Source organism: Phodopus roborovskii, unplaced genomic scaffold (genome assembly GCF_943737965.1).
Source record: "Phodopus roborovskii unplaced genomic scaffold, PHOROB, whole genome shotgun sequence".
NCBI classification, from domain to species: Eukaryota; Metazoa; Chordata; class Mammalia; order Rodentia; family Cricetidae; genus Phodopus; species Phodopus roborovskii.
This window is the reverse complement of record NW_026125397.1, coordinates 3721936-3999436: the sequence shown is the minus strand read 5'-3', so window position 1 is coordinate 3999436 and position 277501 is coordinate 3721936. Positions and strand designations below refer to the sequence as shown.

Genomic DNA, 277501 nt, shown 5'->3' with positions numbered 1-277501 from the left:
AGAGGTTTGACCCTCTATAGACTCTGACCTTTATGGAAACCATAGTTGCATGGAAGGCAACTGTGAATGGCTGTTGTACTGCCCAGATTTTTCTAGTGGTTTTAGGAAGGCAGTGGTCAGCGATTTCCAATTCATTGCTTTTAAGTATATTGTTCTATAGGTTGAATCTGTTAAGTAGCTTCAGGTGATTTTGAATTCCTGAACTTCTTTGCTTCCAGTTCCCAAGTGTTGGGATTTCAGTCATGGGCTAGTACACCTGGCTTTGGCTAGTTTGTTTGTTGTTGTTGTTGTTGTTTGTTTTATTTCTTGTTTTAGTGATCCTTCTCTCTGTGACAGAAATTCAGGTAGCAAAATACATGGAAGTAGTGCATTTACTACCTAAACAGAAAGCTGCTTTTAAGTTACTGTATAGTAAAGTACCATAAAGTGGCATCTGAAGAACAGGAGAGATACTGAGAAGACAAATCTGTGCTCTGTCCTCGAATGGTAGATGAAAAGGATGTCAGGGAATAGGTCCAGAGGGACTTCAGCATCACCGGGATCTTTACACAAATTTCATTTCACCTCTCTAACTTCATCTTACTCACACTGGATATCAAAGTACACCTGGAGGCTGCTGCATTGGCAAGATGATGTGAAACAGGAGATGTTCTCATGTAAGACTCTGTGGTGCCTGTCCTTAGCATACATCACTATGACATCTGAGCAATCAAGAACTATGTCAACTACCCAGCAATGGGGAAGGAAAGAATTCTGAGGCTCATGTCCCTGGCTGCAAATTAAATATATTCAAATGTAAATATTTTCCCCTAATATTCTTAGTCATTCTACCATAGATTAATCTTCCATAATAGATATGCAAATGATAAGGCAGTTTCCCTCAGCTTCTTGGTTTCTTTTACAGTGTATTTTACACGTGTTCTTTCTCCTCCGCTGTTAGTAATGCTATGAGCAGTGATCCTGTGTTCGCTAATTGCTTACTGGGTGCTGTCAAAGAGGGCAGGAGGGAAGGTTTCCTGCAGCTAAAATCATAACGGTGAAAGCCAAGTGGTCAGACGGTTAAGAAACTGAAAGGGAATTCTGGCAAAAAGAGGAAAGATAGGAGGGCATGAATTGAGGTTTGAACTTCGTCCTTTGTGATATGAGCAGTTATTAAAGGCTTTTAGGTAGATAAATAAAATGATTAATTTATATCTGACTTATAGAAACCATCCTGTTCAAACTCTTTATTCACACAAAGTATAAAATTAATCCTCAGGTTAGTAAAAGATGATCAGAGTCCAAATTCCATGACAGTTAATTTCTTTTTCATAGCATATTTCCTGCTGCCGAGTTTCAACAGGGTGTGTGCTTTAATCCCAGATAATCTACCTGCAAAAATATCTGTGATCTGCGTTTCATTAAAAGTTACACATTTTATAATCCATAAAGTAATAATTGGCTCAGGAAGAAGTGATTCCATAGGGCACTTTTTTCCTTTAGAAGTGGGATATATTCAAGCAATAATTTCTCTAAAACTTTCCTGCTAAACTTTCCACCAAATCTTCTGATATTTTTATGTGTGTGGTTTTTTTTTTTTATTCATCAATTAAGGAACCCAGTCAACATTTGTTCTTGAAGAAATTTCAGCTTAATTTTATATAGTATTCTGCCCCAACTATAGAACACATTCTGTAATCACTAGTTCTTGCGTTTTATTGGGCATCAGAGACAGAACTGTATTAGAATGAAATTTTTCATCTCACCCTCAAGAATTTAAGTCAGGGATGAGTGATATGTAGGCTCCAAATCACCAGTATTTAAGAGTCACCAAGTGATTCCAACATAAGTGGTTTAAGAGAATTGAACTACAAAAACCCTGCCTTATGAACAATTTCATAACCTGAGCTTCCTATCTGAACATTCTTCAAGGCTTCCAATTTCTTTTTTTCTTTTTTTTTTTTTTTAGTTTTTTCTATTCATTTTACATACCAACCACAGTTCTCCCCCCTTCTTCCCACCCCACCCACTCCCTCCACTCCTCAGAAATGGTACGTAGAGAGTCAACAACACCTGGCACATCAAGTTGAGGCAGGACCAAGCCCCTCCCTGCTGCATCAAGGCTGAGCAAAGCATCCTACCAAAGGGAATGGGCTCCAAAAAAGCCACCTCAAGCACTAGAGATAGATCCTAGTCCCACTGCCAGAGACTCCACAGATAGACCAAGCCACAAAACTGTCACCCACATGCAGAGGCTCTAGTTCGTTCCCATGAAGGCTCCCCAGTTGTCAGTACATGATCTCCCACTAGCTCTGGTAAGCTGTCTGTGAGTTTTCCCTTCATGATCTTGACTCCCCCTTGCTCTTATAATTGTTCCTCCCTCTCTTTGACTGAACTCCCCAAACCTGGCCTACAGCTTGGCTGTGTGTCTATCTCTGCATCTGTTTCAATCAGTTATTGGATGAAGGTTCTATGATGACAATTAGGGTGGTCACCAATATGATTACAGGAGAAGGCCAGTATAGGCCCCCTTTCCAAATTAACAAACTAGAAATGAAAAGGGGGACATAGCAACAGACACTTAGGAAATCCAGAGAATCATTAGGTCATATTTCAAAAACCTGTACTCCACAAAATGGGAAAATCTAAAAGAAATGGACAGTTTTCTGGATAGTCTCCCAACCAAAAGAAAAAGAAAAAAAGCCCAGGGCCAGATGGTTTCAGAATAGAATTCTCCCAAAATTTCAAAGAAGAGCAAACGCCAATACTCCTCAAATTGTTCTACACAATAGAAACAGAAGGAACATTGCCAAGCTCTTTTTACAAGGCTGCAGTTACTGTGATACCCAAACCAAATAAAGATGCAAAAGAGAGAGAGAGAGAGAGAGAGAGAGAGAGAGAGAGAGAGAGAGAGAGAGAGAGAATTGAAGGCCAATCTCCTTCATGAACATTGGTGCAAAAATACTCAATAAAATATTGGCAAACCAAATCCAAGAACACATTAAAAAAAAAAAATAAAGTAGGCTTCATCCCAGAGATGCAGGGATGGTTCAACATATGAAAACCTGTCAATGTAGTCCACCATATAAGCACATACTGACATCTTCAGATGAAAGGAACTCATGGGGCAGATGGTGAGGTTTTTAGGTCAAGAGCATCCTCTGAGATGAATCTCCATGCTAAGGAGCCATCCTTGGACTGTGATCTCTTTAAAAAATTAGTTTATCCACCTACAGATTAAGTTCAAAACCCCCAGGTATTGGAAACCCACCACCACTGATGTAATAAGCCAATCAAACCAAATTAATAAATCCAGGTTTAATCTGAGCAAAGCATTCCTGGGTGGCCAGAGGAAAGAAGAAAACCACAAGATGAACCCAGAAGTAGGAGCTTTTAATGCCCTCCTGGGTTGGAGATGCCAATGGTAGGCCTTTTAGGGGAGGAGTCCGAACTGAGGCAACTCCAGGGGAGGGACAGCCACTTGGCACCCTGATGACAAGGTATGGAACTGGGTCCATCTGTAGATCCCAGACACCTACTTTTAAATAGTACTAAAAAAAAAAAATCTAACTATGGATGGACCTAACTCATCCATCTCTTCATATTAGACTTGTTTATTCAATGATTTTTTTTTCTTAATTGAGCATTTCCAATGCAAGGCACAGTTCAGTTGAGTATATATTTCACATATACACTAAGTACACACAAGTGTATGTGTGCATGACATTCATGATTACAGACAGGAGTATTTTTCTTAGATATCCTCCAATATACTAAGAAAAAAATGGACTTATACTTTGCTAACTATGTTTCTTTAAATCTAAGATGTCCCTTTTCTTAAGGTCCACTCCATGAGATGAAGCCCAAATTTACCACTGCTTGGGTGACCAAGAGTCAAAGACTAGAGACCTACAATGAAACCAAATACTACTTATCATTTAAAAAAAAAATGTAATGATAAAATGACTCCTAATGATAATCTGCTATAACTCATAAGTCAATGATTACTCAGCCATCAGCAAATGGGCTTCCTTCTGAACCAGGTGGGAACAAATACACAGACCCACAGCCAGTCATTATGCTGAGCAAGAGTCCCTGGAACACATAGTTCCAAATGGGATGTCTCCATCAAATCCCTCCCCTCAGAGATCAGAGAACCCCATGGAGAAGGAAGCCAAACAAATTCAAGAGCCAGAGGGGGAAGATAGAGAACTCTAGGAGAACAAGGCCCTCTCAATCAACAAGAGAAAAGCTCAAGTTGACCTCAAAGACTGAAGCAGCAAGCACAGGGCCTACACGGATCTGCACTGGTTCTCTGCACATACAATAGCTTTTCAGTTTAGTGTTTTTATGGGATTCCTGAGTGTATGAACGAGTGAGTCTCTGATTCCTGTGTCTTCTCTTGGGACTCTTTTCCATCTGTTGATTTGCCTTGTCCAACTTTGATGTGGTGTTTTTTGTTGTTTATTTGTTTTATTTATTACATTTTATTGTCATGTTTGGTTGTTATCTCTTAGAAGCCTGTTCTTTTTTTTGGGGGGGGGATGGGGAAGGGAAGCGGAAAGGTCTTGTTTTGCTTATAGTTCATCATCAAAAAGTAAGGGCAGGAACTCACGCAGGGCAGGAACCTAGAGGCAGGAACGGATGCAGAGGCCATGGAGGGGAGCTGCTTAGGACTTGCTCCTCATGGCTTGCTCAGTCTGCTTTATTATAGAACTCAGGACCACCAGCCCAGGGTTGGAACCATCGACAGTAGGCTGGGCCTTCCCACATTAATCACTAATTAAGAAAAGACTCTACAGGCTTGCCTGCAGCCGGATCCTTTCTAGCTGTCACTTTTATTTTTTCCACCATTGTATTTTTATGTATTTGGGAATTTCACACAATGCACTACTATCACACATGCTTCCCATTCCTCTGTGCTACTCTTGTGACCACCCTAAATACACCTTATAATCATTGGAGCTTGATCAAACACCCAATGGTCAGCACTGAGTGGGTGGGGGAGTGTTCACGGCTCCAAAATGCAATTCCTCCCTCAGAAGAGAGGATCCACCCATTGCTCCCCACCCCCCAACTCCCACACCCTGCCCCCCCACCACACTCAGACACAACAGGGAGTCTGGTCAAGGCATGAACTGGGTTTATTGTATCAAGCAGAGCTGATATAGGGTTGAGGTAAGGGGTAGGAATCTTAGCATGGGTAAGGTGTTATGAAGAGAAAGGGCCAATAATATTCCATCAAGGTAGCGGTTAGCTAGGCACTCTCACATGGACATTACAAGCCAAAGACAGGTCGCCAAACTTTAACCAGGCTAAGGAAGTTCCACTAGGCCTCGAGTCCTGGCCTTTTTAGGCCCAATACAGCACCTTAAAGATAACTGAATCCTTTTCAGCCATCCATCTCCCCCGTCAGAAGACACCAACTGCGAAGAGCTGCACTTTAGCATCTTAATTACAAACTTTAATCCAGGGTTCCAGCCTGGATTGTTTCTTCTCTTTTGGGAGGTGGTTGTCACAGAAGCCTTCAGTGTCTCACTCTGAAGCTTGAGTCTGCAGTCATTGATAGCACTGGGAAAGAAGGCTCCTTACCCTTAACAGCCAATGGTAGCATGGATCACGGGTTTCCACATGATTTCCGGCAGGAGTGTGGACCACAGACTTACAATAGATACCATGAAATAAACAAAGACCTTGGAATGTTTGAGCAGTTTATAGAACAAAATCCTTCTTTTCATTAATATTAAGAAGTGTCCCACGAAGACTACCTGGGCACACCTGAACTGTAAGGATGGAAAAATACAGCCTAACTCTCCAATGACCCCAGGAAGCTAGAAGTTTAAATTCCAGACCCTGCCCTCAGCCAGTAAATAGGTGGAAGGTCACACTCCTTGCTGCTTACCTGACTTCGTAAACTGCTTGTGAACCCCCCACCCCCACCCCAGTGACCTAACCTAACTGCCATTTGTCACCCTACCTAGGAGCCTGTACAAATGCAGACCTCCGGGGCTATAGGAAACTGATTGGTCTATAAAGCTCGGTCTTGGAGGGTTTAAATTGATTGGCCTGCACCATGCGGGCTCTGGGTGCTATGAGATGATTGGTTTACGATGCGAGGTCTTTGTTGTAACCCTATAAAAGCTGTCTCAATTCTGTACTCAGGGTCCTCAGTCCTCTACCCCTGCGTGGCGCATGACTGTGGACCCCAGCGCACTTGGAATTAAAAGTCCTCATGCTGTTTGCAGCAAGACCGCATCTCATGAGCGATTTGGGGTGTCGCCTTTCCTGAGTGGGAGCGTGAAGGTCCACGCTTTGCCGGTCTTTCAAACCACGTGCCTAACTATGACTCATGAGTTAGATATCAGAACTACTCCAGGTGGGGAACCCATATAGATCTCCAGTGTTAGACCCAACCTAAGGTAGGTGCTCAGTAATCCTTGGTAAAACCATAGACCATGTTGGTTAGCATTCCTATATTTAAAAATTAAGCTAGCATCTTCTCTGTCTTATTGTGTATCTGTGGATTATCACTTCCTTTTTCTGTATCAGTATTTGCTCATCTATAAAGTTTGCACTAGTGTGCTGGTTGGTTTTGTTGTCAACTTGACACAAGGTAGAGTAACCCAAGAGAGAGAACATCGATAGAAAAATTGCTTCTATGAGATTGGACTGTAGACAAGCCTATGATGCACTTTTTGTTTAGATATTAGGATGGGAGGGGTCAGCCCACTATGGGCAGTGCCCATCCTGACCCCAGTGGTCCTGGGTTGTATAAATAAGCACATTCAGTAAGCCACGGGGAATAAAACAGTAAGCAGTATTCCCCTATGCCTCTGCTTTACTTCCTGCCTTCAGGGACCTGTTTTGTATTCATGCCCTGTCTTCCCCAGGTTCCTGCCATGATGGAATATAAGCTTTAAGGTGAAATAAACCTTATTCCTCAAAGTTGTTTTTAGTTAAAGTGTCTTCATCAGAGCTGTAGGAAACAAACTAAGACAACTAGCTTAGCCATATTCCATCTATTTTTTTATCATCCCTAAATAAAAATCATTTAAAATGGGAAACTACAGTGGTTTTAAAGTATTAAGCATGTGTATTGCTTATAATGGTAATGCATTTAATAGCACTTGCTAAAAAAACTTGCATATGGAAGGAAAGAGAATTCCATACAGAGTCTCTTCTCATCTCATTTCCCAAGCCTTGCATTGCTGCTTAAATGTATTCTAAAGGATCCAATGGCATGCAGCTGTGTACTGGAACCCTGCTCAGCACATGGGCTTGTGAGTGCTCAGTAACTAATGGGTGCCCCCATTCACCCAGCCAGCTATTTCATCACAGAACAGTTAAAGTCAGCTTACATCTACCTCTTACCATTCATAACAAACCAGCAACCTAAAACAAGGGCAGGTAAACTCCAGACACAGGCCAGAGCTGGGTCAGAGCCTGGTAAAGTAAGTACATCCCATGGGAACCAGCCCTAGTCTTTCATTTACATATTGTCCATGACTAGTTTCAGTGGCTACAGTGGAAAAGTTGAGTAGCTGGGGAAGAGTGTGCCCTGTAGTTTAAAATCCAGAAAAGTCTGTGATCTCAGCCCTAAAAGAAGAACAGTTAAAAATCATAACGGCAATATTAGTGAGCACAGTGAAAGTACTCACTTTCTGCATGGACTACCGTAGCTGAAATGCAAGTCACCTGACCCACCGCTCCAAGTCATCTGTGACCCTTTTAGCAATGGTGTGACCAGGATTTATCACCAGGCTAGCTGGAACCCATGAACAGAATGATCGTTTGAGAAATAGAAGGCAAAAGAAGGAAGAGGAAGCAGATTTCAAGAAAAGCAAAAGGTAAGCCTGCCGGGACTCAGATCTAGGCTCCTCTGGTTTGGTATTGTTAATTATATACTCACAGCCCTACTTAGTCGGGTATAAAATTAGATCATCTCTAGCTTCTAGCATATCTATGAACCAAGAGAAAGGACTTGGAGATATGGCTGAAGATTACATGGCTCTTTCCAAGTCTTCCCTCACACTTATTGCTTCTAAGATGCTAATACGCATGTCTCCCTTCCCAGATACTTGAACTACAGATTGCCAAGATTCAGGTGTGGTGGCTCATATCTACAATTCAGCACTCAGAAGGTTAAGGCAGAAGAATCGTCAGTTCTGGGTTTCCTAGTTAGGTATAGGCCAGGACTATATAGGAAGACCATTCTTCAAAAAGCAAATGATGACAGTTTCTTTCCAGACAGGTCCTGCAGCCCTTTAGTCCCAAATAAACACAAGGATATTAATTATATTAATTATATAATTATATTAATTATATTAATTATAAAATATTTGCCTTATGGCTTAGGCTTCTTACTGGCTAGTTCTCTTTTAATTATTAACCCATGACTATGAATCTATGTATTTCCACGTGGCCTTATCTTACTAGAGAATGCATTGACATCCTACTTTCCCAGTAGCTACATGGTGTCTTTCTGGCTACCCTCTGCACGTCCTCCCAGCCTTCTCATCATCTGTTAGCCCTGTCTATATTTCCTGCATTGTTAATTAATAAATTACATTTCCTTATTGTCCTATATAGTTGATAATATAAGTCAAAGACACATTCAGACTCTGTCTTAGTTAAGGCTTCTATTGCTGTGAATAGCCACTATTTTCATGGGAATTTTTATAAAAGAAAACACTTAATTGGGTGACTCGAAATTTCAGAGGTCCATTCCATTATCTTCATGGTATAACATAATGGTGTGCTAAAGAGGTAGCTGAGAGTTCTAAATCTTGCACAGGCAACAGGAAGTAAACTGCGACACTGGGCTTGCCTTGAGCATATATGAAACCTCAAAACCGACTTCCACAGTGACACACTTCTGACAACAAGGCCACACCTACTCCAACAAAGCCACATTCCCTATGAGCTTTTGGAAGCCAGTTACATTCAAACTACTACATTCCAATCCCTGACACCATAAGCTTGTAACAGTATCATAATGCAAAATGCATTTAGTTCAATTGCAAAAGTCCATCACAGTCTCAACAATGTTTAAAAGTCCAAAGTTGGAAGTCCCTCTTGAGATTCGTAATTAACTATAATTCCCTATAAAATCAAAATTAAAAAAAAAACAGACCACATTCTTCCAACATATAATGGCAAAGGATATACATTACCATGTACCATATCAAAATGTAGGAAAGTGAGCACAGTGATGAAATACTGGACCAAAGCAAGACCAAAACCAGCTGGACAAATGCTAAACTCTGCTTCTCCATGTCTGATATCAAAACATTTCAGATCTCCAATTCCAACAAAGATGAGAACAACTATGTTGACTACAACACACTTCTTTCTCTTGGGATGGTTCTACTCTCCTTGGCAAGTATCCCATGACTCTGGTATCTCTACATCTTGAGTTCTCCAAGGTAATTCAGACTTCTCTTTCACAACTGCACAAAATGGCTTCTCTGGGCCTCCATTCAGGGATACCCCTGACACATGCCTGGCCTCAGTGGTTTTCTTTAGTCAAAGAAGAATATTCCACAATTCCTTTCATCTATCTTTGACTCTAAAGCCAGAACCAAAGCTGCCAGGTTCTGCTGCTTGCTGGGGCTGGAACATGGTCCACCTCTTTCAATTACATATTCATCAGTTTTCTGTTTTTGAATTATTTCCTTCACTGTCTAAGCTTGGCTGTCCTAGAACTTGCCTTGTAGACTAGGTTGACCTCAAACTCAAAAAACTGCCAGTCTCTACCTTGTAACTACTGGGATTTAAGGCATGCACCACCACACCTGGCTCTAAACTTTTCTTTAATTCCTCTTCACAAGTTGGAGATTTGGCTGGATGGGCTCTTGCCCTGAGGTCGCCATACCCTTTCTTCCATTTCTTATTCTATTTATCTCTTTGACCACAGGATTTAGCTCTTTTCTACTTCCTGGTTCTCCTTTTCTCCTCAAATTTTACATTTTGTATTTTTCCTTGTTCAGCTTGCTCCGTTTCATTATAAATCTTCATTAGAGCTATCACTAATAACATGGCAAAGTCTATACTGGGCTGTTTGGAACTAAACCAATGGAATTAATTGAATTAATTCAAAACTCCTCACTTTAGCTTCTGATAGGTTCTTTGGACAAGGACAAAAACAGCTACATTCCTCACCAACATATCACAAGACTGATCTCTAGGCCACATAATAACACCCTTCTCCTCTGAGACCTCTTGATCCAGGCACCTACAGTGAAAATCACACTCAGCACCACTATCTCCCTGCTCCTAGTAGAATGGTCTATTAAGCATCACTTAAACTGTTCAGCTGCTTTTCTAATCCATAGTCCCAAGGTTCACATTCCTTCAAAATAAACAAAAACAAAAAACAAAAAACAAAACAGAAAAAGCATGGCCGCATGATCAAGCCTATCACAACAATAACCCAGTCCCTGGTACCAACTTCTGTCTTAGTTAGGATTTCTATTGCTGTGAAGAGACACCATGGCCATGGCAACTTCTACAAAGGGAAACATTTAATTGGGTAGCTTCAGTTTCAGAGAACTAGTCCACTATCATCATGGTATGACACTGCAGCGTATAGGTAGACATTGTACTGGAAAGGTAGTATAGAGTTCTACATCTTGAGCAGGCAACAGGAAGTAAACTGCCTTGAGCATATATGAGACCTCAAACCCCACCTGCACAGTAATACACTTCCTTTAATAACCACTCCAACAAAGTCAAACCTAATAGTGCCACTCCTTATGAGCTCATGGGAGCCAATCACATTAAAACTACCACAGACCCACATGCCCTCAGCTGAAGAGCATTTTTTATAAAGATGCAAAGGGAAGCATGTAAGAAACAAATGAGGCTCCAGCAGCAATCCCCAGGTGTTGTCAGAGCTAGGTTATCTTGGCTCTCCTGGCTCTTCCATTGGTAAATTACCTACCAGGTATTCTTCTAGTTCCAGGACTCACTTATACTTCTTTCCAGACATCCTGGCTCTACAGCCTTTCCCACAATGAGCATTCTCTCCAAGGTCTCATCTACCATCTTGTTATGGCTATTATCTCAACAGTAATTAGGATGTCATGACTATTTTTATCCTGGGCTTAATGTTTTGGGGTTTGTTTGTTTGTTTTTTCTCTCTCAGAAACTGTTATCAGAGGCACAAACATTTTATGCCAAGACTCATGTAATTTTGTCGTCCGTAAGAAAATCCATGGATAATGTACAATGCTAGCAATAGACATTTCTTTCCTATGCTAACCATCCTTCTAGACACTTCCCTGCAGTCTTCTCCCTCCACTCATCTCTCTAGTCAGCAGTTCTCTACCTATGGGGTGTGACCCCTTGGGGGTCACATAACAGATACCCTTCATATCAGTTATTTATGTTATGTTATACATAATAGTAGCTAAAATTGCAGTTATGAAGTAGAAATGAAATAATTTTATGGTGGGGGGATCACAACAACATGAGGAACTGTATTAAAAAGCCACAGAGTAAAGGTTGACAGACTGTTCTAAGTGCTCTTCTGATAAGTGCTAACAACTTTAATATATTTGCCTATCCTCAGGCAGGAGAGTCAGTGGGCTATAGCTCCTGGAGACACATTGCCAGCTGAAATTGAGAACCCAGGAACCTGTCTCATTCATTGAACAGTCAGTATCAACTAGAATTTGTAGGATTCTTAAGCCATACATCTCAAGTACATTTATAATGCTAGTTATGGGTTTCCATTTCATATATAGAATGAGGCACAGGGTAATAAACAGATACTTGGGATTTAGAGTACTCTATCACAGTTGTCAAACAGTAAGGGAATATTTCCACGGTCCTACTTCCACACCCCTGTAGCCAGCCACTCCTTGTCCATCGCCCTGGATTGTACTGTCTACCTTTTCTATCTCTGTATGGGTTTTGTAGTTTTCAGTGCTCAGTGTATTTCATCTTCTATCCTGGACATCAACCCCATTGGGAAAGCTACCAGGCTAGTTTCTGTGGTCCTACATCCCGTAAGCCCTTGATTGCCCTTCTTGATTATATTTGATTTTATCACAGTGAGAAGGAAATCCAAGAAGGTTTTTCTTCTTCTCCTCCTCCTCCTCCTCCTCCTCCTTCTTCTTAATAAAAAGGGGGGAGCTCAAACTATGACTCAGAGTTAGAACATATAAAAAAAACCTTTTCTAGGCCAGCAGGCTGGAGTTGCATTCTTGCCAATCTTTTCTAAGTGCAGGTGGGCAATGTCTCCAGTCACCCTGCCTAAGTCATCTTGAAACTGAGGGTAGTCGATGCTTTTATTGACATCCTTCCTTTGAAGTCGACTTTTCAGAGCATCAGTGGTTTTGTCTGCAGACCCTGGTGTTGGGACAAAGAGATGAAACTTTGCTCACAGTGTAACATTCTTAACCTGCATTTGTCCCTGGTTAATGAATAATCTAACCACAGATGGATCCAGGACAGGTTGATGAATGGATATGGACAGTAGACAGTTAAGACAACAGAGCAGTTATAGACCAGTGTTACTTGTAGAATCCAGACAAGGAGTGTTGTGGTGTCTGCTTTGACTCTAAATTATTTTCTGAATCTTTAAAATACTCAAAACATAGAGCTGGATATGGTGACACACATTTTTGATCCCAGGGCTCAGGAGGCAGAAACAGGTGGATCACTGCCTGAGTTCTAGCCTACCTAGGTCCACAGAGTGAGTCTCAGGGCAGTCAGGACTACACAGAGAAACTCAGCCTTGAAAAAACAAAATCAAAACCCCTCAGAGTGAGGAGAAGAAATCCAAACACATCAGCATCGAGAAGCCAGTAGCAGATTGGAAACACATGGCAGTTGAGCATGCAGATGACTACAAGATGATTTTTTAAATTAAGTGACTTTTTATGATTTTTGCCATTCATTGTTTCCTAGATTAAAGATAGATGTCATACAAGAAATGAATAGCATTTTGAAGGACTTGGATAAAGCATACTATCAAATCCCAAACCAATGATCATTCATTTAAAAAACAAACAAATGAACATGGGTTTCAATGTTGGATGACCAAAAATCTGCAGGGTTAGACACTGACTCAATGAAATTCCCCCTGAAGGCCATAAAACTCACCAAACAATTAAGTGTTGTTTGCTTTTTTGTTTCACCCTTAGGTATGCTTCTATGATTATACAACAATGAAACCCGTGCTTTTTCCAATCTCAAAAAAAAATCACTGGTTTGAAATCTGATGGAAACTATAATTTTCTTATTACAGTAAGATAATTTGCATGCTACTGAAACACATGGATTATGCTACACTTGCAAAGTTCCTGTGTAAATACTGTCTCAAGTCATTATTTAATGTCACTAGAAGTGGGGTCAGATTTACCTCTTAATCTCCCATTTAAGAGGAATAGAGAGCTATAATAACAACAGAGTATTCTAAAATTGGGCATCTGTGGTGGTTTGAATAAAAATGGACCCTATAGGCCCATAGGGAGTGGCACTGTTGAGGTGTGACCTTGTTGGAGTAGGTGTGACTTAATTGGAAGAGGTGTGTCAGTAGGGGTGGGCTTTGTGGTCTCAGAAGCTCAAGCCTGGCCAGGGTGTCACTGTCACTTCCTGCTGCCATAGGTCCAGATGTAGGACTCTCAGCTACTTCTCCATCACCATGTCTGCCTGAGCCACCATGCATCCTGAAAAGACGTTAATGAACTAAATCTCTGAAAGTGCAAGCCAGCCCCAATTAAATGCTTTTTTTTTATATGAGTTGCTGTGGTTATGGTGTCTCTTTACAGCAATAAAACCTTAAGACAGCATCTTTATTTATTTTATTTTTTTCAGAGACAGAGCCCTGGCTGGCCTTGAACCTGTGGCCATCATCCTGTCTCAGCCTCCTGAAGTCAACCATAGGCCAAAAACACTAAAAGGAAATTCTAGGAATAAACCATTCATTTTAAGTAGCTTTTATTAGAGTATATTGAAGCAATTATTATAAGTTGTTGCTTTCACTGTATCTAATTTATAATTTAAACTTTAGCTAGATTTGTAGGTACTATAAAAATGTATTCTGGGTCTCATAACATATCCCTTATGGACAAGTAAAGGCTAAAGTTACGAAAAACACAGACTTTCTGTTATCCACTTAGGGAACGATGGCACATTTGGATGGAGATCAAACTTCCTCAGAACCCCAAAGTTACCCAAAGGGCTATGTAGCAGTTACTGCCTAGTTAGTGTGAAGACCACCAGACATGATAACCTCAACTCTGCCCAGACAATTCAATTCTGATGGAACCCCTGGCTCCCTGCCTGCTCCCTGCAATGAGTGCTACAGGATCCTGCTCTCTCCCAAGCATCTGCTCCCACTGAAGGTAGATGAAGGCAAGTATGCCTGAGCTCTTCCCATCCTTCATTTCCTTCAGTCCACACTCTCATGGGCTCCTTGATTTTAGAGGAAAGTGCAGGATGGGCAGGTAAAGCACCGGTCAGAACAAATGAAAAAAGTGGGAATCATGTGTGTGAGACACTGCCACTGTGGCCTACCAGTGGTCATCCATCCTGACCTACCAGTGGTACTATGTGCTAGGTGGGGGACAGACCACTAAGAGGCACATGATGGAGAGAAGACATGGCACCCTCCCATTGCCTTAAGACAAATGGTGCTTTTCCCTTTGGACATATGAAAGACTGCCATATACAAAATCAGGTGGGTGGAACATATGCCATGGTCCTATGGACCTTTTTAACACTGTTAGGAGTTCTTTCCTTAACAAGGGGATGCAACAACCAGCCCAGTGTTGCTTATATGATGGGATGCCTAAGGATATCAACTCTTTCTTATCTGCCCACATTTCCATGAGCTTTCTGGTCATGGACATTTCCATGTGCATGTTCTCAACTTGGCAGTGTGTTTTTAAAATTTATTTATGTATGATTTGCTTTTTGGCAACTTTATTTAGAGGGGGGTGAGATTCCAAAGTTGGTTTGCTTTTTATTGAAAAAATTTCTGAGATCACCCAACTTGGTTAGCTCTTATTGCCAGGAGAAGTAATGAGCCACCCAAGAGGGTTTAATTCTCATATAAGCATCAGTGTGCTTGTGACGTCAACATTGCCTGGCCCAAAGCCAAAAAGAACCCAGAAATGGGCCTGTGGAGCCAGGAAATCCTGTGGAAAGTTTTGTATAACTGTGTGGCTCAGAATGTCATTGGGATGTCAACATACCCAAGAGAACCCAAAGGAGAAAAAGTTCATTTTGGTGCCTACTTGCAGAGGTTGCAATCAAAAGTCGGATACTTCTGTTGCTTTGAGCATAGGCCAAGCAGAATAGTCTTTTGGCATGAGTATATGGTAGAGGCTGCTCATCTTGTAACAGCCAGGAGCCATAGTGTGAGACAAACAGCCAAGAAGAAGTTGGGACTTCCCAGGGCGTGCCATCATGCCCTACTACCTATAACTAGCACACCCACCCACCCACCACCATTGCTGCAGCCTTCTTCTAACATTCTAACTTTCACATCATCTCCCAATAGTCCATTCAATTTATGAACCCATCAGTAGATTGTCCCATTGATGAGGTCAGCGCTCTCAGGAGCCGAATAATCCAACTGGTAACAAAGCCTTGCACAGGTCAGTCTTGAGGGGCGCTCTATATCTAAACCATAATGCTGACTATGGGTTTGTGTTTTGTTCTGTTTTCCCATGAGGTATCTTCAACATTTGAGAGCTTTAGTTTTAACTCTATTAGGATTTTCTCGGATGCGACAGGGATCTATCTTAGCTACATCTTCGGAAGAGTAAGAGAGAAGACAGCCTCAGGAGCTCTGGAGGCAGAGCCTGTTGTACCATCACCGTTGTTTGTGCTTCAGCCTGTAAGTTCATCCACCTTGGGCTTCCAAACCACCAGCAGCTTCAGACTCCCATCCTGATAAGATTCTACTATACAGCTCCAGGCAACCATCTCAGTGACCCAGGCTTACCCTTTATTGGCTTGGGTCACATTCTCTCAAAGCAAAGCCTATGTGTAAAAGTGATGAATAATGAAAGGTGGTCAGGAAGAAGGAAATGGAAGGGAGTTGGGGGAAGATAAGAAAGAGTAGTGCTAAATTAGGGTGAGACTTCAGGTGAAGTCTCCTTGACCTGTAAATAGTGTGTAAATAGTGTGCTGAATTTCTCCAGACACAAAGCAACTTTGCCGGGCTTTTAAACTCCCAGATCAAGCATTGGCTAAGGACCACACTGAGAAGCATAGGTAACTAAGTGGTTCTTATGTCTCTCTGCACTTGGTTTCAGGTAACCCATGAGGGGAAAGAATTTCACAAAGTGCTGACAAAATATATTTGAACACCGAGCAATGTTTGAGCACAAAAGAATTTATCTGACGTGTTATTCTATTTATCTGAAGCTACATTTCCGAAAAGAGAATACATCTGCTTATTTTTAAGAAATCTTGATTCTTCATGCTTATAGTTAAGAGAAGTGTTACATGTGCTTCCTTGCCAGCCTGGTCCCACAGGCGCGTCAGCCCCAAATAACATGCAGAGACACTATATTAATTGTAAAACTGTTGGCCTGTTACTAGTGTTCTTATTGGCTAGCTCTGTCTTAAATATTAACCCATTTCTATCAATCTAAGTGTTTCCACGTGGTCTTATCTTACCTGAGAAATGGTCTGGACCTCTTACTTCTCTCACGGCCTATATCTTGACTTCTCTCTAGTACATCTCCCAGAATCTTCCTCGTCTCCTAGTCCCACCTATCTTACCTTTATATTTGCCAACAGTGCTTTATTCATTAACTAGTAAAAGAAGCATATTTACAGAATGACATCTCCCATCAGAGAGGCACGTGCCCTTCTGATTTTTTTTAAGTTGTTGAAAAAAAAAATGGTAATGGCAAGCATTATTACTCCACAGTTGACTCCAAAAGAAGGCATGCTTCTGAACAAAATATTGCAGAACATTTCTTCTTCAGCTCACTCAGAAAGTGGGTGGTGAAGCAACAGGAGTACAGATATCACTGAGAACCAGTGTGGAGTTCTCTACATCCCTCTGGACTCTAGTCATAAGAGAGATGCTTAGGTCTAATGATGCAGACGTCTTGCACAGAATCATAAAAGCTTGCTGCCTTTTGATGAAAGGCACAGTCAAGCCCTCAGTGCTGCTGCCACTTCCAGGGGGAAGTAGAGTCCAGGGGGTTCCCAAGGCCACCCCAGTCCCTTTCCTGAGTCATTCTTGGCTTCTGATTTCCCAGACACTTTCCCTACTTTAAAGCGTAACCTGTTCCCCTTGGGCCGGAATCTTGATATTTCCCTTGGATGTGGCTTGAGTCTTCTCTCAGTAATTTGTGTCAGCCTTTGAGTTCGGGTTTCAGGCTCTTCTGAGTAAAACTCCATTAGTCCAGCATGACTCAGACTCTCTGGTGCTAATCATTTGCCACCTGTCTCAGGCAGCTCAAGAGCCTCTCAAATGAAAGTAATGCCATCAAACAATCCCAAAGACATGATGCTCTCAAATCTGATGGTATGCTTTAAAATTATACTTAAGAATATTCAAGAAAAGAAAAGAACTAGAAACAAAGCTAGCACTGACCTATATTTTAGCGTATTCCAAAGCAATGATACATGATCAATACATATGAACTCTGGGTTGGGACAGATGATAATGTTAATTGTCACCTTGACAGAACCTGGAGCCACCTGGGAGACAGGCCTTTGGGTATGCCTGTGGGGAATTGTCTTGACTGTGTTAACTGAGGGGGCCATATCCACCCCTGTGAGTGGTAGCATTTCCTGCATGGGATCCTGGGCTGTTTAAATGTCAGGTAGAATAAGCAGCAGCCAAAGTATATTCACTGCTCTCTGCTTCCGGATTGTGAATGCAGTATGACAATTGCTCCAAATCACCTTATTTCTTCTCTATGGTATAACCTTGAACCGGGAGCCAAACCAAACCCCTTTTCCTGTAGGCTGCTCCTGTCAGAGTGGTTTATCACAGCAATAGAAGAATTTAAGACAGGAAAGTTTCATGGTCTTAAGAATTTAATATAGTATAGAAGAGGCTTCATTAAATGGCCAGGAAGGTGAAACTGAGAAGTTTCTGTAAAGCAAAGACACAGTCAATAAGACAAAACGGCTCCCTACAGAATGAGAAAAGATCTTCACCAATTGCACATCTTCAAAATATACAAAGAACTCAAGAAACTAAAAATCAAACTACCAAATAATCCTATTTTTTTTTTAAAAAAAAAAATGAGGTACAGAGCTAAACAGAATTCTCAGTAGAACAATTTCAAATGATTAAGGATGCTGAGCATCCTTAGTCATCAGGGAAATGCAAATTACTCTGAGATTCCATCTTACACCGTTCACAATGGCTATAATCAAAAACACCAGCTTAGATGTGGAGAAAGGGGAACACTCCTCCATTGCTGGGGGGAAGGCAAACTTGTACAGCCACTGTGGAAATTGGTAAGACGATTTCTCAGAAAATTAGGAATCAACTTTACTCAAGACCCTGCAATACCACTGTTGGGCATATACCTGAAGGAGGCACAGTCTCACCATAAGGACATTTGCTCAACTATATTCATAGCAACATTATTCATAATAGCCAGATCTTGGAAACAACTTGGATGCCCCTCAACTGAAGAATGGATAAAGAAAATGTGGTACACTTACACAATGGAGTACTACTCAGTGTGAAAAACAATGGGATCCTAAAATTCTCGGGCAAATGGACATAAATAGAAAAAACCATCCTGAGTGAGGTAACCTAAAACCAGAAAGACAAATATCATATGTACTCACTCAGAAGTGGATACCAGACTTAGGGCAAAATATACCCAGCCTACAATTCATAACCCCAGAGAAGCGAGAACCCTCTTCCAGAAACAGATGGAAGCAGATGCAGAAATCCACAACTAACCAATGGGCCAAGCTCCTGGAGTACAGTCAAAGTGAGGGAGGAATTATAATGTGAACAAAGGAGTCAAAGTCATGATGGGGAAACCCTCAGAATCAGCTGACCCGAGCTAGTGAGAGATCACTGACTCAGGTCTGACAAATGGGGAATCTGCATAAGACCAAATTAGACTTCCTTAATATAGGTGACAATGGTGTGACTGGGACAATATATGAGGCCACTGGCAGTGGGTCCAAGATCTAACTCTAATGCACAAACTGACTTAGTGGAGCCCATTCTATATGGAGAGATAGCTTGCTCAGTCTAGACTCAGGGATGTGTGGGGGAAGGAGGTGCTTTGGTCCTACCTCAATGAGATGATGGGACAGACTTAGACTTCCTAGGGGAAGCCTTATCCTCTGGGAGGAGCAGGTGGGGGGGGGGGGAGTGAGATTGGAATGTAAAAATAAATTAATAAAAAAATGGCCAGGAAGGAAAAGGTAGTGGTTAGTAATGGCATGTAGGAATAGAGAATCTACAGTGTATCCCAACAGAGCAAAAAGCAAAACACAATTTTATAGAAAAATAGTTGAATATTTATCAAATAGCTAAATTCCAGGATACAGTTAATGTATTTGATTTAGAAGACTAGACCATAAAGGAGAAGTCAGTATATTTGCTAGAATAGCCTAAAAACCTTTTTCATCTCTTAAAAATTTCTTGTTTAACCAAAGTAGAAAATCATACAAAAAGTTATGAAATCTAAAATCTAGATGCGAACACTTCACTGTTCACAGAACATTCATACAAATTAGAAAGAAAAGCAAAGCCCTAGTAGACAAGTGCTTTGTATAATAGGGAATATTACAGTAAATAAAAAGACTATGATATGAGCCATACTAAAATTATGTTCATACAAATGACAAAGACAATTGTCTGGCAATTCAAACTGTGAGAGGAGGCATGTGGAATTTGGGGCACGATTCATCTACTGTATTTGTGTGTGTGTGTGTGTGTGTGTGTGTGTGTGTGTGTGTAGGGGGGTGCCCAGCAGGGCTGGTTGTCTGTAGCCCAGGCTAACCTACACTCTACCTGAGATGACTCCTGATCCTCCTGCCTCTATCTCCTAAGAACACCACCAAGCCTGACTGTTACAAATGTTTGGGGGAAATTACTTTTAGCAGCATAAGTAAAAAGACAATAAAACATTGTATTTGCCTTGACCCCAGTATCCCACAGATACCTAGGAAAAAAAGCAGGCAAAATAAAGAGGAAACATTAGAATTTAATATGGAAAGAAACAAAGAAAGAAACCAAGGTTGAAAGCTAAGGTTCTGAGACAAGCGATGACAGCATCACACCATGTTGGTCAGTTCAGCCAAATGAAATCCTCTGAGTCCACAGAAAACAAGGATCATGCTCCTGTGGAATTTGGAAAAGAAAGCAGGCTACATCCTTACACACTCGATCAGTAAGCTGCCAACCGTGAGCATGACCATTGGTGAACCAACGTAGTAAAGAATCCTCAAGAGAAAACAGCTGTGGTCAACTTAGTCTGTCTCTCAAACGTGTTTGCCTGTTGCGTTCTGGTTGTGCCCAGGACAGAGACAATGCAAATATCAACTTTTCCAGACAAACAGCCTCTTCCTCACGGTTCATGGAGACAGGAACATCTTTGAATTTCCCTGGGTATTGCTGGAGTTGAGATGACAAATACAATCAGGGAAACATAAAAGAAACAAACTGTTCTGCTTATTTACATGTTTATTTCATGATGGACACAACCACAGCCACCATCTATACTGTCTACACTTGGGAGAAGTGTACTTGGTAGGTGACTGCTATATTTCCATGTGGGCTGTTGAAAGGCACCCGATTAAATCTGAATCAGCACTGACAGCTGAGTCATGAGTCATGATCAGCCCTTTGTTGTGTTTATTGTCTCCATCAAGTGCTAACCTGTTGCCACCCAGGTCTACAGGCTGCTGCACTGTCCTCCGTCTAGTAGCGATGAACTCCGCCCTCATTATAGAGATACTTTTGTAAGAAAATAGAGGGATTTGACTTTAGGAAGAGCTTTGTCTTCCCTCTTGTCCACTGTCCACTTGTCTGTGGAGGTTCTGGAATTGGTCAGAAGGAGAGAGTGGAGAGACAAACACCCCACACCCACCCTCACCCCGTAGAGTTCACTGCTGACACGAGAGGACATACTTCCCTGTTTTCATGATTAATAACTGCACAGTGGGGTTTTCCCATTGTTCTGCTGTCATCTGCAAGCTCTGCGCTGCTCTCTCCCAAGGATTCCCTCTGACAGCACCCAGTGTCGCTGCTCTGGCTTGGGACTGATCAATGAGCAGCAGTGTTCTAAGGTGACAGCTTGCCGGGGACGAGCTGTCAGAGTGAGGGCTGTACCTGTTTTCACCCCCTGGCCTGTGAGAAGCTATGAGAGCCTGTTTCCTTTCAGGACCTAAGCCCAGGTCTACAACCCAAGAAAAGGGTTTCTACTTCCTGCTAAGCTACCTTTGTGATGGATTACTAAAATCTCCAAAGTGAAATAAGCTTTTCTTTTTCCCTTTTTAAAAAAGAGTTTATAGGGATAGTTGCTAAACATTTAACTTTCTTTTAAATCTTATTTATTTACTAGGGTAGGGAAGGGTCAGGCTTTGAGATTAAAAACCTCCAGCTACTTCTAGTTTACTCACTGCTTCATGCTTGCTGTTAAGGATGTGAGGATCTACCTCCCAGCTTCCTGTTCTGGCCACCGAGCCTGCCACTTGATGCCGTACCTCCTCCCAAGAAGGACTCTTATGCCTGTAGAACCATAAGCACAAATGTACATTCTCCCTTATGTTGCCTTGCTTGGTGTATCTAAGCTACGGAGAAGAAACTAATCTGCTGTGTCATATAGCCAATAGGATTTTGTTCTTAGTCATGGATTTACTGTATGTCCAGTGTGCTAGTGAACAGCTGCAGTTCTAGATACTTGGGAAGTAAGGTGGGATGTTCACTTGTGTCCAAGGGCTTGGACAGTCTGGGTAGCGTTGTGTTGTATTCTCTCAAAGAAACACACAAACAAAAACAAAACCAAGCAACCAAAACATAAATCTATTCTTTCTAAGCAACTAGAATAGGACAAAACTCATGAATACATATATGCACTGAGTTCACAGATCATTTAAAATCCATACAGTATGATGGGATTTAGGCCATGGTGCCTGATATGACCATGAGGAAATGGTGGAGGCAAGAGACCTCTCTGGGCCTCTTCTAAATCTTCCCTACAGCATCTTATTAGATTTCTACCCAAGTGGTGCTTTTCCCCCCACCCAGAGGGAGCATCTTTCCAAAAGAAGAAGTCCTATGTATATCTGAACAAGCCTTGTGCAGTCTCCCAGCTAAATGAATTATGTCTCACCTCTTTGTCCACTCAAGTGTCTTCACAAGTGTCTACAACAGTGGTTTTCAACCTGTGGGTCAAGACCCTTTTGGGGGGGGGTGTTGAACATCCCTTTCACAGGGGTGACCATTTGGAACACAGATATTACATTATAATTTATAACTAGCAAAACTATAGTTATAAAGTAGTAATGGAAATATTTTTATGGTTGGGGGTCTGTATTAAAGGGTCTCAGAATTAGGGAAGTAGAGAGCCACAGCTCTACCTCATCAAACTGGACATAGATACCCCAGTTTCCCTGTCTCTTGGGATCAGCATTTCTGGGGATTCTCCTGTCAAAACTAAATGAAATAAATTTCTAGGACAGTGTCTTGTTTGTCTGTCTTTTATTATAGGACGGTGGGTTTAAGTGAAAACTGGGAAGATAAAATAATGTATTTTTCTCTCCTAAAGTTTCTGTGCTCAGTCTGGGGACCTGAGATGCTCCACCTGCTCTGGAGCTTTCTGCTGTATCCCTGGGGTAAGTCAAACAATGCTGGAAAGGACAGGAATTCTCTCTGGGATCAGTATCTGAAGTGCTTGTTTGTTTTGTTTTGTTTTTTGAGATAGGGTTTCTCTGTCCTGGCTGTCCTGGAACTTGCTTTGTAGACCAGGCTGGCCTCAAACTCACTGAAATCCACATGACTCTGCCTCCCAAGTGTTGGGAATGAAGGTGTGTGCCACCACTGCCTGGCAAGGAGTAAATTTTTAATGATTTATTTATGTTATGTGCATTGGTGTTTTGCCTGCATGTATGTCTGTATGAAGGTGTAAGGTTCCCTGGAACTGGAATTACAGGAAGGTGTGAGCTGCCAAGTGGCTGTTGGGAATTGAACCTAGATCCTCTGGAAGAGCAACCAGTGCTCTTAGCCCCTGTGCCCATTTTCTTTTAAAAATCACTTTCTATTTTTTATTGTGTGTGTGTGTGTGTGTGTGTGTGTGTGTGTGTGTGTGTGTGTGCGCGCGCGCGCGTGCGTACAACATCCATGTGGAAGGTAGAGGACAACTTGGAGGAGCCCATTTTCTCCTTCTACCATGTGGGTCCTGGGGATAGAACCCAGGCAGTCAAACTTGGTAGCAAGTGAAAGTTTGTCTGATAAACCAGCTCGCTGGCCTCATCTGTTGCTAATAACACAATTCTACAAACTGGTGAGTATGTAAGGAGTAGGTTTTCACTGCCAGCCTGGACCCACTGCCACACCAGCCCCAAATAACACACAGAGACTCTGTATTAGATATAATTCTGTTGGCCAGTTACTTGTTTCTTATCGGCTAGCTCTGTCATAATTATTAACCCATTTCTATTAATCTAAGTGTTTCCACGTGGTCTCATTTTACGGGAGAGTCGGGCTGGCGCCTGCTCCACCCCCCCCCCATGTTGACTCCTCCTTACCACTTCCTCGAATCCTCCTTGTCTCCTAGTCCCGCCTATCTTGCTTTCCTATTGGCCAACAGTGCTTTACTCCTTAACCAGTATGAGAAACATATTTACAGAATGACATCTCCTATCAGGTGAGTTATCAAACCAAGGGTTTTATTTGGGCTCAAGATTCTGGGTCAGGGTGAAGAAATTTCATTTGGTAATCCTCTTCTTGTTTATGAGACCCTCAAGCATTGACCTACTGAACCAGCTAAATCGGCACTTACAGCCAATCTGTTGTCGAATGATCTGGTAACCCTTTCTAGTGGCTTGAAGGAGAATGGCCCCCATGTTTGAACGCTTGGTCCCCACTTGGTAGAACTATGTGGGAAGGATTAGGAGGCGTGGCCTTGTTGAAGGAGGTGTGTCACTGGGGGTGGCCTCAAGGTTTCAAAAGCCCCTGCCATTTCTCATTGGCTGTCTCTGCCTCCTGCTTGTGTGCCAACATGTGAGTTCTCAGCTACTGCCCCAGTGCTGTCCACCTGCAGCCATGCTCCTCACCATGATGGCCATGAACTTTAACCCTCCACAACCCCCAAATCAAATGCTTTCTTTGGCAAGTTGTCTTGGTTATGATGTTTACTCACAGCAACAGAAAAAAATAACTAAGACACCCTTTAATGCATTAGTTGGATTAATCTACTCATGAGGCAAGCCCTAGTCGCCTCTTAAAACTCCCCCCTCCCATGCAGGAACACCCCCCTTTCTTTTTAATAATTCAGAGTAAGGAGTACATGTTAATACATTTTTGGAAGAGGTGAACCTATATGGATCTGTGAGTGGCCCCTTTCCCTTCAGAAGCAAATATTTATTTGGAATGTGACTTTAAATCCGTGTGCTTTTATTTTGTTAATCTGTCTATGGCTGCAGGCCCCTTATCTGTGAAATAGAGGTAGGTGAGAAAAAAGTAAGCTTTCTTTTTCTCCCTCTTCTATCAGTCAAAAGGGTTACACGCTTGTGTTTTGTATGTGGATTATCAAATGTAATTCCCTACCATCCTCAACCAAGGCGATCGTTCCTTTTGAACTACTGAAAGTACTTTTTCATTATTTATAAAATTACCCTCTTACTCCACAGTGCAAATATTTTTATGAGATCCTAGGTATTTCTAAGAAATAAGAAAAATTTACAAATAGGATCATGTTCCTAAAAAGAAAAGTGCTTTTAAGAAAACCAGTAATGTTGTGAGTATAGGACAGGGCCTGTGACTGCTCACATCTGTATCAGGGACCCTACCAGTCCCAGACTTTCAGGTTCCTGACCGGATCCTGTGCACCAAGTCCTTCAGGCTGTCCCTCGGCAAGGGGGACCCAGAGTGGAGGCCAGGCAAGGCTGGCAACCTCAGGACCACTTCAGGACAAGTCACTTTCTCCTTCTTCCGGGATGCAGACAGAAGCCTTCAGCTTTGTCTTCTGTAATGCAGACAGCATTACCCCCACTTTATGTGATCTTCTTGAAGAATAAAGGAGCAAAGCGCCTGACCAATCAAATGACAGCTAAACTGGCAGGGCTTGATTCTAAGAAAGGAGTCTGACTGCACAGGGGTTTTTGTTCATTTGTTTGTTGTTCATTTGTTACCAGTGAGGATCAGTTAGGACTCAATAGAGAAAATGCTCCCATCAGATCGACCTATACACAGTCTGTGAGGGCGTTTTGTTGATTAATGATTGATTTAGAGGGGCCAAGCTCACAGTGGCTGAAGCCAAACCTGGTCCTGAGCAATGGACGAAAACAGGTTTGAGCAAGCCACAGGGAACAAGCCAGTAAGCAATGCTCCTGTGTGGCCTCTGCTTCAGTCCTGTGTCCAAGTTTCTGCCCTGAGTTCCTGCCTTGGTTTCCCTCGATGACAGATTGTGAGGTGGAAGTGTAAGCCAAATAAACCTTTTCCTCCCCAAGCTGCTTTTGGTCATGGTGTTTGTCACAGCAAAGGGATCAAACCATGCATCGTTAGGCGGGGCTCATTCACAAACCTGGAAGGTGTTGGTCACTCGCTCAGTGAGGCTGAGACCTAGCCAACATGTGAAGTAGGAGGCTGCTTGCCGTTCTAAAGCACATGTTTTCGTAGGTAGTACAGTCTAAGGTAACAACAAACACGAGAAACAAAACAAAAACCAACAATCCAGTAGCCAAGCCATTCGTTATCATTATCAAATACTATGTACTGTACGGAATTGTACTGGCGGTCTTCACACAGCTGGTAGCACAGTGGGTGAGCTTACACTGGCAGCGCCCCCACCCCCCCAATACAGGAGCAAATACATATGTCTATCATGAGAAGACAACTACACCGTTAGGCAACAGCAATTATTCAGCTCCCTTATAATCTTATGGAACCATTTGGCTAGCAAGTAATGGTGTGTGTGTCATAAGCTTGCTTGAGGACATTTAAAAGCTCCAAGGTGGTAAGACGTGTTTTTAATCCCAGCACTCAGGAGGCAGAGACAGGTGGATCCTTGAATCTCAGGCCAGCCTCATCTACATAGTGAATTCCAAGAGAGCCAAGGCTACACAGAGAAACCCTGTCTCAAAATCCAAAACAACCAAAAACAAAGAACATTTCCAATTTGACACATATGATTCAACAATTTAGAGAAGCCCATTCTCTATTTTCTGCATGTCATAAGCAACCTTTAAACAATCTTGAATATAGTTGCAGTAGATTATGGTTCATAAACTCATTCTTATTTTGTACATCTACACTTAATGATCCTTGAACTATTTTAAAGATTACCCCAAACTGTACCGTATTACCAGAACCTACATTCTTTCTTATTTTTAAAAAAAAAAGTGACTTCCAGATAGTTTTCTAAACACACACACAATCATATTCATCCCCTCCCCTCCCTTGCTTTCCTGTTTCTTTGGCCCTATCTCACCAAAGTTGGACAGGTTTTTATGTGAATAAAGGAACACACAAGCATCTCCAGGCCTTGCAACTTCAATTACCTCCACTTTGGAATAGGTAAGCTCTTCCCCCATTAGCTACCCAAAGTTTAGTCTCATGACCCCTCTGACATGTTATAAACACACTGCGGCACCTTCTGGATCTGAAACAGCCCATCCTTCAATGATCAGCTTGACATTAAGGACCAGTTCTATTTTAATGAATTTGTGGCTTGTGGTTTTGTGTTTTTAAAGTTCTTTCAGAGATTTTATTTTCATTAGAAAAGTATTGTTTGGCTCACTGCCGTTATGGTATACTTTCTATTCAACCTTCTCTGGTCATTCAGGCGTGGCCGGTGAAGAATGCAGTTTATAGACAGCTAAGGGATGAAGGATTATTCCTAAACATCATTCAGCCTAAATGGGTAGCTCTGTGAAGTAATTCATGATTAGTTCAAGAGTGGCCTACAGTTACAGATTTATTAAGGGTTCAGGAAGAGCTCTATTTGGTGACTATGGGAAATAACCAAAAATATGGAAAAAATGACCCCAGCACAGGGTGACTCATTTAAATCAAAGGAGGTGGGGACTTTCAAGAGATTTTTGTCCAGGTTCCTTATTTCTAATTATGTCTATATATGTCAATAAATAAGCAATGTAACTCAAATGTTCCCATGTCTGTGGATGGGGTTCAAAGTAGATTCACAATGGCATAATCACATAGGTTGGGTGTAGATGAAGAGTAATCCTCTCTCTCTCTCTCTCTCTCTCTCTCTCTCTCTCTCTCTCTCTCTCTCTGTCTCTGTGTGTGTGTGTGTGTGTGTGTAACATGAGATCATGAATCAGCATCATTTCCATATTCTCCAATAAATATACCTCATTCATCTCTCTTTGTGTAGTAGCTGACCTCAAAGATAACTTGTGTACAGGTCTGCATTCAGTCAAGGGTAGACATTCCTTTGAGGATGAAAGGGCATCTATTCCAGTGCCTGGCATCCAATGCAGAGCGGCCTCGGCTGTGGAGGTCTGTCCATGGAGGTCCTGAGTGGCCCTGGCAGGCCTTCCAGGGGCAGGGCCAGCACCAGGATGGGGGATCAGGCCCGAGAATGTGGGGAGGATACTCCCAGAAAACAAGTGAGACTTGGGAAACTCAGTAATTCGATGTGACAGTGTGCCCAGGGCAGGACAGCCTGGGGAGAGGGCCAGGGGTGGTTGGTAGTTAGGGGAGGATTTGCATAATTACATTCACCTGAGGGACTCCATTTATTCAACAATGCAGCTCATTGTGGTAAAGCCAGCAGCTGGCCATACTGTTGGAACAATGTAAGCCTTTGGCCTTATTCTTCCAAACCAAATGCTTTGGACTCTTGGAGAAAAAAAAAAAAAAAAAAAAAGACAATTAGCATGTCAAATAGAATAAAGTTAGGAATAGAACAAATGTTACCATGAGGTATAGAACTCTGTTGTGAGACGTGCGTTTATATGTAGTACCTCTATGCAAGTCAGCAGATCATATGCTATTCATGTTGCTATGCTTGTACGTGCAGGGTGAACACTGTATATTTTCATATTACACACTTGAGATTCATATGAAACAAACCCATGAACCAAAGTAATGATCCAGAAGCACACATTTCCCCCTCAGTATTTGGTGTCGAGTCACCAGCCGAAGGCTTTCTTCGTGTAAGCCTGTAGCTGTTTGAAGTTCCAGCACATTCTTTTGTTTTCTGTCTGTAGATGATGATGGGCTTGGGAGATGCTGATCAGGGTATGGAGAGGAGGTGCTTTGTGGAAGAGGCCTGGTGTGCTCTGTGTCCTGCTCTGAGGCTGGGGACATGTTTACCCAAGACTCTGGATAGATGTGGTGGAAGATCTACTGCAAACATTTTGCCAGGCTCATTTCCTGGTATTGCCCACATTTACATTAAAAAGGGAGGAGCCAGAGTGGGGGCTGTGCGGCTTCGGAGCTGATCACTCTTACCTGCACAGAAATTGTTACATCTTGTTTCTCAAAATCAGAACATGGGATGCATTTCCTAGGGAGAAACACCTTAGAGTGTTTGCTTATTTGCAACTTTAAATACATTTTCTAAATGTGACTTAGGTCTGCTAGTGACACTTTTTCCTCCCTCCCTCCCTCCCTCCCTCCCTCCCTCTTCTTCTCTCCCTTCTTTCATTTATTTTCATTCCTTCCTCTTTCTTTCTTTCTCTCTCTCTTTCTTTCTTTCTTTCTTCTTCTTGTTCTTCTTCTCTCTCCTTTTATTAAGAAGTTGGGAAACATCTGAGCATTTCAGCTGGAGATGACTGGTGAGGCCCTTTCTTGGAAGCTTATGCTTCCCTTTAACCAATGGAAAGATGGGAGACTGTCTACTTAGGCTGTTTCCAGACAGGATGAGAAGCTAGATGCAAGCAGGGTCCCAGAGCTGGATGTCAGTAAGAGGTCTGCATGTCCTTGTTGCCACCTTCCTGAGAGGCCACCCTAATTTAAAAGAACCTCAGTTGGTTTGTATTTTCTTCTAAGGAAGTGTGGCAGGAATGACAAGTGAAGGACACCTTGCTGCTAGGGAGAACACTCTGCCAAACAGAGAGAACTAGTCACACCCAAACCCCTCCCAGGCTGGATGGCAGGGGCTGAAACACCTGGCACACACAGGAAGCCTCAGCAGACCCATATCTAAGGCCCCATCAGTTCTCATGACCCAGCCTCCCATTCCAATCTCTGCCCCATCAACCCACCAACCCCTGCCCCCAAAAGGAGCTTTCTCAAACAAAAGAGCATTTCCTAGAACTCCTCCTACTCCCCCTGGTTAATGACAGTGGTCCCTAAGTCTACTGCCACACAAGAACCATCTGTACACAGCTCCATCCTAACCTGTGAGAAACAAATATCAGGAACAGACAGGGCGGAAGTGGGGAAGCTCTGTTCACACAGCAGTCCCCATCCCCTGCACACACACACACACACACACACACACACACACACACACACACACACACCATGATAGTATTCAAGACTTAGGCACAGTAAGAGATTAACAACTAACAATAAAGTAGAACAATTATAGCAATGAAATAGAGGTTATGCAAAGGTATCTTGTACTACAGATCTGAGCAGTCTGTTTACAGATTTTATTTTCATTCTTTTAAATAAGGACATTTACCTTTACATTAAAAAAAAAAAAAAAGCTCTTGAAAACACAAGCAATTATTCTTGTACCTTGGGGCTATTAGCAGGTAAAATGAGGGTTACCTGGACACAAACATTGTGATGCCCCAATATGGTAACTGAGATGGCTCTAAATGAAGAACTGGAGGGTAGCAAATAAAGCATGGACAACATGAAGGTTCATGTCACAGGCACAGCAGAAGACAATGCATGAGAATCTGTCACAATGCCCAGCGTGGCATTCTGTTGTAAAGCAGATGAATTAGTTATTTCTGGAATTTTCCATTTTGCGAATTGGATGACAGTAGGTCACTGAGGCAGCCGGATTTGGATGAAGCAGATTACCTTTCAAGTTCTCCAAAGAAGTAACTCTAGACACAGGATAAATATTCCCAAAGGAATTTAATTTCCTTCCTGAGTCATCCAAGAATTCTTAGGTTGTAGGAGAGAAGGTATCCTTGGATTTTCCTTGTCTTTTTCCCTTTCCCTTACTTCCACTCAGAATTCTTGCCCCGGTCCCTCTTGTGGGTCCATTTGGTAGTCTTGTTACATGTTTGTATTCTACCCCAGGTCACTGTCACCATCAGGGTGACATTGTGTGGTGGTTCTTAAAGCTCACCGAGTGACTTGGGGAAGACTAAAGGCAGCACAAACAGACAAACAGGAAATGACATGGTGTTGTCAGACACTATGCTCTCAAAGACAGTCTTTCACACGGTTACACAAGTTGGCGGATGGTCAGTACTGTGGCCATATCCATCCACCTTCTGCCCCGGCACACCCTTGTGTTATCTGCTCTCCTCGCATTCTTTTCCACCCACATTTCCCCTTCACCACCCAAATCCTCTTCGGTGACTCCTTTTAGGAGCAACACGGAAGGTGTCCCAGTTGGAGGAATCTTCCTCAGCTTCTAAGAGGCAGCCTTACATTCTACAGAGCAATTTTGCCCTTTATTCTCCATCAAAATCTCACCCTCCAGCCAAGCCTTTCTAGGCTATTTCAAAGACAGAATTAGTAGCCATAGGTTCCCAAAAGAAAGGTCGGTGATCTTCAAGTACAGATTTTCAGCATTTTAAAATTGTAAACACATTATCCTTGTTGGGACTTTAATAAGCTGTCCTGCTTGAGTCCTGTGCAGCTGTCCCTGGTCTGGGACCACTCCTTTCCAAGAGAAGGCCTTCCAGGGACCTTCTCTGGACATACTCCTGCTTACCTTTGCCTAAGGCTGTCCTTTGTCATGCTCCCCACCCAGCCAAGCTGCTAACTCAGAAGTTGTCAGGACTTCCCCTGTCCTGAGAGCACACTAAAGGCAGATCTTGTCCCAGGTGTCCAGAAGCTTGAGTCCTTGGCACCGAGTGGGCTGAGTGACTCATGACATTTACTGGATGCAGGAAGATGTGGAACTATGACCACTGGCTTGGGGCCTAGAGGTCACGAGAGTGGCCACTCTGGGAAGAGTGCTCCTGGAGAACAGGCTGCACTCAGTGCTGCTGCCTGTGGCTGACCAGGTTAGCTGGTGTTCACTGAGCTTCGCTGATGAGGGGTAGAATAGAATCCCGCCCACCCACCTACTCCCAGCTGCCTGATCTGTTGCAGGGGGCCCATTAGGAGGGTACACACACATTTGAGATGAGAGTGTCTCCCTGGTCGAGGCCCTTAATGAGTCATTACACTCCTTTTTCTCATCAATGGAGAAAACCTCTCATTCAATTAAATGAAGATACTTGCGGCTGGCCACCATCACCCTGAATTCAGAAAATGTTCACAGAGCCCACACTTTCCACAGACACTTCCATCATGTGTAAAAGAAGTTACCAGTTCTCTGGAGTGGGCCTCCTGTTTCTCCCCCAACAGATATTCCTGGCTATCCAAGCTAGAAGTCCACAAGAGCCACCATCCTGCTGCAATTGGCCCCAACCGTGTTAGGGCCAATCATCTCAGAGGTTAACTCGGATAGATTTCCCTCCCTTCTCTACCGTTACCCTCCCACAGCTCATCTCCTTTCTAGACTAGACCATACCAATCGGCTGACCTTCCAAATGTATTCTTTCTAGAAACAGTCTGCTTCCCCCGTTTACATACTTGCATCTTCCTGCTTTTTTTCCCCTCACCCCCCCTGGACAAAGCCAGCCTCTACAGCTTGCTGTACGAGACTTTGTGGTTCTGTGCTCATCTGCCATTCTGCCTTCTCAGCCAGGACCCTCTCCGTCATGGTGTGCTAGCCAGGAAATGGCAGGCTCCTTCCAGCTTCCCTGGCTATGACCCTGCTGGTCCCCCCCCCCAGACTCATACCTCTCCCTCTTGCCTGTGGAACTCACCTGCAGGTGAACATGAGTCCCGACCAAGCTGTCCCCCTCCTTCCCTGCACAAATGTGCCCACCTAACAGTCAGACACAGAGCCTTTTATTTCCTCGTGACCGTGAGCTGCGCTCCTCGTTTGTCTGTTTGTCCTTTCTCCAAGCACCGAGCTCTTTATAAACCGAAAACTTTCTAATTGAAGACCGAATCAACTGGGACAGTAGCGGCTGTCTCTGGAAAGATGTGCGATGACTAAGAAAAATAAATTAGATCCGTACCTATTCATTATAGTTCCTGAGTGATACATATGATGTAGTCTTAGAAAAACACATATAGTTGTGTGTCTAGGCCAATCTGGATACAAAGAAAGCTAAGGACCTGAGGATGGGTTCCAGTGTCAGCTTTGACTCTTCTACAAGTGAGCCAGGAGGAAGGAGGGAGGGGTGACTTCCTGTGCAAATCCATTGTTTGACTTGTCACAAAGAGCTTATACTGTTTTTTGCAGAATCAATTAAGAAGAAAAGTGGTTGCTCAATGAATAAACAGTCTTCTGGAAAGACTTTTTGGAAAAGGAGGAACAGTGCTACTTCGGGCATAGTGAGAACAATCAGAGGAAGAAATTCCGAGTCCCCAGAGCCTGTAACCCGGCTGTCATTGCTTGCTTTGCAAAAAGGATTTTTCTCCACTCTCGAGGAATCATTGTAGTTTTCTTTTACAAAAGGCAGCTCTATCAAAACTGGCATGCATTAGTCAACAGCTCATTATGTCGGGGTCTTGACACAGCGCCCGGCCTGAAAGTCAGAAAAAGTGGGACTAGTTGAGATGACCCTGGAATGAATATAAACACAAGTGATATCATACTGTAACTATAGGGGAAAGTGTGGCATTGATCAGACTCCAAACTCAGCCAGCTTTTCTGGAGAGAGGCAAAAGGAAGGAAGGACCCTGGGCGATGACCAAAGGGACAGCTGCCATGTCGACGCCCACATCTCACCGAGGAAGTGGGCCTTCTTCATATGTCTTCCGTTTGCCAGAGAGGAAGGGCAAGGAGTGGTGGCAAAAGAACAAAAATTACTTTTCTGAGATGAGGTTCCATGTAACCTAGACTATCTGTAAACTTGCTATGTAGCTGAGGGTGTCTTTGAACTCCTGATCCTCCTGCCTTGACATCTCAAGTGCTCAGATTACAGACATGTGCCACCATGCCAAGATGTGAAGAAACATTTTTAAAGTAAAAGAATAGGGCCAGTAAGATGACTCAGTGGGCAGAGATGATTTCACAGGCCCAATGACCCGAGTTCGATCCCTGGATCCTACAAGGTAGAAGAAGAAAACTAAATGACTCCTGAGAGTGGTCTTCTTACCTTCACAGATGTACTATGACACTCATGTACACACACACACACACACACACACACACACAAACACACACACAAACACACACACAGGTATGCACACATGAACATGTACATACACACATGAACACATGAATACACACATGAACACACACATACACAAACATATACACACATAAACCATATCACACACTAAATTTTAAAAAATTAAAATTGTAAAAGAAATAGAATACTATCAGTAGAAGATGTAACGAACTTTTAGTAATGAAAGCCAGAGACTTTAGTACCACATGGAAGAAAAAAATCGACCAGGCTTTCCTTACCGATTTGGCAATATTCTGCCACTAAAAAGGAGAAAACCAATCCACAGTCCTCTTGGGCTCCCACCTACAATTTTTATATGAGATAATGTGGATCTGAGGAGAGAGAAGAAATGGCATGGCAGACACGGGACCCCTCTTGACAACACAAAACTGGGTTAGTTGCTTTTGGGGGTGTAAAGGACTAAATAGTAAAGATTTCAGATTTGGGGGAGCAAAGTGACAAAATCTAGCCTACTAGACAGATGCATGATGAGGGTAGAAGTGTGTCTCCTTACAGCTTTTTAAATTAATAACTTTTAGAGACTTTATAGCAATTTCATTCAACTCCATAACATTTTTTGTAAGTCACAGAATACTATTCGTTTAAAAAATTTCATCAGTCATTTAAAATTGTGACACACATGTTGAGAAACACTTGAGTTAGGGGATGCCTTGGCTGAAGAGAGATGTATGGGCTGCAGCACAACCTGGAACATTCGAGTTTGTGGTGATTTGGCACATCTTCTCTCCTGAAGAGAAATTCTGGAACTTCCCATCAGAGAAGGGGCAGTTGGTCTCCTTGATTTCTACACTTGCTCTTCCAGACCCTGGTTTCCTTCCAATGGTCCCACTTTTCATGAGGTTTGTTAGCCTGATCAAGAAGACACAGCCCAGGAACTCTAGCAAGGTCATTAACTGCTAAGGCTGTAGGAAAAACTAGCAAGCCAAGAGTATGCCAGGTTTGTACTGTATGATTATCTGGTCTTGCTGTAACATGCTAGCTTTGCAATCACATACCACATAGAAGGATCGCTCAGATCCAATCCCAGAAAATCCCAGAAAGCATGACTCAGCTCTCGGCCCATTTCTACCAGCATGGAGCCAATGCTGCTTCCCTTCCCACCGAAACAACTGCTCTTCTTCATTCAGATCATAATTGCCAGGCTTGGCAAATAAAAATTCAGGGAAACCAGTCAAGTTTGAATTTTGTCAGATTTTTTTTTTTTGACAGCCTCTTACTATTTAGTTATAACTGGCCTGGAATGTGCTGTGTAGATCAGGCTGGCCTCAAGTCACAAAGTCAGCTTACCTTTGATCCCTTCATCTAGGACCAAAGGCATGCACTAACATTCCCTACATTATCGCAGATTCTTTACTATAGGAGTGTGACAAATATATGTTCCCAGTGTTGCATGGGGCATACTTATTATTGAACTTAATTCCCTGTTTATGTGAAATTCAGATTCAATTGGGGAATCTTATACTTTAGTTGTCAGGCTTACTTACCAAGAGACCAACGCTACCACCTCCTTAATGTCTTTCTATTTAATGTTCCTCATCTGGGTTCCAGCCTGAGCTCTGCATATTTCCCTCCAGGAGTGTCTGGAGCTTCTAGAACTGTCCTCAGACCTGCCTTCATCCCCGTTTCTGTACACATGGGCATCCTTGCCTGTCAGGATAGAAGCATGCTCTCTGAGTCATGCAGCGAGTGACGGCACTCACACTGTGTCATAGTTTCATTTGGCTGACACATGAAAGTCCTGTATATATTTTTGGTTGTTTAAGACACAGTCTCTTAGAGCCCAGGCCAGCCTCCAACATGTACTTTCCTAGGCTGGCTTTACATTCCCGATGCTTTTGATTTTCTCTCCCTGATGCTGGGATTTCACACCACCACACCTGGCTTCACGTACATTTCTTTGACAGACAAATCTTAGTTCCCCTCAGTGACCATGCTGAAATATCCCAAAGACAGTAAGCTTCCAGGAGAGGTAGAAAAGATTGAGACCAGAGCCCTACTGATCAGAGGATTAAGTTGTCAGCCAACCATATGACATGCCTAGAAGCTATTCCTAGTTCTTCCTTAACCTGTTGAACTTCAAGAAGCAGCTCCTATATTGTCTCACGTTTCCTTTAAGGCAGTCAATCTACAGGCTAGCCAGCTTAAAAAGAAATAGCCGATGTCTTGCCAGAAAACAACCCAAGGAGCAATTATAAAAACACAGGCGTCCTTTGCTTCCACTGCTAATGAAGCCCTCACCTTCCCCATGTGCCTGTACAGGATGCACGTGTAGCTTTGTCTTTTAACCTAGTAGGTCCGATCTACTAGATCCCTCCCTTCCTGGCCAACACCAGGATTTCCGGTTCTCCTGTTGAAATGGTGTCCCGCTGTGTTACCTGGGATATGGTGACAGTACTGGGGTGAAGCTTCCCAAGATGAGCTAGGCTTGGACTGGATCTCACAATATAGGCAAGGTTAAAGGTTGTCACTGGTCACCTCTCTTCTCTTCTGCCCACAAGTCTTGTCTTATCTTTGGTACAGTGGCTGTGCCTTAATCTACTGCCATTTTAGCCAGCAACTGTGACTCCGCAGTTACTGGCCTGCTTCTCTGGCAGCATTGTCTGGCTGCTTAGGCGGCAGTCTGGTGGGAATTCCCTTCCAGCAGGCACAGGCTCTCTCACTGTCAAATTCTAACTGTCTATTTATAAATCAGAGTCAAGATTCAAAGGCTGCGGTGAAAACCAGCTAGCTCAGAGAGGCCGAGTAGCAACTAGCTATCCTTCTCTCCTTGCTGATGTCTTCTCTGGCCCGCCACAAAAAGAGCCAGGCCACTCCAAGCCCCTCCCTATACTACTTCCAGCCCATCTCTCTTTCAGGTGCTCCCTGATACTCTATGATTACTTTTTGGCAACTAACTGCTAACTTAGCGCCCTGACCCAAGGTTCATTTTATTTAATTAAAGCAAATGCAAACTTGGGGTTCTCAGTGTGATCCAATATCCCCCAACAAGATGGGCATGATATCTTGAGCTCCTCACTGAGCTGTCCATTCATCAGCTCCAGGGCCGCCTTTGGCTCATGCTTATTGCTCCATTAGGGCTGCTGCATATGATACTATGATCCGAGTGGCCTGAGTAGTAGATAAATATTTATTTCCTTGATGCTCTGGGAACTAAAAGTTCATGATGAAGATGTCATTGGTGCTGTCATGAGGCCTCTCTCATTGCTTGCAGGCCTCTGCTGTCTGGATCTTCACACGGCTTTTTTCTCTGTGCATGATTGCTTGGTATGCCCATATTTCCTCTTCATAAAGACTACTAGATACAAGGATTCAGGCCCACTCTAATAGCCTAATTTTATCTTGTTTTCCACCTTCCTGCCCTATCTTAAATATAGTCACACCGTGAGGCTCTAGGGGTTAGGGCTTCACCAATAGAACTTCAGGGGGTTCACCATTCAGCCTACAATGACCATTGTATATCCAAAAGCTAATTTAGTATCAGCATACAGTAGATGATAAATGTCTATTAAACTAGTAATACAAGATCTTTTCGGATGTCCTTGACAAGGCACATGCACGAGGCTATTAGACTTATTTACCACCCACATATTACATGGTCAGTGATTGTGTAATGGAGAGTAATATGACCAGATGTAAACCTGTGATTCTGCCTCCAGTGACGCAATGATGCACATCGAGTGCCCAGGTCATAATGGAAGCCACAGAGCCTATCTCTGTTACATTTGAGGGTGGCTGGTGAGGTTCTCCAGGCTGTCACCCTCCAGCCCTCCTTCCAGCTTAACTTTGATTTCTTTCAAGCCATGTGTCACAACTTTCTTTCCTTCATCATGTTTCCTTTGTTTCTTAGGCAATAGTTGTATCAAAAGAACACCACCTTCAAGCCAGGAATGAAAAAAAAAAAAAAAAAGAGTACCCACCAAAGATCTGCTTCCCCCAGGGACCATGGAAGACTCAACAACTTAGACTTTTTTTTTTTTTTTTTTTCCCTGAGCTTTGCTCTTTCAGTCTTTCAGGAAAGGGAAGAAAAAAGAAAGAAAGCAAGCCAAAAACTTTGATCCCTGGGGAGGTGAAGCGGAAGTTGATCTTCACCATTAAGTTTTTTTTATAGATAGCAAAGTCCATGCTCCACCTGCACCCAAAGCACACAGGCAGCTGGCAGAACAAAGCACCAGGGAAAAGTAGCTGACCAGAGTCTCTTAAATTGCCGGGGTACAGGTGCAGCTTGTTTTTCATCTTGGTGGCAGTCACCAGTGATTGACAATGTTTTACCCAGCAGACTTAACCCTTTCTTTTCCTACATGCACCACAGCCAAGCCCTGTGCTTCAGAAACAGTTCCTTCCTGCTGTGGGTCTCCAAAGACTCATTCCAGGGTAGAGGGCTTTCCCCAACAGTCTTACCTGCCAAGGTGAAGATGATGTCAAAGAAGAATTTCAAGGTTTGGAAGAAGAGCTTTATCATGAAGTGAAGTACTTCTTTCTAATTAAGAGACACATAGGTGAAGATGGAATGTGGGCCATGATCTGGGGCTCGATGTGTTTCACACTACTTGACCTAGAATTCCAACATCTCTGGCCCGCAGCTGCTTCTCATCACCATCAAACACACTACTTTGCAGGCTGAGCCAGGGCAGAGCAGAGACACAACCATAAAGTGACATTTAGAGCTGCCCCAAAGCATGCAGGGATGTCTCACTGGCTCTGTAGTTTGTTTGTGTCCCCTGAAAGGCTTGTGGTATCTTCACCTGGGATTATATCTGATAGTTGTATATGATGATCTGGGTTATTGGAAGTTCTCAAAAAAGGGCCAAGTTTGTGTGGAGTCCCGAGAGACAGACTGTAGACTACTGTCCTTGGCAGCTTGAAGGGGTGCTTAAAGTGGTCATGGTGGGAGTGGACTGAGGGGTCAAATAAGGGCAAGCTCAATCTTTATTTTAATTAATTAATTAATTAATTAATTAATTTTATATAACCAAGTCCATTTACATGAAAACAAACATTTATAGACAATCTTTGGGAATTTGGGCCAGGTGATCCTACATTCAAAACAGCTGGACAAAGCAGCCTTGCAGACTACAGCCAGGATTGCTGCATCTTCTTAGAATCCCCCATGACAGCACCCCTTACCAGCAGGCAAGCTCAATCTTAACAAACTCAAGAGCGAAAGCTGTGAACTCTCCAATGCCGCAACAGTTAAACACTGGAAAGAGGCCAAGTGCATAGGAAGAATTGCTTCCTAAATATTGATCCCTCCTGGTAAGAGAAGTGGTGTGTAACTGTGGACACGTGCTGACACTCCAGGGGAAGGCCCCAGAGCTAGGCAGGGTTCTGCAGCAATCCCAGACCTTCTGGGCATCCACAGCAGGGTAATGAGCTCAGGAGAGTGGCTTGTTGATGAGCTGCTTGTATCATGGGTGGTCTCTCACTTGGGTAGGTGCATTATGCATCTTCTTTTAGCATAAAATGAGCACACTGGATAACTTTAATCCTTGGAATACACTGTAGCCAGCCAGACTATATGACCTTGATTGTTCCCACTCAGTCACTCGGTGAGAATCTGCCTTCTGGTTGGGAAGAATGGGAAGCAGAGGATCCACACTTCGCTTGAGAGTCTGTCTTAGTACCCTGCCAGTGATGACATAAGCTCCAGGGACCACAACTCTGCATCTCTGGGCTTGACTCAGCCTCTGAAAAGAATCCTTGTGAGCCAGGTAAGAGATATTTGTTCAGAATCCAGGTCTCCACACTCATATCAGCTAACCTAGAGCAAAACCATCAAGGAAAATTTGTGGCTGAGAAAGCAATCCAGGTCATTCATAAATCAAACCTTTGGAAATGAGACTTAATATAGTTCGGTGGCCCAAAGCTACTGAATTTAAAAAAAAAGTTTGAATTTTTATGAATCATTTTGATCTTGGACATAGATAAGAACTACTAATAATTGTGCATGAAACAACAAAACACCAAGCTTGTGTGACGCCATAGTGGTGATCTAATGAGGCAATACTTGGACGGACCACATGGGCACAGGCTCAATAGGTGTTGTTTAGCAGTTTGTGTGCAGTGATGCACCCCAGTCCTGGCAGACAAACCTCCTCCCTTCCATCAAGGCAGGAGACATCTATCTCCCAGACTAGGCTTCTCCTTTAAAAGACTCCAGAATTACTTGTGTGAGACCATACTTGCCACTCCTCCATCTACTCTCATCGGTGCGGCTGGCTGTTGCCACTGCAATGTGGAAGCTTTGGCATTAATAGCATAGAGGTGGGGGGGGGGGAGGAATGGGGAGATGGGGGACGGGAGGGGGGGAACGGGGTGGGGGGTGGGGCACCGGTGATTATAATCCTGCACTACCCCCAAGTTCCAAGAGGGAGAGACTTTTTAAAATCCCCACCCACATTCTAAGAGATTTGCACACAAAGGGTGATAGCAAGCTCTAGACTTTGGATATTCTTGACCTTGGGAAATTTTTTTTTTAAGTTTGTAAAGGTAATTACCATTATTTACAGAACTGAAGGCAAAGCCCCACCCTGGGCTTCAGGCCAGGGGATCTCAGAGTAAGAGTGTAGCCGGGTGAGCCAAGTCCAAACAAAAGCACAATTATGCTCACCTAAAAGCTCACTCTGTTGGGGGGTGGTTAGAGAAACACCCACACCAGGGGAGGTGTGGGCAGGGAGGGGCTGCCTTTGAAGCTCTGCACACATCTTGAATGGGATCCCCTTCGGTGCTGGGAATAAAGATGAATGCAGCCCATCCGGGTCTCCTATTGTGTTGTGTCATAAGGAAACAAACTTCCTTCTTACTTGATTTGCCAATGTAAAAATCAAAGAATTTTGGAAGAATTAAGAAAGTGAGAAATGTTTCGGGAAGTTATGTTTTCTTAATTTCCCCACAGAAAGTAAAATCCCCAATTCCCTTTTTACTTACTTTTCTTTTTCTTCTTGGTTTTTCGAGACAGGGTTTCTCTGGAGCCTGTCCTGGAACTTGCTCTCACAGAGATCCGCCTGCCTCTGCCTCCCCATTGCTGGGACTAAAGAAGTGCCACTAATGCCCAGCCCCTTTTAACATTCTTAATGCCCACTTCACTTTGCTATTTCATTTTCTTTTTGATTCAGAGAGATTTGGGGAAAGACTTAAGCTTGTGGCTGAACTTAGGGATGTATCTGGTTTTACAAGACCAACACACTATATACTATGAGCTAATATATGACTACTTGTATAGGACGGCTTCACGTTTACTATGCTGTTTTTCTTCCTGCCACGGTTAAGGCCAGAGATAATTTGGGTCAATGTCGTGAATCACTAACAAGCTTGTAAGGTAGTGTCATCATTCCTCCACACTCATGGGACAAGGCAACACACGAGAGCAGTCGTGAGGGTTACCTGCCACAGCAGCCTTGGGGTGGAGGGACAGGACTTCCTCATGCACTGCGCTGGGGTGTGGGTTCCCCAAGGGTTCTCTTTAGAGATGCTCTTGGGCACTGGCTTCAGAATCTACACAGAAGGTGAGGTTCCCCTTTAGTCCTGGAGGGAAATGCCTGAAAGGCAGGATGTAAAAGTCTGAGCTCATGACAGCCTCAGTGAAGCCAAGGGCTAAAGACGTTTTGGGGCAGCCACCTTCCTTAGTTGCTTCACTCCCCAGATGCAGACGTTCAGCCGAACACGTGTTAGCTGTGCAGTTTTCAGCTGCCTGTTGCATGAGGAAAGGTTGGACTAGAAACAGCATGGCTCCCACCTGTAACCCAGGGCTCCAGGGAGCCCCTTCCAACCACCTGGAATGCAGACTGATCCCAGAGACAGGCATAGGATTTGTTTGTCTTGCACCTCTTAGCATCTGGGGTGCAGGAGAGCCTTGCAAACAATTGCAATTGTATATAGTGCAGGAGATGTAAGAGTTTAACTGTCACAGCTGAGTTCCAGAGGTGGCAAGCATACAGGTAAAAAGCTGGGGCAGGAGGGAGGGGAAGGAGGAAAGGAGAAAGCCGAAGAGACAAACAACAGAGAGCCACGCTGGCCTTGCCGTCTTTGTGTCACGATGTGAACCTGTTGTGTGTTTTCCAATTGTGATCTCTACACACAATTCATCCTCAGCCAGTTTGCTCATACATATATAGGAAGCCAGTGACTGGGCCTGGATCTGCCTCCGTTCAGTGTTTACTAACCATGCCTACTGTGTGTAGTATGGAAGCCCTGGGATTAAGAGATGGAATCTGTCACCACTGTACAGTGACAAAGCAGCAAATAAACACTATGGGACTTTGGCCCATGGCTGAGACAGACCCAGGGGTTGACTCTAAAGGGGCTGTATCCTCAGGACACAGTACCGGGAGTGTACCAAAGTGGAAGGGTTTATACCCAAGCCTCATCTTTCACATCTATCGACCCTAACAGACATTTCTACCGGGCATGAGAAACACTGGCAACGGCCTCTTCTTACTTGTTTCTTTGCATCAAGACAACTTTCCTATAACAGGAGAATGGAGGGATATTTTGCCTACTCGTGAAAGGCTGAAGTTCATGTCTCCAGAGCAAGATCAGTTTCAAGACTAGTTTCGATCAACCTGTTTTGTTTTTGCAGATGGCTGGTTTTGCAAGAGCTATCAGAAATGTGGGAAACATGAAATGTTTTGATGTCTTACTCTGTTCGATAGTAGAACACATGTTTTGTCAACTGTGATTGGAATGAGCATTTCGATTAAGGAAAATACAATATGTAGTCAGCTTGGCAAACTCATGGGCAGTAATGGTTAAAAAAGGGGGCTTTTGGAATTTGACAAACTGGAAATCCAATTGTGCCCCTCTAGCTTAAAAGTCACACCTTCCCAGACACACTTCTAACCCTGACGGACAGAAGGAGTTTGGCTTTGGAGTGGGAATAATACTTAGCAAATATATTTTGAGAACTGAGCTACTATGTGTAAAATCCTGGGAAGTGAGCTTCGTTGTTGTTGTTGTTAACCTAGCTTGTGCTCAGTGAATACCAGCTTTATATCAGAATTGGCACATAATAAGAGATAATTACAATAATAAATACCTGTCCTTTCTCTGCTCCAATATGACTGTATAGAAGATGGTGAGCTTGAATAATGGTGATTATTTTCTGCATTTAGCTGCTAAAATAGTTAACGATGCACTCACACATGCACACTTATACCAAACACACAAGAATTCAAAATTTGAGGTTACAAGGGGTTGGGTGGACGATACCAAAACGTAACATAAACTCACAAAGCCCTGAATTCTGGCAGTGAGATCTCAGATCCAGTGACTTTTATGAATCTGGGATCTTTTCTTTTAGAAAACTATTAAAGCTGCAAAGAAAAGAATAGTCAAGGTGTCAGGTTCACAAGAAGCAATGTACTCATTCCAGGAGCTTTAAAAGGCTTTTTACCCCCCCCTGGCCCCCCCATGAAAAGGAATGCAAAATGCCATGCAAATTAGATTTAACCCTCTGGCTCATTTGCCTCAATAAAAAAAGCAAAAGACCTAAAAGATTACATCCACAGTTGAAGACCATGTTTTTATGTAAATAAGTTGTTCAGAATGTACTAGGTGTGTGAGGAATGCCATCCAAGGTCACTGTGTGGGTGCTCCAAGGCGGAGTCTTAGTTTCAGCACACGCACCGGGAGAGGGCCAGGGCCGTCAGTAAGGCTTTTAAGGATTTGACTACTGTTAACTGTGCCGATGCCACTGGCTGATGTCATGCAGAAGAGAAGAAAGGGACCCAAAAGACAGAAAAGGGAGAGTGCAGTTCCGAAAGACCCTGGTCTTACCACCTGTGAGCTGGGTGTGGTGGCACACACCTTTAATCCCAGAACTCATGAAGCAGAGGTGGTTGGATCTCTGAGAGTTCAAGTCCAGCCTGGTCTACACCATGAGAACCTGTCTAAAAGGAAAAAGAAAGAAAAGGGAAAAGGAAATAAAATAATACCCTGCAATACTAGACACATAGGTAGATATCTATGGGACATGCCAGGTACCTAAGGACAGTGCTAATGTAGTTGTATTAGTGGTTTGCCTTTACATTTTCTTGATTGATTGATTGATTGATTGCGATTGATTGTTGTGCTGGCTTTGAACCTAGGCCCTCACACATGCTCGGAAAGGGCTGTTCCATTGAGCTACATTGGGATTGACATTGAGGTTAGTCAGTTTTTTATTTTTTTACCTCCTACTATCGTTTGGAATCAGGGCCAAGTTCTGGGCATACGATGGTGCTTATGACGACATTCCCTTTTCCAAGTTCACCATCGAGTGTGATGTGTCCCAGTAGACATGGGGCACCACACACTGTGAGAAGACAATGAGGGAGGTCACTCTTCCATGTCCTAATTAGGAATCTCACCACACTGGATTTTAAAACTGGAAACCCTTTTCCCCACAGAGGTATCGGGGAGGTCTCCCTAGCACAAGAATAACTCAAGGACTTGAAAAAGTTGTGTCCTTGGAGGCCTTCCTGTAGCAGGAACAGTGGGTTTGCACCGGAAACCGTCTGGACATGCCACGTGGCAGACACTGAGGTCTTTCTGTGCTCTGTGGAGCTACTCCAGGTCTCCTTCTCTTCAGAGACCAACGATTGTCTTTCCTGCTGACACCTCCAAGGTGACTGGATTGCATTTCAGCGTCCTGTGATATCAGAGTAGAGAGAGCTACAGGGATCTTTAAGTCAGAAGGAAAAGTCCAGTGCTTTTAGTTACGGTTAATGAGAATGGAGGTGGGAATGTCTGGGAAGAACTTTAAGACATGGTTTCATTTTTTGAATGTGCCATGATCCTTCCAAGTTGGTGAGGTGATCTAATGAAATTGTAGGTCAAATGACAATTTGTTATCCATTAAGAGATGAACAAAAAGTATAATGTATTTGCATTTGGACAATTCCTCCATGGCTTCAAAATATATATATATATATATATATATATTTCATGGAAGCAATTTGTTTGACTGTTTTTTGAGACAGGGTTTCTTTGTATTGCTTTGAAGACTGTTGTTGGACTTACTCTGTAGACCAGGCTGACCTTGAACTCACAGAGATCCGCCTGCACCTGCCTCCCGAGTGCGGGGATTAAAGGTGTGTACTACCAATGCCCATTTTTTTGTTTTTTTTTTTTTTGAGACTGTAATTTCTTCCTTCCTTTTCCTCCCTCTCAACTCTTCCACATATACTTTCTCGCTATCCTTCAAATTCATGGCGTCTTTTTTTTTTTTTTTTTTTTGTCTGTCTGTGTGTTATCACATGCAAAAGAAAGGTTTTGGAATTTTCTGCGTACTCCCTTCCTCCTTTGTCTAGAACACAGAAATTAAATATTTAACAGTGCCCTTACTTGAACTGTTACAAGTTGATGTAAATTCCTGCATGCTAAAACATATTCAATCTTAAGACTTTAACAAGAACACAGACATCTTTTCATAACTGACTACCTAAAAGGGGCTCCAAATTGATCCTAAAGGGCACATGTATAATGTCTTGCTGCCCTTGAAATGGGGGACATCAATTGGCTCTTTTGACATTTCACTTTAATATTTTTAAGATGTCAGTAAAAAGTTTTCCTGTTTGGAAAAAGTGCATCGTGTGGGAGGGACCCCGTTCTGGTCAGTAGTTGTTGAGTAAGTCACAAAACCCTGTGACTGGCTTGAAAACAGGGGTGGGGGTGTCTTCCTGGTGAGGACTGTTAAGGGGCTCAAGTTTGGTAATGTAGGGGAAAGTTCTCTAAAAAAACACTCTGGTGGCAATGGCAGTAAACACATGGGCATTTCAAGGTGATTCTCCTGGCTCAACTGTAGCATCCAGGAATTAGTTGTTGAGTAAATAAATGCCGAATTGCACACAAGCATGTATGCACATCTAAAAGCAGATAGATATTCAGAAATCATTAAAGGTCCTACATTTATTTATTTTCATTTATGTTTCAGCAACTGGGGACTGAACCCTAGGCATTGTGTACGCCAAGTAAGCGTTCCTGTCATGAATACATCTCCAGTGAGAGTGCCCTAAAATCCATGTACTTAGCAAAGTAGTTGATTCGAGCTCTTGATATGAACATAGAATTAACTACTCTGTGTATCTGTTAAAAACAAAAATATTATCCTACATGTGTGTAGAAATGTCAACTGCCCTGGCTACTGCTTTATTTCCATGTCTATTCACTTTGAACCCTTGCTTGTTTAGAGAAAATATAATATTTTCATAATTAGGACTTAATAGTGCAGCTTTATGAGATTGCTACCTACGAAACACCATCTGGAATTGGAATTCGGAGTGGCCCTGTCACGAGACTATAGGCAAGGTACTTTAGGTGCAGTTTGTAATCCTGAAATCTGGGAAGCTGACACAGGATGATTTCAAGTTTGAGGTCTGCCTGGACTACAACCTTGCCTCAACAAAAACTAACCAGACAAAAAGATCATTTTTGTTTGAACCATCTTCTGAGTCTTTACTCCATTTCCAAAGTTTCTTAGTTGAGCCCTGGAGGGAGATGACCACGTGAAGAGGAGTTTAAGACAAAGGTGTTTTCTCCCCTAACTGTCGCTAGTCTTCCTGGTCACTTCCTTCAGAGGTGGGAGTTCCCCTTTACAGCAGTCTTCACTGTGGAGTGTGTGTGTGTCGCCTATGGGTGTGTGCATGTATGCGTATACTCATCCATGTGTGCTTGCTCAATCATTTATCCACCTCATATTTTGAGACATGCTATCTCACTGAACCTGGAGCTAACCATTTTGGCTACACTAGCTAGGCAGCCCTGGGATGCACCTGTCTCTACTCCTCAGCCCTGGGATGCCGGTGGGTACCACTGTCAATCTACATGCGTGTTTGTGCAGAAGGCACTTTACCTACTGAGCCATCTCTGCCCTGGGATTCATTCTTAACGTCAATCATGATAGCACCTGTAACCAGTCAGGCAGTGATCGGTCTATAATCCTGGCAAAGATCTTATTATTAGGATCCATTTTCACAGTAACAAAATTATTATTTCTCTGTTTTTCAAATTTCAGAAGGGGATGTTACAGAAACAGAGGTGGTTTTATTCATAAGAAAAGGAGTTTCCTGAGAGACTTCCAAAACTGATTCAAATCTCCCACAAGACAATCCCATTATGTGTAGTGCCAATCACATCCTGTGGGAAGGGCTGAGGAAGGCTGTATTACTGCCCTGCTAGACTACTCAGGAAAATGACATGCACAGCAGAGAGCAAACCAGGTTTATTCTTCAAGCCCAGATCATTTCTACATTCTAGATATTTTTGAGATTGAAAGAGGTCAAATTGCTCCTGGATGTAGGGCACCCTGAAGAGTCATGTTTGGGAAGAAACACTACCTTCACTTGGTACGCTTGTGGGTCAGCAACCACTGTAGTCTAACAGTCTGTTGCAAGCTCCCTGACTGTTTCAGTTTGCCAGACCTGTCATGATAAATTAATTACAGGATGTTGCAGAAATGGCAAGGCTCCAGAAGCATCTTGCATGGTTTAATATAGACCCATTTCCCCATTTCAATGTATTTGTGGTTAGATAAATCCTCAGAAATTTACAGCTGCTATAGACTAGTGCATTATGTAGTCTGCCCGCACACATGATAAGTATAGTTAAGAATTTGATGTTCTTAACTGAGAGATTTGACTGACATTCCTTTACCACCATGAGGTACCTTGTTGCTGAAAAGTGCATTGCCATAGACCTCAGAATGTTAACTTCTGGGTAGCAGCCAGGCTGGCCAGAAGAATGGCTGCCTAGACACCGTACACTGACTACTACTTCAGAAAAAATATGTGAGGCATATATTTGTTCACATCCCTGTGAACAAATTTAGCTCACAAAAAAGCCAACTGATTCTTTGCTAAAAACACCAAAAACTGAACTGAATCTACCCAACTTTTCTCCAGGGAACCCTTCTTCCTTCGCTCTTCTTTTTTTTAAGCTTCAGTTGCTTTTTGGCTCTTTCAACAAGTTATCTTCCTAGATGTCTTGCTGTTTACCCTCCCTACTCTTATGCTCATTAAGCAAACCACCTCCACCCCAAGAACATCTAAGAGTCGCTCTTTGATTGGCAGTTGTTGTGAGCTTAAGTCTGTAAGAACTTTGCTCTACATTTTCTCCATTCTGGAGAAGAATCAGATGACAAGTTAGAGCACACCAACACCAGCTTGTTTGGAACTGGGAGAGCCTGATGTATGCTAGTAGTTAAGGCATTTTGACCTATGCAATGAGAGTTGGAAAAGGAATTATGAATTATGACATAAATGTCTCCTTTTTTAGATTGGAGAAATAAAATTGTAGGTCTTGTTAGTAGCCACCCCAACTTTTTAAGGCAAAACTAACCCATCCATAAACTGTGAACTATGCGTGTTAAAGAACAAGATTAGAAAAGGGAGGTGCTCATGGCCTACCCTTAGATGTGAAGGGCTCCAAAGATGGCATTCTTTGCGTTTACAAAACAAGTGTTTTTATTATGCTATCCAGTTCCCGCCTTAGCTTAAAGTATTCCCTATTCAGCTTAATTATTAGAGCGGAAGGGTATGATGAATGAAGTGCCTCATTACTGACTTTACTTCCTGGGTCTCTGCAGATAGGAGCTGTCTGCCTTTGCCTAGTTAGTCCATTGTCAACCCTAAGTGATGCTGACATTCAATTCTCCTGCAGATAATTGGATCCATCCATAGATCGAGTTCTTCAGTCAACACAATCTTGTGATTGACACTTTGCCTGATGATTTTATTATCTTTTATATGACCGAAAGGGAGCCTTTTCTGTTTCATGAATAAAATGTTACTGTATATGTAATTAGTTTGATTCTCCAGAACCTATTTCTTCAGGAGATGTTAAGAACTATAGGGTGGTAAAGCATTACTAAGAATAGTTATAGGACACACAATGACCAGTTTTAGAAACAATTTTTACTTAGGTATACACAAATGTCTAGACCTGGGCAGAATGTGGTTTTAGTCATTCCAACTTTAAAAACTGACTGGCTTTGTCCTGTATAGCACCAGAGGACCTGTCACGGAGTCTACTCCTTCCATTTATAGCCAGCATGGGTATTTATAAGCCGTGCACACGTGGGCAAACTACTTACCTTTCACAGCCTTGTGTTGCTTATTTGTAAAGTACACACGTTTTGTGTATCTCTAAGATTTGATGCAAACAGAAATGGAGACTATGCGTGATAGAGAATGAAGATCTTGAAAATATTTTCTGTACGTAAGTTCAATTTGGTAAAAACTGATACTAAAATATTGATTTAAAAGTGTTCCCACCATTTAATTAATTCACAGGGACCTCATGTGGAAATTAATTGAAAACATAAAAATATCATAACTTAATTTTTTTAAAAATCATTTTTATGTTGTTCTTACTTTCTTAAGAATACTTAACACATGTCAGAAGCAACATGTCATACTAAGCTATAACTTGGTGACTTCCAGATACACTTGTGCCCAAATTCCTAAAGAGAAAATGTCATCAAGAATAAAATTTTACAATAGAGTCAAGAACATGTTTTTATGTGCCAGAAAGCATGTACAGACTTTCATATTTAGCAAGTGTTAGCTCTTTAAAATATTAATTTCAGTTAAAACATAAATTTTATGCCAAAACTTTGCATTTTTGTTGTAAATATTTCATGATAGAAATCTTTTAAAAGACTGATATTTTGGGTGGCCTGGGAGATGTCTTGAAGACTTGCCATGCAAACATGAAGACTAGAGTTTAGATTTCCAGCACCTATGTAAATGCCACTGGGTGAGCGTACCAGCTTGTATACAGGTGCACGCTATACATGAAAGCACATATGTACACATGCCTACAATGCACCTATGGAAAAATATATTATTAAAGTTTTACAAATCTTACTTACAGTATAGTTTTGATACTGCAGACATCATGATACAAAGATAGTGCCAAACAGTTGGTCTGATCAGTGTAACATCCAATACTTTCATAATTATGATGAAAACAAATAATTGCATTCCTGCTGTCTTCAGCAGGTGCAATGTAAAATAATCATTCTGCCTTTCAGATGAGCACAAAGCTCACAGCAAATGCTCAGCGCCTCCAATATGTCTTCTCATTAGTCTTGACTTGAAGTAGTTCTACATCTTGTTGAGAAGCTTTCTGCTGAATCTAAGGCCAAAATCACAGAACTAACAAGCATCTGAAATCCCTGAGCTGACCCATATGAATACTGGATGATCAAAGGGGGTTACCTGTAATTATAGTCTCAAGGGGCAGAGGTGGGGTATCCTAATTGGTGAGCTCTGCTCTGGGTTTACTGAGAGACTCTGCCTCAAGGAGTCATGGGGAGAAAGATAGAGGAAGATTCCTGACATCAACCCAGGGCCTCCACACTCAGACACAAATGCTGCAAGCCCACATACATGCACACCCACACCCACATACACACACCCCCACCCACACCCACACACACATCCCCCCACATGCACACACACACACATGCCCCCCCACACCCCCCCACATGCACGCGTGCGCGCGCGCGCGCACACACACACACACACACACACACACACACACACACACGGAAAAGAAAAATCCACAAGCTGAAATGGTGGGGACATATATCTTTATTTCTTACTGTCTGAAGCAGCACACTCACAAGACAGAAAACAAGCATGTACAGGGTGACTCATCTGCCTGGACTAAATGCACTGGGAACACGGACATACACAAGCAGAACAATGCCAGCCTGGCATTGGCAGAAGAGACTTTGGCGCTGGGGGCTGTGGGCTTCAGTGCCACTCTATGCTCTGGAGAACCCCCCCTATAATAACAACAATACCACAAAGGCTCTCCACAGCAGGCTCATGTTTACCCTGTTTAAGCTTCTATAACATGTGCAGGGATAAGAGCCAAATATATTTGTACTAGAAGCTGTTTCACACTGGCACATCTGGACGAGTTTACACCTCAGTGCTCAACACAGTTTTTCTCACTTCTTATTTCAATGGAATCAATTGTCTACTTGGGTAAATAAGTTTTTCTAACTTTACCACAGGCTTTGACCTTGTTGGGGTCAACTGTTCTACTGACGGACTTATCATGTAGCTGAAGTCAGGGAAGAGACAAAGAAGGAAAAACCACAAAGGATGAGTTTCCCTGTTACATTCAACTTGGCCTTATGGTAATGGTGTTGTTATTCTGGATATAAAGACATAAATAATGCTGTGTAATAATTTAAAAACAAATATTCAGAATAAAATAAATATTAAACAATTTATATCTATAAATTACTTACATGCTTAAAGGTGAACTGCTTTTAAAAATGGAAATAAATTTGGCATACTATTGCTAGTCCACCCAAAATTACTCTTAGTTTAGGTGTGTTGAGTTACACATATAATTCACTCCAAAGCAATGTAAACATTTAGTTCTTAAAAGCAAATTGCTTCTTTTAATGCCTTTGTTACTGGGGCAGTATGGATACACAATATTCAGAAGCTGCTTGCCTTTTACACACAAGTAGCTTCAAAAGCAGATGCTCTGCATTCTGAGCAGGGCACTACACCTACAGCCACATCACAGATACTGTAACACTGGATGAAGCAACAATGTACACACTTTTATTCATGTTTGCTGAGTTTCGTTATTGGTTTTTCCAACAGCAGCAATATAATTTTGATGCAGTTACTAATAGCACAGATACAATACTTTGATCAGTAACACTCACACTTGTTTATAACAATTAAACCCAGAGACCACATTGAATTTTTTTTTACAGCCAAACCTCACTTCAGATTTTCCATAAGGTCAATATAGTAGATACTTCTTTTCTTCCAAAATCTAAAGAGAAACCCATTTGGCTTAGCTTTTCATTTCATTTCTGTTCATCTGGTTGTTTCTTCATTCTTTTCCAACTTTTTACTAGGGAGAAAAGTATACAAAGATAATGGACAAGATCTTCTGGTTACAACTGATGCAGCAAAGAAAGTAAGCAGCCCACCACCAGCCCACCCCCAACAGGAATACTGCATTAATTTAGCTCTTAGAGCCTGCCCCTCAAGTGTACTGCTTACATCTCTGAGCATCACTAGCGACTGTACTGACTGTCCCTGCACTGACAGGCTAACATGAGTGAAAAAGAAAACTGTCTCAAGAGCAGGCATGACAGCTCCAAAGTGAGCAGGGTGCAAGGAGGAGGCAGATCTGAGTGGGTGAAGTTCTTCCGTTCATGGGGAAATATCCTTGTGGAGGATATTTCAGTTTCAGAATTAGAAAGAGACAAAGCATTTTCATTCATCAGGGTTCTTTCAAACTGGACTGTATGTTTTAAACTGTGTGAACCAAATGAGACAACGTGAACTTCATTTTTGTTTGATCATGATAGAGATTGCTAACCATGGATCTGGGCACATTTTGGGGATAAACAAGTTATTAAAAATCAAGAGCTGATATCCAGATGTTGCGTTCTTACAGTCCACTGACAGCAAGTGACGAAGAGTGGGGTCCCTCCTGGACTGCCCAGGGTCACCACTCACGGAGCACTGATGACTTAAACATGCCTGACTTCCCGCTAAACAAGAGGCTGGACACTGGGCTGCAGCCCCAGGACAATGGCATAGGTTAGGTCAGCTCTGCGATCACCTCTGAGGAAAGTGATGGCTGACATACGGTGGCAGGCAAGGGCAGAGGGTAGGGATTCCCACTGGCTCTCCTGGGAGCCCAGGAAGGAAGGCAAACACTTGACTTGTTCAAACCAGGTTTTATCCTAAGTATGAGGTTATATTATTTTTTTCCATATAAGAAAAGTTTACATACAATGTTTGCAAAAATTCTGTTACTGGTTCAGGTTAAATGTAATTACACAGATGAACTCCTGGTACATACAGAAGCTCAGAGACAGTGTCAAGTGAAGCTCATGAACACTACTACAACATGCCAAGACATGGGAACAGGAAGAGTCAGAGAAATCATTTCTGTTACTACATGTAATAGAAGGAGAAAATGTAAAACTCGCCTCCAAGTAAAGACTGCTAAAATGGGAAAGAGTATAGCAGGGCTTCAAATAAATGCAGGGTGCAAGTCACACAGGAGAATAAGGGTCTTAGGGACAAGACAACAAAAGGGACAAAAGAGGAAGAGGTCATGGCGATGGCAGGACATAAAGAAGACAGACAGACAGAAAGGGAAGGGTGACAAAGGGAGGCACAGCTGGAAATCAGTGGGATGGCTTCTGCAGGTGCAGACGATGTAGGGCAAGCTGAAGGAGGCAGGTGGAGACTTCACTGTGAGAAGTAAACATGAGAGAGACCCCAGGGTGGGACCCTGGGAGACGTTTACAAAAAGCAGCAGCAGCAGCAGCAGCGAATGTCTTTAAGGGCAATGGATTATTAAGAGGAAGGGATGGCAAGGCAGTGGGGGCACACGCCTTTAGTCCAGCACTCGGGAGGCAGCGGCGGGTGGATCTGTGTGAGTTCGAGGCCAGCCTCTACAGAGCGAGTTCCAGGACAGGCTCCAAAGCAACAAAGCAATACAGAGAAACCCTGTCTGGAAATACAAAAAGAGGAAGGGATAGTGCAATCGCAAACTGCCTGCCCATGAGCAGGAGACAGGGTTAGGAAGAAAGGAACAGAAGGGAAGCCAAGTGTGCACCCTAGCTGCTCAGAAGAGAGTGGGACACTTGGCTGCTGGCAGACAGAATGGGGACTTCAAAGCTGAGATACAGTGCAGCTTTACTAAACACAGAGAAGAGGTTCCATCCAACCCAAGAGTACAAAGCTGAGCCTGAGCCCACTCCCCTGAGGCATCATCACACAGAGTTTGCACAGCTAACACAGGAAGAGAGAGGCAACCGAAGGCTTGAAAAAGCCACTTCAGACAAAAGCAGAAAGGAAAATTTGTACAGCACGATTATGAAAATGAATATGAAACTGGGCTAAAGTTCGTATAAAACAGTGAAATTCAGCAGGCCTGGCCTAATGTCACAAGAAACTGAACTGTGACATGCTTATATAATAAATTCTCTTTAGAGGAGCACAATCCCTTGAAACAACTTGGAATGTCATAAAGATCTCCCATTGTCCCTGTCCCCAGGAGGGCTCAAACCACCAGCCTTCTCACTGACAGTCAAATCAACAGTACCAGCAAACTGGTCCAGATATTTTAGTCAATACTCTGCTCATAAGATTGGGCTGAACTTTTCCTAGAACATCTACTTGAGGGCATACTCTTTTAACTGAATCTCCCCATTGTCTTCAGAAACCTTCCTACTGTCAGGTCAAAGGACATTTGTATTTTGAGATGTGGTTTCACTAATTTTCCCAGAATGACTTTGAACTCTTGGGCTCAACCGATTCTTCCACCTTGGAGCACCAGTGATCGGGAGGACAAACACACTCCATCACATCTGGCTACAGAAGAATTTTGCAAACCATACACCCCCACATGCCATCTTTTATGGAAATAAAAACAGGCTTACTACCACTGTCATCCATGAACAATGGGTTCACTGTACACAGGGACATGCATTTAAGATGATAATCTACTTCTTTGTATTGTTATAAAAATTTGATTTCCTGAATTTTGAAACTTGCTGTCACTTTGTGATGAAAAACCTCACCTACTTTTTTTTTTTTACTTTTCATTTTATGAATTTGATCACTGATGAAGTAAACACTTCTTGTTTATTGCCAAATATATTTATACTTTTACTAACATTCCCTATACACTCTTCACCAGTTTTCTTACTGATATATTTCTTTTTTTGATGATCTCTTGGAGCTTTCTATATGCTGTAGATACAAATCATGCACGTAAAATTCTTCTCCAGCCCAGCTACTAGTGAAAAACTTTATTGGCCCATATTTTTGTTTGCTAAAAAATATTTCTTTTTATTTAATGGGTATGAGTGTTTTCCATGCATGCATGCATGTATGTATGTACATGTGTATGTATGCATGCCATGTGGACATAGGATAACCTGGAACTGGAGGAACTGGGGTTGTAAGCTATGGTGTGGGTGCAAGTGGGTACCACTTTTTTCATTTCGACATGCATGACCTTAAAGTTTCCATTATGTAAATCCAAACATATGTTTCAAAATGAATCCTATCAGGACACAGGGGCAGGTAGCTATTCTCTAAGATTCTTAGAAGCTAAGGCAGAAGAATTGCTTGAGCCCAAGAGTCTGAGGCCATTCTGGGAAACAGAACTGTCCTTCCCCTAAAAAACAAAAAACAAACAAAACAAAACAACAACAACAAAACAACAAGAACAAATAAAACTCACCACCACCACCACCACCACCACAATAACAAACCAAACAAAAACCCAGAACAAAACAAAAAATGTTTTCTAATTCCAACATCATGCTTATATAAAAGCCATACCAGGATTATTCAAGGTTTTCTGCACAAGTAGATTTACTTATTTTTTTCCAATTGAAAAAGTTTATGGAAACTCTGAATCTATTCTAGAAACTTACAAATGTATGCATGTGGGTGTAGTTAGGGCCGTGACACCAAAACTTTATTTCCACAGACTACTTCTGTCTAGAGAAAACCAGGTTCCCTGACAGGTTTCCTCCTGTTCGGTATGCTTACCCACCCTCTACCATCGCCCCAAGGGGCCTGTTTCAGAAGTAATCATGCGCCACCCACCTGTCCAGTTGCAAACATACATTGGGCTGTTTTCTCTGGACCCCAGGCCTCCTCCCACACCTTTCTAGTGGCTCTCACCTCTCTGTTGCAGAGGTTCTTGCCATGCCCCTATTTAAAGGCCTCCACAGTCTGAGTTTTCTGCGTACAATTTGTTTCTCCATTTACAGCCCAGAACATTGGAGAGAAAGAGAGACTACTGTGGTGGTCTTTTCCTTTCAGGGTAAAGACAGTCTAAGTTATGCTTGCAGGACTGCCCATTAGCGCATCCTCTGAGGCCACCGATAGCCTCTGCAGCCCCTCCCCCTTGTCAGCGCTCACCCCACCAGCTGGGCTCTGTCCGGCATCTGAAGTCTTTTCCTGGTAATGCAATAGCCCTCCCGTTTTCACTCACTTCTAACTTTCTGCTGGTCCTCTCTTACCTCTATCAGGGTGACTTTTCGGGCTGTCGGCTCACTCTTCTTCGCCTGTGTGTCTGCTCTGTATCCTCGGTCCTCCCAGCCCTGCTCTTTGCCCTTCTCAGTCCTGCAGGAAGGAGAGGTTGTAAACGAGAGGCCAGTAAGACAGCTGCTGTAGTGGGTTAGATAAGGCTGGGATCAAGGGAAGGGACAGGGGGATGGACAGGGATGATAAGGGGGGGGGTGAGAAAAACCACTAGCAGAACTACAAGTGTGACTACCCAAAGGAGTAAGACAGACAGTGTTCCATCTCAGCTATGAAGAAGGGACAAGAATGAAACAGACTGCTTCTGAAGAATATTTAGATGCTGAGGGCAAACCAGAAAATGTTATCAACATAGACAGAAAACAACCCTGTACTTTTACAGGGTATCTCTTATTAACAACGGAAAGAATGGAAGAAGTCCTTATGAGGGCTTTAACACACGGAACTGCAGGTCATGGAAAACTCAATGGTAAGAGCAACACATACACCGTTTGCTTCTGCACAGATTATGTTAGAAAAAAGAACATACAAACATGCAAAGAGAGAAACCAGGGAACTAGGAGACTAGTCATTTGTCTAAGTATGTACTGTGAAGGTGGGAATTTCCTAAACAGAGATTTAAAAAGACACAAGAATTTAAAAATCAAGTAATTAGCAGAAATGATAAAGTATGCATGCGTTAAACTGCATGTACTAACTCATGTTCAAGCTCTGGCTCTTAATGTGACTGTGTTTGGAGAAAGGAGGGTGAATATATTCATATAGTTTCATCCAGGACAATACCAGTGTCTTAAAAGAAAGAGACACTAGAATATGCTTACATGTGAAACCATGCACACACACTCTCCAGATGTATGTGTGCTTACATGTGAGACCATGCACACACACTCTCCAGATGTGTGTGTGCTTACATGTGAGACCATTCACATACTCTGCAGATGTGTGTGTGTGCTTACATGTGAGACCATGCATACACACTCTCCAGATGTGTGTGTGTGTGCTTACATGTGAGACCATTCACATACTCTGCAGATGTGTGTATGTGTGCTTACATGTGAGACCATGCACACACACTCTCCAGATGTGTGCAGATAGAGGCCCTGTGAGGCCACAGTGAGAGTTAGCCACATGGAAGTCAGGAAGAGAGGCCATACTTAGAAGATGTAATGTACTCCTAAAGTTTAGTAATAATAGGTGTGGAGATAGAATTCAGTGGGTAATGTGCTTGCTGCCAAGCCTGACAGCCCAAGTTTGATTCCCAGAGTTCACATGTAGAAAGATAGAGCTGACCCCTTCAAGCTATCATCTGATCTCCACACACACCATGTATGCAAGGGGCCCCTCCCAAAAGAAAGGACTAACTGTAGAAAAAAAGTAATAAAAGTCTCTCAAGTATTAGAAAGGTGAAACATTAGTTAGATAATTATTTCACCAAAGAAAGCACAAATATATGTGGACACACACACACACACACACACACACACACACACACACACACGACATCATAAGCCAGAATGGACAAGGATATATAAATTCAAAGCATATGAGATACACTTTGAACTGGAGTGGCTGAAATTACAGCCTGACTATATGAGACTGGGGAAGAAACATACAGGAAAGCCTATAAATGTGATATGATACAGAAAACGTATGAAAAATAATTCCAGCCACCCGATTCTAGCTATTTACCCAATCAACATGAATGCAAATATCTCTATGATGACTTATACAAATACTGGTATTTGTAGTGGGTCCAAACTAGACAACTCAAAGATACAGTAACAGGTAATGAATAAACAAATTGTGGTACTTGGAACTCTGGAAGGAGAGAGAGGTCACTGGTTGTTACAGAAAAGAATTATAAAAAGGATGAGAAATTCTTTAATTGTGGTGGTGGCTCATGAGTGTCTATCTTTCTTAAAAGCTAAAATCATCTGGGTGGAAGGAACCTCAATTAAGAAAATGCTTCCATAATATAGGGCTGTACACAAGTCTGAAGAGTATTATCTTAATTAGTGATTGCTGGGGGAGGGCCCACCCCATTGTGGGTGGTGGCATCACTGGGCTGGTGGTCTTGGGTTCTATAAGAAAGAAGGTTGAACAAGTCCTTATAAGCAAGCAGATAAGCAGCTCCCCTCCAAGGCCTCTACATCAGCTCCAGCCTCCAGTTCCTACTCTGTTTTAGTTCCTATCCTGGCTTCCTTTGATGATGAACAATGATGAGAACATGTAAGCCAAATATACCTTTTGTTTTTGGGCATGGTGATTTTGGTCATGGTGTCTTTGGGCATGGTGCTTTGGGGTATGGTTTCATCACAACTACAGTAACCCTAACTAGGACAAGTACCATCCTCAGGACCATTGTCCATCTTCTTTGAGGCTGCCTTTCATTGACTGGGTGCTCACCAATCAGGCTGGATTGGCTGGCCAGCAAGCCCCATGGAGTTTTGCTCTGCTCCTCACCAGTGTTGGGATTAGTCATGTGCTCCTATGTCTCTCATTTTGACATGGGTTCTGGGGATCAAACTCAGGCTTTGGAAGTAAGTACTTAACTGACTGAGGTTATCACCTCAGCCCCCGTTCTGACCCTTTCTCACTAACTTCATTCTACCATACTTTGTCTAGGTATGGCTAAATCTCTTCTGGATACTTTTAATATGATCGTAACTAGTCTTTTTGGTTTCATCCTTACCTAGTAATATGTATTGTCATCTCACATGTCAGAGTGATGCTGTTCAAATTTGAGTTCTCCCTCTATTTAGTGGCACCCATTTCACTTACTATAAAGCAAGGTCTTGCTCACTACCTAACCCTCATCTTTTCGTGCTCAACAGCCCTTTCTATTCCAGAAATGCTAGCAATTTCCTCACTATTCCTTCAGGATACTGAGGATGCTCTTGCCTACATTCCTGCCCCAAGGCCTTTTGCACTGGTCCCCCACATACACACACTGCTCAATTCCTTTTCTCCTTCCGCTCTTCTCTGTAAGATCTTTTGTGACAATTCAATTTAAAAATACAACAGACCTATTGTAGTGGCTCATGTCTATAAATAGGAAGATCATCCATGAGTTCAAGGCCAGCCTAGGATACAGAAGAAGGCTTGCAAACAAAAACACCAACAATATAAAACAAAATCCAAAACTGCAACAATTATACCTCCCACTTTATCTCCTTCCTATACTTAATCCCCCCCCCCACAGTATAGCACAATCTAACACACACATTTCTCTTAAAGGAAATAAAATGGCAGCTCTCTGAGACAAGGATTTTTACGGGTTTACTCTTGTGTCCCCAGTACCAAGAATGACATCCTAGGTGCCTGACAAATCTATGTTTAGAAACTGATCTGCATTTCGTCTGTGTTCTTTGGCATACTGGGCACACTCATAGGCACGTGCCAGGTGTCCCTGTCGGTGTCTAGCACACACAACATCTACTTCGGAAAACTACCAATCAGCATTTTCTCCATTAGGTTGATGCTCACAGTGAACTACTGACCGTCTCCTGGAATGGCTGCCTTAGCAGTCGAGTCAGAAGAGGACTAGGTCTTGATACAGACAAATGCTTATTCAGGATCATGTAAAACACTAGGGAGCTGTGGCTCCTGATTCCACCTTCCAAACCTCTGCTGCTCCAAACTCTCCAATCCCATTTTCCAGGCATAACGTTAAGCTCTAGTCCTTTTTCCCCATTACAAGTCTCCAATCCCACCACTAGTCTTCTCCCAATCTGCCCATGATAGCTTCATCTCCATGTGGCAACCCATTCTGAAGCACCCACCTCATTCCCTGATGGGACCGCTCTGAAGGCTCAGGTCTGTAAGTTCATCTGAAGCCTGGCTCCTCCTGCAGGCCCTCTAGCTCTTCACACTCTGCCCTGCTTACAGTGACCAACTGTGTTACCTCATTTGCATCTAATTACATAATTTGTTGTTTTCTAAACACTTACTTGCATTTCCCCATGTGATCTGCATATGTTCTTGCTACTTCTCACTTCACTATGCTTAGTGCTAAGTACACTGTGATAATCTCACAGTACACCAGAAGAGTTTGATTTCAGAAATAGAGGCAGGGAGTAAGAAAAAGGGTAAGAACTGGGCAATCAAAGCAACAATCTAAAAGTTAGAAAAAGTAGACCACTTTAGGGGAGAAAGGTGGGCTCTAAACTACACCCTTAAGGAGAATGGAGAAACGAGGAGCTTGGAACAGGGTGTACAGTGCAGGGAGTGGAAAAATACTGTGACTTACGGTGACCACTGTATCATATTTTATGTCATTAACTCATTCAGCTTCTGACTACAAAGGGACTCAATATGTTGGCTATCTGAACCAACCTCTTTGACCAAAGCTTTTAATGAAACAAACCCAACTAATGTTAAAAATATGAAAAACAAGGTCCCAGGAAAAATCAATATAGAACACAGGGAATAGGGAACACAAACACTGCATATTAGTTATTATATTGGGTTTACAGAAACGTCATTATAAATTTGATCAGGGCATTAGGTAATAAATGAAAAACACCATAGGGCATGGAATACAAAGAGTGGAAGTTTATCTTTGAAGAAAATGCTGTGGATAAATTAGAAGTTTCTTCTTATATCTTAAAAAGAGTTTAGATTTAGTGAAATGCATATGAATTGATGATAAAAGTGACCATTTCTCAGAAAGAAGGGGGGGGTTTGAGAAATTGTTCAGCATACAAAGAGCTTCTCTCTCTCATATTAGCACTCATTTCTTAAAAGTAAACAATAAAATGACATGTTAGGGTAGAGATGAATAACTGTTGAGAGAAAACTACCTTTGATCAAAATAGAATCTTCTGCTGGATACAGACCCAATCTCCAGTTGTCCTAGGCCCGACATTTGGCCTAGGGACCACACTTAGGAGGCCCCACTTAAGCCCCACTAGAGACAGGTGGAAGGTGGAACAGAAGTCCTTGAACCCTCTCCCTTCGCGGAACCCCACCCCCTACATAGTGAACTCCAGGCTTTAGCTCCGCAGTTGTGTAAGACTGTCGGGTTTTCTGAAGGAAAGTGTAAAATCTCCTTTTCTTCTTTTTAATCTATTTTTGAAGCACATTTCCCCAACACGTTAGGCTTCCTTGTTCTTTCCCCTCCACGTGGCTGCTTATCTACTGTGTCTGCTGAACCTCCCTCTGGCTTAAGTGATGGCTTCCTCTCCTGTTCCCTCCTTACAGCACCTGAGGTCTACAGTGAGCTGCACTGGGGGTCTCTTTCAAACTCATGACACTGTGCTTGACTTCCGCTTCAATTCATTCTTAAAATCTTTTATTAATGAGACTAACGACCCCAAGAAGGGATCCTGATTTCTCCTGTATCTTTCGGAGATCATGAAGAGATCCTCAAATTCTAGTAACAACATCTTCCTGTGGAACCTGTGGCAGAGAATCTAGTCGAGAAAGAGACAGGCCTATTGATGAGGGGTTGGAGACTGAGGTCTCAGTTTAGTAGTGACAGGGATGCCCTGTGACATTAGCACCACGCTTTCCCCCCTTGGATTTGTCAGCTATTAAAATAGAGGGGATGTGGAAAGAATTATAAGGTATCTTCCAGATTATGAGTCTATGACTCTTTTTTAAAGTCTACTTAAAAATGACACATCTCTCAACTGTGGAGTAAAATATTGTCTTGCAGCACACTGCGTGGTTTTATTTGGCAATTCCAGTCATCTGAATCAGGATATGAATTATTCCTCAAACTGTGAACACATGTAGCACATCTTGACATCCAATGTATCTGAAGGAGGCCCAGTGGGGATGGATGTCTGTGTGCACGTGTGTAGGGCACAGGAGGTGCCAGCAGATACCTTGCTGGTCATGGACACTGTACCTAAGGCTTTGCTGACACACAGAGCACATTCACCCTGATGACATCCTGGGAACTGGCTGCTTTCCCTTTAAAGCCCCGGAGGAGATATTTCATAATTTAGTTTTGCCTAACCATTCAGTTGTATTCACTTAATGTTATCTAAAAAAAAAAAAAAAAAAAAAAAAACACTCAAACAAAGTAAATGAAAAATAAAAGTAAGCCTTCTGCTGTTTAATGTGTTGCTATTTTATATAGCATCACTCTCTAGCTCCTAACACATTCTTAGGGCCTTCTAAAAACTTGAAATTTAGCGTGTAGTGCTCTCATTGTGTTATGAAAAAGGGATACGGACGGATGGTCCTACAACAACGGCAACGACAACAACAACCCAGTGCTATTTCTCACTGCAAACTGTCTGAGCGCTCTGAGAAGCACTTACCGTGCCATGAACTGTGAGCCCAGTCTGGAATCCGGGGACCTGTCCTTGTGGAGAGCAGGCTGTGAAGGAGGAGACAAAAGCATGGTCAGCATCCACCCGCTGGGTCCCTAGACAGAACATGGGTGTCTATCCCAGCACCACGCCCACTCCTACAGAAAACCAAGAGCTAGTCTACCACAGTTTAAACTTTTTTTATAACAAGGTTAGTTTTCAGATGCAGGACTAAAAAAACCCCCCAAAACCAAAAAAAAAAAAAAAAAACCCAAACAAACAAAATCGTCATCAACAACAACGAAACCCACAAAGAAAAACAAAAGGGAGAGGCTGTTTGTTAGCTTAAGTTAACTTACTACTGTGGTATGTTACTTAAGCTGCACACTTATCTTTCATCACTGCGTCCTTTCTTTCTATTTTTCTCAGCGTACCCATATTTTTATAATGAGGCTCAACTGAACCAAATGCAAAGATTCTGAATTTGAACACTCCAAATCTTTTACAATTTTCTTTAGTCAATCTTACTTTATTAATGGCACCCTTGAGAAAAAGACTGAATGCACACTTAAATTCGGAGTGTTAGATACTTCTTCCTCTAGAATTCGAAGCATTAGCTCCAACCCAAAGTAGACTGAGGACTTTACCAGTCAGTCCAGTCAGTGCGGCCACAAACAGACTGAAAGCGGTTTTTAGGGATAATTAGATGTCAGAAGAGGCATCTGACATTCAAAATAAGACAATGAATCGCCGAAGTACGGATAGATGAAAGATATCCACACCATCATTTAAATGAAAGCCATTCAGGAAACAAACACAAAATCGGAATGAGAGAAAGGAATCCAGCTTTTCTTTCACCCTTGTTTGTGTACTCCTGCCTTCCCAGTCCTCCCTCTGCTCTGCTGCAGCCCCCTCTGCATCTCCCCTCTCCCTCCTCCCCTCCCTCCCTCTAGGCAGATCTCTGCAGCACAGTGCCTTGGCACCAAGTGCCCTTCAAAAGGCATTGCTGTGCGCATTATAACATTACAAAGACTATGGCTCTGTGTTTACTACCGGGTGGTTTTAAATCCAACATTTAAGATGAGAGTTAAAGAATGACGAGATGGGGGAAAGGTGGGTGCTGGAGGGAGCAACCCCAACAACACAGCAACTAATGGCATCTTGATTTTTCTTCACCGCTAAAATTGACAAGGCTCAGTTAAAATGCACTGAGAAAAAATATATATATTCATGGACAATTTCACATTCAAAGTCTGGTCCAGATTCCCAAAAGCTCTACCTGCTCTCACCCAATAGCACACACAGCAAGCAACGAAAAGCATCAAAACTAAACTCAGAGTGCATTAATCTGCCCAGAACTTCCCCTGCCTCTTCATGAGCATGGAAGTTCCAAACACATTAATCCAATTACATGGAAAGTTTAAAAATTTACAGTTCTTTACAAGGTCTGGTCTAAGCATTATTTCCACCTGTTTGTCTAACAGAAGCCAGCCTTCCCCCCCACAAAAAAGTGTATGTTTATGAAACGTGGTCAAATGAGTGGCATTAATAAGAGGGACAAACAAAGAGCTCTCATCAGGAATTCTCACCCATCTGCACCTATTCTGGAGCAGAGGAGAGAAATGAAGCTAAAGCTAAGGGTCCTTTAAGTCAGCGCTGCCCTGTGTGGGGTCTTAGTCACGTGCTGGGATACACTGAAACGAGCGAGGGACAGAGTGATCAGAATGCTCTCTCTCTCTCTCTTTCTCTCTGTGTAAGTCAAAAACAAACTTAATAAAAGATAAAGACAGATGGAATACTGTCCATGCAGTGTTTCCATTGTGTTCTTACCACTGCCATACCTGATGCATTTTTATGATGTAAAGTGGCGTCGCCTATGTTGAAATCCTATAAATCTTAACTTAGTAGGGAGCCCATATTTCGATGTTTTTATACTTGTTTTAAAGGGCACTTAGGACTAACACTTCACTCTATACCCTTTACTCACTCATTCCTTGGTCTCAGCAGCAGTGACTCATGGAGGCAGTAGGGGGAGAAGGAGTTTCTGTGAGCTGTTTTGTTTTATCTTAAAACAGAAGACCCCAAGGCTGGAAGCAATCACCCCCCCCCCCCATCAACAAGGCCAAGGAGCATGGCTGCCCCTCTTCCCTCCTTTCCACACACACCTCTCAGTTGTTTTGTGACTCCGTTTCCTCTTCATGGGCACCCTTGATTAGGAGAGGAGGGATGAAGAGAGGAAGATGAGCAAAGCGAGGATGAGGAATGGGAGGACCACAATCTAGAGACTCCTGCTTCCCAAGCCCTCAGCTTCTTTGGGGTGATTTTCAATTTAGAACGCAATGAGGCTTAAACGTGAAAGGAATGATAAATGGAGTGATTTAAAATGACAACACTGATCATGTGGAGATTTACCCAGAAGTAAACAATGTACAAACAGCTTTAGAAAAGAAAAACGGGCCATGCAAACAACTCACCGGAACCGATACTTGTAAAAACTTGAAGAATGAACGGGAAATCATACGAACGTTCAATCAATGTGTGTTGTAGCTGGCACACCAGCATCAGATAAGGCAGATGTATGAGACAGTCCAGCTTTATTTTACATGCTGTTATGCACCCACCGATAAATTTACATTTCCAAATGTGTCCTCTCTACTTTGTGGGAATTGTATCTTTTTCTTTTGAACATAGATATAAGAGAGGAAGGTTGCCAATGTTGCCAATGAGGGTTTGGTGGTTTAATTCTAGTCTTGGTTAACAAACCTTGTGTGTCCCTAGTAAGCCACTTCACCTCTCCTGGGATTTCTGTTAACTGGAGAAGGAAGAGGGGCCCAGAGTACAAGCACAAGCTCTCATAGCCCAACACCACACCCTTACTTCTGCAGACGAGGGGATGGGGGCCAGAGTCACCAAGGATGCAGAGTGGCTACAGGTTACACAAAGCTTTCTAACACCGAGTTAACAGTAAAACTAATTTTCAGTCCCACTGTTTGAAGCCTCAAGTGCAAGCATACAGAAGTAGAATCCTTGAGTCCTTCTGGGTAAAAGCTAGGTTTCTATGGCCTAGCACACTCTGCCACTGGTAGACTCCAGTCTAGGTCACAGCCCTCCAACTAAAAGTAGGGACTATACTATGCACCTCCACTAAGCAGCCTTAGTGCTGACCCTACAGCATACATAGTTTGCACCGCGTTTGCCAGTATGCCAGAGTGCCAGCAAAGTCTGCCTGAACACACTGGGACCTGAAGGGATTGTGCTATGAACATCAGTGTTTTTACTGTATACACAGTTTTCTGCACCTATAAAACCAAAACAATTTCATTATGGAATGAAAAGAAACAAACACAGCATTTTCTTGGTGTCGTTTTTAAACATGTGACAAATACATATATCTTTGGATTGTTCTGTTAAAATGTTGGATTTTAAAAGTTGCTGCTTGAGTTTTAACTTTTTTTTTAAAAGGTAAATGAAGTTTGTTTGGGTTAGGACAAACTTTCCCAACTGTGCCTGCAATGGCTTCAATGGTTTTTTTGACATGGTATATGAAGTGTTCACGCACAGCCCGGGTGAGAGAGGATATATTCTAAAAGAGAGAAGTTATCAAACCATTGCCCCCTTTTATTACAAAATCAGAATGTCTAACAAGTATGTAGGAGTCAAGTTTGAAGTCAACATCCATACAAAGAGATACACACTCTGTGTTTACCAAACAGACCTAAGGATAAGGAACTCTGCCAGGCCAGGAGTGCCTTGCAACCTCTTTTCTACTCGTTTTTCTAAAACAAAACAGAAGGAACAAAAACAAACAACAGAAACCAGGGCATCTTTAAGAGAGTTCTTCTGTCTGTGGACCTGAATCAAAAGTTCTAAACCACAACAGGGACAATGGAGGTAACCTGGGCTAACTTGTCTCACAGCTACATTTACATACATTCTGGTCTTTGTTTCTTGGCTCTCTATATATTGTGAGATAGCCACAGGCACAGCAGAGAGGAATTTAGATGTCCTTTTGCTTTCTGCTTTGGCTAACATTAAATAAATTAAATTTTCTTTACCAGTTTCTGTTTGCTGATTTCTTTGGACTACAGGGAAACTGAGGCAGCACATTTACAGATCTAAGTACTTGGAACACAGATGGCTCTTTCCAGTCTCATCACAGATCCTAGAGTGAACTGTTTGTTGGTAGCATTTGTTATAGTTAAGGTACAAAATGCTTTCCATCAGTGGATTAATATCCCGATCGATGCAACATTTAATAGCATTACTGGGATGTGTGTGGCAGGCCCTGGTGGAGGAACAGGTCTCTGGGGACACTCCCTGGAAGGGTGTATCCTGATTTTAGTTCTTTTCTGTTCCCCCTTTGCTTCCATGGCTGCCAAGAGGTGTGCGGGTCTGACCTGTCATGACTTCGCTGCCGGAATGCTTTACTTCACCACAGGCCTGAAAACAATGGAATCAGCAGACTGCTGGCTAACGGACACTGTGAACCACAATAAACTTCCTTTCTTTTAAACAGTTTCTGTGAGGAATTTTTGCATAGCAACAGTCCCTAACTCACCATAAGTTTGGGGACATAAATCCATGATCAAAGGCTAAGTACCTCTTCTACTACTCAAGCTCTTATCTCTATCTTCCAATGAAATTTCTTTCTTTTCTCTGGTGTTGGGGACCAAACCCAGAGCTTCAAGCTAAGCAATGTTTTCCGACTGAGCTACACCCCCAAACAAAGGATAAGCTTTTGAAATACAATTTGATCACATCACCTCCCTGCTTTCCATAGTTTGATGGCTCATAGCAGATAAATACAAACTCCTTAATGTGTCATATGAAGGCTTCCAAGATCCTGTTTATTTATTTGGGGTTCAGTCTTTTCTCTTTTAACTCGAGCTCCAAACCTCGATGTTACACTGGGCATTTCTGATGTCCCTAAGGTATTCCCCCATGAATAACTCCCAGTTTTCACAAATGGTCCGCACTTCCCAGTCACTATCCTTTATTGCTTATGTTTAATTGTGTGACTATATGACTAATGCCACTTGCATCCTTTAGGCTATAATGCAGCGATTATTTCTGATTCATTGACTGTCACCACCTAGACTCCATTTTACCATAGTGTCTGACAAAACAAATCAAATCGAATCCAAACAAAACCAAAACAGGCACTCTTCTAACTGTTAAACAAATAAGGAAGACGCTAAAGCAGGCAAAGGAATGAGAAGAAGATTCCCCAAGTAAGAGCTGAGGACCAGAAAAATGAAAGTAGGAAATGGTTCCCAGCTTGAGGAGGGGTTTTCCACAAAAAGAAGTGCTAATCTCTAAAACTCAGCTGCAGAAACAGGGTGAAATCTCAGAAATACAGAGAAAATCGGGATAAAAATGTGAGGGATTCATGTTAGAAGGCAACCTCTGGGAAGGCAGGAGCCAAAGCTGACTTGATGTGCAAGAGTAGCAGCCTGAGGAGTGGGGTACTGTCTCTCTGACAAGGTGTCAGAGAGTATGGCAGCGAGTCAAAGGGAATAAACAAAAAGACGGCAAGAGAGTGTGCCTCACTGAGGCAGGTGACCACAGTGGTGACCAAGGTGGTGATTTGTGGAAAAAAAAAAAGCAATGAATAAACCCAGAGCACAAGTGTCAAAAGTGGACAAATGGTTACTGGAGATAAATTACAGATTGCAGGTGCTGCTTATGCAGCTGGTATCAAACTACAAAATCATGGTGCTTGTATGAACTGACTTCCTGTGGCCCAAGTGCCCTGGCTTGGGAAGAGCGGAAATGGACTGTAGGTAAGCAAGAAGGAAGGAAACATCAGAGTAGACCTCCATTTAAAAAAAAAAAAAAAAAAAAAAAAAGTGTACAATGACCGGATTGTATGTGCAAGTGTGCATACACTTGTGAGGAGGTGTGTGAGTCACACGAGTGAGTGTAGCGGTTAGATGACAGGGTGCAGGAGTTGGTTCTTTCCTTTGACTGTGTGGGTCCCAGGGATCGAGCTCATGTAGTCAGGCTTGGCAGAAATTGCCTTTATGAGCTGAGTCATCTTGCCCACACCCTCCCCCCCTTTTTAATTTCTGCAGCAAACAGAAGTGTTATTTGGGTCTTCTACTTCCTCTTTTGAGGATGAATTATTTTCTAATCTCCCATCATGAGGGAATAATTCTTCTCAAATCAGGTCATGTGGACTATAAGGAAATTCTCTGCATTACGATACAGAGGCATTAGGTGGTGGCTGCTTAGCCACACCCATAGTAATAGGGAAACAATGTGGGTAAAAGAGAGAAGGCTCACTTAGTGCTGAAATGTTCAAGTTAAAGACTGATTAAAGCAAGTTTGTTCCAGTGTGCTGAGAAAGTTTTGTTTTGTTTTGTTTTGTTTTTTGAGACACAGTTTCTCTGTATTGTTTTGGAGCCTGTCCTGGAACTAGCTCTGTCTGTAGACCAGGCTGACTTCGAACTCACAGAGATCTGCCTGCCTCTGCCTCCTGAGTGCTGGGATCAAAGGCATGTGCCACCAAAGCCAAGCAAGAAAGATGTTTTATTTCATGGATCATCTGAATTAAAAAAAAGGGAAAGGGACTCTTGAGTAAGAAAAGCTCCATTTCCCTTTTATGCTCCCAAAAAGAAACCTTAAAATTAGTATCACAGATCACACTGATCACATCACTGTGTTTGCTAAGTAATAACTACAACATTAGCATATAGTTAATTTTCCATGGATTTTGCAAAGACTAAAATCAATTCCTCAAACACAGGAAACAAGCAGTATTAAGAGGTACCTACATCTGATTAGGGACACTGTATAAAGCCAGACCTAGTGGTTTATGAGTTACGAGGTTTGTTTTGTTTCAAGGCATGACAACAAGACATTTTTTTCCCAACAAAATTTAAACATCAACAAAAACAGTTCCCCAACCCTGACAATGCACAACATATTCCTAAAATAATGCAACATTATCCTGAAACACAATGGCACTGAGGATGAACATCGTTTAAGGCGAAAGGCTGCCAAATGAGCACAGTAGTGTTAGGATAACAGAGAACCTCCAGGGAAGTGTGGCTGATTCTAGTCAATCTGGCCACTATCTAAAGGACATTTGTGACAGAATGGCTGGTGGTGAGTTCTCCCAATCACATCTTTCACATTTTAGATCACTAACAGATTTTCAGAGAAATGTTATTTTGATGTTTAGATTACCCTTGAAGATGGTATCATGGCATCATGCTGTGTTACTCTGTCAAGCAACCCTCAGTGTCTTTCCTGAGTCCTGGTCCATGTGGAACCCTGACAACAGCAGAGTAACAATGCCATTGTTTACACTTTTGTGTAGCCATTGTTCAAGATGTCCTTCCTCGGAAATCAATGCATTTTACAAAAGCAAAAACGGTTCACAGCCCATGATACACTGAGAATTGTGATAAATGCCCTTAAAATACTATTTGTGTGTCTTACAAAAAAAAATTCACAGATTTTTCACTGAGAATCTCTATTAGTCTTTAAATTGAACTTTAATGGAAGGTCAGCATAGCGAAATGGAATGTGACAAAGGCTGAGTTCAGACTCAGATCAGTTTCCTAAGTTACTACATGCAGCAAACATGGCAATCCAATGACCAGGCACAGGAGCAGACCTAGAAGGAGATGTAGCTGCAAACCCAGCCCCCAGCACTTCAGAGAGTGAAGACCACACAGCATGCCTCTTTTGTAGATCTGGCTGCATCTGAGGGCTGTGGGTGTTCCTCTATACCGGAGGTCCTAATGTGGAGGCTCTACTCTGCTTTTAATGTCATATTATCAAGGTTCCACATATTTGCTCTATGGAAGTGTTGTTTGCAGACTTGCAGATAATTTTCCAATACGCAAGCAATACATTTTTGTTACAATAGTTAAGTTACTGTAAGTCATGGGGATATTAAGAAAAGTATTGATCCTGGATGCACTGAAATTCCTCATGGAATTCAATAATTAAATATTTTATTTTTAAACTATAAGGTAAGGTTTCAGCTTATAAATTCCCTATTATATACTGTTTTATCCTTACAATAAAGAATAAAACATTTTAAAAACTTCAAGAAAATTCTATGTTAGGGATACACTAATGTGTTTTCTCTCTCAGAATTACCAAAGTTAAAAAATGATATTCTTTAACATTAGGAAGGAGGCAATAATTATAACTGTACTTTCAATAATTTAGTTTTCCTGAATTCCATATATTTGGGTACCATATCAAAAATTGCCACTGCAAAAGTTGGGAACATGACATAAAAATAAAATCATATTATTTTTATGGTTACGAATAATTCAAATTCACCAGGCGGTGGTGGTCCATACCTTTAATCCCAGAACTCAGGAGGCAGAGGCAAGTGGATCTTTGTGAGTTCAAGGTCAGCCTGGTCTACAAAGTGAGTTCCAGGACAGCCAGAGTTACACAGAGAAACCCCATCTTGAAATGCACCCCCTCTGCCCCAAAATTCAAATTCACCCCTAGTGCAGGACCCCAGTTTTTTTTTTTTTTTGCTGTATAAAGTGAGTTTTGAAAATAATGTGATATAGCACAATTATAAGCTTCTCCGAAGACTAAGAGATGCAAGTGAAAATTGAAGGCATTCTGTATTTTAAGTACCTAATATTTTCATGAGAGGCTAACAGGAATCACTAGTGTAAAGTTGGTGTGTGTGTGTGTGTGTGTGTGTGTGTGTGTGTGTGTGTGTTGGAAGAGGAACTATCAAGGGATTATCTGATGTTTTGGGGTTCTTTGTTCTTACTTTGGACTATATAAAAACTCCAGATGCTACTGAATAGAACTAGACAGTGCACTTTGGCTTAGGAACCGTCCAGTTTTTAACAAAACCAGCTCTCACTGACTCTACATGCCTGGAAAACACTGAACATAATCAAAACACATTCTTACACGAAGATGAGCTACAACATACAGTTTTAGAATTGCCGAGGAAAAGCAAAACAAATAATTAGCATTTGTCTAATGAATTTTTACAGGTGACACCCAAAGCACCACAGTGATTGTGCTGAATTTCCAGAAGTAATCTAGCAATCCTGTGTGCAAGTCTCACTAAATCTGACAGCTATCAAAATTAGATGTTGAAACTATGTGTGTGTGTATCTGTGTCATTGCTGAACTTCTTAGAGAAGATAAATGATGCCATTCAATGTTTTTGTTTTTCTATTTGTTTTTAGAGACAGGGTTGCTCTGTGGCTTTGGAGCCTGCCCTGGAACTCACTCTGTAGACCAGGCTGACCTGGAACTCACAGAGATCTCTCTACCTGCCTCTGCCTCCCGAGTGCTGGAATTAAAGGCGTGTGCCACCAACAACCAGCTCAATGCTTTTCAATTTTAAGTACTGTTTTTAAAATTTCAAAAAGAAAACCAAGCATTTATCAAAAATAACAAAAACCCAAAGGTTTTTATGAATTAAGAATATTCTGGGTTAAAAAAAAAAGAATATTCTGGATGTTTTAGTAATTCAAAATGGTCTAAAATGGAATTTTCTGTGTCAATAAAAAGTGTCCAAGATGTATTAGTAAGAGAACAGAAGAACATTAAGTATAATCCTAATCTTATTAGGATAAATCAGTATGAATGAAGTCATGCCTGATCACATGTGGAGAACACTTTAGAGGGCCATGAAAAACTCAGTATCAACAGGATCATAAGTGTACAAAACTTATTTTTTATCCTCTAGTATTTTTATTCACTAAATTTTATAAAATACAAGGACACATTACTTTTATAGTAAAACTAATTAAAAATGTTTAAAACACAGAGGAAAAAACAAGATTGAGTTGTTAGGAGGAATGACTTTTTTCTAGTAGGTGCAAATTGGCAGCACATCTTGGAGAAGTCCTAGATGAGCCTGGAAGAAAACATCTATCTCCTACAGGCAACAAACGCTGCTGCGAGCCACCACGGTTTCACTCTGCCAGGTGGTACCCACACAGAGCAATAGAGCCAGTGTGTCCACAGGGAGGAACTTGGCGGAGGTGGTAGCCATCAAGCCACTGAAAGGTGTAACTTTACTTTTTACTATATAGTTTGGACAGAAGGAAATTTAAAAAGGACAGTTAATGAGGTTTCTTTCCTGTTTTTCCTTAAAAGTATGGAGAATAAAGCTGAGTGCATTGGTACATGCCTGCAGTCCCAGCTACATGGGAGGTTGAGGTAGGAGAATCCTTTAACCCAGCAGTTAATTGTCAGTCTGGGCAATAGAATGAGACCCCATCTCAACAACAGAAACAAAGCCCAAACTAACACATAGAGACTATAATTCTTACAAGTTCACGTGAAGGAGGCACATTGAAACAAACATTAAATAGGCAGCATGTACAAAACCACAGTGACACAAAATCTGGCTGTGGAGTTTAATGACTGTCTATTGTAACAAGATGGCAGAGGATAGAGGACATGGCTGGGACTATACGGTGTCATCTGCATGAGAGCTCTCTACTTTATGGATCTTGGTTTGTCTAGAATGGAAGTTTGATTTCGGGCATCAGCTCCATCGTGCTATGACCTCAGACCTCCCGCAGATCCTAGGTAGGCACTTTTTTGTTCTTTAAAAAGCTTATCTTATATATGGTAATAAGAAAAGGCTTGCATTCAAAATTAAATCTCTGATGCATTTGAGGTATATTTATAAGGTAGAATCTTGATAAATATCAAGCCATACCAATTTTGATAAAGACCTAATTAAGAAATACAACTAACCAGGTGCTAGAGACGTTCAGGTTCACATTTCTCAAGGTTGGCCGTCAGCTTCATGACTCAGAGTAACCAAAGCATTTTAGTGCCTGGGGCAACATTATGTTTATCAGGGACCCCCCCTTTTTTTTTTAACATCAGCATAGATCATTTCACATACTCTTTTCCTCCAGGAATTATCACACTGTCTAATACACACATTCAACAAATTCCTCTGAGGCTACACACACACTCTCTCTCTGTCTCTGTATCTCTTTTCTCTAATTTTTTTAAGTGCTGGAGATTGAATCAGTGTCTTGTGTTGCTAGGAAAGCACTCTATAACTGAATTATACCTACTACTCTCTTGCAGGATTCTAGTCTAACAAATGGATTCATATATGACAGATCAAATTATATTCTTCAAGTAAATAAATCCATTCATCTTGACTTTAAACCCTGATCTGAGCTCCATCTTCTCTGTGAGACTGTCCCTATTTCCTGGCCCAAATGGATTCTTACTCTGTATGATATTTACTTTATGCATTAGCATTGTTAATGATTTTATTTCTGCAGGGATTCAATCCAAGGCTCTGTGAATGACAACCGAGCTACATGTTTGGCCTAATGATTTCATTTTAAAAACTATTTTAATTTGCATATTATATGTTTAGGGTTTAGACTTTTAAGGGCTAGGTTTGCCATCTGAAGAACTAGCATGCTGGGAGATGAATGTAAAGGTATGTCTGCAGCATAGAGATCAAAACTGGAAACTACAGTCTAACTAAGACCATGACACAGTGAGTCTATCGAAGTAAAATAGAGGTACAGGCAGCGAGAGTTCTCTGAAGTGTCCCTTAGGAACACTGGCACATCGGGAAGAGAAAGGCCAAGACCAATTTCACAGGAGCACTTAAATACAGAAAACTTCCAGTATCTCCTCTGGCTGACACAGAATCAGAGGAGAAGATACTTAGAGTCAGGAGTACATGGCCTTAGTTTCAATGGTCAGCATGGTGCAAGGCAGGGGCTCCAGTAAAGCTGAATCTTTCACTGCATTTCATACTGAACCAAAGCCCGTGTTACTGCCCCCCTCCCCATACTAACGTTGTATTTCCATTGCAATGATTTATACAGGTTGTAAATTTAATATAGAATTGTTATTAGTTGATGATGTGCATCTTTTCAAAATTCCTGTGTTAAATTTCTAAGCCTTACCATGATGGTTTTGGGAGATAATTAGGTGATGAGGATAGAAATCTTCACAAGTAGGATTTGTGCTTTTACAAAACAGGACACAAGAGAGATTTTTCTCTGGCTGTCTGTCTTATGTGGTTGCAATGGAGCTGCAAACCAAAGTCTACCCTCAACACACACCAGATCTACGAGCACCTTGACCTTGGACTTGCCAGTCTCCATACTTATGTAAGCCATTATACACTACTGCAAATTTTTGTAACAGCCCTTACCTAAGACAAGCATTTGCCTAATTCTGTTAAGTCTGGTGTTGATTAGCAGAATAGATAGCTTCTTGAGACCTAGTGGCAAACCTGGCTTTCTAAGTCTACCAGCTGTCTCTTGCTTCTTCATATTCTCCAATCTGGTGTAGCATGCTGGAAATCTCTCACTATTTCTAGTCTTTGATTTTTAATCTTCCCCCATTTGAAAGGAATGCTGTTTTAAGCTTGACTTTCTTGCCATACTTTGCTAGTCAATTATCTGATTATCTGATAAATTGTAGAAGGATAAGTGATGATGTCTACATACTGCAGAGATGCCAGTAGTACCCTACCTGCTCCTTGTAGCTAACATAACAACAAAAATTTGTCGATATTGCCAAATGTCTTCTGGGAGGCAAAATCACTACCAGTTGAGAAGCGATGGTCTATGTCAAGACTCATCTATCATTTTGATCTTCTATAATAAAACAAATCCTGCATCTTCCACAATCTATCACTACCCGATTTTGCCTCCATAGCATAACAGTCTGTGTCTCTTTGACACTTGAAAAATAACTGGATATTCTGTCTTCCTCCAGTGACTACTCACTCTCTCTCCCTTCCTCTTTCCCTCCCTCCTTCCCTCACTTTTTTGCAGTGAAACTTAAGAATGCTTCCACTTGCTTGCCACTCTGATTATGGTGCAAAGCTCTTGACTACCAAATGCTCAGATAATCCAAATGCTTGCTGGCAGACGTGTCTAACCTGAAGCCAACATCACACATGTTCAAGGACAGCCATGAAGGTGGCCCAACACAAGCTCATAACTTATTTAAAATAATAGAGACTTATAAGTGTATGTGCAAGTGTGTGTTTGTGAATTTCCCTTTTTGTAACTCTGCTACATGGTTATCAAGCAGGAACTTTGTAGACAGCAAGCTAGTGTGATAATGTCAAACAGCTGGACATGCCTACATATGTTCTTTGCTTCATCCTTAGCTTCCAGGTCATGTCTTTTTTTTCTCCTGTTGTTTTTCAATCTACTCTTTTTTGACTATCTTAATATTAGTGTCAACTGGGTTCTGCCTTTGGCTTCCTTTTCTTCTGATTCCACAGACATCATTAGGGCTACCAACCCTGCTTTCCAGCAGGTAGACTGGCTACCCTATTCCTCTTCATTTGCTTTTGGAGCTCTACTTTCTCTCACATTCCAGTCCTGCTTTTCTGGACACTCATGAGTCTTTCTACCAGGGATCTCTGAAGACATTAGCAGCAAATTGAAATATCTAAATCAGCTCTTATTATCCACCTTGTCTCACTATGCTGTTCTCAAAACTTCCTAGGTCGTTAATTTTGTGGTACTGACACCCATTTAGTTATATAATAATCTAGTGACCTCAGAGTTATCTTATGTTCTATGTCATGAAGTAACTGAATCAATGAAAAGCTTGTCAATCACAGCTTCTGCCTGCCTCTCATCTCCTCTAGTTTAGTATTTAGCATTTTATTTCTATGTATTCCTAATAAGTTTCCTCACGCAAAGTTTTAGTTACCTTTATTCTAACTGCCTGTGCTAATGCTAAAATGAAAAATCCTTTTATATCATCTGCTGGGGCACCTGCTCCAGGGGAACCCTCGTCTGAAGGGCACAATCTAAGCACATTAGCAGAGTGCACTAGGCTGCTCGTGGCTCAGTGCCCCCTTTACCCCTTTAATCCCACACTCCACAGACAGGATCATGGACATACTTTACCTTACTCAATTTCTCCCTCTTTAGGAATGTTTTTTCCTAACTTCATATGACACTTCTTTTAAATCATCCAAGCTTCAGGCTATGCATTTTCCCCTTAGGGACTATTCCTGGCCTTCCCAGAACAGAATTGAAGGCTTCCTTCCCATGTGTTTCCAATGAAACATGCAATATTATCGTCATTCTAGTTCCAAAAGTCTGTTGAAACTACCTACTCACAGGTAGCTTACCACCAACTCTTCAAACCAATAAGAATACTTGCTTTGTCCACTTATACCAGCTTCATTTGGGGCTAAAAGGATGTTCAGCATGAAAGAAATAGGTAACGACATGTTGAATGGCTGACATGGGATGCGTTCAACTGCTAAAACCACAACATACATATATTGGTGTGTGTGTGTGTGTGTGTGTAGTCAAGAAATGATATGGCTTCTTAGCCTAAGGCAAGAGCTAATGTCACAAATGAAACAGGTCTAATAAACCATATGCATATGAAATACTATTCATATCAGAAAGATACTGACTGCTCTTTCTGATCGCACAGACCTTGAATGGCAATAACATTTCTTTGGCTCATAACAGTTGAAAGTGTCTTCAATTACTAGTGAGTAAAAATGTGTGGAACAAAAATTTGAGGGACAGAACGTCTTTATTCTGTGGACTTCTGTGACCTCTGGCATCCATGTGTGCCTTCTAGGTGAGGCTGATACAGTGTCAGGATGAGAGCTGAAGGTGTAGGTGTAGAGTGGCAAGCAGCACGCTTCAAGTCACAAGGTCTGCCTGTGGGCTGCGCATCAGCACAGGCTGGGCCTCGGGGGTTTAGGAAATTATCCTCTCTGAGCCCCCTCAGTTTCCTTATCTGGAAAATGGCTGCAACAATTACTTCATATATTTCACGTTGGTGCCAAGATCAAAAGAAGTAACCACATAAACAATGAAAGATCATAAGCATGAAAAATAAAGGAATATTATACAGACTGAAAAAAGAATCAAAGCATCATATATACCACACACATTTTTGACAAGATGTACCTTTTGAGAAGCTGAAGGCTTTTCTGTTTTAGTCTTCTCTTTGGGAGTTAAAGGAGGAGATCGCTCCTTTACCTCTGGAGGTGATGCTTGATACAATGCTGGAATGAAAATGGGAATTCATTTAATTAAAGCCAGGAGTACTGTTCCACCAGAGAACAAACTACGATGGAGATGGAGGGCAGATATTTAAATGTAAGGAAACTGATATTCAATTCTTTGTTGTATGATAAGTGATGCAGGATGTGCTTGTTAAGGTAGTTTGTAATCTGACCCATTAGTTAGGACTTCAAAGCTTTAATCGGGATGACTTTAGAAATGAAGAAGGCATCAATTCACCTACCATGTGGTCATGTTCTCTCAATACACAGTTAGCAGGAACCTGCTGTATGCAAGTTTATATGCTAGGCAGCCACACAGGCTTGGCTCTCAAGAAGAACCTGTCTGCTTAGTTAACAACAAAGACATAGTGATATGGGGAATGGCGAATCGAATGGAGGAAGCAGAAGGTGTGTCAAGCTCTGAAGAGCAGGTACAACTGTCCTCTGAAGGATAATTTGAGAACAAAGAATGAAGCAACACAGATTTAGGATTATACCTAAGATTTAAATTTAAAGCCTCTTTAATCTCAGATTATAATCTACATACTCTATTGAGTCTGCATGAAGCATATGCATGCAAAAAGCCATATGGGAATCTTAAAGGGCTAAAATGAAAATCCACTTTAAGTAAGAGTAATTCAGAATTAAGAAATTCCAGTTGCTATTTAAGTGAAACTGCATAAGTAAGATTATGAGCTATTAGCTGGATATGCGGATGGGCTGGTATCACTCCTTCATTACATCTTGAGAAAATGGTAACAGATGTGATAGGAGAAACGCTGTTTTCTTCTCAGTGGCTTATCCACAGACTCAGACTGTTCAACAATGGAGTGCTATCTTCTTTTATTTTGCTGTCCTCCTAAATGCCGCAGTTCTCAGTTGAACAGTAGGTAGAGATGCTGTTCATATATACAGTCACTTATACTCGCTTTGCATATGAGGCTTCAGATACAGATCAAGAACAATTCTTCCCACTAGTTTTAGAATGGAGTATGCTGCTGAGAGTGACTTTCCCTGCTAAAGTCAGTATCAGCGGCAACAAATAGTATAAAAGGGAAAGAAAAGAACTTGCTGAAGTGTGAGATTCAGTTATTATATTCTCAGGTATTCTGATTTTTCTCTTGTTCTTACCTATACAAGGCTCTCACAAGAAACAGTGACTAGAAGAAATGCTGACAATTGCAGGATGGTCATGAGTTGAGGCAAGGAATCAATTCTCTACAAAGCCTTCAACCATCATTGCAGAAGCTTTCATAGTTGCCACATAAGGAAGAGAAATTTTATTAGATCTGAACTTACTGTAGACCACATGTCCGTAGCCTGTCAAGAGAGGCAAGCCTGAGGGTTTATTTCTGCAGAGTATGCTGCTGGGAACACATGATCTCCTTATACTGCCAGATTAAAACAGTATCTGCAAATGTTTTCACTGGTATCTGAGGGCAACAGACTGCTTCCTAGTCAAAGTCACAGGCATTGGCACTGAAGCTCTGTGGCTGAGTTACTTGGTCCTACAACAGCCTTCTCCATTCTGCATTATCTTTAAGCCATGGAATGCACCCCCAGAAGAAATTGACAAGCTATTAGTCATTCCTTAGAGAATAACTAAGCCAGGAACACACCGAAAACTGAGAACTGTGCTTTAGGAGAGAGAAGTGGGTTCATTTTGCAATCCTTGGCACTTTTGAGGGAAGGAGTTTGTTGGGGCAACAGACAAGCTGCAGTAATACCCCGGAGTGGAGCTCTGGGAGGACCAGGGGGCGGTGGGGGAGGCAGAAAAGATGTTACCTAGCACAGCAATCAAGTAACACGTTCTTCTTCCGCCTTTTCATTTTTTAAAAAAGTATCCGTTTACTTTCAGAATTCAGAACTTAAACAGGAACTGGCAGTACTTTTGTCCAGTCATAATTTGGTTTAAATGGGGTTTCAAAGATGAGCATGAAAAGCCACTATTAGGAATAAATAGTTCTTTACAGACACAAAAGGCAATACAGATGCAAAGCAGGGTTTCCTATTTCACTGTAAATCAGAGCCACACCAGTTTCTGTACAGGAGAAGCTTAGCTGGTGGCGCTCAATGTCTTCATTTCACAGATGAGATCACATGGCTCACTATAAACTGCGGGCCATGGGCTCCCAGGTGACTTTCCTGACATCAGTCCTGGGCTTTCCCTAGCATGCCAGCTGCTATTAGGACACCCTTCTGAAGTACGACCACAGTCCCACTCTCATGACAGTTCACCTCATTTCTAGGCATTCTGTGGCAGCTCTATTTTCACCTTTCAAAGCCTCACAGCAAAACTTGAGCTCTTAGAAGGCCTCAGAATGAATCTTGTCTTGTTCACTTTTCTTTTCACAAATGGCTGCTTAATGAGCTTGACAATGAAGCAGCCTCCTCTGCTCCCGTCTCAATCGGTACCCTGGCCAGAGCTGAGGTGGACAAATAGGAAGAGAGAGCTCAGGGATTTGAGGTTCTTAAGATGCTAGTCAACTGAGGAGTCACTGGGATAAGAGGAAGGAGCTGACAAAAGTGTGTGCAGCAGTGGCAGGGCGGCAGGGGCTGAAGGACGCAGCGGCTGGGGGTCCCCAGGGATGACCAGGGCAACCAGCAGACATCCATGTCACAGCTGAGTAACTCTCTGGCATACCAGTGCCTCCTCGGTGCAGTTTTTCCATCATGAGGACGAACATTTTTTTTTTTTTTGTAGGTTAAACATACACAATGATTATGTAGACAGCCCATTACAGGGTAGACAATGATCCAGTCTCGGGCTCGGTTTTACATCTTAGTATAGCAGGAAGAGAGTATGCACTTACTTTCACTAGCCACATGATTAGCTGGAAAAAAACCTTCCTGCCCCTTTCCTAGGCTGCCGTACCACCAGTCTTGATTATCTTTGAAAAACACTCGGATAATGTCTCCGCGATGGATGGTTAGTTCATCTGATCGGCTTGCTGTGTAGTCATAAAGAGCCACTACCTAAGGGAGAGATAAGACCACCACAGCTTTATCACAACTGTGCCACAGAAAAAGCCCCAACACTCACTTCCTCTTGCAGAAGAGCAGCTGAAACCAAAGCAGGACTTTGGTAAGTCTGAAGCTGTTTCAAGGGTTACTAATAGGATCAGGGGTGGTGGGAACACAGCCGGAGAAGCAAGATAAAAGACTGTGGGATTGAGAAATGGTTAAGGGCATTCGACACACAAAGATTAGCTTCAAAATACCAGATGTTAAAGTCTTAAATTACTTTGAAGCAAATTTAACACATACACACACACACACACACACACACACACACAAACACAAAAAATACCAAAACCATCACACACCACCCCCTTTTTTAGAAGTGCTTCATATAAACCTCAAGGTCCCATTCTCCATGCTAGCAGATGCATCTGGAAGAAAAAAAATCTTTAGGTTATCAGTTTTACAAAAAGGAAAAGCTCAATGGAACAACTTGATTATATAATTCTATTATCATCACTGGGTTTACTGCTGAAGTCTCTTTTTGAGAAAAACTTCTCTTCAAAAACAGCAGTGTGCTCTACCAATGCCTAGAAGCTTTTGATATTTTTAATAGCAACACCTAACTGTCTTACCATCCTTTAAAAGCTGACCTTGGCTAGACACAAACTAAGAGGAAAAGAGGAAAGGTCTTTCTATGAGAATCCTCTCCTTTGTTTTATAACATATTCATTCTATTGATTTGTTTTTCTTACACACACACACACACACACACACACACACACACACACACACCACCACCACCACCAAAAATGATGCTGTAGGTATTTAAAAGTCCTTTACAGAATTTGAAAGGAGAGCTCAGTCTGTCACAGATCTGGTGCACTATGTAAAGTTTGGCATAATAATATGTATATACATGAATATGCTTACTATACTATTTCTTCTACTAAACAAGGCTTCAGAATATATAGGGTACATAACTGTGTAATGAAAGCACACCATTATAGCCCTCTGAAATGAGGTTGATTGATCCTTTCAGTGAACAACTATTTCAATCCCAATGTGCCTGGTGCTGTACCAGCAGTAGGATCACTTCTAGAAGAAGTACCTTTCATGTAAGCTTTGTAGGAGAACAGAGGATAATTAGGATTTAGCTAGGCAGAGTGTGTGGGTGTGCATCTCAGCCAGGTTACATAGCATGTTTGAGTTTAGTTAAGAGGAACCCCAAATAGTCCAACATGTTGAAGCCCTTCAGTCAAAGGCAGGGGAAGCTAACGCTCTGATAGTGGGGAAGCTGATGACACGTGTCAGAGGGGTGCAGAGTGTATGAGGCCAGGGTGCTTATTTGTGTAGCTCCACTTCTAAAGGACAGCAGGAGGATTCAGCTTAAGTATGTGTATCATTGAGGAAGTCTCATATCAGGTTTATGTCATCATGTGGACCACTGCTAATTTAGAGTTCATAAAACTGATATATTAAAGCTTTCACTAAGTTTCTACAATGGTCTGTTGATGAAAGAATGTCTTGAGAGACAGGGTTCCACAAGGCCTAGCATGAGATTACCCACTGTACTCCTCTGGTATAGAAGTGTCCATTGATTACTGGACATTTTCTTAAGACCCAAATGTAGCACACCAGATCACATGCTACTAGTTGCTATTACCTAGGAACTTGTTACACACATTTTGTTACAGACCATGCTGTACTCTTCAAATTGTAAATGTTGAGGCCCCTAGTCCCTAATGTGAATGTAACTGGAGAGACAGCCTTTAAGGAGACAAAGAGAAACCATGTCTATTTTTCCTAAGTCATCCTGATCAACAGAGTCACTATGCCAGGAAGAGGAAGAGATGCCAGAAACACAGATGCACACAGAGACAAAGGCTGTGTGAGGACATAGTGCAAAGGTGACACCCTTGCCAGGAAAAAAGGCCTCAGGAGAAACCAACACTGCTAATATCTTGATCTTGGACTGCCAGGCTCTGAAACTGTGAGAAAGTAAATTCCCATTGTCTAAGCCACCCAGTCTGTGGTATTCTGGTATGCAGCTCTGGCAGACTAGTGTAGTTCCACAACTGGATGGCTTCAGATAAACTCTTACCACCATCCTGTCTTGGAAGCACACATGAGTAATGCCTCCCATGTATCTATTTCCAGCCCTGGTGAGCTTAAGTTCTGTCTCTACACTATCAGAATGCTATTTCCTAAGGCAGAGGCAATGCCATTCTCATCAAATTTCATAATAAGCAACCTCAGGAGGGTGATGGTCTCTAAGGCAGTGGTTCTCAATCTGTGGGTCGAGACCCATTTGAAGGTCAAAGGGCCTTTTCACAGAAGTCGCCTAAGACCATCTGAAAAATATTATGATTCCTAACAGTCACAAGTTACAGTTATGAAATGGCAACGAAAATAATTTAATGGCTGGAGATCACCACAACATGAGGAGCCATTAGGAGGGTGGAAACCAGCGCTCCAAAGCAATGGAGCAGTCTCTGGAGCATGTCATCATGATATCATTATTGACATTTGGCACAGATGCCTATGTGCCTAACAAGGTTGGTGTGCCTGTCATGCCAACAGTCTACATTCTGACCATTGGCTGTGACTCTTCTCATATGCTGAAAGTCCATGACAGAAACCATGGGGCTCAGGAGCAGCTGGCGGTATGGCATTCAAGAATGTGTTCCTATCCAAAATGCTATTATCCTCTCATTTGAAATAGTCTTTTCTCATAATTATAGTTTATTGGTAGTCTTCTTTTGTTGAATTTGGCAGCAAACTATAAAGAAATCCTGACCTTTCTATCTACAAGATTTTATTGTCTGAGTGTTCAAGCAAAACTGTATAAAACTGGAAGGTAAAAACCCAGCAAGACGTTCATCTCCAATTAAGAGTACCTAGATTATCCTGTTGTTCCAGCAGGCACCCTTATCAGCAGTCTATTTGGAAGATTCTCACTGAGTGTCCCCGTAACACACCACTTGGCACCTCACAATAGTCTGCATGTGTGTAGGACTGAATTGTTTTTTTGCAATACAATTCAATTCTTGAGCTGAAAGAGCAGTTATGAAATCTTTCTATAACAAATGTTTAAAGATATATGTACTGTGCACACCTTATTACCATGCTGATAATAAAAAGTCTGCTAATAAAAAGAAATGTTTCATAAAATCCACTTTGTTTATATACAGATAGATGTTTTTGACTTTTGAGAGTGTTAGCTCGTAACAGACCTATAAGGTGAAGTATTAACTGGAAAATGCATTTAATATACCTAATTTATCCAATATAATACCTTATCCTGGCACACCTACATTATAGTTGGAGGATTTATATTACTCTTACACTGGGGAAATGTTTAACTGTAGTCTGTTCACAAAGCTATTGAATGTTGCATATAATTAACTGAACATTACACTGAGAACAGAGTATCTGTGTGGGCACTGTCTGTGCCCACTTGAGTGAGGGCCATGAAGATTTAAAACAGAAACTCTTTCTCAAAGCCAAGCAGACTGAACAAAATCCTGAGGAAGAGCCATGAACAAGTTTTGTTTCTATTTGTTCATTGTTTTGAGACCAGGTATTACTATGTTACCCAGGCTGGTCTCAAATTTTTGGGCTCAAGTGATCTTCCTGCCTCAGCCTCTCTAATAGTGGAACTATAGGTATGACCAACCATACTGAGTTAGGTTGGTCATTTGTTCTCTCTAACTCTCCTTTCTTCTTCTCTTCCTTCCTTCCTCCCTCTCTTCCTTTCTGGTGGAGTGAATACTGCGAATCAAACACAGGGCCTTACATGTGCTTGGCAAGTGCTCTACCAATGAGCTACATCACTAATCTTAGGTTTTTTTTTTGAGACAGGGTTTTGCTTTGTATCCCATGTTGGCCTTGAACTCATGATTCTGCTGCCTCAACTTCCCAAAACCTTGGTTTATAAGGTGTGTACTACCCAAATGGGGCCTGATCTTTGGTTACTGATGCATAAAATTTTCAGACTTAATAGAAATACCTCCTGGACACTATTTTGTATTTTTTAAAAAATTAGCCTGGTTATTATAATAAGGTGCTAGGTAGAGAGTTCTTCATAATATCTTTCAAAAAATTAAACATTATTATAACTAGCTCTGAAGGATCTCAATGACCCTTGCAGGAACACTGAGCAGTCAAGTTCAGCAGTCTGGCTGTTCCTTGTACTTTTATCTGGAACAAAATCCAATAGTCAATATTCATAATGTCCTCAGGCAATTTGCCAATCTAAGTTATGTTGGATAAACTCATACACTTGAGCACATTCTCCTGAAATAGGGCTTCAGCTGGCTTCATACTCATTGGAGAACTTTGCTCTGCCAGCCCAAAACCAATGAGACAACTGGACTCATCTACCGTCCCTATGCTTTCTCCTTAATTTACTTATCTCATGATTTTGGTCTTCAGAACTGTGAGAGAATGCATTTTGCTTGTTTTAGTAACTCTGCAGTAGTTTGCTACAACTCCCCCAGGGAACTACAAAATGTGCATTTTGCTTTGCAAATGAGCTGTTTTTTCCTGTATTCCTTTAAAGTGAATTCTACCATGCAGTGACCTAAGGTCATCTTGACCTTTCCCAGGATTACTTCTAAATTTTGTCAGGATAATTTAAGAGACAAGTTTAGGGCTATATTTGCCTCACTGCCAAGATGCCACACTGCTAATAACTCCACTCATGCCTTTCTACTCTATCAAAAATGTGTATTTTCCCAATGGGTAGATGGCATTCATCCAAATACTTAAGGACACATATAATGGTTACTGGTAGGCAGGTTATTATCAATTAATTGATATAAGATAAAATTTAAAGTACTTCTTTGCTATTTATTTTAAAATTAAATAAATTTTGAGCAAGTTATTTCTAATATTAAGAATTATTATGTCTTTACTATTAAAACAGAAATGAGATAAAATATATTGAAAGAATATTTAATGATAAATCCTGAGTTGTAAAGAAGCTAACTCATCATAAAATGTTATATGACCCCTTTCCACATATTGACACTGATTTCTATTTTACTTCATGAGAAGAATGAAGAAAAGCAAACCCCTTTTCTAGGACAGTATGGCAGAACCAGTCTTCTTCTAACCATTTATATGACTACCACACGCTAGAACCCCGATAGTATTTGTACAAAGTAATGAAGGTCCTGTCATTTTTAAGTAGTCTTATCTGGATAATAACAGATAAGGAATCAGAGATAAAGAAAGCAAATAATTACACAAAACATATTGTCTTGTGCTAGACAAAAGCTTTGTTGCTGTCATGCTTTATAATGCTTGTATATGCACAATCAGGGACACTGAAACGAAGAATTATTTGAAAGCATTTGATTTAAATTATGTTCAGACAAAATAACAGTCATGAGTAAATCAAAAGAATATAAAACTAAGAATCAAGAGAGTGAGTTTCTAGTCTTTCCCTGTCTCCATGGTAAAGTATATCCCCAAAGGCAGGTTTGTATGACTTCAGACTAAGAGGTCTGTTTGTGTAAGACAGTATCTGGGACAGCCACCTTTAAGCTTTATAGTTTTACTACATGTGTTCAAATAATTATTCCAAAAGAACAGCTTTCATAGATTTAAAAGTAAATTGAAACTATTAATATACTGGATAATAATATGGCTTTATTTGTGGTCATATATAAATTGTAAACTCTTCTGTCCAGTTGTTGCAATTTTACAGCAGAAAGGCTCTTAGTAATAATTAAATAACAATGAGAAAGCCCTTATTAGTTCACCATTTTTGGGAATTCTCTGACAAACAAATGAAAAGGGAAGTTAACAGATTTTACTTTGGGCTTCAAAACTAAAGCACTGTCTATGTGAATGTTTAATTTTATATGATGACTAGTGCTATCTTACGCATTTCTGTGTCCTTCCAATGTTTTGATACCTAATTACCAATGTGATGGTCATCAGGATGTAGGGTCTGTGGAAGGTAATTAGAGCAAAGGGAGTTCCAGTACAGATGCCCGAATTCTAACACAAAGAAAAATAAAAGAAGGAACAGGAATATAGCTCAGTGTTGGAGGACCTTCCTCACATGAGAAGACCTAATGTTTGATGCCTAATAAGGAAAAACCAAACCAAGTCAAAACAAGCAATAAGATCAGTAAATCTACATTATTTATAATTCTCTTTATACCCATCTAGTTGAAAAAGAAACTTGATAAGAAATAGTTATAAACTATGTCAATAGGCTTATAATATACATGACAACAATCCAAATGATAAAGGTAGGAAAAAGAAATACTAAAACTGTTCCTCATCTAAATTAAATTATGTTAAGATGCTAACTGAAATTCAGTAACTACTAAGAAAACAACTCAGTAAAACTACCAAAAGTAAAAAGAAGGGGAGAGCAAGGAAAGATATTAATTTATCCTCTCTCAAATGAATAGTGCAAGTATAACAGAACAGCAAACAAAATACATAAATATATTAAAAACCTAAACCAAATTATAGACTTACTCATACCTTCTCAGTAATTGAGTTAAATGTAAGTAAATTAAAATTTCAAACAGAAAAATTATAGGAATAAAATTCATGATTCAACAATAAACTGCACAAGAGGAACACTTCAGATTTAAAGATAAAAGAGTTGGAAAGAACATCAATCAAATGAGTTGGTGCAGCTATCTTTGTATCAGGCAAAATATTCTCCAAGACAAAAACTGTCACTATAGGTCAAGAATGATATTTTATAATATTAAGTGACCAGCCAGTCAGGAGGATAAATTTAAATACAAGAATGTCTGTAGCGTATACAGCCTCAGAACACTGAAGACAAAATTGTTTGACTGAAAAAACAAATAGCTCAACAGCCATAGTTAGAAGCCTTCACTCCAATCCTAGAGACCATAGGGAAAGAATCTACAGAAGATTAACTTGGAACTAGAAGATCAAATCAACATTACAAACTAACTAGTGGTCATGATCTTTATAATCTACTCTACCTAAAAAAAAAGCACTATACATGTTTTTCAACTGTACATGGGACACTCTGTAGAATAGACAATATGCTAGACCATAAACTAAATCTTTTTGAGGATATAAAATTTTAAAACTCAAATTCATAGAAAGTACATTCTACAACTACAATGAACTAAAAATGGAAATCAGGTAAGGTGAAATTAGGACAATCCACAAATATGTGGAAATTAAATAAAGTATTCTCAATAACCTCTAGTCCAAAGAAGAAAGCACAGGGATAAGCTGAAAAAAAAAAAATCAGCAACAAGTGATGGGAGATGTCATTCTGTAAATATATTTCTCTTATTGGTTAATGAATAAACCCTGTTGGCCAATAGAAAAGCAAGATTGGCGGGACTAGGAGACAAAGAGGATTTTGGGAGATGTAGTAGAGAGAAGTCAAGATGTAGAATGTGAGAGAAGAGGTCCGAACTCTCTCTCTGGTAAGATACGACCACGTGGAAACACCTACATAGATAGAAATGAGTTAATAGCTAAGGCCAATAAGAAGTTCTAGCCATTGGACAACAGCTTTATAACTAATAGAGTCTCTTTGTTTTATTTTAAGGCTGATACAGCTGTGGGCTCAGGCTGACAGGAAAGTGCTCCTAACAAAATGGTGCCTACAACGTGGGTACTAAGAACTTCCACTTAAAATTTAACAAAAGCTTAAAAACAAAAGAACAGAGACAAGCAAGGCTTCTTGGTAGCAAAATTTTTCTTGGGTGGGCTCTGTTTTGCTAGAGACAAGCAGAGACTTGTGAGACTTCTTCAAAGGAGGTTTTCTGATTTGGCATATGTGGCAAACAACCACACCGATCTTTTAAAAGGCCCTGCTAACAATTTAGTGGTGTGTATGAGAGCTGGCAGTGGCAGTGACCACATCTCCAAGTTGGCAGCATGATGCTTGATGGCAGCGTAGACCAAGACAGTGAGCACAGCTCTCACTGCTGGCGGTAAACGTACCCCTGACACACTGGAAAGCAATGTTGTTTAGCAGATGAAAGACTGGTGGTCAGAAAAAAAAAAAAAAAAAAAAAAAAGATTTATAGTAAAGACAGATTAAGAAAAACTTCTAAAGATTTACAGTGTGTTTAAAAATATACATAGGCTTGGGAGAGTAAAAGAACAGGATAAAGTTTTTTTTTTTTTTTTAAATAAAAATAAAAAGAAAGACAATAGCTGGGTATGGTGGCACCCTCCTTTAATCCCAGCTCTCGGGAGGCAGAGGAAAGCAGATCTCTGTGAGTTCAAGGCCAGCCTGGTATACAAATTGAATTCCGGGCAGGCAAAAGTTACATAAAGAAACCCTGTCTCAAAAACTGAAAAATATAAATAAAAGAAATAGAGTAATGAAAAAGCCACCTGAAGATGGAAAGTACACAGAGAATCCGGACACTGTATGCTATTGTGTTGTCTTTGAATTGCTCAATTACTAAGGAAGGAACAACTGCTAAAATACACTTGATTATCAATGCTGCTGAATTATTTCAATTTATTTATTTTAAAAATGTGTTGACTTCAAAATTTAAGTCTATGGACAGGTTACTGGGGAAAAGGATTTCTATTTTTGTTTCCATAGAAAATGAAAAGCTGTGGATTCCTTCTAGACTAACATGGTTTGATCAAGCAAGACCTCCTGAAACAGAGTCCCAGTTGATCCAACATTAAAAACAGCTGCGACAAGGCAGCCTAGCAGACTACATCCAGGATTTCTGTGTCTTCTTAGGATCCCCATGACAGCGCCCCCTATCAGCAGGAAGCAATTTGAAAAGAATGACGCCCAAATTCCCAAATATTGTCTATAAATGTTTGTTTCCATTTAAATGGGGTTGGTTATAAATGGTTAATGATCACAACCAATTCTTTTTAAAGGTAAAAAGGGGATTATGGCATAGAAATTAGTACTTTGTTTTGGAATGGATTTTCATTTATTGATACAAATTTAAGGTCATTTTTGTGATATGTATATTTCTCCTCTTGTTTAAGTATTGTGTTTATAAAGCTCATTTAAAAATGTTATTAAGTACAGATTGTAGATAGTTACCTATGATAGTCAAAGCTTATAGTTAGGTTGGTTAGGTTTTCTAGATATATACAGATATGTTTCAATTGGATAGGCATTCTTGAAACCTTTCAAAGACCTCCTCCAGAATATGACATTTAAAATGGTTTAGGGGTTTTCTTAACAGTGAGACACAACTGCTCCTGGCAACACCAACTTCATTAGAAGGGAAGATGGACATTGAAGAAACTCATTATGGAGTTTGTTTCCAATATGTCAAGACCAGCCATTTGGGCAAGATACTGCACTTGTCTGGACTGTTTGACTTTATGCTGTATAAACTGGATATGCAGGACCCACAGGAAAGTGACTGCTGGAACAAGATGGACAGTGTTACAGGGTTTCTGCTTAATGGAAGCGTCTTCCAGACATTCTGCAGGACACAGAGAAAAGTGACTGAAAAACTGCCAATACAGGTGGACAGTTTAAAGTTTCCTTCTTTGCTGAGGAGTCTGCCAGACACACTATGGCCTATAGGCTGAAGATGGATGTGCCAATTTAAAGAAGAACTTTGGAGGACTATCCAGGTAGCAGAGATGTCTCTGTCATTTCTAGAGTTCTGTGGTCTTTGATGGAGTTGAAGCAGATATTTATGGTCATAACTTTCCTTTGTTAGGATTAAAGACAAGTTACATATAAGACTTTAGACTCACAAAGATAGGATAGATTATAGGATATTTTCTTTAATTTCTTTAATTACTGATAATGTTAATAGACTAAATGTTGTTAACTATAGTTTTTATTTGATAACTGTTTTATCATATGTCAGTTTACTATGTTAATGTTAGAGCCCTTTTTATTTTATACAGAAAAGAGGAGATGACAGGAGATGCCAATCTGTAAATATGTTTCTCCTACTGATTAATGAATAAAGCACTGTTGGCCAATAGGAAAGCAAATTGGGGGGGGGGGACTAGGAGACAAGGAGGATTCTGGGAGATGTAATAGAGAGGAGTCAAGAAGCAGAATGTGAGAGAAGAGGTTGGGACCTTCTCTCCGGTGAGGTAAGACCACGTAGAAACAGATAGATAGAAATCAGTTAATAGCTAAGACAGAGCTAGCCAATAAGAAGTTCTAGCCATTGGCCAAAAGATTTATTACTAATAGAGCCTCTGTGTGTTATTTTGGGGTTGATGAAACTGTGGGCCCAGATTGGTGGAAATGTGCTAGTAACAAACAAGTGAGGATGCAGAGAAATTAAAACCCATATTCATGTCTGGTAGGATTTAACAATGATTAAAATATTTTGGAAATAATTTTGGAAGTTCCTCAAAATAATAAACATAGGCTTACCTATTATGATACAGGTATTCTCCTAAATTTATTTCCTTTAATGGGGGGGATTACAAATGTATGTGTGGTGTGCATGTGTACATTTGTTTGTGTGTGTGTAAGCATGTATATTTGTGTACATGTGAAGTCCAGAGGTTGATGTTAGGTGTCTTTCTTGATGGCTCTCCAACTACTATATTGAGGCAGGGTTGCTCAGTTGAACCTATACCTCAATGATTTTTCTAGGCTTACTAGCCCATTTTCTCTGGGGATCCTGTTTCTGCTTCCTGAGTTCTGGGATTACTGGTGGGCCACCACTTGTCTGGTATTTATACAGGTGCTGGGGATTTGAACTATGATCCTCATTCTTGCATAGCAAATACTTTACCAATCTACAGAGCAATGTCTCATTTCCTACTCCTAAGTTTCAAAGGAATTTAAGACTATGTTTGAACTTACACATCTCTGTATGTGAGTGTACAGTATTACTAATAATAGCTTAAAAACAGTAACTCAATCAATACCCACCAGCAGATTAATACTCTTCAGCCAGGTAAAGGAATGAATTATGACACACTGTACTGGGTTGTACCTTGAAATCATTTAGTAAGCCAGACACAAGAGGCTACATAATACATGCACACAAGTGGGAACACACACACACACACACACACACACACACACACACACACACACACACACAGAGGCTAAATTTTATGCAGTAAGAACTACATTAAAATGAAGTTGTTAGGAGAAATTATAGTTGCAACAGGAACAACGGTTAGGGGAGGTAAAGTTGCTTATGAGAAGCAAAGCAACAGGACAGGTAAAAGTACAAATATGAAGACCCAGGTTTCCATGTCAAACAGGAGATTCTTAGCTCTGGTCATGATAGAAAATGTGAGAGCTTATATCATAGAAACACAATGGACTAAGAAAGAAGCATGTGTGGGACACCAGGAAACTATGTGAACCTATCAATTACCAAGGGTTTACTTGTAGGAATTAACATGCAGGTAGTGTTGTCATAGAAAATTAGAACAAATGGGAAGGCTCTGGAGAAGACAGGAGTATTGGACAGTACTTATTTCTAGTTTTGTTTTTTTGGAGGTTCTCAAATGGCAACTCCCTAAATATTGATCATAAAGATTATTTTCTTGAGTAGAATGGAAAAAGTAGTTAAGATCAGAGTAACAGCTGGAGAATCATCTACACTTAGGTGTTAGATGCAAGTGTTTCAGTGAGCTTTCAAAATAGATCTCAAGGAAGAGTACAAGAAGGCTCACCCCCTCTCACTGGTGACACTCATAACTACCTTCTCATTCCTCCACTCCTGTCTTTCAAACAGCTGCCTGTGGCATGTGGGTAGCATAGTTGCAGCGCAGCAGGTGTTGGTAATTTCCTTTCTCAAGGTCACAGGTGACTTTGCTGATGCACTAGAAAAACCACAGCTACTGAGCCTCGTTCTTCCCACCAAACCCCAAGATCCCCTTCTCACATCCAGGTTACTGACTTATGCCTCTTTAAACTCTCAGCTACTGAAAACCCAAGGCCACTTTTCCTAGGAAATCACCTTGGTTATATCCACTAACCTCAAACCATCATCTCCTTGAGACATCTTCGTGGCTGACAGAATGCTTTGTAAAGTATTTTAGAAGACAGCTCTCATAGAAAGCTTCCCTAGGAGGCATTTGTACTGGGCTATGTCCCAAAGCAAGGTCTTCCCAACCCCTCTCCTGTATGGTCTCATCAGCCTTTGCCATGGTGTGCAGCACTCTACAGGCTTTGCCACACAGCTCTCTACCTACTTACAACTGTTGCACATTACAATAATGTTATGCAGGTTAGAGATAATAGACCTGCTACTAAGAATATCAACTGTGTTACAGGACCTACTGCTGTTATTAACTGAATAACTCATGATTTCCACAAAAGCTGCCTGTGCTTTGGAGTTATATAGGAATTGAATGATTTACCAATGTGGATTAATTATACTTTTAGCGTTAATGTCATTGGTCCACCTTCCATAATGCATTAACACATTAAATTGAAGTGTTTTGTTATATATTATCTTACTATGTTAAACTTGAAACCTTTTTATTTAGACAGAAAAAAGGAGACAATGGGGGATATCCTTCTGTATATAAATTTCTCTTATTGGTTGATGTAGTTGATGAATAAAACACTGTTTGGCCAATGAGGCAGGAGATAGGTGGGGCTGGCTAGGAGATGAGGAGAATTCTGGAAAAGGTAGGCAGAAGAGATGAGAAGCTATGTAGACAACAAAGAAGTAACAAGTCTTGGCAATCTCTTGAAAGCCAAGACCACGTGCAAATACATAGATTAATAGAAATGGGTTAATAAATAAGAGAGAGCTAGCCAATAAGAAGCCCTAGCTGTTGGCCAACAGTTTTATAATTAATATAGCTTCATTTGGGACTCAAGGGCCGTGGGACCTGGCAGAAAAGAAACTGACAGAAAAAAAATCTAGAATAATTCTGTTGGCAGAGGAAATCTCAAAAACAACCCATCAAATGCTCTGTCATGTAGTTATTAGTGTTAACTCTAATGAAGATTTATGATGAAAAGGAACAAGCTGAGATAGTAAAAATACAAAATGTACAATATGAGGAGAAAAGGAGCATCAGGAAGTGGATATGAGTTAAGTCCTATGTTCAAGGAGATAAACAGATTAAGAAATTGAAGAAGCCCCATCGCAGGGCCTCTGCTAGAGGTGAGTCTGGGACCAGTTCCGGATGAATCCCCCTATACCTGGGAACTCCTTGGATTGGCCCTGCTATCCCGTGTCCTGTCCCAAGCGAGAGAGCTCTTGGTGCTGTGATACACAACCACCCACCCTCACAAAGAGCCTGCCCTCCTCCCCACCCTGTGCCATACCTTGCCCACTGTCCCACCGTTCTGGTTGAGCACTGGAACAGAAGGCAGATCCAACAATCTGCACCTTTCAGAAACTTCCTGGAGCTGCTCTGAGCACACTAGACCCGCTTATACAAGCGGGACCACCCTGAATCGCTACCTGCTTGATCTCTGACCCCCACTGCCAGTCCTCTGCTGGAGCTCCTGCCCCTGGCCAGAGATTTGCCTATCCACACGAGACCATCCTGAGTAACTGCCTGCTGGATCTTTGACCCCCTTCGCCGGGCCCCTACCTGAGGAGAGACCTCCTAGAGAGCTTGGACCACCCAGAACTACAGACATCGAAATTCTGACCCACCTAAGCCCACTGGGGGAGTACCAGAGAGAGAGAGAGAGAGAGAGAGAGAGAGAGAGAGAGAGAGAGAGAGAGAGAGAGAGAGAGAGAGAACACCTGCACCTCTGCACCTCCTGGAAGAAGCAATGGGAAGACAGCAACATAAGAAAAAACCTAACAATAGAAAGACAAGCATGACACCACCAGAATCTAGGGACTCTACACCAACTAGACCTGAACACCCCAAAGCAGACGAAGCAGAAGAGAACGACTGAAAAAAACATCTTCATAAAAATGATAGAGGCCCTCAAAGACCATGTGAGAAAATCCCTTAAAGAAATGGAAGAAAAAAACAAACAAAAAATTGGAAGAAATGAACAAATCTCTTAAGAAAGTATGGTGAAGGAAACAGTTCAAGAATTGAAAACTGAAATAGAGACAATAAAGAAAACACAAACTGAAGGAATGCTGGAAATAGAAAAACTGGGCAAATGATCGGGAACTATAGACGCAAGCATAACCAACAGAATTCAAGAGATGAAAGAGAAAATCTCAGGCATGGAAGATAAACTAGAGGAAATAGATTCATCGACCAAAGAAAATCTTAAATCCAACAAATCCTTAACACAAAACATCCAGGAAATGTGGGACGCAGTGAAAAGGCCAAACCTAAGAATAATAGGCATAGAAGAAGGTAAAGAAGCCCAGCTCAAAGGTGCAGAAAACATATTCAACAAAATCATTAAAGAAAACTTCCCCAAACTGAAGAAGAACATGCCCATGAATGTACAAGAAGCATACCAAACACCAAATAGACTGGACCAAAGAAAAAAGACCCCTAGAATCAAAAGAATCAAAACACCTAACATACAGAATAAAAAAAGAATATTAAGAGTAGCGAAGGAAAAAGGCCAGGTAACATATAAAGGGAGACCTATCAAAATTACTCTCCATGGAAACTCTCGAGGCCAGAAGGTCCTGGATAGATGTTCTACAAGTACTAAGAGTCCACGGATGCCAGCCCAGGCTACTACACCCAGCAAAACTTTCAATCACGGAGAAGGACAGTCAGATTTTCACAATAGGTATCTACAAATCCAGCCCTATAGAAAGTTTTGGAAGGACAACTCCAACACAAGGAAGTTAACTACACTCACAAAGACATAGGCAATAGATAATCCCACTTTACCAGAACCCAAGGGTAAAGCAGGGGAAATAAATTCACAATACCACTGCCAACAACAAATCTAAAACAAACATTTCTCTCAACATTAATGGTCTTAACTCGCCTATAAAAGGACACAGGCTAACAGAATGGATACGAAGACAGAATTCATCCTTCTGCTGCATACAAGAAACACATCTAAGCTTCAAAGACAGATATTACCTCAGGGTAAATGGTTGGGAAAAGATCTTCCAATCAAATGGAACCAAGAAGCAAGCAGTTGTGGTTTGAAGTTAGACTTCAAACCAAAATCAATCAAAAGAGATGAAGGCAGCATTTCATATTCATCATAGGAGAAATCCATTAGCAGGAAGTCTCAATTCTGAACATCTATGCCCCAAATACAAAGGCACCCACATTCGTAAAAGAAATACTACTAAACCTCAAAGCTCCACACACTTACAGTGGGAGCCTTCAACACCCAACTCACATCACCAGTCAGAAACTTAACAAAGAAACAAAAGAACTAACAGAAGTTATGTCTCAATTGAGTTTCACAGAAATCTATAGAACATTCCATCCAAACACAAAAGAATATACCTTCTTCTCTGCTCCACATGAACCTTCTCTAAAATCGACCACATACTAGGCGACATAACAAACCTTAACAGATACAAAACATTGGAATTGTCCCCTGTATCTTATCACACCACTATGCTTTAAAGTAGAAATCCAACAATAACACAAATCGCAGAAACCCTACAAACTCATGGAAACTGAACAATGCACAATTGCACCATACCTGGGTCAAAGAAGAAATAAAGAAAGAAATTAAGTCTTCCTAAAATTCAGCGAGAATGAGGACACAACATACCCAAACTTATGGGACACCTTGAAAACAGTGCTACCAGGGAAGTTCATTGTACTAAGTGCCCATGTGAAGAAAACAGAGGATAGTCACATTAGAGAATTAACAGCACAACGGAAAGGCTTAGAACAAAAAGAAGCAAACTTACCCCAGAGGAGTAGATGCCAGGAAATAATCAATTTGAGGGCTGAAATCAATAAAGTAGAAACCAGGAAAACAATAAAAAAATGCAACAAAGAGTTGTTTTTTTTTTTGAGAAAATCAACAAGATAGACAAACCTTTATCCAAACTAACCAAAAAGCAGAGACAGAACATGCAAATTAACAAAATCTGAAATGGAAAGGGGGACATAAAAATAGACACTGAGACAATCCAGACAATTTTCAGGTCATACCTTGAAAACCTGTACTCCACAAAATTTGAAAATTCAAAAGAAATGGACAAATTTCCAGTACCTATCACTTACCAAAATTAAATCAAGAACAGACAAGCAACTTAAATAGACCTATAACTCCCAATGAAATAGAAGCAGTCATCAAAAGCCTTCCAACCAAAAAAAAAAAAAAAAAAAAAAAAAAAAAAAGCCCAGGGCCACATGGCTTCAGTGCAGAATTCTACCAGAAATTCAAGGAAGAGCTAGTACCAATACACCTCAAATTGTTCCACACAATACAAACAGAAGGTTCATTACCAAACTCTTTTTAGGAGGCCACAATCACCTTGGTACCCAAGCCACACAAAGACACAACTAAGAAAGAAAACTACAGATCAATATCCCTCATGAACATTGATGCAAAAATATTCAATAAAATACTGGCAAACAGAATCCAATAATATATCAGAGAAATCATTCACCATGACCAAGTAGGCTTCATCCCTGGGTTGCAGGGATGGTTTAACATATGAAAATCTATCAATGTGATCCACCACATAAGCAAACTGTAAAAGAAAAATCACATGATCATCTCCCTAGACGCTGAAAAAGCCTTCAACAAAATTCAACACCCTTTCATGATGGAGGTCTTGGAGAGATAAGGGATAACAGAAAAACAACTAAACATAAAAGCAATATACAGTAAACCAACAGCCAACATCACATTGAATGGAGAGACGCTTAAGGCGATTCCTCTAAAATCAGGAATAAGACAAGGCTGCCCTCTTTATCCATATCTCTTCAATATTTACTTGAAGTTCTAGCTAAAGCAATAAGACAACAAAAGGAGATCAAGGAGATACAAATTGGAAAGGAAGAAGTTAAAACTTTCACTATTTGCAGATGATATGATAGTTTACATAAGTGACCCAAAAACTCTACCAGGGAACTCCTACAGCTGATAAACACCTTCAGCAAACTAGCAGGATACAAGATAAACTAAAAAAAAAAAAAAAAAAAAAAAAAAAAAAAATCAGTAGCCCTATTTTATTCAGACAACAAAGGGGCTGAGAAAGAAATCAGAGAAACATCATCCTTTACAAAATAGCCACAAACAACATAAAGTATCTTGGGGCAATGCTTATCAAACAAGTGAAAGACCAATACAATAAGAACTTTGTGTCTTTAAAGAAAGAAATTAAAGAAGATACCAGAAATGCTCTTGGATAGGTAGGATAAACATAGTAAAAATGGCAATCTTGCCAAAAGCAATCTACAGATTCAATGTAATCTGCATCAAAACCCCAGCATATGCCCTCAGTGACTTGAAAAGATAATACTCAACTTTATATGGAAAAACAAAAGACCTAGGATAGCCAAAACAACCCTGTACAATAAAGGAACTTCAGGAGGTATCACAATCCCTGACTTTAAGCTCTACTACAGAACTATAGTCCTAAAAACAGCCTGGTATTAGCACAAAAATAGACAGGTAGACCAATGGAATTGAATAGAAAATCCTGATATTCACTTACACACCTAGGAACACCTGATTTTTGACAAAACAGCTAAGAGTATACAATGGGAGGAGGAAAACATCTTCAACAAATGGTGCTGGCACAACTGGATGATGGTGTGTAGAAGACTGCAGATAGACCCATGTCTGTCACCATGCACAAAACTGAAGTCCAAATGGATCAAAGACCTCAACATAAATCCAGCCACACTGAACCTCTTAGAAGAGAAAGTGGGAGGTACCCTTGAACAAATTGGTACAGGAGACTGCTTCCTGAATATAACTCCAGTAGCACAGACACTGAGATTGACAATAAATGGGACCTCCTCAAACTGAGAAGCTTCTGTAAGACAAAGGACACAGTTGACAAGACCAAACGGCAGCTCACAGATTGTGAAAAGACCTTCACCAATCCTATATCTGACAGAGGGATGATCTCCAAAATACACAAAGAACTCAAGAAACTAGTCAACAAAACACCAAATGGGAGAGAGGGAACTGGGATCAATATGTAAAATAAAAATAAAAATAAAAAAAGAAAGAAAAAAAGAAATGGAAGAAAGGGCATGGAGACCTCAGGGCAAGATCCCATCCAACCAAGTGTCTTCCTTGTGAAGAGGAATAAAGAGTTTAGAGCCAGGTATATTGATACACGCCTTTAATTCTGGCACTGGGAAGGCAGAGGCTGGCAGATGTCTGAGTCTGAGGCCAGCCTGGTCTACAGATTAAGATTCAGGCTAGCCAAGCTTAGGCAGTGAAGGAAACCACTGAAAATAGAAAGCTGGTGAAGATATAACTGAATGGGGAGGGGTCATGTTCCAGCACCAGCAAGCAGCAGAAGTTGGCAGCTATGGCCACATGGTTCTAGCTTTAGAGTCAAGGAAGATGAAAGGGGTTATGGGATAGTTCTCTGTGACCATGGAATGCTGCTAAGACCAGATGTGTGGAAGAGGTCTATAAACTCTGTGTACTTTTTGTTATGATCTTTGGTCAAGAATGTTCTTTGGTCAAGAATGTTCTGTTACTTTTAAAATTCTATCTCTCTTTTAAGATCCTGCTTAGTATATACTTACCCTAACCAGAATTCTCCAGTCCTGGGAATGAATTCTTAACAGCATTCAGGCCCATTCTGTATTCCTATACTGTGTACACATTGCCATAGCAACATGAAATCCCTTCCATAATTGCTCCAGGCCTGGTTGGTCATCTTAAACTTTAGGATTTAGCTGTGTACAGGTCACCTTTCTTATGAAAGTAAGAACTAGTTAAAAGCATGTTTCCTAGTTTCCGAAGACATGTAACACATGTTTTTTGTTTGGGTATTTCAACAGTGCTTGTCATACTATTTTCCCATATACACTGTACCTCTGCTGATATTTTAGAATTCAGTTCATGCCACTGGTACTTTCCAGCACTACAGAGACAGAGACATTTTAGAATAAGTTTGATAGATTAGAAAATGGAGTAAAGCGATTAAAAAAAAAGAAATAAGATAAAAACACAACACAAATGTCAGTGGAGTGGCAATGAGAAAAAATGTGAAAAAATGAATACAGACTTTAATTTACAATGTTCAGAGGAGAAGAGAATGGGAAATAAAATGCTTATTTTGAACAGCCATGCATGGTTTTAAAAGAGCACCTATTTTGCATTTGTAGCTGAGTTTCAATAGAAATTTTAGCAGAACTGCTTTGGATTGCTACTTCATTGATAAATGAAAACAGGCTCTTTTATGACAAGCTATAAAAGCTTACAGTTTACAGGTTCCCTCTCCACCCTGCAATTACCTACAGGAAGAGATCAACCAGAGGTTCTATTTTATGAGTTTTATAGGGGCATAGTCACCTTAGTTTACATGCTATGAATTCCTGGAAAATGCTATACATTGGAGAAGATAAAGTATGCCCTTTGAATCAAGGCATTTCATTTAAATCCATACATTTAGCTATATTAAAATAATAAATTAAACACAAAACTGTCATATTTTACATAAACACACACATATAAAATTATTATACAAAGTGTAGTAATACAATATGTAGGATTCTTGTCAACATCAAGGACTAAACAATGGTAACAATATAGCAACAATGACTCAAAAGGCCACAGAATGTGAGATATAAAATATCAAAGAGACAAAATAAAATTTACTTTGTATGACTCAATCGGTAAATTTATGAACAAATTCAGTGTTGAGGCCATGCAATATCAGAGACATCTCAAATATTTAAAAAGTAGCAAAATAAGACTAAGATGTTAAGGTTTAATACTAATAAGTCATGTGACAAAAATGTATCAGTTAGCCTTTAAAGATTCATTGTTAAGTTAAAGAATGAAAGTAAGAACAACTATTGATGTAACATTTAAAACTCAAGTCAAGGTATATATTTTTAATCCTAATGATGAAAGAAAGGGCTGCTTTGACAAATAGTTGGTATTTCACAACAGGCACAAATCTAATGAGACAGACTGTGTTTTGTCTGAACCTGTTGAAGCGGATGTGTAAAATATAAACTTCTTAGAAAATATGAGCTGTAATTTTACGAACTACTCCAAATCCATCTACTAAAAGAAAATGTGTGCTCAGTAACAGGATCACTGAACAAATTAAGAGCAATGCATATTAATAATTGTTACAGATTTTAAAGGAACTTGGCAAACCTTCAAGTCACTCATCAGAATAGGCCATATTAATATTGTTTGCATTTTGCTTTATCATTTTATTGAGGAGATTAAAAAACAAAAAAGAAGCATGTGTACATTTGGTATGACCTACTACTTATTAATGTCTTCTGCAAGCATAATAATGTGCCACAAAATATAAAATGACATGCATTGCATATGGCAACATATTAAAAGGCAGGTATGTTTTAACTGTGTTCTGGAGAAATATTTACTCATGCTGGTTGGTGTTTCTTTTTGATTTGCAAATAAGTCCTTTTTTAAAGCAAATAAAGGACTCACGCCTGTGCTGACTTAACTATTAACTAACTTTTACACCTGCCTTTCAGGGTTCAGACAAGGACCTCTGAAAAATTGGAGGCTGATAGTTTATCCTTAACTTGCCACAGGCTTTTGGCAGGTGCAGAGAGTAGTCTTTAAAGGGCATAATCTAATTATTTTCATATAATCTATTAAACCTCGTTTGCTTTTTAGTGCAGTGTTAAGTGAATACTGTTCAGCAAAAAGAAAAAAAAAAAGCCAACAAGAAGAAAGTTAGTTTTAACCATCAAATCAGAACTGGGATATTAGGAACATATAAAATAAAGTCTATAATGTACAACAGAATATCAGGCTAATGTCGAATAACTTGCCTAAGACTCTGCCACTTTTAAAAGTGAAAAAGTTATGCTACCAAATAAAAATATGACTACACAAAGGCAATTGAGAGATAGTTTTAGATGTGTAGGCTTAAGTATTTAATTTATCTTTTTTGTTTGTTTCTTGAAATAATAACTTGGAAATGTATTCTTAGGTATAGATAAAATTATAAACTCTGCATGTGTGTAGCTGGGAGTGTAGCTCAGCGGAAGAGCACTTGCCTAACATCTGTGAGGCCAAAGATTCCATCCCCATTTCTTAAACAAGAAGAACAAAACTTCAGCTCATCACACAAAATAAAAAGGGAGGTTTGATTCATTTTGATGCAGGTACCAATCCGTTCAGGCACAGCCCTCAACTACTATTAAAGGCAGAGCAAAAACGGGGTATTATGTATGCCAAAGACAATCAGTCCCCCTCTCCAAACACAACAAAGTTCATGTAACAAATGAAAATAAAAAAGTAAATATGTAAATTGAAAAGAGGGCTAGGCAATGTTGAACAAGGTACAGAGGTGGCTTTGTTTTCAGGCTAATCTATATTTACTTATGTGACACAACATTACAGTGTTTAAAAAGCAAAATCGGCCCTATAACCATATATTTAACTGAAACCTATTCAGAATTCCACCTGGGACTATGAAGAAGCACACCATTCCATGGAACAGAGGTTTGAGAAATCTCAGTTACTCATTGGCCTCACTTGCTAAATAGCTACAACTAGCATTTAGCACTCTACCATGCATGGACCGTTTACTGGGGTACTAGGAGCAAGAGGGGGAAAGAACACTAACGGTAGGAATGATGGGCACTGGGGTTTCCAGACAAGGTCAAGATGGTACTCTGGGCCCAATACCAGCCATTTTCAAATCTTGGGCCTTTCTATTTTATTTTTGGGTGTGCGCGCGCGCACACACACACGCACACACACACACACACACACGCATACACGCACGCACGCACAATGGCTTTAAGGCATGGGCTCTCCAGGTCAGGGGAATACAAGTTTGGATATACAAGAAAACTGATAGGTTTCACTTTTCAGGGCAATCTATAAAGAATCAGAAATATGACAGAGGTGCCTATAAGGTTAAAATTTTATTTTAAGTATATAAGTAATCTAAAGACTGAGTACATTACTCAAATATATTCTAATTTTATGAATTAAAACTCACCCAAAATTGTGGCTGTTTTCTTAGTGTGCTTTCTAAGGGAAACTGGAGCAAGCCTGCAGCTGAACATTTTTATAGCTATGCTGGCGACTAACATTCCCATATTTAGCATGCCTTAACTGATAAAACACATTAAATGAATCAGATAGAAAACAAAGTTAATTTTCTAGGGAGGCAAATATTAATCACAAGAAAATATCCAAATGCAGTTCAATATTGTCTTTATTTAAAACTGTGAGATGTTTCTCACAATAGGAAATGGTGAGTTATTTGAAGAGCTTGGAAGACTTATATAAAGGATGAAAAGATTATGTTGAAAGGAAAGTAGATGTATTCTAGATTATACCATTTTAGGAAAATATCAACTGGAAACTAGTTACTTAGGCATATTTTATACAAGCATGTATAGCATTCTATGTACGTTACTATAGTAAACAGAACAATCAAATATCTCTTGTTTTCTAGTACTAACTGAAAAGGGATAAAGGGTAAAATTTCACTCCCATAAAAATACAGTAAAGTAACTTTTAAGGGAAATGAAGCATTAGGGAATGTTTTTTACTATTATAAAACATCTACCCTAAATAATGCTATTCCAGAAAATAATTTATTTGAAATGCAAATATCATATTATAATTTACATTATTAAAGTATAAATTATTTTAGGTTAATAGGAACAAGTAGTTGTAAAATATTGTATCTTATTTTCCTACATTTTGGAAAAATTGGGCTTTCTTTACTTGGAAATTATGAAGTTAATTTCCTTGTAGGGCTATAACTCTGGAAAAGAGAAGTTAAAAGAGTTTCAGTAATGGTGTCATCAGACAGCACCATTTTGTAGTTTTTTTTTTTTTTTTAACCAGTTTTAACAACAGACAGATAGATAGATAGAGAGATTCCCTTACCATTGGTGGTGCGTCTACTTGGATGCAAGGCCTTCTTTCTATGCTGATGAATGCTGCAGAAAGCAAAGAACCATATTTGGTTATTATGCCCATTTTATGTGAAAACATCACAGAGTTTATAAGAGAGACATGCTCCTCAGAAGGTAAGACCCATCCCAATTGTCACAGATTCTTTGGTCCGGAACAGTTGGTGAACTTAGCTAACTAAGACACACAATTTAAGGTCAGCTAACCGCTTTTCCCATTCAGGTGGCATCTAGCAACAATTGGCGATGTAGTCATATCCTGCCATTATACCATTATCTGGTCTCTGCTGCAATCCTTCTGGGAAAGTTGTATTTCTGACTTGAGGTCACTAGATTTATAATATAACACCATAAAAGCTGTGAAAGAATCACTGCTTCCTTATTTTTGCAAAAGAATAAATAAATAATATGAATTTCTCTTTGCTGTAACTTCCTACTGTGATATATTCATATTTATTCAATAACTATAGAATGTCAGAAAGTTCTGCTTTTTTCCTCTTTACAATGGTAAATCTTGAGAAATATCCTTTTATCACATGTGGATTTGTCTTTCTGTTTCCAGTGTCCTTTATTGCATTCTTTTTGTCATAAGTACCCTGTCAAGTATATACGATCCTGCATCTGATCTGTAAGACACTAGTTCAAAGTCAGGCACAAGCTAAAAATGAACACAGGTATGGGTCTCACTTACTTTCTAGTGTCTGTCCAGTAGTAAACACATGAGCTAATATTGTAAATTTACTACAATATTTTTGTTCAAATAATGCTAAAGGATGCCACACAGACACTGGAGGTGAGAACTACAAAGTCTACTAACAGCAATTAACAGATTCCTAGTTTAAGGAAAATGTTACGCTCCCTTCTTTTGTAAGTATTTATTTGATTATTCTTAAAGCAAAAGGGGTGAAGTGAGAGCCAGACAAAGCTTTAGCTTTATGCTACTTTGACATAGTATCTTTAAAAAGAAGCCATGATATTTTTAAGGATATAGCTTTGCCTCACTTAAACATTTTTTTTTTTTTTTTTTTTTTCAGGAGCTGAGTGTGGTGACACATGTAATCTCAGGACTGAGGAAGCTGAGGGTAGTTGTCACAGTCCTCTAGAGACAGGAGAATTACAAGTCTGACGCAGTCCCAACCATTCAGTTACAAAATAAAACAGGCCTTCAAACAATACAAGAACAACCACCCCTCCCACATATTCAGTATTTATTGTTTGCCAATAACATGTGGAATACTTTAGAGCCTTGGTCCAACCAACTAATGCTTTCTGAGTGGCTATTTGGTACTCAAAGATAAAAGATGGAACAGAGTAATAAAACACAACTGTCTGTACTGAAAAAAGAAATATCAAATGAAGCAGGGCTTTTGCTTAAATGTAAAATGTTAAAGGAAACTCTGAGGAAAAGGTACTCGTTCATGGATTAACTTTATCTTTAAGTAAAAAAAGAAAAAAAAAAGACAAATAAGGATTAGAAGATATTTAAATAATTTTGGTTGTTGTCAATTTGTGCAATTTCTACTGTCCCCCACATCTTACAACTTTCCTAGCTGCCATTAACGAGAAGAATGTAGCATGGCTCATTTGTTTCCAAATGAGAGTCGTCTTGTTTAGTTAGAAATAAAGGATAACAAAACAAAATGCTTCCTTCACTTACATTCTTAGAGTTTCTACAAAAAATTATACCCAGGGGGAGAAAAAAAAAAAAACCTAAAAATCAAAACAAAATAAAAACAACCCACAAGATTCCAGTTATATGTTAGAAACTGTGTGTGTGTGTGTGTGTGTGTGTGTGTGTAGGCCAAAGCTGACATTGGGTATCTTCCTCTATTGCATGCCACCTTACATAGAGTAGTCTTTTACTTAAGCCCAGAGCTAAAAGATACTAATGACCAGTCTAGCTATGGCTTGCTCTATGATGTCATCTCCACTGCATGGGCTCTGGGTCGCTGGCAGGATGCCATTAAGTCAGGTTCTGCAGATCTGAATACAGTCCTCAGGGATTGTGTGGCAAGCACTCTAACCACTGAACCATCTCCCCAGACCCCAAAGACATAAATTTTAGAAATGGATCATATAAATTATAATCTAGAGTTTTAAGTTTCAATGGCATGTAACAATAACAGTTTGAAATATAGCAGCACATGTTTGTTGAAGGCTGAAGTTAAAAACATGTACAAAGCAATCACTATAGAGGACATCTGAAACAGCTTCCTCATCTACTAGGTCTTACTTTCAATTTATTGGCATGCAACATCTGAAAACACACACGCGGTTTACTGTGCTGGTTAACTTCACATGTTAATTTGGCTAAGCTGTGGTATCCAGATTCTTAGTCAAACACTAGTCTAGATGTTTCTTTGAAGGCATTTTATTGGGTGGTAGTAACAGTTAAACCAGAAGAACCCAAATAAGGTAAATCACTCTCCACTATGTAAATTGGCCTCATGTAACCATTTGAAGGCCTAAAAATAATTGATCCGTCTAGAGAGAAAGACATTCCTCCAACAGATGTCCACCAGACCACATGAAACGGCCCAGCAGGACAAGAATAAAGGGATTATGCTTTGGTTACTTGGTGTGGTGGTTTGAATGAACATGGTCCCATAGGCTCACGGGGGATGGCACTAGAAGGAGCTGTGATCTTGTTGGAAGAAGTGTGTCAGAAGCTCATGTCAGCCCCAGAGTCACTCTCTCTTCCTGTTGTACAACTCTCTGCTCCTCCTCCAGCACATGTCTGCATGTCTGCCTGAATGTTTCCGCCATGGCGACAGTGGCCTAAACCCCTCTCTGAACTGTAAGCCAGCCCCAGTTAAACGTTTTCCTTTAGAAGAGTTGACATGGTCATGGTGTCTCTTCTCAGCAATAGAAACCCTAATAAGACACTTGCCTATGGGAAATGAAATAAAAACCATTATATCCCAGTAGAATATAGTTGCACAAGGCAGGGAGCATTGGTTAAGTTTAATAAAAGGCTGGATGTACTAAAACTGCAAGTGCTTCTGAAATGTAGAAAACAGTAGAAAGAAGCACATGGGGCCGGACACCCAGCCAGGCTCTCCCATGTGCCAGCTAAGTGCAAACACTCTGAGCCCCACTCCCAGCTACATCATGGAATAAGGACTGATATTCAGTTGTGCTCATTTCTTCTGGTTTCTCTTCCTTCCTTCCTCTCAAGACTTTTCTAGGATTTATTTAAATGATTCATGTGAATTTAAATCAGTTTATCTGATGCCAAGGAAAGAAACCTCCGTTTTAACTGAAATCTTATTAAATTCACATATTACTTACATTGGTCACAAAGCAAAGACTGTATCACTTCTTCAAGATAATTGTGCAATTCACAAATATATTAATGCTTTCTCCATACTGTTTGTACATTTCTTGCATTATCAAATATTTCATCTTTGACATTGTTCATATGAATGGGATGTTCCCGTCTATCATATCTTCTAATTTGTTTAAATATGTAAAAGTATCAGGTTTATTTACTGAGTTTTATATCATGCTCTCTGAATTTCTATTGTTATTATGTTAGTTTTAGTATTGATTTGAGGCTGTCTAGTTTAAAATTATATTATCTAAAAGACAGTTTTACTTCTTTAAAAATAATCAGCCAAACAAAAATAAAACAAAAAGCATAAAGTATACTTAAGGGTGAGGGAAGCCTCTTCAACTAAAATAATTCAGTACTGACTCGAGTTGATATACAGACCAACATAAATGTTTAAAATACTTTTTTGAAAGGAGATGAGTATTAGCATATGAGAATAAAGAGACTGTTTTTGGTTTGTAGTATTGCACAACTAGATGGGCATTTTGGGGAAAATTGATCTATATTTTACAATCTACACCAGTATAATATATTCTAAATGTATCAGATAACACTAAAGATGAAGCCATCCCAATCTTGGTTGAAAACAGGTAAACTGTGCTACCAATCCAGGCATGGGGAACCTCTTCTGAGGAAGGCTTTTATATTTCAAAGTTGGATGGAAAAATGAAGATTTGCAACCTCTCTCTCTCTTTTTTTTTTTGAGACAGGATTTCTCCATATAGTCCTGCTGTCCTGGAACTCTCTCTGGAGACCAGGCTGGCCTCTACCTCTTGAGTGCTGGGATTAAAGGCATGCACCACCACCTGGCTTTAACCTTTGTTTTTGATAAATGACAAGTTCATCCTATGAAAATACAATCATGAAAGTAATGTAAACTTGAAATGGCAGTATCATTTTAAAAACTGCTTTCTAGGTATGTTTACTGAGTGAAAAGACCTAAGAGTAATGACTCACTGGCAGTAGCAAGTGCCTGAGCCCTAGAATGTAGCTTCTGGGTTCCATCATCCATTTACAGCATCAAAACTATTAAAGAAATGATAGGTCTCTGAGGCAGGAAATCTACAAAGTGAACCTTGACATCACGAGCAAGGAAACAGTCAGAGGTTAAGTGGTTCAAATTAAAGGACATGGGAACAGGCACAACACTCTCTCCAACCCTGGTCAATACAATCCCACAGTCCTAGCGGACAAGCGAGACAAGTGAAGGACATAAAGGGATGCAAATCAGAAGAAAACAGTCTAAGTACCTTTATTTGTAGGTGATACGATTCTATATGTAAAATACCCTAGAGATGTTACCAGAAACTTTCTACAACTGATAAACACATTCAGAAATATATCAGAAAACAAAACATACAAAAGGCAAAGCAAAACAAAACCTGGAATAAATTTCTCCAAAGATTTATATAGTGAAAGCTTTAAGACACTAAAAATAGTGAAGAAGATACCAGAAGATGGAGGGACCTCCCATGCTGCTGGGAGTGTAAACCAGTACATTCGTGATAGAAATCAGGGTGGAGGTTTCTCAAAAATGTAAAAATAACTCTACCTTATTAGTCAGTTACACAACTCTTGGGAGTGAAACTACTCTGGATCCTGCTCTGGATACAGATTTCTGCTCACCCATGTTCATCGCTGCTTTATTCACAATAGCCAGGAAACTGAATCAGCTTAAACATGTGGTATATTTATACAATGGAATACTATTCAGCTATTAATAAAAATGAATTTTTCGAGTGAATGGATGGATCTTGAAACAATCATTGTGAGAGAGGTACCACAAAAAGACAAACATTACATTTCTCTCACCTGTGGATGTTAGCTTTGACTTTTTAGCTATGTGTGTGTGTCATTGGAATATCCATAGAGGCCAGAAAATTAAGGAACGGGGGGGGGGTCTTTCAAGGAAAAGGAGATAGAACACACTATTATGAATATTATGAAGGGCTAAAAGGGATTAATGGGACAGCAAGAGTTATACTTGGGTTTGGGAGCACAGAATAGGGCAGAGGAGAGTGTGTGGGGGGCTAGTAATACCAAAGAGTTTTCAAAAACTAGAAACTATATATGGTCACAAATCTCTCTCTCTCTCTCTCTCTCTCTCTCTCTCTCTCTCTCTCTCTCTCTCTCTCTCTCACACACACACACACATTATAGAACTACCCTACAAGGGACCATGCCCCTACTAGACATCACAATCTAAAAAAACTAAGCCCAAAGCCAGAAACCAGTTACTTCTTTTGGAATTGTTGGCCACCAATGTCCTACAGACCGCACCCCCCTCAAACATCACAGACTATTGATACTGCCCATGGTTACCCTCCGGGAAGGACCTTATTGTAAGACACAATTGCAGAAGATACCACATATTTGTGTCAAACACCTAGCATAATCAAGCTGGTACTGATCTGGAAGCTCCCTATCTCCTGACTAGTTTTCATAGTGCTAGAAGTTGCTAAGCAAGCTACCAGCAGAGAAAAGTAATCACCAATCACAGCCAGCTGTTAGCCTGAGAGCTACACCCACGCCTGGCCTGGTAAGGTGTGCGGCTGGTGCGACAGTGGCACAAGTATTATGGGGGAACCGACCACTCTGGATTGAAGTTTCTCTTCAAGAATAAACCTACACCTCGCACCATTTTTACATGAAGAACCTATGGCTAGACAGGTAATAGACTCTAGGGAGAACCTACAGCTATTATGCTGTTAAATGCACATAGTAGTATATCAACTTCCAATGACTTACAGTTACACTTGTAACATGAAAAAGAGAAGACCCAGAGACTGATATTGGGGTTCAGGCTTTGTTATGAACAGGGTTTTCCGCCTGCCCTGGTCCTAGCAGCGCACCAGCCCCAAATAACACACTGAGACATTGTATTTGATATAATTGCTGTTAGCCTGTTACTAGCATTTCTTTTTGGCTAGCTCTGTCTTAAATATTAACCCATTTCTATTAATCTAAGTATTTCCTCATGGTCTTATCTTACCAGAGAGAGGGGCTGGCATTCTTCCCCCCCAGATCTTAAGTTGTTTACTCTGGATTTTCCTTTTCTTAGAACACACTTGTTATTCACTGTTTTGTATATAGTTTTGTATCAAGCCTAAATCTTTTCTTTAGACTAAAAGGGGAATTGTAGTGAGATATTCACTTTGTCTGCTTCTGTGGCACTGACCACGCCCACTGGGGGTGGAGCCAGGGGCAGAAGTGACCTTTGGAACTAGGTCTGAGGAGGAGCCCTGGAACACTCTCTTGATGGTGGGACCTGGAGAGGAGAGCATCTGGTGGAACCTGCTGGTGTTCATCTGTCTAGGTTGTAAATTATTTCTCCCTGAATAAACATCTATTTGGCCTATTTGTTTATCCTTATCCTTATTAAACTGTGATAAAGTTTCAAGGTGAAGATCAGAAAAGCAAAGCAGCTGGGCACTAGCCCTCACTCTACTTCAAGCTGAAACACAATCCTGGCCCCACCAAACCTCAGACTGTCGCCTCTCCTCATCATGGCTGGAAAATCCTGAGATTCTCATCCTCAGTGTGGCCGGAGAACAAATGCCTTGATCCTGCTCCTATCTTTTATACCCCTCCAGTGCTAGGATTAAAGGCGTGTCATCCCAGGTGCTGAGATTACCTTTGTGTGAGCTGTTTTTCTTTAGGCTGGATCAATCTTGTGTAGATCTGGGTGGCCTTGGAGTCACAGAGATTGATCTACCTGTTAATTCCAATCCTAAGATTAAAGATGTGTACCACTACTTCCTATCTTCTGCTGCTGGCATTAAAGTTGTGTATTACCACTGCCTGACCTCTATAGCTTGAGGCTGACTTTGTTACTGAATTCTCGGGCAAGCTTTAATAAATCATAAATAATGTATCACCACTTGCACTCATAGATCAAAGTATCTCTCAACCATCATTAGAGAAGCCTATGGAGTTTAAGCTTTGCAGTTTATGTGGTAATTTAATGAGAATGCCTCTCCCCACAGACTCATTTGTTCTGATGCTTGGTTCCAAGTTGTTGGAATTGTTTGGGAAAGATTAGAGGTCATGGTCTTGTTGAAGGAGGTGTGCCACTGGGGTTGAGGTTTGAGGTTCCAAAAGTCCATGCTATTCCAAATGCCTCTCTGTCTCTCTCAACTGCCTTATGGTTTTTTCATTATGTTTGATTCTCAGCACCCACATGGTGGCTTCACAACCATCTGTAAGTCCATCTCCCTCACTGTGCTCTGGTGTCTGAAGGCACTAGGCACACATATGGTGAGAAATGTACATTCAGGCAAAACATTCTTACATACAAAATAAAACTATTTTAGGGATAAATTATTCATATTCAAGTCAATTAATCCATAACCTGAGTTTGGAGACACGTTGTTTACATTCAAAGACTGACAGGAATCTATGAGACATGCGAACTCAATTGTTTGTCCACTCACAGCTCTGAGAAGAGTTCCCAGCCTAGGCCACTTTTAAATGATCTGTTCTGTCTTCTCAAATATTAATAAAAAATAAATTCGCACCAGAGGTGGTAGCACACACTTATAATCCCAGCACTGAGAAGGCCGAGGTAAGTCCAAGGATAGCTTGTGTTATATAGCAAGTCTCTCTCTCTCTCTCTCTCTCACGCGCACACACACACACACACACACACCATACCCCTGCCTTAGTTCTTGCTATTTTCTTTCTTCTGTAAAACTCTGAAAAGTCAGCTTTTTGTTTTTTTTTTAAATACAGTGTTCTTTGATTAATCTATTTAAATAGCAGCTATTGGGCCAGTGAGAGCTTATTAGGTAAAGGCACTTACTGCACAAACCTAGTCACCTGCGCTCAATTCCTGAAGCCCATGTAGAGTTGGAAGGAGAGAAGGGGCCCTTAAGGAGCCACACACGCACCACCCCTACAACCCCACACAATAATAAAGTCAGAAGTAAAATTAAACAGTGACCATCTATGTGGTTCTATCCTTCCTTCTATGGTTGGATCTTAAATTTTCCCTGCACACCATGTTGTGAAAGCTAAGTAATGGATTAGAAGGAGGATCCAGGGGAAAGCAATCAGGGTGTTAGTGCTGTGCCCTGGAAGGGGATAGGATGGCTCTGAGTCCCTCTGCTTCTGTCACCATCAAGGGACCTGCCACTCCTGCCATGCTATTATGCTTTGTCACTGGCTCAAAAGCCAATGGGGATAACGGGTCATGGCCTCTGAAACTGAGTCACAATCAATCTTACCTCTTTAATTGACTCTCTCAGGTACTTTGTCACTTTAATAAGAGCTAATACATCTTCTCTACATGTCATTTCTTCTGTGTTTGCTTATTCATTGTATTTTTCACTAGAAGACTAAGCTATACAGGACATTTGTCTACACAGGATTTGCTAGAATACCAAGGAAAGATTTTTTTCCTTTAATTTCAACTTTCAATGGATCTAGTGCCTCAGACAGAAACACTTTTGGGTCCTTACTTAATATAACTTTGCATTTCAGATTCTGAATGTACAGGAATAAAATATCTTTATAATTACAATAAAACAATTGAAAACAAGAGCAAAGCTTAAACAAGCAAAGAGCTAGTGAAGAAATAGTTTATTAGATTGGTAAGATACTGACAATGTCAGTAGGTGGGAATCCAATTATATTGGTAACAAATATAATAAATTTAATTTCTAAAGGGAAATTATAAATTTTAAGCATAACCATGATTTAGAAATTCCTAACCCTTTAATTAAAGAGAAGTCAGCTTTTAAAAATATCCTATTCATTTTCCCTATAAAAGATCACTGAGAGTCAGATCAGCCTGGGAGTCAGATCAGCATCTCGCTCAGGCATCGTCAGAGAAGCTTCCTCCTGCAGTACATGGGGAAGAGCACAGAGACCCACAGCTGGACAGTATGCAGAGCGTGAGAGACCTTGGAATACTCCATGCCAAACGGGCTGTTTCCTCAAACCCCTCCCCCTTTAGGGACCGGGAAAGTGCATAGCAGAGGAGGGAGAGAGACTGAGAGCGAGTGGGATGGAGGACACCGTTCCTGACACATCCGTGCTGGTGCACACATGAACTCAGAGACTGGCACAGGTTCAAGCCACACAGACGCCCAGCCCTAATGCAGAAGCTATTTCCAATTGTTAACTGCCTGCTAAGGAAAATTAATTTTCTCCCATGGAGTCTCACTGGTTATACAAACCATACTTAAGGTCAGGCTTCCTACCTAGCAGTAGATGCCCAACAAAATGAGCTTAATGGTATTTTTAGAGATGTTTTGTCTCATAATACTTTGTTTCTCTTACTTGTCTTTTGCTTATTTTTTTAACAGTTCTGATTTGGTGTTTTTATGTGTTTGTGTGTGTGCTTACATATGTCTGACTATTATTTCTTTCTTTATTCTCTCTTGGTCTGTTTGTTCTGTTTTATTTATTTATATTTTTAATTGGCCTGTTTGTTGACTAAAGAAAGAGAGAAAGAAGATGGATGGGTGTGGAGTTGAAGAGGATCTGTGAGGAAATGGGGGAGGGGAAATCATGATCAAAATATACATTTGAAAAAATATTTGCAAGTAAAAAATTCATTTGTAATTCTTATAACTAACTTTGCCATTAGCTTTTAAAATGTTTTACTTTCAAACCTTTAAATATTTACTTCAAAATACAGATTAAATGACTAAGATGACCAACTAAACACTGAGCTGAACTCCTGGAATCCAGTTGCAGAGAGGGAGGAGTGATGAGCAAAGGAGTCAAGACCAGGATGCAGCATAGAGACAGCTGACCTGAACAAGGAGGAGCTAATGGACCCCCAGACTGATAGCTAGGAAACCAGCATTGAACCTATTCAGACCTCCTGAACATGGTGGATCTCAGCTAGAAGGCCTGGGCAGTCTATGGGACCTCTACAGTGGAACCCAGGATGAATCCCTGGTGCACAAAAGGACTTCAGGAGCCCATTCCCCATGGAGGGATACTCCCTTAGCCTAGAGACAGAAAGGAGGGCCTAGGCCCTATCCCAAATGACCTGACAGATTTTTATGATCCCTCCTGGAAGGCCTCATCCTCCCTGGGGAGTGGGTGGGGAATGGGACAGGACAGGGTGGGGGGGTGCTGCAGGGCATGGGAGGATGGGAGGGAAAGGGACCTGGGGTCAATATGTAAAATAAGAAAAAAAAGGGACTAAGATGACATTAAACTTCATCATGTTACTACCAATGATAGGGAAAAGAAAATAACCCCCCCCCCAAGAAAAATAAGCTCAGGGATCATTAATTGGCAAAAGTAACCTGATCACTTCCTATTTTTCTCAAATTCATCAACCATAAATATGGAGAATTAGTAAGCATATATACAAGTGCACCTACATGCCTCACATCTACATGATAACGTGAATCACAGGTATTTACCCCCTTACTCTCAGAATGCTGCAGTACTGGCAGCAGCTCTAGTTTCATAAGTAGAACAACAATTAAAAGGCCCACAGGACTTATGATACATTAGCTTTGTAAAAGGTCAGTAACAGGATTCAGAGTCTCAGGTCTGAACTACCGTTCAGAAAAATCCCCTGAGCAGACAATTTTGCTCTACAGTGTACACACGACACAGATTTCTAAGCAGGACCATGGAACTAAGAGCATTTCATAAAGTTATGTACTTAATCAGATGTGCTCTCTTCTTGTGCCCCACAGTGTTACATGCCTGCTCCTGTTAGGTCCATTGCCATCAGCACTGGGACTCTTTGCCTGCTGGAGCCTCAGACCGGGAGGGCATGAGGGCAAGCTCTCATGTTCATCTTACTATGTGCTGGGCTGAGACCCTGCACAGAGCAGACCCTCCACAAGCGCAGCCTGATGAACTGAACCGATTAGCTTTTAGGTATCAGTGTTATTTTATAAAACCGTGGAACAGCTTTCTCCCAAAATTACGGTGTTTCTGATTCTACTTAAAACAAACAAACACAATGGTAAGAACTGTGCAAGTCACTTTTAAATTTACTCTTTATGAAAATACGCTAATTACTTTTTCAGAGAGAAAAATAATCTCCTTATTAAACATTTGTAACACTCTTGTATTGTTTAAAGAAACTGACCAGTCACTCCATGCAGTCATTTGTCAGTTTCTGTATTTCTCATCACCCTGGCTCTCAGACTGGTAGGCTGGGTGCTGACTAAGAACAACACAAAGAGCCATTCTTCACATTTCATTCATTTTTTCATTCAAGGAAACAGCTTCCTGAAAATGTACACTTAAAATTCTGGAAAATACAAATCAACAATGCCTCGATCTCGAGGTTGCTAGCCTTACCAGAACGTCTGGCTCCTGAACCCAATTTCCATTGTTAGTCGATTACTTTCAACAAGGGGTGAATATTCATTTCTAGAAAACATTACCAGTAATTTTTATGGTATCATAGATACTCACTACTCAACCCAAACTGACTAAACCACAGAAGGCAAAGGCATGCACTTGGGTTCTTTCAGGGAGGCCTTGGGACTCTTTTAGTACAGACTTAGTGGACAACAACCTGAGTAAGAGTAAATGAGAACTTAATGTAGACAGGAAAGATGTCTAGGCTGAATGTAAAACATTAGACAGTCATTAGTATCTGAGCTTGATTAAAGTCATGTAGCTAACAAGAATCCCAGCTTATGCAAGAAACAAAAAAGAGCTTAGCTGTAGAAAAATAGTCTATGGAGACATGTCAGGAACCAGGAAGCATTTAACATAGAGATTTACCAGATAAAAGCAATACCAAGAGAGTGTGGTGTCCTGGAAACCATGCATTAAGAAGTAACCAAATATATCAAAAGCTGACCATAGGTCAAGTAAGATAAGAGAGAAAAACTGGCCACTGGGATGAGCCAGGGCTATTGTTGAGCTTGAAAAGATTAGAAATTTCAATATTTTAAAATGTAAATTTATATAAAAAAGAAATAACCCAAGATTTCAGAAAAGAGAGGAATATCTTTGATGATGTTCATAATATTTCATTCAATGTTATATTAAGCTCCATGACCTGTGTTTGACAAGGTACCTCTAATTTCTACAATCTAAACTTATCCACATATTTACATATGCATGTATACAGGCATGTATGGATGCCAAAAAACCCAGGCTTTTTAATATGAACATGAATAATATAAACCCAGAGACAGATTCTGGGGTTCAAGCTGAAGATCAGATAAGCAAAGCAGCCAGCCACTTGAGGGTGCTCACCTCTACCCATGCTTAGACGGAAGGGGTGATCCACCGAACCTCACATTGCATCTCCAGACTGCACTGCTCCTCACTAAATCTCAGACCGCTCCTGAGACTGCACTGAGCTCCTTACATTCTCTCTAGTGCTGGGGTTACAGGCTGTTTCTCTTTTAGACTGATTCACTCTCAGTTAGGACAGGGTGCCCTTGAACTCACAGAGATCCATCGGCCTCTGTCTCCTGAGTCCCGGGATTAAAGGTGTGTGGTACCACTGCCCAGCTTCAATAGCTAATTAGTGTGGCTGTCTTTGCATTCTGATCATTAAGGCAATCTTTATTAAATCATAAACATCACCAAATTTCCTTTTTTGTCTAGTACAAAAATGGAGGTTATAACTAACATAATAGAAACTATATGTAATATATACAGGCAATAAGTACAAACTAGTGAGATTACAGTTCTTTACACAATACAAGAGGTAAGTCATATGCATAATTTCTCCTTCATCTTTAGATATAACAACAAATAAAGAAAAGCCACAGGCATGAAGTAAAAAAAATGAACAACATACTGATAGAGATGAAAAGTGACCAGAGCTTTGAAAGGCATTCTTAATTTGACTTAGGTGTCCCTTACTGAACTACACTCATTTGCTTTTGCTTTTTTTTTTTTTTTGGTCTGTTTCTAACAACAACAAACCTGCTGATTCTTTGAAGACAAGTTCTAAAAAGAAAACATTATTTTAAGGTGTGGGTAATCAAATAAGGGCCTCAAGCATGCTAGCCATGTATTGTCAACTACTGGGTCAACTGTACACTGTTCAGAGGAAGGTAAAAAGGTTAAGTGACTTGCTGAGCAACAAAGGCAGAATTAGAAAAGTGTTGTTAAGCCCTAATCTGAAATTGGCTCCTTTACACACTACTGCATCTATTAGCCAACAAATGCACCAAAATACTTTAGCAATAACAAAATAAATTTCCTCGCATTTTGATGTTACCTACTACTGAAGGATATTTTCTCAAGGGCTGTAAAATATTTTGTGAAGTACCTCACATTCTTCATGCTTCTGGAGATGATGCTTTTGAAGACAGCAAACTCAGAATATGCTGGCAAAGGGAGTGTTCTGTTCAGTGGCTGTTTCATCATCTATGGGGCAGAGTGCAGACTTGCAAACCTGTGTACTCTTAACACAAATTCTGACACGTTTGTTACCTTGCTTTTTAAATAGTGTATGATCTTAACGCCACATTCCAAAGGTGACCTAGAGCTCAAGTTTCAAAAATTAAGTGAGTCTAGTGAATTATTCCCACTTGAGACACTTGTTTGAAGACTTTCCTTTATGCCTACCTCATCACAGTACATCCTGCATTCATTGTTTGCCCTTCAGACACATTTTCTCTCCTATAAACAACACTTAACAGTTTTATTAGACAAATGAGGATGGGGGAACCTTGAATAACCTCATGGTATTTAATCTCTAAATATTTTGTGTATGTCAAAGTCAAAATATTTTTATGACCCTAACAATACTCTGAAGTAGGAAATGTAGGTGCATCTGGCTGGAGAGAGATGTCTATGTTGAATTTCGAAAAGTGATTAAAAAAAAATAGTCTTTCAAAAACTATACATTAAAAATGTTTTGATTTTTTAATAGCCTAAAGTGTAGTTAATGATATCTGCTTACAGAAAATCAGTTAATTTGTAGATTATCTTTAATCTATGAGAATTAATTAATTCTTTCCATTTATCTCACCACTAAATTGAAATTCTGGAATTTTGAAAAGTTTGAAGTAAGAATTCAATAGACACTCTTTTTCAATTAACAGTTTAAAGTTCATTATGTAACACTGACAGAAAGCTCTGCCAACTCTGATGGGCTGAGAAAATTCTTTGAAGCTTAATTTACTTTCCTTAAAATGGAAACCCCCTTTTCACATCAGCTGTGTTTATTGAGCCATTCTATTTCCTAATTTTTTTCCAAAATGTATTTTTCCTTTGAAATGCAAGAATCATCATGTTTCCAGCTTAGATGTAATCCAAACCCAAGTTTATAATTAAAAGATATAAAGATTAAATGAATAAGGTAAGTTTATCTTGTTTGACTTATCTATTTAATGTGAATTACATTTAATTTAGAGAAATACACTGAATGCATAAAATAAAAATATTCCCTTTGAAAAATAACTTGTAGAGATGTTGCACTGCCAGCAATGAATTTTTTTTTGATAATTTTCTCCTCTATCTACTCATAACAGTGATTGAGTTGATAATTAAATGATTCTAATTTAGGATCTTGCTATGTGGGTCAGAATGGTCTTAAAGTTGTAGGCTCAGGTCTTCTCCTGCCTCAGCTTTTTGAGTGAGATGGGACGATAGGTATAAACCCCCTGCCTAGTGCCATATTTTAAAATCTAGCTCTACAGTAAAGACTTAGCAACGTGGTTGAATAGGACTGAGATTTAGACAAAACAACACAGAATAATATTTCTCTCCAGAGAGTCTGTTGATTTCAGTAGAGATCAAACACCACATTATACCAGAATCAGGGCTTAAAAAAAAAAACCACAAAAACAAAACAAAGCAAAACAAACAAACAAAAAACCCTAATAAATGGCAAACACAATTTGATCTAAAGGTAAAAGAAAATCCAAGTTCACTAACAATCAAGAATTAAGATATCTGGCTTGACACCTCAGTCTCAAAAACCATGCTTTCCCAAATAGTACTGTTCAAGTTACCTGGAAAAGCAAAGTGACTTTATGCTACTGGCAGAGAATCAGCTAGAAACACGGTCCCTGCAAGGCTCTTGAACAAGGAGACTGCCTGACCTCTCAAACCTGGTGGCCTCCTTAGGGACTGGCAGTCTGCATGGCCAGGACAATGCACTGAGTCAGATGGAGCTGCTTGCTACTGGCTGCATGACACATGGCCAGCCAGCCCCCTGCTTCTCAGATTCACGGGATGAGTTCCTGAGTGACAGACAGGGTTAAGGTCTTGGAAAATTTATGATTTACTCCGCATGATTCACGCTTAACGTCTATAGAACTGTGTTGTGGAGTAAATGAAGACACACACACACACACACACACACACACACACACACACACTGAGGAAAGACACGGTGCTGTTTGTTATTTGGCGTTTCTTATTACATTAGAAAAGCACAGAAGCAATTTGATTTCCAATTTAGTGGCATATAGGTTTTAAATATGTCCTTGTGATTCTCTGGATTTTCTCAATGTCTGCTGTATGTCCCCTTTTCATCTCTAATTCTGTTATTTGGATCATCTCCATTTACCTTTTAGTTAAGTTGGCTTGTCAATCTTAATAATTTTCTCAAAGAACCAATTCTTTGTTTCATTTATTACTTATATTGATTTTGACATTGTTCTTGCTATGTCTATGTTATTGATGCCAGCCCTGAGTCTGAGTATTTCTTGTTATCTTCTTTTGGGCATGATCTCTTCTTTTTGTTCTAGAGCTTTCAGGTGCACTGTTAACTTACTATCACTAGATATCTCCAAGTTTTGCAAACAATTTTGATATATAGCATAGCTTGCTTATTATATCCTAAAGCAATTATATGAGCTGTAACCTGTGGTTTCACCTAAAATGTTAAAATCAGAGCTCCATTTAAACAGTCCTTAATAAAGGTATAGTTTTATTTTTTTTTAAAAAAGGTTACCTTATTTATTATTTCAGTATCAGGGATTAGGAGAAATATCTCAATGAACAATACCCAAACTAAGTATTTTGTGGGAGTCCTTTCCCACTTTAGCTTGGCTCCCACACAGATATCAGCAATGCTTTTTAAAAACATATTTTATCTCCTAGCACATGATATACTTTACATAGTCATGCCTTGGGTAGTTTTATTCTCTATAGAAAACTAAAAGTGAATTCCTTGGTTTAGTATGGCTGGACTACAAACTGAGCAGTGGGTGGGGTGCCGGCACTGTGAAGACATGATGTTTGGCAATGGGGATGGAGGCAAGGCAAGGAGGGCTGCATCTGGATGTGCAGTCCCAGGGACCCTTACCCGCTTTATGCTACCTTTCCTGCGACTTTCTTCTTTAACCTGGGATTTCAGAATCTACCACACTAACTGAATTGGCTACAAACTCAATTGTCTCCCTGAGCTCAGTATATGATTCTTGCAGGCGGGGACTGCAACACTTACTACATGTCTTTGAGAGGCTACAACAAAGAATCATTTAAAATGGTTTTAGAAGAAATGAAGAAGTATTTTGCAAAGTTTAAAGATTATAAACCATTTAAGAAAGAAATGTTTGGTGTTCTAGCAGTCCCAGTTTCCTAGAACTTGCTTTGAAGAACTGAGGTTACCATAAATTCACTTTCGGTACTGACTGTAGTGTGCTAACACTTTCATACAGTCACAGTGAAGTCTCTCTCCGTGAGTGCTAGTGGGCCCATCCATCCTAGCTATGGACAATGGTTTTTCCCTGCGCATTTCATCTGGGTTTTCAGTTAGTTTTTGTGAGTATGAGTGAGTGTGTGTGTGTGTGTGTAAAATGTGTATGTATACATAAGTACATTTTAATCACCTGTGACTGTGTGTGTCTATATATGGGTATATGCATTTTTGAGAACAGGGACCTACCCATGGAGTCCAGAAAAGCACATTAGATCCCTAGAAGTGGAGTTACAGGCTGCCTGTCATGGGTATTGGAAACTGAACCAGGTTCTTTGCAAAAGCAGTATTCATTCTTAAGTACTAAGCTATCTCTCCAATCAAAGATTATATATATATATATATATATATGTATATATATATATATATATAATAAAATTTGTTTTGGTATTCCTATATTTCATACCTAACAGATTTGTATAATTAAGAACACTTATTTATCTACATTTAAAACTTACTTGAACATCATACAATTAGTATTTTTTTCTAAAATATTTTCATTAATTAAGAAAAACATACAATGCATTTTGATGCTATTCACCACAATTCCTCCATCTATCTCCTCCCTAGACACACCTTAGAATTACAGAATTTTCAGACAGAAACCAAATGCCTCGATTGTCTGTAGGGTTCAGAAAACTGAAGTCTGAAGACATTGCTCAAGACTCAGCCAATCGCAGTGGGGCTAGGTCTGAACATCTGGGTGAGTGAGGATTTCTCCCACAAAGACTAACTTTGTTTCTCTTCTTTTTTTTTGAAACAGGGTTTCTCTGTGTAGCCCTGGCTGGCCTGGAACTCCAGAGATCTATTCTATATAACTGGAACTCCAGAGATCTATTCTATATACCTGGAACTCCAGAGATCTATTCTATATACCTGGAACTCCAGAGATCTATTCTATATACCTGGAACTCCAGAGATCTATTCTATATACCTGGAACTCCAGAGATCTATTCTATATACCTGGAACTCCAGAGATCTATTCTATATACCTGGAACTCCAGAGATCTATTCTATATACCTGGAACTCCAGAGATCTATTCTATATACCTGGAACTCCAGAGATCTATTCTATATACCTGGAACTCCAGAGATCTATATCCTCCTGAGTTCTGGGAATAAAGGCGTGCCCCACCACTGCCCTGCTAGTGGTCATCGTACCACAGATCACATGTTTATTTTAGTGTATATAATAGATATTATATGTAAACTTTTTAGGAAGGGTATGACTTAAAATGAGGTCAACCATATTAGTGACTGAAACAAAGTCAGGTACGGCCACCTTACCCGTATCCTATGGCTTACTGGTAATGTCTCTGACACAGTATGCCTGTGCATAAACACTCATGACACAAATATACAAACTCATAGACTGTAGTGCTATCAAAGCTGAAGGTAGATGGAACAACTCCCATCTAAGTTTGTGAAGTTTGCAAGATCCCCTTTGTCAGATCCAGTTATTTCTCTATCCTGAACTTTATTATCTGTTCTGTGATCTCATTCTTCCCACTTCAAGCGCCTTCCCAGCTAGCCTTCCTGTTCGTTCCCTCCACAGAACAGGAAACAGGAAAGTGCTTATTATCCATACTGTATTGGCTGATGGACACAAACAGCTTCTCAGATTGATTTAGGATAATACAGTGATGCAATCAGACAGTCAGCATCAATGCCTTTGAGATAAAGCTTCTTTCCAGAAAAAAAAAAAAAAAAAAAAAAAAAAAGACCTGATAAGAAAAACAGGCCTTAAGAACGGATGGACAAGAGAGGTCCTTTCTTTCTAAACTCAAGCCAAATATTTCTGTGCGACATAAAAAATAAAAGTCTGATGGGTACTACAAGGTACACTTTCCATAATAAATAACAGTGGTTTGTATTATTATTATTATAAATTCTGGTGTGCATCTAATTTAAAGCTTGTAAGATGTGGGGCAACTTAGTTATTATGGTGATTTGAAACTGGGATTTCAAGTAGTTTTAAACTTGGCATACAAGCATATTTGTGATGTAGTTGTCAAATTTATGCAGTACCTTATACTTACAAAATGTGTTCATGTCACCCCAGTTTAAGAGTTACCTCACCAAATGCCATCTTCAGTTTTGTAAGAAAAATTCCAAGACAGTGATAAAATTTGCAATAAGGATTATATGTAAGATTTCTAAATCTAAGCATTTCCCCATTAAGATATACAATTTATATAGTAATTAGCATAACTTCTATAATGATAAATTCTGAATATTTTCACAGTAGAAAAGTGATACAGTTCCCAAATTTCTAAGTAAATTATGTTCAAATATTCAAGCTAAAATTTTTTGTACTTATCTCTTCATCACAGATAAGTATTTTGTGATGTTTCAGTTCTTCATTAAGTTATTTGGTAGTAGGTAGAATATTGTAAATAAATAGCTGACAAATAGAAAAAGTCATCTGTCAATTCAAAGATTATCATTTCTTATTATTGCGGTAAATAAGGATCAGGATAAACAAATAGGCTGAATAGATGTTTATTCAGGGAGAAATAACTTACAACCTAGACAGATGAACACCAGGAGATTCAACCCGATCCTCTCCTGTCCGAGTCACGCCAGAAAGAGAGCGCCTTCCTCGCCCCCTCCGACCTCCTTCCTCAGGTCACCTCCGCCCATCGCTCCACCCCCCAATGGGCGTGGTCAGTGCTACAGAAGGACTACCTCACTACATCTTATAGATATTTTCCCTCAACATTCCTTGAAAACCTTGTTCATGTGCATTTAAGATATTAGTCTAAAATTTGCAATTGTACAATTCATTTTAATTCAGTGATGTGGATTTTTTTTTGTATATTCTATTAAGCTGTAACTTGGTGAGATGTGATATCATTGTAATATCACTGATATCCCACCAAAAACACATTATTTTGGCTCTATATGAAATTAAAAACAGCTAAAAATAAAATTATTCATAAGCCATAGTTCATTTATTCAGCTTAAAAACTCAGATTTAATATTGTACACATTTAAAACTGGTTTTTCAAGTTTTAAATGGTCTCTTTAACAGTATAGAAGTTCAAGGTAGTTAATGGTAAAGTTACCAATTTTGAACTTTAAAATCATTTTTATGATGAGAGAGAGGAAGAGAGAGAGAGATATGTCAAGAGAGCATCAAGTGTAAAAATTGACTAATAGATCGCCACAAGTGTTATTTCTGAATAGAAGTAAGTACATTCATTAAAACAATAGCATTGAGCATTTAATGAATATGCAAAGCATGAAAGCTGCTCACCGGTTTGAGGGAGTCCAAACTGATGGATAATCTCATCAGTGGTCAGCACAAATGACTGCTTCACCCTTGGCCTCTTTGGAGGGCCTGGTGGTGGTGAAGTCACTGAGAGATTTTTGTTGACCTGCAGTAGGAAAGGAAAACCAGAAAGCACCTTAAATTTCTTGGGTTACCGATGCAAAAACTAGATGAAAAATATTTGCTTAGTATCCAAATCTAGACATGTGACAGATTGAGGGGAATGGTAGTGACTTGGATGGTTAATTTTTTACAGTTTAAGAGACAGGACAAGTTTTTATGAAGGAGTAAAGATGATGGCTATCAAAATAATTTTCTTTCTAATCTATTTATTCTGGAATTGACACTATGTAACAATTTAAAAAACAGGGATCTTAAGTTTCAAAGAGATGCAGAAATAAAAGTGACTCCTTGATTGCTTTTAAATAAGAAAGAGTTCAAATGTTTCCTACACACATTTCTCTACTATTTTTGTAAAATAGCAGAGAAGTCCTTTTTCGAAATGGGACAGAAAGCACCTGTGCTACTTATGTTTCTATGTATCATGATGATAGATGGAACACACTACAATCTAACTTGCTATGAGAAAGTATCCATGGCATAAAAACACTCTATATCTTAAAATGATAATCAAGCAAAATTTCTACAAGTAAATATAATATCCTATAACATGTAAAACATACCATGATTGTTTTGAGTATAATAGTCCCACGAAATTAAATGCATAACAAGTGCATTTTCATGTGAATAGTTCACTAAAACAGTTAAAAAGTTTATTAGCAAATTTATCTTAGAAATAATTATTTGAGGAAAATTTAATCTTGCTTATTATGAAAATTTCATTCAATAAAATTTCATTCATAAAACATAATCACCTATTTTTTTTTACAAATTGAGACAGCATGAGTTTTAAAATTCATTGCAAATAATAACCTTTGTATTAACAAAATGCAAAGATAACATGCTATTTGTAAATAATGCTATATGAAAATTTCTTCCTTTTTATTTTATTTACATTTTTTTAAATAATCAAAGCCACACATAACTTCACTAGGATTTTTACTGCATTAGTGTTTTAAAATTATGTGTTCAATATAAGCTAGTGTTGGGCTATGGTTATATACTTTTTAATCTGTCTTATAAGTTACATGTGTGCAAATGCATCTGTTTTTCAGACAATGGCTGTGTATCTTAGATTCACTTCTCTGCTAGGAACAAAGAGCTTTAACAGATTTGGAGAAAACTTAAGACCATACATTAATATAGTTCTAGAAAACCAAAATCACTATGTCATCTCATAAGACATTAAAAAAAAAAACCTTTTCATGGTATGATTATCAGAATCAAATCAGGACTTTGCACATGCTAGGCAAATGCCCTACCCCAGAGGTATATTCGCAGCCAAAAAATATTCTTCAAAATAATTAGAAGGAGGCAAAACCACATCAGTGTTAACTGATTACTAAACTGGAAAAATTTTCAGGATCCATTATTAAGTTCTGGCCAAAATTATTATACTCAACTCTATGCTACTAAAATAACAAAGAAAACCTTTGAGATGCATCTATCACGTATAAATGGAGATCTCAATAAAAGTTCTATGCATGCCTTACTAAGAATGTGTCAATAATGGTATGGTAATATTCTATTTACATGTTAACTATCAAGTACTAGATAATACAGTAAACAGACTAAATAGAACTGGTGGTATTGTTCAATGGCAGGGTTTCTGTCTGTATTCTAAACAAAGCAACTACTTCTATCTGTAAAAATGAATTATAAAGTATGGTAAAAATGTAGTACTCTATAAATATTAGGTGTTAGTATCATCCATTAGACAATCAGGCTAATTTAATGTAGATGATACAATAAGTAATATTTCAGAGTTCTCTACTTTAAGTGAAAGTCCTATGAAAACATTTATCACCTAATCAATTACCTCTTGCTAGAACCGCTTGTCAGTTTTACTTTTGTATTCTTGAAAATTATTTTCAGATATGTTAAACAGTGTATCTAAAGTATGATGCAAATGAACAGGTATATACTAGGGTTGTAATTATATAACTATAAGTCTGTATCTATGCCATGGTTGTTGATATACACAGAATGTATCTTTCATATTTTCCTCTTTAGAGCTTCATCTGTGCTAAAACAAAAACAAATAGCAGAAAGTTAGAACAGAGTGCTTAAATGCCTCTGCTCAAATAAGACCCAACACTTTTCTTAAAAGACATTAATGTTGTGTGTCGGGGGAGTAGAATAATTACATGTTTTCCCCAAGCAATTTTTGTGATTCTGATCTTTCTTGACATCCTTTTTTGGATACCATTCAAATGTTAATAAAGCGATGAGTAGCAACATTATAGAGCTGGTAACTCAAGTTATAAGATTTGCCATAGCTATGAATTATTATTAATGGGGATTTGAAATTTGAAATCAAAAGATTTTCAGGTGATCTGATATGTATTTAGAATTTAATTTAGAGGAAGAAAAATAATAATAACCACTAAATAGAGTGAAGCAACCTTTGTTTCTGAAATATATGCTGTGGAAAAGATTGCTTAATAACTTTACAACAACAGTAAGGTTAGCTAAGATAGTCTACCCTATACCAATCAACCTTCTTTTCACAACACACTTTTCTGCTTGCTTCATGCAAAACCACAGTTTGCCAAAGTCAGTTTGATACCTCCATACTGAAGTAACCTAAAAGCATGAAATTTGAGTAAATTTATAATAAGAAAAAACCAAAAAAACAAAACCTGGATCTTTTGCCAAGTTAGTTACAAAACTGTTTTTCCTGCTCTTTCAGTCTATAAGCACTCATTTTCCAGTAGTGGAAAATGTTTAAAAATCTTACTGCCTCAACACAAAACTGAACGCAAATCACGTTAATAATTAGTTTCTCCTTTAGTAACTAAAATTTAAAACCCCTAGGAAAGATAGAACCTTCATACCCTTGCATATTTACAAGTCTAATCCCATCAGCTAATTTTAGATCATATATCACTTTTACCAGAACTAGAGCTTTGTGAATTTTCAACCTTCAGTGATTCTTCAAAACTTAGTTTAAAATTAAAACTGAAAATACACTGATGCTATCTTGATAAAGGGTCACAAATTCATGTCTTTCCCATTTTTCTATCTCAGAACATACTCTGAGAGTAACTATGCTACTTTAGTTTGCAGGATAGTGAAATGTGTAAAAGGAGTAGTTTATAGTATTTAGGGAAAAACCTAAACATGACCTAAGGACTCAGATGTTTTCTTTATAAGCTAGGACAGAGAAACTGTAATGAGTAGAATAAAAAAGTTTACAATAGTAAAGTGCAAGAAATCCTTACTCTGTAACCTCTTACATCAGTTCATTACAGCATTAACACAAGAATTCAAATGTGAAGCAGTTACCGAGATGCTCCCTTCCATAGTTAGAGTTGCCTGAGCCTGCAATGGATACCAAGGACTTGTGGTTCATAGATTACTGATGCGATTCTCCAACCCCTACAAATAAGGCAACCCACCTCACGGCTTCTTGGTTTTCTCTAAGCCCTTACCTCCACCTCTCTCAGCCAATGTCCCACTTCACAGGGAAAATTCATCGTGAATGGCCTGAATTCCTGACTTCTAAACCTATGAAACACTGCGCTTCGTGAACCTGCTTTACTTTCTTCTCTTTCAGCATCAGGAGAAGGGTGGTTCTACTCAAGGCTACTTCTTCAAGTTCTCACAGGTTTCACTATGGATCTTCCAAAGAAACATTACATAGACCTGTCTACTTAGGACAAAATAAACACTAAACCAACAAAAGCTCTCCCTCTACCCCAGGAACTCCCTTGGGCTTCATTAAAAGAACAATTCTTTGGAAAACAACACAGAAGCAATGCCTCAGCTCATTTCAACTGTGGTCATGTCCACATAGTGCTTTAGTGAATGGCCGAGCAGCACACTGTTTAGGGCTCTTGCTGTCCACCACTCTGCTCTAACCCTTTCCTGCTTCTTCCTGCCATCCATGGAATCCACCCATTCATCACAAATGTTATTTGCTAGATGCATCGACCTCTTCTTCCCTCACCTCCAAGAGCCCCTGGTAGGAACAGTTCTAAATCATCACTTCAGCTGCTAATTCTGTTTCTTAAATCTATAAAATCTTGTCTTAGATAGAGGTAGCCTCGCCTTTCTCTAGGAAGCGCAGCTACTCTCTCTTAGGGGACCGGGCAGGGTTCTTGACTCATTCCACACTGGTCCTCACCTACACATAGGGGCCACCAACTACCATAGCCCACCCAAGCAGACTTTACCATATCTTCAGATCAATAAAGATTAACTGGTTCTTATCTAGTTTCCAAATGCCAGGAAGAAATTACACTTTTAAAATTATTTTTAAAACCTTTGTAAATAACTGAAATAAACTCTCAAAATACTATTCTACTCAAATCAATTTCATTCTCTTTATGATGAACATATACAAAAGATGTATATAGACACTATTTTTAAATTTTTGTAGACATGGTCTCATATAGTCCAGGCCTTGAATTAGTTATGTAGTTGTGTGTGTGTATGTATGTGTATATATATATATATGTATATATATGTGTGTGTGTGTGTGTGTGTGTGTATGTGTGCGCACACACATATATATATATATATATATACATATGCACACATATAGTTAAAGTCATAGTCTCTGAAATTTCTATCATTTGAATATTTTTAAAAACATGTTTTTGGTATAGTACATTTCAAGACATCACTTTACGGCATTGTGTGTGTGTGTGTGTGTGTGTGTGTGTGTGTGCACGCGCGTGCGCGCACAGGCGCACGCACAGGTTCATGCCAGCGAGTATATATGCATACATGGGGGTATATGCAAATGATGGAGAGCAAGGGTAGAGATCAGGTGTCTTTCTTAGTTAATGTTCACCTATGTTTTGAGTCAGGGCTCTTTACCGAGCCAATAAGCTTCCCTGCTGCCTTGGCCTCCCTAGTGCCTAGCATTTTCATGGATGCTGCACATCTTAACTCAGTGGTCATCAGACTTCTGTGGCATGCACTTTACCGAATGAGTCACCTCCCCAGCCCCTTTAATTTTACTCCATACTATTGTGTTAATCACAATCTATGGCCACAATACCCTTACACATGCCCAATCTCATCACATATTACCCAAAATAATTAAATTAATTGACTATTTTTATTAATATAGGATAAGAGATGATACTATTTTTGAAAAGATGAAGTTCCATGGCTTCAAGATATTTACATAGAAATTTGGAGAGACAGATATGCAAGAATTAGAAGTGGAAACAAAATTATATAAACTTAATACTTATGTTACTATGATTTACAGGTTAGTAAAAGAAGAGGAAAGTGAAAAGATTCTTTTGAAGTAATTGATGGTCTAATATTAGAAAAAGACAGGCAGGGTTAATTATACATGAAGATAGAATAAACTAATTTACAAAATATGCCAGGTATGAATAAATACGTCTGAGAACATGGGAAAGTCAGTTTTTTTTTTGTTGTGGAATTTTTGTTTATAATGTTTGAATTTATGAGAAGTCACACACACAAAAATAATGGAAACAGATGCAGACAAAAATCACTACTGATAAACTTCAATCCAATTCTAAGGAAAGGAAAGCACAGGCAATTTGTAATTTATAAATTCATATGAAGAAATTCTTCATGTTATTTCTTCTACATTAATTCACAAGAACCTAACCCAAACTACTGCATGGAAAGCAATCAGATGTGAACCTCTAGTCTCCCCATCATCAAATCTATATCTGTGCATCCACCTAGTTTACTTGCCAAGTAAGAAGGAGATTCCCTTCTCCTAAAGCCAGATCTGTGGTGAGAACGTGCGCTTCTATTACCTCCCACTCTTTAAAAACTGCATTCCATTAATTACCACCTCTGTGGGACATTATCAATGGCTAAATTCCCATTGAATTATTCACAATAGCAAACAACTTCAATATTCATCAAATGCTCCCCCAGTATGACACACACCTTGAAAAGACTGGCCCACCTCTGCAATCTGGCATATTTCTGCTCCATTTTTAGCCCACTATTAATGTGTTTTGGGGTGCATTTAAGAAAAGTAACCAGAGCCATTATCTTGTCAAATACAAAAGTCAACTCTGTTCTGTCTTTACCACTTCTCTTCACAGCATAGGACAGCTAAATACTCCTCTTTTTGAAATGCTCTATAAAATCCTCTTGACTTGCCTTCTCAGGTACCACATCCTCATCTACACTGTCTCCATAGCAACCCTTGTCTGATGTTAAAGCTCGTTTTAAAAAGATTCCCTTTCTCTCCCGAACATAAGACTCACACAGCCATTATCCACTTCAGTTATCTGCATGTCCCACACTCTACTCCTAACACCTGCTCCTTCTGCTCAGCATTCTTCACCTAATCAAAACCCACCAGCAGCATCTACACAATTGCTGAAAGCTCCAAAATAGAAGATGCCCCCCATTTCTTTTCTTTAATCACACTTGGATATACCTGAAGACCTATCTTCAAAATATATGGACCAAACACTAAACTAAACATTATGTTAAATCGGTTCACTATTTGCAACTTCATGCTGTTAGTATAGGTTTTCCCAGCATTTCTTCTTTCTAGGACCAGTGTAACTGCCTGCTGATCATTGTGCTTGCAAGACCTTACTCTCCTATTCACCCTGAACTGTTTCTCTAAAACAACATACTAACTCTTTTGCCATGAGGACACATAAAACACATAAACAATCTACTCCTTGTCACCTCCTTGCTTGCCTTTGGACATTCATTAAGCAAAGTAACATTTTCTGATCCTTAAATAGCCCAGCATCCTTATTCCTAGTTTAGGATTTTAGTCTTGGTTAAATGTTTCTGGGAAATCTTCCATGATCCTCCCCTAGAGAACAGTCCCCACCCCTCCAGTTATTCTCCATCTTAAAAGCTAGAGAAATTAAAACATAGGTCTATACCAAACTTTGTTTATCCCAACACATGGTCATAATAGAATTAGTCTTAAAGCTAAAAGGTAGAATCAACCCAAATGTTGATACACTGATGAGCAGGTGGGAAAATGCAATGTAAGTGTGAATATTCAGTAAAAAAAAAGTAGTGCTCATGGGGAGTCCCTCAAAATGTTAAACATAGTTATCATGTGATCCAAAAAATTACCAACTCCCAGTATAAATGGAGATACCTTGACGCCCTTAAGTAAAGACACCAGTCATAAAAGGCCCCATACTAAAGCCAGGCATGGTGGCTCATGCCTATGATCCAAGCACTTTGGAGACAGGGATAGGAGGATCACAATGAGTTGGAGGCCAGCCTGAGCTACACAGTGAACATCAGGGCAGCTTGTATTACAGAGTAGAATGTTGTATAAAAATAAAATTAAAACCCTAACTCCTAAACCCAAAGACAACACCCTATATGCTTCCATTTAAATGAAGTTCCCAACATGCAAAAATCTACAGAACAAACATTAACGGTTACCATGAGTCTATATGGATACATGTTATGTTTATGGATTGGAAAGGGCTGCTAACAGACATTAGGTGTCTTTGGGAAGGGGACTTGCATAATTCTGAATATAATTAAAACAGTGACCTTACATTCATTTTGAAATTATGATTTTTGTATTATCATGTATGGTGCGACACAGTGTGCATTGGGAAAGGAGGACAGCTTTTAGAGGTAGCTCTTTTGTAGCACGTGCCTTTATCCACTGAGCCATCTTGCTTATTACACCCTGTTAGGCCATGTTTAGTTGATAGCCCTGGGAGGTTTGCTCTTTTCTGAAGGAAAACACAGCCTTGAGGAGTGGATCTGGGGGGAAGGGAAGGTGGGGGAGGCTGGGAGGAGTGGAGGGAGGGGAAACTATGAACCGGATGTATTTTATGAGAGAAGAATAAATTTTAAAAGGGATATTATGATCTATAAATTATATCACAATAAAAAGCTATTTAAAATTGTACAATAAAGGTATTAGTAATGTAAATCTTTCCTAATTTTGATTTGCTGAGTTTTTACTCTACATTTGTTAAAAGCTAGGGATACTACCTATCACTTTTAGTGAGTTTTCAGATTAGTTGAGGACGTTCTCCGTAAATACTGATTAGACTTATGCAGTCTCTGACTCAGCTGACATCTAGACAGCATCAAAAGAAAAGGGTATGGCACACCCTGAGAGAGGGAGGGGAAGGTGAGGAGCGGTCTGGCCTAGTCAGGGCACTGCTGCCAGTTTTACATATATCACACACTTAAGGTTTCGTAATCTTGGAACTATAATCACTACAACAATCATTGCTATCAGGAGCAAGCTTCCTGAACATCTGCAGCCAAATCAGAATATAGCTTGTTCTCTTTTCCCCTCCCAGTCTTCCTTCCTCTTGTCAATATTCAACATCCGGTCGACTTGTGATAATTAGGTAAAAATGTGATGGGTCCTGACTGATACCAAGCAGCTCAGTGAGAGGGTAAGCCTAGTACTTTCTGACATGCCTCATGGAGAAAAAGCCTATCTTACTCCATGTTCCTGTACATGGCTGCAGACGCCCAGTCAACAAAATACTTTCTTCACTGTAAGCGTGTCTCTTCTACGCGTTCTAATCCTTTGCCTTCTGGATGTCTCATCTTACTATGTGACAAACTATTCATTGGTAAGTGATAGTCTATTCAGAGAAATTTTGAAAATGGCAGACGAGGAGGGAAGGATGTAAACAACTGTCACTCTGACTCCTTAACTATGTGTAAAAGTGGGCTTGCTTGTAAAAAGCGGATTCCTATTGTATGCTAGACCTCTACTGAAATTATATCCCAATTGCTAGGATTCTAAATTTAGTTGAAGAATACTCTTCTGAATGAATTCTGGGGTTCCAGTATTATAATTTTGGTAAATCGGGAAGATCAATAAAAAAAGTACACATTGGGTCAATTTTTATACAAGCTGTCAAGTCCACAACAGTGCATCCCATTTCTCTGGTATATGATAAAAGATACTGTAATTTTAAAGTTGTCTTCCTGGTAATAAAAACTACTTACTTTTGCAGCACAGGATCGTATCACCTCCTAAAAGAAATACAGTACAATAAAGAAGTATTCATAATTTTATTTAAATAAAGTATTGATTCTTCAAAACATTCAGTTGTCACTCTTCTAATTATCAACCCCAGCATTTGAAAGTCTCTATCACCCTGTATTGTCACTCTGCAGTCTTTCCAATGAACTGCAAATAGTGTGAATTCAAGAGACTTAATGACATTTTATAGTAAGACCAACTTGTCAATGAAAAGGCAATGACCAAAACTTCTGAGGGCCCAGTTTTGTTTGCCTCAGGAAAGATTTGCCTCCTTAATAAGCTTGGCGTAAATATCAAAATTCTGTCCTACCACAGAAATAGCCCAAAAAGACAAACTCTGAATTAGCTAAAGTACATAGTTATTATTATGAATGGAATCAATGCCTACAATGTCCAAATTAGCAATTTTAGTCTGATAAAAATCTTGTAAATACTAAAGATGATCATGTGACAAGCAATTTTAAAAAAGGGGCTACTTATAATTCATGGGATAAGGCCATAATTATCAGTTTTGAAAATTAAGTAGAAGAAATCAATGAATAATGGACAAGTAGAAAGTTTGCTACCACAAAGGCAACAAAAAATATTCAATTCCAATTAGAATCAATTAGCATTTATCATCAGTCTGCTACATTAAAACCAAAACATAAATGAAAAGCAAAATCAAACAACAGCAACAAAAAAATCCAACCATCAGCCTCAAGTCTAGAACAAACAAATGAACAAACAATGTAAAGAAGAGCTCTGGGTTTCCCTTTTCAGACCCTGCCTTTAAAGGCTGCCATAATTCAGGAGAACTGGGAGCTCAGCTTGATCCCTAGCCCGAATCTCAGCTCCACTCTTCAGTCTGTGAATCCATTGCTCTCAAACCTACTAACACCCTCTACTGTCCTTAAATATTTGAGGATTAACTAGTCAAAACACATACAAAAATACCAGAAATACAGTATAGCAAGAATTACTAATAACAAAACACATTACTTATCATTAACTATAGAATGAATTGCTTATGTGATAGAAAAAAATTCACTTTTCTTAAAATGGAAATACATAGTTTTTAAAGTGATTCAATTGTTACTTCTATGGTTCTACTTGGCAAGCTTTTCTGTGATCACTAAGCCGAGCTCAGGTTAATGTGAAAGCTGGGGTAGTCTTGAGTGGTCCAGCCCCTAGAGAGCTAGGTCTGCCTGTCATCTTAAGATGTGTTTTCATTGATTCAGGTCAACAGATCAGTTACTTGTTGAACTAGTTAATCCTAGCAGGTACCCAAGATTCTGGGCAACTGTGAATGTAGTCATGAAGAAAAATCTCTGAGTCTGAAAATTCATAATGAACTGTATCCCTGAGAGGCCTCTCCTGGGCTGGAGACTGCCTTTTAGGTTATTACTGTGGGGGCAGCTGTCAGGTAGGCAAACTATGAAACAAATGACTTATATGATAACTGAATGGCAATGCTCTAAGGATCAGGTTATCATCTACTTCTATGTCCTTTCCTAATGAGTAAACACCTATTAAATGCTGGCTGAGATAAATTTGTTATATAATTTAAATATATACAAATAATACCTTAAAGCTGAGTTATATTAGAAAACATTGCTAGTTTAGTAGCAAAAAGCTATGATGAGTTATTTATCCTCTATAACTAGAGGAATCTACAATGAAAATGGTATTTGGAATCTACTAATATAGTTATAAGAAACATGAGAAAAGACACTGTGTCAAAAGGTAGGAAATTCCACCACCCAAAATTCTTGTAAAGCACAAAAAGAATGAAGCTACCATAGGGTAGGAATGCATCTTATTTCATTCTTACACACTTTATGTGCAGACTGGAAAAAAAAAAGTATCATACATAACATAAACAAAAGTTTAGTAAATTCTCTCTGACAGGAAAAACAATAAATTTTCTTTCTTTCTTTTTTTCAGACACTGGACAAAGATTTATTTCCAAAGGCAGCTTGAGTGGCAACCCAAGACATGCACTGTCTAATTTAAAAGAGAAATATGTGCTCAAAGCTGAATAACTAAGAACATATAAAGTCTCTTTTGTAAAATTGTTAATTTATTTCTCCTGTCTTGGATTTAATTTCTCAAAAATATTTTTGTCATTATTTTTCTTACACTTATTTAATTTTCTTTTCCTTTATATAAAGTAATATCAGAAAGCATGCCATAAAGAGCTAGGTACCTTCAGGATGTCAATTTTCAGACTCAGAGAGTGGAGGAAAGTGTCACTGTGCCTAGTCATTAGTGGTTCTTGTGTCTATAAAAACTCCATCACACATGGTACTAGACAAGGGGTCCTTTTAAAATTATTTGTCTCTACCGAAGGCTACATTTTTCTTTAAAAATTAAAAAGTATCACATCGATGTGGAACACATCTGATTGATGATATTCAAAACACTAAAATATGTTAGAACTAAAACAATGAAACAGACAATTTAAAATTATGTTCTTAATTTTAACAGAGTAACATTAATAGTTAACAAACAAAATCACCTCTGCTCTCCTTTCCAACTACATCTAAACCCAGCGCAGAGTGTGCTTGGCACCCCGTACACCTTCTACGCAGAAGGGGGGCGAGGAAGGGAGAAGCATGGCAAGGGCTTAGTCTTGCAGTGCCATTCCTGGCAGACTTGTTTTAAAAGTGGTCAAGGTGTGCATCGAGAGAGGAGGGAGGGTACAACATGCATGAAGAGCCAGGCTCCATGCCAACTGAAGAGAAGACCTATGAGCACTGGTCTTCAAGGAGCCCCTGGCTAACACTATCTAAAGGACCAAGGGCAAAGAGGATACATATTCTTTAGAATGTTCAAGCTTAATCCATCTTAGCACTTGGTTTTGAAACAAGAGAGCCTGGGGAGCTACAGTAACAGTACATGGCAGGAACTAAGCATCCTCCTTCTCCCCGTTTTCACTATTTTCCTGATGACACCTGGGTTCTTTGGCACTTAGGGGTAAGAAAGAAACATCAGAATATGGTGATGAAATATTGATTTCTACTTGGAAGTAATAAGCTTGTTTCATTTAACCGTTTCTTTGAGGTCTTAGTTTTTACAACATAATGAGACTTACTTTAATTTATCTTAACATTTTTCCATGTTGTCGTTAGCCACATGTATGTATGTATGTATGTGTATGTTTCATGTTATATATTACATACATATATATTTATATTTATTAGATAGAAATCTAAATTTATTTATGCCAGGGGAGAATTACTCACTAGTTTTAAGACTAGCAAGTCTTTTATACATTTACATAAGAGAAATATTTGTCAGCACATATTCTTAGCTTTGGGGTATGTGTGGTGAAGTGATGCATATCAAATCCTGGGCTCTGGCACTGGACTTTATGCCCATCTCCCTAGTTATTAATTGCTCACTTAATTTCTTGGTCAGTAAAGTTCTACTTGCATGTGTGACCTAACATAGGTTTTTCAGGTCTTGAGAAAGCCACAGGAGCTCAAGACCCCTGATAAAGTATTTAGTACAAAAGATCCTGCTTGGGTTTTTTTCTACCAGATTGTCACTACAGCAGGGGATTTCATAGTGGAAACACTGGCTAAGTGCACACTTAATGTTTTCTAATACTGTCTTTTTCCCATCTGATGCATCTAGTTTTATGAATTTGCTTCATAATATTTATATTATTCAACTTTATGATCTAATTAAATAAATATCCAGTAAGACAAGAACTGTCTTAATTATCCTTTGTTCTTTTACCTTGCTCATCTGGAGAAGTCTGAGAGTAGCTGAAACACTTCTTGGCAGGTAGCTACCATTTTATATACATGGTTTGGTTTCTTAAAACCACTAATCAATAATCAACACAATCATTTCATATACACAACTCTGTTCTCATCTACAGTAACAACTATAATTCTTGTACTACATCTTAGACAACTTAGATTTACATTTAGGATCTGATTGAATCTTAACAATTCAGTTGAAGTGAGGAATCTGAACCCTCACTTTCAGAGACAGTCACAAAGCAGGCATAGTTTAGAGCTACTTATCATTCCTTTACATGTGTTTTCAAGCACACTACTGAAATCAGTCCTCCATCTTATCTTATTCACTGGGGATTTTAAGTATCAACTTTCCCTTTTACCATTTGCAATGCAAAGACTTTTAAAATTTGTCTTTGAATTTTCTTTCTTTTTATCTTAGCCAGGGTGTCTTTTTCAATGAAATTCTCAGGACTACTTTTTGACTTCATTAACAAAAATTCTGATTTATTATATGTAATGACACATAATCTAAGTTGCTCTTTCTGATGTTTTGAATTGATTATCCTTTTCTTGTTAAAGCACACAATTGTAAAATTTTTTTTTGAGATGGGGTTTCTCTGTTGCTTTGGAGTATGTCCTGGAACTAGCTCTGTAGACCAGGCTGGCCTCGAACTCACAGAGATCTGCCTGCCTCTGCTACCCAAGCTCTGGGATTAAAGGCGTGTACCACCAATGCCTGGTGTTAATGCACACAACTGTATATGTGTGATGCACATTTGTAGGCAGATGTATACAGCACTGTGTATATCTGGAGATGTGAGATCAATGTCAAATTTCTGCCTCTATCGCTCTCCACCTTAATTTTTGAGACAGGTCTTCAATGAACCTAGAGATCAGTGGTTGGCTAGCCAGATCGCCAGTGAACTCTATGAATCCTGTGGTCTCCAGCTACTCAGTGCTAGGATTAAAGACACATACCATTATGGCAGCTTTAATGTGGATGTTGAGGAACTGAACTTAGGTCCTCATGATGTGCAGTAAGCACTTTATCCACCGAGTCATCTCCCCAGTCCTGACACTAACAGCATCCATTTCATGGCACTCTTGCTTTAAAAGAGAGTATCATTTCTCCATGAATGCCACACATTTTAGGTTCTGACTTCCATCTGTCCAGCAGGTCTCATGCAGCTCCATGTATGAATCTCATTTAGAATACCAACACAGGTTAGGGAGCTAGTGATGAACTGGGAAGGAAGGGGGTCTTTGAAAGAACGGGGAATATGGCGTTATAGTAGAATAATGTAGAAAGCAGAAAAGGGGGTTAAGTGGGGGTGGGAAATGGGAGGACAAGGGGCAACATGGGGAAGGATAACTAACACTAAGAACTTTCAAAAAGCCTCAAGGAAGTCTATTACTGTAGAAACTTCCTAAAATATATACATAAATATCAATGGAGTTGAGATGAAGTTACCATAAAATGTGGGGAACAATACCCCAATAGACAACATAACCTTCCAAATAAACCTTCCAGTACCAAGAATGAGTTAAACTTTTTGAGTTATGACCCAAACTTATTTCTAATGGATTGACTTTATGTGGTTCTACTGCTATCCCTGTCTAGTTTGTATTGACCATGAGGGCAATTTATCCTGACATCCTTAACGTTGTTGACTATTCTTTTTTCCATTAAAGCTTCTATAGGTTTGGGCAGTACTTTCTTCTGCTTCTAACTTAATGACTTCTTGGTCTTATGCAATAGCTTACATACAAAATTATACTACATCATTTAGCACAAGGCAAAGCTCACCCGCCACACACACAAAAATTAATTACTGTAGCTTCCTATGCAGAAATTCTTTTAAAATAATAAGGGATTCTGTGTATTGTTTATACTTGCAAAAATCTATGAAACCTGTCTTTTGAACACAAATAGCTAATAGCTGCTTTGTGTATAGAACAAGTATACCAAACACCGTAGAGCCAATGTTTCTCATCTGCCACAATAAAGAGTCAATGTGAGCACATTATATTATTAGGACTGCCTAACATTATATAGCTTGTATGTGTGTTTGTATGTAAACTTATGTCACTGCCTAGAAGATTTGATACAAACTGAGGTCACAGTTTGCCATTTGTTTTCTCTGGAATATCTTGAACATAGTAGGTAATCAACTAGTTATTGAGATAGTTAAATTTTCTTTGTTCCAATTTTACAAGGTATACTTGGTCAGCACATCCTGCAAAGGTAGCACCCAAGTGTAGGGGACAAGGGAACTGCCACAGACAAAAGCCCTTAGTAGCACTTTATCAATACATGGTGGCAACGGTACAATACCATTCAGAAAATAGGAAGGCAAAGTGTTAGGGAAAATGTCAAAATGGGGACATTGGAAAGATAATTAAAGGTACTTAATGTATCCCCCAAAAAAGGAAGACAGAAAAGAATCAAAATAATTAACAGATTCTCTATAGAAGGCAAGTTTAGGAATTCAAATGTTTCCCAAATCAAATCACCCACCTATATTAAATTGTGAAAATCAACCAAGCAAACCCAGGACGTGCAAAAAGCAATCAGAACTGCCTTCCAGGAGGTCATGGCGTAGATAAGGGAACACAATGTCAGTGCATGATGTTCTTATGTGCTGGGACTGAACCAGATATCTGTTCTCAACAGAGAGTGCTCTGACCAGCACCTGGGAACTTGCCAGAAATGAAAACACATAGACTAAGCCATACATACTGAATCAAAGCCTGCAGGAATACAGCCTGGCAATTAGTGCTGTAATAAGCCTGCTAGAGTTAGATGACTTTGAGGTACACTGGAAGTTCAAGAAACAGTCAAACCTAAGCATTGAATGCACAGACAGAAATATCTTGTTTACATATTACCTATTCTTTTATGAAGTAGTTTCACAGTAGCTGTCAACCTGTAGTCGTGACCCCCCTTCAACAAACCTTTCTCCAAAATATTTACAATTTGTAACAGTAGCAAAATTACAGTTACAAAGTAGCGATAAAAACAATTTTATGGTTGGAGTCACCACAACATGTACTGTATTACAGGGTTGCTGCATTGGGAAGGTTGAGAATCACTTGTAGAAGTCGAGGCAGTGAGAATTCAAAGTGTCTAACCCTAACAGCCCTACTCTCAACGATCCTCTTGTGCATCACTGGCATGGCCGTTTCTCTTCCTTTCCTAGGACAGTAAATCATATGTGTGGGATAAGTGCTAGCTATGATAATTTGGTTCAGAACCCTTCCTTATTATGTATTGAGCTAGATTTTAAAGAAATGTCAAGTTCTGACAGCATGATGAATCGACCAAAATTTGGATTGTATACTGTAAATAATGACTTCAGAACTAGTACTTGGAGAGAACTACGTAGAATAAGAAAACCACGTTTTAAAAAATTAACTAGCTTCCTTATATTAATCTTTATTGGCATGGCAAAGAAAATAGTTTTAAATTTTCAACTACCACAAATAAACAAACAACTAAATGAAACAAACATACTGTGACAGTTTCGAGTCTCTGCTTCACGAGCTGAATCTTTCTTGATGAATTATTCTCAGTGTTGACAAATTCATCAATCTGAAAAGACCCTTGATGCGGCAGCTTAGGACAGGTGCATAAGGCATCCTGACTTTGATGGATGCCAGGCAATGGGAGCGTCCCATTATAGCGTTTGAACATTTCAGCCTCTTGTTGGGCCACTAAAGAGGAAAAAGAACCTAAAATTAGTTCAAATAATGAGAGCAAAAAGGTAATGAGATACTTAAGCCATGAGATGATAACATTTAACGAATTTCCAGAAACTGAACAGTACATTTTAATTTCAAGATAACAAGAAGGTAACATGAGTGGCAAGATAAAAAAATTGAAGGCAATATGACATCAAGGAAAATTTATAAACAATTTCATGCCAAGAAGTTCTATAATTGAGCTTTGAAGGGAATGCAAATTAAGATACAAGCCTAATACATATTCACATACATATATATCACAAATGTCCAATAGTGATACAAAATGATAAAAATAATCATTCACAAACCCATAAACCTAAACCTATTTTTATATTTTTATCTCTTCTAACTTTATACATGTATCTACTCTATGAAAATACCAAAAATGTAAATATAGTTTCAACTTTTGTCAATTTAAATACAAAAGGTTTCAAATTTTTATAATGTAATTACCATTTTAAATGTTTATAATACCTAAGAATTAGAATTTTAAAGCTCTTATTCTCCTGTTACTAAATATTTATGATATTTTGTCTTTTCATGTTGGAGATGTTGCATGAGAAAGTACTTTCATAGTTGGCTTTATTTCTTAACGTGATTTTTGTTTTGGATTAAACCCCTGGACAGAGACGGAGGCCTAAATGGTGGATGCTGTCTGAGAACAGTGGTCAGCTACAGTAACCCTGATGAGATCAGTGTCCCTGCACTTTATGGCTCAGAAGATGCACTCTCTCACTTACTGTTTAAGTGACTCTTAAACAATCACCCCAAAGGAAAAAACACATAAAATTATCACTTAAAAACTATTTCCTTAATTATACAACTTTGAAATGGAGAACTTTCTAAAACAAAAGTGAGGAAATTAAAACATGGAATAGATGAGCAAGTGACTGTGTGTACTCTTAAATTAGAGACAGAAACACGAGGTGTGTGTGTGCGTATGTTTCAGAAAAGGATTTATTATATTTCATAGATTATCCATTATAGAGTATGTGAGTCAGAAAAGGTCAAGAACAACCAACATTCTTATGAAGAAATAGGATCAACTTTGTTTCATGAACATTTAAATCCTACGACAAATGAAGCAGTACGATGATAGAAATTAAAAAGCAAATGATAATGAGTTTTTATCTTTCCGGATAAAAATGTAATAAAAGGAACCAGATTTACTTTCTTGGTTGAAATCACCAAATAATGAAAAAAAGGAACAGGTTTCTTTGCAAGAAATATTTTTCTATGTAACATAAGACAAGAGAGAAAACAGAGGCACCTAGGGAACCAAATTAAAGAAGGCATTTACTCCCAAATACTAGGCCTCTATCTATGTAAAGACAGCTGTATGGAATAAAAGCAAGCAAGCAAAAAAAAAAAAAAAAAAGGAAACCTCATAAGTCACTAGAACTAGAAAGTGACTTCAGTTAGGTCACAAAACATGAAAGGAATATACAAAAATTGACTGGATATAGCTAAACACAATTAGCTGTTTGCATAACAATACAAAGATCAAGAGGATGGCGAACCCAGGACATATCTAGACAAGGAGTAAAGGTAACCGTGAAGGACAAACTTTTCATCAAATGGTGCTGGTATAGTCAGACACTCACAGGTAATAAAAATGAACTTTGATCCACACTTCATACCATGTATTAAAATTAAAATGGAGCACAGATGCAAATATTCAACATAGCTATGAAAGTTCTAGAATGAAGCACCAGAAAATGATTCTGGGAGCTTGGAGTAAGCAAAAATTTCTTAGATACAAACTAAAATCCATGAAAGAACAAACTGATAATCTGTACTTCAAAATTTCAAACTTCAAGATGTGAAACTGATTAAAAGGCAGGGCAAACACTGGGAGGGAGCCTGTGAATTATATGCCTGGGAGCATTTGCCTGCAGAACTCGCAAATCAAAACTGAACTAGAACAAAAACAAAACATGGTCACCGACAAACAGATACTGAAGAAGCTCCAAAGACTTAACACCATCAGTCAGGAGGGATGAGCAAATCAGAGAAAGGCAAAGCAGCAAGCCTGTCTGTCAGAATGGCTAACATGACAAAGACTGCCATGTTGGATTTGGCAAGGATCTAAAGCTGAAACACTTCAAGAGGATATGCAATTTTTGCTTTTCTGTGAGACAGTTTCTGTATAGTGGGAAAAGACTAAAGAGAAGGGCTCCTGTGTGGGTGTTGGAAGGTCTGCCTCTAGAGTGGATGACTAAGGGCTGTGGACTCAATGGGCATCATGTTTGATGATCTCTGCCTTCTTTGCTTTGAAAATTGTGCTGCTGACCTTTAGGTGTTTTCTTGCTGTTCTTGAAGCTGCATCTAAGAATGGTCTAGCATTCTAACTTCCTAGATCTTCTGATATTGTATTTGCCAACCACAATTTCATCTAACCTAAGTGAGAAGCAGTCACAAGGATGGCCAAGAAGTACACATACTGGCACTAGTAACAAGTTAACAGATTTAACTGCTTTTTTTTTCTTGTATTTTCCATTAAACCATATTTTCTAAGTACTATGATGTGCTGAATATGTACTACTTTTCCTCTTTCAAAATAGATTTTTTTAAACTGGTAGAAACAGCAAAAGGCATTGACTAATTTTTTTCAAAGTATTAAGACATATTTAACAATCTATTAAAATATTCTAAATGGAATAAATGACAAAACCCCACACACCATATGGGTATTTATTTCCATGGAGCACTAACATTTTATATAAAAAGCTGGATTTAAAGCAGTCAAACCAATATCCTACTTTATCATCAGGTCAGCATCCCTATTCTGCGACGAGGACCTCTGCAATAGTCTGTAGAAGTATTCACGAAGTCTACTATCTCAGAGACCACAAAGACGCTGCTTGTAAGTTCTTCAGCCCCTGTCCCACACTAACACATATATCAACACATCTGCTTAAGACACATAGTTTTCAGTGTAACGTAATAGATGACTCTTGGATTTCCCTTCAAGCTCTATGCTTGTAATAATCTGGAGGTTTCCGCGTTACTTTTAGACTCTGGTTAGAGATCGTGTTGCAGATAGATAACCCCGTTCCCCCCCCCCCCCGCTTTTCTTCTTTGTGATAATTTAATTTTGTATGTTAAAACTTAGCTCTGATCTTACCTGCTGTCTTGAAAGCTCACAGTTTTAATATTGTCATCCCCACCCCTTCATCCCCTTTTGAGAAATCACTACATGCATGTACTGTAGTAGGCTTGGAGAATACAAAGACTCCTTTTGGGGTTCCAACCCCTTGGAGGTGAACCAGTTACTGCAGGAAGCTCAGTGGCATAGCAGAGCAATGGATGAAGTGTCAGGAACATGGAGGTGGCAACTCTACTGACTTAAAATAATGTTATAGCCCCCAAAATGCTTAGAAGCCTAAACCCACTGGCTGCCTGCAACTGCCCTGCAGTAGAGCTGTTCTAATCCCGCTGTCTTCCTATCCCACATTACACTGTTACACACTACAGCTGAACAAGGTGACATGCATTGCTACGGAAAAACCACAAGCATTTCCTACTAAACCCTGGGTCATGAACTTTGTTAACACCTAGGTTTCAAGCTTTGCTTTATAGTTTCATTGTATCCTTTGATAACATATGGAGGTAAAATTAAGTACATATTAGTATCATTTACTTCACAGCTTAAACAAGACATTATTTGCTGAGGGTTGAACAAAGTGGCAGCATTTTGTCAAGAGGCGCAGTCCCCACCCTGCCGTAGATGTCCCTGCCACACCACTGTGGGCACACCATTCCTTTCTGCTGTACTTGATAATGCACTCATTTAAGCATAAACAAGGCCCAGGGGAGAAATCATACTTCTTGTTTATGATCAAAGCCATCATGTTGATAAAATTTTTCACATTTCCTTAGCCACTGAATGTTACTGGCTTTAAAAGCCAAGAATCCACTATGGGAGAAATAATAAATATTTCAGAATACAATAAAGCAGCATCAACAGGCCTCAAAGTATGGCAGATTTAATTTTTCATTTCTTCTTCTAAGCTAAAAATAAATATTTAAAATCCTATCCTATATTCAGCACTATCTGTTATAGTAAAATTTCATAAAACATGGGAATTTATAATATCTGAGCCTTATTTAGAATCATACATTAAAAACATTAAATGATACATAATCTGTGGATATTAAATTCATATCACCTAGACATGAATATCCTATTATGAAGACATCAGCCACAAAGCCTAGAATCAAATGGTAGCTTGACTAAGAGCCATGTGGCTTTAGGATATTTCCTCCATTCTCTTGGTGTCTGAGTTTCAATATCTATAAATTGGTGATAATTTTTTTCTCAAGTATTTTGGAAGCATTCTATAAGAAAGTACACTCAATATCTGTAAAATGCTGACAATCTTTCTCAGGTATTTTGGAAGTATTCTATAAGAAAGTACATGATATAAAATTTACTAATGATACCTTTCCATATTTTCATAAAAATTTAAAAATAATTCTAGTGTGTAAGATTTTTAGTTATTAATGCAAACATTTACTACACAGAAATTATGCTAAACACAGTACTTTATAAACACTGCAGGCACTCATCAGCTTGAGAGATGGATCTCTTCCAGCACAGGCTAGCCTTGAATGCTCCTTGTACCTGGGGATGGCCAGGAAGTCATAACCCTCCTGTCTCTATCTGTTCGGTATTGCTCGGCTCTAACAGAATTTTATGAACTTAAAGGTGTGTATTTGAAAAATTATGGGAGAGTGTTTCACGGTGTGAAAAATAAAGCCACCACAGTGACAATGCAGACAGACCACTGATGAATATGAATTCTATTTCTGAAATTCTACAATTGTGGAAATGGCCTTTCAGTTTGACTAAAGTTTTTCCAGCACTTTAATCGACTATGTAAAAATAATGAATGGTTAGCACTGAGCAGAAAAATCTGAGTCTGAGTCCTGGTTTTATAGTTCATCTCAGCAGCTGGTGCTTCAAAAGGTCCCTACTGCCAAAGAAAGACCCATATTAAAGTCCTTCAGAGGAGATACTGCCACCTAGTGAGATATCAGGCTCATTACCTGGAGATAGCAGTATTAAGAGCTTGTCAAACAGAGACTTGACTCTACAAAAACCTGCACAAAACAGTCAATATATGTCAGTATTCTAGCTAGGTATTTGTAATAAACAAATGAACAAGCCTATATTTTTTGCTTCCTACAAGGTATAAAATACCATAGAAATTACATATTCCACAGAGAAACTGATACTATATAGAAAAGTTTTATTATTCAAAAGATAATACATTAGATCACTTGCTAATAAAAGCAAATTTAGTGGGATAATAAGAATATAGATTTCAAGACCAGTCTATAGTGATTCAATTCCTATATCCTGTAAAAAATGTGAAAACAACATTTATGTCATAAAACCATAGTAAAACATTTAAACACACACAAAGTGCTATGTAGGCACTATAATTGTTTTTAAATGTGTAGCAACATCATAGAGACATAAACAGCCAAACTGTTTAATAACAAAACAGTTATCGCTAACGTCTGGCTTCATAAAGTTAATTCAGCAGAAACCGTTTCTCTGCCCAGCATTTTGTTATGGGAATCCTCAGGGTACATTATTTGTGGTACTCTGTGACTAAACTTGGTATTACTAGATGATTAACCCTTTCAACATCAGGCAAATGAGACTGCCTTCTGAAAGTAAAAATCATATTTCTTACCCAAAAAAAAGCAAAAAGTCAGTAGAATGAGAGACTCAGAAGACCACAAGCTGAACATATGCTTAGCAGGGAAAGATGCCTGTTGATTCTTCACAGAGCCTGCTAGAACTGAAAGATGGGTGATGCATTTAGCGACCGCTGTGGTCTCAGTTGGAGCTTATTTAAAAATGAACTTGCTTCTTTTTCCTTGAAAATTTCAGAAGCTACTTTAAAGTAGCCTAGCTGTTTCTTTTGTCATTAAGATTTAGTAAAACCACACATGAACTTCATTCTCAGAAAATATATTTTGAGCAAAATACCTGTGTTTAAAAAATTAAGTATAGGGCAAAACTGCAATAGGTTAATTAAGCATTAAACATTGTAAAGGAGAATGGAAAGATTATTTGAACTGACTGCAGGCTGTAGTCAGCGAGTAACACACTTCAGAGACTGAAATAGCTCTCGTTTCTTTTGTAGCTGTACCATTCAGGAGAACTGTGCCAGCCTCAGATCGCTCAAAGTTATTTAAGTTCTTCCCAAGCTTCCCCTTTTTAAAAATAGACAACAAAGAGCTTGGAAAATATGTTGAAACATTTTGAGCTTAAATTTTTTTAATAAAGGTGTACAGTATCAAAAGTTGTTTTTTAACCTGTGTTGCATAGATTAATACTTTCACGTGCTGTTATTCAGATATTTCTGAGATGCTCACCCCAACCCTTCCTCCTGCACTCTAAGACAACATGGACCCAGCATGCTTTTAACCATTCTGTATTTAATGCTGCAATACAGTTGGCCTGGGATGGCATGCAGGTTAATAACAGGTTAATAAATAAAACAGAAAAGGCTGGCTAACAGAGTAAGGGGAGGAAGACTACTTTTTATAGTTCCATCCCACAAAGAGATGCTTACTGGCTGTTAAAACATACATTCCTGTAAAGTGACTTGGCCTCCGGTAGATGAGCATGAACACAAATATTAACTTAGGCATCTTCTACTAGAGTGCCTATGATTTTCCAGGGCATCTTTACAGCCACTGTCTCAGTGTCTTAGAGCTCTCTTTGGTAGGGCAGGCACTATTACTCTAAGCTCCTTTCTAGAGATGGAAGAATGGAGGGTCAGAAAGGCAGAGGCAGTAGTTAAGGTCACTGAAGTGAGCGGAACAGGGCCCTGAGATCCATGTTACTGTCCAGCTAACGCACCTCATTCTGAGCCAAGAAACCCTTCTAGCAATGAAGAGGGGAAGCTACTTGAAGACAAAAACAGAGCGGAACTTAACTAATCTTTGCAGTGCAATTTCAAAAGTCTAAAAAGCAAATTATAAACTGAATGAAGATGGTTGTGAAATCTACTAAGGGTCTGAGGCAATAACTGTGCGCTCTTTTCTTGGACAGTAAGTTCCAATTATACAGTAATTAGGTATAATTCTTTTGTCTATGGAAAAACTAGAATGGTACTTGTTAGGAAGAGGTGCTAGCTCTGGACACTGGATGACCTGAGGAACTCACTTACCCTTCTCTCTAATAGGGCAGCAGCAGCTTTGCTAACCATTGCTAATAAACCTAAATGGTATTCATTGTCTGACAACTCTATCACGAGTTACAGAAGTACATAAAGTTGAGTACGAATTGCAGAAATCATTTTTTCTCTGTAAGGGTCATTAAGATAAATCTTCATTTTCCGCATTCATTTTTAAGGTAAGTTACTGAAAAAAATGTATAATATAATCTGTACATGAGTAAAATCTTCAGGTTTATAACAGCTCGATTGTCTAATCACATGTATTATAGCATTAGATAATTCCATATATTTCATTAAAATATGTTTATAGTTTTACATTTATATCACACATACAATTTTATACTTACATGCATATAAATATCGTATATATATATATCACTTTAGCTCACCAAAATACTGAATGATGTTATATCAGTCAAATTAAAGCAAAGGGAATACTAAGGACTTTTCATTTTTTATAATTAATGTATGAAGGTTACAAAATATTTTTGAGAAATACTGTGCAATTAGAAAAGCAAAATCCTAATTTCAGAATAGAAAATATTTTATAAATATTTTAAAAAACAACATAAGTCCAAATACTTTTTTATAATAAATAACTTATATCATCTTTTTTGGCTCTTTATATAGTAAAATAAAAAAGACTATGGTAATTGAAAGCATCTTTAATAATTTATATAGTGCTGGCCCATTACATACATCTGGTTCATTCACATTAAGCAGTGGACTTACCATGGAAATCATAAACATAGAGGAGAACTGGCTCACTCTGCCCAAATGCACAAAATGCAACCATGTTTTCAAAAGGATGGTAAGATATGTCTCGAATAGTTGACTTGAATGGCAGGTCTGAATACATTGCTACTTGTTCTCCTAAAGAAAAGAAGAAATGCAGCAACCTTTACTGTGTCACATGTTTCTCCTTCCAAGATTATTCCATACTTTACTTGGAAAGACTTACAGCATGAGGCTCACATTATTTACATGAAAACCTCAACTACTTCTGGGTGTTTGAGTATCACTGTGATGAATAATTATTTATTTTGCATTTTATTGGCTTCTGTCTGCATTTTAACCCAGTCTTTTCAATGTTTTGGACAACAAAACACACATGAAATGTATTAATGGAAACAGGCATGTATGACCGACTGAGAGAGACCAGAGAAAAGTACGAGAACTCTAAGTAACAATTATAAAACTCTGTAACTGAAGAAATTCCCTAGACAGGGCACAATTGACAAGGGCTCAGTTTTTTCCATTTTAGTGTGTGTGTGTGTGTGTGTGTGTGTGTGTGTGTGTGTGTGTGTTTTATCCCTAGAGCCTGAGGTGTTAACAGCTTGAAAGGTCTCACGATTAGAGCTAGAAGATCCCACAAACAGAAGTCACTGAAACATAGGAAATTAGCCAGAAGTCAAAAGGCACCAGAAAATGTTCACAGGAATGTACTTGTAATTAATCAAGCTAAATCATCAATGTTTACCCACCTGTCTACCTGGTTACAATTCCGCTTAGAGTATTTTGTGTTTTGTATTTACAGTACTCATAAAATACTTTTCAAGCATCTGCCTGCACTATCTTATAGGTATGGAAAGAATAAATCTCGATTTCTAATGTGAAATTCTAAATTTACAATGACATTAAAAGAATCAAGAACAAATTCAATACATACTTAGAATACAAGTGAATTAATTAAAAGCTATCTGTTGTGGTCTGATAAAAATGTCTTCCATGGGTCATGTATTTGAATACTTGAGTACTTGGTCTCCAGCTGGTACTACTTCTGAAGGTCTGAAACCTTTAGGTGAAGGAGGAGCTGGAGGAGCTGGAGGAGCTGGAGGAGCTGGAGGAGGAGATGGAAGAAGAGGAGATGCAGGAGGAGGAGGTAGAGGAGATGAAGATGGATGAGATGGAGGAGGAGATGGAGGTGGAAGAGATGGAGGAGGAGATGGGGGGATGGAGGAGGAGGAGATGGAGGGGATGGAAGAGGAGGAGATGGAGGGGATGGAGGAGGAGGAGGTGGAGGGGATGGAGGAGGAGATGGAGGGGATGGAGGAGGAGATGGAGGGGATGGAGGAGGAGGAGGTGGAGGGGATGGAGGAGGAGATGGAGGGGATGGAGGAGGAGGAGATGGAGGGGATGGAGGAAGAGGAGATGGAGGGGATGGAGGAGGAGGAGATGGAGGGGATGGAGGAGGAGGAGATGGAGGGGATGGAGGTGGAGGAGATGGAGGGGTTGGAGGAGGAGGAGATGGAGGGGATGGAGGAGGAGGAGATGGAGGGGTTGGAGGAGGAGGAGATGGAGGGGATGGAGGAGGAGGAGATAGAGGGGATGGAGGAGGAGGAGGTGGAGGGGATGGAGGAAGTGGGTCATTGAGGGTGAGCCTTGAAGTTTTTTAGTAGTTCTATTTCCTGTATACTAGTCAGTGTGTGCGTGCCTGCCTGCCTGCCTGTCTGTCTGTCCTCACCTTATATATTATTTGAGGGAGGGTCCAAGAGCTTCTGGTGTGTTTTTTCCACCTCTGCCTCCCATTTTCCAGAAGAACACTGGGATACAGGTATGTGTCACCGCTTCTGGGTGTCATGGTTTCTGGGGACTGACATTCACATACCCCACACTTATTTTATTTACTAAGCTATTTCCTCAGCCCCCCCTGCTTCTAACTTGCCCCCTGCTCCTGCCATTATGCCTTCCTCACCACGACAGTTATTATCTCTGGAACTGTGAGCTAAAAACACAGCATTCCTTCCTTACATTGCTTGTCAGGGATTTTGTTACAGTGATGAGAAAATTAACTAATACGCTACCCGATTTTAAAATATGTAAGTCAGGTTTAAAACATAAAGCCAGATTTTTCTTAAAAATATAAAAAAATACCCATAGTATTCACATATTTTGAACTTTCTATCCCCATCCCCCAAAATTTTTTTCAAAAGATCAATGAATACTTACCTGTCTCTGGGTTCCAAACATACACTATTCCATCCTCACTCCCAGAAAAGAGAAAAGTCCCGCATGGTGTCAAAGTACTATGGATCTTCTCCCGGTAATTTGCAGCACCAACAAATTTCCTGGCTGCTAGTCTATAAACAAGCAAAAACGTGCAAACATAATCTATCTTAACCATTTAGAGACTAGTGGGAGAGAAATGTTCTTTGTAAATATTGCATTTGCATTAGTAAGCCATTTTTAGTCTATGATATGGTAGGCATTCTGTGATGAAGACTCAACAAATAGGAGATGTTTTCATGTTCCTTTCCAATTTATGTGATGCATTTCTTCTTTCTTCTGCTGACTGCCAATAATAATGAGAAATAAATGTAATAAATACCATCTAGCCTTTCACTTAGAGCAACAGCTGACATTGTTTCAGTGCTCACAGTGTGTCAGACAACACAGACTGCATTATTATTCCAATGGACTTATGGCATCATCTCAATGTACCTGAAGAAATGTTCTACGGTTGAACAATATTTAGTGTAGTTCTTGCTTTCTCCTACCATGAACATTGTTTCCATAACAATTTTGCTGCATGCATATGTATATGTTTTTTAATATTTTCAATTTAAATTTCCACTCCTTGGGTTACTGAGTGAACATTTCTGGAGTCCTTGCAGTGTGCTTTTAATTGTACAAAGCACTCAATTTATTAACTCACTCATTCCTCCACAAAACCCAATGGGTATGATACATTCCCATCTGAGAAAAGAGAAAGAAAAAGCAGCATTTGACTCTTTACCTAGCCTGTCTGTGAGCCCAGGTATAGGGCTTAAAAAGAGAATAACTTGGCCTCTTAGTTTCTATGTTTAAAAAACTTCCCTGTTAGTATTCCTTGTCAAAAATCCTGTGCTCGGGCTAATCATCTGCCTTGAGCACACATCCCAGTCTTCACTGTGTTTCATTCTCTACCATACTGAAAACCCTCCATCTTATCTGGTCTATTCACCCTTCAAGACTGAATTCAAACAGCAGTCTTTCAACAGTCTTTAATAGAAAAGCTGAATTATAGCTGTCACCTTGTTGTTGCTATAACATATATACTAATTATACATACATTTATATTTATTAAGAGACACATATTGAGAGCTGGCTTATTTATCTGGCATGCCCTGGATACTCAGATTCCAATACAAGATCTCAAGTTTTACTTTTGTTCTCTGTTTTTTGATACAGGGTATCTCTGTGTATCCCTGGCTGTCCTGGAACTCAGAGATCCACCCCCTCAGCTTCCACCATGCCCAGCTCCAGATTTCAAGTTTTAATCTAAATGTTTGTTGTGTTGTAATGTGAAAGGTAATGAACAGTTTGTAAACTTAATTCTGCTGTCAATTTCCCATAGTACTCATGCTGGGGTCTTGAGCTATTACATTCAAACACTGAAGGGCTAATAGCATTAAAATCATATATATGGGGTTAAATCATATAGATTGATATGTGAATTTCTTTCCTTTCCTTTTCCTTTTTCAAGACAGGGTTTCTCTGTGTAGCTCTGTAGACCAGGCTGGTGTCAAACTCACAGAGACCCACCTGCCTTTGCCTCCCAAGTGCTGGGATTAAAGGCATGCACCACTACGGCCCGGCCAATATGTGAATTTCTAAATACAGTAAGAAACCCATGAAATAGCTTCCTCTTGTTTGTTTCACATGGAATTCTAACACCAACAAAAAAATACACTGCCTGTCCATAATACTTTCTGCCAAACTTCACTTGTCTTTTATATTAAGGCATTTCCCATCCTTTTCCCTTGTTGAAGTAAAACAGACAAAGATGCATTAACTAAAAACCATGTCCTCAGTTACAGTCTTAGAATCTAAGTATCTCACTGTTGATGATATGAGTATCTGCTTTTCATTATGAAAATAAAAAACACTGATTCCATTTCAGCCCTAGAGTTACTCAAACAGCATCAAGTAACTCTCTATTTTGAGGGCTGTCTTAGCCATAGCATGCTTAGCAACATCTGATTTTTACCCATTAGAGGAAAAAGCAACACACAAATCTTTACAGATGATGCCCCATTACACAAAACTGCTGACTCAAAAATATTGTTGCATTTTATAAACATAAAGGAACCAATTAAAGTACTTATGCTGTCACTTACATCCGCAGATCCATGATCCTCAATGTACTGTCTTTGGTGTGAATTAGTAAACGTTTTCCATTGGGATGAACCTCTAGATAACTTATTGGAACTCCCCTGAATTCAGTTTCCTTAATTTCCTAAAATGACAGAATAAAAAAGGTCTGACCATTGCTACCGAAGTGTCTGTTTATAAAGGACAGAATTAATTTTAAAATATCATTTCTGGCTGAGAATAGTACCTTACCCATATGATACCAACACTTGGGAGGCTGAGGCAGGACTGGTCTGAGTATGAGGCCATAAAGTTTCAAAATAAAGTAAAATTTAAAAAGTGAACCAAAAATTCAATTCTACTACACTGAATATTTTAAGGTTATTAGCAACAAGGATTTTTTTAACAAACTTCAATTTATATGAAAAATAAAAATGATAAACCGTATTGTGTTATATAGTGCTATATTTAATTATATATTTTGTATATTATGCACTTTCTTAAAATATAATCAGTCCTAACAAAAGTACTTCACATACAACTTCTCACACTGTCTTTTCTGTCCATATCATGTAAGAAAAACTTCAGTATTTTATAAATTCAAAACTGACTTGGAAGTTTTAGTTAGATTTGGATTCTTTCCTCATAAACTTCCACTTGCCATAAGAAGGTGTGCTGCAGGCATAATATTTGCATCATATGACTTAGATTATAATCATTTTGTGAATACTTTGACTCCACTCCTTTCTTCTACCTCTTCCTTGCATTTTTCTTCTGTAGCTAAAGTAGGCACCCAACTCACAATGTCACATTGAAGAACCAATCTCCCTAAGCCTTGCATAAGAATTACCCTTATACACAATAAAATCAACTTACAGTGAATAAAATATGTATAGGTAAGAACAGAAACTATACAGGTATTAGCAAGAGGGGAAAGCTTCTGAGAATTGGCCTTGGCGATATTTTCTGGTGGGGGAGGGTGTTGGGGGAAGGTCAACAACAAAATGTAGGTCACAAAAGTATAAGTAAATGGGATTCTGCAACAGCACAATGTACTACAGTGCACACACTTGGAAAATAATTTGTAAATTATCTATCTGATAAGAGATTAATCCTTTAACACATAAACTCAGTGCCAGGAAAACAAATGACTTGGATAAAAAAAGAAAAATAGGCAAAAGAATTAAATAGACATCTCCACAAAGGACATAAAAATGGCTGAAAATATATAACCAGATGTTCAATATCATTAAAAATTAAGGAAATCATCCATCCATCCATCCATCTCCCATCCATGTTCTTTTCTCTCCAGTATTATTCATCTGCACAAACAAAAAAAATTTTATTTGCCACAACAAGGATGAGCCTAGAAGAAAAGATAAGTAGTCAGACACCATGAAAAATACTGCAAATATTACAGTCTCAATCATATACAGAATCTAAAACAACAAACCCAAATACATAAAAGTTATGAAGAAACAGCTGGAAGCTTTTGGTAAGGACACACGGTGAACAACTCTGGTCATTAAGTATGCAATACGAAGTCTACATGCAATGAAATTGTACTGAATCATACAAAATGTACAGATTTTAGCTGCTCTTTTCATAAAAAAACTGAAAGGGTTATGTTGGTTCACTACAGTAACAATTTTACTGTGTGTACTCTCATAACCCTACTATAACCTTTAATGTACAGAATAAACATTTAAAAAAATGATTATCAAAGATCTTTCTTGGTATTGCCAGAGGAAGGAAAAAAAACCTGCAAATGCAAAATAATTTAGGTATCAGCGATGCTAGTACCAGGCTAAGCAGACTCCCCAGATAACTTGGTTAAAGTCCAGAGAGTTTAAGGAAAGCCCGTTAACCCGGGGCAGAACTCTGAATCAGTCTTCCTCTCACTTGAGCTTTGTAATTTTCACCCAGAGGCTTTCCTCTTCAGTGAGGGGACCACACCAACAGTGGCAGTCGGGCACACTGCTGCTCTAAATTAGCGGCTCAATCCCTGCTGCCGTCCAACTCTAGGAGCTATCAACTTTTTTTTTTTTTTCCTTACTGTTTGGTTTTTGTTTTTTGAGACAGGGATTTTCTGTGAAACAGTCCTGGCTGTCCTGAAACTCGCTCTGTAGACCAGCTGGCCTTCAACTCACAGAGATCCACTTGCCTCTGCTTCCCGAGTGCTGGGATTAAGGGTGTGAGCCACCACTGCATAGAACAGTAAAATACCGACACCACAGATGGGAAGTTAAATGAGCTAACCTATAAACAAATGTGAGATGGAAAACCACCGAAGGAGATCTGAGCAATTAGAAGAGATACAAAAGGGCAAAATCAAAAACAGCGTGGAACCAGTGTCATACTCATGCTCAAACTAAAATGTCCTTGTTTTGGAGTCTGTGTAAGGCTAGCTAAGCATCTGCAAATGGCCACTTCATCCTTAGGGGGCAGATGAGTGAGTGCACCTTAGCAATCCCCATACTGCCAGCAGCACACAGCTAAATATGCAGCCAGTCTCCAGTTTGCCATGTGCATTCACTGTTTCAAATAATGCTAACGCAGATTTTCAAGTAAACAGGCATCTGGGTTTAAGACACCTGTTTTAAGGTGTTTAAATACCGTTAATGTTTAAGTTAATACTGCTTGAATACTTCAACACTGTTTAAGACACTGTATTAAGGCAAAGAAACACAAAACTTAAAACCAATAAGTAATTCCACATTGTAGATTCAAATGATTGAAACAGGTGTCTTTATAGACAGCAATCCAGGAAGTGTTCATGCCATTAGAAAATTCTTTTTAAAATGCAATGTATGAAATCAGGGTACATATTAAGCCTTAAGGTCCACCTGTTAATCTGACAGACGGGATGAGAATAACCAAAGACAGAATATTCTCGATAAATCTGAGAGTCTTGATCTAACTGAAATTCACAGTACTTTTTTTTTTCCTCAAACTTTTTTGTTCTCAAACGATGACAGCTATTGTTAAAATTCATTTTAAAAATGAAGAAAAATATGCAACATAAGATATAACAAAATGTAAGCTCAAGTTTACAAATACATGTTTTTAATTTTAAAAAATTAACAAAATTACTTACAGACCATAATACTCTTTCCCATAATGCACTTCCTTATTTATTTCTATCAGGAACACATTCCCTTATTTGTTTCTATTGTTAGCAAGTTTTCAAATGAAGCAATTATTGTGATTAAGTGACGACTCCCATCATAATTATATTACTATGAAACAAAGCACCGATGCTGTTCTTAGTGACAGTTCTTAGAGAAAACACAGGCTACCCATAATAGAAAATTAGCTGTACTTCTATGCCTTATTTTAACGTGAATTTCAGTTAATGCCATGCTGCATATTGTACCCCAAAAGACAACAAATGGGGTGAGGCTGTAACTTAGTGGGAGAATCATTACCTAGAATGTGCCAGGCCCTGAACATAAAGAGCAAAGTATGACCCACATGAAAAATCTTCACTGAGTTGACATCAACCAACTATCAGAAAGATGTGATAGTTAATGACTACTGACTTCAGCTACCGGGAAGATATAATAATTGGCATTTGGACTGAGAAAAGCTTCATTTTTCAAGTGACAGACTAGGCATCCTCACAGTCTTTTAAAGTCCTGTGGCTGACTTTTCTCAATTTCCTTCATGACACCTCAAGGTATGAAACGATTCTGTACCTTATTTATCGCCCAGTGGCGCACTGAATGCTGCAGATCGGTCACTTTCACGTAAGTGTCCCAAACAACAATCACCCCGATGCAGTCTCCTGAATACATGTGATGACCTAGTAACAACAGCAATGCCACAGAAGTTAGGAAAATGGTGTGAAGTTGGGGAAACAAAGCCCAGGCTAACAGTCAAAGCACTGGAATGACCATGAAAGGCTTTTTAGCTTAAAAGTTAAAAAGTAAACTGCAGCTCACACTATGATCCCAATTACCTTTAAGAAATATTTTCACTTTTAAAAAGCATATTTGCTAATATTTCCCTTTGTCATTTATTTGAATCTGGACACAGAAAGAAATAAGCAATGTAACCTACATGTGTAGCACTCATATACTCATATTTCAAATTATTTGAATTGCCCAACATGTATCTATATTTATCATTATTAGCCTATGCAATGTTTCATATTGCTAGAAAAATAACTTTCTCATATATACTGTTAACATAACTCTAGTGACCATTAAATGTAAAATGATCAGAGAACTAATAAAATAATAATGACAAGTATTAATATCAGTCCTTAAAAATTGAATGGGACGCAGAAAACATAGATTCAACATCATGATCATGCAGGAATACATTATACATCATTGCTAACAAACAAAGTTGTTTATTTAGCACTGAGAATTTAATACTTTACAAATTCAACTGGTGAATACTACTATGTAGTAGATGCTCTTTTCAATTCTGAGCAAAACAAAAAAGTTATTAGTTTATTGGAATCTCTAAAGTTGAACTAAGTATATTACAGCATTATTATTTTTCTATGAATATTATTTTAGATAATTATAATCTCTGAAATGATATAAATGACAACTGAAGAGAATGTATTTCTTTAGTCTTTCCAATAAAATTCAATAAAAACCTATATATTACATTTTTAAAATGTCATTTATATTATTCAAAGGCTGAGAATCTTTAATTATTTGCAAATTCCCTTCTTAATGTGTTAAAAAAAATCCTGTTGATGTATTTAGCATGTATATTTACAACATTCTTTTGGAATTTCTCCTGACTCTTTTATTTTGTACTAAACAACTTAAAAGGTTATAAAAGGCAATTACTAAAAATAATAATCACCAACAGAAATATATTTATGAAATTCAGTACATAAAGGGCTTTTAGAAAAAAGATAACTGAATATAAATATTAGGAACTTAATAAGTTTAAAAGTATAAACAGAACACCTTCATTGCCTACCCTGTTACTTGAAACGAAGCATAACTAGTTATTCACAAATATTAATACAAGAATCTCTTAAGCATCGACTATTAGTGAAAGGAAATACTCTCTCTTCTTAAGTAGCTATCTTGACTTAGAGCATGTTATGTGACATACCTTCCTCATCAAAACAGATAGAGTTGACAAAACTCTTGTGAACATCAAGCTGGCGGACCAATATGGGAGTATCTTCTCTCATATCAATTTTCCATACCCTTATCATAGAATCATAGCATCCCGTAACCACCAGCTCTCGTGTAGCTGGGTGGAACTTAGCCGTGTAGACAAAGGAAGGGTGAGGTAAGACTCGGAAAGTACTTGTACTGTTTATTTCATTCTTCCAAACCCTGGAAAATGAGAAAGTAACAGACTGCTTGAAATTCAAAAATTTCCTTAACTGTCTTTTGAAGAATATAGCCAATAAAACTTAGGTACGCAAATGTCAAACAATGATAAAATTACATAAATTAATATTTATAACAAAGCATGATAATGATCATATATTGGACTATTTCACTTTTGTTTTTACAAAGCCATTTGTCATGAAATATATTTTATCTCTAACTATAACCTATATCATAAAGTTAAAATCTTATTTGCACTTGCAAATAATCTATATTTAAAGCCAGTTTTGACACTGAGTAAATACACACTGAATAGCTGGTAAGACATTATTTCATATGCATTAAGAAGCAGGGAAGAAGCCGGGTGTTGATGGCACATGTCTTTAGTCCCAGCACTCAGGAGGCAGAGGCAGGCAGATATCTGTGCCTGGTCTACAGAGTAAGTTCCAAGACAGGTTCCAGAGCTACACAGAGAAACTCTGTTTCGAAAAACCAAAAATAAAAAGGAAAAAAAAAAAAAAAAAAAGTAGGGAAGGAAAGCTAGGGTTACACAGAGAAACCCTGTCTCAGAAAACCAAAAAAACCAGAACGAAACAAAGAAGTAGAAAAGAGGACAGTGAGATGGCTCAGAGTATTGGCTGCTCTTGAGAAGACCCAGGTTAGGTTCCCAAAGCCCATATGGTGGCTCATAACATCTATAATTTCAGACCTCTGACCTCTGCAGGAACCTGGCCTGTATGCGGTGTACATAAACACATTCAGGCAAAACAACTCAAACACATTATAATTCAATAAATACATATATAGATACACCAATGATTTTAGAAGATAGGAAGAAACTTAATGGCTTTTCCATTAGGTTGTATGTACTGCTTCTGAAAATGCTTCCTAGTGGAGGCCAAGACAATTAGAGAGCCCACTAACTTTCTAATTTGTATTTCAAAGGCTGAGTAATATACATATAGATCCTAAACACTTACACAGAAAAAGTAAGTTATTTTTAAATGTATATGCTGTGTGCCCATGTACCACATGTAGAGGCCACAGCTTGACAGTGGGTGTCTTCCTCAATCACTTCTGAACCTAACTTTTGTGACAGATACTCACTAATTGGCTAGAAAGGTTGTCCGGAAAACCGAGGGATATTTCTGTCTTCTGTTATCACAGATGTGAGCTGCTCTGCCTGGTTTCTGGGCATGGTCTAAGGGATCTGAAATCAGGTCCTTGTGCTGTGTGCAAGCACTTATCAACTGATCCATTCTGCCTATTTGATTAACGTAACTATGGTATTTTGACAGAGAACAAGCTCTCACATAGTAAGCACTACCTTTATGCTGTCATTCCTTTTGTTTTCCAAATGTGAGTACGTGTGTAAAACAGATGAAACCTAGTGATGTACAAGTAGCTCTATGCATATTAGTTATTTGGTATTTTAAATGATGAATTAAATTATTGGAATCAAAAAATACATGTTTTGTTTGCTTGGTTTTTATTTTTCCTGAGACAGGGTTTCTTTGTAGCTTCGGAGCCTGTCCTGGAGCTTGCTCTGTAAACCAGGCTGGCCTCGAACTCACAGAGATCTGACTGCCTCTGCCTCCCAAGTGCTGGGATTAAATACATGAACCACCACTGCCTGGAAAAAGAATGTATTTGTGTTGGAAATTTTTTGTTGTTGTTTTGTTTTTTTGAGACAGGGTTTCTCGATGTAGCTTTGGAGCTTGTTTTGGAATTTACTCTGTATATCAGGTTGGCCTTGAACTCATGGAAATTCACCTGTCTCTGCCTCCTGGTTAAAGGTGTGTGCCACAACCACCTGGTTCTGAATTGGGAATTTACAGTTGACTCTTAAATTGCTGCCTAAAACATATGTACCAAATCACAAATAAAAGAAAAAAAAAAATCAGCTATTCAATAGAGATATTTTGTATTTTCTCAACAGGTGATTAAACTATATGCTAATTACTAAAAACTAATAATGAAGGGATGAAAAAATGTTCTCAAGTGAAAATAAAGCATACATGTCATTGCCATAACATTTTATTGAAAAAAAAGCGAATTTCAATGAACATATGCTACATGAGATAAAATTGAGACAAAAATAACATAATTGCTAATTTGAAAGGTATGCTATGATAGTTAAAAGGCAAAATCCTCATCTTATTGCTAATAAATCTTGGTGTTATTTGACATAGTATACATAACAGAATGAAATGAAGACCTTCAAGTGACTCAATACTATATATATATATATATATATATATATATATATATATATTTATTATTATTATTATTAGGTTTCTCGAGACAGGATTTCTCTGTGTAGCTTTGTAGAGCAGGCTGGCCTTGAACTCACAAAGATCTGTCTGCCTCTGCCTCCCAAGTGCTAGGATTAAAGGTATTCACCACCATTGCCTGGCTCATATGTATGTATTTTAAATGAAGCTTTTTGTGGAAAAACTGAACTTGTTAGTTTGTTTTTATGTAAGGGTAGACTACAACATGAAAAGAAATGTATTAATGGTTTGTAGCCATTAATAAAGAACAAGGATGTTCTTTATTAAATTATTAAAGAGTAGATGTAAATGCAAAGATGGGAAAGAAAAAGCACTTTCCAAAAAGTTAAAATAGTGTGTAAGATGGGATATAACTACTGTAGAGCTATTACATATGGTTTTGTCTTTCTCTTTATAGTAGAAGCTGCAGACTTGAGAAAAACCAGATTATTCTGGAAACAAGTAAAGGAGAAAATAAGCTAAAGCCATATGGCAAGGAGCTAGCAGGTCAAAAATCGTTATCTGGGAAAAACCAATGAAAAGATGTGAATGTGATTTCAGGAAAGCAGAGAAGTCAGAGGCAGAAAATCTACAACCTGCCACTTGTGAGCACTACCATCCCTACTAACTTCCTTTGGCTGTCATTACTAACACCCTCCTGTCTCTTTCAAAGGCCTCTTTGTCTTCTTAGTTCCAGCTACAGTGCTTTTTCCCTTCACTCAATGCTTTCACAAAACTTTTTATTATCTATAGATTCAAATTCATGTCAATTTTAAAGCTACTTAGAGAAATGCGTAATGAGTGATATTATATATGGATACTCATGGTGAAATCTTAGCCGATTTTAAATTTTAAAAATTGCATTTTGTGTGTGTGTGTGTGTGTGTGCGTGTATGCGCGTGCGCGTGCGCACGTGTGGGGGGGTGGCTATGCTTATGCCACTGCACACATGTGAAGGTAAGGGGACACTCTGTATGTGTTGGTTGTGCCCTCCCACTCTGTGGGTCCCAGATATCTCAGGTTTTCAGCCTCGCTGTCTTTACCAGCACTCTAGGTTGGATTTTAATTGATTAAGGAGTTCACGCCCATACTGTTTCATTAAGAGAAAGCACAGTGATAAAGACATAATTTATGGACCTTATGGAGACAATCCATATATCCAGTGAAATTTTACCATAAATTGAAGTCAGCAAGTGAAAGATGAGAAACAATGAAACTGATGCACCTAGCATCTGGATCTGCTCCAGTGCGTGAGCAAAAGACTGAAAGATAACTCAGCAGGGATGAACTCTCAGGTGACTTAAAACCCTTTGCACGTCTCAGCAAACAGCCCTTTTGTCTAATATTATCATCTACCTTCAGATAGTATGGCTGTGCTAAGAGTAAGCCAGTCAATATCTTCAGTCTATTTAAGGGAGTAATAACTTCCCCCAGATTAACGGAGAGGGACGTAAACTGCCATTTATCATCGCTCTTCACTTAAACATAAACAAAACAATGGTGACACACTGATCAGCAGTCACTTTATATAGAAAGGGGAGGTGATTAAGGTCAGCAGTAGGAGGAGCTTAGGCACTAAAAATCGCATGGCTTATTAAGCAAGAAGAGGAGGTAGAGAAAGTAAGTGAGAATGAGGTTAGTGTGGGTCAAAATGATTGCGGAGCAGCTCCCCAGGTGGCAAAGAGCACACCTACCTAGTCTAAATTACATAGTTAAAGAACCCTGAAAACCTTTTATTTTTAGAACATGCATATTCAAGACAGGCAGCTAAAAGATATAGAGTTTAAATATTAGCTTTTAAAAGATTTTATTGAGCCAGGGCCCTGCCCTTAATCCCTGCAATAGGAAGCGGAAGAAGGACTGCACATCTGAGGTCAGCCTGGGCTGCAAGTAAGACTGTGAAAACACTTAAAGAACCAGATAGTGAATAAAATGTATTGTGATACATAGTAAATGGAAGGGTGTAATTAAGAGTGACTTCACAAAAATGCAAATGTTTAACAACCTATAAAGCTCCAAGTGTGTAACCGAGTCATTTACTTGGTTTATACCTACCGACTGAACACCAATGGTTTCAAGCCCATACACCCAGCCTACAATGAAGATAGAATTCTCACAGTATAGGATAAATATCAAACACTTCTTGCAAGATATTAATTAGCACATATAATACTTTAAAACCATCAAGGGGCAGAAATGTTATATATTACACAAATAAAAGATACTCAAGAGTACTGCCATCAAGTTTTACTGCTGTTTAACCAGTCAGGATGCAAGATATACAGTTATGATGGTCAGAGGCATATCTGACTCCTTATATCCTCTTAGCTTTCCTTGATGGTAAACAACACACAGTACTTCTCGAATGTATACTAACCTGGCAGTGCCATCAGACGATGAAGTAACGAGATAGCGATCATCTTTTGACCAGTCAAGATCATAAATAATATTGAGGTGGCCACACAATTCTCTCATGAAACGTCCAGAAGGAATTTCATATACTAACAAAAAATATTTAGAAATTAAATATCTAGGAGATCTTTAATTCAACAAGTATATAAATACACAACTTATAGTAAGTAATTTAGAAAATGTTAAGTACTATCTGTAAAATATAGCCAAAACATTTGTAATATTCACATAATTTCAAAATATATTCAAGAACTGTTTTCAGTTGATTCCAAGAGTTTACATAAAATTTTATATATGCTAAATTTTGACAACTGCTTCACTCCCAAGTGTCTACAAGAAATTTTATATAAGCTAAATTTTGACAATATTCTTTAATATGCTATCAATAACTCATATTGCTAGAACCCACAAATAACTTTTGATAATCAATTTATTAGTAAAAAAGTAAATAACATTTATATTTCAAATAACTTTAAGTACTTTACAACTTAGGGTTTCATGAATAAGATATTACTTTCCTCTAAAATCAATTAAAATCCAAAATATTTTGGATGTAATGAGACATGTAAACAATGCACTGTCAGAAAGAAATTCTCATATTAAATGACAGAGAGCATAATGGAATAGCATCGAATGAACTGAACAAAGAAAAGTATTATTAGGGCTGACATTCAAGGAAATCGAAACTGAGTGCTTAATACACAACAGTGTGCAAGCCTCTACTCCCACCTAGTGGTGAATCAACCCCCTTCGAACTTCTAAGCAATTCAGAACTTAGCACAGAACCCAGGACTTTGGGAAATCTATTCCCCTGTAAAAGGAAAGACCTGGCAAGAGTTCTCACAAGATGACAGAACTCTGGGAATTAACTCTAAAAGGCTTGGGAGATATAGAGGAACACTTATGTGAGGAAACAGCTGAATCTCAGTAAGAACATTGAGCTTTGTGTTACAACAATCTAATTCTTTCCTAAACACTAAAGAAACCTTAAACAACAATGAAAATCAGAAGCCACCCAGTGATGCAGAAGAGGTCTGAAGCTTCCTGAAAACTCCAGTTCCAAAGACTTCTTCCTATTTGATGACCTTTCATATCCAAGATAAGCTCCAAGGCATATTATTTAACAGCCTCTGTGTAGGCTTTATGTGAAAATCAGATTCTAGTGTGCATGTGGCACCATTTAACGTTGTGGTTGCGTAAGAGGTTGATAGCAGCTGGGAGAAGCCGCAACTCACTAAAGAACACAAAACCTAAAACCAAGCAGAGCCTGGAGTGGGATGGCTATGTGGAACTATGGACAGCTTCAAAATACTGCTGACAATCTAAGTTCCCCAGACACGATGCAAAGGAAAACCTGGGAGGCTTCATCTTTATGATCTTCATGTGAGTGACTTGAAGCTGTCAGCTCAGGGACTTTTAAATAGTGGGCTGAAGCACTGAGAGAATATCCCAGAATAGTGGTTCCCTGGGGAAGGGCAGCATTGGACCCATGTAAAGTATTAATACCAACTAGCTGACTGGGCAGTCTACAAAGGATTAACAAGATAGCAGAAGATACATTCTCTACAGAATTCATCTAGAAGACTCAGTGCACAACCAGAAGCAACAACAAGTCTTAGGTGGCTGATGACGGGACAAAAAGGCAAACAGCTATTCTGCACTCCATTACAAGAATACCAGTTTTCAGCGCAAAGTTGTGACATGGAAAAAGGCAAACAAACAGGAAAGAACAGCAGTTAGCAGAAACTGTCCATACATAAACTAAGGAAACCCAGTTCTTTCTTACCAAGATCTTTAAACCTATCATTATCAGTATGGTCGAAGACTTAAAGAAAACCAAAAGGATTAAAGATAATAATGACTCCTCATCAAAAAAGAAAGCATCAGTAAATAAATAGAAATGCCAAGGATGAACCCAAAAGAAGCTTTGGAGTTAAAAAGCATAATCATTGAAATAAAGAATTCAAGAGAATGGCTCAACAACAAAGCTGGACTGGCAGAGAAACCAGTCAACTTGATGATAGGTCACCTGAGACTATGCTAATGTCTCAGATGGACAACGCTAAGTCTATAAAGACAGGTATGACGGCAGTCCTGGAAGAACGAGAAAGGGGGAAATAGAACATGTGGGGAAATAGTAAATGACTACTTCCAAATCTCTGAAAGACATTAATCTGCACATTAAGTAAGCTGGGTGATTTCTCAGTCAGCTGTACCACAATCAAACAGTGTAAAGCCAGAGGCAATGATTCTTATTACATTTTTGAGGTTTAAATAATAAATTTTTGTAAATCAGTAACTGTTTAAGCACAGAATAACATTTAACATAGAAAAATCTATAACACACAAACAATTACACAAAATAGAAAAGTGACTATTAATATGTTGGAACATGTATCTTATGAATCTCATGAACAGTGTGAAGCTAGGTTAAGTCCAATGTGGTCTAGTGATCAGGGCATATGCCCATGAAGAGCTGGCTTCTTCAGTCAAGAAGAGTTAATGTCACTGCTGAGATTAAACAGGTTACTAAATCCAGAATTGTATAATACTATTTTAACATCTCCAAAAGCTACAGAAAAAGATGCCTTAGCCTTTCTGCTGCCTTCCCTATCATAACGGGAGCTTTCTTTGAAGTACTTAAGGATCACGTGTCAGAATTCTAGCATATGACAAATTGCTGCACTTTTGTAAGTCAGGTCATTACAAATATCAACTAAAATCACAGTGAACTAAAAGTTTCCTATGAGATTTATTATTCCTTCTTATAATAAATGTGTATATTTAAAATAGTTAATGTTTACAAAAATCCACCTGTATGTTAAAAAATAACATCTTTTATTCAACCAGTCTCATTCTGAATACATATTATATAGTAACTGTCCCTTTAGTTGAAGAAATATGATTGCTTTACTAGGGTTTTCTTAAATTAACATTTCTGCTAATCTAAAAAGCCAACACTGACCATACTGAATACAATCAGGTTAGACAGTTGCATTATTCTTACGTATAATTGGATATCCATCTCGGCTGGCACAGGCTGTTGCTAATATCCTTCCATTGTGGGAGAAATCAAGACAAAAACAGCCTCTTTCTCCAGCATTCAGTGAGAAGAGGTGCTTGTTTGGGATACGACAAGCCTATAAAGAATATATTAGAACTACATAAATTAGAAAATCTGGAAATAAAATGACCTGATAATTTTCAATGCCATAATTTCCCCCTAAAGTTCTCTTATTATAACACATAGGAAAAGAAACACATGTACATAGAATGGTGAAAAACTATAGAAAATTATTTGTTCAGCACAGAATTGGTTTTCCATAATTTTAATTTATGTCTAATTAGCATTTAATTAATTTAAAACACGCAGAAAAATTTCAATCTCTAATGCTCCAACACTGCTTTCTCCATTGCTATGCTGCTTTCATATAGCCACAAAAGAATGTTTTTCACCTCCATGTTCCATGACAGCAGTCGCTTTTCCTAAGGTCAGAAACGTTTGAAAACTACAAATGCCATATATGCTCTAGTTTAAATTCAGGATGTATGAATGGCCATTCTTAGTTTTCCTCTCCTAAAATAACCATCCACTGTTGCTGTCTCCAAGACACAGAGCCATCCTCTGACTTATCTGAAGGTTTGCTTTCTGTGGTTTCATTTATTTAAGGTCACTATGGGCTGAACATATGTGGGAAATTCCAGAAACAAAACGATTTGTAAGTTTTAAACTGTGTCCCATTCTAATAGTCTTGGGACTCTGCCACCCCACATCCTGTCCTGAACAAGTTATCTCTGCTTGTTCTATCAGGGTTGCATGTTGGCTAGCTGTCAGACTGGTTTTCATTAACAGTATCACCAACCAATTCAATACACCAAGGTACAAAACGCGTCCTTTACATGGAAAGATAACAAGGCCTGAGTTAGTCAAGAGGACGAACTAAGTACACTCTAGGCCCTCACTGTATAGCATGAATGCTGTACCTCACTACAAATGCCTTTAGCTATATTCTTCACAATAGCCCCATGAATAGTTATTATCAGTAAATATTAACTAAATATAGCAAATAAAGATTGTTCAGATAGATGGTCAAGGCAATCTTAATGGATGAAGGAAGTTTGAGCCAAGTAAACTTTCATGTCTTTAAACTGCTCTTCTTAAGCATTTTGTCACAGAATGGGAACATTAACACTGCAAAGCGTCATTAAACATCTCACCTGACCAGGCAGGCGTTTCCACTTAACCACTTCCTTTGAATCTTCTAATCCAGGTTCTGTGTCTACTGAACTTGTCTCACGGTGGCGTTCACAATACACTGGTGTTCCTTTTTCCTCCTGAAGAGCCATCATAGAGCGGTAAGATGGCTTTATCTAAATATGTATGGAAAATGAGGAAAAATGGTTAAGCGTGCACAAGCTATGGCGCTTGTGGAGGTCAGGTTGTAGAAATCAGTTCCTTCCCTCCTCCATGTGGAGTCATGTGGAAAACGTGAAGATTGTGAACACATTGCTTCTTATTGTTAATATACAGTTTTCAGTGTACTGAGATGAGACAGAGCCCAGTGTGGTAGCGCATGCCTTTAATCGGGCACTTGGAGGCAGAGGCAGGTGGATCTCTGTGAGTTCCAGGTCACCCTGGTCTACATGATGAGTTCCAGGATAGCCAGGCCCACACCATGAAATCATGTCTTGAATAAAAACAAACTAACAAACAAAACTCCATAAAATTAAGATACTGGGTAAAATGGTATGGAAACCTTTTAGAAGCACAAGCCAGAAATTTTTTCATCTATATATTACTCTAAATGAAATAAAAGCTATTTGAACTATTCTCCTATAATCACAAAGCTTTAAAAGTTTGGATAGAAAAAATAGTAGATTCTAATAGTAAAAAATGGTTTTACTTAATTATCCTTATTACAATATCTGTTTTCGTTTTTGAGACAAGGTCTCATGTATTTCAGACTGCCTCAAGCTTGCTGTGTTTGAAGTGGGCTTCATAGTCTATATTCCATTTCCTACGTGCTGGGATTACAAACCCAGATGCATGAAACATTTTTTATAGCCCCGTACCCTTGTGTCTGTTTCTTCAAGAATACCGACCTAATGTTTGCCATGCCTCTGATAAAACATGATACTGCTGGCTTAAAAACAATCACAAAACCAGTATCATAAAAATCTGAAGTTTAAAAAAATGTCTACCCTTTGATAGAGCATATTTAACTCCATTTAGACCAATGCAAATTAACTCTGTGCTATCAGCTATAGGGTGTATACAACCCACCTGAAAGATTAATACAAATAAGAACAACAGCAAAAGCTTTTCGATCATTAGATCTTTTAATAGTGTTTATCTGTAGACAATAGTAGTAGAAATGTTATTTGCTGGTTATTTGAATGCTTCTAATGTAAAGTATGTAAATCAAGATCTGCATAGTAGAGCCCAAGTATGATTTGGTTCACTGATAGTCCTGTAAATAAAGATGTACTGGAACGCAGTAAGGTGTCCATCATTCCAGTGTCTCTACAGTTACTCTCACACTACACGGTTGAATAGTGTGATACGTGTCTGCAAAGCCTAAAACATTTTATTTCTTGCCCCTTAAAAGAAAATGTTTCCCAGTACCAACTTTTCATCTATTTATTTTTAACTACTAAATACAAAATTATGTCAAAACAGTTTTATTATCAGTGACGTATACTCCTTAAAACTTAAAGTTCATCTAATCTTCAACTGTTATAGACTTAAAGCATAACTTTGTGAGTATTTTTCTCTTACAGAAATATGTTAACGATATTTCTGAGAGCTTATGTTTTAAATATGGAAAACACATTAGGTCATCCTTAGTTTTAATAACAGAGGAGATACATTTATATATACTTACACAGTCCGGAACTTTCAGTCCCCTTACAGTTACATACAGTGTTGATGGATAACGATTTCTTGGACACTTGGACCACCATTCAAAAACCTCAACAACATTTGACTGGGATCGAGGCTTAGTGGGTGGGTAGTAGAGCTGCAGACGAAGTTTCGAATTGATGTTTGCATTTCCATTGGCTCCGAGAAGCTTAAGATAAGAATTTGTGTAAAACGTTATCTTTTCTGAAAACACAGATATCCAATAAAGCAATCACAGAGTCAGAGTTTGGGTTGAAATTCTTTAGCTTTATAAAGATCATTTTGACAAACTACTTTGAAGACACTTTCTAATAGCACTCCTCTGTTGTAGAGCTACTGCAGACTGCTGCTAAAACATTTACACCATTGCAGCAGATGTCTCTTTACAGAAAAAAGTGATCAACAAACATTCGTTTGAAAAGATTATGATAAAGAGTAAATAGTACTCCACACAAACACTGTCAGTGTTCTTTCCCCTGACGATGAAACCTACTGAGGTCCCACCTGTGCTCTGCCACTAAGATATGTCCCTATCACCCTTCTTCCCACTCTGAAAGTAAACTGCCCAGGATGCTCTTGAAATCTGGGACTCAAGTAAGTCTTGAGCTTGTGAACCCCCTGCCGCGGGCTCCCTATTATCTGACTACAGGACTACATAAATATTTTCTTTTCTTTTTTTCTTATTTTTTTAAAATTTATTTTATATAACAAAGTCCATTTAAATGAAAACAAACATTTATAGACAATATTTGGGAATTTGGACGTTGTTCTTTCCAAACTACTTCCTGCTGGTAATGGGCGCTGTCATGGGGGATTAGTAGAAGATTCAGAAATCCTGGCTGTAGTCTGTAAGGCTGCTTCTACATAAATATTTTCAATGAATAAAATGGTATACACAGAGTCATTTTAAGATAAGTTAATTAAAATCATCCACTTTATTTTTCAGCATTGAAAGGCCTATTTAAAAAACCTATTAAACAAAACAAGATAAGCAGAAAAATGAAGAGTCTTAGGGAGAAAAAAGTAGAATCTCAGCAGTTCAAATTAAGCTTTCTTTTATTACACAATGACTTAATAGGAAATGTCCTTGAAAGCACTGTGTGTGTTGTGAATTATGAATCACAGTAAAAAGTTAGTGTTTCAGTACAGTGTATAGTTTGCAGGTACAGGCACTGTGTACAGGACACTTAGTAACTGCTATCAGCTAATGCAACTTGGAAAGAAAGGAAAAGAGCCAAGAAAAAGGCTCAGTGCAGAGCTGCTCCCAAGGACCTGTGAGGACTGGAGTGCACTACATTTGTGCTACACAAGAGACTCTGAAGTCACTAAATGGGACTGGACAACCATGCAAGGGACCTGAGATCATTTCACTTAATCTGAGATAAGCATGCTATATGTTACTTATGGTTATAAACTCATGAGCTGGGCAGACCATCTAAAGAAAACTAAGAGGCAGGAGGAGAAGTAAGATATTTGGTAGGATATTCTAAGCTGAAATGTCCAGTAAGTATTCACATATACAAACAAGAAGAAACAAAAGCAGGCTTAAGAAAAGTGAATTAAAGAAGAAACTGTGAGTTGGAATTACTTTAAAGAGGTAGGGCACGATACTGAAGGAACAAGACAGACAAACACACAAGGCTCTTGCCAAGAAAGCAGAGGCAGCAGGGATTTCAAGAGACTAATGAAATAAGTGCATATATGTTTGACAAAATAACAAACGAGGAATGTTAACAGTTGGCAAACAGAAAACATTAGTGTTGGGTTGGAGAAGTTTTAGTGGCACAGGCAAAATCCAGACTGTGACATGTTCAAGACATACAACAAGGAAGCATACATGGCAAAATGCAGCTCATTTCCCTACAGCTTTGGGAAAGGATGGGAAGGCCATGGGATTGACAAGCTTAGCATTGATGCTGTTCTCAATGGCGGAAAGAACAGTTTCCAACTGAGTAATAACATCCAGTCTTTAAGGACTTCTTCTCCACACTCTGCAGAGGCCTGCGATTATCTCCCATAGCACTTCAGTAACTTTAAGGAGTTACCTAGCTCCAAAATCATACTTCAAAAGTTGTTTTAATATTCTCCAGACAATATAGTTTATACTAGCATGCTGCTTAGCAAAGTAAACAAATCATGCTAAGAACTCCATAATGAGCATGTCATAATTATGAATTGCATAATGTAGGGCTCTAACACACAGGCTTCATTATTATATGGCTCAAAATAGTCATACATTCTAGAAGAACTGTAAGTACCTGAGATCAAAGGTATAATTGAAAACTAACATAGAGTTAATGGACCATTACACAAGCTGAATCTAACTGCATAGTGAGACATTTACATTCTAATTTGTTTCATGTCATTTTTCTTAAAGTTTAAGATTACCCCAATCACTTTCCATTCATTTTAGTAAACTCTTCAGTAGATATTTATGCCTTTTGTGTGGCTGTATATGCTGAGAGAAGGTGATCGTGAGAAAAATCGAAGGGAATTATTATATATAATAAATGAAACACAACCACATACAGCATATATAAAATAAAAACTAAAATTCTCAAAGAATTGATTCAATAGAAATTACTGATAACTTTGTAAAGCTTACAGTACAATCAAGGAAAAGGCACTTAGTATTACAAATGGGAAACACATATAATCTAACACCCTTTATGGGGTCAGGTAAATTGTGTTGTAATAGTGATTTATAGCTCATACAGCAGATCTGAACAAAACACAGATAAATATCAGCAGTTACTAATAAACTGCTGTTTGCTTAAATTATTATTATAATTTACAGTTCTCTTTCAAACTTAATAATCACTTAGATTCTCCCATCTAGCCAATGATCATGTTTTGGGGTCAAGTAATTCAGGGTTGCTGACTGAACAATGACTGGCACATTGAAAGGGCTGAACAAATATCGTGTAAATTGAACACAAGATGGCTGGGATGTATGTGTCTTTGAGTACAATATCCTCAGAATCAAAAAGTATAAAAGGTACACACTGGGTAATCAGTAAGTATTTCAGACTTTTTTTTTTTTTGAGACAGTTTCTCTGTGTAACAGCCCTGTCTCTCTCTCTCTCCCTCCCTCCCTCCCTCTCTCTCTCTTTCTCTCTCTCTCTCTCTCCCTCTCCCTGTTCCTCTCTCTGTTTTATGTGCACTGATGTTTGACCTGATGTATGTCTTTGTGAGGGTGTTAGATCCTCTGGAACTGGAGTTACAAAAAGTTCTGAGCTGCCTTGGGGGTGATGGGAATTGAATCCTGGTCCTTTGGAAGAACAGACCATGCTCTTAACCACTGAGTCATCTCTCCAGCCCTATTTCAGACTTTAATGAGCCTTACTAAGACGAGGTAACAACTCTTTGAGACCAAAATGACTTGGTGAAAAACAGCCTACCAAATTCAGAAGAGATTACTTTCCACATATTTAAAACACACGTGAAAGCATACCTTAAGAAATGCCCAGGCAATTTTCCGAAAGCCACATTCTTGGTTTTGAACCTCAGAGTTATTCTTAATTTCATCCATGCTTAAAAAGTCAAGAATCTGTAAATATATTTTTAAAATTATTTCACAGATTAAACTGTTTAAATGTAATATTCTCTATTGATACATTATAATCTAGATATTTAAAAGTCCATCTTAAAAAAGAATAAAAATATTATCCTATTTACTTACTTCCTTAAAGTTAACTTACCCAACTACTGGGGATTCAGTTTTGATATTAATAAATCCTTTTTATTAGGTTTTATTTCAAAGCATTAACTACCTTAGATATAATAACTATACCAGGTAACCCAGTTTTGATTCCTATATATTGTATAAAATACTGAAAGGTCTCATTTTTAGCCCATAAATATACATGGTTGTCTTTTTAAAAATTATCTCAAAATATTCTAGACACAAATTAACATAGCATAATATTCCCAAGCTTTGATAATTTCCTAGGGATCAGAAGAGATGGGGTTTTTAATTTAATAATTTAATGTTTTACTTTTAAAATTTGGGATCTTAATTCTGAATCCTTATTTAGATAGGTTACTGAAGTTAGGGATTTTCCTTTTGGATATGCTACTATTAGGCCTCTCAAAATTTTCTTGATATATCTATCCTGCCTGAATATTAAACATCAAGGATGTGTAGGCAATATGCCACGGATAGTATTCCAGGTACCTGTTTGAGGATATCACTTTGAACCTAATAAATCTGATTAAAAAAAAAAAAAAAAAAAGCTCAAGTTGAGATAACATCTTTAGAGAAGACAGTTTGGGGATCCATCTGTCTCTCTGCTCTTTAGTGCTGTGACTAGAGCTACAGACCACCATGCTTCACTTTTAAGTGGTTCCTGGGAAGCTGAACTGAGGTATTCGTGTATATACTACAGCATTTAACACACTGAACCATCACCCATCCCTAACACTTGCTTTAAGCAAATGTAACGTTTTCTGTGCACTCTTAAGTACATGTCTATTTTTATGTCAACATATAAACATGAGTATCATTTTAATGGCTTCCTAGCTGATCTGTACATACTTTAATCTTTGAAAGTAAATACAAACAACACAGCAGTAAATAGCAAATGGTATCTATGAAAGTTCCTTGAGATATATCCTTAAAAAAAAAACACAGCTTTATATAAATCACATATAACATAGTCACAGAGGTATCAAAAACAACTCTATATAATGAACTCTGGTCACTTCAAGCTTCTTGCTATTCCCATCTTAAAATTTTCCAGCTTGGTTAGAGTGAATGGGAGGCTTTCTCTATTTCAATTTCTTTATGTAAAGAGAACAGAAGCTAGAAAAAAGGAACGATATACTTATGAGTTATTGTGAAAAACAAATTACCTATACAGACAGCTGGAGTAACTTTTAGGAAAATCACTCTCCTCCCAACCTGATATCCCTATCAGTTAAAAAACAAAATTAGAACAAGTCGGCTCAAAGTCTGCCTGTTCCACAGAGCTTTCTGACTGCTCTGACCTTCCGTGACACATTTAAATTCTTTGCCATTTTTTATTATGTGTTACATGCTTGTCCCCTTTTCTAGGTTATATGCTTCTGTTTAGCTAGTCTAATATAGTTAATGACTTAGTTTTTGTGAGATGGATTCACAATGGGGGAATTACAGTCAAATAGGTGACATTTCGTTCATAATCAATGGCCTGATGTAAAGATTAAATGACATGCTAGAACAGGCCAAATGACTTAACTCCTAGAACTGGGAAGAAGTTAGCAAAAATGCCATCCCTATTCCTCAAAGGGCTTCTCACTGACACTCACAGAGCATGCTGCAACAATAAGTTCCATATATTAAATTCTCACATTATAAAATGATTAAAATCAATAACTTACACTTGTATGCTTAGATATTTACTAAAATGTAATTTTTTTCCCTTTAATTCATACCTCAAAGAACAGGATGACTTTTGGACACTCATCAAACTCTCGAAGCAAATAGGGAAAATTTTCATTGAATATAATTTGTTCTTCCCACTCTGGAAGTCTTGATTTTAACTTTTTAAAGTCATATGGTTGAGTCATAATGGGAAGAATATAATCCACATTGTCTTTTTCATAATAAGATGAAACAGGACGTTCACTGTTCAAAGATAAAGTTTCTATTACTACAATTCACTATATTTTTTAGAGAAAAGGAAAAAAATAATTGCCCATAGAAGAAGCAGAAATAGCTATAGTACAACAAAAGCAAAAATAATGATCTTTAACATCTAAAAATGACAAATTTTATTAAAAAAATTAAAAGTAATGGTGTCTCACTATGATCTAGAATTATGTTTTATCTCTTTGGCCACATAATTTGTTATAAAAATAGAAAATGAAAGATATGAGTAACCTTTAATATACAGAGCTAAAATATAGCAACTACTTCATGATAAAATGCAAAATAAACCCAAATAAAACTGTAAAAAGAACTCTTTGGCACTGTCCTATTTTCTTTGTATGTATTAACACAACTAAGTAAGTCAATGTGTTCTTGTTTTTGCAATAATTTTAGTGCTTTCCTTGCAATATCCTCTTAAGCAAATACTTATTTTGAATTAGTATAATCTAGAATAATGATTTATTTTATTGTTTTTTAAACCTAAACTTTCAAACATGTATTCTCTCTAGAAATAACCTTAGGGAAAAACATATTCAATACACAATTCCAGCACCTTGGGTCCATACAACATCAATTTCAAAGGAAAAGTGGGAGACTAAAGATTAGAAGAACACTTACAATATTTACAATTCAAATTTATGACCTGACTAGTAAGCTTTAAAGACTCTGTACTCAAGACAGATGCATTTCCTTTATTTCTTCTGTAAAGGCTACTGATCAAGATGAACAACACTTACTACCAACCCACAGTTCTGTGCCTATCAACTTTTAACCACAAAGGGCAGCAAAGAGGATTTCTACAGTACAGAGTATCAACTTAAAAGTGGCATACTTTTTAAAAACTTACCTATCATCTTTCTTGACATACTGACCAGTATGCTCATCAACCACATGAATTTTTACCATTGGGTGAGAAATCATAAAATCTGATTTAAGTCGATCAGTTCGGTGAATGTAAACTCCCATGACAAGATCATCATCAAGCAAACATTTGGGATAAACTGGACTGTCCCGGCTTGTCACTTCATGAACACCATCACCATTCATCTCTTCACTATTATCTGGAACTAAATCAGGGAAGAAAAATCAGTATTTTAATTGTTCTCATAGTTAGGTTTACATAGATTTCATCTTACCATCTATGATTGTCTTACTCTGCTAATAACAATTTCAAGGGAACAAAAAGCAATTGCTTACTTTCATTTACCAGGGTAACTATTTGCAGTACTAATGTCAGTGGTTAAAAAATTAAATTTTTTTATGCCACAAAGCAGCTTGTAGCTTTGTAATCATATCCTTCTATAGTTAAATTAAGTCAGGAGCTATAAACTCATCATACAGACTCACAGTTATTAAAAAATGAACACTTTACTCCACATGAATTAAGATACACCAACCAGTGTACCTTGACTTATTTTAAATTATATCCTTCAGCTTTTAGAAGTCAACTTTCTAGAGCCAAGTTACCCCACAAAGGCAGAGAGATAGTTTTTGTGTAATTTGAGTAACAAACCTGCTTTAGCTTTAGTCTTCTTTTTTGTCTTTTTGGGTTTGGGTTTTCTGTTATCTGGTTTATTGTCATCTGCATTCTGTTCTGTTGAGCATATTTCTTCATCATGATGAGATCCTGGAGTATCAGTTTCGAGGGGACATTCTTTCTTTTGTTCATCTTCAACTGCATTATCACAGACATCTGATGCACTGCAAGTATAACCCAAGAGTGAGTCATTACAAATGTAGTATTTTTATAATTATTATTCATGGTATAACATAGTGAATGGTAAACAGAATCAAGAATAATATATCACTTTCTTTTTTAAAATGTTACCATTTGGTATTTTCTTATATAATAAAATGGCTGTCAAACTAGGAATCATACATAATACTTTCTACCTGATGAAGAGCTACATATCTCAGGAGCCCACTTAAACAAAACTATCCACTCCACGCAATACTCTCAGCACTAAGCAGATCAGGCATAAAGACTGCACATTTGAGGCTAGCCTCGGAAGCAAACTGTGATACAAATAAAGAAAGAGGAAATGAAATAGTATGATTACTATATAAATATAAAATAAAATGATTACAGACCTGTATTACACAGACTTGCAAAGCATCTCATCCTGCTGCTGACAAAATGATTAATGAATAAATTTCTAAATTACTCAAAACACAAAAGAAAATTTCAGTTTGTTCTTAAGAAACTTCAGACACAGAACTTTTGAATTCTAATAAAAGTTCACTGCTTTTGTTTTCTAGACACTGGTATACGACTACATTCTTTAGAAGTCTTGATTCAAATAAAATTTGCACCACATGCAAACAGCAACAGGTAGCAGCCAGGAACAGAGAAACTGGCCTATTAGAGTCTGTTCATAATTTATGAAGTAAAAATTATGCCTTTAAATAATGAAAAATTAACTTCTAACATATTCAGTTATATTTTGAAAAAGAACACTGGGAAATAAAAAGATTAGATAAATACTCCATAGTAGTTATTCTCCAAAACTATGCTATCTTATCAGTCACAAAATACTACTCATACTACTCTTAAAGAACGATTATATATGCATGTCATGGTCATGTGTGGCATAGCGAGTTAAACTTCATAAATGAGCTCTCTTTTCTAGTGAGAATGTCCTTCCATTTCCACACTGACATGCTAATGTCTTACAGTACATTATGGACAGCAGCCTGTATGATGGCCTTGGCTGATCTTTGCTTCTTCCTATTCAATTGTTTTTTTCCCCTTTAAAAATTTTTTTGTTTGTGTTTATTTCTTTTACTTTTTTTCATATTCAATTCTTTTGAGAGTCTCCTTCTCTATGAGTACCGGCTGGGCCTCATTATCCAGTTCTAAAAGGATATGGGAAAATGGATGCTTTTACAAGATTCACTTCTGTCTTGCTATTACTCTGCCATGGAACCTTGATCTGGGGAAGAAAGTCACCACCAGGGTGAGTTCACAACAGATTGATCCAAGAGGCAAAGAACTTGTATCTCTGACTAAAAGCCACCCAGGACCCGAAACCTGCCTATAGCTTCACGGTTATGCACAGTAGTTCTTCTAAGGCCTACTAAGAACTTGATGTCACTTGTTACATCTTTCCCTGTCTCTGTCAAGGCATCAGCCTGGCTAGCATCCTGACTGAAGCTTATCAGAGCTCATGAAGGCCAGAGGTGCCCAGCTAAGTCACTCTCGTGTGTGTGTGTGTGTGTGTGTGTGTGTGTGTGTGTGTGTGTGTGTGTGTGTGTATGTGTATGTAGGGACTTTCTGAGACAGGGTGCTATGGTAGGCCTCAAATCCACTATGCAGTGCCCAAGTGCTGGGTAACATGTGGGACCACCATGCTCAGCAGGTCTGTTATTTAAAAGGCAGGTCTAAGTGGCTAAATGCAGACTGACAGTGTGGAGCTAGACTGCTGATGTCCTAGCTCAGTTCTTACTGGTTCTGGGGCTTACACCATGCAACTTTGTAGAGAAATGGGATAAGCCATTACTGCCCCTCATAGGGTCACTGTAGAAATTCAGCGAGTGAATTCTTGTAAAGTGTCTAGCGCACAGCAATATACTGCATAAAGGTTGGTTCACAAAGATCATCTCAGAGGCAATATTTCCAAACACAGCACTAACTTTCTTTGTTAAATTACAATTTTCACTCAAAACTGGGAGATTCTAGTGTGCTCCTACTTGTCAATGTGAAATACCTTGGCTCTGGTTTAGATGGGATGGGGACTTTCTTCTTCTTCTTTCTCTTTTCACTGCCCAGTTTGTCATCATGCAATAGAGTATCCGACGGAAAGTAAGTCAGCTGCTCTTTTAGTTTCTTTCTTATTTTCTTCTTAATCTCCTTGGCCATCTCTTCAGCTACCTGGAGCTGATAAGCTTCTTCTTTCCCTTGCGGGTCAGCCTTGTCTTTCGCATCATTTGCATCATCGTCTGGCTGTGACTTGGCACTAACATTCTGCTGCGCAGAATCCTCCTTCTCCGGAGTTTCTGGTTCCATTTCTTGTGTGGTCTGGATAACTGCTGTTTGGCTTTTCTTGCTTGCCTTCAGCTGCTGATCACGTGCTCCTCAGTGTCTAGGGTATTAGTGTTTGCGTTTCTAAGGTGGCAGGCTAGAAAAGGTTACACAAGAAATGCACAGGTCAGCATAGTTTAGGTGCTTGAAGGTAAAAATGATGATAGTGTCCAACAAACACTACTGAGACAATTACCTAGGGTTTTTTTTTTTTTTTTTTTTTTTTTTTTTTTTTTAGAATGACGCTTCTCTCGAGCAACTGATGAGTACCCTCAATTTATATTTGAAGATTTAGATTAGACATCTCTAACAGTGATTTCAGATGAATTGAGTTAGTTCGTTAATACTGACAAGAGTACTTAAGGGCTTTACAGAAATATATTAATTGTTCAGTTGCTATTTCCTTACTGGTAGAGTGATCCAAATTGTAATTTGGCTAAGGTATGTTTGAGAAAATTCATCAGAAAGCTATGGAGTATAAAACATTTCAAATTTTCCAAGAAAAAAAAAACACATAGGTTATTGATCTTGTCTCATAATTATACTCTCAAGCCAAGACTATACATAAAGGTCATCCTGAATCTTTCCAACTATATCACTGAAATGCTAAATATTAACTATGTTATCAGCAGACAGATAACAACCAGTATATTTGATTGTATGTATATATGTGTATGTGTGTGTACATATGTATGCATATATATCCACTATACATATTTATACCCCATTCAAGTGTCTTTTGTTCACCCAAATATTGGTAAACTGTATTTATTTTAGTATAATTTTAGATCCATAGTCCTGAAAAATCTTCCATAAACTAATATAATAAAATAGCCTTCTTGGGCTAGTGAGATACCTTAACAGAAGAAGAACTTGCAATGCAAGACTGAGGCCAGAGTTCAATCCTGAGAAACTACACAAAAGTACGAAAGAGTTGACTCCATAGTTTTCCTTTGGTCTAAACACACACATACACACGCACGCACACACACATATACATGCACACACACAGAGACACATGCACACAAATAGCATATTTAGTTTTACAACTTATTTCAGGAGCAAAATATATTTAATTTAAAGTAGTAACATGCAAATTAAAAAAACTAGAAAATTACAAAGATGAAACAAAATTTTAAAAGCCCCACTTAATTCTAGCTGCCTGCTACAATGGAAAATATTCATATTTTTCAGAAACTGTTTTCTTTACTTGTAGTTCAGTAAATAAATTTCCACCATGCTGAAATGAAGCATAGGCAAATTTTTCTACTTTTTCAGTGAATATCAGAAGTACAGTATCAATATGCACATATAGTGAGGATACTCAGAAGGAAATAATCTAATAAGGTCATCAAGATTGCAAAATAGAAGAGATTTATGATCTACAAGAAAAATTCTCAATGAATAAATAAAAACATATATATAAGACCTAAAAAGAATGACTTATATAATTGGATAGAACCTTTGAACTGAGGGCTGGAGAGATCACTTAGCAGTTAAAGAACATTGGCTACTCTTTCAAAAGTCATGAGTTCAATTCCCAGCAATCTCATGGTAGCTCACAACCATCTGCAGTGGAACCTGGTGCCCTCTTCTTGCCTGCAGGCATACATGCAGGCAGAATACTGTCTACATGTTAAATAAAAAAGCCTTTGAACTGTGTAACATGGTAAAAAACAACTGACCGATCCTCCTGTGATGAGCTTTCCCACAGTCTCTGCAATGTGCTTTTATGATACCCTTTCACCTCCCCCAGTCTTCTCAGACTATCCCTACCCATCTAAGTCCAAGTTCTTTCTTTCTTTAAAACAAGAGCACCACAACCCTTGGAGACAAATTTGGATCGTCTACCTACCCCTGACCATGGAGCCTGTCCTGGAATGTGACTGATATACCATTCCAAACAACTGAAAAAAAACTGATCTCCCACTTCTAGAAACCGTCAATTACGAATTGCTTTTTGGCTAGGGGTGGGACTCGGGACTCACTTCTCCTCCTCTATGCTGGGATTTGGTTTGGCTTGAGCTTATGCAGGTCTTGTGTATGCTGTCACAGTCTCTGTGAATTCATATGTACACTTACCTGCTGTGTCTGGTAGACACAGTGGACCTTACTATCTTCCCACCTCCCTTTTTACTTAGATCCTTGATTCTTGAAGGGAGGGGTACAACATAGACATCACATTTAGGGTTGAGCATCCTAAAGTCTTTAATTCCCTGCACTGACTAGCTGTGGGTCTCTGTGTTAATCACCATCTACTGAAAGAAGCTTCTCGGATCAAGGTTGATCAAAGTCCTGATATATCCATATAGCACTATGTCATTAGATGACATTTAATACTATAACCATTGAGCAGAATAGTGGTCTATTTTTCCTCTAAGTCATATGACCTATTTTGTTTCACCTTGTTGGCTTCACTGACAATGTCAGGTGTGGGTTCCATATGGGAGAGTAGACCTTAAATTTGAACAAAAAGTGGTTGATTACTCCCATAACAGTCCTGTCACTATTGTGGGTATATTTTGCAGGTAGGTCATTATTACAGCTCTCAAGGTTCACAGCTAGATGAGACGGTTGATTACTGTTTTATTCTGGTAATGTGTACAGCACCTTCCAGCACTATGAAGGCTAGACAATATGGATGAAATATCAATTGAGTACCAGCTTGATCTCTTCACTCTTTTAATTCAAGCATGGGGTGTCTTCAGCAATAGGGTAGTACCGCTAAATGGTGGAGTATAGCGAATAGCATTGGTTAAATCCTGTAAAGTCTGTGGCATGCTATTGTTACTATGTTCTGTCTGGACATTCAGTTGTTTCAGGACCCTTTGTTGAGATTACCCTTTTCTTCATTATAACTTTGCCAATTCTATATTGAGCCAAATGAACTGGCCCAGGGTATAACTGAGTAGTAGAACATGTTATTAACCATGAGCAAGATCCTAGTTTTCAACCCTCAACATAGAAAGAAGAGTCAATGAACCAATTCTACAATGAATATATTTATATATTTTACTCTTCTTCATTAAGTTATATGCGTATTTTTAGAAGTTAACGTTACTTTGAATACTACAGCTTTATAATGGGCCTTATTGTGTAATTCCTTCAATTTTGTGTTTTCATATTGTTTAGGTTCTTCTAGGCCAACTGTTGATATTTGCAAATAAATATTCGGATTAGTTTTTCAGTTTTTAAAAGTACTTACATTTTGATTTGGACCCAACTAACTCAATACATAATTTCTTGCAGAACAGACACCTGATAGTATTGATTCTCCTAAACCATAAAGAGGTAATTGTGTTATTAGGTTTTTATTTTATATTTTTGTGTACACAAAAATTGTAAATATATTTATCAATCACTGATTCACATCTTTGTTGTTTCTGTTTGGTTTTTGAAGCAGGGTCTCATTATGGATGCCTGGTTTGTCTAAAACTTGCTTTACATACCAAACTACCCTTGCCTTGATATTCTTTTGCTTCTGCCTGCCAAATGCTGAAATTATAGGTGCATGACACCATGTCCAACCACATTTTAGTGCTATTATAAATACATTTTAAAATTTCAAATCATTCACTACCTGTATAAAATATATTTGGTCTTTGTACTTTGAATTTATATTCTGTTGAACATGTCATCTCTAAGTAGAGATTATTTTAATTCTTTATAATCTTCATGTCTCTCTTTTTAAGTTGCAATTGTCACTTTGGTCAACATCTCTCATAGACTTGTGAAAACAGAGAGACATGCGAAGGACACAATCATTATTTTACCATTAAGAATGAAATGAACTGTAGATTTGAAGATTATCTTTACAGAGAATTTCTCCATTCTTTGTCTCTCAGAATGTCAGGAGATGATGATGAGTATTTTCAAGTCCTTTATTTCATCTGAGATGATTTTGTTATTGTCTTATTTAGTCATAAAAAGTGGCAAATTTCAAGTTTTTCTAACACTGGACTAACAATGGTATTTCTAAGATAAACGCCACCAAATCAGTATGTCTTAGAACACTAATTTCCTAGTATTTTGTTGAAAATGACTGAAATTGTCTTGAAAAGAAATATAGCTTGATAGTTTTTTTTTTTTTTAATCTTTAGTTTCAGTATCAAGGATGGATTCATGAAAGGGACTGGATAAGTATTTTATCTTCTCTAATTGTAGGTAAAGATTTGTACACATTATTGCTTCTGCAAATATTTGGTGAAATTTACTAACAAAACTATGTAGGTGTTGTGGGATATTTGTACACTGTGTGAAGGTATATTGCTGTGAATGGCTTAATAAAAAACTGAACAGCCAATAGCTAGGCAGGAGGCATAGGCAGGACTTCCAGGCACAGAGAGGATGTCATTGCCTTCAGTTATTTGCCCACTGCTGAAGCTCCAGGCTCCAAGGGAAAAGTTCAAGCCCTGGGTCATGGTTAAACTCAGTGACTCACAAAAGTTTGTAGAATAGATATTTATAGAGAAGGGGGCCTCATGGGTGGGAGATATGAGAGAGTGGAGGGAAAATAATTAGAAAACATCATATCTATTTATAAAATTGCCAAATAAAATAATCAATTTAAAATGTATTAACATAGAGGTTTGTTTTCAAATTGTTTCATGTATATTTCAAATCCCAAACAAGGTCTAATTGAAGGACTAACTCTTAGCAGGATGCTAGAAAGGGAACTCCTAGCCCTTGGGATGTTGTTAGTTTAGAATTTTACATATCTGAAGCCTTGAGCCATACTGTATCACTATTACTAGAGACTTATATTCACTATAGGTCATATTGTTAACAATATTTATTTGTCTAGGGTTCTGCAATGAGGGTAGCTACAGTCAGTCACTCAGGCATTGCTTATCTGTGACTGACACCCTCTCATGCATACAATATTTCATGTTTTCTGAAAAAAGTTTTAGAAAACTTAAATTTTTCAGATGTTATATTACTCAAGTCTTCTGTAGTCTTGATGAGCTATTGACTATTTATTGCATAAGTTCTAGGAAGTTATGCTGAAATATCTCATTGTAATTACTTGTCATCTTGTTTGCATGAGTGTGTAGAGTATTTGAACATCTGGTTAATTATACATATTTGTCATCTCCCTGAAAAATTGTCACATTGAGCAGGAAATATTCCTCTAAACTTTGCTTTAATATTCATCTTTACTCTTGGTAACTTTTTATATTTTAAAGCATACTTTCATCAACATAATATAACCTGACTTCTGATAGCTCATAAAGTACAATTATTTTTAAAATAAAATTTATGTTACTAAGTTGTTACAAATTCTAGGATGAAATAAACACTAACTACTCTCCTACGTAAAAGTCACAGTTACATGACATTTTCTTTCTTCAATCTAGACTGTTCTGCTAGCTCTTTGAAAAGTATTTAGTTAAAGGCAGGCCTGATGGCAATGACCTGAAATCCCAGTTATGGAGATTTTAAAAAAGGGCTGAGGGTGTGTGTGTGTGTGAGCTGTAAAGACAGACAGACAGACACACACACATTTAAGGCCCTAGATTCAAATCTCGGTGCACGTGTGCACACACAGAAAACAAGAGAAACTAACATGTCATTTCCTCCTTTTTTTTAAATGTCATATGAACAAAAAGGGATAAAGCAAAACAGGATCTATAATTGATTAAACTTCTGTTAAGAAAAAGACTATGTACCATTTGCTACAATGATAAGGTCTTAGACATTTTCTTTTGATTTCGTTTTGGTTTTTTTTTGGTGGTGGTAGTAGTCTGTATGTGTGTGTGCATGTGCATGTATGTGTTTGTGTGTGTAAAAACACAAGAGATCATAATCAAAAAAGTAGAACTGAAATACTGAGGCAGGTATGACTACTGAACAGTGTACTTATAATGGGTGCAATTACAGATTCTTTATAACATGAAACAAGCTATCATTAGTTGCTGATTTATTATTGTTTGAGTTCCTCTTAAAATGTTACCCAAAATTCCTCATTTCCAAGTGTGTCTCCAACATGAAAGGATAATCACTGAAAATCATTTCTTCTTGTTCTACAGGGTAGGATATTACAGAAGAAATCCCAATAAAGGCAATCCACTGAATGTCTGATATAAAACATTACTCCCTATCTTCTGAGTAAAAGCTATTTTCCTCAACAATGTATAACATGCACACTTTACTGGTGTGTTATTTTTGTAGACAGCAATAGTCAATATGAACTAAATGTTTTAAGAATGACATGGTTCTAATGTAAACTTTTACTATGCTATTTTCTGTTCTCAGTTTCAAATTTTGATTTCAATATAAAGCTATAATTTGATGCAGATATTTACATGTAATAACCAAATGAACAATATTCACTGAGATGTTTTCTCCAGATTGGCAAATATTTTCTTTAGAATTTTAGGATGTTTTCTTTTACATACTAGATAGTTTGGAGCTTTAAATTATTTTTCAAAGTCAACTTCAGTTTTTAACTTTGCTCTCATGCTTTCAAATATAAATGAAGACACATGCAATGTTCCAAAATACTCTTATGGTACAAATGTGAACTATTTCTATGTTAAGAATATAGTCCTATATTTGAGTTTCCTACTTTTACTGAAACAATTGAGCAGTCCCACTATCTTAAAATGATTTTTTTTTTTTTTAATTTTGGTGACACATTTCTCACTGGTACCTCTCTTACCTTTTAGAGAGTTCCTCTTAAACCCTCCTTTGCTAAGATAACGTTTGAGGCACAACAGCATCTCCCACAGTTAATAATATGGCCTTAGATAAGCTATTTATCTCTAAACTTCATTTTAATTATCTATAAAGTCATAGTGATTTCTCCAAAGGTCATTCTGCATGAGAAATGACTAGCATTTGCTTAGCCTGTAGTCAGCACCAAACACACATTATTCCTTTAGAATAGAAATCAAATCACATTATTGCCTTGCTTAAAATACTACAGATTTCTCATTCACTTGGGATAAAACAAATCCTTTACATTTCCCATAGGGTTCTAGACATTCTAACTCTAGTTTCAGATCAAGACCAATGTTTCCTTAGATACTGATACCCTAGTTATATTTCTTTTTGTAGTTCTTCAGGCAAAACAAACCACTCTCTTGGGAATGAAGCTTTTTATTTAAACACTGCACCTAAAAACCTCAAATGTATTTTCCTGTTTCTCGTTTACCAGAGGTCCTTTGTTTTAATAGTATTTAACCCAACTGGAAAAATAGATAATTATGTGTATGCTTGGATAGACACACTGACTCTCCCACTGTACTATGTAACTTATATCCCTAGATACTAGTATGAAGTCTGGGGCAGAGTAAGTAGTTGATAAATGTTTTCTTTCTTTTTTCTAAGATCTGCTTTTATTTATGTGTGTGTGTGTATGAATGTATGTATGTATGTATGTATGTGTATGTACATATGTCATATGTGTGCTCCTGGTGGCCATAAGTTTGAGACAGAGAGGCAGAAAGATTTCCACAAATTTAAGGTCAGCAAAGTATATATAGTGAATTCCATGTCAGCCAATGCTTTGGAGATCCTGCTTCAACAAAAAACAAAGAAAAAAAAGAGGAATAAACATGGGGATGAACAGATAGCTGTATGATCTGATCATTCTGTTAAGAATTTTTATGCTTTATTGATAGGGTTAAATAGCTGGAGCAGAAACCAAACCTAAAATAGGGTTACTATCTCTAAATTTATTATCTGACTAATTACATCTACTTTGTTATACTGTTAAAGAATTTCTTAAAATAAACCAAACTTAAAAATGAATGCATAAAACATGAATTTTGTAGATAAATTTCATTAATGTCTTACCAGTAGGCATCTGTCAGCTGATAAATAGGGTTAACTGTTGACTCAATCAGAATCCTATTAAAACATATGACTAATTTATAATATGGAATGTCCAAATAAAAAAATCATTGAATGTCTTATACTCAAGATCATGCTTTAGGGTCTTCACTACATCATAAGGTTTATTCGAAAGCTCTATTCCCTTACACCAATATCACATGAAGGATTGATGGGCATATGAATTAGTTTATGGTCCTGATATCAGGTTAAGCAAACTTCATTGCTTTTGAATAAACTATTTTCATATACAAAAGTAAAAACAATGAGAAAAGCAATAAACATCTCTCTTTGTATGTTAAACTTCTAAAAAGATGGTAATAAGGAATGTCTTAACAGGCATTGAAGAAATCAAATTGTCAAGAGGACACACTATTACACATCAGTAAACATAAGCTTGAGGGAAGACACCCTCCTTGCTGTGATAAATCACTGAACAAGTCAACCTGGAGTAGGAAAGGGTTGATTTGGCTTACAGTTGCACATCTTTGTATCAAGAAGGAAATCAAGGCAGGAACCTAGAGGTGGGAACTGAAGCAGAGACCATACAGGAATACTGCTTACTGGCTTGCTCTCCATGGCATGTTCAACTTCCTTTCTAATACAACTTAGGACCACCCACAGTGGGCTGAGCCTTTCCATATCACTTGTTAATCAAGAAAATATGCAATAGCCATGCCCATAGGCCAACCCAATGGGAGCAATTCCTTAGTCATTTCTTCCCAGGTGACTAGTTTGTGTCAAATTGACAAAAATTAACCCGCAAAGTAGCATACAATGGATAATAAATTTAAGTGTCTGTATATGCCACTGAAAATTATGTGACAAAAGAAAAGGTATTTGTAGCATTTTTCTCTAAACAACACCTTCCGGGTTTTGTGTCAAAGCTATTGAGACCATGGATAAACTCAGCACATATATTCCCAAACTGCCAGTTTTATTTAAGGATGGAGACATGCATCTACAATGAGATTATCAATTCCTCCAGCAGAATATAGCATTCCTATTTTTAAGAATAAAACTGGAGATAACATTAAGTGAGGGAAGAAGGGAGGAGAGAATGACAAACAGAAGACATTTTGCACTGACTCAGGCTTTATTAGTTAATGTTCCAGGTTTCCCAGGCATCCTCATTCTTGTTCCTTTAGGGGAGAAAGAGAATACTAAAAAGAAAAGAGCGATTATATAAATAGTCTACTTTATGTAGCTAGCTACACAAAACAACTGATCTCTTAACACATGCAGTGAAAACCATTATATTTTTTACTGATATAAAACTGTTTATTCTTTAAGTAGATATAGACCATTTAATAAACCTGATCCTCTTTCCTTAAAAAAAAAAATCTTTTTGACAGTTTCATATATATAGCTAGAGAGACAGACAGTGAATTTTAGTTATTTTCACTGACATTTCCCTCTCTCACCTGCCACTCCCTACCTCTGAAATCCTCTTCCCTCCTCAGTTCCCCTCCAATTTTCAGGTCTCTGACCCACTTAACTTAAGGTTTGATTGTATAAATACGAGCAGCAGTTATTTACTGGAGTTTGGGTAACTTATCAGTGATTACATTGCTGATTGTCCCTAATGCAGGGAAGGAAGGGACCTGTCCATGAGGAAATGTTGAGGGACCTAACCTTTAGTTGCAGCGAGTTCATGAATGTAAGGCCTATCACATGTCTGGAAGACATTCTTCAGCACATCCCATCCATCCTCCAGTGACTACATTTTCCCCCATCTACTCTTCTGGGATGTTCCCTGATCTGGAGGGGGTGATACAGATGACCTATTTATTCTTGAGCTTCAACAGTCACTTATCCTCAGCATTTTCCTGCTCATCTACCTTCTAATCCATACTAAATTACAAGAGTAAGAGGCTGCAAAGGCCCGTGTAATCAGTCCTTTGGTCATACCATTGCTCTTCAATGGAAACTTCTTTGATATTTTAGAAAACATTAAATAACTAGTAAAGAGGCAGGAGGATCAAGGATGGTTTCTTCTGTATCTCTAGAACTAGAATAAGTGGGACAACAGTATTAGCTATAATATAATACAATTAGTAATTCTAATAGTTAAATGATTTACTACAGTCCATTGAACAAGTACCAATAAATGGTAGGTACACTTCTAATAGGTAATTCTCATGGGGCACTTAGCTTAGTGTAAGGCATACTGACTGGGCATCTGAGGAGTACTAAGCAACTACAAGCATCAAATTGGTTATCAGATTCCTGGGTTCAAATTCCAGTTTTATCTGCCAGAAGACTAATATTTGTGGACTTCTATTTCTTAATTTTTCAAGGGACTAAAAGTGAATCACTCATAAAATTTTATAATGAGTAAGAATAGACAAGCAAAACACTTGGTACAATATTTGTCACACAGCAAGCTTTCAAATATCCATATAAGCAATAACAGTCATCATCACATTGTTTAATGAAAATAATATCATAATACTATGTTTAACAGGCAGTACAATGTATTAAACCAATAATAGGTAGAGGCTGCATATTTGGGCATCACCTATATATGTAATGGTTTCAATAACATAAAATGCCAAAAGGATTAACTCTGAACCCTGCAAAATAAAAACAGTTCAAGGAGACTTTTTTTTTTTTTTTAAATGAGAAAATGGAGTGTTGCACAGAGAAAATAATCTATAGTGGTGCTTCAAAAGATGCTGCAAAATTTGAAGGATGCCTACTAGATTTATAATCAGGAAGTCACAAGTGCCATAGCTGTTTACAGAAAGCTGACAGCCACAGGTTTAAAGAATGTGAAATGTGGGAGAGGCATGTAGATAAATTCTTTCTAGAATTTTCTTCCACCTTGGAAGGATAAAAACATCTTGAAAGGATTTGCTTTCTTTGGCTGTTGTGGGGAGGAGAAGCTGCAAGTGTAGCTCAATAGTAGAGTGCTTGCTAGGCACCTGCAAGATCCCAAATTTGATATCAGCACCACAAGATACTGTCCTTCCTCAACCCATTGATTTCAACCCTCAACTTCCATCCTTGTAAAATGTTATATTCCATGATACCATCCCAATACACACACACACACATACCACGCACGCACACACCACACACACACACCACACACACACACCACACACACACACACATTCACATACACACACACCTCTAGCCTCTGGAGGGCCAGTCCTGTGCTTCAGTTTAAAGAAACAACTTTGGATTAATACCACCAGGTCTCCTTCTTCTCCTTCTTCTTTTTTTTTCTTTATTCTTTTGTTTGTCTGAGATCCTAAAATGGCACTTACGTGTTGAAAGGAGAAAAAGGAAATTGCAAAAACATAAAATAATTACACACTGCAGGTGCTCAGCAATTTTGCTTTATGTCCATTTAACAAATAATTAAAAAAGGAAACACATGATTAATTTATATGATCTAATATTGTTTGGTATTTTGAGACACAACTGAATAAACACTAATATTTAATGATAGCACAGCAAATATTACAAAAATTACAGAAATAATCATCTTTTAATGTTAAGGCATACTTCAGAAAAAAAGAATAACTCATATTAAATAACATCACCAAAATTTAAGGTTAGAGTTAATAAAACATCTATTTTGTATCTATCATTTTATAAAACTTTTTTTTGTTTTTACAATTATTTAAAATTTGATTTTAAAATTATTATGCACGATATTAGATATCATTATTCCATTATTTTAAGAATTCCCCATCCGAAGAAGCTTTACAGGAGCTTCTAAGAGAGACTACGCAGAAAAATTAACCGGATTGCATTCCCTCCCTCCTCTGAAAAACATGGAGTATGCGCGTACACATCAAGGCAAGAGAAAAGCATACGCACTTGATGATTCACACTTCAACCAAATTTCAAAACAAAGAAACAGCAGCAAAAATGTGTTGCATAATTCAACCAGTAAATCAGTGGGAGTCCTCATAAACACTATTCTAAATACTGTTAAAAATTCTTTTGTCATTTGAATGTTTCAAATATTCTTTAAAATATTCCCCATCCCCCTCATAACAATCTCCTGTAAGCTCATGCTTTCATTTACGCAACAGGTGAAAAACCTGTTAGTATCTTTTCCTCTTAAAAAACGGAGAGGAAACATTTCCGCGGATGTTTTTATAGTGACAATAAAGACAGGGCAAGCATTTGTAGATTTTTAAGTAGCCTCCTTTCCGGGGAGGTTTACGCACACTGAAATACGCCCTATGAATACAATCTGATTCTTCCAAACAGAACCCATCGTCCACTCTTGTGAGGTGTAAGTGATTAAAAGAGCATGCCATTTAGCATCAGGCTGACATCTAAAAGGAAACGGACTCGGTACTCATCAACTCGAGGAGCACCGAATTAAGCCCCGAAGCAGAGAGGAGGCTGCATCCCCTCCATGGGCACCATGCTGGGCAGCCTGGACCGGGAGAGCCCTCCGGAGAGAAGGCAGAAGTGGCTCGCAGCCGCATCCCTCGGCCTCCAGCAGCCCCCTCGCCGCCCCCGAGAGGCCGGCCGGGGTGGCCGAGCGCCCGCACCCCGGCTCCCGCCACAGCGCGCCCGCGGGATACTCACGGAGAGGAGCGCGCAGCGCGGCCTGTCCCGCCCGAGCGGCAGCCCGGCAGTGCCAAGCGGCTCCCCGCGCCCAGCGAGGCGGCCGGAGGGAGGCAGCGGCACCGTAGCTCCGACCGCTGCCGCCGCGCGCCTGGTCGAGCCGAACCCGTGCCGCAGTGCGGGCTGCGCGCCGCCCGCTGACGTCAGGCCCGCCTCTGCCGCCGTTACCTAGGTAACTGGGTCCCGAGGCCCAAGCTCCTGGCTGGACCGAGGCCCCGCCCCCTCCCCGGCGGCGGCCGAGCGCGGTCGGCCGCTCGTGCCCGCGGGCTCTCGGGGGTTCGGCGGGCTCGCGCTCCGATGCGGGCGCGCGCGCGAGGCCGAGCTTCCGCCCGTGGAGCCGGAAGCGGGTTACGAGCGTCAGTTCTCTATGCGGACGACACGCCTGCTGTCGCCACTGCGGGCGAAGCGCCATGCCTGAGGGCTCGAAGGAGTGTGGGGGAGAAGCAGAGGTGGAAGCTGACGGGCACGCGCCCAGCGTGGAAAACATGGATGGATGCATAGATGGATGGATGGATGGATAGATGGATGGATGGGTGGGTGGGTGGATGGATGGATGGATGGGTGGGTGGGTGGGTGGGTGAATGAATGAATGAATGAATGAATGAATGCAGCGCAGGAAGACTTGTCATCCCCCATGCAGTCGCGCCCACAAAATGAATCGTGCCTTTAAGCGTGAATGAGGATCCCACGACACGCCAGTTCTCAGGGAGGGCGGATTCGCAGTCCCGCTGTCGACGGTGGTGAAAACCAGAATTAAAAGAACGCCACGTTTTCCAGTGCTGCCCCTCCCCCTTGCCCGTTCTGCTGCAGGCGCCATCTTTGGCTGTGAGTCACCAGGGGTGGAAAAGTACTAGGTGCATCATCGCTCCGCTAGCGTCAGAGCCATTTTCTGCAGCTGCCCTCCCACACAACCTGTCGCATCCTTTGTGTGGTGACAGTATTGCGTGCTTTTGTTTGGGGGCCAGCGTTTCCTTTCTTACTGTTACCATCTACCTAACAAGTCTTATTTGGGTCTCAAAATGCAGTGAGGAACCCAGGGGGAAAGGCACTAATCTAAAATCTAAAGCCTGCCCAAGTGAGCTGCTGGGTTTTCCTTTCAGAAATCTCAAAATTCCCCTTCTAAAAATCTTGATTTATGCTATCACCATCTCTTCCGTGTTTTAGCAAGATACCCGTAGGGCCCTTAGGGGTTCCTTAGATTCTTTTTTTTTTTTTTTTTTAAACCAAACCTGTCTTTTCAATGTTCCCAGTGTAATTAGCCTATTCATCATTAATTGGTTTTTCAAGACACGATTTCTCTGTGTAGCCCTGACTTACCACCCTCTTTTAAAAATTCCTTCAAAGGAGAAAATCGAATCACTCTGCCATGGACACAGATGTTGTTTTCTCACTCATTACCTCCTTTTTCCAATTTTACACAATTTTAGAATTATATACACCATGAAATAAGCAACATTGAATGATATGTTTCACATAATTTTATATAATATTGAATATGCCATGCTAAGCAATTTACACCTTTTCTGGCCCTGGATCCTTGATCAATAGTCCTCATCTGGAAAAATCTTTCCTTGTAAGCTATTCTCAAGTGGTGTCCCTTCCGTGAATCTTAGTAAGTCACCTACTAAATACTCGGAGCATTGCAAATATACCCACCTCACTAGACTGTGGGTACTGATTCCATACATGTTCATCCACAGCATGTACCGGGGTATCAAATAGTACTTAGTGAGCATCTGTTAAAAGACTAATGAGTTTCTTCTAGAGCTGTGCATTGTGTCTTACATGCTTTCCTTATATCCACATAGCTGACATTTAAATTCCCAGTTTTCCAGTTATAATGTGGGTTGCTTATTCTTGATCAGATGTTGTTTGCAGGACACAGTTGGCTGACATCCACCTCAGTGACCATTCTGGTCTCCTTTGTAACAGCATGCAGAGGTATATATGGAATGGGTGTTTGCAGATATATTGTGTCATGAGAGGGTATTTCTGGCAGAAGTGGCATTTAAAACCTAATAACATGTACAGTCATTGGGGATGCAAAGAATTTCTAGGTAAAATGACCTATGTATCTACTTATAGTTTTTCCTTAATTTTGCCTGTTGAACACACCTAGGAGCAGTGGAATACTAGAAACAAATTTATTACTTTGTGCTTGTTTTGACACAGGGCCTTTCTTTATAGCCCTGGTTGTCCTGGAATTCTTTATGTAAACTAGGCTGGCCTTGAACTCACAGACAGTTTCCTACCTCTGCTTCCCAAATTCTGAGATTAAAGATTTGAGACTCCACACTCAGCTGTGTTTCTAAATATTACCATACAAGTTTAACCTCTATAAGCCCACTTCTAAAGTTGGCATCCAAACACTGTCTATCATTGTAACCATAATATTTCATCATCACCCACTAACGTTTCCTTTTCATTTCGTATGTAAAATGCATTTGATTCATTTCTTCAGAAGTCCTCATAATGTAACATTCTCCATACTGTTCAAAAGTCCAGTGTCTCTCCTGAGACATCAGATAAACTTGACTGTAAGGCCCTGTAAAATAAACCACACACACACACACACATACACACACACACACACACGTACAATATTTCTTAAATATAGGGTGTTGGTGTTTCTGAATCAGGTACCTGGGTGGACAATGGCTACTTGGTTAACAACACAAATCAGACAGTATGGTATCAAGATGTTTAGTTTCAGTAGAATATATCCAGGAGGCTGCTGAGTCTGTGCAGCAATAAACACATTCATTAGTTCAGCCACAACTAGAAAGAAAATCTGCAGCTTCAGTCCTTATCCAGGAGAGCAAGTCTGATGTCACTGCTGTCCTAAGAGAAGCTGGGGCAGTGTAATAGTGTTAAAAAGTGAGTACCACTCGGGAAAGGAAATGCTATATGTGTACACACATATGTGTATGCACATACACACTTTCAGGGATAAAATTGTTTAAGGGTATTCAAAATATTTGGTATGTAAGTAGTGAATTTTATTAAATAAAATGTGTGATTGAGGTCTCAGTTACTTAGTTGGCTTACAGTTCCGTACCACAGTCCATCATGGGAAGCCAAGGCAGGAACTCAATGCAGGAGCAGCAACCTAAGCAGAAGCCATGGAGAAATGTTGCTTCTTGGCTTGTTCCTCTAGCTTGCTCAGTGTGTTTTCATGTACACCCTGGGAACACCTGCCTGGCAGTAGCACTATCTAGAGTGGGCTGGGACGTCCGGCATTAACCATTAATGCCAATCTGGTGGCAGCATTTTCTCAGTTGAGTTTCTGTTCCCATCTAGTTAGCATATGTCAAGTTGACAAACAAACAAAGCAAAACAACCTGGACAATTGATGTACAAAAGTTTTAATCTGTGGTATAGGATACCATCAACCAAACAGACTAGTGTTCCCTTTACTACTTGATTAGTGTGCTAAGGCATCAGAATTAATGCATCACATCTTGGGTGACTTAAGGAATATAAATTTGATTTTTCACAGTTTTGGAGGTTAGAAATTCAGGATGAACATGTCTGCAGGATTTCTCTCCTTGGCTTTAAGATGACTGTGTATTTATGTGATCTGCCACCACTCTAATTGTGTCCCAATGTCTTTTAAGGGTTAGATCATAACTGATTTAAGACTCACCCTAATGACCTCATTTTAAGTCAGTTATCTCTTCAGAGACCCTCTCTTCCAATAAACCCACATTCTAAAGCATTGGCTCAGGACTTAAGTGAATGAATTTGGAAGTGGGTATAGCCCAGCCATAATAGTAGTGATTTAAGGAAACAACAGTTCTATTGAGTTTCTGGCTCAAATGAAAGCGCTTCACAAAGATATTTATCATGTAATCAAGTTTTTATTCTGGTATAAGTATTAGATGCTCTTAAGGACCTGTGGATTTGTGAATATTTATTTTAAATGCACAGAATGACAAAATATCTGAAACTGGCTTTAAAGTATTATACATTTAAAAAATGATGACACTTCTTTATCTAAAATTTGCTACTTGTTCAAACTGATAAGTACCTGATATTTCACTATACTTTTTGTGTATTAGTTATTTTCATAAAAAAATAGAAAAAGAGAAGGAATACACGAATTATCGAGAATTTGAAATATAGAGAGAATAAGAAAGAGGAAATAGTCAATATCACTATCAAAAGAGAAACTCAATTAACTTTTTTGACAAATTCATTTTCTGTGTTTTATGCATTTTTTATTTTGATCATGTATATAAAATATATATCTCTGCTTTATTGAATACAAGTAGTGCTATAATTTTATTTTCATGCTGTTCTTTATGCCACATAGGGTTCACTTAAAATTGTCACTTTATGTTTATATGCATGGTAAAAGTTCAAATAATCTACAGGGTTATAATGTAAAATCTAAAAGGCAGTATATATTAATCACAGGTCATAATCTTTCACATTTTCTTATGGAATTTCTTTCATACACACACTACTACACTACATTATGAAGGCATCTGCATACTATCAATTTTGTTTTACTATACTGTTTTCAGTATAGTTGCTTAATTCTCTATCATTTTTATTACAAAAGAATATCATCTCAACTCTAGCAAAATGCCAAAAAGTGATGTGATGAGCTATTTTTGAATAAGTACTTTTCTAAATGAGACTCTTATTATCATTACTTATTATTTTATAGCTGTTTTGAATGCAATCATTTCCCATTATCTAACCAGTGATTGCATATTTTGGTGGCATATTTGGTGGCTCTTGGTGGCATGTGGTTGTTTACTTAACTTCTTGATGTTGTGTCCCAGAGGTAAGTTATTAGACTATTTATTGATAGGTATTTTCTTCCAGTTCTACAGTCTCACTGTCCCACAGGCCACTTTCCCATCCATCCTGAACTTGAAAAGACTCAGAAGTAAATCTAACTGCACATCACACTTCTCTTTTTAAATGCCAGATAGACATTTCAAGCTTAATTTTCCTAATGCCAAATTCTGTTTTTCCTGCCTCCGTAGGATGTACTTGAAGGAAGTTTTCTCCCTTATCAGCTAATAGCATCTACATTTTCATCTTTATTTGAGGCAAACATCATCATTTCTCCTTGTCTTAAACCTCATACTCATATTCAATTGATCAGCCTGTGCTCTGGACATCATCCATTATCTAGAACATTATTGTTGCAATGAATAAATACTTCCAGGGTAAGAAACTCTCAGTTCTTGCCTCTCTGTTTTTTCCCAGCTCCCCCTCCCCCGTGAGAATTTCCTCTACCTTTTATCAAAGCCAATGATATATTTCTTCCAGCATTTTTCCCTTTCAGAGTATCTCTTTGACATACTGGGCAAAATGGAGTTATTTCTCCTTAATTCTGCATGTTAATGATAATTGGCTTACAGTAGTAATCTCATTCTGATTTAGAAAATGACTTCTTGAAATAATTTTCTTCCTTGGACAAGTTATTTGGCATGTAACTCTGTGAGAAAAACATTTTTATACAGATATAGAGTTGGCTGGGATCTTCTGAGCTTTCCATGATTCATAAAGTTCTCTGTAGATTTGTTGCCTACATATGAATATCACTGTATTAGGAAACATTTTGACTTCTCAGAGTCTTTTATGGAGAATAGAAACTTCTGCAGAGACTATGTGAAAAGGGTAAATCATCATCATCAGTGATCACTATCACCATCATCATCATCATCACCATCATCATCTCATCATCATCATCATCATCATCATCACCACCACCACCATCCAGCTTCTTCATTCATTCTAGCCGGAGGCAGTGACCACTAGAGGGCAGCATAGCAACACATATCCCTATCTGAGCTTGAAATAAATTGCATTACAATTTTCTATTCATTGATTTGTTACCAAAATGCATTTTCTGGTGTTTACTCTATGAGCTTGAATTAAACCTTTTAATATTTTATTTTTATTTCTATTTTATGTCGAAATATTGGCCTGCATGTATGTTTATGTACCTTGTATATGTACCTGATTCCCCTGGAGATCAGAAGAAGGTGTCAGATTCCTTGGAATGGAGTTACAGACTGCTGTAAGATACACTGTGCATGCTGGGAACTAAACTCAGGTCTTCTTCAAGAGCAACAAGAGTTCTTCGCAACTGAGACATTTCTCCATTCATTCATCCATCCATTCATTCATTCTAAGACAAGGTCTCAATGAGTCCAGGCTGGCCTTGAACTTGCTTGATGCTGGGAATGAACTTGGGCTTTTCATCTTCCTGAATCTATCTCATGAGTGCAGGATTATAGGTGTGTGTCACCATGCCCAGCTATGAGATAATGCTGGGATGAAGGCAGATTCTAGAAGCTTGCTTGAGTCATTTATCAGCTGTGTGACCTAGGTATGCTACATGTATAAGCCTCCCTTCCTCATTGGTAGATATGAAAATTCTTAGAGAATTAATTATTGTTAGCATAAATGGCTCATTACATTTAAAGTATTGTTATGACTCATTTTTATATTTTTTAATTATTTTAGTTTTTCATGTTTAAATAATATGTTTACTTCTTAATTTTGAGCAACTTTATATTCTATCCATCTACCTATCTCTGTTTTTATTTTGAGACAGGGTTGTAGCACGATAAATAAAAGACCCAGAGACAGATATGGGGGTCTAAGCGAAGATCAGAAAAACAAAGCAGCTGGCCACTATTTAGCTCAGCTCAGACCAAAGGGGTGATCCTCAAACCTCTCCCGACTTCACTGCTCCTCAGAGTCACTCAGACTGCCATACTCTCCTCAATGTGGCCAGAGACTAATCTCAGACTGTACGCCAGCTCTGAGAACCTAATATATACCTCCCTAATGCTGGATTAGAGACGTGTGATTCCAGGTGCTGGGATCAAAGGCGTGAGCCCTGTTACTCTTCACTTTTGTGTAGGCCATGGTGGCCTTGACCTAACAGAGATCTGTCTACCTCTTAATCCTGAGTCCTGGGATTAAAGATATGTGCCAGGCTTCTATGACTTGCTGCTGACTTTGCTTTCTGAATCCTCAGGCAAGCTTTAATAAATCATAAGTAGTATATCACCACACAGGGTTTCTCTATATAGGCCTGGTTGTCTTGGAACTCACTCTGTAAACCAGGCTGGTCAGAATTTATTAATCTTCTAACCATCTGATAAATGTTTTATTGTGATTAAAAGCTTATTTATGACTTCTAAGGGTTTTATTTGACCTCTAATGTTCAATTTTGCAGGATTTTGAAGACTGACTATTGCACCAGGCAAGGTTCAGTCAGGGAGCATTTGAATAGGGAAAGTAATTGTGAACTTAGTAAGTAAAAGACGCATTGATGACTAAAGGGGAAGCCTATGGTGTGCAGCAGCAGTAGCTAGTGTTTCCGCTGGGATAGAAGGAATGGTGCAGAAGGGAGGATACAGAAACTGGCAAAGAGGAAGACTAGAAGGGGCCCGCCTGGTTGCCACGGAAACACACAGCTGCTGCTATGAGAGCGGAATCAACCCTTGCATAAGGGTTGAGAAAGAAAAGCTCCTCTTCTCTATAGTGTATGGTCCACTAAAGGAGATGGTGAATTGGCCTTGCTAGTGTTTTGCTAAGGATTTTGTACTCATCTTCACTAGAGATATTAGCGTATAATTTTCTTTTCCTGCAGTGTCATTGCTATGCTGCCTTTGTGAAATACCCATAGAAGTGCTCCTTTGGTTTCAGGGTTTTGGAGGGAGCTGAGAAGATTAGCAAGGGTACCAGTGAGGAGATCTGCAACTAAGCCTGGCTTTGGGGGCAGGCCATTGCTGTTCCAGTGTTTTTATTCCCTTTTGGCCTGTGCAATCTTTTAAAAATATTCCTTGTGATTCAGTCCTGTCTCAGTATGTTTTTAGGAATGTATTAATTTTTTTGAGGTTATTGAATTTGGGACATAATGCTCACAGTAGCCTCTAAAGATTTCTTTTTTTGTGTTTCTATGATGCCTACTTCAATCTTTTTTTTTTTTTTTTGGTCTAGTTTGATCTACTGTTTTTCTTTATATCTTAGACTAGCTAAAGCTTCATCAACTTTATGTTTTAAAATACAAGTTAGTTTTAGTGATTTTTTCCCCCAGTGTTTATTTCCCACTATTTATTTTTGCTTTAATCTTTGTTAGCTCTTTCCTTCTTATAATTTTAGACCGCAGCTTTCTCTTTTTCTATTATGCTGATGCAAAGGGAATTGTACTTTTTAGACTATGAATTTTAAATAGTTATAACTAGGCTCAAACAAATCTTTCTTAATCAAAATAGGAACCATTGTAATACACATTTCCCGTTGGCAATGAGAAATAAATGTATTCCTGTAGCAAAAAACACAGGCCTTGGGATTTGGTTTACTTTTGGAAAACATATTCTACATTCTGCTTGTTGTGCAACTGGTTTTCCCTGCAGAAAGCTGATGAGCTACTCAAAGGAGTTCAAGTCTATTTGGTGAGAGCTCAGCTGGCTATAGGGGATGAGGCAAATCTCGTAGCATACTTCAGTTTTTGAAGTACCTGAGTGTGCAACTTGAAGTTCCTGGAGAAGAACTTGGCCTTTCATATTGCCTGATTCCATCTGCAGCTGTTGAAGGTTTCAGTATGTCTCATTGATATGCTGAATACACTACTCAGTTGTAACAATTTCACCTGGACTCCAGAAGCTGGCTGGGGTGGATCAGCCCAGCAGCAGATGGAGAAATTGTGAGTTGACTGTTGTTGATGTGAGTTTGGCTTTGGGAAGTGCTTTGGAAAGTCTTTAAAACCCAACCACACAGCTGGTCATTGGTGGTGATTACACATAACCTAATCAAGAAATGGTTCATATTGGAGTTGGGGAGATGGTTCAGCAGTCAAGAGAGCTTGCTGTTCTTTGAGAAGTCACAAGTCTGCTTTCTAGCATCCTCATAAGGTAGTACACAACATCCTGGAACTTCAACTCCTGAGTATTTGAGTCTGTCTTCTGGCCTCCATGGGCACCAACATAACACACACACACACACACACACACACACACACACACACCTAGGAAAAAATTCTTAATAACAAAAAATGGTTCGTTGTTGCATAGAGTAAGGTAGAACAATAATTTAAAAATGAAAAATTTCCTGTTAGCTCATTGTTATAACTTTTTTAAAAAAGCAGCTTGAGAAGAAAAGACACCATGAAATAGACCTCATGTGGAGGGTTTTTGTTTTGTTTTGTTTTGTTTTTTAATTAGGAGAAACAGAATGGGAAAAGGGAGTAGGGGAGGGGGGCAATGGCCCCTGGATAAAGAAGCAGCACAAGAGAAGTGAGAGGTGGAGAGAAAGGACAGGGGAGAGACAGAGAAGCAGAGAGAAACGTGCACACACACACACACACACACACACACACACACACACACACACACACACGGGCGGGGGTGGGCAGGGCCCTTTAGAAAGGGAACATAGTGTACTCCTCTCCTGACTCCATCTTCCTGGTCCCACATGTTCTCCTCTCCTCCCCTTCTCTTTCTCCCAATTCCCTCTCCACTCACTGCCCCCCCCCACTCCCAATATGCTCAGGAGCTCTTGTTCCTTTCCCCTTCTGTGAGGGACATTGTATGAAACTCTTAGGTTCCTCCTTGTATCCTAGTTTCTCTGGCGGTGTGAATTATAGGCTGGTGATCTTTTCCTCTATGTCTAAAATCCATATATGAGTGAGTACATACCAAGTTCCTCTTCTTGTGACTGGGTTCCCTCACTCAGGTTGGTTTCTTCAAGTTCTATCCATTTGCCTGCGAATTTCAAGATTCCATCCCCCCTCCCCCCTCCCCCCCCCCCGCTGAGTTACTACTTCCATTGTGTAAATGTACCACATCTTCTTTATCCATTCTTCAGTTGAGGGGCATCTAGGTTGCTTCCAGGTTCTTGCTATTGCAAATAATGCTGCTACGAACATATTTGAACATGTCTTTGTTGAATGGATGTGGATCATTTGGGTATATGTCTAAAAGGGGGATTGCCGGGTCCTGTTGTAGACTGATTTCCATTTTCCTGAGGAACTGCCACACTGATCTCCAAAATGGCTGTACAAGTTTGCACTCCTATCAGCAGTGGAGGAGTGTTCCCCTTTCTCCACATCATCTCCAGCATAAGTTGTCTGTGAGGAGTAGGCTTTTGTCTGTAAGGAGTAGGCTTTTCTTCCCGCCTCTGGTCTTGTCCCGCTGCTGCGCCAGCCCCAATTAACACACAGAGACTCTGTATTTGATACAATTCTGTTGGCCAGGTACTAGTTTCTTATCGGATAGCTCTATCTTAAGTATTAACCCATTTCTGTTACTCTAAGTATTTCCACGTGGTCTTATCTTACCAGGGAGTGGGGCCGGCGTCTGGTCTCCCCAGTCTCTCCATGTTGACTCCTCTTTCCTACTTCCTCTTTCCTCCTTGTCTCCTAGTCCATCCTCTCTTGCTTTCCTATTGGCCAACAGTGCTTTATTCATTAACCAGTATGAGAAACATATTTACAGAATGACATCTCCCATCATCTCCTCTTTTTTGTCTAAAATTAAAAGAAGGGGTTTAACCTTAACATAGCAAATATATCACACAACAGTTATCAAATAAGAATCACAGTTAACAATATTTAGTCCATTAACATTTAGCAAGATTTAAGAAAATATTCCATCATCTATTTTATCTTGTGAGTCTAAAGTCCTATATGTAACTTATCTTTAAGCATAACTAAGGAAAACTATAGCCATAACTATCTGTCTTCAACTCCTTCAAAGACCACAGAAGGATAATATATAAACTCTAGAAATGACAGAGACAACTCACTGCCTAGTCACCCGAAGTTCTTCTGTAATCTTTTATCTTTAGCCCATAGGCCATAGTGTCTCTGGCAGACTCTTCAGCAAAGCAGGAAAGTTTAAACTGTCTTTTTGTATTGGCAGTTTGTCAGTCACTTTTCTCTGTGTCCTACAGACTGTCTGGCAGACTCTTCCATGAAGCAGGGACTCTGTAGCAATGTCCATCTCGAATCAGAAGTCACTTTTCTGTGGGTCCTGCATGTCCAATTTATACAGCATAAAGTCAAACAGTCCAGACAAGAGCAGTATCTTGTCCAAATGGCTAGTCTTGCCATATTGGAAGTAAACTCCATAACGAGTTTCTTCAATGTCCATCTTCCTTTCTGACGCAGGTGGTGTTGCCAGGAGTAGTTATGTCTCACTGTCAAGAAAAACCCTAAACCATTTTAAATGCCATATACTGTAGGTCTTTGAAAGGTTTGAAGAATGCCTATCCATTTCAAATACATGTCTGTATATCTAGAAATCTTAACTAACTTAGCTATAAGATCTGACTATCATAGGTACTATCTATAATCTGTATTGAATTGTACATTACATCTCTACACAATACCTAAACAAGAGGAGAAATGTACATATCACAAAATTGACCTTAAATTGTATCAATAAGTGAAAATCTATTCCAAAACAGAGTATTCATATCTATATCATAATCCCCTTTTTACCTTTAAAACGATATTGGTTGTGATCATTAACCATTTATAACCAACCCCATTTAAATGAAAACAAACAATATTTGGGAATTTGGGCATCATTCTTTCCAAACTACTTCCTGCTGGTAGGGGGCATTGTTATTGGGAATCCTAAGAAGATGCAGAAATCCTGGGTGTAGTCTGCAAGTCTGCCTTGTTTAAGCTGTTTTGAATGTTGGATCATCAGGAACTCTGTTTCAGGGGGTCTGGCTTGCTCAAACCACATTAGTCTGTAAGGAATCCACAGCTTTTTTTTTTCCTGTGGAAACAAAAATAATAATCCTTTTCCCCAGTAACTTGTCATTAGACTTAAATTTTGAAGTCAAAGCATTTTTAAAATATGTAAATTGAATTAATCCAGCAGCATTTCTTTTATCAGTTGTTGTTATTTCATCAGCAGTCAAACAATTTAAAGACAACAGAATAGCATATAGCATCCATAATTTTTCTGTGCTTTTTATTTTTATGTGGCTTTTTTATTACTCTGTTTTTTTTTACTTTCTATTTTTTTTTTTTTTTTTTTTTTTTGAGACAGGGTTTCTCTGTGTATAGCTTATCTGTCCTGGAATTTACTTTACGTACCAGGTTTACTTTGAAATCACAGAGATCTGCTTGCCTCTGTCTCCTGAGTGCTGGGATTAAAGGCGTGTGCCACCACACCCAGCTGTTCTCTGTCTTTTTATTATTTTTTAAATCATTTTATCCCTTTTCTCTTTCTCTCCCAAGCCTACGTATATTTTAAAACACACTGTAAACCTTTAGAGGTTTTGTTAATGTGAATCTGTCTTTATTGTAAATCTTTATCTTTTTCTGGCTACGAGTCTATATCTGGTAAACAACAACATTGTTAAGATGAAAGTCATAGCTGTGTTAGCCACAGCCACCCTCTGTCCAAGATGGTGGCGGGTACTTTTACTGCCCACACTGAGAGCTGTGCTCACAGCCTTGGTCTATGCTGCCATCCAGCATCATGTTGCCAGCTTGGAGATGTGGTCAATGCCATTGCCAGCTTTCATACACACCGATAAATTGTTAGCAGTGCTTTTTTTTTTTTTTTTTTTTTTTTTTTTTAAAGCCGTGCCGTTTTTTTTGTTGCTTATGCTGAGTCAGGAAACCTCCCTTAAAGGAGCCGCACGAATATCTGTTTGTCTCTCCCAAAGCAGAACCCAACCGAGAAAAATGCTGCTACCAAGAAACCTTGTTTGTCTCTGTTCTTTTGTTTCTAAAACCCTTTTTTAAGCTTTTGCTAAAGTTTAAGTGGAAGTTCTTATTAGCCACATGGGCGCCATATGAAATGAGTTCTTGCCATATTCTATGTATGTATACCTTTCTTGTATTCAAGACATTTTATATATTGATACATTTATCATGCTGCCCTTTATAGTTCTACTCTTGTCTATATATTTCTACTCTACCTATATTTTAGGGATTTACATACATATATGTACATAGTTATATTGTTTAGGTATTAATCCCTGCTTTACTCAAGGAAGTTTTTTTTTTTTTTTTTTTTTTTTTTAGCTAAGTTCCTGAGTATTACACATTATCTTCACCCATGTTTCCTTTAATTATGAGATTAGTCAGGCATAGTTGCTTAATCTTCAATCACTTCATAGACCTGCAGAACATGTCATTTAAATGTTTTAATATTAGTACTCCGTTGACATGAGACACTATTGCTCCTGACAGCACCGTGCACTTTCCCGAAAATATGTTGGATACTGTTGTTGCTCCTTCTGGAGTTCATCCTTGCTTTGGCTAATGGCCTGTTGGGCAAAGAACTGCCCCCACCTTGACCACTGATTTGGACATGCGGTCCTATGTGCTTACAGGAGACAAATATAGAAGACTGTTGAACCTTGCCAAGTCAGGGTGAGACAGCCTTTCTACCTTCCTGCTGTTGTTGTGGTCTGTCAAGTACTCTTGGCCTTAGCCAAAACTGGGTGTACCAATGTTGCTGTGAGACCTTGGGTGACTGTCCAGGTAGCCTGCTGTTTCTGTCCTCGCTACACCTTTTGGAAGTTACCCATCCGCACTTCCTGTCTACCCTAGTATCGTTATTTTCCTTCTCAGGTCTTGATGAGGTTGGAGATTAAACTATCACAACTATTATTCTCTCCTCCTAGTTGGATATATTAGGTACTAGACTTAAGTTTTCCAGCTTAGGACAACTCAATTGTAAACTCCTCTATGTCTTCACCCTAGGACTAGATATGTAGGTCATTTTGTTCTTGATTTTCCTTTTCTTAGAGCACACTTTTTATTCACTGTTTTGTATATAGTTTTGTATAAAGCCTAAATCTTTTCTTTAGACTAAAAGGGGAATTGTAGTGGGATATTCACTTTGTCTCCTTTTGAGGCACTGACCATGCCCATTGGGGGTGGGTGGAGCCAGGGACGGAAGTGACCTGGGTTACTAGGTCTGAGCAGGAACGCTCTTTTGCAAGCCGCATGGGGACAGGAGAACTTCCAGAGGCATTCTTGGAAGCAGGAACCTGCTGGTGTTCACCTGTCTATGTTGTGAGTTATTTCTCCCTGAATAAACATATGTTCGGCCTTATTGTTTATCCTGATCCTTATTAAACCGCCATAGTTGTCATTGGTGTTTCTAATTTTAGCCATTCTGGCAGGAGTAAGGTGGTATCTCAGACTTGTTTTGATTTTTATTTCCTTGATAGCTAAGGATGTTGAGCACTTTTTAAAGTGTCTTTCATCCTTTTTGAGTCAGGGGAGGAATAGACAGAGAGAGAGAGAGAGAGAGAGAGAGAGAGAGAGAGAGAGAGAGAGAGCGCATAAAAGAGGGAGTCATTATAGGTTTGAAGAGAAAACTGACTCTCCACCATGATAATAATGGACCGAATCTTGGAACCGTAAGCAAGTCACCCCAATTAATTTTTTTTTTATGAGTTGCTCTGGTCATAGTGTCCCTTCACAGCAATAGATACTGTAACTAAGCCAATTCCCCAATTCAATTCCACATTCTACTATCTCTTTTAATTGGTGTTTTCTGTATTTTTTTGTATTTCTTCAAGGCCAGCCTTGAAGAACTAACACGGTAGTTTAAAATACCACCACCACCACCAAATGTATTCTTTCATGATCCTGGAGGCCAGAAATTTAAAAAGAAAATTTAAAAAGAAAATTCAGAAACTCAAGGGGGAGGATATGGTCTTACATTGAGTTCCTGGTGACTGCTGCCACTTCTTGGCTTTTCTCCAGCCACATTGCTCCAGTCTGTGCTTCTGTCTTCATAGGGTCACAGAACCTGGCATCTGTGCAATTTGCTGACTGGAGTGAGATGGAGTGAGATGCCTAAGAGCTTGCTTTCTGACCTTGTTGTATGTTATTAATTTTACATAAAGGGTTTCCTTCTCTCTCATTAATGTGTAATGTTTGCTTGTATATGTAAATATGTGTTTATGTCCATATATGTGTGTTAGTTTCTTTTTATAACCATTTACTGGGCCATTAAGAAAAAGAGATGGTAAATTTGTGTGATTGATCAGTCTACAATCTTGACTTGGCATATATTCAAAAGAATTTTTGAAGGTGGTATTTGAATAAATAAAAAATCAAATTAAGCTAAAATTTGCAAAAGTGCAAGATAAGCCAGGTTATGTAAAGGTATTCAACAAACACATTTTCTTTCCTTTTATTATTTTTCTTCTTGCTTCACCCATGTTCCACTGAGTATGCAAGTTCTTCAGGTTTCCATGGTAACAATAAGCATTCAGCAGTTTATCTGACACCTCTCAGGGATGGCAGGAATTACATAATAGAAAGAAATACTGGTCATTATGACATTATGACATTTTGAATATGTATCTTACCTTTTAAAAATTTTAACTTTTGCATGATTAACACTGAAAATTTCTGGTTATTGGTAGCAAAAAGTGGCATATATACTGCCTCCATGCTGTTGCCATAATTGCTAATCTGTCATATCATTTCTTCCTAATAAGCCAGGCTGTGTATTCAGAATTATTTTCAATATAGTACTGTTCCCAAGCATCTGTACTAATTTACTGGAGCCCTCTCTGTTCTGAACAAATTCTCTTCTTTATAGAGCTCATGATGTCAATATAGCTTGACACTGTAGGTCTGTTGTAAGGCGTAATTGTGATATCTCTTATTCTCTGGCCAAGAAGTTTTAGAGGCCTTCTGTCTCATAAGGATGTAGTCTGTTGCCTCCTCCATGTAAGATCATTCCAGCAGGCTGCCATCACGAAGCAGAGGCTAGTATCTCAGCAGATACAGAATTCTCAGGGAGATTCATCTTAGGACCTTTCAAGCTGCAGCTGGTGAACTTGGAACCAAGGAGAGTCTATGGTATAGTTCCAGTCCAAAGCTAGCTGGCCCAGCAATCAATGTTTCAGTTAGAATTCAAAGACATGAAAAAACCCAATCACACTTCCAATGGAGTAAGATGGGAGGAATTAGAAAAAAGTCTTTTTGTTGTATTTAGCTATATGCTGGTTGGTTTTTGTCAACTTGTTGTAGATCTAGATATATCTGGGAAGAAACAATCTTAATTAAAAAAAAAAAAAAAAGCCTCCAGGAGATTACCCTGTAGGCAAATCAGTAGAGCATTTTCCTTGTTAATCATTGATTTTTCCAGGTCACTGTGGGCAGTGCCACTCCTAGAAAGGTGGTCCTGGATGATATAAGAAGGCAAACTGAGCAAGCCACAGTGGGATCAAGTTAATAATCAGTTTTCTTCCATGGCCTCTGCATCAGTTCCCAACTCCAAGTTCCTGCCTTGAGTACTCAAGTACTCAAGCCTTGGCTTCTCTGTGAGCCCAATAAACCCTCTTCTCCCAAAGTTACTTTTGGTCATTATGTTATCACAGAAGTAGAAGCCGAACAATGACAAAGTCTTTAAATGATTTCTTAAGATCAGTTTGCAAGATCAGTCTATTTGATGTGGTCTGTTTATTTCAAAGCTTAACTCATCAAAACTAATGTAACAGAAACAGCAAGTGTAATGTTTGGAAAAATATCTGGACCCACATCACTATGTCACTCAGTTGATATATACATTTTTGGGTTTTTAGTTTTTATTTTTTGGCCTTTTTGATAAGATCCAATAAAATACTAAATTTCCCTCTTTTAATGGAATAAAGAAATAGAAAGGTTTTTTTGACCCCTCTTTTGTCTATGGTTGATAGGACATTGTAGGTGATATGAAATTCATGATAATATGAAAAAAATAAAGTGCAAACCATTAGAAGGGGAAGTCATTGGCAAGTTTGACAACCCATGCCAGTGTTTGGTGAGGCTCTGTTGAAATGCTAGCTATATGCTGGCTAAGTATATAATATACTCACCCGGGGGATAAGATCAATTTTCAAGAGCTGTATTCTACTAGAAAATAGAATGAAGAGTGTTAGTGTAGTTTTATGTTTATTTAAGTTTATTTCAGGGTTTAAAAAAATGCCAAACCCAACAGCTCTTGCTTAGTGATACCTAAGATGTTACAAGATGTAAACCTGTAGATACAGTGTTACTCAGATATTACCCAAGCTTGACAATATGATGGGAGTTCCATTTCTATTAATAGAGTCTAAGATTCAGGGTTCATCTGCAGCCCTAAGCCTGCTATTGAGTGGGTTCTGTATAAATATTCATTATGGCCACCAATATTAAACCTGTGTTCCTAACTCTAACCTCACAGTGTACCTAGACTATTGTCTCTGTTTATGAGTGCACATTATTCTCTGTTGGAAATGGATTCCAGCCTTGAATCCCAGCCAGATTGTCTGGGTCTGGGAAGCCAACTAGTCTTGCCAACATCTCCTCTCTAGGGGACTTGGATCTTATCCCAGTGTTCTTCCCTCTACAGCCCACTGATGAAGGTATTATTACAGGCCAGACAACTCCTCCCAGTCCAAGCATAAAGCTATCATCATCAGATACTAGCCTGTTCCTGGTGCTACACCCCTCCTCCAGGCTCATTTGAGATCATGACTACCAACCTTAACCTGGCTCAGACTTGAGTTTGTGTGTTATATTTCAGATGTGAAATTGGGGAAGTTATATGTCCATATCCACAAGGTTGACCCTGCCCCCACAGTTGTTGGCTTGCCTCCCTCCTACAGAACCACAGCCAGAGTTCTCTCCTGGTTCTGCTGCCAACACCAATCAGATCACAATGCCAGAGCAAGAATTTCCATAGCCTGTACAATCTGCTTTTCTGAAGAAATCTTTAGATTATGATGTATTTTATTCATGCTTGTAAGTAACCTTTTACTCTTCCTTTAGAATATTAGGCCTCCTACAAAATTGTCATTTTCAAAAATGTCCTTCAGTTTACATATTACACCCAATGTCTTTGCTTTTTGCAAGCCATATGGTCCTAATCCAACATATCCAGCAGAGTTCAGATCAATGGTTCTTCTAACTTCAACAGTGATAAATATTTGTTATGCTTTTGCTATTTCATGGCATTAGACCAGATGCTGTTAAAATGATTTTTCCTTTCCAGAAAAAAAAAAATAAGTTCAGATAAGGAATAGAAAGTCTAAACTCATGAAACTGGACTAACTTTGTAACTTAGAAACTCAACACACTGCAGCTATGTGCTTAAACCTGGTTCAAACAGAATGGCAAAACAAAACATTATTATGGTTGGGAATGAATTATTGTTTGAATAAATAGCCATAGTGAAACTGCTCTTAAAAACTGCGGCATATGTGCTTGCAGTGTGTAATGAAGTTATACATTCCTCTGCTATTCTGTAGCACGGCCAGTTCAGAGTGCTTTACCATTGATTCTGAAGCTATTGAAGATGTCCAGTTTCCAACTCTTTCCCTTTGAAAGTGTATGCAAACTTTATTTGCAATAAAAACGAAACTCATAACATTTTATTACTTTTTGGTGTGACATTTCTACCGAACGATGCCTGGAATGAATCAGCATATATATTATATATACACAGATATACAAACGTATATGTACAGATAAATTCTGTTTTATAGCAGTAACCATTATAGAATGTATTTGTATTTTCTAATATTCTTACTATAGAAGACAGATTTATGTGTGTGTGTGTGAATAAGACAAAAGCAAAACTGACTGGGCTATATTGAACTTTTTTTTTGTATTTTTTTTTTCTTTAAATTTGAAGCAAGGTTGTTTTACATGTCAATTCCTTTTTCTCACCCTTCCATCTTCCCCTATAATCCCCACCAAACCCCAGCCCATCCCTTTTCTGCTCCCTAGGGAGGGTGAGGCCTTCCACGGGGAGTCTTCAAAGTCTGTCATATCATTTGGAGCAGGGCCCAGCCCCCCCCCCCCCGCCCCATGTGTCTAGGCTGAGAGAGTGTCCCTCTATGTGGAATGGACTTCCAAAGTCCATTCATAAACTAGGGATAAATACTGACCCGCTAGCAGAGGCCCCATAGCCTGCCCAGTCCTCCTAACTGACACCACATTCAGGGAATCTGGGTGGGTCCTATGCTGGTTTCCCAGCTGTCAGACTGGGATGCTTGAGCTCCCCCTTGTTCAGGCCAGCTGATTCTGTGGGCTTCTCACTCCTCCCTCACTCTCTATAAATGGGTTCCAGGAGTTTGGCTAGTGTTTACCTGTGGGTGTCTGCTGCTGCTTCCATCAGCTACTACATGAAGGATCCAGGATGGCACATAAGGTAGTCATCATACTCATTATCAAGGAAGGGCATTAAAGGTGACCTGTCCACTATTGCTTAGATTGTTAGTTGGGTTCATTCTTGTAGATCTCTGGGCATTTCCATAGTACCGGATTTCTCCTTAAATCTACAATGACTCCTATTATGGTACCCCTTTTCTTGTTCTCCTCTATTCTTTTCCTGTCTCAACCTTCCTGTTCACTCATGCCCACCTCTCCCCTCCTTCCTCCTTTTCTCCCCTTCTCTTTCTCCTAACTACCTCTCCCCTCCCTCCATGCTCACAAAGGGAGATCTTGTCCCTTTTTCCTTCTCCAGGAGATCATGTATGTCTCTCTTAGGGTCCTCCTTGTTTCCTAGCTTCTCTGGCAGTGTGAATTGTAGGCTGGTAATCCTTTGTTCTATGTCTAAAATCCATATATGAGTGAGTTCATACCATGTTTGTCTTTTTGTGACTGGGTTACCTCACTCAGGATGGTTTCTTTTAGTTCCATCCATTTTCCTGTGAATTTCAGGATTCCATTTTGTTTCTCCACTGAGTAGAACTCCATTGTGTAAATATACCACATTTTCTCCATCCATTCTTCAGTTGAGGGGCATCTAGGTTGCTTCCAGGTTCTGGCTATTACAAATAATATTGCTATGAGCATAGTTGAACAGATGTCCTTGTTATATGAATGTGCATCTTTTGGGTATATGCCTAAGAGTGGAATTACTGGATCTTGAGGTAGACTGAGTCCCATTTTCCTGAGAAACCACCATACGGATTTCCAAAGTGGTTGTACAAGTTTGCACTCCCACCAGCAGTGCAGGAGTGTGCCCCGTTCTCTACATCCTCTTCACCATAAACTGTCTTTGGTGTTTTTGATTTTAGCCATTCTGACAGGAATAAGATGATAATCTCAGAGTTGTTTTGATTTTTATTTCCCTGATGGCTAAGGATGCTCAGCCTTTCCTGAAGTGTCTTTCAGCCATTTTAGATTCCTCTATTGAGAATTCTCTCTCTCTCTCTCTCTCTCTCCCTCCCCCCTCTCATCTATTCTCTATTCAATTCTGCACCACACCTTTTAATTGGATTATTTGGTGGTTTGGTAACTAGCTTCTTAGGTTCTTTGTATATTTTGGAAACCAGCCCTCTGTCAGATGTGGGATTGGTGAAGATAATTTCCCATTCTGTGAGCTGCTGTTTTTGTCTTATTCACTGTGTCCTTTGCCTTACAGAAGCTTCTCAATTTGAAGAGGTCCCATTTATTAATTGTTGATCTCAGTATCTTTGCTACTGATGTTTTGTTCAGGAAGTAGTGTCCTATACCAATTTGTTCAAGGGTACCTCCCACTTTCTTTTCTAAGAGGTTCAGTGTGGCTGGATTTATGTTGAGGTCTTTGATCCATTTGGACTTAAGTTTTGTGCATGGTGATAGATACGGATCTATCTGCGGTCTTCTACAGATCAGCACCCAGTTATGCCAGCACCATTTTTTGAAGATGCTTTGTTTTTTACATTGTATAAATTTAGTTTCTTTGTCAAAATTCAGGTGTTCTTAGGTGTGTGGGTTAATATCAGGGTTTTCAATTCAAGTCCACTGGTTTACCTGTCTATTTTTGTGCTAATATCAAAGTGTTTCAGGACTATAGCCCTATAATAGAGCTTGAAGTTGGGGATGGTAATGGCTCCTGAAGTTCCTTTATTGTACAGGGTTGTTTTGGCTATACTGAGTCTTTTGTTTTTCCATATAAAGTTGTGTATTATCCTTTCAAGGTCAGTGAAGAATTGTGTCGGGGTTTTGATGCGGATTGCACTGAATCTGTAGACTGCTTTTGGCAAGATCGCCATTTTTACTATGTTTATCCTACCTATCCAAGAGCATGGGAGATCTTCCCATTTTCTGGCATCTTCTTTAATTTCTTTCTTTAAAGACTCAATGTTCTTATTATAAAGGTCTTTCACTTGTTTGGTAAGCATTACCCCAAGATATTTTATGTTGTTGTGGCTATTGTAAAGGGTGATGTTTCTCTGATTTCTTTCTCAGCCCCTTTATCATCTGTATATAGTAGGGCTACTAATTTTTTTGAGTTATTCTTGCACCCTGCCACTTTGCTGAAGGTGTTTATCAGCTGTAGGAGTTCCCTGGTAGAGTTTTTTTTTTTTTTGTTTTGTTTTTGTTTTTTTTTTTTTTTTTTTTTTTTTTTTGAGATATGGAGACTTCTTTCAAAATCCTTCTGGCATTGGATTTTAATTATGCTCTTGAACAATTCAGAATCATCGCATTTTGTTTTTCAGATGTGCAGAACAGAAAGCAGCCAAAAATGTGGATATATTAAATAACCCTTTTAAATAACTTTGCATGTCTGTATTATGCTTGAATTAGAAATATCAGCATGCAGATTTTATGCTTTAATCAAGTGTTACATCTTTGAATGAAAAAGCCACATCACTACAACTGTCCAGGAAGACATCTTGCTCAAGTAACCCAGATTATCCTGACACAATCTCAACATCTTTATTTCATAGGTGTTCTGCTCTCTAACACTTTCATACCTAGACACTGTAAACACTATATTTAGTAACTTAAAAGATGACTTTGTAAATCAAGATTTTTTCCTTTAATGGTGCCCAAAGCAGCTGAGAGATAAGCAGTGGTGTATAATAAACATTTCTTCAGATAAGGGGTCTGACTCTTATGGCTGCTTTTCCACAGAAAGGCTTAGTACGCAATCGTTTCAAAGAGGATTTTTCATTATTAGTGAAAGTACAATTCAGTAGAGAGAAATATGTTAAATATAATGTTAAAATATTGCAAACAATACCTCAATAATCTCTGTCTCTTTGTCTGTCTCTGTCTTTCTCTCTGTAACCCCCCCCCCCAGTTTCATACATGCTAGGAAAGCACTCTTCCATTGAGTTTATACCCCAACCTTTTTGCTTTTGCTTGACACAGGGTCTCATCAAGCTGCCTGAGCCAACCTTGAATTCACTCTGGGTGCAAGTTGAATTTTTCTTCCTTAGCTTCTCCAGTAGTTGGGATGATAGGTTTGTACTGCTTGACCTAGTGATGATATTTTCAGTTATTGAGGTATAGATTATAAAGTTCAGATGTCAACTACTACTCATCAAACTAATTATTTAACAGGAGTAGGTTGTACTTATCTGAAGTAATATGAGAAAACATATTTTCAAAATTCAATCAGAAGAGTTATAAACAGTGAACTGAATCAAAGACTCCTTTCATAGGAAGCATGTCATAATAATTGGCATTTAGTGAATGCTTGATACTTTTCTAACAACTTCATAGGTTTTATTTCATTTAATTTGTAAAAATAGCCCTTAGAAAGATATGTACTTGGGCTGACTTGGGTCATGAGGTGCCAAATATGATCACCTGAATTCAGTCTTTGGAACAACATAATATAAGGAAATAACTAACTCCAGCAAACTGTCCTCTGATCTCCACGTACATACTGTGGTATATATCAACACACACACACACACACACACACACACACACACACACACACACATGCACGCAAGCACACATGCATGCACACACGTCTGAACAAAATAAATTAAAATGTATTAAAGTGTTTTAAAATATATTTTAAAATTAGCTTTGTTTTAATGTTGCTGGTGCTCTGAGAAGAGGTAAGTGTTCCTATGAACAAACTGGGATCTTCAGCATAACTTCCTTGCTCCAATAGCGTTTTTTCCTTATTAATTAAGTTTATTCTTTGATGATTCTCTCTCTCTCTCTCTCTCTCTCTCTCTCTCTCTCTCTCTCTCACACACACACACACACACAATGAACTCTGTTCCTTCTCTCTTCATCCTTTCCTAGCTCTATCCTCTCCCTACAGAGTCCCTCCCTCCCTCCCTCTCTCCCTCCCTCTAGCTCTCCTTTCCTCCCTTCATTTTTGTCTCTCTCTCTCTCTCTGGTTCATGACTTTTGTTTTATTCTGTGACCCATTTCACTGAGCCAGTGTGATATTTGTGCTCACTGGACTGGACAACCCATTGGAGCCTTGGGGCAATCACCAGTGGTCACACAATCAAAATCATACCTCACCACAACAAATAGTTCTGGGCAATACAACCACTGCTCCAGTAACATTTTGGGTTTTGATCATGTCTCTTTTATATGAGTATCTCTTGTCTTGTAAACTTGTAGAAGGAAACATCATCTCCTTTTAGACTTTATTGCTTTGGGGACAGTAGGAATGTACATTTATTTAGTGTTTACACTTCATTAAAATATGGGAAAATAGCACTACAGTATATAGAAATGCATTCAAATTTTTTTAAGGATTAAATAAGGACACCTTGTGATTAAATCGATTCACTGTTGCTTGATGTGTAAAGATATGATATATTAGATGCCATTTTTTTACTACCAGTTTTAGTCAGGTTAAGTCATCTGCCATTCTCATATGAACAAAATGACTCATAAAGCCTTCGGAATGGTTGTATTGTCTGTCAGTGGAAACAATCATTTAACAAGTGTTTACTGAGCATTTACTAATTGCCAGGTGTTATTGTGTTACTGCAGCCACTGAAGATGCACAAATAAATAATAGGAAAACCAAACTAAAACAGTTTCTCTTATTATGACAGTAAATTCTAGTGCAAACAAGAAATAGAGGCAATGTAGAAAATAAAACCCAGAAGAGAGGTCACAATTATGGGAAGATACGTGAATTTGAGAAAGGCTGAGCCATGATGTGGAAGGTTAGCGGAGATCTGAGATCTGAGAGTGAGAGGGACATGATCTTGGCCAGCTGAAAGAGGAGGAAAAGTGATGATTTAGCTGGAGCACAGTGAAACAGCACATTTTTTAGTTATCTGAAACAAAGGCAGGAACTGCCCGAGCCCCACCATACCAGACTTGTTAGGTAAGTGTGGGATAAATCATTCCTAGTAAAATATTCATATGATTGAATTTGACACCAAAGGTCCTTTCAAAAAAAATTTTAGGACAATTTCAAAACCTTCTACTCTGATCACTTAAATGACTAGTTGGAACACAACTCTTCTGGGACATTATTCTATCTTAATCTTATTTGGGGGAGGGGTTGGTGACTGAACCCAGAGTCTATGTGTGCTATGTATCACTCTACCATAGAAGATGTAACTCAACCTTTTCCCCATGTTCGAGACAGGGTTTTATGAAGTTGCACAAGCTGGTCTGAGGTTCATTGCATAACCAAGGAAGGCCTTGAAGTTCTGACACCTGCCCCAGATTTCAAAATAGTTGGTGTTACAGGCCTGTTTTTGGGTGACCTTAGTAGATTTCCCCTTCTGACTGACAACTGTGGATACTCTGAACTTTGTCACCCTTTACACCCATTACTTTCTCAGACTTCCAGCTCTTCCCCTGGTCACCATTAGTTTCTTGCTGAGCCCTAATATATCTCATGGATTCATTATATCTGTTTTCCTACCACGTTTTTAGCATCCTTTTCTAGCCTAGACCCCATGACTCATTGTTGGAGTCACTGTTTAGCAACAGCATTCACAAATCCCTGAACTTCCCTATGCAGATAACTACTGATGACTGGTGTCTGTTTGCTGAGGGTCTAATAAATGCCCATAGTTCCTTTCTTTGGAAGCAATAAGTAACTCTTGCCACTGTTCTCAAGGACCACTAAAGATTTCTTTTATCATCCTTCCTTATATTAGTCTGTTTTTCATTATGGTAGGGAAATACTAGAGTTTCCCATTCCATGCCCAGTCTTTTCTCTCTGCCTCCTGCCTGTGCACGAGGCTGTAAGCTCTCAGCTTCTGCTTCAGGGCCTTGCCTACCTGCTTGCCTCCTGCCTGCTGCCAAATGACCTGCCATGATGGTCATGAACTAACCCTCTGAAAGTGTAAACAAGACCCTGATTAAGTATTTTCTAAGTTGCCTTGGTCATGGTGTCTTCTCATATTCATAGAATGGTAATGAAGACAACAAATGTTTAGATAAAGTTTTATGTAGCAAGAGGATTCTTTATGGTGTTTTGCAAACAGTAGACTGGATAGCCAATATCCATTTGTATCATGTGGTGCTACTAACATCTGACAGCTTGATATTTGCACAGCAGAAAACAAACAGCATTAGCAATATGGTTCATAAATCTTAACTTGCACATCAGAGATATACCAGCCTAAAAGATAAAGAGTTCATGCAAATACTTTTTCCAATTGAGCCTTTTTTAAGCATAGCTTTGCAGTAGCAGAGTCTAAGACAGGAAGCTCGTTATTTATTACTAACAATTAAGTAGAAGTAGCTTTATAAATTGCATTAATTTCAGTCTTCGTATTTATTATGAAGTTACAGATTATTTGAAAATAAAGTTCAAAGATTTTGCTTTGAAAAAATTTATCTCAACATTTAAACATTCAAGAACAAATCCTTTACTTTTGAGGTTATTTATATTTTCAAAGTTGTATATAAAGATTCCTTCCCTTGGTTCCCAGCCATACCTCCGTCTCAAATATACTTACTTATTCAAGAAATATAAAGTTCTAGCAGCAGAGAAGAAAGTAAGATCAAATTCTTATTTTCAAGGAACTGACTTGTGAGAGAGAAGAAATATAAATAAAATAACGTCTTAAATATGCTAAAGGTGAAAGAGTAAAAATAAAGCAGAGAAGGAGGCAGTGTGGACAAATGTTTAAATATTTTAATGTCATTCTACTCTAATTCTTAAATTATAACACAGTTTCTGGGATAGTTATTATCTATAACTCCATTGTCCATGCAGATTCCTTCTTTCTGCTCCAGGAGGCTCATCCCTGTGGACAGCAGAACTCTAGTGTGCCCAGTTCACCTTTCCGTTTTCCATTCCCTTCTGTCCTTTGGGTTTAGACAGCTGGAGTTAGGGCATGGTCTGGGGAAGCAGAAGAGAGGTGTGGTGGTGTTTTCTCACCCTTCACAACTTCACAACAGTTTCAGCAATGGTTGTATTTCTCAACAGTGAGAGCTCACCCCTTTATCAACAAGACCTGTTGTTAGAGAGTTTTTGCTTTTCAAGTTAAATGGATTAGTTCTGGCATCTCACTTTTGCTGGGACTCTGCACTTCACTTGCCCTGTTGGTAAAACTAAGCTTTTCATTAAACTACCTCAAATAAGATATTGGGAGTTTATTGTTTTTTTGTTTTGTTTTGTTTTGTTTTGTTTTGTTTTTTTGAGTATGTCATCTCTTAGCTCTGACCCAGTTTTGAAACTATTTCAAAAGGGATGTATCACAGAGTATTTGCTTTAATAAAATAATTTTAAAGCTTTTATATGAAGATACTGAGGATCATGGTTATATACAAATGTTGTATATATCAACATAATAAAATATTTTTCATCTCTAAAGTAAGACTTAAGACTATTGAGAACATAGAAATGGAAGACATATTCTCAACATGACATGTACCTTCATTGTAACCATGTATAATTATGACTATATTAGGATGATGGTTAGAAGATAATAAGCAAATATAAAGATAATTCTGTTTGGCTATAGATTACCTGATTTTTTTAAGTTTAGAAACTCATGTAATTAAGATTTACATTATCTTAAATACTTCATAATTATGATATTATAAATATTATACCTAACATAAATCAAGATAAATGCTCTAAGCATGGGAGAAAATTGCTAAATATTAATATTTATCTTCTTACATACTTGACTGCAAACTCAGACATGAATGATTAATATACTTGGTGCTGGAAAATTATTATTTTATGTATAATCTTTGTTTATAATTAAAGCATAATCTCTTAAAATTAGCTTTAAAGGAGAACATATTAGCATGTATACAATTGTATACATGCTAGATGACTTGGTTCTTAGCTTTGCAATGGGCATCAGTAGTCTTTAGTTTTATGTGCCTGTTTTTCAAAATATCCAAGTTTCATATTTCAGTCTAATATATTCAAAGTCATAAAACTGATCACATGCCAGCATTCAAGGAAACAGAAACTAAGAGGAGAAAATTGTGTAGCAGAACCTTGTATTTATTTCAGATTACTTAGTAAATGGGAAGTACATGCATCTGCTTATTTAGAAAGAGCTTTGTTAAGTGCATGGTTGTCCTCTAGAGTTCTGAAAAGGAGGTTCTTTAGCACACCGAAAAGAGCGACATTCACTAAAACACAATGACATGGATTCAAGCAACTATGCCTCAGCTGCCACAGAGCTTAGATCTAGTTGCTGGACCTTCTCATTCAGTTCACTTTTAATTATTCTCTTTATCCAGTAGCAAAGTACTTCACTTCATTGATATTTTTATGCACACATGGACATCCCTAAGTTGTGATGGGATTTTGGCTCTTAACAGATCCATCATTGCACTTCCAAATTAAAAAGAAAACCTGTCTCAGCTTCCAGAACTGTTTTACTAACAAATTATCCCACAAGAGGTCACCAAAGCTCTAGAGTTTTGCGTGTGATTTTCTGAATTTTGTCCTCCCACCTATCAGGGACATATACATTTTCTGCTTCTTGTTTTCCTTTTGCTTTTAGAGACAGGGTCTTATTTTGTAGACAGTACTGCTGTTCCATTCTCCCAAGGGCTGAGATAGTAGATATGAGCCACTGCGTCCAACTCGAATTTTCTGGTTTTCTTCCTTAGATAAGCAACTGGGAATTGTTATTTACTGTAGCTCTCTAGGTCATGTCTATAATATGGGTTTCAAAGCAGTTCTCATTACTGTTTTTAAATTTTCTTTTCCAGCTTATACTATGATTACATTTTACCCTTTCCTTTCTCCCCTGCAAACTCTCCCATATATCTATCACTTGCTATTCACCTTCAAATTCACTGTCTCTTTGTTCACTAATTGTTAATGAATAGATATAAATCTATGCATAAATACATGCATTCCTATAAATATAACCTCAGTCAGTGTAATGTTATTGCGTGTTTGTTTTCAAGGCTGACCATTTGTCATCAGTTGTTTCCTCTTCCCTGGAGAAGATAACTTTTGATTTCAGCTTTCCTCAGTTGCCTAGAGTTCTTTGTTTAGGGTTGAGGCCTTGTGGGTGTTCCCCCATCTACCCTGCATGTCCACTGGTGTCATCCTTGTTCAGTTCATATTTGGGCAGTCATGTTGGTAAGACTTTATGTGTGTAGCTTGTGATATTACTAGGAGACATAATGTCATAGTTAACTCCCTGATCCGCTGGCTCTTACAATCATCCATATTCCTTTCCTCAGTGTTCCCTAAGCCTTAGGTATGGGAGTATTTTGTAGATGTATCCATAAGACTGAGCTCCATAACTCTGTATTTGATTGGTTGTGGTTTTATGTGTGTATAAGGCAAATGTTGATAGATTGTTGTTAGGGATTGTGCTAGTTTAGTAAATTAGTAGTTGTAGATTCTTCAATAAACACAGTAGAATTGATCAGTTAGTGAGGTTTCCCGTACTAGGTATGGTCTCCCTCTTGTTGAGGGTGTCTTAAGTCTAGTAGACAGCTGGTTGTTACTGACAAGTTATGTGTACACTACTGTACCCTTAGGGATATTGAGCTATGTTGGTTGTTGATGTGTTTCACAGGCATAATAGCTGGGTAGTACTGCTCTCTCTCTCCAAAGAACTCCCTTTTCCTATTCTATCAGAACTTTTGTGTTCTGAAATATTTTTAAGTTGAAGAAAAGCTCAATAACTATATTAAAATACTTATTGTACATTTTAAATGGGTGAATGGCTTAGTATAAAAATCATATACCAACAAGTGTAGAGTAGGAGAAAGAAGACCTGGCCATATTCATTGACCTATCAAAGATACGGCTGAATCAATTTATGAAAACCTGCTGTACCCTTCTAAATTATGGGCATTTATGAATGGAAAATATCATCTCTAAAATAACTTTGGTCACATGGATAGGTCAAAATAAGACATGTTCAAATGTAGAAGTTATGAAGAAAGAATAATCCCATTGAAAAATTGACTTGGAACCTTAGAGCATTCTTCCCACTGGGAAGTATTTTTCATTCAGTTCTGCAAAAATGAATGAGGATTTGTGCCTGTGCTCACAGAGCACTGTCTGCTGCACCCACTGAGACATGGTTTTCCTAATATTATAAGCAAAATATGTTTTAAAGAAAAATTTGCTTAAAATTTGAGGCTGCTAATCTCTCCTCTTAAAAGAATACTATCTTAAAACAAAATTTGATTTCTTGTTTTCTCCATATCATGGGTCTCAAAGGAAATGATGTTGTTCTTAGTATCCTTGGCTAAGGAGATTGCAGGTGCACATCCTGCACAAGCTGGCTATGTTTTCAGTAAGACCTCTTTTGTGGGTCAGGAGCTCTACTCGTAGACTTTTCTGATGCTATTCTTGCTTTCTCTAAATGAGAATCCTTAATTTAAAGTACTGTGGTTTAAACATATGTGTAAAGAAAGGGTTTACCTCCTGAATGAGGTAACCCAGTCACAATAAGAGGAACATAGTATGTACTCACTCATATATGGATTTTAGACCTAGATCAAAGGATCACCAGCCTATAATTCACACCACCAGAGGAACTAGGATACAAGGTGTATTCTAAGAGATTCATATAAAGTCCCTCACAGAACCGGGAAGGGACAAGTCCCCCAGAGCACAGGGGAAATGGCAGGGACAGTGAATGGAGAGAGAAGTAGGAGAAAACGAGGGAGAGGAAAGGAAAACACATGCGACCAGGAAGATTGAGAGATTGAGCCCAGTTAGGAATAGAAGACAGGAGAGAGAGAGAGAGAGAGAGAGAGAGAGAGAGAGAGAGAGAGAGAGAGAGAACATAAAAGAGGGAGCCAATATTGGTTTGAAGATAAAATTGAACACAAAGAAAGGTCTAGAGAACTACAAGACTGCCGCCAACTAACAATTTGAGCTTCCATGGAAAGGCTACCATAAATGCCCTTCCCGGATAGTGAGATCAACAACTAACGTATCCATGGAGCCCTCATCTAATGCCTGTTGGAAACAGGAGCAAAGACCCATACATAAATACTGAGTCGAACTAGAACCCAGATGCAGATGGAGAGGACAAGACCAGGCAGCAAAAACACATAGAGACAGCTTACCTGAACAAGGAGGATCTAACGGGCCACCAGACTGATAGCTGCTGGAAAGCCAGCATGGGACTGACTCAGGCCCCCCTGAATATGGGTCTCAGCCAGAAAGACTGAGCAGTCTAAGGGACCTCAGACAGTGGAGCCAGGATATATCCTTGGTGCACAAAAGGACCTTGCTAACATATCCCCCATGGAGGGATAACTGCCTTAACCTAGAGACAGGAGAGAAGCCCTAGTCCCTACTTCACATGACCTGTCAGATCTACATGACCCCAACTGGATGGCATTCCCCTACATATGGAATTGGGGTGGGGGGGATGGGAGGGGAGGGTGGTTAGGGTGCATGTGAGGGGGCAGAGAGGGTAAAAGGGAGGGAGGGAGAGGGAACTGGGATCGACATGTAAAATAATAAATTAAATTAAAAAAAAATGCTTTGACTCCAAAATTTAAGTTCAAGGACAAGTTACTGGGGAAAAGGATTTCTATTTTTGTTTCCACAGAAAATGAAAAGCTGTGGATTCCTTCCAGACTAATGTGGTTTGATCAACCCAGACCACCTGAAACGAGTACCAGGTGATCCTACATTCAAAACAGCTGGACAAAGCAGCCTTGCAGACTACAGCCAGGATTTCTGCATCTTCTTAGGATCCCCCATGACAGCGCCCCTTATCAGCAGGAAGTAGTTTGGAAAGAACGACGCCCAAATTCCCAAATATTGTCTATAAATGTTTGTTTTCATTTAAATGGACTTGGTTATATAAAATAAAAAAAATAAATAAAAGAAAGGGTTTACCATGGTGAATCAAATATTTAAACAACCATATAATCAATTTCATAGGAATAGTATAAAAATTTTAAAAAATTCAGACTGTAAGTATGAGAGACTATAAGGCCCCCAACACTGTGAATATTGTGAATACTAAACAAGATGATTTCTAAAGTCCCTTCATGCTGGAAAATGCAATGACTCTATTTATATTCTGCTTTTGATCTATAGAAGGCTCATTTCTATTTCAATGAGGTCTCCTTAGGTGGAGGTCTTTTCTGTTTTGAATAGCTCTTTTATTACAGCAGCATAGTTGGAAGTTAAAAGTTCATCCATTTAAGATTTATTTTCTGTAGCTACCAAGATTTTGCAATATGTTCTCAAAAATAATTATCTATTTTTATCTCTAATATCTGTTTTAATGAACATATCATTGAACTGCAAAATGCAACCATAATTCTTTCCCTCATTTCATTCTGCAGAAAGGTGCCACTTTAAAAGACATGATCATGAACTGAAAGGCCCAGGTGAATAATAATACACAGGTGAATAATAATACAGAGATATTGAATTTCTATTTGACTTTAGCCATCCTTCCAGGAAAAAAAAAAAAAAAAAGGAAATAGGCTAGCTAGGAAAAGAAAGTGGGAGTGGGGTATACCTCCAGTGCATTAGAAGGCAAACCTCGTATCCAGAATTCTAAGGAACCACACAAAAGTCATTTTTAATGCCAATATAATCTACTCTACCACCCTGGGCTAGTGTTAGCTGAGAAAGCACATTGGCTATCTGAACTTAGCTAATTTTAAGCCCTTGTGGGTATAACCAGAGAACATTTTAAGTACCTGTTGTTTGGTTACAAATATACATAGGTCACCTACTTCTAACCAAAGTTGGGAAGGTATGAGGACTGCTCTTATGTCCCTTACACTTCCCTCTTGCCCTCAGAGTATTGTGTCCTGAAGTCTGGGTCTGTTTTTGTTTTTATGTTGAGCTCACTGAGCAGTTGAGGGAAAGCAAGAGCTCAATCACTGACAGCTACAGGATTACATAAGCACCAAGGTCTTTGCTTCTTTTTATTCTGGCGTTTCATAACTCAGAAATCTGATTGTATCTTACAATTGATGGTATCATACTGACACGGTGTCTGGGTAGCAGTTCTAAATGTTCTTGATTTGTGCAGGCCTACTCAGAATTCCTGACACCACCATTGTAGATAGGAGGAAAGTTCCTTTTTAGCCATTTGAAACACATTTAAACATTATACCATAATTCAGCATTAGAATAAACACTCATCAGGCTAAAAACAGTGAAGAAGTAGGGGGTATATTTTATGTTACCAAGACAGATACTTATGCTGTGTTGGGATAGTCTTTTTTTTACACTGTGTGAAGATGTATTTCTGTCCTTCCTCTCTTGCTTGAGGCACCTTCTGATTGGTGTAATAAAGAATTGAATAACCAATAGCTAGAGAGTAGAGGATAGGCAGGACTTTCGGTCAGAGATAGGAACTCTAGGATTCCATCGACAGACATGGAGAAAGTGGGACCCATGGTACTGAGGAGAAATAACAAGCCACATGGCAGAACATATGTTAACATAAACACAAGAATTTTAGTTTTAAGAGCTAGTAGAGAACAAGCCTAAGTAAAGCCAAGTTTTCATAATTAATAAAAGGCCTCTATGTCATTATTTGGGAGCTGGTGGTCCAAAGAAGGAGCCATTACAATCATGTGAGTAACAATCCCCATTTCTTCTTTTCTTGTAAGTTAGCAAAACGTGGACCTTGAGAAAGGAAGATACAAATTGGATAAGTTGGGTGAGATGCTTTGATTGAGATATATGCAAAAGAATCATTTTTCAGCTTGTAGTAACATGTGAAGCCCCAGTATCACGTGGATACTTAGTGGAAACTGGATCACAGGCTGCATACACAACTTTCAAAACCAGAACCTGTACTTTAGGAAGGTCCACAGGTGATCAACGGGTTGGCTATAGTCTGAGAATCCCGACATCACATGGCAAGCTATTCAACCACACACAGGAGAAATTACCAAACTTTCAAAACAGAAGGTAACTGATGGGATGGATTCGTCTCTTGTGAGGGCTGTCATTGCATGTCCTACTGTGATGTGTATTGTGGTTCAACAGATGTGAAATTGATATTAGTTGATTAAGTAAGACATGCTGACAAAATCTTGGGCTTTTAGATGTGTTACATAATCACATTAAAATAACTCTTGTGATGTGTATCAAATAAAAGTTTAAGAAATAAGACTCTATTAAAATTTTATCAGCCTATTTAATAAAAAAAAATCTCTCAGTGTTTAGTAAACCAGCAGTGTGGTTTGTGTCTCAGACTTGAAAGCAAGAAGTATAATGTAGTGTGCTAAGAGCTAAAGTAACAAGACCATAGATAAGTAGGTGCATGTCTCTCAAAATTAGGGAGGGTTTGTTAGCAGATGAAGATGAACTGGAGGGAGATAAGGTACAGGGAGAGAGCATTCTAGAAAGAATGAATCATCTTGACAAAGACATCAAGACTGCTTGTCAAGAAGTGGCAACTGGCAATTTTTTTTTCCGGGGATGTACGGGGTATTAAGAGATGGCGGATTGTGTATTGCTATGTTATAGCTATGCTTCTATAGCAAAGGAAAATACCTCTGAAATTCTAGAAGGATGTGGGTTTCAAAGCTCTCCATTTTCCTTTGGGAGAACTGAATTTAAGATCTTTCTTTTTTCTTTTTTGTAGAATTACATTCTTGAATTTCATTGAGGCTGGCTTCCACTTAGAGGAATGGAAGACTTTTCTCTCTATCATTGTTGCCCCAAAGTTATGCCTGGACCCTACTCACAGAAATCCCCATTTCTGTGGCTAAAATGATGCATGAAGTTTCTCTCTCTCTCTCTCTCTCTCTCTCTCTCTCTCTCTCTCTCTCTCTCTCTCTCCCGCTCTCTGTGTCTCTGTATGTCACTCTCTTTCCTCTGTCTCTCTCTCTGAATGTGTGTGTTTATTATTTTAAATAAGCTACACAGTGCTAAATCTTATTCATAGCAACAAACTTAGCATGAAAGGAGTTATAGGTGATAGGTCAGTCCAGGACAGGAACTTCAGCACCAAGAACTTCTCAACCCAGACAAAATAAAGCATCATTCAACCCCCTTCCTCGCCGGGTGAAACCAGTAACCTGGTGGGCAGGAGAGATGGGGAAATGGAGGATGACTCTCTGCCATTACTTTATTAACTCTGTGACTCACTGACACCTTTGGTAACTTGGAATCTCTCATTCTAGCATAACTAATCTCTTTTCTGGCACCACATTGATATAAAAGACAGTTCTCAATGTTCACACAGCCACAGGACAGGAACTCCCTAGGGAACCTGGTAGAGATTGTGGGGTGTACTTTTCCTGTCTGGTAACCCAGTTGCTTGCTGATGGTATAGAACATTGGCAGACCCTTGTATGAGCTGTGCTGGACCACTCAAGTGATAAGTAGTAAGAGTTAGAAACCCAGCGTGGGATGCTCTCTCTCTCTACCTTTAGAAGGGTTCCATGAGTTCACTAACCCTTGTACCCCCAAGCTGTGGCCTGGAACTATGAAGCATCATGGTAATGAAGAAGAATACTTATGTTTCTTGCTTATTTCTTATTGTCCTAATTTTGCTTTGAGAAACACACCTCCAATTCCCAATCTGTATATTTCAAGTAAAATGTGTAGTTCAGAGAATGCAGCCTATTTATGTAATGGTGGTGAGGCAAGAATGTTTTTACGTTTTTAATCACTATCAAAAGATCAGAAGGATTAAAAATAAAAACAAACTCTTATGACTGAAAACTGTATAGGACTTAAATTCAAGTGTCAAATAAATAAAACATTGTTATAGCATACATACATCTGCTTTTGCTCTACAAGGGCAGAGCAGAACTGTGAATGACCATATGGTCTGCAAAGCTAGAAGTAACTCACCTGGCTCCTTATAAAAAAGCTTTGCCAACGCATATTCTGGATCATCACTGTACCCATAATAGCAGTGAGTGGGCAGGGCATTATTAGGATGGAATACCTGGACTGTCTTTGAGCTGTTGGGAAAATGACTTACTCTTTGCTGGCTCAAATCAAGCCCTGATATCAGGAGCAATGTCTTAGCCCTCGAGGATGAGGGCTTTAGTCAAGTTTGTCTCATCCCATCCAAACTCTGGAATCTTCAGCTATCAGAACCAATAGCTAAAATTGGCTTTTGCTGCTCATAGGCACACATAACAAAATCATTTGGAAGAAACTCTACTGTATGTGTGGGAGGATAAGATTAATTAATTCCCAAGATCCTGGCGTATCCTGGAAACAGTAGCTTCCTGGCAAAAGATGGGAAGCCAGTCTTGGTTACCATGCTCTCTAGGACCTCAGTTTACACTACTCTGGGGAGAAAGCCTTACAGTCAGGGATACAGGGGGTGCAACCAGAACTATGTTTCACAGCACACCTCAGTCTTCAGCTTTAGGGGATGTCAGGACTTAAGATTTTTATATCTTTGAACTGGACTTATTTATGCAACATTTGATTTATCTCCTATAGACTCTTTAATTCTATGTACATAATTAACAATACTATTGTATCTTTAATTCCAGTGAAATGAATGAAGCTGTTCATAGGTGAGGAAAGAAAAAAACTCATTAACAAGGAAGTAATGACTAGGTACGTGTTTTGGGTTTTCAGAATATTATTATGAAATATAGGCTCATTATAAAGTAAGAACAAACATACATATACTATTTGACTATCAAAGAAATGTAAATATTTTTTTCTATTAACTAATCCTTCTCCCTGCCATTCAGATAGCAAGATTCCTTCTGCTCAGTATCTCTCTCAGAGGAAAGATATATCTCGACAGTAAACAGAAATGAAAAGACAAACAAAAAAAATCCCCCAAACCAAAAAAAAAAAAAAAAAAAAAAAAAAAACAAAAAAAAAAAAAAAAAAAAAAAAACCAGAACAACCCTGCAAAAACTGTAGCCATTTTCAGATAATATCTCTTATCATTAGAACATGGAGAATCACTTGGTAGGGATAAGGGCAGTGTGTCATGGGTGGCTGCTTTTGCCTTATGGAGAGATTGTCTCCAGGTCATACACATAGACAAGAATGAGAAAAACAAGGAAGAGAGATGGGATGGCTATGCAGATTGTGGGTTTCAGAGGGAGAGAGAGACAGAGACAGACAGACACAGAGAGAGACAGAGGGGGAGGGAAAAGAAGAAGAAGAGGGAGGGAGGGAGAGAGAAAAGGGAGGGAGGGAGAGAGAGAGGGAGTGAGAGAGGGAGGGAGTGAGGGAGGGAAGGAGGGAGAGAAGGAGGGAAGGAGTGAGGGAGGGAGGGAAGGAGGGAGAGAGAGAAGGGAGGGAGAGAGGGAGTGAGGGAGGGAGGGAGGGAGAGAGTGAGTGAGTGAGGGAGGGTGGTAGGGAGGGAGGGAAGGAGGGAGGGAGAGGACCTTTTAGTCTCTGCTGGCTTCTCAGGGATTCCTCATCTCATCCTTCGTGTGGCTGCAGCCTGGCTGTGCAGATGTGATTGGGCCTCCAGAAAGAAGTCCAGGGAGGGCGCCATGGCAAGGCTGTATACCTGCTGTGGGTACACACTGCAGTCAGCAGATCTCCATCTGTTTTCCTCTCTGCCTCTCTCCTGGTTACTGATGGCCTTTCCTTAGCAGAAAGAATCCCAAGGAAGTGGCAAATTTCCCCAACAGTGCTGTGGAAAAAGAGAGTTCTGCATTTATTAGGTAGAATTTTCACAACCTCCTTCCCTGTCCCCAGCATCAGAGTTTGACACGGAAATTAAACTAGGTCAAATACAAATGTTTCTGATACATATGGATTTAAGGATGATAGAGACCCGTGGTGTTCGAAGTCATCAATTGTCTCCATCAATGGAAATTGATGTCACTCCTCACTCACTGTAAATGTGATAGCAATAGCACATGGAGATCAGAACAGGTCACTTGCTCCAGGTTTCTGCACCACAGTGTTGCTCATTTTGAAGAATTGCCTCCCCACCCCCATTTGATTATGAAGTCTATTTTTCACCAAGGGAGGGTGAGTCATTGGATCTCACTGGGGAGCTCTTCAGGGAGATTTTCATACCTAGTCTATTTTCTTTAACATATAACCAGTGGGATAATAGAACAAAAACACGTTTGTCTTTTATAATTGTTTCCCTCCTTTAATACATAACAGGTTTTGTGGAAACATTAATATAGCAACTGTGTTGAATAGCCCTCTTTCAGCCAAACAAAGAAGAATGAGTAATCTATTATTTCTAAAAAATCTCAATTTCCTGTTGCTGTTTTTCCCATCAGTCACCTGGAGAAGGTGAGAAAACAGACACAATGAACTATGGTGAAAGCTTTTCACTTGCAACACAGAATGAGATTTTGATGTTGCCTTGGCCCAAGGAAGGGTGTGAAAACTGAACAGGCAAGTGATTCTTGCCCTGGAACTGTTCTCCATGCTGGAGGCTGTTGGGCAATTCTGGGGACATTTTCAGGTGTGTTTCTGGCATCTGCTGGGGAAAGGCTCGGGATGAACACAGCCTCGCCCCTGACAAAGAATTTCCTGACCCAAAATGTCAATATTGTCAAGATTGAGAAATTCTTCTGCAGACAGCAGAGAAGATGGGAGCAACAGCAAAGGTTAAACTGGGTTTTTACAGACTCAGAGGAGGCAGGTGGACATTGTTTCAAAAGAGGGGGAAGCCATGGGTACCTTTCGTATTTGTGGCATATTTTAAAGGGAGATGCTTTACAGATGTGTTGTTACAGACTTTTAAAGGAGTAACTAAAACTATAAGTAAATATGATGCTTCTTAAAATCCAATAGACCCATAACTGTGTTTCACAGTTTCACCTTGCTTATTTTGCATACTGTAATGTTTATTCACTGAGTGGCAATAAATATACAAACAAAAATGTAAATATGAGAAGCCATGGTCTATTAACATTCAGCTCAACTGTAGATTGTAGAGTGTATAGGCCCATATATGCCCTAGAAAAGGAGGTCATGTGGCCTTCCTTTTGGGGGTTATTCAGTGGCAGATTATGGAATTTAAATCTAGTCTACACACACACACACACACACACACACACACACACACACAGAGTTTTCATTTGAGATAGCTAAGAAGTTCCAAATCTACTGGGGAGATTCACAAACTGTAGATTAAGGAAGATTTGATGTAGCCTGGAATTGCAAGGTTTGAAATGGTTAGAATATCTGTGTTTGGATGCAGAATTCCTTCTGAGGATGGTGAGGGATAATGTGCTCTGTACCCATCATCTACTTCCTGGGTGTTCAGGTTAGCTGATGACTTATTACTTTCAGAAGTACCACCCTGTCCCTGCCTTCATCTCTCAGGACATTTCCTCAGTGCACATGTCTGGGAACAAACTTCCCCTTTTGGTGTGGGCTCCAGACTTTTTGGATTAGGGCCAACTTAACAACCTCATCATTACAGCTCCTAGACCCCATTTCTATTCTGAACTATTGGGAATAATGACCTCAGTTTAAAATCTGACAGGACTTTAAATCAGTATGTGGCATTTCCTAAATTGTTCTAAATATATAGTAGTATATAATTTTCTACTTTTCCAAGTACATCAATTATAAGAAAATGTTATACTAAAGGCAAAAGAGACAGAATCTTAAAATACTTTTATTATTTATTATTTCTTGATATATATATGTATATATATATCATCACACATAAATATTCAGAATCATTATTATGTTGCTTGGCAAAATTAATTTTAGTAATAAGCAAATTCCTAATATAATTTTTATGATTCCATCTCCAAATTCTTTTACCTTATGACTTTGAAGACCAAGTTTCCAGCATGAATTCTGCCAGATAAACATTCAAACCATAGAAAATGCATAAAGGAAATTTTAAAATGCCTTTAACCTCCCATTGAAGGCTGTTTTTTTTTTTAAACTTTTTAGTTCTAAAAGAAATGGTACAGTAAATGCCATTGAAAAAACATTTTACATATATTTCTTCAGATAATTTTCTGGGATTAAACTGGCTACCCAAAGACTGGAGCCTCAATCATTGCTATATAGATAAAAGAATAGTTACTGAAATATTAAACTGTATATTTCTTTTAATATTTGCCACCAAAATTACATCCCATATGACCTACTCTTTCTGTTTCTATTTCTTCAAAAATGAATTTAAAAATGTACATTGAAACTATAATTACTATCTAAAATGTTAAAAAATAATTGTGACCTGTGATTTCTAATGTACAGGACTAAATAATTCACAGGATTTTTTTCTGCCTCTTCTCAATTCCCTTATATGTACATCTCAGGTGGAATGTGGACTCCTTGTTGTTTTGTTTGCTGAAGCTAAGAGGAATATGACTGCAGTCTTCATATTGAGGAATATGAACCATGGAGATAGTCTTTATCAGAACTGACTTTGTTTCTTTCATTACTCCCATTCATTTTTACCAAAACATCATGTAGCTTTGAATTGGCATCTTCCAATATTTATTAAAAATTAGTTTTTAGTTCTGTGTCAGACTTCCTGTTTTAGGAGCCCCAAATAAAGGTACTTCCTCCATTCTCTTTTTCTCCTAGAACTTTTGTTTCTATCCCTGTCCTTGTGAACTCTTCTACTTCTTCTGAACTGGCTTAAGTTTGGCTTTCATGGCCCAGATTTTATCTATTCTTTTTGTTGCTTCCAAATAGGATTTTCATTTTGGGATGTTTCTATGTCTCCTTCTCGTTTCCTATTGTTCTTCTAGCATTTAGAGAGGCCTCTGTTTCATTAAGTTCTGTGATTACAGAAGGGCTGTTCAATTCCAACCAGCTTCACCCCAAAACAGCCTTCTCCTTTATTCAGGACTGATTGTGGGTGTCTAAAACATCAGATAGTGTCCATTCTTACAGGTCTCTCTCTCTCTCTCTCTCTCTCTCTCTCTCTCTCTCTCTCTCTCTCTCTCTCTCTCTCTCTCTCTGGTCCTTGGACTTTCCCCACCCTAGGCAAACCTTCTACCTATGAGATTCCTTTCTAACCCCAAAGTTTGTATGTCAGGCATAGTAAAAGATGAACAAAAATTAACAATGAAATAGAAAAGTCTAACTATTTTTGTTATAGAACAGTCAGCAGTGTTGTTCCTTGGAACATTAAGTAAATAGTGTCACAGCATAGAAGCACTGTGACGCCACCACAGTTGACCTGCTAACAGTGATAACTGCTAAGTGACTCGTAGGAATATTGTATAGACATTGTGGAGTGGACAAAGGAATGGTTCACATGCTGGACCATGGGAAGTGACACCGTGTGAGATTTCACCACTATGAATCCACTGAGAAGCAGTACAGTACCCAACAGTAAACATGTTTCAATAATCAGTAAGTAGTTGTGGTTATGTAAGAATGAAATAAACTATCTTAATTTATTCATTTTTAGCACTTATGTGTTTTGTATGTGTGTCTGTCCCACTGTGATGTTTGAGTGCCATGGGCACACACATGTGGAGGTCAGAGGTCAACTTGCAGAAGTTGATTCTCTTCCTACCATACAGGTCCTGGGGATCAAACTCAGGTGGGCAGGCTTGGAGGCAAGCACCTTTGCCCATTGGATTATTTCAATAGCCCTGCACGTATTGTTGTTTTTAACATAAGAAAATCTATACATAGCAAAACGATCAATTAAAAGCATAATAATTTCAGACCTTTGAGATCTTAAAGTATTTTCCTGTTTCCCACTTTCTCAGAAATCAAAGAAGAGGTTGTCCTAATTTTTGACAATGGGATAAGAAAGAGGTTCAGGCAATAGAACTGTGACAGAAATGAACCCCAGGGAATTCCCAGTAAGTTGCCAGCTTAAATACTTCGCCCATTTCTCTGCTGACATGATAGCCTTTTTCTTAATGACTCAAGCCCTGAATTAAGACTGAAACCCTTTTGTCTATTTGTGTAGTTGCAAATTATCTCTCTAGTTGTTTCTGCCTTTTGATTGATTATGACTTATTTTATTACAGAGGAGCTTAAAATTTTTACATAATCAAATTCACCAACCTAAGGATAATTTTTATGTTCAGTTACTTTGACCCTATTAACTAGGAATGAGAGTAGGTACGTGAGAGGTATATGATTACAGGCCATAATCCTGCATCTAATGGGAGTTGTGCCTGCAGTAGTATTTTGAGTTACAGGAACTAATCTAGCTGCTTGATTTCTTTGGATTTTAGAATCTACAAAATAATGGAACCTTAATTAGATATTGGCAAAGTCTCATCTAACTGTGGACATTGATCTATTTTGATGTCATGTAAAGGGAGGCTTTGACAACAAATTAGTTTGACAACAAACTAACCTCTGGACAAATTGTTAGAAACCATTTAATAAAAAAAGTCAGATCAAGACATAAAGAAGACTATTAAAAAATACCAAGAAAAATAAAAATTTAAATAGCTCCAAATTTCCAGGTGACTAAGTATTGGGGTTAAATAAGGATCAGGATAAACAAATAGGCCGAATAGATGTTTATTCAGGGAGAAATAACTTACAACCTAGACAGATGAACACCAGGAAATTTCACCGGATGCTCTCCTGTCCCAGTCCCCACCAAGAAGGGAGCTTTTCCCGGCTCTCTCTCCTACCTCCTTCCACAGGTCACTTCTGCCCATGGCTCCACCCCCAATGGGTGTGGTCGGTGCCACAGAAGGACTATCTCACTACAATTCCCCTTTTATTCTAAAGAAAATATTTAGGCTTAATACAAAACTATATACAAAACAGTGAATAACAAGTGTGCTCTAAGAAAAGGAAAATCGAGAACAAAATGACCTACATATCTAGTCCTAGGGTGAAGGCATAATGGAGTTTACAATAGAGTTGTCCTAAGCTGGAAAACATAAGTTTAGTACCTAATATATCTAACTAGGAAGAGAGAATAATAGTTGTGATAGTTTAATCTCCAACCTCATCAAGACCTGAGAAGGAAAATAACAATACTAGAGTAGACAGGAAGTGCGGATGGGCAACTTCCAGAAGGTGCAGCGAGGACAGAAACAGTAAGCCACCTGGACATTCACCCTAGGTCTCACAGCAACGTTGGTACACCCAGTTTTGGCTAAGGCCAAGAGTACTTGACAGACCACAACAAAGGCAGGGAGGTAGAATGGCTGTCTTACCCTGACTTGGCAAGGTTCAGCAGTCTTCTATATTTGTCTTCTGCAAGCACATAGGACTGCATGTCCAAAACAGGCCATTAGCTGAGGCGAGAATGAACTCCAGTAGGAGCAACAACAGTGTCCAACATATTTTCGGGAAAGTGCACGGTGCTGTCAGGAGCAATAGTGTCTCATGTCAATGGAGTACTAATATTAAAATATTTAAATGCCATGTTCTGCATGTCTATGAAGTGATTGAAGATTAAGCATCTATATCTGACTAATCTCATAGGTACAGGAAACATGAGTGAAGATAATCTGTAATACTCAGGAACTTAGCTAAAAAACTGATTAAAACTTCCCTGAGTAAAGCAGGAACAAATACTTAAACAATATAACTATATACATATACATACATATAAATCCCTAAAATAGAGGTAGAGTAGAAATGTCAAGACAAGAGGTAGAACTATAAAGGGCAGCATGATAAATATCCCAAATTGTATCAATATACAAATGTCTTGAATACAAGAAAAGTTTACATACATAGAATATGGTAAAAATAATGTGCATAAAACATCGTAAGTGGAAAGATTTCACACAATATAACAAAATATAAACTTAATTTTACACAGCTTACCACAACTAAGGACATCAGTGAGAAAAAGGATACACCCTCACTTCATTTCACAACTTTCAAAAAGAAAGCTGTGGTTTGGTGTTTCCACAACTGTGTGAATGATAGCAAGGCCACCAACATGCTTATAAACCTCAAAGGGGAGAAGTGGGTGGGGACTTGCTGACACTCTGCCTGTGGTGCACTTTGAACACTAACATGTGATTTTCTTTTTCCTGAGAGGACAACTCATTCACTGTAGACATGTGACTGGAGAGCTTTGAAACCCACCACAGGGCAGATTTACAGAACACTGTCTCCTTACTCTCCCTAGTACAGGCAAGAGGAGGGCAAGGAGTGGCCGAAAGGCAGTTCATAGGATTGCATGGCTTTCTTTCTAAACTAGCACTCTATCCAACTTTTGCTCAGCTCAACCTCTGTGGCCCTGTTACAGTGCCATGATCTGGATAGGACTTTTACTAGGATTATGTACAGACGGGAATGAGACATTGCATGCATTTGTTTGGATAGGACAGTGTGCTGGTTAGTTTTATGTCAACCTGACACAAGCTAGAATCATCAGAGAGCAGGGAGCCTCAATTGGGAAAATGCCTCTGTAAGACTGGGCTGCAGGCAAGCCTGTAAAGCATTTTCTTAATTTGGATGGTGCCATCCTTGACTGGTGGTCCGGGAAAAAGGAAAAGAAAAAGAAAGCAAGCTGAGCAAGCCAGCGAGCAGCACTCCTCTGTGATTTCTGCATCAGCTCCTGCCTCCAGGTTCCTTCTGACTCCTACCCTGATTGAGCTCCTGTTCTGACTTCCTTCGATGAAGGGTGGCTGCAATGTGGAAGTGCGAGCCGGATAAACACTTACCTCCCCAAGGTTCCTTAATCATGGTGCTTCATCATAGCAATAGTAATCATAACTAAGACATAAAACATTACCTTGTCCTCATTTTCAATCAAATATAAGTACCTCTCACCCCACTGGCATGCTTTTCATGGCTTTGTCCAGATCATCACAAGACCTGAATTTATCCTCTTTGGATTAGACTCCTTTTCTCATATTTTCTGTTGAAAGCTGGTGCTTAGTCTTGCATTGTGTTTGGATAATCTGTGATTTCATTTGGCCTTGCTGAAAATTACATAGTCAGAAACAAATCATTAGTATAAGAGAGAAAATAATAAAAACTTTCAACCTCCATCAGAGTGAATGGTTAGGGACTGAATAAGCTTGAAAATCCATTGTATTTTCACACATTTGAGACATTCATTTGGGCAATAGACTATAAAAGAGCTGTTCTGTAGATTAAACAGTGTAAGTGTATTAGGTTTTTGGAGCATTAGGAGTCTTTCTAGATAAATTCTAAATGAGAAAAATGTTCATCTGCATTTAAAAGAAACTGAAATATATTAGAGATACTCTATTACAAGACACATATTCATTATCACTGCAGAGTCATTTTAATAATGATTTAATATGGCTGTATGATGCTAGGTATTTAAGAAGGTTAGACATCACTTTAATTATAAAACAATTGAGGCACATTATGAAATATTGGAATGCAGAAAAGAAAACAATACTACTACTCTAATAAACCACTGCTTTCATTTTGCTACTCTATTTATTTGCTGTTATCCTTACAATTTATGTTTCAGGTTTTTTTTTTTTTTTTTTTTTTTTTTTTTTTTTTTGCATATAGAGTATTTTTTATTTAATTTTATATAACAAAGTCCAATTAAATGAAAACAAACATTTATACACAATATTTGGGAATTTGGGCGTCGTTCTTTCCAAACTACTTCCTGCTGGTAAGGGGCGCTGTCTTGGGGGATTCGAAGAAGATTCAGATATCCTAGCTGTAGTCTGTAGGGCTGTTTTGTCCAGCTGTTTGGAATGTAGGATCAGCTTGTACTCTGTTTCAGGCGGTCTGGTGTGATCAAACCACATTAGTCTGGAAGGAATCCACATCTTTTCATTTTCTGTGGAAACAAAAATAGAAATACTTTTCCCCAGTAACTTGTTCTTCAACTTAAATTTTGGAGTCAAAGCGTTTTTTTTTTTTTTTTTTTTTTTTTTTTTATTATTATTATTTTACATGTCGATCCCAGTTCCCTCTCCCTCCCTCCCTCCCCTCCAGCCCTCCCTCCCTCCTTCCCTCCCTTTTGCCCTCTCTACCCTCTCCCATGCACTCTAAACACCCTCCCCTCCCAACCCCCCACCACAATACAATATGTAGGGGAATGCCATCCAGTTGGGGTCATGTAGATCTGACAGGTCCTGTGAAGTAGGGACTAGGGCTTCTCTCCTATCTCTAGAATAAGGCAGTTATCCCTCCATGGGGGATATGTTTGCAAAGTCCTTTTGTGCACCAGGGATACATCCTGGCTCCACTGTCTGAGGTCTCTTAGACTGCTCAGACCTTCTGGCTGAGACCCATATTCAGGGGAGTCCGAGTCAGACCTCTGTTGGCTTCCCAGCTATCAGTCTAGTGGCCCTTAGCTCCTCCTTGTTCAGGTAAGCTGTCTCTATGTACTTCTACCGCATGGTCTTGTCCTCTCCATCTGCTTCTGGGTTCTAGTTTGACTCAGTGTTTATGTATGGGTGTTTGCTCCTGTTTTCAACAGGCATTAGTTGAGGACTCCATGGAGAAGTTAGTTGTTGATCTCACTCTCCGGGAAGGGCATTTATGATAGCCTTTCCACGGAAGCTGAGATTGTTATTTGGGAGCAGTCTTGTAGTTCCCTCGACCTTTCTTTGTGTTCAACTTTATCTTCAAACCAATATTGGCTCCCTCTTTTATGTTCTCTCTCTCTGTCTCTGTCTCTCTCTCTCTTTCCTATTTTCCATTCCTAACCAGGCTCAATCCTCCTAGTCACACATGCCTTCCTCTCCTCCCTCTCATTTTCTCCTACTTCTCTCTCCATTAGCTGTCCTCCCCCACTATACCTGAGGTCTGGGGGACTTGTCCCTTCCCAGTTCTGTGAGGGACTTTATATGAATCTCTTAGAATACAACTTGTATCCTAGTTCCTCTGGTGATGTGAATTATAGGCTGGTGATCATTTGATCTAGGTCTAAAATCCATATATGAGTGAGTACATACTGTGTTCCTCTTTTTGTGACTGGGTTACCTCATTCAGGATGGTTTCTTCAAGTGCCATCCACTTGCCTGCGAATTTCAAGATACCATTATTTTTTTCTGCAGAGTAGTATTCCATTGTGTAGATGTGCCACATCTTCATTAACCATTCTTCAATTGAAGGGCATCTAGGTTGCTTCCAGGTTCTTGCTATTACAAATAGTGCTGCTATGAACATAGTTGAACAGATGTCTTTGTTGCATTGATGTGAATCCTTTGGGTATATGCCTAAGAGGGGGATTGCCGGGTCCTGTGGTAAACTAATTCCCATTTTCCTGAGGAACCGCCATACTGATCTCCAAAGTGGCTGTATGAGTTTGCACTCCCACCAGCAGTGGAGGAGTGTTCCACTTTCTCCACATCCTCTCCAACATAAGTCATCACTGGTGTTTCTAATTTTAGCCATTCTGGCAGGGGTAAGATGGTATCTCAAAGTTGTTTTGATTTGCATTTCCCTGATAGCTAAGGATGTGGAGCATTTTCTTAAGTGTCTTTCAGCCTTTTTGATTTCCTCCATTGAGAATTCTTTCTTCAGTTCTGTACCCCATTTTTTAATAGGGTTATTTGGTGTTTTGTTGACTAGTTTCTTGAGTTCTTTGTATATTTTGGAGATCAGCCCTTTGTCGGATATAGGATTAGTGAAAATCTTTTCCCAGTCAGTGGGCTGCCGTTTGGTCTTGTCAACTGTGTCCTTTGCCTTACAGAAGCTTCTAAGTTTGAAGAGGTCCCATTTATTAATTGTTTCTTTCAGTGTCTGTGCCCCTGGAGTTATGTTCAAGAAGCGATCTCCTATACCAATTTGTTCAAGGGTACCTCCTACTTTCTCTTCTAAGAGGTTCAATGTGGCTGGATTGATGTTGAGGTCTTTGATCCATTTGGACTTGAGTTTTGTGCATGGCGACAGACATGGGTCTATCTGCAGTCTTCTACACACCCTCATCCAATTGTGCCAGCACCATTTGTTGAAGATGCTGTCTTTGCCCCATTGTATCATTTTAGCTGTTTTGTCGAAAATCAGGTGTTCATAGGTGCATGGATTAATATCAGGATTTTCAATTCGATTCCATTGGTCTACCTGTCTATTTTTATGCCAATACCAGGCTGTTTTCAGAACTATAGCTCTGTAGTAGAGCTTAAAGTCAGGAATGGTGATGCCTCCTGATGTTCTTTTATTGTATAGGGTTGTTTTGGCTATCCTGGGTCTTTTGTTTTTCCATATAAAGTTAATTATTATCCTTTCAAGGTCGGTGAAGAATTGTGGTAGGATTTTAATGGGGATTGCATTGAATCTGTAGATTGCTTTTGGTAAGATTGCCATTTTTACTATGTTTATCCTACCTATCCAAGAGCATGGGAGGTCTTTCCATTTTCTGGTATCTTCTTTAATTTCTTTCTTTAGAGTCACAAAGTTCTTATTATATAGATCTTTTACTTGTTTGGTAAGCGTTACACCAAGATACTTTATGTTGCTTGTGGCTATTGTAAAGGGTGATGTTTCTCTGATTTCTTTCTCTGCCTCTTTGTCGTCTGAAAAAAATAGGGCTACTGATTTTTTTGAGTTTATCTTGTATCCTGCTAGTTTGCTGAAGGTGTTTATCAGCTGTAGGAGTTCCCTGGTAGAGTTTATTGGGTCGCTTATGTAAACTATCATATCATCTGCAAATAGAGACAGTTTGACTTCTTCCTTTCCAATTTGGATGCCCTTGATCTCCTTTTGTTGTCTTATAGCATTAGCTAGAACTTCTAGTACGATATTGAAGAGATATGGAGAGAGAGGACAGCCTTGTCTTGTTCCTGATTTTAGAGGAATTGGCTTAAGTTTCTCTCCATTCAGTTTGATGTTGGCAGTTGGTTTGCTGTATATTGCTCTTATTATGTTTAGGTATGTTCCTGTTATCCCTGACCTCTCTAATACCTTTATCATGAAAGGGTGTTGAATTTTATCGAAGGCTTTTTCTGCATCTAGGGAGATAATCATATGGTTTTTCTTTTTCAGTTTGTTTATATGGTGGATCACGTTGATAGATTTTCGTATGTTAAACCATCCCTGCAATCCAGGTATGAAGCCTACTTGATCATGGTGGATGATTTCTCTGATGTATTTTTGAATTCGGTTTGCCATTATTTTATTGAGTATTTTTGCATCGATGTTCATCAGGGATATTGGTCTGTAGTTTTCTTTCTTAGTTGTGTCTTTGTGAGGTTTGGGTACCAAAGTTATTGTGGCCTCATAAAAAGAGATTGGCAATAAACCTTCTGTTTCTATCTTGTGGAACAGTTTGAGGAGTAGTGGTATTAGTTCTTCCTTGAATGTCTGGTAGAATTCTGCACTGAATCCATCTGGCCCTGGACTTTTTTTCCTTGGAAGGCTTTCGATGACTGCTTCTATTTCATTTCGGGTTATAGGTCTATTTAAGTTGTTTGTCTGTTCTTGATTTAATTTTGGTAAGTGATAGTTATCCAGAAACTTGTCCATTTCCTTTGAATTTTCAATTTTTGTGGAATACAGATTTTCGAAGTATGACCTGAAAATTGTCTGGATTTCCTCTGTGTCTGTTGTTATGTTCCCCATTTCATTTCTGATTTTGTTAATTTGCATGTTCTGTCTCTGCTTTTTCGTTAATTTGGATAAAGGTTTATCAATCTTGTTGATTTTCTCAAAAAACCAACTCTTTGTTGCATTGATTTTTTGTATTGTTTTCCTGGTTTCTATTTTGTTGATTTCAGCCCTCAAGTTGATTATTTCCTGGCGTCTGCTCCTGCGGGGTGAATTCGCTTCTCTCTGTTCTAAGGTTTTCAGTTGCGCTGTTAATTCATTTATGTGACTATCCTCTGTTTTCTTCATATGGGCACTTAGTGCAATGAACTTCCCTCGTAGCACTGCTTTCAAGGTGTCCCATAAGTTCGGGTATGTTGTATCCTCATTCTCGTTGAATATTAGAAAGTCTTTAATTTCTTTCTTTATTTCTTCTTTGACCCAGGAGTGGTGCAATTGCACATTGTTCAGTTTCCATGAGTTTGCAGGTTTTCTGCTATTTGTATTGTTGTTGAATTCCAATTTTAAAGCATGGTGGTCCGATAAGATACAGGGGACTATTTCTATTCTCTTGTATCTGTTGAGGTTTGTTATGTCTCCTAGTATGTGGTCGATTTTAGAGAAGGTTCCATGTGGAGCAGAGAAGAAGGTATATTCTTTTGTCTTTGGATGGAATGTTCTATAGATGTCTGTTAGCCCCAGTTGAGACATAGCTTCTGTTAATTCTTTTGTTTCTTTGTTGAGTTTCTGATTTGTGGTCCTGTCTAGTGTTGAGAGTGGTGTATTGAAGTCTCCCACTATAAGTGTGTGAGGTTTTATATGAGCTTTGAGTTTTAGTAGTGTTTCTTTTACGAATGTGGGTGGCTTTGTATTAGGGGCATAGATGTTCAGAATTGAGACTTTGTGTTGATGGATTTCTCCTGAGATGGATATGAAATGACCATCTTCATCTCTTTTGACTAGTTTTGGTTTGAAGTCTAGCTTGTTAGATATTAGGATAGCTACGCCTGCTTGCTTCTTATTTCCATTTGATTGGAAAATCTTTTCCCAACCCTTTACCCTGAGGTAATGTCTATCTTTGGAGCTAAGATGTGTTTCTTGTATGCAGCAGAAGGATGGATTCTGTCTTCGTATCCATTCTGTTAATCTGTGTCTTTTTATAGGTGAGTTAAGACCATTAATGTTGAGGGTGAGTAAGGACCATTGATTGTTGATGGTTGTTTGATTTAGGTTTGTTGTTGGCAGTGGTATTGTGAATATATTTGTTCTGCTTCACCCTAGGTTTCTGGTGTAGTTGGATTATCTGTTGCCTACATTTTTGTGGGCGTAGTTACCTTCCTTGGGTTGGAATTTTCCTTCCAATACTTTCTGTAGGGCTGGATTTGTAGATACATATTGGGAAAATCTGGTTTTGTCATTGAATATCTTGTTCTCTCCATCTATATTGACTGAGAGTTTTGCTGGATATAGTAGCCTAGGCTGGCATCCGTGTTCTCTTAATACTTTTAGAACATCTATCCAGGACCTTCTGGCCTTGAGGGTTTCCATGGAGAAGTCAGGTGTAATTTTGATAGGTCTGCCTTTATATGTTACCTGTCCTTTTTCCTTCGCTGCTCTTAATATTTTTTCTTTATTCTGTATGCTAGGTGTTTTGATTATTATATGTCGAGGGGTCTTTTTTCTTTGGTCCAGCCTATTTGGGGTTCGGTATGCTTCTTGTACTTTCATGGGCATGTCCTTCTTCAGATTTGGAAAGTTTTCCTCGATGATTTTGTTGAATATGTTTTCAGCACCTTTGAGCTGGGCTTCCTCACCTTCCTCTATGCCTATTATTCTTAGGTTTGGCCTTTTCATGGTGTCCCACATTTCCTGGATATTGTGTGTTAAGGATTTGTTGGATTTATGGTTTTCTTTGGTCGATGAATCTATTTCTTCTAGTTTATCTTCTGCGCCTGAGATTCTCTCTTCCATCTCTTGAATTCTATTGGTTATGCTTGTGTCCGTGGTTTCCGATTTTTTGCCCAGCTTTTCAATTTCCAGCTTTCCTTCCATTTGTGTTGCCTTTATTTTCTCAATTTCGGTTTTCAAATCTTGAACCGTTTCCTTCACCTGGTTAATTGTTTTTTCTTGGCTTTCTGTACTTTCCTTAAGGAATTTGTTCATTTCTTCCACTTTTTTGTTTGTTTTTTCCTCTATTTCTTTAAGGGATTTTCTCATATCTTCTTTGAGGGCCTCTATCATTTTTATGATGGTGATTTTTAAGTCATACCCTTCTGCTTCCTCTGCTTTGTTGTTGTGTTCCATTCTAGTTGGTGTAGATTCCCTAGATTCTGGTGGTGTCATGTTTGTCTTTCTGTTGTTAGGTGTTCTCTTGTATTGCCTTCTTCCCATAGTTTCTTCCTGTAGGTGTTGGTGGTGTCTCTTCCCTCTCTCTATGGTCCTTCCCAGATGGGCTTATGTGGATCAAAGATTCAATGACTGTATCTCTGTGTGGTCCAAGCTCTCTAGGAGGCTTCTCTCTGGCCAATAGCCGGGAGAAGAGGACGAGGGCTGGACTGGAACTTGAGAAGGTTTTGCAGGGTAGTGGGATCTCACTGGAAACTGGCGCTCTCCAGCTGAGACCTCGTTCTTTGGCAGGGCCCGGATTTGGGGGTCAAGGATCTTGCCTGCAGGAACTCCAAGTGGACCCGCAGAGATAGGCGGATCTCTGGGAGGGGGCCTGGGACTCCAGCAGAGGACTGGAGGCGGGGTCAGGGACCAAGCCGGTGGAAATTACAGGTGGTCCCACGTGGATAGTCAGGTCTCCTTTGTTCGGAGTTGCTCCGAGAGGTCTCCGAGTAGGGTGGACTGTTGGCTCCACCCTCTGTCCCAGTGCTCAACCAGAGCAGCAGGACCGTAGGTGGGGTAGGGCATAGGGTGGGGGGGGTAGGCTGGAGGTTGGGATGGGTGGGGGTGTATCAGAGCTCCAAGGGTGCTCTCAAAGGGGACCGGAGACAGGGGCAGCAGGATCAGGGGCCAATCCAGGGAGTTCAGGCGGGGGAGGGGGGTAAAGAGGTTGAAGGGGACAGGCAGCCCCGATTGGGCCCAGACTCACCTCTGGCCAATAGCCGGCAGAAGAGGACGAGGGCTGGGCTGGAACTTGAGAAGGTTTTGCAGGGTAGTGGGATCTCACTGGAAACTGGCGCTCTCCAGCTGAGACCTCGTTCTTTGCATGTTTCAGGTTTTTTAAAAAGATAAATATATTTATTTATTTATAAATTGTATGTATGTATGTACTAGTATGTGAGTTATTGTATACTGTGTACATGCAGAATCCCATAGTAGCAAGAAGAATATGTTGGGTATCCTGGAACTGGAATTATAAACAGTTGTGTGCTGGGATCTGAACCTGGGTCTTCTACAAGGGCAGTAAAAGCACTTAGCCATTGAGCTATCCCTCCAGTCCCGTGTGTATTATTTTTATTCACAGCATATTCAGTAGTGTGCTGAGTAAATTTGTAAATTTGCTACATTTTCATAAATATATTTACAGTGGTAAAGATAATGAAACGAGCTTAAAGATATATTATAACTTGCTTAAACCTTCCTGGTTTCTTGTATTTTTTCATTTCCTATTAAAATTCCACTATCATATACATACATTATATATACTTTTTAGCTATATTTGGGTGATATTATTAAGAAGCATGGTTAACAAGTTAAAACTTGTAACAGATTTTTATCATTCTTGATACTGATTAAAAAAATCACTATAAAAATTATTATTTTCATTAAGCATAATGAGCAATGTAGAAAACTGACCACCATTAAAGCAGAATTTTAAGAAATGATTTCTTTGGGAGCTCATTCCACATAGAAGGATACTGCCTCAGCCTAGACACATGGAGGAGGGCCTGGGCCCTGCTCCAAATGATGTGACAGACTTTGAAGACTCCTCATGGAAGGCCTCACCCTCCCTGGGGAGCAGAAAGGGGATGGGATGGGGGTTGGTGGGGGGCAGGGGAGAAAGTGAGGGAGAGGGAACTGGGATTGATATATAAAACAAGCTTGTTTCTGACTTTAATTATATATATGTATATATATATATATATATACATATATATATACAATTTCAATAAATTTAGTAATATGTAGTTATCTTTATTTTGTTTTGTTTTAAACTGATAATTTCCATAGGATGTGTTCATTTAAAATATTGTTACATTTAGACAGACTATAGTAAGATATCCAAGAAGTTTTTGGTGGAATTTAACAGGAAGGGAGAGAATGAGACAAAGGATATTTCAGTAGGATGTGAGAGTACAAAAAGGCTTATATTTTTTTAAAAGATGTTTTTCTACATTTTGGATTCTGGTTTTAAAACTTGATCGATTCTTATTTCTTTACTATGACTTTGTCTGAAAAAAGCAATACTTACCACCTGCTGGATCAACAAAGTAATGTTTATTAGTCTTGTTCCAGAGTGCACTGGCTTTCTGTGAGTCAGATATAGGCACATATGAAGCCTTCCTCACCTGCCTGTGTTGTCAACATCAGAGTTCTGGAGTCAGATTTCTGGATCTCTGCTGACCAATTTCCAAGTACAGCCTGGTGTGGAGACAACATTTTGAATCTAAAGCCCAACTTTCCAGACTACAGCTAAGTTTTTCATGTATGTGTTTTACATAATTTCTGGGAGTCTGGTGGTGTTTTGTCGTTTGGCTGCTGGTGAGTTAGAGCCACTTTGTGATCAGTAGTAGACAAAACAAAAGAACGTAGCGAGGGACTTAGTGTAGCTTGTGCATGAGGGAAAGTCTGCCATAGATTTACTCTGAGAGGTGTGTGTGTGTGTGTGTGTGTGTGTGTGTGTGTGTGTGTGTGTGCGCATGCGCACATGCCTATGTGCACATGAGCGAAACAAACCCAAAGCACAATGGTACTTGAGTTACATTATCATCTAAATAACACAGGAACAAGGCAGACACTATAGCCCTGTGTGTTTTGTAACCTTTGCCTTCGTTATGGTTTGGATCTGGATTGCCACCAAAGGCCATGGGTTAGAGATTTGGTTTCCAATGTGACATTATTGAGAAGTGTTGGGAACTTGTAGAGGCAGAGGCTTGGCAGGGCTTAGGTCACTGAGGATGTGCCTTTGGGGACACTGCTCTCTGCTCCTCACAGGATGTCCTCTGCTCCTCACCGCGATGCCCTCTGTTCCTCACAGGATGCTGTTTCTCACCACAAAGCAATAATGGGCCATTTGGTCAGGCCCAGAAACCTCTAAGACTGTGAAATAAAACTGTTCAATTCTCCTTCTAATTTTTCACCTCAAGTCATTGGAGTAATAATGGAAAGCTGACCAGCATGGCCCAGAAGACCCTTAGTTTTTGTTAAATTAAAAACCAGGACTGTATTTGGTTTCTGGTTCTGTTAAAGCAAAGCATCAGATGAATATCAATTACAAGAAAAACAGTTTCTGTATGGGCACGAACATGCTAGCATCCGTGTTCAGCAAATAAAATTGGTGTGGTGGCACATTAAGTGGCGTACAGGTTTGATTGCTTCTGTTGTTAAAGATGGTGGAAGTATGACCTATAGATAAAGACTCAGTAGACGATCCAAGGAAGAGCGCTGGAGAGATGACTGAGTAGTTAACAGCATACACTGACATGGTTTCGATTCCCAGCATCTAGGCTGGGCTGTTCACAGCCACCATTAATTGCAGTTCCAGGGGATCCAATGACTCTGGCATCTGCAGGCACCCACATTCTTTCACATGAAAAGCTCCCCAAAACAATTTAAAAACAGATGTCAGAAAGAGAGGGAATGGCTAAGGAAACAATCCCCCTGGGAGGTATCTTATTTATGAAGATATGGCTAAACAGGCGATGCAAACTGGAGGAGACAGCTCAAGGATTGATGGGTGACATATCTCATTCAAATGACCATGAGTATAAATGTTCTTAATGCAAAACTTATATTTTACAGTGGTTCAAATGACAAATCTCATGCTATGTGTATTCTACCACAGTCACAAACTAGAGGACTTGGAATACATGGTATATTTCATAAAATTACAGCCACCGCTTGACAAAACACTCTTTGGAACTTTATCCATTTTTTATGGTTTACATTTTATAGAAAAAAATTAAAAATATAAAATATAAAATCTTTCATATTTGCAAGATTTACTTTCATTTCTCATTTTTATTCCTAAGTTTGGCCATCAACATTACTTATTAAGCTTGATAAATATTCAAAATACAAATTTCTGGGCTCGGCCCCAAAACCATTGAAGTATAGTCTCCAGGAATGGGAGCCAAAATTCAGTATTTTAACAGGTGCTCTGAGGAGCCTTAGGCAGCAAAAGAATATTAACTCCTCAAATCTCTCATTCTTTATTAGGACCTGGTGCCATTCTAGACAAGTGTACTATTCATTACTTTTTTTCATTGTTGTGACATAATGCTGGAGATAAATAAAAGGAAATTGTTGTCTGATTCGTGAACTTAGCCTTTTATGATGGCAGGCACAGCAGCTCTTCATATCGCGGCAGATAGAAATCAGAGAAAAAGTGGATGAGGGAAGGGGCCAGGCAAGAAATAGCCTGTAAGCATCCTTCCACCGCCTACTCCACGCCTAGTCACGTATGTCCTTCAGCTAGGTCCTATCTCCTACTTTGCACCATCTTTCAAGGGATGAATGCATTACACCAAAGCCCTCAGATTTAATTGCCTCTGGAAATGACACCATAGACATCTTAGGGTTTCTATTGCTGTGTTGAAATACCCTGACCAAACAGCAAATTGGGGAGGAAAGGATTTATTTGGCTTATACTTCCATATTGCTGTTCATCCTTGAGGGAAGGCAGGACAGGAACTTAAATGGTGTAGGAACCTGGAGGCAGAAGCTGATGCATAGGTCTTGGATGGGTGCTGTTTACTGGCTTGTGCCCCATTGTTTGTTCAGCCTGTATTCTTTTTTCTTTTTTTCCCCCAGGGATGGAAGCACACTCTATAGCCTGGGCCCTCCCTCATCAAGCACTAATTAAGAAAATGCCTTACAGCCAGGTCTTATGGAGGCATTTTCTCAATTGAGGTTCTCTCCTTTCAGATAACTCTAGTTTGTGTGTCAAGGGGACATAGGACTAGCCAGCGCACATACCCAGAGGTGTGCAAATTCCCTCACAGACATACCCAGTGGTATGCTTTTCTAATTTCCCAGGTATGTCTCAATCCAGCCACTTGTCATAAGGGAAAGGTGGTTTTAAAATTTTTATTCTTTTAGCAAATGTATGCAAAAACCAGTCTCAGGGAATGTAATACTTCCTTTAAAAAGATTTATTTTATTTCTACTTATAGGTGTAAGTCTGTGTGTCAGCATATGTACATGTGAGTGCAAGCACCTTCACAGTCCATCAAAAGGCATCAGGTCCCCTGGAGCTGGGAGTTACAGGGGTTGTGAATGGCCTGATGTGGTTATTGTGAACCAAATTTAGGTCCTTTGCAAGAACAGTATATACTCCTAACTAGTGAGCCATCTCTGAAGCTAATATTCCACCACACTAATAATTAATAAAAAGATACAGTGTTTTGCAAAAGAGGCTGAAGGAACCCTAATAAAAACACACACTGAATTACTCTCACCCTTCATGAAAGTATTGTTTGATTCATAAAAATGAAGAGGAGATTTCTGCTACATCAAGCACTATGGAGCAAGAAACACATACATTGCTATTAAATAATAGGTTAATATAATGTTAACTTACTTTAAAGCCACAGCATGAATGCTTATATTGACTTGTTACCATAATTACTATACAGACATGTCATAATCCTAATAGTTACTACTTAGGTGCCTTTTGCAAGATTTGAGTAGTTGGAACATTTGGGTGTGCACACAGAAAAAGTGCAAATGCAGGGCACTAGATCTCAAGGCAGTACAGAAGAAAATGGTTTTCAGTATTTTTAACCAGGTCAGCAACTCATGAGGCAGATTTGTCTCAACAGATCATAGGCCAGCAAGAGTGACTCTGAAGGGACTCTGCAAGGGGATTTCCTATGAACTGGCTTTCAATGACGAGTATGCTTTGCTGTGATTGAACAAGTCACTGTTCAGATTTTTATTTACTCTCCTTTGAGTTCTGTGTATGTCTAGCCATTGCATTTCCCCTCCTGCAAACCTTTTACTTTCTGTGAAAATGTTCTGCCAACCAAATGTTCTACCAATCCCAGGACTCAAGAGCTCAGCTTCCTGTGGCTAGTGAGGGATTACTATAATCATTTTCATCATGAACTATAGTATTATGCACTCACTCCTCATTACCTTAACAAAAATTGAACAAGTAACTGAAGGTGTTTTAATATAAAGATGGTGAGGTGGCAGTTTCTCCAAATTTCTCCCCTCTCTTTCCCGGTGAAACTGTCTTACTGAAAAAGAAAGAAAAAAATAAACCAGGAGCTGACAGCTCTCCCATGGAGGATGGTGATGAGGGTGGAGCCCTGTGGCTCACCTTCTGAGTTCTTATAATTGAAGTGACGCCTGTCCTCGCAGGGGAACCAGAGACAGAAAGACACCTCTATAATCTAAAACCTGTTTCCACCATCATTCTTCAACATCAGGGCACGTGAAAGTGGGCTCAAAGGAGGTCCAGTAGTGTGACAGCCACAATGGAATGAGAACCCAGAGCCCTCAATTTTTCCTGGACAATGCTTCAAAGGGAATGAGAGTCATAGGAGAGGTCAGCATGGATGCGGACCAGCTGCTTTTATACTTACAAGGGTCAAGATTCGGATCCAGCAATAATTGGACATAAGAAAAGAAGTTGACCCACTGCAGCAATTATCATGTTACATATTACCTTGATGATGTTGTTGTTGTTGTTGATCTGTGTGTGTGTGTGTGTGTGTGTGTGTGTGTGTGTGTGTGTGTGTTCGTTCGATCATTCCCACAGAAAAGCGAGTCTTTTCCTGAACAAAGTGTGAGACAAATAGAGAAAGATGGTGGGGGGTGTATCTGTGTAAAAATGAAACTCATGGCCAAGATCAACTCATACTTTAGAATTGGGTGGTTTTCAAGAAAAGACTTTGATACAAAGTCTGTTTGTAAAGCCGTATTTGAAACTATCAGAATCTGTATCAATTTCTTTTGTTTTGCACTTTTTGTTATGATGGCAAAATCCATTTGCTGGTAAGGGTCTGTGTGAAAAATACCAGTGGGAGGGCAGTCTTTTCTTTTAACTGATTAAAATGTGTGGAGCTGCTACAATGATCTCCTCTGTGTTTCCTTTGGCTGCAGATAATACCACAAAGCTCACTCGATGACGCACATGGGCAGCTGATAACACCTGACATGTGAACTTGAGCCAAATGTGTATTATCATAAAACAACCTAAAAGCCCCATAAAACTCCCTACTGCCTGCCTGGAAAACACTCCTTTTATAATCTTTTAATGACACAGTAAATGATAGTTTTAATTTTGCACGTTGCAAACACTTGTAGTGAAGTCTAAAATGAGAATAAAAACACATTCTTTACTGGCTACCAGCACAATGTACCACATAACAGGCTCCTCATTAGCAGACAGAAGAACTGAAAATTGTATGATATTAGTATTATTCCTTTGGCTTGATAATCAGGTATTAGCCAGTATTTGTTTAAATTTTAATAAATGTCTTATTTAAAATTAATCTGGAAGAATTTGAAAAATAATCAACTGTTCTGCCAATGTGCTCACCGCCATAGGTTCCTGCTTGAAGAACAGCATGTCAGTCATTAATTATGTGTGTTATTTGCTGTGATGTTTTAAACTAGTCTGCTTATACTATTATTTCTTCTTTTTCCCTACCTAGAAACTATGTAAGGACTTCTTATAGCAAATGTATAAATTTCACTGTCCACATGTTTCATTTTCCTTTCTTCTGATACAGGTTTTGATTAAATTATTTTGGTAACTTTCCTTGGTTAAATTCCACATTTATTATGATTATTCAAATATAATTCAGCACTGAGCAGCAGTGAATTAGGATCATATTTCTTTCTTGTATAACTTTTCAGTTTTTTTCGGAATGTTCATTACTAATTCATTCCCACATCCCCATAGGACAGACTTAGGGCAGCCTTTCATTTTAATGTGCTCAAATATGGGGAGACACTGCTTGGGTTTCCTTTGAGGGGAAGTCTGCCACAGGAATCAGCGATTTGCTACCAGTTGCTGCTCTTACATATGCTCTAATTGTACATGCCCTGGTGCTGTTTCCAGGCAGTGACTGAGTCTGGTGGTAGTATTAGGGTCCATTCTTACCCTAGTATCCACAAATAGCCTTTGCTATGAAATTGTCCATTGGCCTGGCCAAAAATTTCTTATAACCGTGTTGAAGTTTGGTGATTTCCTGCTTACTCCCTTCTTTTCCTCTCCTTCCATGGGTATCGCAGTTAAATAAGGATCAGGATAAACAAATAGGCCGAATAGATGTTTATTCAGGGAGAAATAACTTACAACCTAGACAGATGAACACCAGGAAATTCAACCCGATCCTCTCTTGTCTGAGTCATGCCAGCAACAGAGCTTTTTCCGGCTCTCCCTCCGACTTCCTTCCACAGGTCACTTCTGCCCATGGCTTCCACCCCCCCCCCAATGGGCGTGGTCAGTGCCACAGAAGGACTATCTCACTACAATTCCCCTTTTAGTCTAAAGAAAAGATTTAGGCTTAATACAAAACTATATACAAAAGCTCTTGAACTTCAGGGCTTAAAGAGGTGGCAAGTCAAACATATTGGAAATTTACCTCCTGGAAAAACCAAGGTTTATCAAAAGTTTCCCCACTCAAGAATAGACACCTATTTTTGGTATATTTTTTGTCTTTTGCATCCACAGAGTTTTACATATCACTGTATTCTCAGGGTTTACACAACACCCGATCTATCACTGTGAAATTCCATATATCATGGTATCAGAGGAGAGATACATTAGGCAGGGTTGTGAGGGAAACTAGGACCATAGTGTCACTACTCTTATCAGTTGATGCACCACCTAGAAATAGCTGCTTGCAGACTGTAGCAATTCCATCCATGTCTATCTTGGTCAACTAATGACTTTATGGGAATTACAGAAACACTAGTTAAGGAGTTATTTACAGTAGTATGGGTAACGTATGGTACCAATGAAGAACAATATTTCCTCCAGCAATTGATCACTGCTTTTATATTCTCAGGTAGGGATGTACTCTGCCTTGAGTATATCCTCCCTTCCACGAGGAAATGAAAGTAGGCCCATTCTTGTGACTGTCTTGTCCAAGTAACTACAACTACTCTGATTTGAAGACAGCAATAGCATACCTGTTATTCCAGCAGGACTAACTTCCACAGCATCTGAGTTCTACAGAAATAAACTAATGGAAACTACTCCTACCCATACACTTAGACATACGAAACAAATTTGCTTCTTGGGTTAGACACACAAATATGAGCATGTATATTTGTGTATATATATATATATATATATATATATATATATATAATCTATATAGTTATGTTGCACACTATATATAAGTAATACATATATATTTAAATTAAATTAAAAATTAAGTAATATTGCCCCATTGACTGGGAAAAGTGTTTTGTTACTTCCTCATCATTCCTTTCTCATATTACATTCATTTAATGAACTCCAGGTGTGTGCCTGACATCTTTCTCAGCTTAGTAAGAAAATGTTCAATTAATGCAAAGAAGGGGCCGTCTGATGTGTGAATCTAGTCATTGTAGAATAAGACATAGGTCAAAAACAAAGTCTCTTCTGGGTTCACCTATTTAATAAGACAGGGAACTACTACTTTATACAGCATAGGAAAAAGGTATGCTGTCATTACTATTTTATTTCAAGCACATTCAAATGATCAATGTTAAGTTTGGAAATTGAAATGCATAATTTCTATATTGGGATTAAGTAGATAGATTATCATCTTACCCTAATGAATTGTCTTCCAATGTATATTCAAAGGCAATGTCTTGAAGGATTCTAAAACTCTTATGAAAAGATTATTACTAATAGATCATATGGAGGGTCTCTCTTGGGTTGCAGATTATAGTGGCACTGACTTTGAAGAAATACTTTGCTGCAGTAATAATTGATGCAAAGTTAAAAGAAGTATCATGATTTTGAGGAATAGTAGTGGCTGGTTTTAATTTATCACCTAAAACAAGCTATGTTGTAGATCATAGTATGTTTCTTTGTTAAGTCCTCAGTAATTAATTGAAGCATGAATAATATCTACTTGAACAGCCTAGTAGAATCATATTACCAATTTTGTTTGTGTTTATATTTTTTATTGATTGTAGTTGGAAATGAATGAGCATTGTTGGACCCTTTGTGTATGTGAGGCTTTGCTGGAGAAAATGAAGTGTTATAGCCTGTCTAAGGCCACACTAAAAGCAGCAGCAAAAAGGCCATTGGGCTAAGTGGTGTTACTGTCATGGCGTGAGTTATGGCACTTTGTGGTGAATGGACTTAAACAGCTGAGCACCTCTGAAAGCAGTGTTGACCTTTGGGCAAACACAGCAATGAACCAGAGACAGACAGCAAATTAATCACCAAGAGTTGAGCAAAGAGGATAAGTTACACTGACAAAATGCTGGTGACTTTATGACTCTCTTTGGGAACATGTAATTACTACAGTCTTTAGGGTCTAAATTTGGGTAATTCACAAGTGTGATATTGCCAGTCTGTTAAGAGAGGCAGAAATTATGCAATGCTTTTAGAACACAATTTTGAGAGGAGCCTACTGGAAACTAGACAGGGAATAGCATTATGATGTTAATGACTTTTATTTTATTATGGTAGAACTGTTAATTGATTCCATGAAGATGAAACAAAAATGCTTTTCTAGAATCCATTTGTCGTTTTAGGAATAGCCAGAGGGAGCAGGATTTCTCACTTTTAGTCTCTGACTTAGTTGTTACTCTTCATTTAGAATGTATGTTCCCCAATAAGTGTATGAAAATATCCTGTGATTCAAGTAAAAAACACAACTATGAAATCTATAACTTCCTTAAACAAACAAAATGAGTCTAAACATGGCTATTCATGGCTTTGCTTGATACTGAGATATTTGCAGAGCATGTGTGCTTCTCAATACATTCCACTTTCATGACTTTCAAATACAGTTCCTGCTGTATATTCCTTATACTTCACTATTACAATAAAACAAATGCAACAAGGTTGAACACATTAAAGCCTTTTAGAATGATTGTGTCCCTTTTGCTTCTATACAGGACCCAGTAACAAGAACTTCTTGTGTGAAACAAGCAGAAAGCCAGGTCTATAGCTGTACTCTCTATGCATCTAGTGACATAGCTCTATGATATTAGACATTAGACAAAAGGTAATACGGAAGTGTGACCCTCTGAAGAAACGAAAGAATGAATTCACAATTGTATCTGTGCAGCACAGAGCACACCAGATGCACTCTGGAAATGAGAAAGCTTACTGTATTGAGGAGAAAGAGGTTTCTATCAGAACTCTGTGCAAGCCCTATATGAGAACTGCAAAAGAGATGGATTCTTGATTCTAGATATAATTGGGATGGAAATTTGGTTCATTTCAATTGTTTTGCTTTATCACCAAGGAAGCTGGTAGTATCTCACTTGGGTGTATTTGATTTACAGCTCGTGGTTTTGTTTCCTCTCTGCTGCTGTGAAACAATAGCAGGACAAAAAAGCAAGTTAGGAGAGAAAGTGTTTATTTTAGCTTACAATCCAGGTTGTTGTCCATCATTACAGAGAAGTCAAGGCAGCAGGGCCATGAAGCCACTAGACACATCACATCCACAGTCAAGAGCAGGGACAGAATAAATACATGCATGCTTTTCCTACTTACAAAGTCCAAGACCCCAAAAAATTGGTGTCACAACCCACTTTTTAGGCTTCTTTTCCCCTTATCACTAATACAAATCAAGAAAATTTGCTTACAAGCCAACCCGATCTAGACAAGTTTTGTTAAGCTGACAATTGAAACGAGTCAGCACAGCTCAGAAGTGTCAGAGTGAAGAGCCTTGAGGACGAGTCTTGACTGGTCAATGGGGGAACAAGAGAAGCATACTTGTTCCTGGGGCTTCCCTTCTTCCCTTCTGATAGTTGAGGAGAAAGAGGTTCAGATCCCTTAATTGTTCCATCCCTTAATTGTGTGAAAGTATAGGAACCTTTTTTTTTTTTTTTTTTTTTTTTTTTTGGTTGGTTTCTTGAGACTAGGTATCACTCTGTAGTCCAGGTTTGCCTTGAACTCACAACAATTCTCCCACTTCTACCTCCTATGAGCTGGAATTACAGCTACCATGGCTAACTCCCATTCTGAATTACCTTTGTAAAGGGCATAAGAATCAAACTTCATTCTTCCCATATAAATATCTAATTGTTTTCTTTTATTATTGAGACTTTTATTTTGAGCCTATTGAATCATCTTGAGATTTTTGTTGAAAGTAATTTTATGGATTTATCGGCTCTTAATTTAGTTCTATGGGTCTTTGTATTTACTCTCACGTTGTTGTCTTGATCGGTATAGCTTAAGAGTGATTATTAAGACTAGTCAACTAGATTCTGTATTTTTTCCTGGCTTGCTTGAATCATTCTATCTTCACGTGGGTTCCAGAAATAAAAACCAAATTGTCAGGCTTATTGGGTAAGTGCTCTTACTCACTGAGCCATTGTACCAGGCCCTTCAGCAGAATCTTTTTGTTTTTATTTCTGGAAATTATCAAGATACAGAACACTTTTAGTTAGTTATAGCTATGGTTTTTCTGGACCATATCAATAGTAAATACACAGAGTCTGGAGCCTTGATGAGGCAGGGTAGGTAACTGATTCAGAATTCTGTCTTAACAAAATTAATTTCCCTTTGGAGACATATGCTCCACACCCACAGAGCCAAAAAAGCTATCTCAGAGATTCACAGTGGCTGATAGACCTGGGTTCCCCAGATCCAAAGGTTGTGCAGGGAGCAGGGTTGTTTTGGAAACAAATAAATGTTATTTAAATTTGAAAATGGATACATCTGCAAAGGTCTCTAGGGAAGTAAAGTGAGCATCTGCAATATGAGAATGCTTTCTTAATTCCCTCAGAACACATTTGTTTAAAAATTAGTAAAGTCATTTGAAAACCCACTTACTTGGAATTCTAGCAGTTATTTTGCAAGGATGAGCACATCATAGAACAAGACCATTCTCCTGCGTAGACAGTAACAGTAAAACCACACAGCTGTGCTTTACTGAAAGGGACCTGCACATTTCTTTCTTATGGTGAGTAGAAGGAAAGAATTAAAGAGATTAAGCTTGTGTATGGGGTAGGGTTTTTCCTCTCACCGCCTGGTCTTGTCCCGCCGCCGAGCCAGCCCCAATTAACACACCAAGACTCTGTATTAGATACAATTCTGTTGGCCAGTTATTTGTTTCTTATCGGCTAGCTCTGTCTTAATTATTAACCCATTTCTATGTATTTCCACATGGTTTCACCTACCAGGGAGTGGGGCAGGCATCTTGTCTCCCCAGTCTCTCCATGCTCACTCCTCCTTACTACTTCCTCTTTCCTCCTTGTCTCCTAGCCCCTCCTGTCTTTCTTTCCTATTGGCCAACAGTGCTTTATTCATTAACCAGCATGAGAAACATTTACAGAATGACATCTCCCATCAAGCTTGTTCTAATATAAATGCATCTGACATGGGAATCTCAAACCAATGGCCATGCTTTAATTTTATTCTAAAGGTTTGTCTGACAATACTTTAAAAATATATTTGGCAAGTTAGATTTTTTTGAAAATTATGTATATGGGAGTTTTACCTGAATGTATCTCTGTGTATTATGTGTTTCTGCTGCCCCCTGAGGCCAGAAGGGGATGTTTGGTGTGGTGATATAGTATTTATGATTTATTAAAACTTGCCTGAGGATTCAGAAAGCAAAGTCAGCCACAAGCCATAGAAGCCAGGCACACTTTTAATCCCAGCAGCCAGAAACTAGGAGGTGGCAGTACACACCTTTAATCCTAGGATTCAGGGTTAAGAGATAGACAGATCTCTGTGAGTCCAAGGCCACCCATATATACACAAGATTGATCCAGTCTTAAAGAGAAACAGCTCACACAAAGATGATCCCAGTACCTGGGATCATGTGCCTTAAATTCCAGCACTGGAAGGATATAATAGGTAGGAGCAGGGTTATCGTAGTCAGTATCAGGAATTCATTCTCCAACCACACTGCTGAAGTCTCAGGATTTTCCAGCCATGATGAGGAGAGGCTTCAGTCTGAGGTTTGGTGGAGCCAGGACCACCTTTCATTCTGAGGTAGAGTGAGAGATAGTGACCAGGTGTTTGTTCTGATCTTCAGCTTGAACCCCAATATTAGTCTTTGGGTCTTTTATTTTTCGTGCTACAGTTTGGTCTCCTAGAACTAATGTTGTAACAGTTGTGAGCCACCATGTAGGTTCTGGGAACTGAACCTAAGTCTTCTGCAAGAGCAGGAAATGCTCTCAATCAGGCCCAACATATCCGATTATATATACGATGCATATGTACATATATATATATATATATATATATATATATATATGTACATATATATTTGATTCCAGTGGCTACCATTGCTCATTCTTGTATTCAATAATTTTTTATATTGGAAGCCCTCACTCTCTCAGACTTCATTATTACTTTAGAGAAATTACTGTCATGATGAAAGTTAGACAGCCCTCAAAATTTGAAAGGAAAATTATAGTGATGAAGAAAACAGTCTTAGGAGGTGTAGGGACTTGAATACCTAAATGCAAAGCAGACTCTACCCTTTCAAAACCAATGAACAAACATTTGTGACCGAGAAACATGATTAAGGGCCTCGTGTCCAAGCCAACAGGCTGCTGAAGGCTGGTAAAGCACAACTCCTGGATAAAATCAAGAGACATCCAGTGTTCTTTCTCTATTCATTAGTTTCTGTGTCCAGTTTCACAAGGCAAATGGGTTAAGCGCATAATGCTTAAGAAACAGGAGGCTACTTAGAATGACTTGGAAGCTTAGAGGTAGACCTATGGCTACCTCTAATTGTCAATTAATAAATTAATTCTATGTATTATCAGTTGAAATTAGTAGTTGATATATTGCTAAAACCCTGGAGGAGAAAGGAGACAAAGGATGACAAGGAGACAGTTCAGCTTCTTGTCCTCTCTGGGTTCATCGAAAACATACTGTGTGGCTTGTGTATGAACACATCAGTGCTATTCAGTGTGCACAGACAGGGCTCTGTTTGGAAGGTCATTGGTATGGGTATTTACATCGCAAGCACATTCCTCCAGCTCTGACCCATGATTTGCCATAGTGCTGGTGTGCATAAATGCGGACGTTCTATGTTTTATTTATTTTTTAATAGAGTTTAGAGAGTCACAGATCATGCAAACGATTAGAGACCAGATTATCTTTTCAGATATAAAGTGAAATAAAATTCTTTAATGCTGGAGCATTGCAGAGTAACCTGGAAATTCTAGTTTTCTTTTCCATGGTTAAAAACTAAACATAAAACAACTATAGAAGTTTAATGAACACAATAGGATGGGACTAAAAATCAGAAATAATTCATACAGAATGAGACTCGAACCTGTGGGGAAAGCAAGTAGCACCAACACACACACACACACACACACACACACACACACACACACACACACCTTAATTGAGCCTATTACTGTCCTCTATCACAAGTATTTCTTAGCTATGGTTTTCCTGGGAAAAAGTCTGAGGACACTTTGCAGTATTTTTAACATGAGAAAATATGAATCTTTAATTCATAGTAAATGATGAAAAAGAGAAAGACAACTGAAATCTTGTAATGCCAATAATAAAAGACCTGTTACTAGCTTACGAATATTTAGAAATGCTCTGTCTTTTGATAAAGTCAATCAGGGTATCCTAATGGAGGTAGCAAATTAGTGTTTTCAGTCTTGAAGTCTTTAAGTCTTTAAGAGGAAGTAAACTTTCAGGAAGAGATGTTTCCCTCGGAACTTTCTTGTCTTCCTGTATTTTTACTCCTGTAGTGAAATCCTCCTCTTAAGGAGCAAAGTGAATCTTTTTTGATTCTTTTACAAGAATAATATGTGTTTTGAAAAAACATTTGTTTTTTTTCTCCTGTGCGTGTCTTTCTCTCTCTCTGTGTGTATCTGTGTTTGTTTGTGTGTATGTGTGTCTGTGCATGTCTGTGGAAGAGTATGTGTGTGACTGTGTGTTTTTGTGTGTGTGTTTGTGTATGTCTGTACATGTCTGTGAAGTGTATTGCGTGTGTGTGTGTGCATATATATGTGGTACAGGATCAGATCTCCTGGTGTTACAGGAAGTTTTGACCTGCCTAATGTGATTTCTGGGAACTGAACTTGAGTCCTCTGGGAGAGTAGCAAGTGTTCTTAATCACTCAGCCATCTCTTCAGCCTTCCAAACATTTATTTTAAAGACAAACTTAGAAGAAATATTTTTGCTTAACTGTAGATTGGGAGATATGTTTCTTTCTTGTAACCACCAATCTTCTTGGTCATATGATAATCATTCTCAGATATGAGCTTCAGGAACCTTGGTGTGCAAATGAATCCAATGATCTTACTGCAATGCACATTTTGGTGCAGGAGCTCTGGCCTGGTGCCAAAGATTCTGCACTGATGATGAGCTCCCAGAGACTATCAGCTACTTTTTCCCTATTGCTATGATTAAACACCATGGCCAAGGTGATTCACAGAAGCAAGAGTTTATTAAGAGTCTGTGGGTACAATTCCAGAAGTTCAGAGTCCACAGAGACAACAGCTGGGAGCAATGGCTGCTGGAAGAGAAACTGCAAGCACAAAGCAGAGAAGGTAAACTCTCAAAGCCTCCACTGACATACTCCAGTAAGGTGACACTACCTAACCATCCCCCAATAGCATCAGCAACTGGGGACCAAGTGCTCAAATGCTGAGACTCTGGGGATATTTATTATTCAAAATACCACAATGTCAAGGAGAGATGCTTTGAACTTTACAAATCCATAGGTCAAAATCATAGCCATAGAGATTTGGTGAGGCCCAAAGTAACTTTAAAATAGTTATCTGTCTGTCTGCCAACTATCTATCTATCTATCTACCTACCTACCTATTCATCTATATATTTATCTATTTATTTATTTATACAGGATCTCACCATGGAACTCTAGCTGGTCTTGAATTTGATATAGACCAGACTGGCCTTGAAGCCACAGAGATTCATTTGCCTCTGTCTTTCCAATGCCAGAATTAAAGGCATGTGCCACCACCCTTGGCTGCTTGGCTGAGATTTGGATCCATTGTATCTAATACCAGGTACAGAAATCTGTTGACAGACTCAGTTTGATTCTAGTGCAGATATTCTACAGACCAGGATTTGGTTTAGCAAGGATGTGCCAGTTGTAATTATGCACTGGAACCTTACCAAATCATCATAAACATAATTCCTGGTCATCAATACAGCCTTCAAACCTTACTAGCTGATGTGGGAACTATTCTTCAGGTTTGTATCTGTTATCATTGTAGGTCAGTGGGAGAGCCACAGAGCAAGGATATTTGATGTGTAAGTCTGATGGCCTGAGCTTAGTACCCAGGTGAACGTGGAGGGAGAGAGCTGACCATAGAGAGTTGTCCTCTGACCTTCACAGGAGCCATGGGATGTATCATCTCCCTACCCACAATGCAATATAAAGAGAAGAACCATCATTGCATGAACATAGTAAAAGCATGTGCGAGTGCACACGGTCTTAGGAGTTACAGATAGTTGTGAACCCCCCAATGTGGTTCTGAGAATGGAACTTGGGTCCAATGTAAGGGCAGTATGTGCTCTAGGGCACAGTTATCTCTCCAGTTTTTTTCCTGTATATATTACTTTGATTCCTCCTGTTTTAATCCTCTAGCTAAGATTCTAAGAATAACACTGAATAGGAGTAGAGAAAGTAGACAATCTTTTCTCATTCCTGATTTTAGGGGAAGCATTTAGACTTTCACCCCATTTAGTATGACATTGGCTGTAGGTTTGTTGTATGTAGGGCTATTCCAGGGTTTTTAGATTTTGTCAGGCTGATCTCTCTTTAATATTCAAAATATAAACAGGTGGATCTGAATATTTTAAAGTTATGCATTAGGAGCTTGGAGAATCTAAATGTAACCCATATGCTCTTGAATTAAGAGGACAGAATTATTAAAGCTCCGGAAAAGCTTTTTGGGAGTACTCACAAGCAGGTTTTACTGTCTGAAATAAAATTATAATGATTTGTAAAAATGTCTCTAAGAGCTTTACATACTTGGGAAGTGGAAAATCCTGTCAAATTTGATAGAAAACTTATTATGAAGAATAGGTTAAATTCATTACTAAGAAGATTCTGAAAAAATAACCTGGCTTTTGGTGTCTGTGTAAAAATACTTCAGACTATATAAAATTCAAAATAATCCTTTCCATATCACCTTTTCTCATCCTTTCTAACATTGCTATTGGGGAGAAGTTGCTCAATGATTATGTGTTACTTAGTGAATAAAATTAATTGAAAGTTAACAATTTAATCAAATTGCTACTTATGAAATCAATTGTTGTCATGATTAAGACTTGAAGTGTTTCCCTCGAAAGTTTATTTGTAAAAGGCTTGGTCTCTGGTTGATGGTGCTATTGACATATGATTGGGTCATGAAGGGGTTAACTGCATCAATAGACTCATTTATTGATAAGTTCACACTATAAGAAGGTAGGGCCTATGGGGCCTAGTTGGAAGGAGGAGGTTGCTAGAGGTATGCCTTTGCAGAATGTATCTTGTCATAAATCCTCCTCTCTCCCTCCTTCTCTCCCTCCTTTCCTTCCTTCCCTGCTCCCCTCCCTCCTCCCCTTCCCTCCTCTCACCTATTCTTATTATGGTTTCCATCTGTCACATGGCATTGATAAAGGCTCCTCTTCTTGGCATTAGGGTTATTAATTGATGAAATGTGCCGAGCACATTTCCTTTTCAATACAGAAACTTCATAAATGAATGAACACCACCTTAAAATTGCTTAAGAACCATTTTCCTTATTATACACTTTGAGAATCTATTGAGACTTTTCCACTGCTGAATACAAAGAAAATTATTTTACATTACCATCATCATTCATATTTAAATAAAACCCCAGTGTGGCAGAGGTTATTTTCTTTTTCAAAGTAATAAAAGGCTATTACAGGTAGGGATAAGAGAGAGGCAATAAAGAGCTTTTAAAATTTTATTGAAAAGTTCATAATTTAATTGACAGATTTTGTAGATCTGGAAACGCTTTTTCCTGAAGTATAGTCTATATAACCTCAGCACCCATAGTGTCATAGTGAAGACATTGGAGCTGCAATGTGGTTGCAAGGGAGGCATGAAAAGGCTATGTCTCTGAAATTCTGATTTCAGACATCTTGTATTTTTAAATTCTATGTTGGAATTTATGTTAAATTCTATGTTGGAAATAAATTATGTTACAAAAACAATATGTAAAGACTTAGGTTTCTTTTGCTCTCACAGTGTGTAAATGAAGAAATGAAGATTGAGAGTATATGTCTGTCACATCCTTCTGTTGCTGTGGCAAAATGCCCAATCAATTTATGGGATGAAAATCTATGTGGCTTATGACTTCAGAGTTTCAGTAGATGGTCACCTGTCTTCACTTTTCTAGGTTTTTGTGGGGGAGAATGCCATGGCAGGAGTGTGCGTCAGCTTAGAACAGCCTGGGAGTCTGTGAACTCAAGTGTATTCTGTAAAGATCATACCATGTCATAAGAAATAAGAGATGTGACTGTGCTCTTTCCACATATGTGCACATATTTCAGATTTTATTTAATGACTTTTTGGTCACGAGACATTAATTCGTGGATCCTTGTGATTTTTTTATTATTAAAAGTAATACTTTTAAACTCTGACCATTTCTTATATCTCAAATAAGTTCTATTGGAAAGATTCCAGTTGATTCTACTACTTTACAAACCTACAACTTTATGAATTTAAAATGATCCTTGCATTGCCAGATTTCACTGATGTATGATCAATGTTAGAGTACTTGCCTAGCATACACGAAGCTCTTGGCTCAATTTTCAGTACTGAAAGCTAAGTGAAATTAAACAAAGAAACATGCACTGGCTGTATTAGTTATGAGATGCTGGACACCATAGCACAGGAAGAGGTGTTTGGAGTTTAGAGTTTAGGAGTTAAGACCCCACCCCAGAGCCAAACAACCCAATATTGCTCCTTGCAAGTTTTCACATTTACTTTTTGTCCAGCTCTACAAAATACTAAGTCAGTTTCTTTCTTTGTGAAAACAAAATGGAAACATATTCTAATGAGTCAACTGATGTAACATGCCTAAAGTGACACATTTGTGTCACTTCATGAATTCTTTTTAAGCATTGGCAATTATTACTATATAGTGAAAGACTTCTTGGTAAACATTTACCAAAATTTCAGATAGCTACAAAAATTAAACCATTACCATAATTTAAATTGAGGAAGGTTGTTGCAATTATTATTTTTTAACTGATCTTTGTAATGGAAAGTTAAATATGCTCTACTACTCTCTGCTTTTTACTTTGGCTCAGCTCAGTGTTTAGAGACTCAATCATATAAGAGCTGACAGACAAAAATGGAAAACATAAATGCATTAGTATGGTTGCATTTATTCCATTTATACTAGGATCTTCACAAGTCCAAAGAAATGATCAAGCTTTATGCTTTAACACTTTTTAGAACAATACAGTTTTGAGGGAATGACAACAAACATGCATCTCTGGGTAAGAAATTCTAGCCATCTTATAGGGCTATAAATGTAGGCAGAGAGTAGTGGAGTAAAAAAACCAGTGGGAAATAGATGTTATCTTAATAATGTTAGCAGGATGCGGTGGCACATGTGTAGTTTGAGGTCAGCCTAGTCTGCATAGTGAGTTCCTGGGCAGCCAGAGAAACACAGGAAGACCCCTGTTTTAAATAACAACAACAACAACAACAACAATAATATGATAATGATGATGATGATGATGATGATGATGATGATATTTATTCTGGTCCATCATAGTTAACATTTTCCAGTTTGGCTACTGTGGTGGTGTGAATGGAAAAATGTCCCTGTTAGCTCATATATCTGAACATGTGGATCCCAGTTGTTGGAGTCGTTCATGGAGGTTATGGAAACTTTAGGAAGTAGATCTTTGGAGAGGAAATGTGTCACTGGGAAGGCCTTGGGGGCTTATTGCTTCACCTTACTTGCTGTTCATTTTCACTGCTCCCCATGTGTGAATGACGATGCAATCCACCAGCTTCACATTTTTTTGCTGGCTTACCATTCCCTTCTTGCCGTTATGAACTCTAACCTCCTGGCACTCTAAGCCTTTCTTCTATAAATTGCCTTTGGTCACTGTATTTCACTACACTGACAAAAAATAAAAAATAAAAATAAAAACATTTATTTATTTGTTATTATCTTCTAGAAAATACCAGTCCATTTGCCAGTCTTAACTAATGGTTGTAGTATATGTAGTGGCTAATCTTTGTTGCCAATTTAGCTGCTTTGGGGTGTGCTTAGAAAACTAATAGAGCATTCTGGGTGTGTCGGGATGGTGTTTCCCCCAATTATTACATGTGGGTCAGGGAACTGAGGAGGGAAGACTTGCTCTGAATGCTCACAGTGTCACCCAATTGGTGTGTGTGTGTGTGTGTGTGTGTGTGTGTGTGTGTGTGTGTGTGTGTGTGTAGAGTAGATGGGACAGAAAGCTTAAGAGGGGGAGGCTCACTGTGTGCACATGCTCTGCTCTTCCTCACTGTTGCCATGGCATGGGTGTCAGGAAACAAGTCCTTAAACCTGCTGACATTGACTTTCCCAGTGACTGCAGAGAGCTTCTAGGTCCTGAGCAGCAGACTGGGGCGGCATCATTGGTCCTTCTGATTCTGAGGCTTAACGACTTTATATCAAACAGCTCCTGGTTTCTCCAGTTCCCACATCTACAGATGACTGTTCTTGGGGTGACCCAGCCACTGAAGAGTCCTCACCATCTGAGTTAGGATGTCTATTGTGTGATGAATTACCACAATGATAAGCAACTTGGGAAGGGAAGAGTTGATTTTGCTTCTATTTCCATATCATAGTCTATTGTTGACGGAAGTCAGATCAATAACTCAGCAGGGGAGGAACTGGGAACTGCTTTGCTCCTCATGGATCACTCTTCCTTTCCTTTCCTTTCCTTTCCTTTTCTTTTCTTTTGTTTTTTTTTTTTTTTTTTAAATAGCACATAGAACTACCAGCCTAAGGGTGGTATTATTCACAGTTATCTGGACCCTCCCACATCAATCAGCTATCAGGAATATGCACTATAGACTTGCCTACAGGCAAATTTTATGGAGACATTTTCTTAATTGAGAGTTCCTCTTCCCAAATGACTCCAGCTTGTGCCAAGTTGACATTAAACTGAGCAGCACACCCATTAATACAATATTGTAATCTTTCCTCAAAGAATCTTTGATTTTCTGTATATAGGAAAAGATAGGCCAAGTGTTTCTGAAGTTACCATTGTGCAGTGACTCATAATCAAATGAATATTTGAGATGAAATAGCCTTAATTCTTTCACCTTTTACACAGTTTTCACTGTTACAAACTAACACTTGTGAAGGGCAGGAACAGAAGCAGGAGAGTGGTAAAGGGCTAGGTATCTTCAGAGCTTTGTCACAAAGGTAAGTACTAATTACTGTTGAGTTGTTTATATTTGACCTTAATGTGAAGGCAAATTATATTTAGACTTGATTTCATTCTCACATGATACTTGTATTTTATAAGATATTTATAGCACCAATAACCATGTATTATATATTTCATGAATTCATAGAAAACAAAGCTTCAGAGAGGTTTTAGTCCTTGGGTAAGGAATTTTACCCAGAATAATTTTCCAGAGACATCCCCATGTTTTATGGGACTTATGTGCCCCCTAATTCTTAAATGGCAGTCTCTCACTCTACAACATACCAAAGTCGAAAGCCATCCATTAATCAGTAGAGGAAATCTAGCAATGACTGGATTTATTACTCTACTATAAGCACAAATCTACCTCCAATGACCAGGGGTACTATAGTGCAGAAGAAATTAAAAAACTATTCACACAATTACTGTTTTTAAAAACATATTGGCAATATGTCCTTAAAAGTTTCAGCTCAATGTGACTTGGGCTTTCCCATGGAATCTAAAAATTGTATTTTGGAAAAAAAAAGTGCTTTTAAATGTTCTCTGTGCCCAAATCATCTGAAGATCAGTTTTATGCTCATATACACCTTGTGAGTGCGGCTCTCCAGGTGGTGATAGGTTGGTTGGCAATGGGGTCATCTGCTCAACTGTTTCTCGATGCTATTTTTAGGTCACTATGCAATGTAGTTGGCTGCATAGAGGAACAGTTGATGCCATTTCAAGTTCAAGTTCAGCTGATGCCAGGGTCAAGTTATCCCTAAGTCAGGAGTCACTCTCAGCAACTACAGGCTTCCTGTAAATCTGATTTGGAAATATGTCATCCTCTGGTAATGGGAAATTAGTAGAAACTAAGAACAAAGTACACTGACCATGAGGCACTCAGCTCATCTTATGGTTGTTATCTGCACGTACTCTTGCATGTTTAGCTCCCTGTAGAGCTTAGTTTTAATACAGGCTACAGTTCTAGGGTAATTCTGGATCTGAGGCCTAGATACCCATCTACATTACTTTCTTGTCTCCCATCTTTCAGGTCCCCTCTACTGTTCTATTTTTTGCAATCATCAATATTTATTATATATTTTATTTGCTTGCCTGTTCATCATTTGTCAATATCATCATAATATAAATTCCTAGAGGCACAAGATGTCTTGTCTACTGCCATATCTACAGCATCTAGGAATGAACTTAACATACCATATACATTTAATGGATATTTTGAGTGTTGATATTTTATAGACTTTATTCCAGTGTCTTATAATGGTAGAAATTCCATGAATATTTTGTTTGCAAACTTTATAGAAAATATAGAATTCATAGCAAGAAGTTTGACAGCTTATGTCAGCAACCACAGGAACTTCTATCTGTCCATGGGAACACTTTTAGTGATGAAAACCATTTCTTTGTTATTTGTTTATGAACTTCTCAGACATAGCAGGTATGTAAAAGTGTCTCTAACCTTTTGAGATGCTCAGTAAAATTGCTTTTACTAAAACTAGAGGAGACATAATCCTTTGCTTTTTAGCATGAGCCAACTCTTCTAGCTAAGTCAATTTGAAAGATACTAGAAATTCAAATCCATTGTGATTGACCTAAATGCAGCAAAATCCCATTTTCCAAGGTTGAAGTTATGCTTATTTTCTGCCTTAGTCTTTCTTTTTCTTTTCTTTTCTTTTCTTTTTTTTTTTCTTTCTTTCTTTCTTTTTTTTTTTTTTTTTTTTTTTTTTTTGGTTCACATAACTGAATCCTATAGACTTGATGAGGAGGATTTGTTTAGCTTATGTTGCTGGAAGCCCAAGAACATTGCATAGTGTCTGCTTTGCTTCTGGTGAGGGCCTGCCTTGGGAGTGATGCCATGTTGAAAAGCATTGTGTGGACAGACAAAACTGGCATACTCACTTACTCTCTTTCTGTTTCTTACAAAGCCACTACATAATCATTTAATTCTATTTACCTCCCAAAGACCCCATCTACAAATGGCAGTAGCATAGACTTTGGAGATCAGAATTTTAATGCGTGAAATTTGGGGAGAATCATTCATATGTAGCACTCCTCTCCTTGCCTCAATGATTTATCATGTGAAGTACTTCATATCAGCCAGGTCAGTGATCAGAAGAAAACTCAAGCCATTTTTCAAGTCACAAAATGTCTTCTCTGTGTACATCATAGTCCATCCCATGATTATTTAGCCTTTCTTTTCTGTTGCAGAAAACTAACTTGACATTAGGAAGAGTGTTTAGTAGACAAAGTAATGTCACCGATTACATTACAGCCTCTGCAACTGGGTGAAGTGGGAACCAGTCCATTTTCACAGTGGTTATTTTCTGTCTCTTCCTGATGCTGTACATTACTCACATCCAATTTGGGTATGACAATTTATTTCCTTAGTTAAAACAACAAAAACAACAAAATCTGAATGCAAGGTATTATTGGATTCTTTTGAATAAACATGACTTATTCTTGTTTATTGAAACTTAAGCAAAGTGGTGGGAGCTTTAGGTTTGGAGGGAAGGTCATGTTCTTTCTCTGCTAGAGTTGTCTCTGAAGGCTACATTAAATGCTTACGTAATTTTTCCGTGTCTCATCCCAGTTAGCTAGGGACTCAGGGTCAGGAAGTGAGGGCAGAAGATGGTAAATATGGCTTCAGTCCATCTGCTGGAGGGCTGGAGGGCTTCTGCGAGTGAAAGCTAGAAGCTGGCAACACAGGGCGGGAACTGGGGAAAGGACTCTGGACTTTAGAAATTTCCAAGCTCTCTCCAAGTGAAATATTTAAAGAAATATATTTGAGTGGCTGTAATTTATGGTTTTCTTTAATTTTTTATTTTAAACTTTATTGTAAGAAAAGTTGCAAATTAAAAAAAAATCACTCAATAACACTACCACCATTACTATTACCAACTAAAAGCATTTAGGATGCATTAGACACTGACATTCTTCATAAGTTAATTTATTTTATCCATGCTATATAATGATAGAGTAGGCTTCACTGTCATTTTCAGAATATATATCTAAAGCTTCATCCTATTACCTTGTTCTTTATATCTGTATCACAAAATTCCAAGATCCCTGCCTATACCCTAATCTGGAAACTACTGAACTTTGTATATGATTTGCTTTTTTTTACAAATATGCATACCTAGAATAATGTTTAATATGTAACTTAGGCAAACTGGTCACAATAAGAGATTATCATCTGCTCTGTAGCTGTTTTCCCCAAGACTGTGTCATTCAGGCCTGCAGGGAAGCTCTTTAAGCTGGAAATTCCAGTAAAGAACTCAAAATAGCTTCGGGATGTCCCCGAAACTGACCAGATGCACTAGGTCCCAAGAGTAAAGTGCTGAGGGTCACTCCAGACAAGCCAAGATGCAAAGAAGACTCTAGGACAAGCCCTGGTTCCTGTAAGACACTTAGAGTCACTTGGAAAGGACACTCTAACATGGTGAGCATCCTGCAGGCTGGATAGTGTTCTAGGTTTTTAGCTTTTGTGAGCTGTCAACTGTTGGGGAGGGATTTGGTGAGTTGGCGCCTCTACTCTTGTAAGGAACATTTTACCTTCATTTCTGGAAGTAACCTCTCCCACATATTCCTGGAAGTAACCCCATAGAATTCGTTGCTTCTCCAAGTTTGACTTTGATACATACTTTGATCTGACATGGACTCCCTATCTGAGGTGAGAGGATGTGTGTGTTGCATTTCCCCAGGAAAAATCAACTCACTCATCTAATGATAGAATACAGTAACTATAACTATGTACTATAGTTAAAATACTTTAAAACTTTTCCATTCAGCGTTTTAAAATTGAAGTTTACTGCAGGTGTACTGAGGAAAGGAGGCAGAAACTAAGGTGTGTGGGTGACTGCTCTACTGCCTTGATGTGTAATGTGTAGGACCACTATAATTACCTGAGTTGTAATGTGAGGCAACTACCATATTGATCTGAATTATAATGTGTTTTGAGTTACAATGTGTGGGAACCACTGTACTGCCTTGTTTTGTACCATTAGTGGAATGTGTGCTCAGCATTTGTGCATTTATGTTATAGATGAAGAAGCTGAGGTTTATAAGCATAGCGTACTCAGCATTTGCCCATTCTCTAAGTGAAACTGCTGGGATTTGAACTTAGTAGTATTCTTTTATTTATTTATTTCATTGATGTTATTTTTTAAATAATTTTTTAAATTTAAACTTGAAGCAACCTTGTTTGACATGTCAATCCCAGTTCCTGCACCTCCCTTCCTACCCTGTACCCCCAAACCAATCCCCATCCCATTCCCTTTCTGTTCACCAGAGAGGGTGATGCCTTCCATGGGGAGTCTCCAAAGTCAGTCTTATCATTTGGAGCAGGGTCTAGGCCCTCCCCCATGTGTCTAGGCTGAAAGAGTATCTCCCTATGTGGAATGGTCTCCTAAAGAAATCATTTCTTAAAATTTTAACTGAGAACTATGTTCAGGGGCTCTGGGTCAGGCCTATGCTAGTTTCCCAGCTATCAGACTAAAGTCCATGAGCTCCCCTTGTTCAGATCAGCAGTTTCTGGGGTTTCTCCAGCCTGGTCTTGATCCCTTTGCTCATCACTCCCTTTCTGCAACTGGATTCTAGGATTTCAGCTCAATGTTTAGCTGTGGGTGGCTGCTTCTTCTTCCATCAGCTATGGATGAAGGCTCTATGATGGCATGTAAGGTAGTCATCTATCTCATTATCAGGGAAGGGCATTTATGTTGCCTCTCCAATATTGCTTAGATTGTTAATTGGCATCATACTTATAGTTCTCTGGACATTTCCTTAGTGCCAGATTTGTCTTTAAACCTATAATGCCTCACTCTACTTTGGTGTCTCTTTGCTTTCTCTCCTTTATTCCTCCCCTGACTCAATTTTCCTACTCCCTCATGTGCTCCTCTCCCCCCCCTCTTCTCCCCTTCTCTTTCTCCTAACTCATTCTCTCTTCCCCCATACCCCAAATTTGCTCAGTAGATCTTGTTCATTTCCCCTTCTGTGGGGAACCATTTATGTATTTCTTAGGGTCATCCTTGTTTCCTAGCTTCTCTGGCGGTGTGGATTGTAGGCTGGTAATCCTTTGCTCTATGTCTAAAATCCATATATGAGTGAGTTCATACCATGTTTGTCTTTTTGTGACTGGGTTATCTCATTCAAGATGGTTTCTTCTAGTTCCATCCATTTGCCTGCAAATTTCAAGATTCCATATTTTTTTCCCTGAGTAGTACTCCATTGTGTAAATGTACCACATTTTCTCCATTCTTTCTTCAGTTGAGGGACATTTAGGTTTCTTTCAGGTTCTGGCTATTACAAATAATGCTGCTATGAACATAGTTGAACAGATGTCTTTGCTGTATGACTGTGCATCTTTTGGGTATATGCTTAAGAGTGGAATTGCTATGTCTTGAGGTAGACTAATTCCAATTTTCCTGAGGAACCACCATTCTGATTTCCAAAGTGGTTGTACTAGTTTGCACTCCCACCAGCAGTGGAGAAGTGTACCCCTTTCTCCATCTCCTCTTCAGCGTAAACTGTCTTTGGTGTTTTTGATTTTAGCCATTCTGGCAGGAGTAAGATGGTATCTCAGAGTTGTTTTGATTTGCATTTCCTGATAGCTAAGGGTGTTGAGCACTTTCTTGAGTGTCTTTCAGCCATTTTGGATTTCTCTATTGAGAATTCTCTAGTTAGTTATGTACCCCACTTTTTAATTGGATTATTTGGTGTTTTGGTGACTAGCGTCTTGAGTTCTTTGTATATTTTGGAGATTAGCCCTCTGTAAAATGTGGAGTTGTTGAAGATCTTTTCCCAGTCTGTTGGCTGTTGTTTTGTCTTGTTGAGTGTCCTTTGCCTTACAAATGCTTTTCAATTTCAGGAGGTCCCATTTATTAATTGTTGATCTCAGTGTTTGTGTTACTGGTGTTTTGTTCAGGAAGCAGTCCCCTGTACCAATTTATTCAGGGGTACCATCCACTCTCTCTTTCAAGAGGTTCAGTTTGGCTGGATTTATGTTGAGGTCTTTGATCCATTTGGACTTAAGTTTTGTGCATGGTGACAGATATAGATCTATCTGCAGTCTTCTACACATCAGCATCCAGTTATGCCAGCACCATTTGTTGAAGATGTTTTCTTTTTTCCAATGTATAATTTTAGCTTCTTTGTCAAAAATCAGGTGTTCGTAGGTGTGTGGGTGAATATCAGGGTCTTTAATTTGGTTCCATTGCTCTACCTCTGTTTTTGCTTCAATACCAAGCTGTTTTCAGGACTATAGCTCTATAGTAGAGCTTGGAGTCAGGGTTGGTGATACCTCTGGAAGTTACTTTATTGTACAGGGTTGTTTTGGCTATCTTGGGTCTTTTGTTTTTCCATAAAAAGTTGAGTATTGTTCTTTCAAGGTCTGTGAAGAATTGTACTGGGATTTTGATGGGCATTGCATTGAATCTGTAGATTGCTTTTGGCAAGATTGCCATTTTAATATGTGGATCCTACCTATCCTAGAACATGGGAGATCTTTCCATTTTCTGGCATCTTCTTTAATTTCCTTCTTTAAAGACTCAAAGTTCTTATCATATAGGTCTTTCACTTTTTTGGTTAGTGTTACCCCAAAATATTTTATGTTGCTGTCGGTTATTGTAAAAAGTGATGTTTCTCTGATTTATTTGTCAGTCCCTTTATCATCTGTATATAGTAGGGCTACTGATTTTTTTGAGTTTGTCTTGTAACCTACTAATTTGCTGAAGGTGTTTGTCAGCTATAGGAGTTCCCTGGTAGAGTTTTTTGGGTCACTTATATAAACTATCATATCATCTGCAAGTATTGAAAGTTTGACTTCTTCCTTTCCAATTTGTATCCTCTTGATTTCCTTTTGTTGTCTTATTGTTCTAGCTAGAAATTCAAGTACAATATTGAAGAGATATGGAGAGAGAGGGCAGCCTTGTCTCGTTCCTGATTTTAGAGGAATTGTATTGAGTTTCTCTCCATTTAGTTTGATGTTGATGGTTGGTTTGCTGTATATTGCTTTTTATTATGTTTAGGTATGCTCCTGTTATCCCTGATCTCTCCAAGACCTTTATCATGAAGGGGTATTGTATTTTGTCAAAGGCTTTTTCAGCATCTAGTAAGATGATCATATGGTTTTTCTTTTTCAGTTTGTTTATATGGTGGAATACATTGATAGATTTTTGTATGTTGAATCATTCTTGCATCCCTGGGATGAAGCCTACTTGGTCATGGTGGATGATTTCTCTGATGTGTTCTTGGATTCCATTTGCCAGTATTTTATTGAGTATTTATATATGCATCAGTGTTTATGAGTGATATTGGTCTGTAGTTCTCTTTCTTAGTTGTGCCTTTGTGTGGCTACCAAGGTAATTTGTAGCCTCATAAAAAGAGTTTGGCAATGATCCTTCTGCGTCTATTGTGTGGAACAATTTGAGTATTGGTATTAGTTCTTCTTTGAATTTCTGGTAGAATTCTGTACTGAAGCCATCTGGCCCTTGGCTTTTTTTTTTTTGGTTGGTGACTGCTTCTATTTTGTTAGGAGTTATAGGTCTATTTAAATTGCTTATCTGTTCTTGATTTAATTTTGGTGAGTAATATCTATCCAGAAAATTGTCCATTTCCATAAAATTTTCTAATTTTGTGGATACAGGTTTTCAAAGTAGCACCTGAAGATTCTCTGGATTCCCTTAGTGTCCATTATTATGTTCCCCTTTTTGTTTCTGATTTTGTTAATTTGTATGTTCTCTCTCTGCCTTTTGGTCAATTTGGATAAAGGTTTGTCTATCTTGTTTTTCTCGAAGAATCAACTCTTTGTTACATTGATTCTTTGTATTGTTTTCCTAGTTTCTACTTTATTCATTTCAGCCATCAAACTGATTATTTCCTCAGGAGTGAGTTTGCATCTTTTTGTTCTAGAGCTTTCAGTTGTGCTCTTAATTCTCTAGTGTGAGTATTCTCCAATTTCTTCATATGGGCAGTTAGTGCTAATGCAATGAACTTCCCTCCTAGTGCTGCTTTCAAAGTGTCATATAAGTTTGGTTATGTTATGTCTTCATTCTTGTTGAATTCCAGGAAATCTTTAATTTCTTTCTTGACCCAGGAATGGTGTAATTGTGCATTGTTCAATTTCCATGGGTTTGTAGGATTTCTGAAATTTGTGTGTTGTTGAATTCCAACTTTAAAGCATTGTGGTCTGATAAGATACAGGGGGTATTCCAATTTTTTGGTACCTATTGAAGTTTGCTATATTGTTGTATGTGGTTGATTTCAGAGAAGGTTCCATGTGGTGCTGAGAAGATGGTGTATTCTTTTGTGTTTGGATCGAATGTTATGTAAATGTCTGTTAAGCCCAATTGAGTCATAACTTCTGTTACTTTGTTTCCTTGTTAAGTTTCTGTCTGGTGGTCCTGTCTAGAGTTGAGAGTGGGGTGTTTAAATATCCCATATAAGTGTGTGAGATTTTATGTGTGATTTAAGATCTAGTAATGATTCTTTTACAAATGTGGATGCCTTTGTATTTGGGCGTAGGTATGCAGAATTGAGACTTCATCTTGATGGATTTCTGTTGTGACAAATAAGAAACGACCATCTCTTTTCATTGATTTTAGTTTAAAGTAATTTGTTAGATATTAGGATTGCTACACCTGCTTGTTTTTTGGGTCCATTTGATTGGAAAATCTTTTCCTAACCCTTAACTCTCAGGTAATGTCTATCTTTGAATTTGGGGTGTGCTTATTGTATGCACTGGAAGGATGGATTCTGTCTTTGTATCCTTTCTGTTAGCCTGTGTCTTTTTATAGGCAAGTTAAGATCATTAATATTGAGGAATATCAATCACCATTGTTTGTTAATTCTTGTTTTGGATTTGTTGTTGTTGGTGGCATTGTGTGTGGATTTTCCCTCAATTTTCTTTTGGTTGTTGGTAAAGTGGAATTATCTATTGTTTTTGTGGGTATAGTTGACTTCATAAGGTTGGAGTTTTCCTTCCAGAACTCTCTGTAGAGCTGGGTTAGTAGATATGTATTGTTTAAATCTGGTTTTGTCATGGAATATCTTGGTTTCTCCATCTATAGTGATTGAAATATTTGCTGGATATAGTAAGTAGTCTGGGCTGGCATCTGTGGTCTCTTAATGTTGGTAGAATATCTATCCAGGACCTTCTGACCTTCAGATTTTCCATGGAGAAGTCAGGTGTAATTCTGATAGGTTTTCCATTATATTTGGCTTTTTTTTCTTCTATGCTGCTCTTAATATTCTTTCTTTATTCTGTATGGATGGTGTTTTGATTATTATGTGATGAGAGGACTTTTTTTGTGGTCCACAATGTTTGGTGTTCTGTAAGCTACTTGTACATTCTTTGGGATGTCTTTCTGTAGGTTGGGAAAGTTTTCTTCTATGATTTTGTTGAATACATTTTCTGCACCTTTGAGTTGGGTTTCTTCACTTTCTTCTATACCTATTACCTATTATTCTTAGGTTTGGCCTTTTCACGGTATCCTATATTTTCTGGATATTTTGTGTTAGGGATTTGTTGAACTTAATATTTTCTTTGGTCAACGAATCTCTTTCTCCTAGTTTATCTTCAACACTGAGATTCTCTCTTCCATCTCTTTATTTGGTTGGTTATGCTTGCATCTATAGTTCCTGATTGTTTGCCTAGCTTTTCTATTTCCAGCATTTCCTCAGACTCTGTTTTTTTTTTTAAATTGTCTCTATTTCAGCTTTCATACTTTGCTTAGTTTCAATTGTTTCTTGCAATTTTTTTTGTTTGTCTTTTTCTCAATTTCTTGATTTTTTTTTTTTGTTTTTTCTCCTATTTCCTTAAGGGATTTTTTCATTATCTCTTTCAGTGTCTCTATCATCATCATAAAGCTGTTTATAGGGTCGTTCTCTTCTGCTTCATCTGTATTGGGATGTTCAGATCTTGGTGTTGTGGAGTCCCTAGACTCTGGTGGCTTCAAACTTATCTTTCTGTTGCTGACTATGTTCTTACACTGTCGTTTACCCATCTCTTCTTCCAGAGTGTACCAGTAAGTTCTCCCCTTCTCCTGAGGTGGGTAGAGGACCAAGGTTCTCTTCCGGTGGGCAGTGGTGGGACTCCTCCAGCTGGTGGAGGTGGGACCAGGTCTGTCTGCCACGGTGGGCTCCCCCTGCATGCAGTCCCCAGTCCTCACGAGGCCCTCAGCAACTCGAATTGTAGCTGGTGAATGGGTAAATGAGAAGTGGGGTGCTGCTTCCAGATCAGGATCCCCAAGAGTCTCCAGCTGCCAGCCAACAGGCAGTGGGAGAGATTGTGGAGACAGCCTGACCAAGTTTCATGGTACCAAACATTGTTCTTCCCTGCAGCTATCTGCAATGAAACAGGAACACCAGACTCAACATGGCCATGTGGAGTTTATTGGTTGAGGGAAAAGAAAGGGGTAGCTGGTGGCCAGCTGAAAGCAGGAGAGAGAGAGAGAGAGAGAGAGAGAGAGAGAGAGAGAGAGAGAGAGAGAGAACACTTAGTAGTATTCTAACTACAACTGGATTTTTATTGACTCCTGTTTATTGAACATATGAAGAACAGGGATGTGATAGCATCAACACTGCAAAGGTGACCCACACACAAATCTTGTCTCCAGGACATGTATGCATCTGGGAAGTGCTGTTGGGAGGAATTGGAGTGTTGTTACCACCCCAGACCCTTTAGGTCTAGGGCTTAGCAGTACGCTAGCCAGTGCAATGAGCAAAAGTGGAGCATATTCCTCTTGCCTTTGGTTCAATATCAGTTGCTTCTTTCATGTTTTCCTTTTACTTGCTGATAAAATAGAAAAATGACAGGATAACAGATGTGAATGCTTAATCACTTTGCTTAATATTACAAAATGACACAGAAACACGATTTGCATCATCTAGACAGATGGAGTTTTATAAAATGATCATGAATACTCTTTTTGTTAGACTTGCAGAGTAATTGTGCACCAAATTTGAATGTACTTTCTGAAAAGGTCGTCTTGACCTCTAAATGATCTCTTTAGGCTGTTTCTGATTGCCATTTCCTGATCAGTGTGGTACAGGTCGAAACATATTTCAATTTGCTATCCTTTATGGAAAATGTTTAAGGAAAATTAGAGCTGTCTGAAAATTAAAAGTGTAGTTGCTGTAATTCACACTTAGGTCTTCTGAATACTATTTTTATAAAGACATCTTTCTCTTCCTTTATTATTTCTCTTAGACATCAAGAAACAGAGTTGTTTTTAATGCACTCACTATATGCTCAATAGTGGTTGAAATAATTAGTCTATTTAACATGTCCATCATGATGCTAAATTTGTATTTCAGGATATGTTACATTGCAGATGCTGGATAAATGTGACGAACAGTTTCAAGGCAGTAAACTGCTTTGGGATAGTTAGTCCATCATAAAATAAAAATCAGTAAGAGAATGAAAGGTTCATAGTGAGTAACTGGAAGTTTCGTATCTAGAAATCATATTTTGAAAAATAGTTGTATGATTGTGGTTTATATTTTATAAAGTACATGTATAATGATTGCTCATAGTTTTAATGAAGTGTAGACCACTTTTAAAACATATTTCTATGTTTATTAATCATAAAGATAATACAAATGTGCTTAATTATCTTAAGAACACTCCTACAATAGGTGTACTTTGAATATAGATTTTGTTTTGGTAGCTTGTATTTGAAAATATCACTTTCCTTAAAATCATGGATGGTGTGTTTTGAAAGTATATGTAGTCTTTAAACACAAACCACAGATTCATTTTAGCATCTGTTGGCAGTCTGAAGCCTTAATTACTAGAGTCATTCTATTTTACAATGTGAATATATGTAATGGACACAAAGAGAAGAAATATTTCAAGTTGTATGCAACATTTGCATATCTCAGATCCTTGATGTATTGTGAGAGGTTACAATAAGTAAAACTTAATTGATGTTACCTATGGATTACCAGTGCCATTTGTGGATCACAGTGTATTTAAAAGCAATTTACCTCCAACTCCTCCTTGCTAGATGTCATGTTCCCAAGCTGTAGTTAAAATACTTTCTTGAAGTTTTTTGAACAAAGTCCTTTCATGACATGCTGTACATATTTACTTTGAATGACTGTGAATTTCAAATTTGGGTTTAGGAAGCTGATAACATGACTGGAGTTCATGCCTGTTCTCTATCTTTAATTTAGAGCAGCAGGCCTGAGTCCAAATGTGAAAGCAATAAAACATAAGAAGCATCCCAGAGAAATGGGGTTAACAGATAGACCCTAAGTAATGTGTTAGTCTTCGTTCTCTTGAACACTGGCTTGAGGCATCACAGTGCAGTTGCTATTTAGCCATTTATTTCCTACTGTGTTTTTTATGAGCTCTCTGCTTTAGAACTGTGTATTGCCTGGAACACTGAGAGGAAGAAATATTTCTCAGTCTCAGGATAATGGGTAAAACCTGCTTGCATGTTTTTTTGATCTTTAGTTTAAAACATAACATGTAGGATTCTTTCTCCTACCTGCCATTATGACGGATGGAATGTTTCCTTAAACTAGTTAAGGCCAGCTCCCATGATCCACTAATGAAAAATAATGAAACCATTAATAAGTTAATTCAAATTATGTCTTATCTCTCTCATTTGCCCTTTGCTATTCAGTCAACCCTATATGACTGCCTCTGTTCTCTATTTTATAATGAAGTTGTCTCCTGAAAAATGAGACATTCAGCATTAGAGGGATAGTTCATCCAATAAACATCGGGTTCTTGTTTAATGCCCAGAATCTGTGTAAAAAGCTGGAGATGTCATCACATGCTTGTAGTTCCAACAATGGCGAGATGGTGATCAACAGTTGGACTCTGCAGCTTATTGGCTAGCTAGCCTAGCTTCCTTGGGTCAGTTTAGGCCAATGAGAACCCTGCCTGAAACAAAAATCTGGGAGATGCCAAGAAAGGGACACCAGAGGGACAACCATACTCTTGATTTTAGAACAAGTGACTACAGTTACTGTGTTGAGTACATTTATCTTCCCCAAACTGACTGTATCCTTTACATGATTCCCAGAAAGCAATGAAGTTTTATTTGGAGGATCAGTGAAGTCAAATGGGGGAAGGGACAGCAGATATATCAGGGTATACAGTGTCAACATGATGCAGAACGAGTAGAGCTGGGATTACTGAATCACATTCAATGACCCAATGATTCCTTATTCTGAAGCCATATGTGAAACTACCAGACATTCTCATATGAATTGATGCTGGATTTCAAAGCCTTTAAAGGGTGTATTACCTTAGAGTTCATTGCAGTCATCCAGCTCAATCCATTGAGCCCATAATAATTTGCCTGTTGTTTTTGGTGAATGATGGGTGATGGAGTAGTTGACAGAAGGGAAAAATAAGAAGGGTTCTTACTTGCTCTATTTCACTGAAGGTATTAAGACATGACAATCTCTAAATGACTTGCTCTTCCTAAGGCTTGCTCCCCACTATGATTAGCAGATAGTCACGAAAGAGGAGCTGTTAAAAGGAAATGCCTTCAAGACAACTCACAACTTGTGCTTCTTGAGAATGGTCACCACACAATTTAGAATTATTTAATATCCATATTATTTTTGTGGGCTCCATAAATATTAGGGGAATTGAAGGCATAATAATAATAGCAACCGTCAGACATTAAAATGAAATTAGTGAGTTATTGACTGAGATCTACCCTGTAGTAACTTAATTCATGGGTATACAGGCCACAATACAGTAGCATGCTTCCAAAGTGAGAAACCCAGCAAGGATAGACTTTACTCATAGCCTTAAATATTTAAAATAGCGAAAATATTGTTATGCTTTAGGAAGTGCTGAATAAATAAAGTACACACAAACATGCTTTTTTGTTTAGTAGATATGAATAATTGAGAAACTATAGATTGCCCTGGATAGAGAGGAACCATGTATTGATGGTGACCAACTATAATATTCCTCTTGGAGGCTAAAAGTCAGTTCTCTGGGGAAATGGAGTAAGGAGACAAAACGGCATGATCAGTCATTGCCAGGATGAGCTGTTTGGGCAGAAGGTGTCTCAGTTGCTATTCTATTGGCTATTCTATTGGTGTGAGGAGACACTGTGACCAAGGCATCTTTTAAAAGAAATCATTTAACTGGGGCTTGTTTATAGTTTTAGAGTGTTAGCTGAGGACCATTGTGGAATAGGTAGGGCTAATTTCTGCAATTCATAGACTTAACAGAAGCAAAATCCTTTTAAGGAGAAGACTTGAGTTGGATGAAAACACTTAGTATAAATTTTTAAACTCACCCAAAAACCTACATGTTTGTAGCTTAGTCTTTAACCCATGATACTATTGGAAGGTTGATAGCCTTTTAAAAAATGTGGCCTAGTTGGAGGAAGTCAAGTCAGTGTGGGTGTGTGCTGGAAACAACTAGAGGAACCACATCCCTTCCTTTCAGCCTCATTCCTTCCTGGCCACAGTCATGTGCAGTTTCCTGGGCACAGTCTTTAGACATGGCGTGCCGCCTTGCTACAGCTCCCCAAGAGCTCCAGAGAGAGAGAGAGAGAGAGCGCAGGGAATCTGTACTCACAAACTCTCAACAGTATGATGGCTGCCTAAACAAGAGCTGAACAGTTACCCATCATGTGGATGGGGCAAATCTCTTAGAACCCTGCTTCTAA

At 38.9% G+C, this 277501-nt stretch overlaps 1 protein-coding gene across 2 annotated transcripts; it reads right to left on the bottom strand.

The window, feature by feature from the left end:
- Positions 1–50682: 50682 nt before the first annotated feature.
- On the bottom strand, positions 50683–177364 carry Ahi1 (Abelson helper integration site 1). Of its 2 annotated transcripts, XM_051175370.1 has the most exons (23): positions 176992–177364; positions 174798–174985; positions 174132–174351; positions 173068–173260; positions 171107–171202; positions 167636–167821; positions 165969–166121; positions 164758–164890; positions 161716–161839; positions 156839–157068; positions 155452–155558; positions 151780–151898; positions 149630–149760; positions 147413–147553; positions 139246–139445; positions 131961–131987; positions 122898–123018; positions 102670–102722; positions 79649–79811; positions 76738–76835; positions 61838–61896; positions 55544–55646; positions 50683–51390 (listed from the first exon to the last, which is right to left on the bottom strand). In XM_051175370.1, the coding sequence occupies exons 1-23, from the start codon at positions 177288–177290 to the stop codon at positions 51388–51390; spliced, it is 3147 nt and encodes a 1048-aa protein (XP_051031327.1). In that variant the 5' UTR covers positions 177291–177364; the 3' UTR covers positions 50683–51387. The 2 variants fall into 2 exon arrangements, with proteins under 2 accessions (XP_051031327.1, XP_051031328.1); XM_051175371.1 differs by lacking the exons at positions 50683–51390; positions 55544–55646; positions 61838–61896 and adding an exon at positions 63972–64035.
- Positions 177365–277501: the final 100137 nt, after the last annotated feature.

Excerpts from the sequence above, each read along its gene's own strand:
- Ahi1 (XM_051175370.1), bottom strand. The coding sequence starts at position 177,290 with ATGGAACCAGAAACTCCGGAGAAGGAGGATTCTGCGCAGCAGAATGTT. Across the intron at positions 164,891-165,968 it reads GGAAACGCCTGCCTGGTCAG|GCTTGTCGTATCCCAAACAA; the intron begins GTGAGATGTTTA and ends TATTCTTTATAG. Across the intron at positions 61,897-76,737 it reads AGCCTTCAGCTTCTCAAAAG|CCTGCTCTCCACAAGGACAG; the intron begins GTACATCTTGTC and ends CCTCCTTCACAG.